At 39.2% G+C, this 269917-nt stretch overlaps 5 protein-coding genes and 1 long non-coding RNA gene across 11 annotated transcripts; 3 read left to right on the forward strand and 3 right to left on the reverse strand.

Annotated features, from left to right (window-relative positions):
* The first annotated feature begins 438 nt into the window (after positions 1–438).
* On the forward strand, positions 439–74186 carry FAM184A (family with sequence similarity 184 member A). 5 transcript variants are annotated; one of them, XM_085056088.1, is made up of 19 exons: positions 441–889; positions 27142–27996; positions 29678–29813; positions 32878–33059; positions 33701–33898; positions 37171–37293; positions 41112–41273; positions 43087–43212; positions 43403–43549; positions 53725–53766; positions 57861–58073; positions 59170–59323; positions 59730–59857; positions 61968–62152; positions 62634–62780; positions 65968–66085; positions 66787–66891; positions 70506–70708; positions 72436–74186. In XM_085056088.1, the coding sequence occupies exons 1-19, from the start codon at positions 722–724 to the stop codon at positions 72515–72517; spliced, it is 3474 nt and encodes a 1157-aa protein (XP_084912214.1). In that variant the 5' UTR covers positions 441–721; the 3' UTR covers positions 72518–74186. The 5 variants fall into 5 exon arrangements, with proteins under 5 accessions (XP_084912218.1, XP_084912216.1, XP_084912214.1 ...); XM_085056092.1 differs by lacking the exon at positions 70506–70708 and having other exon boundaries at positions 439–889; XM_085056090.1 differs by lacking the exon at positions 66787–66891 and having other exon boundaries at positions 440–889.
* A 3013-nt stretch (positions 74187–77199) lies between these two features.
* Positions 77200–126340, forward strand: MCM9 (minichromosome maintenance 9 homologous recombination repair factor). Of its 2 annotated transcripts, XM_085056094.1 has the most exons (13): positions 77200–77548; positions 78100–78416; positions 82203–82519; positions 84346–84427; positions 85349–85549; positions 87787–87912; positions 89139–89258; positions 111912–112086; positions 114270–114472; positions 115494–115697; positions 117175–117257; positions 121826–121971; positions 124184–126340. In XM_085056094.1, exons 2-13 carry the CDS (start codon positions 78107–78109, stop codon positions 125697–125699), a joined length of 3483 nt encoding a protein of 1160 aa, XP_084912220.1. In that variant the 5' UTR covers positions 77200–77548; positions 78100–78106; the 3' UTR covers positions 125700–126340. The 2 variants fall into 2 exon arrangements, with proteins under 2 accessions (XP_084912220.1, XP_084912219.1); XM_085056093.1 differs by lacking the exon at positions 77200–77548 and having other exon boundaries at positions 77853–78416.
* ASF1A (anti-silencing function 1A histone chaperone) lies at positions 97969–108938 on the reverse strand. The gene is made up of 4 exons (XM_085056095.1): positions 108509–108938; positions 104868–104983; positions 100234–100410; positions 97969–98400 (listed from the first exon to the last, which is right to left on the reverse strand). Exons 1-4 carry the CDS (start codon positions 108615–108617, stop codon positions 98188–98190), a joined length of 615 nt encoding a protein of 204 aa, XP_084912221.1. The 5' UTR covers positions 108618–108938; the 3' UTR covers positions 97969–98187.
* Positions 126341–172645: 46305 nt separating the features above from the next.
* Positions 172646–185528, reverse strand: LOC146439860 (uncharacterized). The gene is made up of 5 exons (XR_014850939.1): positions 185436–185528; positions 181464–181622; positions 177725–179616; positions 173463–177346; positions 172646–173340 (listed from the first exon to the last, which is right to left on the reverse strand). It is a non-coding gene; the product is annotated as an uncharacterized LOC146439860 (long non-coding RNA).
* A 10353-nt stretch (positions 185529–195881) lies between these two features.
* On the forward strand, positions 195882–238202 carry LOC146439861 (centrosomal protein of 85 kDa-like). Its single transcript, XM_085056099.1, has 3 exons — positions 195882–196161; positions 212656–212817; positions 236941–238202. Exons 1-3 carry the CDS (start codon positions 196113–196115, stop codon positions 237765–237767), a joined length of 1038 nt encoding a protein of 345 aa, XP_084912225.1. The 5' UTR covers positions 195882–196112; the 3' UTR covers positions 237768–238202.
* Positions 238203–247607: 9405 nt separating this feature from the next.
* On the reverse strand, positions 247608–257235 carry PLN (phospholamban). Its single transcript, XM_085056096.1, has 3 exons — positions 257016–257235; positions 252848–252882; positions 247608–250286 (listed from the first exon to the last, which is right to left on the reverse strand). The coding sequence occupies exon 3, from the start codon at positions 250161–250163 to the stop codon at positions 250005–250007; it is 159 nt and encodes a 52-aa protein (XP_084912222.1). The 5' UTR covers positions 250164–250286; positions 252848–252882; positions 257016–257235; the 3' UTR covers positions 247608–250004.
* Positions 257236–269917: the final 12682 nt, after the last annotated feature.

A 269917-nucleotide genomic window follows, 5' to 3' on the forward strand; every position in this document is an offset into this window, starting at 1 on the left:
CCCGGGGCCAGCAGCATCCCACCCGCTCCATCCACCCCGCACCGTAGAGCCCTGCCCTGGCCGTCCCCCGCCACACGCTCAGGGCTTCCCCCGGGGAAAAGCCCTGGGCGCTTGCCATACACGGCCCGAGCCCCGCCACGGCGGGCAGCGCTGGCTGAAATCCGACCCTCCCGCACGGCGCGCCCAGGCCCCCGCGGCCAAGGGGCTCTCTCCGCCCCCTCCCGCTCGAGGGCCGCCTCCCGGTTCCCGGTTCCCGGCTCCCGGCCCCCATCTCCCAGCTCCCGGCTCCAGGGACGGGGGGCGGGAAGGGGGAGCCCGGCGCGCGTCCCCCTCGCTGGGCGGTGCGCGCGGCCGACGGGCGGGGAGCGCGCGGGCGGGGCCGGCGAGTGACGCGGGGCCGCGCGGCGTAAACAGCGCGGCGGCCGCCCCGGCAAGCGCGCAGTGCCAGCGCCGCGCCCGCGGCCCACCCGGCCGGCCTCCCCCGCCCGGCGCCGGGCAGGACGGGCGGGCAGCGCGGCCAGGAGGGGAAAGGCTGGCGCCCTTCCTCGCAGCGTCCCCCAGAGCTTTGACGCCGCAGCCCGGCGGGGGCGGCGGCCGAAGGAAGCGCCCGGGGCGGGAGGAGCCGCTTCGGGCAGCGGATCGCGGCCGCGGCGCCGGGCTCGGTCCCCGGTAGGGCGGGCGGCGGCGGAGCCCGAGTGGCGGCGGGAGCCGGGCGGTGAAGATGGCGACCCCGGGCATGGGCTGGCAGCAGCCGCAGCACAGCTACGGCGGCGGCTCCGCGGCCGGCGCGGGAAAACTCGGCTCGGGCTCGGCACAGGCGGGGCTGGGCGCCGAGCACAGCCCGGACTTGCACTTCAAAATGAGCAAGAAGATCGCCCAGCTGACAAAGGTGAGGGAGGCGCTCCGGATCCTCAGCCGCCTCGGGTGTCTTCCTCCTCCGCTCTGTTTCCCTTCGCTCCTTGTCATCAGGCGGGCAGCGATGGGCCTGGAGAGGGGCAGACTGTTCGGGGCTGACCGCAAATCCGGGTGGGATTTGTACCCCGGAGGCCGAGCCTGGAGCAGCCGCGGTGCCCGGCAGCATCCCCCGGTCGCCGCGGGCAGGAGCGCGCCGTGGTCCCGCGGGGAGAGCTCCGGGCTGCGGGAGCCGCGGGGCTGGAGGGGAGCCGCTCGCGGGGCTGCCGCAGTACCGGCCCGCTAGTTGTGTCCGGATCCCGCCCGGCACAGCCAGCGATCCCGGTGTGCGGGAGCGGATCCCTGGCTGCTGGGCTGCTACCGGTTGGTTGTTCTGTGGAAATTGTAGCTTCTCTTCTGGCTCTGTTACAAGCCCTTCTCTGAGTCTTTTTAAATGGAGAAATTCGAGTGATGCTTGCCTTCCGTTTGCTGAAGTGCTGTTATTTAAGGTGTCTGGTAATAGCTTAAATGCCTTAGATGATGAGGGTGAAGTGTGAGAAAATTTCTGGTCTGGTATTGCTGACTGAACAGTTTTCATTATGTCATCCCCAGCCTAGAGAATATACTGGATCTTTGTTAGAGTCTGGAGTCAAGCTAGGGGGTGTTTTAAAGCCTATTGCTAAGGCAGGTAGGCCCAGTGTTTCAGATGTGATTGTAGCTGTGATTTACTTAGAATAACTTGAAACAACGCTTTGGTGCTATAATCTCTCTTGTGTGATGCTCAAGCTGTAGGCAAATGGCATTATTTAGGAAATGAGAGGCAGATTATCTTTATTAAAGAGAAAGCAGGAGAAGTAATTTTTGTCAAGGATTTAATAGCTAAAACATTTAAAGGTAGTTTTAAAGCACTGTGGGAACTGCCAGTATTCTTAACATGTATGCTAAAATGGATGAAGGTGACATTTCGTTGGAACTAAGACTGAAGAGAATGAAGACTGCTGGCAGTCTTACAGTGGAGACAGTTCATATTTATGTACAGTTGATGCACCATTTGACCAGTTAAAAATAGTATTTATCGTGGCACACCGTGCACCTTAATGTGTTGAAAAGCTGATGACTTTCCATCATCCAAAACTGTTGAGTGATATTTTGTCCTTGAATTCAAAGTCCAGTTTCATTTCATGTTAACATCAGTGGAACTCTAATTGCACAAAGAGAAAAGTTGAACTAAAATAAGCTGAAGAATCTCCTTGGTTTTGCTGCATGTGCATACCAATGAATTAAAACATTAAAGATGTTACTACAGCTTTGTGCTCCCTAAAAGGTGCAAAAAGCTCCTGGAGACCCTAAGTGTGTTCCAGGCTTACCTGAAGGCCTAGGTGCATATATGAAGTAGTACTTCTAAAGAACAATTTATATTTGTGTGTGTGCATTTGATACATTTCCCATACTTTCTTTAGGAAATCACCCAGCAGTTTGTAGTTTATTTCAGAAACAGTGTTCCACTTCTGATGTGAAGTCATTTGTGTATTACCCATGAGTTCCACATCACTGGACATGTGCCCTGTGCACTCTCACTTATTATGCATCAGATATCTTGAGGTGGATGTGAGTTAATTATGGATTTAAATGCATGGTGCTGAAATGTTTTGAAGTTCTGTGTTGGAAAATGTAAAGAGAGTGAAAGTAAATACTTTTAATTTTTTTTTTATGATCCATAGTAGAGTTCATCCAAAACTCTATATTGTTTGCAAGTCTGTCCTGACAAAGACTTCAGATTGGTGTAAATGAAACCTATGAGTTGTTTTCTGCTGTGTATTTAAAATAATTGCAAACTATTTGCTTGTAAAAGGAATTTACAAATGAATTAGACTTTTGCGGGATTGGAGTCTTGTATGTTTCTCAGTGACTTGCAGATTCTGGCAGTGTTTTAGTTTGTGTGTTGTGTTCTGTTTTCAAATTTTAGGGAGAAGACTTGGGAAATCAGCTGATCTTTCTATTGAGTGAAGGTCTGGAGTTAATAGTAGTATTTTAAAATCTAAACCAAGGTGTATATAAAAATACTCCTCTTGCATCTATTGCAAGAGGAATATTGCAATAAAATGAAGACTTTAAAAATTGAGATTAAGGGTATTGTATAAGGTGAATTTCATTAAGGTAGAGGTGCACATTTTGACAGTTTTGTAGCAAGAGAGCTCAGGTCCTACATTTCTGTTTATTACTTGATCTTTCAGGAAGGGAGGCTTAAAAGAATTATAGAAACTTCTGGATGAAGTATAATCTAAACTTTCTAATCTGCTCTAGAATCTGAAGCCTGATTTGATAGCTGGCTGCAGAAATTAATCCTTGAGAAAGGACTCAAGCTATAGGGGAAAAATATAAACATAATAAACTTAATTTCCCTAAGTGAGACGTAACTGTCAGAGAAGAATTAACTTCACTTTGCAGAAGATTCCTTGAAGTAAGTTGTTGCAAAAAAGATTTTAGGATATTTCTGTTAAAGTCTTTTGACCAAATTCTGCTTTTCTAGCTTTGTCAAATGCTTACCAGCATATGTGCATAAAATTCCTCCTCAGTGATCTATGAATTTATTGTTAGGAGTACCACTTCTTAATTGTGCTCTTAATTTGTTTAACGTCTTATGTATAAGATACTTCTCCCATGCCTTTCAACTGTTTTCCCCATTTATTTAAATTTTTTCCCAACTCTTCTCTAAGAGTGTCTGAAGATACATTAAATTTCCCTGTGAATTTAGAGCAGAAGGCACTTTACCAGGTCAAAATTAATATACCAATATAGTGTGGTAAAAGGAAATCCAGATACTCATTGTAAAAGGAATACACACAGTTAAGTTATCCAGACAGCTTCTGTTTTCTGACAAAAGAAATGTGACTCCATAGTTTATTTTTGCCTATCCTTGTACAATTTGTACTCGATTCATGAGCTGTGAGTAGGAGCAGAAGAAAATGCTTTCCCCACAGAAGATGGGGGTCACTCATGAATTAAATGTAAAATTCCAGAATTAGGATTCCTCTGTTATGTTTTTGCATTACTTAAAGAGAATCTGATGTTTTAGTCAAAACAATACAGGAACACAAAGTAAAAGGTGAAATTTGTTTAATAACCAGATTTAATCAGTAATTCAGAGTGAGGCAAAATAAGGTATGAATCTGTTTCACTAAGTAAAACACTTCTGAAGTGCTTAACTATATTTTTACTTTTGGGTGGGAGAGAAAGACTTACTTGATTTAACTTTAATATGCTTAATTCACAGGGGACGGTAAAACAAGTGGTTAGAAATGCAAGTTTAAAAAAAACAGGATGATACTTTATGTCATGTTCGAAGACTGCGGTAAATTGTCACTGAAGCAATTTTAGGTCTTCCTCTTCAGTATAAGCTCCTTATTTTCAGGCCTTTCGGAAGATCTGTGTACCAGTTTGGGATAAAGTCGCATCTGACACAAAGATTAAAGCCAACAAGAAATAAACTGCGATTATGAGATTGCATATATGTGTTTGTACTACTGCATGCAGGAGTGCAAATGCAGTGTTGAATTATGCCTGCTGCAGATGAAAATATGCATATATATTTAATTAGTTTGCATAAGACAACTGGAATAGAAAAAAAAGCAAGGTGCTGCTGTGGTTACATCAATAGGAGAGAATGGCATTAATTTTAACAATTCCCAGAAGAGTTCAGTTGGCTTGCTTCTCATTTTGGTTTTGTTGGGGTGTTTCGTTTTCTTTGTTTTGTTTCTTCTTTCTTTCTTTGTGATGTAGTTTAAAGCTTGAACATTTGTGATTGAGAAATCAATATCCTAAGTGTGTCTATAAAGTCTGTTGTACAAGTTTTGTGACATCAGCATAAGTCTTTGACTTCTACAGAATAGCTGCATGATTCCTGCTGGGGTTATGAAATAAGAATGTTCAGTATTGGTTTGGTTGTATGATATTTATTACAGAAATTGCACATTAACTAGAGCAGCTCTGATGAGAAAGAAACACCTGGTAGTGTTGATTGATGAGAAAATATAACCTGGCAATGTATTCTTGCAGCTCAGAAAACCAACCCAGTATCCAGGGCTGCATCAAGGGAACTGGAACCAGCAGGTCAAGGGAATTGATTCTTCCCCTCCACTTTACTCTCCTGAGATCCCACCTGGGTGCTGTGTCCAGCTCTGGGATTCCCAGCACCCAAAAGACATGGACCTGCTGGTGCAAGTCCAGGAAAGCTGGGGTTGTTCAGACTGGAGAAGAGAAGGCTCCAGGGAGACCTTAGAGCAGCTTTCCAGTACCTGAAGGGAGCCTGCAGGAGAGCTAGAGAGGGACTTTTGACAAGGTCATGTAGTGACAAGACAAGGGGGATTGGCTTTAAACTGAAAGTGGATAGATTTAGATTAGATATTAGGAAGAAATTCTTTACTGAGAGGGTGATGAGGCACTGGCACAGGTTGCCCAAAGAAGCTGTGGATGCCCCATTCCTGGAAGTATTCAAGGCCAGGCTGGATGGGATTTTGAACAGATTGGTCTAGTGAAAGGGGTCTCTGCCTATGGCAAGGGATTGGAATTGGCTGACCTTTATGGTCCATTCTAACCCAAACTATTGGATGATTCTGGAAGAAGAGTCTGTAAGTGCCTACAGATACCCTACAGTTATCATTTTTGTCTATTTAATAAAAGCAAAAATTGTATAAAACACAATTGTTTTTCCTTGGTGCATGCTTAGAGTTTGATGGTTCAGTTCTGGAAAGGTTCCAGAAAACTCAGTTCAGAGACTAAGGTAACAAAGTTAACCGAGGCACATCATACTTGAGTAAACAAGAAGCTAGAATCCAAGACTCCTGAGACCTGACTTCAGTTCTCAACTCTTCCAACAGCTTCTTGTCTATATTTGAGAAACTGCTGTAAAAAAAAACCTTTGATTTTCTTTCTGTCTTCTTGTGTGACAAAGAAATACTTAGACAATAGACATTAATGTTATTGTTAACCCAGTGAGTATCTAGGGGATGTAGCTAGTAAATTTATTTCAAAGACTAAAGAGCAAATTTGATCATCTTTAATTTAGATGCTTATGTTTTTTATTGTATGTCCTCTTTTTCTGGATGGTTAAAGGTCTCCCTCAGCTATCACAGAATACAGTTCTATGGTAGTAAGAGTTGTAAAGTTTAACATATATTAATGATTCTTAACAAAATGTTTCCAGTGAAATTTTGTCAGTTTTTATTTGGAAGTACTCTGCCTCAGGAAACAAACTCTTGCAGCTAAACCTCTTGCAGAAGGTTCATTGTGCATAAGATTATGAGAAAACTTTAAAAAAAGAGCCCTTAAAACACACGAGAATCTAAAAATCCCTGTAGAACTGTTTTGATGTTAGCTGTCATCATGTTGTAGTTGATGCCATTAACAGTTTTGTAAAAACTTGGGATTTAGCTTTTTAAGCAGCCTTATGTCATCTCTCCAATGTGTGTTAACATTGGCAGTAGGCCAGTATTTGTAACAGTTCTAGGATTGCATGAAAAGAACTGAAATTTTGAGGCGGGTGAGATTTAAGTACATATTTTAATGTCAGTATTTTTCGTATTACTCTGACTGCTAATGTTTGAATAAATATTATGTTACTACATTAAAAATAGTAGCAAGGACTAAAAGATATGAAAATGTAATATTAGATATTCAGTTCATTTGCATTTCTCTGGAGATAGTTAATTTTGTTTTGTGTTAATTATTCCAAAGATAGCTGAAGTAAGTCTTCTAAGAAGGGAGAGACTTCTTAGGTAGAAATTGAGAAACTTGCTCCGGAAATATTGTGTCTGACTGACTCAAGATTTTTCTTTTTTTAATCATGCTAGTGTAGTCTCTCTATCTTCCCTGTCAGACTCTTTCCATGTGGTGTTCCAACTGTGTCCTTATTCTGCAGTAATTATGGTCTTAGCAAGGGATATTCACAGAAGTTTTCTGTACCCATGGTGGTATAAGGACAAAGAGGGAACTGGGTAAAAATGTCATGTCTTAATACCATCTGGTATAGTTCAGAAGAAGTAAGTAGAGCTTTCAGGCTCTTCTTCAGAGCTTCAGTAAAATCATCTGTTACTGTCTTTATCTGAATACTTCCTAGTTGATGCACTATGAATTGCTTTAAAGCAGCTGTGGCTTCTAAGTTAGAGCTGAAGAGGTCTTGCTTACCTTCCACGTTTTCTAGGACAAAAAATAGAGAATTTGGTGGTTTAATTAATGAGGACCATATATCTCTCAAATGGTTGTTCCATTCATTATCATTGCAAACCTGTAGGGTGAGACTGCAGGGGTTCTATGTTGACCTAATATGGGTATATTTTAGAGCTCAGTGTTGTGATGTGTGAATTAGGTCAATGGCTTTACAGTCTTTTATCACAAGACATCAAGAAGAAAGAGGGAGGACAAAAATGAAATATTTTTAATATAAAAAATATAATCAAATTAAATTCCTTTGCTCTCAGCCCACATAGTTTTAATGGTTGATTGGTAACTCAGAGTTCTTCTGAGGCCACTGATAGCTTCATGTTCTAAAGATATTTTCTGTGTGTGTGTGTATAATTGAAAGTGTGATGTTGTTGAAAAACTGTCTGATCACACATTCACATATGTTACTAGTCCAAAACTCGTGTTTTGGAACAAGAGCCTATATTAGCTTCTCTGAGATTATTTTGGTTTTGGGTTTTGTTTTTTTTTTTCCTTCTCATTTTACCTACATCCTAAAGAATAATCAAAATGAAGAGACACATGAATAAATTGAGGGAGAGGATAAAGCTCATGGCATGGCAGCTGGGGACATAGTTTAGTGGTGGACTTGCAGTTGTTATGTTTACAGTTGGACTTGATGAACTTAAGGATCTTTTCCAACCTAAATGACTCTTAAGATTCTATATGTATCCTCTTGCTTATCCTTATTCCCTGCTATAATTAAATAATATAGAGTTACAAGGGGCTGGAAAACTGTGAGACGTTACTGCTCTGGTATGTACTTCAGCTGTTAAATCTTATACATCAACACATTAGGAATATTTAAAGAAAAACTTGAAAGACATGGATTTTATTACAAGGTTCAGTGTTAACAACATGTCAGAATGTAAAAACTAAAGAAGAAAGAACATTCAGAACATATTGCAACACCCATGAAGTTTAGAATCTGCCAGCCTTTAGCTGCTTTTTATTTAGGGTGATAAAAACCTTATGAAAAAAATCAGGAAATATTTTGAATTTATATTGATTTTGATTTTTGTTGTTGTTACTGTTTTCAGCTAAGTACTGCATTATGAAAGAAGGCTTTTGCAATTTTCTTTTAGGATGAAATCTGTAAAGTGCCAGTTCAGAGTTAAGGACGCAATACTGAAATGCTTTCCTTCAGATGTAAAAGTTGTAAATTGGAGAGCCTTTCATGTATATTTGAAAAAGGAAATCGGTAGTTGAACTCTGTAACTGTAAAAGGTATTTATAGATTAATTACTTCATACACTCATAAATTAGTATGGGTGCAGCACTCTGAAGTACCCAATGCTTTGAGGAGTTTTGATTTGACAAGTCTTATAAAAATGTATTAGCAGAAAACAGTCAGGGTTTTGGGTTTTTGGTGGGTTTTTTGGGGTTGGTTTTTGTTGCTGTTGGTGCCTGAAATACCATGAACGTGCAAAGAATTTGTTACAAAGTGACAGATGTAGCACTTCTTTAGAAGAAGTCAGATTGCAATTGAATATTAAACATTGTGGTTTTGTACTTTCTTCAAACACAGTAAAATTGTATTTGGCAACAGGATTGTTTGGATGTTTGGATATTTTTGTATTGTCATGCAATCTCTTGCTCATAAATACTTTATTTTTTAATGTCTAGAAGTATAATTAGAGGTGTACTGCATCTAATACATGCGTAGAAGTGTTACACAAGTCAAGTCATTTTATTGGTACAAGCAGCTTCTAGCCCTGAATAGCTTCTAAGCAGTGAAATTATTTCAATATTTCATTCTATGCACTCACGTTTTGGCTTTAATAGTAATTTTGTCACTTTACTACTGTTTTCCACCCTTCCAATTCTCCATTGAAGCTTCATTCTCCTTTGAACTCTGTTGAGGAGGAGGGCATTACCATAAAATAGTCACTAACTTTTTCTTACTGTTTGCAGGCTCGCTGCTAAATAAACACAGCAAATCTCAACAAAACATTATGAAATCAGATGTGTATGTCTCTTGGCTGATACAAGTTTGGCAGTAGTAAGCCAGGCTTCTATGTATTCTTCTAATGACTGATGTCATACCAGTAACCAAAGGCATTGCGTTCCAAAAATAACCAGAAGAAACAAAAACAGTCTGAAGCTATTCACCATCTTGTCCTACTTAATGTGTATTACCTGGTCCTGCTTCCTCAGCCAGGCTCTTCTAACTGAATCTAGAAGGGTAGAAGGAGGAAGAACAACCTTTTGCTGAGGTTGTCACTTGACTAGGATCAAAATGACAGCTTTTAAAAATAGCTAATGTTAAAAAGTTCATGAAGTCCTTCTTCAAGATGCTGCCATTAAATGAGAGACAACCTTTTAGCTACAAGAAGTAGTGTGAGGTGAATATAAGAAGTAGTAGTTTTCTATTTTAATTTTTATGAGATTAAAGTAGTCTTTTCAGCCAGTTTCCTAAAATTTAATTTCTAGAAACCTGAATTGTAATGTGTGTGAATTAGAAAACAGGTGTGTTATAATCCAAAGATTTTTATTTGTACAGTGTTTTTGCTCACAACGTGACTGAAAGCTATAACTTTTAGTAAAGGGTGTCTGACACTGCCTTCTCAAATCTAGTATTTTGCAGTATGGATGCTGATGTGTTTGGATAGGTTGTACTAAAATGTATTTGAGTAATCTTATATGACTGTCTTTGTCATTTTAAAATTTGACAAATGAAAATAATGGGAAATTATTTCTTTAATAAGGGTTAGGGAAAAGGACCTAATTTTTTTTTATTTAACTGCTTTGTGTAATTGTAAGTGTAGGTTTCACACTTGAAATATAGTTCATTGTAGCTGGTTGTAATAAGTAATCAATTATATGTTTATTTCTAAAAAAAAAGTGAAACACCTTGAAAATCCATGTATGCCTTTCTTCTCGACATTAACCTGTCAATATAGTTCATTTATAAAAAAAATACTTTTTGTGTTGTGCCATAGAATGGTAGAAATTTATTTGAAATTTCTGATCCATTATTTTGGCTGGGTTGTTTACTAACTTTCCATGTTGTGTCTGTCATTATAGTGTTAACTTACAGTTCCATTAAATCCCTATGCCAAAAAATTCAGCCAGTCCTTTTGCCTACCCTACTTCTGGTTTTTTTGGTTTTTTTTTTTTTTTTTTTTTTCTTTTAAAATCATATGTCCATTTGCTTTATGCTGGGACTGGACTTTGACACAAAGCTCAGTTTACATATTCTGACATGGGAGTGTTCTATGGCCATTCTTTCTATTCCTATGATTCTCGTCTTCTCTTCCTTTATTTCCACGCTCTGCTTCACACCTTGTGAATGGTGCACACCGTAAATTGAAAAGGTATATATTGCGATTTGGTGGATTAGGTATATTCTGTCTTGCCTCCAAATATCTAATGTATGAGATCGTAATTCTTATCACTTTGGGCAGACACTGCTTTAGGAGGTACCTTCTGAACAAGTGAAGAGCCTGAAGCAAGTTTAGCTTTTGTTGGTTTGTGTTCTTTTCCATAGCTGTGAGTTGATACTGTAGAATAAGATAGATTTCTAATACCAGATCGTTGGGGGAGGGAATGTTGTTTGTAGGGTTTTTTGGTTTTGTTTTTTTTTGACAAAGCTGTTTGTGTAATAGCGTGTTTTCCTCTAATGGAAATTTTGAAATGTTTTTGTGGTTGTTTTGTTTGTCTATTTTTTTGTTTCTGTGGGTTGTTTTTTTTTTGTTTGTTTGTTTGTTTGGCTGGTTTTTTGTTTTGTTTTTGGGGGTTTTTTTCTTACAGGTCTATGCTCCATGGTCCTGAGGGAATTTAAATTTCCTGCTTTCAAAAAACTGTTAGTTTGGTGAAATTGTAGACAGAAGTAACATGTCTTCTCACTCTAGGATATTAAAAAAAAATTACACGCTGATCATAAACTCTAGCTTCTGTATGGGCCTGTATGAAATTTTGATAAGGTTGGTCCCTTAAATTAATAAAGTCCTGACTCACAAGCTATATTTAACTCTAGATTCAATACTAATCTTGAGCCTCGTCTGTTCTCATGTATAGAAAAGGAATTCTTACAAGGAAAAGGAGAATTTGTTAAAACTTCAGAAAGAAATGAAGAAAACTGTCTGGTCTGGGAAGCATAAAAACCCAGTGGCTTTGTCAAAGAATTGAGAGTATTCTTAAACTTACCTACAAGAGCTAAGTTTATCATGGAGCATGGTCTGTGTATATTTAGTGAAGTGTGAGGCTGTATGTGCTTGTCTTGGGAGACTTGTGAGGCTCTCGCATTGGGAAGAGGAGCCTTGTGGGCTGTGTTGGGTCTGTGTTGAATTGTCCTCTTGCCCCGTGTTGCCCCTTGCCTGCAGGGGCAGCAGCCACTGCTCTCCATGGTGCTGAGTGTGGGGCACTCACTGGCACTGGTGTCAATAGCAACCAACTCTGACTTGGTTTATGCAAACCAGTGCATTTCCCTACTGGCAAGATCTTGTTAGAGGCCCAGCTTATATAACTACAGTTTCCCAAATGTTTTATGTAGTTGGTGTGGTGAGCTATAGCATTGATTCTGCTGAACACTGTGGAGGTAAGTGCAGTGAATTGTTTCTCTGAAATTGTTTGCCATTCCATTTTGTAGTGTCTTCCCAAAAGCCTGGCAGAATTAAAAAAAAAAAACAAACACCCCTCCCCCCCCCCAAAAAAAAAGAAACCCGACAAAGGAGTGAAAATTAAAACAGGCACTGGTATTTTTCAGTGTTCTGTCAGTTAGCAAATTAAAAAATGTTTGAGAATATTTGAATGAGCAGCAGCATTTTCTTAATTTTGTCAGGACTCTGAAAGAGTGGTTTATGTTTGATTTTCTAAATCTGATTTAGGGAGTATACAACAAAAAATGGATTAATTCCTACAGGATTTCTGTTTGGTTTTATTCTGTTCTGAAATAACTACATTTTTAGCTTGTAAGGATCTTAAAAAGTTGGAAATGCAATTATTTTGTCATAAAATTCACTAAAGGTATGTGTTTTGTTTCTGGATGTTGCCCAAAGTATATTAGGTTCAAAGTCCTGAGAATAAGAGGAAATTGCATCTTGAAACAACATGCTACTTTAAAACCCCTTACTTTGGTGATTAATCAAAACCAGTGATACAGGTTTGTATCATGACTACCATTTTCACCCATTTCCTCCACTTAGGTATTACTACTTCTTGTTTTGGGAAGTTCTGAACTTAACTGTGCTGCAAGAAAGTTTATTTGTTTGTGTGTGGAATAATTTTGTAGAATGAGGATCTGTAGGGATCTATATACCTGAAAGGCTAAAATCAGTTATTCAAATATTCAAGAAATAAATCTGAAGGGAAATGCAGCTCTGAGACTAAAACACAACTTGAGAATAGTCCCTTGGTCTATCCTGTTTTCCTTGCAGCAATTTAAGGTCTAATCATATAGCAGATGTGTCAGCTATGGTCTGCATAGGTGATTAGAGAGTAAATGGAATTCTTTCTAACAGAGAAGCAGATTGGAGAATTTGTACATCTGTCACTAAATCTTTTTCATTTCTCATTTTTTTTTCTTCAGTATGTTTCTCAAGGTTTAACTGTCTTGGGAAATTGCCTGAAGCTACTGTGCTACAGATTTGTAACGTTTGTTTCTGGCATAAGCTGGTTGATCGAGGTTGCAAAAAAAAAGACTGAAAAGGAGTTTTGATTGGGTGTTGGTACCACCACACCTCTTCCAGCACAAGGGTGTTGATTTGTGGTTGCAAGCACATCCCAAGAGTGTCTGTAATAGGAGGAAATAGTTGTTTCCAGTTGAATGAAGAATGACTACCTAAGTTTATTATGATACTTGGATAAATTAATTACTTGGATACTCTGAGTTCTAGTTTATTTTATGTCTGATTCTGTGATTGAAAATTGCCCAAAATATAGGAGGTATACTGAGAACTTAATGAAAACTATGGAAATTGTTTAACTTTTTATCTGTAAAATGAGACATTTCTGAAATGTACAAAGCTCTGTTGTCATGCATCAAGCTTGTTCATTTTAAATGAACCTTACACTTTCATGGAAGAGATTTTGTTTTGGAAGCTGTATTGTGTGCAGTCTCTTTAACCCTTAAACTATAGGCAGAAAGCATTGGAAATTCTTCTGAAGTATAGATTAAAATTCGGAAGAGGATCTGCTGGAAACGGAACAGAGCTAAATATCCCAAACCTTTCATCTTTATTAGAAACTTTTATGACAGTGTAATGGGAGCTGTGGTGGATCAGTTGCTCAAGATACTTGTGCTTAGTGTGTAAAAGTGATGTTAAAAACCCACCAACAAACCAAAGCATAAATGGTATTTGCTAGCTGCATTTGAAGTTCAACTTTGAAAAAGTATTGGAAAACTGAAACAAATTTGCTGTTGACTGTTTAATGTTTTAGTCTGAAAATCAAATTGTTCCATACTGTCTCTTAACAATTTAAGACGTGAGTTATAATTGTATTGAGTTACAGCTGATATATTGAAAGCTGCCTTGTATGTAGATTAGTCTTAAAATGTGCCTTGGAATAATTTCTCAGTGTGTTCGTTGTATATGAGTTGCATAGATCATTCTTAAATTTTTCTCTTAACTAATTGTGTCTTTTGCAATATGCCACCAATTTAGCTTATTTTTTGTTTCCCTTTTTGTGTAAAAAATGTAAGGTTTTTGCAGTAGTAGTCAGAACTAAGCATGTTTTTATGAGAAACTAAATATATATAAACTGACAGGTGCGTGATACAGACCTGTACCCACCGGAGGCCTTAAGCTAATCATTTAATGTGCAGTTGCACACAAGTGCTCAGTGAATTTTTTTTTCTTTTTTTCACAAGTCTACTTGTTTGATTTATATGTATTCCTTGATTTAAGATTGCCACTGTTTTCTCATCTGTTGAATTAATAAAAGGAGGTAATAGAAGCTGAAGAAAGAAGACTTTGTGGTTTTCCTTTAATCATCATATTACCTGTCACAGATTTTCTTCTTAGGATGGCTAATCACAGCCAAAATGTGAGGTCTCGATGAAGCTACCATTTGACTGACCCATCAGGTGTGGGGAATTTTTGTTGGAAGTGAAAAATTTTGAGCAGTCTTTCCTACAGAATTCTGTATGGTGAATAGGTTCAAGAATAGGAGTTAATGTCTCCCATTTTATGTGGAATAAAGTAAGTATTGTAAAAGAGGCAAATCTGGTAAATAATTTACAATATAAATACTCTTAAAATAAGCTCTTTGTATTCCAGCTGCCAAACAGAAGCAGTAATAGAAGCCTTTGTTGCAGTTGCATGAGACAGGTTTTAAGAATATTCACTAGGGTAACTGTCCAGAAGATTATGTCACTGATGAAGTTTGGATTCAACTGGATAGCAGTAATAAGAAAGTACAGCTGTTGGACTGAGTGTTCAGGATTCTACTTACTGTATTTAATGGCATGAATGGAAAAAAGAGATGCTTTAGGACAAAGCAGAATAATTGTATGCTTTTACCAGAGCATCAATTTTCTTGTAGGTCTCTAATGGGGATACTACAATTTTTCTGCTTAGGTTTACACAATTCTTTTTTCCACTTTTTATTGAATGGTTTAGAAAACTTGTGGTGGAAGGAACTGCACAAACTTTAGGTATGTAGACTAGACGCTATGAGAAAAAAAGTATTTAGTCTTTTTTTATAGGACTGTTTTTAAGGAAATTTAAAATTGGTTACATCTTCACTGTTCTTTGCCATGTGCCTGTGAGTTTTCTCCAAGTGTGTGCTAGACAAGTAGACATTAAAGCAGACTAAAAGCTGACTGAACCTCTGGACTTCGTGTTGTGATCAGCTGCGTGAAGTCCAGTTGAAGGCTGGTCACTAACAGTGTGCCCTGGAGGCCAATCTGTTTAGCATCTGTGTTACGACCTGGATGATGAGACAGAATGCACACTCAGCAAATTTGTAGCAAATACAAAAGTGGGACAAAAGTGGTTGATAAAACAGATGGGTGTGCTGCCGTTCAGAGCTGGACAGGCTGGAGGAATGCACCAACAGGAACCTCATGCGAGGGCCGATCTGGGGCAGTGCAGCAAGGACATGGTTAGAATCGACTGGCTGGAAAGAGCTTAGCACTAAAGGCCCCGGGGTCCTGACAGACCACGAGCTGAACGTGGGCCAGCAATGTGCCTTTGGCAAAGAAGGTCAATGGCGCACCGGACTGTGCTGGAACGAGTGTCACAGCAGTTCAAGGGAGGTGATCCTTCCCCTCTACTCTGAGCTGAGGTGAAACACACCTGGAGTGCTGGGTCTGGTTCTAAGGCTCCCCGTATGAGAGAGTCATGGACATACTGGAGCAAATCCAGCAAAAGGCTGCTAAGATGATGAGGGGACTGGACCATCTGTCATACTAGGAGAGGCTGAGAGCTGTGACTGTTTAGCCTGGAGAAGGGAAGGCTCAGGGGGATCTTACGAATGTGTGTGTACACCAGATGGTGGGGAGTAAAGAGGAGGACTGAGCAGGCATATTCTTAGTGGTGTCTCATGAAAACATAAGGCAATAGGCACAAACAAAAACATAAGAAAACATTGGTTTTTTTTTTGTTTTTTTTTTTTTGTTACTGTGAGGATGGTCAAATTCTGGTGCAGATTGCCCAGAGAGTTTGAGAAGTCTTCTTCCTTGGAGATATTAAAAAACCACTTGAGTGAGGCTCAGCATAATGTGTTCTAGCTGACCCCACTTTGCATAGGATCTAGGTTAGACTAAGTTACCTCCTGATGGGTCTTCCAGTCTCTGCCCTTCTGTGATTCGTTATACATGGTATTTGTATAATAGCTAATGTGTTGAACCTGTAAGTTGTGAGTGTCAAATGTCTAAACTAATAGCCAGTATTGTGCAAATACTGAGAAGTAGCTAGATGTGTAAATACTAGATGTAGCAATTTTTTTCTATTGCATGATAGGTACCTGTAGGTTATTGGAAAGTATCCCAGTAGGCCACTACTAACTTGTCCCAGATTTATCTTGGTCTTGGCTTTGAAAATAAACTTGGACTCTAAACTGGTGACTGTGCCACCTTCTGCTTACTTTATCATTTTGCTTCTGTAACCTGAATTAAAAAAAAAAAAAAAGAGTTGACTTACTGATCAGGGTTTAGTGTGAACACGAGTTTTATTTTTTTGGTTAAAATCTGGATTTTTTTTTTCCTGAGGAATGGAAATTACTTCAAGATACTATGATATTTCAGGGAGAGTAGCTCAAGTTCTTCAGCAATTACTAAAAATTCCATTATTCTGGTTGCAATTTCCTTTATATATTCTGGAAACTTAGCAATTAGCATTAAAACTTCCAGAGGTTGACTTGTAGTTAACGCCTTTTAGAAAATGGAAAAATGCTGTAGATGAAAATACTGTGTTGGGAGTCTTGCAGTGTATGCTTTTCACTAATAATTTTTTCCCGCGTAGCTGTGTACTTGCTTGGAAGTCTCCATGCAATTCCTTCCTTAAACAAGGCTGGAAAGTAAAAAATCAATTATGAGCATGAAATGGATTTGTTTTCCAGTATCCTTTTCAAAACAGTGTGTGAATCTTCAGCACACTGGTGAAGATTCCTTCTTTGCTCCATAGGGGCTGAGTGGTATATTCTTATCTGCTTTGTCTCTTCTGCTGTGAATAGCCACTAGATACTGGAATTCCATAGAGTCTGCAGAAATTCTCAAGGAAATAAAACTTAAAATAGATCAGGCATTGAGAGGAAAAGACTGCAGGAAGAGAGAATGCAAAAATGAACTTTGTTCTAATGGGGAAGAAGAGACTGGAAAGGCCTTTTCTCTGGCTTGTCATACATTACTGCTGGTTTTTGGGAAAACTGAATACAAAAAACCTTTTGCTAATGCTTTCATCAGCTAACACTTGAGGACTCATCAGTAAGAATGAGTAGCGTGTATGAGTAATAATAATGCTGACTATGCCTTGCTTTCAGGTTTACAAGCAAACTAAGAGGAAAAGAGATCATCTTTCTTTAGTGTCAACTTCATTTACAATTACCCAGAAGTGCTTGTGACATTTTCAGGTGATGGCACTCAGAAATACTGCTTGGATATCCTCTAGAGAAGATTTCAAAATGGAGATGCTTCATTTTACTTTACATTTCTGCAGTTGTGGTTCTCTATCACCCCTGCTTTCCTCTTCCCCCTCCTTGCCAAATAGAAGAAAAAACAAATCTCTTTTGTTGTAAATATTTAAAGTTATTTCCTTATATTAGTGAATACTTGTATAATAATTATGTTTTCCTAAAAAGTAGGACGATTTAGCTTGCATACCCTTAGTTATTAAAAAGCTGTGTGTTTCTTGCTAAACCTTGTATGGAAAAATCTTAAACCAGTCAATGACCAGACAGGTTTTCATCATAAACATCTAGTGAAAAATTAATGTTTAAAAACATGACACTTCAGATGGTAAAAGTTAATAGAGGGTTAGATTTGAAGGTGGAATAGATTAAGATTTAAGAATAAGTTTTTAGTCTTGAGCTATATGAAAGTCAGCTTGAATGATAAAGCAAGGAAATAGATTTAGAAGGAAAGGGGACAGTACTTTTAGAATTTGGATTATTTTGAGTGTTATGACTTATTTTTCTATGTCATACAGATAACTAAATGATTTAAATGTTTCTGATTAAAATAAAGTAGGTGAAAGTACAGATCTGATTGTATGAAGAATAATTTAGCCAAGTCTAGCAAAAAAGGGAGACTTAAATTATAATTTATGTCAATATAATTGCTTATGACTGGGTTAGACATTACTTATAGTGGCCTTTTCAAAAAAAGAACTGCTTTTAGAACAAAATGGAAAAACTGAAGCTTTGATTTCAGACCATAAATGGAATCAACTGCCTAATCTTACTCCTTTTATATGATTGATTTTTTTCACTCTAAACTGAGACTCTCTACTTGTGATGGATTTGTTACTGAAATATATTTTGCAGAAAATTTCAACTTCTGTTCATCTGTTTAGGCTCGAATTGTTTCAATGTCAGTGAATGTCATCCTTTAAGGCATTTGATCCTACTGAAGACAACCCACTTCTTCAGTGCCATCTCTCATATTTTGCATCAAAAGGCTGTTTTTCTTCTGTGGATGCTTTTTCAAGGAGTAATATGACTTTGCTTTTTGTTAAGAAAAGGAAAAAGTAGCAAACTAGAAAGTATTTTTTTCCTTTTAAAAACATACAGTGAAAGAAATTTCTGAATGAGATTGTCTGGGAAAAAATTGTGGCTTCATTAACTGTAGCTTGACTGACCATTAGGATGTAATTTGATGATATGAAATACAGATAGTGGAAAAGGAAAGGATCAACTTTCTATGGCTAGCAGATAATTAAAGCAGATAGAAACACAACATCTGTATTTTCTCTGTGATGTAGTTCTGAAACAATGATGATGATGACTTGGGATGGACCAAACAATTTTTAAATCATAGTGCTGAAGTAGTCTTAGAAGCATTCTAAATAACTGTTGTATTTTGATAACATTTGCACAGTGGAGCTCTCCTTACCAGTAAAGCAGGTTTGAGGTTTAGTACCACCTAGCTAGATTTACAAGTATGGTCCTGGTTGAAAAACAAGGGTTGATTTTCAAAGAGCCATTACAAATCATTTAAACTGTTTTCTGCTAGAATTAGTTCCCGTTCTGGCTAACTTCTGAAGCTGATTCTAAACAATTTTTTCATCTTTCATAGCAGTATTTCTTCAACATATTCTTGTGTTGTATTGAAAGCTGTCATCATGAAAATATTTTTGATGTCATAATGAGATTGAAACTTACATTAAACTCTGTTTTGACTTATTCTGCAAGTTGGTTTTACGCTTCGGCACAGAAAGTAAACTAGTGTACAGTTAACAAAACTGAATTTGGCGCAGAAAGCAAACTTGTGTGCAGCTAACAAAACTAAATATCTCACTCATGTGGGTAATAAATATATTGCTTAGAAATCACTCTGTGAACGGGGCAACATAAATGTACAGAACTGGATTGGTGAACCCTGTAACCTTATGTAACTCCATTAGAGACAGCAATGCCAGTGTACAGCAGCTGAGCATTTCTCTCAGAAACAGATGTCATGTAGTAGCCAAGTGGGGGATTAAATGGCAGGTCGTACAAAGCACTAATGGTGATGTCTCCCCTAATTTGGTTTATAGTAAAGAGTTACACTTCTATCCAGCTGCTTCTTGTCTTCATGTCAAGGTCGTCAAGTCTGCTTTTTCATCCTGGAAAAACTATTTCAGTTCAAGCTTGTACAGATAATTCTAAGGTGTTCTACTCCTGAAAATTAGCTAAATTGAATCTGGCCAGTAGCCTGTCCATCTGCAGCATTCTTTAACAGGCATCTTGGCCACTGACTAGAGATAATGTCTAGTGTTACTCAACTGAATACCCAACCCCTCTGTCATAGGCACGTGGTATTACCTTGAAATAGCTCTTCCATTTAATCTGTATTTCTTGTTTGACATCACATCTGCTTGCTTTTCACCTGAATTTTTGCCTCAGCTGAAGGCATTCTGAAGGTATCATGTTTCATAAGAGTAATAGAATCATTAATGTGGGGAAAGACCTCCGAGATCAAGTCAAACCTTTGACCAAACACCACCATATCAACTACACTATAGCACTAAGTGCCATGTCGAGTTGTTTCTTGAACACCTCCGGGGATGGAGACTCCACCACCTCCCTGAGCAGCCCATTCCGATGCTTGACACAACCCTCAGTGAGTTCTTCCTGATTTCGGTGGTGCAGAATTACATCTGTCTGTCATGCCTTAGCCAGGTCATGATTCTTTTAAAAACCTTTATAAAGTGAACTTGTGATTTTTTTCAGTGTTTAAATTATTTGCTTGGTTTTTTTAAGTAATTTTGCTATGAAAATGCTGGAAATAGCTTTCAGTATATAGGGTCTGTATGTTGTATCTAATGCAGGTTTTATCTGCCATTGATACTAATTTTTTTTCTGCCCCTCCATCTTCTCCTAGTCTTAGCAGGAATAACAGCTTCACCTGTTCTCCAAAATCTAAATTGCATATTTTTGAGTAATGTTTCCTCCTTTTCCCACCTATCTTTTATTTTATTTTGATATATATTTATGAGGGATATCTGCTCTTTTTTCTTCCTCAGAAAGTGGGGTACACTTATTAAATTCCTTTGCTCCATTATAATTTGTTGTGGTGAGGAAAATAGCCCACATTTCCATTTTCTGCTGCACATCCAAGATAACTGTATGAGAAAAAAATGGAATTTTGTACTAACCATGTCAGGGTGGCATGTGTCCCTGCATCCAGTCAAAGAGCTTGCTCTGCTGAATGGAATGGAGTTACCCCCAAGTATCTCTTTCTGTCAGCCTCACATATGTGCCTGTCAAATCCCCTTTTGTTCCCCTGAGGTTGTATTTCATTGGTGAGATGCAGTCTGGGGAATGCTCAGCTGCTAGAGCAGAGGGAGCAACATGGCCTGATTGCCCACTTGACCCCTTGTCATGGGTGAGCTCCTTCTTGGTTCGCTTCTGATTGCTAAAATCACTTGGAGGATCACATATTGTTGTGTCCTGGCCCTGAGGCCTGAAGTTTAAACCACTTGACTGCCTGGCTTCTGAACTTGTGAATTGCATCCTCATGTTGTTGCTCAGTGTGTGGGGCTATCAAAAACAGTGTACATAATGTGCTCCTCTTGTTGAGTCTGATTACAGAGTGCTCTGTAGGTATAGCTTTACCTGCTGCCGTGAGTTGATTGAAAAGGGCTATCCCTGTTCCTGGATTTGGACAAAGCTCATATTTCCAAGATAGGCTGTGGTAGCATAAACCTCCTGATAAGCTCCCACAAAACCTCTCATTTGCTGTCTGGTACTACTCTAGGAGAAAGGAAAAAGGCCACAGTGAATGACCTGTTTGGCCACACCACACTGACCACTCTGTCCCTGTGCCAAGACATGTTCTGCACCTCTTCTTTGGGTGAGGACATCTCCTGCCCCACAATTAATTTCAATGTGGCATGCCTTCTTCTCATAATTAAATTTTGAGGTACAGGCCCTGTAGTAATTTATAAACATGCTGAGCTGTAAATGCAAGCAGATCTTTTAAACCAGTAGGATTTTCAGACAATTAAAAAGAGTTAATATTTCAGTGTGGGGCATACACAAATAAACAAAACACAGGAAGGGACTGCAAGTCAAGTAGTTTAATGTGATGCTGATCTGTACCTGGCAGCTCTGAAAGTAGAAATGGATTATCAGCTCATCAGACTTCAGGTACTTGACAAGCAGGTATTTAGGAGCATGAAGAAAGCACCTCTAGGTGTTTGGGCCCCTGTGAGGTGTTATACCTACTGTATATGGTATTAAACACTGGGAAACCTGAAAATAAAAGATTAATTTTTCCTCTGTGTTTTATTCTCAGTGTAGATGTTGGTGAGCAGTGCATGGTCTCTGACTTACCCTCTTTTACAGAAAATTAATTCTAAATGTTTAGGAGCAAGTGTGAAAATGAAAAATGGGTGTCATTTGTTCTTATCCAAAGGTAGAGCGCTAGGCAGAAGTGGATATGTGTTAAGGCTCAATACTTAGAAATTATGTTGAGCTTCACAGCGTCATTCTCTAAGCAATTAATTGTAAACAAAAGTCATTAGAGATTGCTTTGGAAAGCTAGTTGCTATAGTGAAAATAATCCAGTACTTTTTTTCAGAGTTTCTAAAGGGATAAAAGACTAAATTTTACCGAGGCATGAATTGAGCTAACACATGAAGGCTGTTAAACAGTGTAAAGGATATTTTAATAATAAATTTCATGTGAAAGTGTGTTTTTTAGGGAATAAAATGCAAGTTTTTGCCCACTGTGGATTTTATTTTAAAGGAAGACTGGTATAGTTAGACCAGTTTTTTGGGGAGAGCTGCTTTTGGTAGGGGACACTCCTTTTATAGCTGCAGACCACATTTGTCCCTTCACTGCTCATCGTGCCGTGCCCCTAATGCACTGGCCCAGATATTTAGAAAGACTTGCAGTGAACCAGGTAGCTGAAGAACAAATGTCTTCCTTCCACTTTTTTGTGATGTCTAAGAAATCCTGAACTAAAGTTCTAGGCTTGTTTCTGTTTTTGTTATCAGCAACAAAAAGATCTTGATTGACAAAGCATCTTCTATTTACGAGATTTTCTGCAAGGGACCAAAAGATCTTTCTGGATAAATGGATGTTTTTTTAAGTTAGAATTAAAAAAAAAAAAATGAAAGATGAGCATACATAAGTTTTGAGGTTTGAAATTTTTTTTGGTGTACACATTATAACTGTCTGTCTACTTTTATATATAGTAACATAAAAAACTTTTGTATAGTAAGACTGTACTCTGTGATTTTTGTCAGCTTTTATGAAAGACTCTTTTAAGTAGCTTTGAAATATTTTCCTGTATCGTTGTATTCTTATGATGTACTTAGGAGAAGAAATTTGTCCTGTAAACCAACCTTTTTCTGGGTATTAACTTGGTTATTTTATTTTGTCTTGAAGTGACCCTCTGTTGATCATAATATATAAATTTTAAATGCTTAAATATAATGTATGTCTCATTGTTGACATTATTTGGTCAACAGGAAGGAGGAAAATTAATGCAATATCCATTGTAACCAAAAAATACGTTTATTCTGGTCTATCATAGAGGAGACTTTTCTACATAAAATTAATTAATTCATGATAATGCTTGCAAGTTTTTTCATGTTTCTTGTTGATTTTGTAGAACTTTTCTGTTTGCAACCTTCTGCACTTTTTACTGTTTCTCAGTGTATCTTACTACTTCCTGCATGTAGCAATTCTTACCTACCTGCAGAGAACCCACAGAGGAGTGTAGGTCATACTCGTTGGTCCCCGTCTTCCAAATCATTAGCAGGTTATGCACAAGCAATTATTTGTTGGCACTGTACTTGTGTGGTTCATTCCAGAGACAGCAATAAATAATCTGGGGATACCTCCCAAGGCTCTGGTGTTTCAGACTGGTGTTCAGGCAGCAGCACCCTGGGAGCACGGGGAACACAACACTTCACCTGAACAAGGCTGAACACAGTGCTCTGACCCAGGGTCCCACACATCAGGTCTGAAAGGGAGGTTTACCAAAGTCATAAGGTTGATGTTTGGGTAAGATGCATAGTGAGGTTTTCTTCTCAAAGGTGCCAGCTCTTGTTTTGATGTAAAATTAGAGAAAATTAACTGTGCACGTTTTTTGAGATATTTTCATAGAATCGTAGACTTTGATTTTCTGTGCTGCAAAATATATTTGCACTCAATCCTAGTATTAAGGTGAACCACACATTTGTCATTAGAAAAGCATTCCATCGTGACTAAATTGCTGGCAGGAGCAGATGACCAAAGTACAGCTGACCATGCAAGAGTTGGTCAGCTTTCCAAACTGTAACATCTGGTTTGGGGTAAAAAATATTTCTCAGCCAAACTTTTGCCTTTCAGCCACAGTGTGGAACAGCAATTGTTGTTTGTATTCCATGTAGTTCAAGACACCAAAGCTAGTGCAGGGACTGCCTTGCTTCACCTCACCGCATAGAATATAACTAAACAATCCAATAATTACTGGCATAAACAAGGTTATTACTGTTATTGTTACTAACTTACTCTGTTGTAGTTCTTCAGACCAGGAGACACATAGTATTTCAGTAGATTCTTATAATAATAATTATTCATTTCGATAAATGTCTTCATTTATAAATTTATTAATATAAATATGTAAATATAGATTTATTAAGAAATAAAATTATTTTAAAATTTATTAATAATGTTAGCATTTTGTATAAAATGTAATAGCTGGCAGTCTTGATATCCTTGGAGAGTATGGTTCAGTCTGTACTTCTGAAATGATATGCTGACTGAAAATACAGTAAAGTGAGATTTTTTTTCAGTCGTGATAAGAATTACTATGTGCATTTAGGGTGGAGCTGGAAAAATACAAATTATTCAAATGAGCAGTTTATGCTTCTTAGTATTATGCAGTTGTACTGAAAAAGCTGCTGGTATTTTTTAAAGCATTTAAAAAAGCATTTACAAGCACGCTTAGCAGGAGTTCATGCTCTGATTTAAAAACACAGTGCAAAACTTATCTACCTACCTCCAACATTTGCAGCCTTACTGCTTTCCAATTTCCAGAAACTTACTTGAGAAGGAACTATTTATTTTAGCTAGAACTTTAAATGTGTTAATTTTTTCCAAGGTACTTCAATTTCTGCTTGCATTTGATTCAAGTGCTATTAGGTTGCTTTTGCTTCAGTTAGTACAGACTTCTTTCCCTGTGTTCCTGTATTAATACAGTGCATCAAATTCTAAAAGATAAAATCTGATACAGCTATTCCATTTCTTAAAGAATACTGAGGTTTATAGTAATGTGATGGAGCTGGAATTCAGGCTGCTATAAAACAGGATGCAACATTCAGTTGCATGCATTTTATTTTTATATTTTCCATAGGATACCGATGCCCTTCATTTAGGGAATGAGTGGTGCTTGAATTTGAATTGAATTTGTTGCTGTTCAGTGCTTTTAGTAAGCAGCAAGTCGATGATGAAAATGTCAAGATATCTTCTGAATGTGTCATTGCACGTAGACTTATTTTTCACTTGGAGTTTTCAATGAAGTTCCCATTGCTAAATCATAATACCCTTGAAAATGCTTTATGATTTATACTTTCTGCAGATCATAGTGCTGCATAACTTGAGACTGGAACACTGCCTGAATTGAAGAACATTATGGCACTTCTATGCACAAAGAGAAGAGTCGAGGGGTGTTTTGAGTGTAGGATTTGACCCAGTGTTCTGCAAGTATTTATTATAATGACCTGATCCTTAGTGTGAGTTTTATTTTTTTATAGTACCTTTTAAACTCAATTGTTTAACTTCTGTAACCAAAACTAAGGCCTAGTCATGCAAGATAATGCACATGACATTTACAAAACACCCAAACCCTCTGTTTTCAAACGATTTCTGATATGAACAGAGGAGTTGAGCACCAGACACCATTAAAATGACAGGGAAACAAACCTTTGGGATCCAACAGCTGAGAGTGTTTGTTGGTAACAGAAGGGAGGTTAAAGCTTTGTTATCAGAAGCTACTGTTGGCATCACCAAAGATAATAAGAATATAAAAGGTTGAAACTTTGTGCAAAGGGCATTTCAGTGATTGTTGTGATTTTGCTAATGGATTGCATTTTAGTTGTCGTTTTGTTGCAATGTATTGGCAGAGTTTTGTGAGACTGTACCACAAAATGCCTTCAAAATAGGAATTTTTTTTTTCTGGGGAGGAAGAAGGCCAAAAGTGTCTTTGATGCCCACAGATACTTAAGTAGTACTAAAAACAAGTTGCCAAAACTATGGAAAACCTATGTTTTTTCGTCTTTCATTAAATAGCATGTTCATATGTTCAGAAAAACTGAATTAGAATAAGTTTAAGTGTTTTTTGTGGTATTTTAAAATTATTTCCTTGCTATATAAAGATATGTGAGGCTGGTGGGTTTGGGTTTTTTGACATCTAATGCTGTTTCAGAACTTTTTTCTTTTCCTTTTTTCTTCTTTTCTGTTGTAATCTAGAGCCTGTCCTTTTGGGTTTTTGTGGCACTGGTAATAAAATGGGGTATGTTATTTCAGGCATAAAATTTAAAATAGGGTGTCTGGTCTTTTGTTCAAACAAACAAACAAGAGAACACCATGGCCAAAATCTTCAAGCAGCTCTTTCACTTATGAGAACTCTTTCGAGCTTAGTAGCTCATCTGAGCACTTGACTGTAGACACTTTCTCTAGTCTGGGACATAGAGGCTTTGCTTGGTGTCAGGAGAGCAATGCTGAGCCTTCTTCACAGTTCCCAGCCCTGAGGGCAAGTCAGTGCAATGTTCCTCTGTTGCCTGGTTGAATGCTGATGGAGGACTGGTCTATGTTCTGTCCTCAGCAAGAAAAGAAAATCCCCTGCTCCTTCTTTGTTGTTCATTTTGGTGTTTCTTGTCAATTTTTAAGATACACAAGTTACACTAATCAGAAGTCTTGTTTTTTGTTCTGATGTGTTTTATAGCTCTGCTGCCTGTAGCGTATCTAGGAAGTGTGGGGAGAATTGCTGGAGTTCTTGAGGCAAATGATTGAATTAACACCACCTATTACATGAATAGTTTATTCACTGATACAGATACACACAGTTACAGATACACACACTTCCTAGTTAAAAACCAAGATGGTCTACTGTGTTGTGGTGCAGTTGAAACATCCCATAGGATATATCTGGTTATCTTAAAACTTTCATTGAAATGCTGGTGGTTTTGCTGCTTTCACAGCCTTCTTGAACTGCTTAGCTCCCTGGGCTCCCCAGATTGCTGGCTGCCCTGCCCTGAACTTTTCTGTTCAGCTGACTTACTAGCTGGGAAGTCAGTGAATTTATGTAGTTAGGGACCTTAGACCTTAGAATACACAGAATGCTTGCTAGATAAGCTGTCAAAAGCGAAATTGTATCTGGGCAACCGTCAAGCTTTCAATCCAAAATAACTAGTGTTTGCATTTTAGATGTTTCTGAAATGAAATATTTAAGGACAGGTAGCATTTGGAAAGGAGGGATTTGAGATACGGTTTTTGTTCCACTTAAATTTCTTGTTGTAATATATACTGTTTGTGTTATTCTCCAAGAGAAGACTTCTTGTTCAATTTTTCAATAGTCTCTGCTTTAAACCATTTAAAATAAATTTGGGGCTTTTTTAAAATGCATTTTTAAATGTACTTTTTCCCAGTGGCATTTACAGCAACAACATGGATATAAAGACTGATCTTTCATTAGGAAAATTAGGGGTTTAAAGAGAACAGAAAAACTACTCTACTCTATGAGATGTATAAGAATATCATGACTGGTGCAGCATTTATGCAGTTACATCCTTAATAACATTGAGTGTTTTATTTGTATGATGAAAATGAGCCAGGTTGATGAAGTAGCTTTCAGAGTACCAAGCTGTGCTTTTCTTAGGATTTAACAGATAACAAGAATGCCTTTTCTCTTGATACAGTATTATTTCATGTTTGCAGGTCATATATGCTTTGAACACTAAAAATGATGAACATGAAGCAGCTATCCAAGCCCTCAAGGATGCTCATGAAGAAGAAATCCAGCAAATTCTTGCAGAGACCAGAGAGAAGATCTTGCAGTATAAAAATAAAGTGGCAGAAGAAATGGATCTCAAGAGAAAGATTCAGGTTTTGGAAGAGTCACTAGAAGATCACAAAAAGATGAAACATCAGGCCTTAACAGAATTTGAAGCATATAAGGATAGAGTTGAAGATATGCAGCTTTGTGCAGAAGCTCAGCATGTCCAACGTGTAGTGACCATGTCAAGGGAAGTAGAAGAGATCAGAAAGAAATTTGAGGAAAGGCTACGAAGTTTCATACAGTTGCAAGTACAGTATGAGAAGGACAAGCGTACCGCTCTAGAAGACTTAAAAGCTGCCCACAGGCTTGAAATTCAAGAACTTCTGAAAACTCATCAGAGTCAGAATGCTACTTTAAGTAAGGGGCAAGAGAAACTAGAGGAATTGCATAGACTGGAACTGGAAGACTTGAACAATAAAGTTGAAGAGTTAAGGCTGGAAAGAAAAAAGCTCATTGAGGACTATGAAGGCAAACTCAGCAAAGCACAGTCGTTCTATGAGCATGAACTTGACTCTTTGAAAAGATCTCAGCTTTTTACAGCAGAAAGTCTACATGCTTGCAAAGAGAAAGAAGTGGAGCTAAGAAAAGAATTTCAGAACCAGGAAAGTATGTTACGGAAGAATCTGGGAAAGCTTAAAACTGAATTGCAGATGGTCCAGGATGAAGCTGCCAGTCTGCGGGAAAAATGCCAAAAACTTCAGGTGGCTCTTGGTACAGCAGAAAACAATGTTCAGGTGAGACTGATGATACGTTGTTCCCAAGACAGTGTTCTTTTCCTGTAGGTGTGATCTTCCTATGTGGCTGGCAGGTTGAGGTTATTGGAGTGTGTAGACTTAATTTTCCATCACTCATACTTGCTTGTTATCTTCTAAATTTTTTTCATTTATGTATCTTTTAAACTTATTTGTTTGATTAACAATGTTTTCAAAAGTAGCAACTGAAATACTGCATGTTTTCAGTATGTTACTGGTTTTGGCTCAGGTAGAGTTAATTTTCTCTGCAGCAGCTGGTAGGGTGCTACGTTTTGGATTTGTGCTAGAAATAGCATTGATAATTCAGGGATGGTTTCATTATTGCTGAGCAGTGCTTACACAGAGTCAGGGTCTTGTAGGCTTTTCACCCCACTCCACTGGCGAGGAGGTTAGGGGTGTACAAGGAGCTGAGATGGAGCACAGCCTGGACAGCTGACCCCAGCTGACCACAGGCATATTCCATTTCATATGGCATAATGCTCAGCATATAAACCTGGGGGAAGAAGAAAGTGGAGCATATTTGGAGTGATGGTGTTTGCCTTCCCAAGTCACTGTCATGTCTGATGGAGCCCTGCTTTCCTGTGTTTCACCTGCCTGCCCATGGGAAGTGGTGAATGAATTCTGTGTTTTACTTTGTTTGTGTGTGCAGCTTTTGTTTTATCTATGAAACTGTCTTCATCTCAACCCACGAGTTTTCTCACTTTTATCCTTCCAGTTCTCTTCCCCATCCCACTTTGGCAGTAGTGAGAAAGTGGCAGTGTCATACTTAGCTGCTTACTGTGTTAAACTCCAACACAGTTTATTTAGTGTGTGGTGTGGGGTTGACTCTGGCTGGATGCCAAGTGCTCACCAAAGCTGCTTTGTCACTCTCCTCCTCCACTGAACAGGGGAGAGAGACTATAATGAAAAGCTTCTGAGTTGAGATAAGAGCAGATCACTCATCAGTTACCATCATGGGCTAAACAGACTTGACTTGGGAAGAAGGAATTTAATTTATTACCAATCAAGTCAGAGAACAATAATGAGGAGTAAAACCAAATCTTAAAAGAGCACTTTGTACGCCCCCCTCCATCCTTCCTGGGCTTAACTTTATTCCCCGTTCTCTACCTTTTCCCCTGCATTGATGCAGGGGGATAGTGAAGGGGGCCTGCGGTCAGTTCATCACATCTCTGCCTCTTCTGCAAGGGGCTTCAGGAGGTGGGTTTATTGCAATTGTCATTTTTTGCGTCTCCATGCGTGGCTTAATTTGAGTCAGTATTAAACATTCAGAGTTGCAATGAAGGACACTAAACTGGTGTGAACACATCATGTATTCATTAACGTGAAAAGCTCTCAGATATCAGAAACCAGGTTTCTGAGGTTGACCCCCAAATTCTGTGGACCATTTTATAATTTCTATTTTTTCATATACCTTTTAGAATATTGTCATATTTCTCTTATGCATTACTGTCATGCCATGTATCCACTGTCTTGTTCTTCAAAAAATATTTTTGAAGCATTACATATAATACACAATAAATTTGGCAATAATATTACACTATTTCAGCTTTTATGCGAATAAAACTTGTTTGCTGAAAGGTCTCTTCTATACCTTTTAACCTAATGCTCTTCTAAATTTATGTGATTGTATATGATGGTAACAGGTATTACGTGTTTCCTCTAGGTTCTACAAAAACAGCTAGATGATGTGAAGGAGGAGGAGATGTCACTGTTAAGCAAACACAAAGAAGTGGAAAGTGAGCTCGCAGCTGCTAGAGAGCGCTTACAGCAGCAAGCCACTGATCTTGTTCTCAAAGCCAGTATGTATGTCAGTAACTTAATCTGGAAATGAACTTCATCCTTTTATTCTAGCCTTTCCTTTTTCTGTCAGCCTCATGCAGGTTTACAGTGCCTAAAGACTGTTTAATGCTTTCCATAGAAATTTCCAACAAGTTTTGGGGTTTTTTAAACTTTTTTGGTATTGTACTTAAATTTCTTTTTTTGTGTGCTTATTTGTCCAAATGTTCTACTTCGCATGGCATGTATATATCTTCAGGCCTTGAAACTGCAGTTATACAGAATGATTCTGTTCTCTATTTGTTCTCCACATAGTCACTGGGACATGCTTCCTGTTCTTCTACCTTTATTCAGTTGCCTTTTCTTTTTTGCTGATGCTGTGATACTTTGCTTTATACCTACTGTCAGAAGACTTACAGCTTATTGAATAGTAAATCCTTTAAGGTTTTCTCTATAGCTGTTTTCTTTGCTCTTTTGTAGTTGCTGGCATGTGGAAAGGCACAAAAAGTAGTTTAAGACCTGACTGTACACGTGCAGGTTTTTTTTCCCTCTTTGGCATTGTCTCCCTAGTGAATTGCTCAGTGGTAGGACATGGGCCCTACTACCTGAGCTTGGGAAACTAAACAATAGGTACAGTTTTTGGCTTAAAAAGGGGTCCTTGCTTATCTTTGGCCTTGTTCAACTAGACCAATTATAGCAATTCCTGATTGTTTTCCATACAAATTAGCACAAGCCCAGGAACAGTCTAGGCCATATGTTGGAACAATATAGCGACCAGCAGGAGCCCAAGACTGCAAAGTCCTATTAGATCAAACATCTAAAAGGAATAGTCCTGCTGCCGAGAGAACGTATAAGGTGAATCTGACCCTCCAAAAGGTGTTTTGTGAGGCACTCATAGAAAAATTCATGATCCAAGACTTCTGGAGGAAAAAAACCCTGTCCTACACACTCTAAAGCTGTTGCTGTTTCATTCCTTAGGCAGAAGCATGGCAGGGTTTCACCAAACCACCCCAAACGTAGTGGATATAAACCTCAATACCCGGGTTGTTTTTCTGTATTACCAATGGCATGGAGTCAGCTAGCCTGTGATTGAGGCCAGCCCTGGCCTCCTCTGGCACGGTGGTTTTCAGCTTTACCAGAAGTCCCAGTGTGTCCTTGGCTGTTGCCAAGCTCAGTGGCATTATCAGCAGTACATCTTTGTTTTATAGCGCATCGCTGTGGAACAAGAGCAAGGATCCCTGTTCGCAGTGGTGCCACCAAGCCATGCCATGTGATGTAATTTGTTGCCAGCCTGTTTGGAAATGGTTTCTGACACTGGCCCACTGCCATCTCCTTGATTTTCGGCTCACACTGTCAAAAATCCTTCCTCAAAGAAACTGAATTCTCTTACTTAATTACCATAAAGAATATTTACTCATCGTATTGCAATTTTAGAACATTTTATTCAGTCTCTTTTGAGTGTTTAATATATTCTTCTTCCATTTATCCTGAGATTCCCAGCTTGTAAGGAAACTGCTGCATTTCATACCTTTTGTGTAGAGCATGAGGAATGGGTAACCTGTCTTGTGTGTAGGTGTTGTTAGGACAAAAGCTCTAGATCAGTGTGTGTGTGCTTACAATAAAATATGTATGACATTCTTCCTGGCAAACTGAAAATTCTTGTTTTATTATTCTCCTTGTTACATTCTAAAATTCTGGGTTAGAGAATACCTCTCTTAAATGGCTGAACTTTTGAAATAAGGATTTTTTTTAAATGTTACAGAACCTAAGCGTATCCATTATCCTGTTTTCCTCTTCAGTTTTCGGTTTTACAAACAAAAATGTCGAAATGATTTTTAGAATTCTTCAGGACTTAGTACACTTAGAGGTGTGCATTTTTAATGGAATTACTATTAATTTTTAGGCATTTTTAATTTCCAATTTCATTATATATCCCACAGCTCTTCCCTTCGCATCTGTGTCCAGAGGCAATGAAGGCTAAAACAGTTTTTGGCACATCTTGCTTTTAAAGACAAATGGAAATGAATTGTGAAGCTCAGTAATTTTTGTCGTGTGAGAAACAGCGTATAGTTTCTTAGCGATTTCTTAGTAACTTAAATTTAAAAGCAATACTCTGTTATTAAAACTGAGCTCTCATTAAATCTGTCATCTTTGAAAGTTACAATAAAATGAGAGGGGAAACAACAGTCTTTCCTAGAAATTGAGATTACAAAAAGTAGTAAAAAATTATTCTGAGTAAACAATACCTCTGATCTTTCAGTTGAACCAAATAAGAAACATCCTCTTTTCCAAAACAGTCTGCTATTCACTGCAAAGCCTCTCCCAAAATAACTAAAATTTAGTCAGTTACCTAGTGGTAGTATTTTCAATAATACAGATGTACATCAAGAAGAACAGCCAGAAATCTCTGAAATCATAAACCTTTTTCAACTGGTTATCTGAAGGACAGATCATTATATTGCCTAGTTTGAAGTTTCACTTCTTTTGTTTGTGAGGTTTTTTTGTTTGCTTTTAAAAAAAAGATATATAAAGAAATTTAAAGGAAGCCTTCAACCTGCAAGGATTTAGATAATGCCTTACTATAGAGAGAATGAGTTTTGTTACATCTTTTAGTCGTATCTCTATAGCAAAAGAAAATGTGATTACATAAGTTTAACAGCAGTTAAAGCTATGTATCCAGAATGCCAGCTAAATTATGAGTTTGATAAAACAATGACGTTTATCTGTAGACATCAGTGTTCTGCTTTCTGTTGTGTATCTTATTGTAGGGTAGAATGTGCTGGTTTAGTTGGGAAGAGTTCTGCAGTTCTTCAGTATTCTTAGAATTGCCTACTTCTGTTTTCCTTTGGGAGTCAATATGCAACTTTGAATCAGGAAAATTGAAATGAAAGGAGCCCCAGCACCAAGTCCTCTACTGTTGGTGGACATGTTACAATAAAACTAAACAAGTGATAAGTATTGCAGTGTAGACAAGGGAGATCCATATGCAAACTTCCACTAAATTTGTACTATCACTGGAGTGTGAATGTGCACTTCAATCACATGAAACCATTGCTATGAGGTTTTAAAGAGCTGTTTTGTTTTTAGGTCACATTGGAATGCTTCAAGCTACTCAAATGACTCAAGAAGTTACAATCAGAGACTTGGAATCAGAAAAATCTAGATTAAAGGAAAAATTGTCCCAGCTGGAAGAGGAAAGAAATTTATTACAAAGCAAAACACAGAGCCTGGATGAGCGACAAAGGCAGCAAATTCTGGCATTGGAGAAGGTTAAACAGCTTATTGGCTTTAATTGAATAAAACTAAAAAAATGAGGATTCTCAGAAAAAAAATATTGTGCTTTGATTTTTGTTTTATATGACTGGACTATGACCAGTATGTTTCAAGTATATCTTGTGCAGCAACAAAGAAAGACTAATGTAGAGTGTAAAGTGAGATTAGAGGGAAGTCAGATTAGATGATGTTCAGACTGCTTTGAACAATCTTTTAACAATTTCATTTGATTTATGACCTTGTGTGTGTATATCTAGTATCTAAATTGTCTGAGGAAGAACAAATGTGAAATGATTAAAGAACAGTTTAAAATGCCATTTGCTGAAAATGCACTGTACATGTTTGAAAATACTGAACGGAAATTCTCTATAGGTTTATTACCTGATTGCTGTTTTCCCATATTAAATAGAGGAAAAAATAGGTTTTTAATAAGTATATGTTGTTTTACATGGATCTTTTAAAATTACCTTTTTGGTTATTGAATCGTGCAGTCAGTGCTTAATTTTTGCTCACTTTATTTTATATGGAAGTTCGTTTTTTGCAGATCTATGTCATCAGTAATATTTTTGTATTTTCTTTATTCCTACTGTTCAGATTTTTTTACCATTGAATAGATTTTTTTCCCTGTATTTTATAGAAAGTAAATGAAGCAAGGGAAACACAGCGTGAATATTATGAGAAGGAGCTGGTAAAATTACAAGCAAGATTGGAAGGAGAGGCTGCTCAGTTAAAGGAGGCTCATTCCAAGACCTTGGAAGAATTGGCATGGAAACACCATACTGCAATTGAGGCTGCACACAGTAATGCTAATAAGGATAAGAAGAAGCTGCAGATGGTAGGTTTTTGTTTTATTAGTAATAAATCAAAAATTAACTGTTACACTTTGGATCTTGTACTGCATGGATTTGTTTTATGGCAAATTTAATTTGGAATTACCTGCAGGTCTGCTAGGCTTCTGAAGAAATTGCTTAGCCTTTATAAAAATAACAAAGACCTTGGAGGAAAAGAAAAAAAAAAAAGCATTGTACTGTCATTTGTCTCCATATAGAAGAGAAATTCTCGATTTATACAACTGTATTTTCAAGTATAGTAGTTTTGTTTTCCTGGGATTTATGACCCGTATTCACAAGGGTTGGTATATCAAGATCAGTTCTTCTGAAGGAGATGAGAGATTATATTATTATAACATTTATTTAAAATGTTCATAGACAGTTCAGAAGTACAAAAAGATACATTATTAGGACTTGGCTAGATGTGTACTCAGAAGATGACAACAGCTGTTCCTAGCTTGCATCATATATTACGCACTGTACGGCAACTCACTGTCCAGCAACTATGCTTTTACCTTTGACTGGAATCCTGAAACTGAAAGGCTTTTTTTTTGTTTATTTCACAAAATTGGCCTTTGTCAGGATGAGAGGAACATTTTTGAATTATTATTTCCTACTCTGATTGTATGTGCATTGTACACAAATTTTGCCTTACACAGGAAATACAGGCTAAAGATTAATTGTTTAATTCAACGCTTTGTTATTCTCCTCTGATGTATTAATAGGAAACATACCAAGGAACATGATTGTAGTTAGTGATGTGCATCTCAGATAGGTTTGTTTTTGTAAATTATTTTACTAGTCTGTTGCTACTTAGTTCAATTTTTAATGAATCCAAAATACTTTTAATGTCACCTAGTAATTGAAGTAGTTCTCAGAGACATACATGCATCTGATCTTTATGGTTTACTTTCTTTGCAACTTTAAACATGCCTGGTATTAAGACAATGTCTATTAGGGTTTCTGGGTATACTTTTATTTCAGTAAGATGTGGGGTTCTTTTTCTTTTGTTTTTAAATAAAATAATGTGGAGAATAGAACAAAAGGAAATCCCAGGTTTTTTTCTTAAATCATTAAATTAGTTTAAAGAGGGAACATCTCTATAAGTGTGAGAATGATGAAATGATTTTAACAAAGGAAAACTAGCTATGAAAAGATGTTAAGATCAAGATCTCGGTCAATCTTAATCAGATCTCACTGATCTTAAATCTTAATCAGATTTCACTGTCTCCTCTGTCAAACCTGTCTCACTAAGCACATATTGTGGTGACCAAGTAATCCAAGGGAGAAAAGAGTCAAGCTTAAATGCTGAGAAGAGTTGAATTTTGTATGAGGAAGAAGCATGGTACCAGGAGTCTTGGGACAGAGGACACGAGTATTCATTGGGACTGGAAGCCTGTGAAATGCATCTGGGGAACAGAAGAGAATTTAACAGAATTAGAGCAGGACCCAAAAAAATAGCTCAAATATTTCTTTTTGCTTCAATTCTTCCATCTATAAAATGAGCTGTAAAAATGGCATCAGGAGGATTATGAAAATAGAGTTGCTAATAATTTTGCAGTACTGCACAGCTGTAGTGACAAGTATCATCAGAGAAATAATTACTCTGTTATCAGAATAGGGTCTAAACAGCACTAGTGAAATTTTGCAGACAGCAGATTTTATCATGAGCAAGCCAAATTGATCAAGTTTTACTGAGCAAGGAGCATTTTTCACGTGTGTGGACTCATCTGGACCCAGTGAAGAAGGCAGGCACTTGTTACATTATTTAGTAATGTGTTAGTGACATTGTAACCCTCTGTTTTGTCACTGTCCAACTTCTACCATGAATGAAGAAATTGCAAGCAGTGTGTGCAGAAATTATTTATTGCCTTCCACATACCCTAAAGCAGTGCTAAAACTAACAAGCTGCTTAATGTGTTTAATGTGCTTTCTAACCCCCTACTAAACACTTGAGGCGTCTCTGGGTTTCGATGAGGAAGGCTTGGCCTCTGTTGCTTCTTGGAATTGACTGGATGACACAACAATGCTGTCTTGCAACAGGAAACTTTGGGTTTCCTTAGACTTTAGTACCTTTCAATGACTGTTTTTCCTCTTTAATACTTTAGTTCTCTCTCCCTGTTTCCCCAGTCTTATTGATACCTTCAGCTGTACTTTTAGTTTCAGGCATGGCTCTGGTCTATGTATTTTCCTGGCTGTTTCTGAGATATTACTGACTTTTCAGAAACCTGAGCCCAGGTCTACACAGAGGCACTGAGTCGATGTTAAGCCTTGCATTTCAGTTGAGCCCCTAGGAAGGAGTTAATAAAAGAGCCTCTAGCACCATAGAAAACCTTGAAGCCTTGTAGGGCATGACTCTGGAGCACCTTGCTTGGCAACCTTAATTTTCTTCACTAAAACTTTGTGGAATTATAAGTTATGTAGTATATTTCCTCTGAAATATGTAATAAAGTTTTCAATTTTAACGTTTCCTTTAAAGTATTTTGTTAAAGAAATTGTTTTTCTGAAAATGTATTCTGAATATTAATAAAGCTGAAGAATAAATATAATTTTCCGTAAAAAATACAAAAGTTTCTAACACATATATACACACTGTAGGCTCATGTAAGAGAAATACAATTCATCCAGCAGTTACTTTGAGAATTCGGCTGTTATACTATAAAGATTGAATGAAAATGGGTTGTTACTTGATTTTTTCCATATAGTTAAACTTGAAAACTAATTGTTGATCTCTTTTGGTTCTACATAATAGATATACGGTCTACATTTATAGATATTTGGTCTGGGGCTTTTCATTTATTGTAACATTCTGAAAAACTGCGCAGAGCTCAATCTGGATTTTAAGATTTACTGTTTCCTGGGGGGGGATAATTTGTAGGAAATAGATGAGTAAAGGCTGAATGACATGCAGATTTATCAGTGTGATTTTATAAAAAATGGAAAATTCTTCTTTCAACTCAGATTGAAAAACTGTGAAAGTAGATACAGTTTTAAAGCTTTTGATAATTAATTGAGAAGTAGTTGAGAGGAAGGTCCTGTTTGTCTTTATTTTGTGATTAATCAAGGATGTTAGATTATAAAATACACTGGAAAATTAAGACATCTGTTGTAAAAGGAAATAAATATTCATGCATTAACAGTTTAAGGAAAGGGTGATTCTTGGTTGAGATCACAAGTATTCATGCCAGTTAGAATTATTTCCATATGGTAGACCTGTACTTTGCAATGACTCTATGGCAAGTATTTAATATTTCTTCCATCCTTCCTATTTCTGAAGGAGTTGGAGCAGCAGTTTGAGAAGGAGAAACTGCATTTGGAGGATGATAAGAATCAGCTCCGACAGCAGCTGGAAAACGTGAAGGAAGAGCTGACAACGAAACTGACTTCTGCCAATCAGGAGGTAAGGGTTAACTTACTTGTTTCAGCTACCACATTTGATCAATAGTGATCCTAAACTCCAGAACAGATCTAGGACTATGCTGTTGAGTATTAAATGCCTTATTTCTCTTTAGAGTGGAGTATTCTTCAAACGTGGCAAATTAGTTGACTGCTTCTGAGCAATGATTTTATTGTCCTTTACAAAATTAACAGAGCAATAGAGATGGAGGTATTAAACAGCTGGTATAAACAGCTCTTCATTTTAAATTCTTTTTGCCTTCTCATTAGGTACACAGACCTCTACACAAAATATGCCAGGAGTAACTGACTGTATTTAAACCCATATTTGGTTACAGTTAACACATTGCAAATTCTGGTCAGTTTTGTGATTGCAAATCATCTCTCTATATTTTCACCAAAAGGTGATATGAAATACTTATAGTAAGACCCAATTTTTTTGCTATGCTTTGATATATGCAGTCAGTGTTAAATATATCTCAAGACAGTTTTAATTTTTTGAGTTGGAAATCACACCCTTTTCATAACAGAGTGTTTTAAAACTTGAAATACATTCTACTGATACCAAAAACATCAATCTATTTTTCTCTGAAACTTCTGCCTTGTTTCAAGAAAATATTTCAGCTTTATTGTTCAGCAAGCCCTACATATGGTTCCAGTGTGTGCTTTCGGACAGACTTAAACATGAATTTAAGTATTATTTTGCAGCAACAGTTTTCATTACTGTATTCTATACTATACAACTTCTGGAGAGAGCAGGGGTCTCATTCTGGTGGCTTGCAAATTGCACAAATTCTCAAGTAGTTAAAGAAAACACCTTCCTGTTTTTAATAAAATAAATAGGAAAGACTGCCCTTCCAAAAGTATAGATTAACTTATTAAAGTATAGATTTTATGAATTAATATGTTGTACAGTACTGCATTAATAATATATTGATACATTGCTATATTAATATGTATCATAATGTATTTGATTCTTATATATTATGGTATATATTCTGAAAATATATGTTAACATACATATATTCTGAAAATATATGTTAACATGTTAACATACTTTCAGAGTAGGACCTAGCAGAGAGATGGACATGCCAGAGATTATACAGTCCCAGAGTACCTGGACCTCCCACCCTTAGAGTTTAGCAGCTCTGATCTGTCAGTCTTGAGTACCTGTTAAACAGGAGACTGTGCTTCCTCCTGAGGGTTGCCAGGATCTTTGCTCCAGAGCTTAGAGAAGGTGCAAGTTTAAGGTGGAACTGCTCTTGTGTTTTTAACAGTATGGTTACCTCCATTCAAACTGATGAAAATATATTATGTGTTTTGATATGTATGTTAACAACTTAATCCATGACTTTGTTTTTCCTTTCAAAATTACAGGAGTTTTAGTTACTTCTTTTTAGCTCTAACTTCTCTCTTGTTTATTAACTCCCACTGTTGCTGGATTAGATCTGAGGAGAGCACTGTTGTCATTCTATTGTCATCTGATGCTGTAGGCTTAAATTTAGTTATTCCTTTTCAACTTCTCTTGGGTTCGTGAGCAATAAACTGTCTCCTTTCTGGAATGAAGTAACTTCAAATGTTTTAAGAATGAGGTTTTGTTATCCAACTGCTATTAAATTCAGGCTTGGAAAATTCATCAGCGCACTGAATTAACCAAACAGAGGCATTGGTAAGGACTAGAAGACTAACATAAACTAAAACAGGGAAGAATGGCCGGCTGCTGTCCAATATTTGAGTTTATATGCAACCATATGCCAAGATGAATGTAATACAGTATATTTTGCGTAATGAAAAAATGAGAGAAAGCATACAGGCAGTGAATTTGGGTTGGCCAATAAATCCACTCCATGTAGTACAGAAGAAATAAGTTCTATTTCATTACTCTGTGTGTCTTGAGCACATGAAAGAAGTGCTTCAGTTGAAGCCACAGCTTACCCTTAGATCTCTATTGACAACTAACAACAGTTTCTCAATGCCTTCACTGACCTGGAAGAAGCTTCCCTGTGATGTGTCTGACACATCATTAGCTTAGCTCTTACATTGCTACTGTTGCTTCCTTTTTTTGGTTTGCTTTAAGTTACAGAAGTCATTAAACAGTAAGCATGTATTTATTACTTTCTGTGCATGCTAGCTTAGTTCTCTTTTCCCTGCTGAGAAAGCTGCTTTTGAACCCATGCCATCCTCTTTTCTTTTTGACAGACTGTCTGGTGGCAATTATCTTAGCTAAAGGATGAGGGAAGATTGAAGCCTCATTAGGCTTGCTTCTAGTACTAAGCTATTTAAGAGCAGTGTAATCTTAAATACTTGCCAGAGATTTTTTTGAGTTCAGTTTAAGGCAAGATAGTGGCATTCTCACATGTGTCTCAGGATGAGGCTGGCTGTTCACTCTATATTTGGTTCCTTTCACTGTAGACAAGCCAAGGCCTTTTAGAATGATATGTTTGTGTCACTTGGCACAGTCATCTAAGGACTTGCTGTCTCCATGCAAAGGATTTCTGATATTACTAAGAATTGTTTTAAACATCCTCCATCATTGCTTTGTTAACAGCAGAGTATAGCCCTTCAGCCCTACGAGTGGCATTCCTGCCTACTCCCATATCATTTAGATCTACAAGATTGCTATTCATATTGATGCAAGTGGTTTGCTACTGTCCTATATAGACAGTAGTGCACCTCTAGGATACCAATACGGTTTGGGGGCAGTTTTTCTTGTAGGGATTCTCCTTCAGGTAGTAGTGCTTTGTAGGGAGTTACTGTTTGAATATAACACAAAGGCATACAGAGACAAGCACTCAAGTTTACATGAGCTTTTCGCTGAGTTCTCTCATGCCAAACTTTTGATTCCTTTTTTGAGAGGAAAGGAAGAGTTCCTTTTTTTTAAACACTTCATGGGTTGCCTGCAGAGGAGAGAGCACTGGGAGGGATGGGTGGTGTCTCTGTGTGTATTGCAAACAGTATTTGTATGTAATCATTCTAACAAATAGGAAGAGTGGTTATAATTCTTACCTGTCCATGCCTGTAAACTGAAGGATAGTCTTTTTTTGCAACACTTGTCCCGTTGTGAATGAATTTATCACAACGTGCAAAGGCAATACCATAAACTATTGCTTCTGCAAAAAATGCATTTCCAATTAGCTGCTGTCTTGGTTTCTCCCTGCCTCCCATTTTTCTGTTTTTCCAACCTACATACTTAAAAAGCTTCTTCTTTCCTGTAGCTGGTGAACAATGTTCAGTCTCTCATATTTTTATTTGAAGCAAAGAAGTATAATATCATCATTTTACAGATGATAAGCTGAAGCACAAACAAGCAGAAAAAAAGTATTGTTATATAGCAGTTGAGGAAATTATTACATTATACTCTGCAGTTGTTAGGTTGAGTTTTGAAGAGGCTGGACGGGTAGGAGTCTGAAAACAGAGAAACATATACCCTAGCACAAGTTAATTTAGGTATTGTATTAGAGTTTATGTATTTTGAAACATTACTCATTAATTAACATGGTAAATAATAAAACGTGCTTTCTCATGGTAAAGTTACAGGCAATTTCACATCTTTTATGTAGTCCCTTTCCTTGTAATGTGTATCAAACACACGTTGGATATTTTTTTTTCACTTGTAAAAATCCTTTAATTGAGTCTTTACTTTTATAATATTACTGGAATTTGTTTTTAAATAGAGAAACATGAAATGATTTTAAAGGAGAACAGGCCATACAACAAAAAGTTTGTCAGGGTCAGAATTAGGAAATGCTGGAAAATAGCAGGATGGCTTGGCTGCCATTAGCAATAATCATGGAAATTACAGCTTTTTTTGTTGTGTCACAGGTGTGTCGTCTGCAAGACCTAGTACGAAAAAGCGAGCAAGGCCTTGGGACTGCAGAAGGACACATCTCTAGTCTTCAAGAAGCTCAGGAAATACTCCAGAAAGAATTAGAATTAACTAGAGCAAGACTGCGGGAGACCACAGATTCACTGTATAGTGTTGAGGTAACCATGCTGTGGGAGAATAAATTGTGCAAAGCACAGTCACAGTGATTTTGGTCTTACTTTTAAAACGGCTGGATGTGTTATGATGTACATGTGATAGAAGGAGCTTCATATGGCTTCATTAAAGAAGAGATTTCTATTTCAAGCAGAGAATTAAAAAAATGGAAAGTAGGATTGGCTGTTTTGGGGTTTCATTTTTTTAAATTTTTATTTTACCAGTTGGTTGTTTTGGGATGGGTATTTTTTGTTTGCAGAACATTTTTAGTATTTAACAGGTAGTGCTGTAAGCATATCTTTGTGTGGTTAATGTAAATTGTAGCTACCAAAGTATGTCTGTACAAAATACATTCAGAGCTTTAATAGAATTTCATTAAAGGATATGAGTTGACACCTGCAATTCCAGACAGTTCATGCCATGGTGCAAAACAAGATCCAGAGCTACCTAACTCTGGAATTCACTGAAACATTTTTGATGAGTATTTTGATGATACGCCATGTTTTCCTTGAATAATCAACACAGTCTTCAATTCAAGCTTAAATTTAGAATGTCAGTAGACTTGAGAATAATTTTAGATATATGCTGTGCTATCTCTAAAGACAGCAGACTGTCAGCTAGAAAATATGGCCACTTTATACCATTAAGCAATTAATTTGCCTAGGCAAAATATATTGTCATTTTAATTGGCGTAGATAGAAATAGAACTGTGAGTTAGCCTGTCAATAGCTCATTGACTGCAGTACTGGGTAAACATTTCCTTTTTCTTTCCTCAGTAAATAATGTACATTAACAACATCATGGAAGTGTTTGAAGTAGGGTAGCAAATATAAAAATTATTTTCACTGAACCTGTTTTCATATTTTCTTAACAAAACCAGCCTGAAACAGGACATTGGTATATTTTTTTTATTTCTTTTAGCTAAGGTCATGAGATGTGCATGATATTACAGTTTATGACTTCCTGTGTATTTTTTATAATGTCTCTAAATGTTCTCACGAACTAGTATTGCTTTCTTCACCTATTGAATCATTTAAATATTCACATATAGTAGGTTACTGGCAATAACAGTTATGTTAACAGATTTTAAAATATGTCGCAATGCTGCAGAAAAGGTCTCATTTTAAAAATCATTAATTAAATTTAGAGTCTCATGTTTGTTTCTCATGAATGAAGCATGCACTACTGAATAACATTCGTGCAAGTAGGATTTCTAGGTAGTACCTAGTACTAACTATCCTAGTATGGTAAAATTTCAACAGAAATTTTTGGGAATCTTAAAGGTGGTGTTTCCTGTGTTCAGACTGTGAAACCTTGTTTCTAGCAGGCTTGTCCCATCAAGAATCAGAAGGAGGGTGTATATTAACTTCATATCAAATCCAGATAGCTCAAGCTTTGAAATTCAATACTGGATATTTGATGCTTAAAACAATTAAAAATAAAATTCAAAGCATTCTTGATCAGGACCTAAGCCACCTGCTCTAATGGTGATGTGAGTCCTGCAGTGAACTGGACTTGATGACCTTTTGAGATTCATTGCAACGTAAATTATTCTATGATTCAATATCAAGGCATTTGAAAAGATTTGACTTATTGGAAAATTGCTTTTTGTAGGAATACAGACTTCTGTTTTGCAAGTGAGAAATATCAGATGTATAGTCATTAATTGTGCATAACTAGGAATTTCACACTGAAGAGGTTGTAGTTCAAATTTATGAGCCAATTGTACTTGATATTTTTACTATAAATACGCTCATTTAATGTTTAAAATACATTTTTGCTGCTGATCAGTCTCTATTGTAAAGTTTGTATTTGCAGGGAGAACTGGATCAGGAGAGACAACAGCACGAGGCAATGATTGCTGCCATGAGAGAGGAGGAAAAGTTCAAAGTTGACAGAATGGCACGTGATTTAGAAATCAAATGGACAGAAAATCTTCGGCAAGTATTATTTTCTTTTATTCTTTAAAAAGAAATGAACTGTGTATTATATGCAAATGTACTATCAAATGAAATGTAAAGCAAAGGTTTCTATTTTTTAAGATTTTGTAATTATTGCTGAGATCTTAATTATTTTTCACCTCTTGCACAAAGTCCCACTGCATTTTGGTTATTTGACCTTTGTTTTTAGACAGGAATGTAATAAACTTCGTGAAGAGCTGAGGCTGCAGCATGAAGAGGACAAAAAGGCAGCCATGACTCAGCTGTTGCAGCTGAAAGAACGTGAAAAAAATGCAGCAAGGGATGGATGGCAAAAAAAGGTTGAAGATCTTTTAGACCAGGTAACTATGGTGACTTTGAGAACTGGAAAGCCATTACAATTTAATTGCTGGTGGTTTATTATCAACTAAGTACATTAAATCAGTTGTGATATCTGGCTTTGAAATGAAATTTGTAGCACAGGGCTTTTTAACCTAATCATTATCAAGTATTTTAAATAGTATGTGGAGATTAATTATATGAATGCTTTTCTTTACATTAAATGTGAATAAAACTTCATACAATTTTGGGGGGAGGAGGGGGAGGATGTTAACAGTCTCAGTTCTTCAATACAAGATTGTTTTGTTTGTCTGCTCACCTGTTGTGCTGTCAAATATCTACCAATACTAATTGTTTGGACTTAGAGGTATCATCTGTCTTTACAAAAATAATAATCCCCTATGCGTACAAGAATAACACTGTACAAGTGACTGAGAAGTCAAAACGTCCCTCAGTTTCTATTACACATTTGTTACAACTATGTCTTCTCTCAAGTGTTTTTGAACATTATTTTGGGATAATTTTGTATAAATCCTGGCAACTTAACTTCTTAATGGCAACTTCTATGTATAATCTCAGTTATGTTAGATAACTCAAAGAAAATACTTGCTTTGTGCTTTTTCCAAACCATAAATGCTGTAGAGCTGGTTTTATTGACTCCAGTTTGAAGGAATAGCTGATAATGAACAAATGCATTTTAAAATAAGAGTAGCAGATTTTTGAACTCATTTAATGACTGTGATTCCAGAGTGTAATTGTGGGATGGCTTTTAATTTGCTGTCTAATTTGAGATGTCTAATAACTGAACACACACTTGATTATACAGCCTCTCACAGGAGCATTTCACAATATATTTTGCTGACAGGGGGATTTAAGATTGTGAAATCTTACACTTTAGGCTCATAAAAGCTGGAGGTTTTCAAAGTTCTTGGTCTGTTACCTTTTACAGCATGAACATAATAAGAATTGGACTCATTTGATTTTAAGTTTCACATAACCCAAGCTTCATTTACTTTCTTCTACGTGCAAATAACATTTTGTCTTGAAAGGGATATATTAAACTTTCAGTAGTTTTAACATACTTTGATCTCTAACTTTCAAAAATACCATGTTAAATCTAAACTATAGTTTCACTATGGAGAATTAGTATGTTGCAAATGAACATTTTTTTTCTGCCTAAGCAAGAAATTTTGGGATCAGAAAGCTAACTGAAATGAGGAGAATTTTAATAGAGAATTTTCAGATATAGGAAAAGGTCTCCATATGCGAAATGGTTTTGTTTTTCTTCTTTTTTCATTCCTTTTATTGTATTAGAACTGTATGCAAATAGATTAATAGCATGTGAGGACTATTTTCTTTTTTTTTTTTTTACAATCAAGCTGTGGATTTTACATAGCACTACTTGAGTTGGATAGGTATTTAATGAAGATTGAAAAGTTAGTGTTGGTAGTAGGGAATTAAGCTTTCCCTCTGTAAGAATCAGTGTTTTATCCATTACACCTGGAGGAGAGAGAATTCCAGATCATAGCGTAAAAGATGGGTAACTTAACTCTTGGAGAAATGGATCTGTAGTAAGTTCCTCCTGATTGCAGTACACAAAAGATAGTCCCAGAGAGTTGTAGTGACCTGAATCACAGAATTACAGACTTACTTACGCTGGAAGAGGCCTCAGGAGGTTGTCTAGTGCAACCTCCTGCTCAAATCAGTCAGCACCAAATTAGAACCAGGTTGCTTACGGCTCTGTCCAGTCAGCTCTTGAATAACCTCCAAGGATGAAGATTCCACAGCCTCTCTGAATAATTTTGTTTAGTGTTTAATTATCCTCATAGTGAGCTTTTTCTTTATATTTAGACAGAACCTTTTCTGTTTCAGTCTGTGGTCGTTGCCTCTCATTGTTCTGCTGTACACCACTGTAAACAAGGTTGGGTCTTCTTTTCCTGTAGCCACCTCATAGGTACTGGAAAGCTATTAAGTCCTGCAAAACATTTTCTTCTTTAGCCTGAGCAAACAGGCTACCTCAGAAAGGTATCTGTTCCAGTCCCAGCCTTCTTGGTGGTAGCTCTCCAAAGAATGTGATAAAGTTTATCAAAATGTGTCTTGTACCAAAGCTGAATGAGCTGGAGGAGGAAACGGAATATGCCCTCCCAGTGATGTGCAGTAAGTGCCAAATCGAAGGCACTGATCCCTTCCCTCAAACTATTGGTTGCTGCTACAGCCCACTGTGCTGCTGGCACTCAGAGTGCTGCCAGACCACTCTGCTGGTTCATGTTTAGCCTACTATCAACGAGGTTGTGCAAAGCAGATCTGTGACCCAGTATGGACCAGTACATGGGTTTGGTCCTTCCTGTGTAAAGGACTTTGCATTTGTCTTTGTTGAATTTTGTGAGGTTTCTACTAGCCTGTACCTGTAACCTAGATAGGTCCCTCTGGATGGCAGCTCTGTCTTTTAATGTATTATGTCCCTTCTACTGTATTGTGCTCCACCTTTTATTCTTCCCAGCTTGGTGTCATCCACAAACTCCATAACGATACCACTCTGTCTCCTCCTCCAAAACTGATAAGGTACTGAAATGAGCAGGTCCTGGAACGCCTTAGAAATTCCACACTGAACTAGAACTGTCTGAGATATTACAGTAGGGCTGTGAAATTGTGGATTTGTTACACCCTGGTTTTAATTTGTGGGAAGATGCATTTAAAACCCATTTGAAAGGCATGAAGCCTGTATAAAATTAGGAAGAGAGGGAATCCAGCTCCTGCTCCTGCAATTCAGATTTTTACACCTGAAGTAGAGGTCTGGTTTATGACATTAGTATTATACAATGATTTATCAAAGTAATACAAGACTGGGGTCTCTGCTAAATAATTTGTAAGTTCTGATTTGGCAACAAATGTGGCCTGCATATGTCCTTTATGTTGAGAAAGTGTCTAGAGGTTCACCACTTTGTTGTATAATTGCTGTTCAGAAAGGTTGAATTCAGAAATTAGGTGCTCATCAATACAGGTGCATAATTTTCTAATATGTATTGATGCATCTCTGTTTTAGTTTAAAAGCAAGCTACAAAGAAGTGTGTTGCCTAGCTTGAAGTATGGGGACGGTTATGTAATCATGCACAGCTGAAGGGCTGAAAAAACAGGTTTAAATATAGTTACTTAAACTGTAGAAAAATGCAACATAGAGCATGCACACCTGGGAATGCTGCTGACTGGTGCTGGAAAACTGAATGAAGATACACAGATATAAATTTTAACAATTAAATAAACCAAACCAAACAGTTCAATCAGAAAAATTATGCCCATAAAGCATAATGAGCTAGTTTGAGTTTTTTTAATTTTGTTATACTGACCTACAAATTGCTGCCACTTCTATTTGTTGCACATTTGATAGGTGGAATCTAGCTCTTGCATAAAGCTAGTTAATAGTTTTGTTTTCATACCAATAATGGTAAGTGGTGCCTGACAGAATGCACACAGGATTATTGTTATTCTAACAGTATAGCTTTGTTATGAATGAAATCATTTTCTTGAGATAAATGCTACTCAGCTAATGAAGTGCTTAAACACATTCTTGCCAGTTGCAAAGTGTCACTTATCATCTACAGTTAAATGTGGTTGGTAGTTTAGATCAGTGTCTAGAGACCAAGTGTGTCATTTTTATCTCTTGATATGAGAAATTATTCTAGGAGACAAAAAATAAAGTGCTTTTCGGTTTTTTTTCTCTGTAAATTGCACCAAGTACTTCTATGTCAATCCATTCGAGAATTTCATAATGAAATATGCAGTGAATTCAGATGTGTTCGCTCCTTTTCATTCCTCTTAGCTCTATAATGGGGTTTTAACGCTTTTCTTAAAAACATTTTACTGCTGAGAAAGCTTCAGCCAAAATGGCAGGAATTTTCTTTTCTTTTTGAAAGCATGAGCATGTTCTCTCTTTTGCCTGTCTGTCTGGTGCAGCCTTCAGTTCTGGGCACTGAAACATACAGGTTAAGACCTGTATTCTTACCTGTTTCTTCCTGTGATACATGTTTCTTTCAGTAAACTGAATCAAGAGTTCTCATTGTGGATGGGCTTTTCTGTATTTGAGCAAATGTTGGTTGTCCCATCTTCCTTACTTTTCCGTAAAGTAAATGTTTTTGTCAGCATTTTTTTCCCACATGTAGCTTTTTCATTCTGACATAGCTTCATACATGGCCAAGCATTAGTGTGACATGCTTCTTTCTTAACTTTGTCAACTTTTCATGAAGATGTGTCTTCTATTAATGGAAATATCAGAAGTAGTACAGAAAGAATGGACAAAAGTATACATACTACATACATTTTAGTAGCTGTTGTTTGTTTTTCCTACTGCAAAGACTCTCTTCTTATTTGAAAAACTTGTTGAGGTTTCCTATTCAGAGTTGGTTCTGTGATGGTGTGTTCCTTTTTAAACTGTCAAAGTTAATGGGAGAAACTTTGACTTTTATCAGAATGTCAATATTTCCTTCTGATGCAGGCATTATTCAAATAGTAGTTTTCAGGAAATGACAAACTTAGTCTTGACGTACTGGTCTAAAAAATCCTATGTATACTCTTGTTGATGGAGTGCTGAGAAAAGTCCCTGAGCTCCTATGCACATCTATAAACGGCTTTTGATCAGGCTTCATCCAGAGGCAGTTAGTGCTCTGTCTTTACTTGCCTGTGTAGAGGTGCTTATTGCAGAGCTGATGTGCATCCACATTAGCAAAATGAGGAAACTCAACTTTCTTTCTCCACCACAAGGCTGTTCCACAGCCTGGGTAATCCTTGCATTAGAAGATGTGCTGTCAAATGGATGCTGGAAATTTCTACATGAAATAACCTGCACATACCTTGTATCAGTTTCCAGAAAGAAGGGAGATAAACTTTCAGCACAGAATCATTTTACTCAGCTCCCTGTCACTTGATATTGTCCTGAACACCCTGTCTAAAGGCTTGTCTGTCAGAAACAGAGTAGAGGTAAATTTCAAGTAACTCCCTCCTAATTTGCTTTGGCAATTCTTGTATTCAATAATACTAGAAAGGCTACCATGACATCTAGTGGATGGTAAGGGATGTTGGGCAAGATTAAAAAAAAAAAAAAAGTGCGGAAATCCAAAAGACTAAAAAGAAAAATCATACCAAGAAGGAAAAAAATGAGCAGAGGGCACCTGGAATGCAGTTCAGGGTAAGGTTTTATGCCTCTTCTTCAGTCTGTAGATACCTGTTTTTCCAAAGGAGAATACTTTCTTTGACTCTTGAAAACTTTGACAAGTTACTACAGCTCTCAAAGCTGTGGTCTTAATAGGACTGTGCTGTAACTCATGTGGGCCTCACAGAGAACCAGGGGAGATTTGGGAGTTTATGCCTACATCCAGTGTCTGTGTGAATCCTGCCACTCACCACTGGTTTAGAAGAGTTGGTAGTCCTGTATTTCAAGTGGGAAACCTATGCTTTAAACAAGTCAGGAACTGCTCCACACAAGCATGTGGATAATCTCATAGTCCAGACTCACTGCAGCCCTTGGAGGGCCAACAACTGAGGGTGCTTCCCCCCATTTTCATGACTGTCTACTTCTCAATAAGGAATGCCCCTTGTTCTGGGCTCCCTGTTCTCTGCAGAGATGGGATCCTGGTGATGAGTTGTTCTGTCCACATTGGTCATTGTAGTGTTGTCTGAAGCCTGGACATGAAAACAAATGCCTGACATTCAGCTGTATGTTATGAGCCTTTGGTTTTGGTGAGCCCGTTCCACCCACGCTGCGACTTTGTTATTATTTTGCTCTTTGTTTAAAAGATTCTAAATATAATGGAGCAAATTAATTAAAGACCATTTACAATCAAGAGCTACTCAGCAAAACAGGCAAACAAAAGCAACAGAACAAATCAGTGTTTTCAAAGTATTTTCAATAGGACACAGTAAGAATACTAATAAGTGTGAGTTTGTTGCTCTGTTTTATAGTAAATGTCATACTGGACTTTATCATCTCTCTTTTGATTTCTTCTTAATTTAATTTTTTTTGGTGTTGTGTTTCACTGAGTTTAAGAAAATATATCTAGGCTAATGTTTGAAGTTGATATTTTCATATCCAAAGAAACTTGTCTACTTGATCCTAAACTTCTAATTGAAATTTAATGTCATGAGTTTTTGTTTGGCAGTAAATCTGGAGGAGGTGGGAAGAGTTTTAATTTTATTTGTCAATGGATGAAAAGTTCATGAAATTCTTAGTACTGTGTATAATAAATGATGTATGAGTAAAGAGTTTAATTTGAGATTTGGAAGTTCACATTTCCAAAACTGGTAAATAGAAATCTAAGCCCAATCCAACAGTAATACCATCCCCAAAACCAATATTTTAATCCTATATCTGTATATATTTTTCCCTTACATGTAAGATAAAGACTGGCAAGCACCTTGTTTTAAAACATTTCCCTTAGCTTGTTTGCTCTGTACTTGCTGAAGTAGCTTTTGCTTTTGTTTCAAAACCAATGAAAACACCAGACCCTGGAAGGAAGGAGAGAGAAGTTGTCAGGTAGGGCACAGTTTATTTAAGATGCAGCAGATAAGTGAAATTCTAGATTAAGTGCAGTGATACCTCTGTGCTCCAGGAAAAATTAGTCAAGGTGTGTATATGGTCTTTAAAATCCTGACAGCATTATGACAATTAAATGAAATTAAGCTCTAGTCCCATTCCCAAACCTTTAAAAATTATCAGGACTTTCAAATAGTCCTGTTTTTCCCTGACCATTGAACTTGCAGTTTGTTGGATTAAAAGCATGTATTCGAAAATCCAAACAGATACAAATATGCAAAATACCTAGGCCAACCCATTCTGTGATTTTGCCTCTAAGTTTGACAGATTCCTACAACTGGAAAAGAGCTCCATCTTTTTAAAGCAATAGGAAAAGTCCTCCATCCTGTGATGTTCTGGAGGCAGCACCTTCCCTCAGGGTTGCTCCAAAACCAGGAGGAAGTCAGGGCCAAACAGATCCCAGAGATTGTTACACATTTCAGAATGCCTTAAATACTGTTTTCATTATTTCATTCTCCTCATCGTAAAACTTTTGAGTTTTGAGATAGGGAAATGGCTCTAAATGCTGCTTTTCCTTACCAGTCAGAGAGGGCAAACTTTGATGTAGCTCTCCAGTTCCTAGCATGTCACAAGCCTCGAGCCAAGTACAAAACGTTGTAGTAGCAAACAGCTGCTTTCCAAATCTCTGCGGAGTCATCTGCCGCGTAAGCACTGCACAGCCGGGGATTGTACATCTGCTGACAAATCAGTCTTTCTCTTCAAAGACCTATCTCGAGGGAGAGTTTGCGGTTGTTGTTGCCGTTATTAGCTGGATAAAATGGACTTATGCCAAAGGTCCCTCCGGCTTCTGTGCTGGGCACTTTAGAAACTCATTTACTTTACTAATGTCTGATGGATGCACATAGGGTTTGTTTTCAGAAAGGTAAGCAGCATCTGTGGGAGGTCATTCTTAAAATGAAGGAAAAACTGTATAGCAATCTAGATCTGCTTTGATACAACAGGTAAAGCAGGAGCTTTCCCAGTTATGGTACACAGGAATTCCTGTTTGCCAGCAGTGTTTTGGAAATTCAGTAAACTGTATAGCAAAGTCAGATTGTGACACAATTTGACATTGAAATGTCAAGGAGGGAAAAGTGTTACATAACTGATCTTTGGGTGATATGAAGACTGATGCTGAAATTAAGTGTCGGGCCTCTCTAATCTCGTTGAAAGTATATTTTAGTCCAGAGAAACAATAAAATGAAAAAACTTCCCTGCATTCAGTAAGGAAAAAAAGTAATTGAATGAAAATGTGAAAATGTCACTGGTGCAGTAAATGTCCTTCTTGAGGGAAATGATACCTTTTCATCACCAGGTATTGCCCCGTGATGGTTTTGATGGGAACAGTAAGCAAACACAAAGCTTGAATAGTTTCAAATCACTAAATCTATTCTTTACTGCAACACACATTTGCCCAACTAAACTGAAAACTCAGCTCTTTTAGGAGACATTTTTAAAGAGAGGTGGGAATTCCAGTCTTGTTCTGTGTATTGCATGCAAAGTCTTTCAGTCCTGCTGAGTAGCTTGCAATGATCAGTGGGTTCTAAAGATGCTGCATATAAAGATGCAGTTTCTATTCTCTGCTGTTCTTTTGGGTCATGATGAAGCTCTTCTTGGTTGCAGCTGAGGCTTAGCTTTGCATATGCTGAGGGTGGAGAAGATAATGCTTCTACTGAAAAATGAGACAGCAAAATCAAGTGAAATCAGGTTAGCTGATATATATGTACCAAATAGATATGCATTGTCAGAAATTTCTATGCTTTCAGAAATAAATTAATTTCCTTGTACACCCTCTATCTACAAAGACTGATTTCAAAGGGAGTTGAACAAGGGTTTCTTACACCACAGTAACATCATGAACCAAATCTTCAATTCCAACCTGTAGAAAGAGTGATAGTTAAATCGACTTTCTTTCTTGTTTTTAATCATCGCTTTTTGCCATCATAGAAATACAGACAATAGTAATAATTATGCCTGCATTCTTTTTGGGTCTTTTCATTTTTTTTTCTCAAGAACATGGATGGACCTTGCTATGGAAGTATTCATAAGGATGTCTGCATTTTTTATGGAATTTCTTAATAACACTGTAACCAGTGTTATTTTGGAGTTCTGCATTCTGAATATGTTCTGCCTACTTTTGAATATGGAGCTGCATCTGATTAAATTGCTATACATTTTGCTGGAGTCAGCCCCCATAACAACTGACTAGCCTGTATTGTATTTTTACTTGGAACTTCTCTTCAGTGTAGTACAATATGAACTTTACTGCTTCAGGTGTAAAATTGAAGTATTTCTTAGTTGTACCAGAGTGCTGCATAGATATGTCCACCAGTATAAAGTCACAAATGTTCTAGAACGTGAACATTTATTTAGCAGGAGATCATTCCTGTTTGTAACAGCTTCCCCCCTAAACAGACCAAACAGATGAGAAAGGAAGCACAGAAAAATTGGGGTGGATTTGTTCAGACAGGCAGTGTCAAAGTCTGGTGTTGGAATCAGAGCTGTTAGATGCCAGTCTCTTTCCTTTTCTGCTGGAGAATGATGCCTCCTAGTGTTCCACTCTTGCATAGAAAATTAGTGCTTATAACTTAAAATTTTAATAAGCTTATTTTGGATATTTAATGAAAAAGTATTTTTATGTTGTGCCTTTTTTATTATTATTGAGAATGAATAACTATTTATTTTTATATTTGGGCAAAGTATTATCTAATAGTTCCCCTTATAGGCTTTCAGGCTGGCATCTAAATACCTGCTGTCTCCTGGAGAAACCTGAGTTCTTGACTGACCTGTGCCAAAAGGGGAAAGTGGTCATGCTGGATTTGGAATTGCTCTCACTTAATTTCTGATGACTTTGTTCTGTGCATGTGTATTAGCTTATCCACTTGATTTATATGTATAAACACACAGGCATTTCTGTGTGCGTATGAATGATGTATATTATTTGTATGAGCAGTAATATTTCATAGAGCATTTACTTGGCAATATGTTAGGATTTTTTGCTTTTCATTAGTAATCAACAGTAGTATAAGTGGTACATTAAGTAATTTTATTGCTGGAGATTTTCAAGAACAGTCTTTTATGTATCCATTTGGTTATGAATTTTAAGAAAGATGGAAGAAGTATTCTAATAGAAATGTCTTCATTAAAGACTAAACTAATTTTCTGCCCTTTAGCAGAGAAATTTGATCTTTAATATGATTTATTTAATATGCTTTTGATATTTAAGAGAGACAGCTGATTGTTGATTGTGCCCTTATATAGTGTCTGTTCATGCACTTAATGATTTCTTCCCAAAATTATGTTGCCATAAAGAAGAAGAGAAAACAAGTGGATAACTTCAAAAGTGTTCAGCTGTGTAATATATGCCTATATAGTGACATTATGTTAGAGATAATGCTACCTTGTATGTCAGAAACATAACATGGTAAACCACATCATTCTGTTCTGTGTTCAGTAGCTTACAGACTAAGTCAAAGCAACATATTCATATTTTTTTTCCAGATGGCTTTCAACTTACTTTTCTCTGATCCAATTATAATTAATGTTCTATGTTTACCCTTCCTTCCTTATCCCTTTTTCTTTTACTTAGTTGATTTCTGAATGTTTCCCTTTATTCCTGTGATCTTTCCTTCATAGCGGCACTGTCTCGGTGAAGCTTTGCATAAATCTATCAGCAATGTAAGTGATTTGCACTTACAGCTTGTGAACAGGGCATGCTTGCACTAATCAACCTGCATATCCTGCAGTGCTGCTTTACAGCTTTAGCCCATGAAATGGGATAATGGTAAATGGTAATATTTGAGACGAGAACATGTGCTGCTATCAAAAGCTTGTGTAGTGCATCCCCTCATCTGTGTGACTGTGTGTGTATCACTGAGCATCAAACACTGTGTTTGTGATCATAACATGAGCAGTGTTTCTATGTCATTGTTAACGCAAGCAAGCTTGTGGGCAGTGCAGACGTGTGGTGCAGAGCTTTCTACAAAGCATGGGATTGATGCTCTATTATAATTTGCAGTTTTGCAGTGTAAGTCATAAATGTAGCCAAACTATTCTTTCTCTCTAAGTTTTTTTTTTTTTTAATTCTCACTGATGTTTTTAATATGCTGAAAACCTGGGATAAAAGTATTGGAAGTTCAGAGAACAGTGTTTAGAGCTGTTTTCTTTTGAATCCTCAGTACAGAGGTGTACAGAAAGGGTGGTCCAAAGACATACAAAAGTAGACACTAATGTTCTCAAAAATTTGTACTTAAGGATATCAGTATATGCACAGAATAATCAAAATAATATTTAAAATCACATGCTCTTCTAAAAAGACTCACATTTCTAATTTTTTTTGCCTTTTCAACATCAAAACAAATTATTAGAAGGGTAGACTAATCTGACTTGCTTGCTAGAATCATTTGATCCTCATTGTCCTTTATTTTCTGTATAGTCTATTGATGCAAATAGACATCTCCAGACATTGACTCATTTCAGGCTGTGGTTTTGCAGTCACTTTAATCTGGTGGAAGAATGAACTGCTCTTGCTTATTCCTGATCTGTTCTAAGATGGCCTCCTGGCCAGATGTCAGACTTCTCTTGGTCATCTCAATGAAAATGTTTTCTGCCTTTCAAGACAGAAATGAAAACAAAATCATTTTGCCCTTGGTCAATTATTTAAATGTTTGTAAATTATGCACTGATAATTGTCAGAATTTGGAGCAGGAACTTAAGTGAGAGACAGATTTAACTTCAAGCCAAAAATACATTTTTTTCATGTCATCTTAATAAAAATTTGCCTGAGTTACTGTGGTTGACTCCATTTGACTGTTATCATGAAAGGCTTGTTAGAGTGTGATCATTAAATTACCTGAGGTTCTGCAGGACTGAGCAGGACTTCCCCTAGAGTTGTACCTTCTGGTACAACCTGTACCAACCCTGGCTAGGGTGAATGGGACAAGACAATGGTGAGAAACCTGAGGGACAGAAACGGTGAAAGGGACAAGTAAGAATGGGCTTAGAGATGGAGAGAAGGACCAGCTGGATATGAGGTTACAGAAGGGTGGAAAGGAGTGAACATGGGATGAATTAGAGTAGATGTGTATGTGAGTAGACTAAAGGCAAGTTGAGGTAAAATAGCTTATCTTTTTCCTGGAGAAGGAACACAAATAGCACGTTGCAGTACTAGAAGATGAGGCATATATGAAAATTCAGAGCTGGCCATGCTGGCAGGCGCATGGTGCAAACTCACCACTTCAGTCGAGTGAATTTCTAAGGGTCAAGAGAAAAAGTGCAGTATATATTATATATAGGTATTAAAATAAAGTGTTATCACAGTGAAGGTAGATTGTCAGTGGAGTTACTCTGATGCTCAAAGTACTTTTTTTTGTAGGTTGTTAAGTAAATAAAGTGGAAAACTTTGCAGCTTATAAAAGCTTATTCAGGTGGGAAAAGGCTGAAGAATTACAGAATAGCTGTAAAAGGTCAAGGGACTTGGCAATAAAATAGCAGATGAAATTCACTGTAGATAAATGCAAAGTGATACACAAGGAAAAAGAATTATAACTCTTTCTGTAAAATGATGAGTTTTACCTCGACCTGTTACACTAGAAAGTAGGTTTGGGGACTATGATATAGAATTCTATGAAAACATCACCTCAGTGCTCAGTAGGAGTCACAAAAGCAAATAAAAGATATTAGAATCTAGGAGAGAAACAGAGAATGTAACATGTAAAACCGTTCAAATCACTACGTAAGAGCAGATTTTTTTCTCATTTCAAATACCTTGTGCTGTTTTCGTCTCCTAATCTTAAAGAAATAGTAAAAAAGGGGTAAAAACAGGAAAAAGGTGATCCTAGATGTGAAATAAATTTCATACAAGGAGCAACTAAGTAAGCCAAAGCAGTTTAGTATGGCAAAGGGTGTAAGCAGGGAAATTATGGAACGCTGTAGAGACATGAGTAGAATGGAGCAAGTGAAAAGAGAACTTCTTTTAACCTCTTTCTATTACAAGTATTGGAGATCATCATGTCAAATTGGCATGCCTACATGGAACTTGACACAGATATTCTGCATACTAAAAGCTTTTATGGGCTCAGATAATGGTTGTTATTATTTCTTCTACAAATCTGTTCCAAAATACCTCATCTGGTTTGAGAAAGGTTACTAGTTCCAGGTAGACTACAGAGTCAAGCTTCCTACATTTATGCCTTGGCCTTTTTTTTCCAGGGTAGTCCTGGTTGGTCCTTTCTAGAGGCAGAACCAGAGGTCAGACAAAACTTTTATCTGACACTGTACAATTTGTATGTGAAATTTATATTTAATATATTTAGTAAAAGGTTTTGCAGCATGTGGTGTAGGCCTTCACTACACTCCTTTAATTGTAGCTAATCTCCTTCAAAGGTATCTGAAGTACAATACTGTTTATGCAGTGTATGTTAAAGGTAGAATATATATGCCCAGACTCAAAGACCTGGTGAATCTGAAATACAGCAAGCTATGCTTATTTCATTTAAATTAGTTTGATTTTTGTTTTCTTTTGTTTTACTGCTAATTTTTGTTTTTGTAGCTTTTTTCTTTCAAATCTGCTTAAGTTGTTTCCTTCTGAAAAAAAAAAGACTTGACCCATGTGTTTGGCAACAGTGTTCATGCTACAAGTTGTACTTGGTATGCTGCTATTAATTTTTTGCTAAGTGGTGGGTTTTAATGTTCTCTAACTCAATAACTTGATGTGCAATGTCGTTACAAATTTGTCATAATTAAATTCAGATATGCTGAATCAAATGACACTATCAGACTTGCATTTATAATTCCATATTATGTAATGCTCTGAGGCTTGAAAATTATCCTTACAGATTCAAGTTCCTTGTCACTTCACAATTTTATTTTCCTTCCTTTCAGTCACTGCAGCAAAATTCTCTTTTGGTTAAATATTGTTTCCAGAATTTGAGGGTATCTCCCCTGTTTGGGGAGAGACACAGGTTTAGTACTTGCAGTACTTTCAAGTTTAGTACTTTCAGTCTGAAAGTATGCTATCTGTTGTGAAGAACAAAGTATAATATTATTATGAAAAGAAAATGGGACTGGAAAAGGACTATAGTGTACTTTAATACTTGCTGGATGAAAAGCAGAATTTGTAAAATTAGGTATTTCTAAGAAAATGAGTTACTTGCAACTCAGATTGTTTGATCTTGGAAACAAGCATAAAAATCACTAGCAAAAAAGTGTGTGGGGGGAAATCCATCAAGTGTTACTTTTTATTTGTCATGTGCAGTGGTATGCTACCATTTCTTTCTAAGTGAGAAAACCACTAGTAAGATAGGACCATAACATAAGAAAGGATATAAAAATCAATGTAGATGTCACAGGCTGTCCTCCCCTATTTCAAGTGCAGGATTATCCTTGGAGAATGGGTGTTGCCCTGAAAAATAGTTTAACAATCAAGTCTTTGATTTCAGACCTTGATAGTGTCATTTTTATTGATCTTTTATATAAAAGCAAAACAATTTTTGATAATTTGGCCATTAAAAATTGTGGAACAGGTAGTGCTGCAGAATGAACTTACCAATATGATAACCTTTACAAAACCATTAAAATTTAATTATTATATCTCTGATTATATATTATACAACATTAACAACAAATTGAGTAGATGGATGACATTGCTTGTCTGTCTTTTAGCTAACGCTCAGGCTCTAAAATTTCAAACGTTTTTTTCTTTTGAATGTCTTCTTTACAGCTGATGTTAACATTCATGACTAATGAATATTTGCTGTTCTGTTGCGGGTTAGATCTCCTTACTGAAGCAGAATCTGGAGATGCAGCTTTCCCAGTCACAGAGCTCTTTGCAACAGCTACAAGCCCAGTTCAGTCAGGAGCGACAGAGACTGACTCAGGAGATCCAGGAATTAGAAGAAGAGCATCAGCAAAGGCATAAGTCACTTCAGGAAGCCCATATCCTTGCCTTCCAAAACATGGAAGAAACAAAAGAGCAAGAACAAAAGGCATGTTCATATGGTTATTCCTAATTCTGTAGAGAATATTGCCTTTTTAGTATTTTACATCCATGGTTGGATTTAGTAAAGGAAGTAGCTGCATAACAACTGAAATTCCTTTTCAGCTGATGTATTACTATTGTAATATTGTTATCCAGTTAAATCTAAAGAAGACATATTGAAAATCATCTCTAATACTGGCATTGTTCCATGTCTCATTTTATATGCCCATATATAGGGGTGGGTGTATGTATATGTAAAATTATTATCAACATGTGCATTTTATTTACACTAGATTGACTTTATTACCCTTAATATTATATTCTTGTTTTGATTTTGAGTAGGCATTTTCCGTTACAGTTAATTTTGCATGTATTTTCTGTCAATAGCGTCTTTTACAATGTATTTTATATTTTCATTATGTTAAAAATTGTATAAGCTAAGTTCTGTGACTTGCAAGGTAATTGTCATGCCCCACCCAAGATATTTTTTTAAAACCTTGGCTAAACCAGTTTTAAAATTGGAATTTTGGTAGTGCATGGTACGTAATGGAGGGGTATCTTGAGGTTTTTAAGTTCAGCTCCAGAGTGTGCTTTTGCAATCAGTTTTCCCACTGTGTGCCCTTACTGTACTGTGCTTCACATCATAGACTGGATTTTGAGCACACCAAGTGAGCTCCTTTTGTTCTAAATGAAACCAGAGGACGTGTACCAGGAACATGATGCTTCATACCATTCCATAGGGAGTAAACATGGGTGTCCTTAGGGAGCAGAAATCCCCAAATGTGTATTGTGTGTGCACTAAACTCATTTATGAATCTGCACCTTATTACATTGCTTGCTGTTACAGATATATCCATGGATTGATGTTTTTGTCTTTTCCAGCTGTGAGCCAAACAGGGGTTTTGTGCACAGGTAATCTCGGTAACCATCAACCACTGAAAAGAAAACATATAGTAGGAGGATAAGAAACTATGAGTAATATTAGTGCATTTTTTTCTAGAGTATGTCAATGCCTGCTTTTTGTTTCCAGTTGTTTATTATGTAATATTTTATAAATTCTCTAAGTTGGTATAGAACAAATGTTGTCAATTTTGATTTCATAGGAATTAGAAGAACGTTTACAACAGAAGCACTCGGAAGAACTTCATGCACTTAAGGAAACACATAAACAAGCCATGGAAGGCTTTAAATTGGAGATGGAACAGGAACTTCAGACTCTACGATTTGAGCTGGAGGATGAAGGAAAAGCTATGTTAGGTATACTACTTTCAAATTTGAAAATAGGTCTAAAACCATTATTTCTATTCATGCAAATATACATGCACATGTATACGTGTGTGTATAACACTGTAGTGTCTCTTGGAGTCATTCAGTGTTGACCTAAGTTTTCCTCTTAAAATCTCTATAAGCTTTAATAGGTAAGCCTAGACTCTTCTCTTTTGAAATATCTTACCCTTAAGGTGTTTTTGGAAGGAGTAAGTGACCAAAGTTCCTGATGGAGAATGTTTTCAGAAAGCAGCAGGAATAGAACGCAGGATAGTTGCTTAGCTGATGTAAACAGTGTGTTTTAAGTCAGCAGCAATACTGGATGGACCTGGGCTGTTACTGTTAATTATTGTAAAAGTGTCCAAAATAAGCTTTTCTTTTTGTTCATGGTAACCAGCTTCCTTGCGCTCAGAGCTCAATCACCAACATGCAGCAGCAATTGACCAGCTGAGGCACAACCATCAACAAGAACTGGTAGCTGCCAAAATGGAGCTTGAAAGAAGCATAGAAATCGGCAGGCGACAGGTAGGAGCCATGGCTGGCACTTGCATGTAAAATGGTATGATCAATATTCAGTTTTCTCTTTGCTGGAGGCAGAAACTGTTGTGAACAAACAATAAACATGTAATCCTTCAAAATCACCCAGCACCAGCAGCTAATGCATTCCTACCAGTTTCCTAAACTTCCTTGCTTAGTTTTTTCTGCCTTCTACAAACTTTGTTCAAAGCATAGAAAAGGCTCCCATATCAAGGCAGTTTCCTCTCTGAACTGTGCTTGCCATGGGAGGCAAGTGCCCATTCTTGCAAAATTGTGCTCATCCTCAGCTGCCAGCAGGAAGGAAAAAGCTGTTTCTCTTTGAAGCCTATGTAATGTGGCAAAATAAGTGGTTGCTATAATCAAATGATTGCTTCAAACTTAAGAAAAAAAGCACACCAGCCCCACCACCAAACACAAACCCCCAAAGCCAGTATGAGCTACCTTTGCTTTCAGTAGCAAACTGATTCATTCACCTTTTATCTTTGATTTTTCATTTTGTACACGATCAGTTTTTCCACTAGTAGCTAAAAATTCAAAGTTTAAGCTCTACTGAAAGCCAGACTCCTGGAAGTAAGAGGACCAGAAAATTACTTCTTTATTTGCCTATATAATAGGCTTTTCAAGATTGATTTACTGATACTCCAGCACAAAGGAGGAGGAGTAGGTTTAGAAATATATTAACAGATGAAACAGGGTTTTTTTGACACAGCCTTTACACAAAAACAGAGACAGTTGAAGATGAGCCCCTTTTTAGCTGTTTCTTGTTGGTTTAACAGTGTTAGCACCAGAGGCAAAAACATGGTGCTGTAATGCAGGATTTAGGAGGATATAGTTTCAGTCGTGTTGTTTAAGCCCAGGCTCTGACACCTAAATGAGATGTCAGAAACAACGGTTTAAATTCCAAGAAGAGGTGTTTGATCCAACCAAATAGTGTGTACTTTTGGCCTCAGTATAATGATCTGCTAAATGTAAGCATTGGTTGTACTGAGGGCAAAGCAATTACTGAGGTTTCTTGTGTTAGAATGCTCATCAGTTCACAGGATCAGAGTTGAACGAGATGCATAGTGGTCTGATCAGGATGATTATGTTTGCTACTTTTTGAAATATTTGAATATGTGAATTTAAATTTTCTTCTGCTTCTCCTTATAACTTTAACATAGTCTTTATGTAGGGACATATTTAGTTATTTTTAATGGTCTGTTCTTAAAGATGCCCTATTAAATTCATGCTCTAGGATATAGTTCTATGTCTTGGAGGCATGAAGGCACAAAACACAATTTTACATAAAACTGCTTTGGAATATCTGCTGATTTTCTCCGTGAAAATTATATGGTCATTAATTATTGTGAAACTACAAGAAGTGGAATAGATGGAAATAGCAAATTCTGAAAAAGTTGTTTTCATTACAGGCATTTCTAAACCAAGGAAACTCATTTTCAAAGCCATTGGAATTGGCTCTAGCTGAGTTTCCCAGATGTTAACTTCATTGGAATTTCTTATGCAAAAATAATGACTTTTTTTGATTTATTGGACACAATATAAATATAACATAAACTGTTTAACTCATACTCTGCTGCAAGATATTTGTGACCCTTGCATATATTTGTGAGATAGGAGACTTCTGAATCAGTTTTTGTTTGTGCAGGGCATTGCACATCTTGAGCAATTTTCTCCCCTTGAATGGGGCTTTAAAGTAAAAAGAACATTTCTCTGGATTGTATGCTGACAAGACAGAAAAAGTGAAATGCCCACACCCTGGATCTTAGTGATACCTGTTTTTTTTTTCTTGTATCTGTGGGCAAAAGGAAAATATGATGAGCTACACCAGTTTTAATAGGCAATGATAATCATGGGTTTTAACTTCTCTTGCAAGTGGAAATCATTTATTACATAACTTTGATTTCTTCTTTCTTTGTTCTTGTGCACAATAAAAAAGCCCTTCACTTTGATTATAATTTGTCAGCATCAAAAACTGAAAAATTGTCTATTGGATGGAAAATTCTGCTCATCTGTTGTCTTCCAAAAGCAAGTGTTGTAGGCATCACTTCTGAGACAAGTCTGTCTAAAATATTTTTTGCTGCTGCTACTTATATCATAGGAACAAGAATTTTTATGCCGAATATCAGATCTACAAGATGAACTGAGACACCGAGACCATCATATAGCTGAACTGGACAAAGAGATTCTGCATCTTCATGAAAATATTAGTGCATTGACGAAGGAATTAGAGTTTAAAGGGAAAGAAATTCTTAGAATACACAGTGAATCCAGCCAACAGATCAGGTATGAATTTTTCCACTCTAAATTCAAACCTGTATTGTTTCACTTGCCATTTTACTTTAAAAATGTTACCACTTGCAGTTTTAAATTTATCCTCTTTATCAAGTCGTGTTACATATCATTTAGTCTTCTTTAGAAAAGCTATGCCCATTGCTAGTCAAGTTAGTGACTGTGGTGTACAGTTAAGTGGCATTCCAGTGCCACATTTTGGCATATTTTAGTAGCAGTTCACTCAAGTGCTGGTTTTTGGTGGATTTTTTTCAAATTCATTGTGTTTATTTTAAAAAGCATTAAAGGAGATGCATTTTCCATGAAATAAGCTAGAAGACTGGAGAACAGTAAGTAGTGGGTTTTGATGAATCAGTAATTCCTTCTGTGTTGTCTGATATCATGTAAAAGCCATTAGAAGTGTGGCAGAAAATCATGATGAAAAAAAGTGTGATATTAGAATAACTCTTTTTTTAACAAAAACTAAATTAAACAGGATGCATGAGCAAGATTTAAGCAAGAAACATGAGAAAGAGCTGGATGTCTTGACAGCAGATCACATCAGAGAAAAACAAAGCATGCTGGCAGATTTTAATAAGACCCAAGAGCTGCTCAAGGAAATTAATTCAGCTTTACAAATTTCGTAAGTTTTGTTGCATTAAAAAAATGTGTATGTAGCTGCATTTGAGTGAATACTTTATTCTGGTGTCCGTAATCTCCTGAAGATACTGCAGAGATGCAGATGTACAAATACCTCAATAAAGTGTGGGGCCTAGTCTTGCATTCTTTAGGCAACACAATTATATAACCATTAGGGGAATTTAGTGAGATAAATTGTTAAGGGTTTGAGACAAAAAAAATTCAGGTAGGAAAGATATTAAAACTGTTCCTAGAAAATTGGAGAAAACATTATTTCAAACAGTTTCTTTCTCAATCTTTAATACATCTTTTTTGAGAACACAAGTTTATAAACAGTACAATATTTACCACTAAGAAGTGAGATTGTTGCATGAGTGACGCAAACATTTTCAGGTTTGGTAGCATAGGGAAATGTAATGTTTGAAATGGGTTGTATGAGTATAACAATAACAGAAGGCTTGAGAGTTTCTCTGAGTCAAAATGCCACCAGGGATTAGACTACCTCTGGGCAGAAGCGATGTAATAGTGTGTCATCCAGGCAGTGTTTTCCTGTCTTCCACATCCTTTATTCTTTACCTCTGTGATGTTACTCATTTGGTCAGTTTCTGACTCAGGTTTCATAGCACATTGAGGGCTTCCTGCTGTAAAGTTGTCACTGAGTGATTTGTATTTGCAGCACGGAAGATTTATGGCAGAGAGAAAAATTGGTTCTAAGTTTGTGACAGAAGGCTTTTCTAAGTAAATACCAGTTACAAATAGGCAAGATGCATCTAGGTTTTTCTGGATAATGAGCCCTCAGAAATTGTCTTCAAATAAAATGGTTATAAAATTCTAGTTCTCACTCCCTTATAATTGTCCACATGCACACTCTTATACCCTCATAAATGTGGTACCTTGCCATTCAGTAAATTAGGTGTAAGCTACCTCACGTTTGCTGCATTTATCTTGTAGGAGAGACAGGCCTATGAGCAGCCATCAGAACTGGTTTGGAACTAAAAACTTTTGTTTACCCTAACTGTTTTTCCCATTAAGTTGTTTTCTTCTCAGTGTCCAGAAATTATTTGAATTTAGCTGGTTTCCTACTCCTGAGTCATGCTCAATTAAGAGCTGTGAGGAAGCAGCCACTGGCCTAAAGTCAGCAAGCATCATCTGGGGTGCCCTGACCTGTTTTTCGATGTGTTATTTCTCTATTTACACCGAAGCAAGAAGCTGTCCAAAGAGCAAACTGCGTAGAAGAGCAAACAAATAATTAAAAAACCCAAAAAAACCAACCAACCAACCAAAACAAAACAAAACAAAAAACCAACAAAAAACACCACCAAACAAACAAAAAAACAAACCAAACAAACAAAAACCCACAAAAAAACCCCCAAAACAACAACGAAAACAAACCAAACCAAACAAAAAAATAAAAACCCAACAAAAACCCCAAAAAGCAAAAAAAACCCCAAACAACAACAAATAAAAAAAGAGACAAGTTTTATGCAGCTGTTTCTCAAGGTAACTGTTCCCAGGTTCAGCCTCACCTAAAGTGTGGCCTTATGAATGTTTGTGAAATTGAGAATGTGTCTTGGAGTAATCGAGAGTGGGTGTCATTAATTAGGCTCTACAACTAAAGTCTTTAAATTACAAAATATCTATTTGAAACAGCATAAAAAGCCCCAGTTCTCTGAAGTATCCGAAAATGATAGCTGTTTGTAACTGTGTATTTTACTCTGGGGATCTATATACAATAGCTTAACCCAGCATAAAATGTATACACAAAACTTAAGCCAGATGAGGCTATTTCTGTTCTGCTGAGTCAAATGCCTTCTCTGCAAGTAAAAACAATCACGTTGTTCTCATTCATACTGTTTTATGTAAATACATTATATAATCTCCTCACCTGTGCCTGAATATGTACAGGTTATTTGAAGGTTATCAATATAATTTAATATTACCTGCTTTTTCAGCTGCAATTCAAAGTAAAAATCGCTAGTTGCTTTTTAAGAGGAAGTATTTATCTGAAGTGAAAAATTACGTCTACTTCCAGGTTTGGTTAATTCTTGTGGAATTAAGCTTGACCTGATTGAGACAATTTAATTAATAGATTTTTCTCAGTGTTTGGGATTTTTTTTTCTTTTTTCACTAAGTTTTTTAAATTTACTGAATCTGTTCTGAAATTTGCTTCACTAATTTGAGGGCTGAATGTGTGAGACACATTTTTTAGTACTTTCTTATGAAACTATATTTAGCATCATGAGCAATTTATTTGTTTAAAAGAGACACAATCATTTGAAATTGTTGTGTCTTCAAAACTTGTTCTTTAAGAAAAAGGATATTTATGCAGTTATTTGTACAATTCCTCTCTTAGTTGGCTTATTTCACTTCTCTCCTTTAATGCTTTCCTACCAGGCATTTCAAATTTCTTCTTAGTTTTTTTTCAAATGTTTATCAGTTGTTACATTAGATATCCTCATATGCAAGTGTTATTCCTTTTGTTTTGCAGCTCATTCCTTTATTTCATCTCTAATAGTACTAAGTAGCTTTTGTGGAGAGGAGTTAGTTATCTATTAGTCTTCAATGTTCTTGGGTATCTTTGTTCCAGTATGTTCCACATGAACTGAGGAAGACACTGCCAGCTTTTTCTGTCTAGCCAGCTTCTCCAGTGTCACAAAAATGCATCTTTATTCAGAGTAATCTTCTATTAGAATAATTTTTTAAAAAAGATATTGTTGGTTTTCCTCATTAGGAAAGTGAATTACCAGCTTTTAAAATATACATTAATATTAAATATAATGCTATGTAGTCCCTATATCTTATATAAGAACTAATTTTAGCTATGTCTTCTGTTATTCTCCTCCTCATATTGTGGTTTTGAATGCCTTATTTTCAGCCTAACTTCCAAAAGGCCTTTTTCCAAAATATTGTAGTGCATGCACAGGAAGGGATGTTAAGTTTTTAGAATGTTGCCTAGATTATTGGTTGCTGGAGCAAAAGTTACGGTTATTAAGGGTTTTTTGTTTGTTTTGTTTCTTAACTATCTAAAGCTGAAGGAGAACATATAAATTAATTTCCTTCAGAGTGATAAGAAAGTCATCTTCCGTTTTTATTCCCTGAACTCTCTCTTTTGTACTAATCAAAAATGTGACTATTCACTCATCATTTAACACTGGATCAGGCTAAAGGGGGTATTCTTCTTTTCTATAAAGTTTAGAAGAAATGGAAGAAAAATACAAAAACAGAGAATCAAGACCAGAAGACTTGCAGCTTATCTCAGAACTGAAAGACCTAATTGCAGAGCGGGACCAACTCATAAAGAAATTGATTGTAAGACTTCTATGCTCTCTTGGTGTAATATCTTGACAAATGCAAAAGTTAATCTGATTTGAAGTGTTTGAAATGTATTTAAGGAACCAATCCTGCTAGTATGTTATTTGTATTCTTTAACACATTATTCCTCTGGTTCCAGTGACTCAAAATAGTAAAACTAATTGGATACAGAGTGTTTTCCACAATCAAGTATAATACATTATTACAAGAAGTATTTTGGTATGTCCTTTATCAGATGTCTCCTGCCTCCAATCCTGGGACAAGCCAGCCATATAAGCTATATAAGAAATAGTCTCTTCTGTGAGGTTTCTAAGACCAAAATCCCGACCTATTGGGCTTGCCGGATTCAGAGCACAACACCTGGATTTGGATTAGTCTGATTGGATCCTGATTAAGAAGCAAGAAGGAATGAGGAAATCAAAGTTAATTAAAGATCGGAATTTAACTATACTGAGTCTTTCACAGAACATAAACCATTAGGCTTGTACTGACTCTCAGGACCATAGAACTGCATAAATAGAAATTATTTAGATTATTCCACATAATAATACATAAAACATGAAATGCAATTTTTATAATTACCGGTTTATTTTAAAATGTCAAGAGAAATTTATTTGAGGACATTTTGTAGGCAGATTTGGCCACTAACTGATTGAAAATGTATAAAAAAAGAAGTTTCTATCTGTTGTTCTTTTTAGGAGGACAAAAAGTTCTATCAGCTGGAACTAGTAAACAGGGAGACTAACTACAACAAAGTGTTTAATGCAAGCCCTAATGTTGGTGTTATTAATCCATTGGTGAAGGTATGTTCCATGGACTTCATTGCTAAAGTAACTAAAAAGAAGTCTTAAGATATAGTAAAAGAAGAGATATACGTCTATGTGTGTGTGCCTGCATCTATATGAATCACTCTTAAAAGCCATGTTCAAAACAAAGAACATAGTTTTCCATTTGTCTCTACTCCTTTTTGTGTAGGTTTGTTTATTTTGTGTTGTTGAGATGTTCACTGATGCTGTTCACCTGATTTGCTTGACATGTGTGAGTGTGACATAAAACACAGTTCCTTATCACAAAACTGCAAATTTAAAATAGAAGAGTGATGGAAAGGCAACAGAGGGCAGAACTGTTCCATGCAATAGAGAGCAGTGACACCCCTAACTGGTTTTAGTTTCCTAATTTTCTTGGTTATTTTGGAAAGTGCAAGGGCACTTTGCCTTTTTGGGAAGTGATCAGGGTGGATAAGCATTAGAAAGACAGGGAGATAGGACACTAATAGGAAAGGGGAAACATATGAGAAGGGCATGGAATGAATCTCCAGGGGGAAAGACATAGAGTAAAACTGGAGAAGTGGAGTGACAAACCAGTATGGACAGTGGAGGCTGCAAGAGACAGAAGTCAGTCTCTAGCCTTCTCAGTTATTGTCACCACCTGTACAAGCTGAAAGCACTGCAGTAGCAACTTTTTCCAGTTCACTCTGTGCTTCTGAATAGCAGCCAGGGAAGGCTACTGTACACACAGGCATAGTAGCCTTCCTGTCACTTCAAAAGCCAGCAGCATTCCTTCATGAGGAATGTGAATAGACTGCGGCAGGGTACCTAAATACTATTTCCTTTCACCACTTCAGGAATAAGTCCTCTGACATCTCCTTTCTTCTTGTGATAACCCATAGGTTATTTCACTTGCATGGAAGGGGAAGAGATTTGTCCCAGCTGTAGAGATAGAAGTTGGGAAGGTTCTGAAGCAGAGGCTAAAACCCCAGGGGCACAATCTGAGCAGCTCAGATGCTCAAGAGCTTCAGAGATCAAGGTTCAGGCTCACAGTTCAGGCTCACATTATTTACAAGGAGATCTGGCTTCATTATTTGGAGCAGACTGTTATTTAGCCAAGCCCTGCTGCAGTTCACATCAGCATATTTCACACTTATGCACAACCTCTGTTGCAAAATGTCAGTATTCTCCTATGATTTTCACGAGCCCAATAGCTCTAGTAAGCTTCTCTGTCTGATGCCTAATTTTTATGCTAACTGCATAAAAGGAGTTAGTTTGCACCCATTAGAGACAGTAGCAGGACTTCCAGATACAGTTTCAATGCTTGTTTGAAAATATTGGAAGCTTGTCTGAACCACCCATTTATAAAGATGTGAAATGTAACCATCTAGTATAAAACCTTGTGTTTTGTGTGAAATCCATAGTGTTTGGGAAAAGTACTTCAGCATCAGATTTCCATAGTGATAATTCATATATTTTTATAATATGTTTCTGTCACCTAAAATGTTCAGACTTTGAAAGTGTCTTGTATGCCAGAGCATTCTGATCTTTCATTTCATGAGTTGTGGACTATGTTACTTTATTTTATCAAAGCACATATGGTGTTATTGGAGAATGAATTACAAAGAGACTGAAAATCTCATTCTCTTTTCTTTTTTTTGTAAAAAAAAAAGACAGAAGTTATGAGTTACTACAGGCTTTGCATATTAATGCAAAATTACAGCCATTGCAGTATGTATTAGAGCATCTCTAATTTCTGCAATGGATCTGTTTAGTATAGTATTACATTATTACGTCTAAAGTTTCTTAATACTTTGCATGAATTTCATGGAAACAATACACACATTTTCTCTCTCCAGATTTGACTGCTTCATAAGCACAGCTTGTTTTACAGAGAATATTATATAAGTCTTAATATTTTTCTAAGCACTTACATGGATAACATACATTTTCTAGAAATGAGCCACCTTTGGAGCACACAGATTTAACTTCAGTTCGTTTAACACACAACTACAGCACATACTCTCTTGCAAGTGTATTTTACATGCAGTTGGTTACTTTTACCAAACTATTTCTTATTTCTCGCTTCTTAAGCTACTGCAGCAGAAGTGTTTGGGACAATCTTAGTTTAATCCTTTGTAGCTGGTGATCTTTCATTGTGATGCTTAAAACCCACTTTTTTCTATTATAGCTTCCTGTTAAATTGTTGGGGTATTTTAACTGTGTATTGACAAACACATCCACGAGTGTGTGTCTGCAGTTAGTAGCATTTTGCATTTGTCAAGCCTGGAGAGGTCAGGCACTGAAATCAATGCTAGCAGAGAGCTAAAGAGAAGAAAGTGCAAATAAACAATAGGACTTTCTCTGTCACTGTCTGAACTCGTGCCCACCCTCAAATAGAGCAGCTCTCCTGTTTCAGGTGGAATTCTGCTGGAAAATATTATATAGAAACAACATGAGATTCCACTTGCCTTTCACTTTATTTAGTTCAAATTTATGTAGTTATAAGCCCTTATGGGGTTTTTCTCCTAGCTGTGCACCTAAGTAAGTGAAAGAAATTATTTATTATATATTCAAATAATACATAATTCATTATATTTCTGAGCAAGGGATTTTTTCTTTGCTCTGGGTATGTCAAAAAGTCCTATTTTTGGAAATAAAATGCTTTTAATATTATTATTTTATTGTGGACATGAAAAATGTGATAGAAGTAAGAAAATACACACCATGTCCTGTCACACAGCCATTTAAAAAAAGTGACAGTTATTTGAAACATCCCTCAGCATTAAAATATCTATAAAAACAGGATGAATACTGATTCCTTTGTGTGATGTGTTCTGGAATGTAAAATAGGTATATAAAAATAGATTTCCTCATTATTTTAGTCCCTTGAAATAGTATTAAGAGAAGTAACAGAGAGCATTATAAATAAAAATGTTCAGTTGTGCCATCTGGTGTCTAAAAGTGGCAGCTGTTTTAGTATCAAAGCCTGGCCTTTTCCTTATGCAAGAAACTGGACTCCTGTACAGTAATACTTTTATCTTTAGCTATAATGCTAGAGATGTTATGCTGTAAAGATGTAGTGCTATAATGTTTTGCTGACTGTGAGGGCATAATTGCTGTGAAAGAAGTGTAGGTGCTTTTCTACGTGTCATGGTCCAGTTACCAAAATGTGCCTCAGTGATGGGGTGAAATCTGTTGGAGAGATCCACTTTTTTCATCATGGAAATTTGCTGTAATTGTGTTTGATAGCAGAGCTGTGTCGCAGAAATTAGGATTAAAGTAAACATGAAAGGTTTAACAGACTGAAAGAAAATTTTCCACAAGATTGTCAGTCTCCAATGTTTAAATAGAACCAGTGTTTCAATATAACCAAAATTTTATATTGAAAGATCATATACTCATATGATATATTCATTAATTATTACACTAAGTCATAGTGACTTAATTATCGTGATTAGAAGTTCAATTTTTCTGTGAATATTTGTGGTGTTCAGGTCAAAGCAAATGGAAAACTACAAAGATCTGCCCCAATTCCTCTCCTTCAAAAAAACCTCCAAACTAGCCATCAATAAAACTTCTAAATTAGCCAATGTCCTCGTCTGTCCTGGTGCAAGAAGCCTTCCTTACGTTTGTTATTTTTAATGCAGCAAAAGAAGAAGAACGATAAATCAACAAACAGGTTTGTGAGTGTCCCCAATCTAAGTGCTCTGGAATCTAGCGGAGTGGTGGGCAATGGACATCCAAACCGCCTGGACCCCATTCCTAATTCACCCATCCACGATATTGAGTTCAACAGCAGCAAACCACTACCACAGCCAATGCCACCCAAAGAGCCCAAGACGTTTTTGAGGTGAGCACTGCCTCACCAATCTTTTTTTCTTTTTTCTTTTTTTTTTTTTTTTTTGCTTAACTCAGGAAAATTTTGCATTCTTACCAAGCTGAATCTCATTTGCTTTATCAGCCTTTCAGAGGTACAAGTACTCTTATGGCATTTTAAATTTTTACATTATAATTATAACCTCTTTATAGTATTCCTTTTTATTGTAGACCTTGTTAAAATGTGAAGTATTCTCTCACTTCTTCCCTAAGCCTTGAACCTTGAAAACCTTTATAAATACCTTAACAGAATTCATGTGCTTCCAATTGTTTACATACATGAACAATTGTTTTAGATGTTTGTGTTATTTACTGATTTTCATTTAGGAATTGATACTAGCACGGAGGGTTTTTTATTCAGTATTACGTGATAAAGATTTTTATGTAAGAAAATTATTTTCCGTGCTAGGTGAATGTTTTGTGTTTCCTCTTTCCTCACCTATATGAAATTGTTTCATAGGAGTAACCTTACTTCAGCAACAGGAAATGTTCAGGCTTGGGTGCTTAATGCTGAGCTTCCAGTAATCAAAACCAGCATTAAAGTCTCAAGTAATTCTTTCACGAAATAATCTACTGAATTGAATAATTTAAAAATGGCATTTTAGCGGCAGGATTTTAATCTTTTAGCTTTATTGCCCACTTATTAAATGCACTGAAGTGCTGTACTACTCTGTATTTAGTAGGCGCTAATCTCTTACTTCTAAGTTGCCAACTTAAAGCCATGTGTAATTACTGGTTCCACAGCTGGTTGTGTTCTCTCTCCTTTTGTTTAATGCAAAATACCTAAAAACTGCTAATTATAAAGGAAAACAAATAATAGAATCTAAAACAGATAAGGGTAAACAATATTTTTCAAGAAAACATTTTTTTTAAAAAAGTACTGTTGCTAATTTTTTCCTTGTGCATGTGATGTGCATGAGTGTGCTCAGATACCTATAAATGTGCATGTGCATGACCCCGTGGACTGTGATGTTGGAGTTTTCACTCCAGATTGTTTTGTGTTCTGTATTATCCTGCAGTAGGGATTATTTTATTAGCAATTTTTATTGATAAAGAAACTTGTGTAATTAAATTTAAATTTTTTGCTCCTGCTCATTTTGTGAGAATGTTAAGTGTTTTAAGAGGAGCCAAATGTTGTTTGCAGCACGGCAGTTTGTTTTCTCTAGTATTTTAGCATATTTTAAGTGTGTGCATGAACAATTGCAAGTGATATTTGTGACGGGTGTTAAGTATTACAATGGTGTGTATTTCTGTTTGGTTGCCAGCCAGTCTTTGTGAGCACATGTTTAAAAATGTGATGTTCGCATCATATTTTTCGAAATTAACTTTACCACAGGAAAAGGATGCTAAAAGAGGACCTTCTACAGTCATGCTTTTCCAAGAAAAACTCTTTTTATTCTTCCTGAAAACTACAGCTATTTATGAGATTTTAAATTATGTTTTCCAAAATACTATTTGCCCACCCTGTAATGTGGCTTCTGAACTGACTTGTCCATGCTGCTGATGCTCTCCAATGGAGTGGATGATCACAGATTCTATAGGGAGACATTAAATCATGTCCCAAGGCACACTGATAATTAATCCATGGAAAAACAGACTGTGTTCCTTACTGAATATTCTCTGTGGTTTTTTTCTTCTCCTAACAGTAGTACTTTTCATCTAGTTGTGGAATAATTGTTCTTTTTCTTTCTGTGAATTTAGCCCTCCTCAGACTGATGCCTCACCAGTGGCTTCACCAGACCCACAACGCCAGGAGTGGTTTGCCCGATACTTCACATTCTGAGAGATGGTTTGTTTTTGTGGCACAGCGTGATGTGGACTGTTTATAAGAGCATGACCTTAAGTAAACCCTCATGTGAACAAGCTTTCCTGTAATTTGTCAAACACTGTGAATGAGAAAGTATTTGTCTTTCTGATTTGAAACTGCACTGTATTTCATGTTACTTGTTGGAATCACCTGACATGGTACTATACAATATGTGTAATTATAACTATTATTTTTATTTAAAATGGAAGAATCTTTAAACTTTGTAATTACTACATAATAAATTTTGGTAGAACAAACATAATGCTTTCCCCTTTTTCCTGTAAATGTGTTTTCTTTGATTTCAGGTAAGGCTTTTCCCCCCAAAAAACATAATTGCATGGTCACTAGAAATACAACTTAAACTGTCAAAGGAAAAGGTATATATCTCTCACTCTCTCTCCAGTTTGGGCAGGATATGTTTAATGCATCCCAATTCAGTTACTTTGTAGCAGTTTAAAAACTGTCTCTGTATAACATTTAAAAGGAAGAATGGTAAATAAAACTAGTGTAGCTGCTGGCCTTCAGAGCAGATTGATTCTGATAGAAGACGAAAAAAGCCACAAACCAGGAGTTGTTCATTGGGGAGGGGGGTTGACTCCTTACCTATTGCTTATGAGACTTCACTATCTAGTTATAATCAAACATTTTATCATTGAATTTAGGCAGAAACTGTTCCCACAGGTTCTATATTTCTTTCCTGAATACTAACAAAAACAAATGCTTGAAATATTTAGAAAACTGTACTACGTATCTCTGTATAAATCCAGAATCTACATTTTGAGCATATAGTCCTGCTTTGGATAAAATTCATGTCTGAAAAAAAAGCCACAAACAAAAAACAACTACACAACTTTTCCCCATTAATACATATTACAGGTACAGATCGCTTATTAAAACTTAGTTACCTTCCCTTGTTTATATTAAATTTTTTTCTTGTTCTTAAACTGATATATGAAACTGTTTTTCAGCTAGTGAGCATGATTACCCAGTCTGTACCTTTTATGATGTTAGTGTTGCTCGAGAAATTTGTTGCAGCATAGAGAAAACCAGAGCTTATTGTCTTTTTTATATTTTTTCATTCAAAGATTACCACAAATTAACTCACACTGGTAGTCTCAGGGAGAATATTGTCTTTGTTTTATGAATGTATTTTTAAGCTGAATCTCTTATCTTTTAAAAGCAGGAAAAAATATGTTTGAGTTATTCGAATAAGGTTCTAGTTAGCATATACAAAGGTCTTGAACTTTAATATTTCATCTAAAGCCCTAATTGCATCCTTTTTTTGCTATATGCACAAAGGTAAATACCCAGATGAAAATACTTGCTAATTATAATGAGTTTTATATGTACTATATGTATAAATGAAAAATTTGTATGTTTTCATATAAACAATATAAAAATCTTCTAAATGCACATTTAAAAAACTTCTATCTAATAATTCACCTTGAAAATGCCACTGAAAGCTGTATTCTGGTGATGCTGCCATGGATTTAAAATGTATACATCAGATTTTTCTGTAGCCAGTGGACTCAACTGTAGGTATATGCAACTTTTTAATTTTAGAAGAAAGCCATATTGGGCAAAATGTCAGATTTCTTGGCTGTTACCCAAAATAAAATTCACTAGATCATTTTGTTATAACGTTCTGAAGTGAGTGTTGTGTATTTTTTCTTGCATGCTTTGCAAGGGATCAGCCTTTTTCTCCCATCCTCAACTTCATTTGTGTATTTTTACATATGGAATGAATAACTGAACAGTAATATGAAGACAGTGATCCCTACATTTACCTATTCAGTAAAAGGTGTGTCCACAGTCAGCAGCTGTACCCCTGCCATATCAGTCTCTTCAAACACCAAACAAAAAAAAAAAAGCCCTAAAATCAACCAAAATAAAATGCCCAAAAACCAACCAGAGGAAACTAGGAAAAATTTTATTTTCTACCCAATGGCATCTAGAACTCTGTAAAATGTATTCTTAAAGGAAGTTAGTATCTGGCTTTTGGGATTAATACAGGAACTTGCCTGATGACTAAGCCATTGTGTTCCTGATCCTTGCAATGTCTGGTGTTCTGGAAAAAGCTATAAGTGTCTGGATTCATGAGTTCATAGGCAGCCTCAGCTGCCAAGAGACACACTTTAGGGTATAGTCTGGAGCCCAGGTTTTACAGCCACATGAACATCCAACCATATTCGTATTGCCTGGTCTAAATATTTGCCTACCTTGTGGGATCCATGAGCCCTTCTCAGCTCTTGTGCAGCCTTGCTGGCAGTGTCCCCATTGCACACTGTGCCACCACCATGACCACGGTATTAATGGGCAGTTCTTGTACTCTCCTGGGACAAACCCAAATGGAGGACACACACCATGTTCTGTAATACTCAAAACCAGAGGAGTTTTAAGTCTTTGTCTTCATTACCACACAGGGCTGTCAGGAGGGAACTGAAAGAAAAATAGTAGTACTGGTTTATGTAAGAAAACCACTACTCCGAGTGGAAAGTAGAGACAAACCAGGCAAGTGTTCTGAGCCCAGGACAAGAGAGCTTTTCAGGCTGGTAACTGCCAGCACTGTCTCCACCAACTCGTTCAGAACAATTACTTTTCCCTGTCCTATTTTGCACCGTGATTTCAAATGATTTCTTACAGATTTTCCAAAGGGCATAATACATTTTTTGATAACTTCTTGTTGAGTGAACTGTTCTTCACTACTCAGCTAAGCACATAACAGTTACTAGTTACTATTAGATAAGAAGTTTTTTTCCATAGGAACCACTATTGATCACAGCCTTTACATACCAACACCCGCCATTTGCTCTGTAGTTGTAAAAATCAGTTGCAGTTGCAGGCTGCTGCACTGTTTTTCAACTGCTGCTCTGGTTGTTTAAGCTACAAAATGCAGTGTGAGGAAGCACACATGGACACCTCCAGGCATTCAGAGAGATGACATCTCTGCCATACCAGAAGCCAGGTAACTGTGCTAACAAATGTCTCTTTAGGAAAAAAGCAGCCTGGTTTTGTATCTTGCAAGACAGCACTATAAACTGATTAAAGTTGACACTGAAAGTCTATGCCAGAGACAGGGCTTGTTTACAGTAACCAATTTATGTTTTAAGTGCAGATCTCAGCAGTGCCTTTGCAGCTGTATCTATTAAATTGGTTACAACAGGACAATTTTATGAAGCAAATAGTAACTTTCTTCTAGACATATCTAGGGGTTAAAACACTTCCTCTTTACAATCTCCACTAAGCAGTCTTAGACTTTTGCTGGAAACACTTTCCTTCAGGTGAGAATTTAGGCAACATCTGCAAGTACCCTGAAGAAGTTTGTGTTTGCAAACAATACAGGAGAGGTAACTGAAGTTCTATCCACTGATTGACCAGACAGGAGTCCTATGCAGAAATCCTCTTCTGATAGCATGTGGAGTAGCAATTCAGAGAAACCTGATTTGTGGTTTAAAGCACCTGTGAAGATCCACACAAACTTTTTTCCCCCAAACATTCCAAGACCATTCCCTTCTCTGCTGGCCAAACATTCCTCAGATGAACTCAAGGATAAAGATAATATGGTGAAGAGGTGAAGGAACCACTGAAGCGATCTTATTAAGATCACATTTAAACAGGACTGAGAGGAAAAAACCCCAACATTCAGATTAATTATCTAAGTTTTATTAAGGCAGGTAAGGTAGTTACTTTACATGTTGAAGCCATACATAATAATTTGATAATAAGGCATCTAAAGGATACTTCTATTTGAAAAGTGTTGATTTCCCCCTCTACCAACTATAAAATTTTGTATTAAAATATAAATGGTGTACATTTATTTTGATTTGGTTTTTTTATTATACAACTATTGGTGTTAATGTATGCTTTTTGGTTAAGATCTTACATGGGCAGTGATGTTTGCTTTGCCTATCCAAAATTCATCACTAATATGGGCCAACACTGGGAGGTCCTGGGAGTGAGAAGTTCAGTGGAGGAAAGTTGTAAGATCCCTTGGCACTTGGAAGTTGTAGGGACATTAATCTATGCTCTGTGACATTGCAAGACTTGAACGGATGTATGAAAAAGATATTCAAATACCTTTTCAGAGTACCAAAAAAATACAGAAGTAGATCAGAAGTCTGTCTACTTATACTGAACTCACTGAGGACAGAATCCAAACATGCAAGCACAGCACTTGGTAGAATTGTGCACACATGTGCTGCAAAGGGACTGGAGGAAACAGGTGTACTGCAGGAGAAGCTCTTTATGCCTGCAACACGATTTTGATACAGAATTAGCTAAAACCTAAAATATTTCAAATAGTTGTAGAGCATGTCACTGGGATGTTATACACAGGGGAAAAATACAGATAGGAAACCATTCAAAACACCATACGGTAAATTCTGGGCAAAAGCGAAAGCTTTGGAGCCTGCAGCAGAGCCTATTTTTTGGTTACATGACGCGGAAAATCCCCAAACTCCTCGGACTCCGCTATGCCCTCACGAAGAAGGGGGAAGTGGCTGGTTTGTCGTGCAGCGCGCTCTGAAGAAGCCAAATTCAGCCTTCGAGGTGTTTGCACCCCGCGGGGGCGGAGAGAGAACTTACAGGCAGCAGCCTCAGGTGCCTTGGGGCTAACCCTGCCCACAGCGCCTTTCCCCGCAATCCTCCGCGCCGCACAGCAGCAGCGTTTCTCTGCCCCGCGGCGCAGCGTGCGGCACCACTGCAAGGAGAACCCCTAGGGGATCTATTGTTCCCGAGAGGCCGAGCAGCTGCAGTGTCCCCCGCGCCCACGCAGCGCCCTCGAGCCGGGCCCGCCGCCCCTCGCCTGCTCCCGGGAGCGCCGCTTCTCCCGCGGGAAGCGCTCCGAATCGCGCCGCCCTCCGCCCGCTCAGGGCCCGCCGGGCCCCAGCGTGGAGCGGCGCGGAGGGGCGGGGACGGAGCCGGAGCCGCTCCTCCCGCCGGCTGAGGGAGCTGCGGGCGCTGCCTCGGCGCGGCGGGGGCCGGCGGGAGCGGGGCGGCCCCACGCAGGTACCGAGGGGGAGCGGCGTGGCCGAGGAGCGCGGCGGGACGGGACAGGACGGGAAGGGACTTGCCTGGGGCAGCGCCCGCCTGGCCGCCTCCAAAACTTGCCGTGGTGGCGGCGGCCGCGGCGGGAGAGGGAGGGCCGGTAAGGCACTACTGCTGCTGCTGCTGCTGCCTGCCCACAGCGCCAGCACAGCGAGGGAAGGGCTGGCTGCCGGCGCTCGCTTTTGCTATTAGCGGGGAGGAGCGCCCCACCGCTCCCCGCCCACCCCGGCGGCAGGGCGGCCCGGCTGCGGGGCGGGGCGGGCTGGTTGGCGGGAGCCGCGCTGAGGGGCGGCTCGGCCCGGCCCCGCTTCCTGCCGCGGTGCCGGTGCCGGGCGGCGGAGGTGCCGCTGAACGAGGTGTCCCTGCTCGAGCTGCTGAGCCGCGCCCCCTCCCGCCTCGCCTGGCTCCGCCATGGGCTTTTCCTAGGGAAAGACAAAGTTTCCCGCCCGGCGCCTGCCCGTACCGGGAAGCGCCGCTGTGTGACCTCTTCCCCTCGCCTTGCCCCCGCCTAGGGACAGCATGGTGCTGAGCGCGGACCAGGTGAGCCTCATCGGGCAGGTGTTCGAGTCCTACGTGCTGGAGCACCACAGGGACGAAATCCTGGCCATCCTGAGGGAGGCGGACGACCAGGCGCACTACCCCGTGATCGTCGACGCCTTGACGCTCTTTGAGACCAACATGGAGATCGGGGAGTACTTCAACGCCTTTCCCAGCGAGGTGCTGCCGATTTTCGACAGCGCTCTGCGCCGGGCTGCGCTGGCAGCGCTGCAGGACAGTGCGGAGCCGGCTCAGCTCAGCCTCAAGCAGAACCTCCACGCCAGGGTCTCGGGTGAGTGGCATCTCCAGCCAGCCGCATCCCCCAGCCGGGACTGCCAGCATTTCCTTACTCTTCAGGGAAACTGGCAGTACTGCCCACATTTCCTTACTCTGTAACAAACTACTGGGGCGCCATGGAATGAGCGAGTTTGATTCTTGTTTCGGTATTTGAAGCAGTAGGGAATCCTTAGCATTTATTAAGCAGCAGAGGACACGTGCAAATGCACAGAGGTGTGTAGACAACTACAAAAAAAAGCGGTGGCCATCATCCCCGCTGGCCTGCGTGCAATGGTTTGTGTCTCTTGCTGGGTCTGGTCTTGTGCCAAAGCCTTTCCAGGGCAAAGACTCCTTAAATCAGTGGCTGGTCTTACATTGTTTCACTCCCAGACAGAAGAAAAAGAAGAAACAAGGAGGGATAAAACGGTGTAGTAAAAAGTTTTAGGGGAAGATATGTAGTTCCTAAGTTTTACTGCAGATTGACTTCCCTGCTGTGCCACTTGGGTCACAGGCCTTAGTGGCTCCAGCCATCTTCCAGAAGAGGCAAAGTCTAAATTTTGAGTTGTACCAATGGCACCCAAAACTGTTGAATTTTATACTTAACTATTATAAAATAGCTTGTCGTAAAATTGGAATGAACTGTTTTAATTGAGAATTTAGTAGTTTTTTTCACTGCAAGACAATATAGCATTCTTTATTGTTAGGAAAGTTTTAGTAGCTTTGAGGTTTGGTAAATGTGGAGTGCAGGTTCAGGGGCTGAAATGTCTTTTTTTGCCTGTTGTGGGAAACTGGGTCAGTAGTGGCACCATCCCTTCTGGTCATTTCTGATCATAACAATTTGGAGCAGAGTCTGCAAAGCCAAGAGCTGGCAGCCTGTGTTTCCCTCGTCTGCCCTGTCGTGGAGTGGCTTATGATCATTTAGTCTTTTGGCAGCTTGAATTTGGATAACTCACAGTTGTTAAATGGGCCTGTGTTTCAACCCAGTGAGTTTCCATAAAAATGTTGTAATGGCAACACATACATCAGAAATACATTTAGCCTGTGGTATTCAGGTGCTAAGGAGCTTGTACACAGCTGCTGAGTATATGGGGTAAAAGGATGGCCTCTGTGTTGTACTGAAATTTGACCTCGGGCACCTCCCTGAACCTATGAAAGCAGGAAAGAATTACAATGTTCCTCCTGGTGTTCTGAAATGCATTTACATCATTCTGGGCTTCAGCATGAAAAAAAGACTCCAAGTATGATTATTTGAAAAGCTGCCAGGAAGTATTAGAAGGAATACAGCAAGGGGAGATGATCTCTGCATGAGTGGTGGTGTCTTTAAGACATTCCTTTTCCTCTTATAAGTCTGTTGCTGGAGCTGATCATTCCTCCCATAGTGATGTTTGGCTAAATATTCCCTTATCAACCTCCAGCAAAATTAGCCCTCTTGATCAAATAGTTTTAATAACTGATAAAAGCAAGTCTGACTGATCATTGTTAGAAGTTGTTAGTCAGCAGACTCACAACTCCATCCCTAAGCTGGAGAGAAATTGGTGAAGCACAGGGCAAGTTATCCTTGAGAGGTCCCGCTGGATCAAAGTGACATCTGTCCATGGAGTTTGGTTAATGTTCTGTACCACTGAAAGGCTCACTGCAGAAGAAACAAAAGAAATAACCTGAATTATCTATAGCCTTTTTTCCACCCAAATATTCCCATAATACTGTTACCTTTTAAGTGGGTGCTAGGTTCTGATTACCTTCATGATTCTAATCTTGGAGTGCCACTTCCCATTCCCACATCAGGTGAGGAGGGAATGAGAAGGGGTTGTGCTGTTCTTGGTGGGAGCAGTGGGCAACTACCAGGAGTGTGGGTGATGGGATCTGCATGTCAGGCTTGGAATGAAGTGAGGAAAAGTGATTTTACTTACACCAGGTATAAGAAGCAATCTCAACACCCTCCTACCAATACAGACAGGGCATCTAGGAGTTCAGAAAAGGATTCAGGGAGTATGAGTATGCAGTAATTAATAATGGATGATTACCCTGAGTTCGCTGAAGAAAGTAAAAGTTCTTTATCTGAATTTCAGCGCTGTAGGAATTTGATTGTATGATTTCTACTTTTTGCTGCAAATCCATGAAAGGATTTTTCCTTACTTACCAGTAGCCTGAGTGCCACTGTGTGTGTTACTGAAGGCCAAGCTGCTTCTGATAGTTTCTAATAGCTTTTGTGTGACTAATACAGCAAAGTTGATTCAAAGAGGCACATACTCAAAGAGTTTGTCAAGCAGCCTAGTATGATCAGAATGAAAGCTTTTCACATTCTTGTCTCTTCAAAATTTACAGACATGATCATCATATATCCCGACAACAGTGCTGCAGCACTCTCTAGTGTAAGATGTGATGTATTTTGCAAAGCTTATTCAGGGGCACCAATAGTGAACTGAGAAAAAAATGATAAAACAGGTGGAGAAATAACGGATTTTTTTTCCCTGAACTGACTAGAAATGCAAATCTGTGGTATAATGAAAATTTCAACAGGCATGGTAGAACATTTAAATAGCCTTATTAGAGTCAAACAGCAAAAATTGTTTGCTGTTTTAGCAAAACACTCTATTTTCCTTATTATTTAATTCCTTTCTACTTTATTTTTTTCCACTGTATTCTTTTACCCTTTAAAATTAGTTTAATAGTTAAAAATATTTTCTTTAAACAAAAGCAGAAGGTCAAGTGTTGCTTAAAAGCACCAAGCTAGAATGTTTCTGCATGTCTGAAATAAAGCATTTGGGTTTGGAAACACTGAAATAAATATGACTTTTTTTTTTTTTCTTGAGCAGCCAAAGCTACTAAAAACATTTGATCTAAATGCACAAATAGTTTTGGTCCCCATAGTAACAGCATTTCCTAGCAGATTTGTAGTTTTACATATCCCTGTTTCTTAGCTCTATTTTGGAAGTAAAGCTAAGAAAATAATTTAAATTTATTATTATTAGTAACCTGTGGTTCATTACTAATTTTTGAATAGGCAATATTATGCTCAGGTGAGCATTTCAGAGACCATTTATTTTTAGAAAAACTTTGTAGGTTGTTGAGATAGATTAGTACTGAGAATTTTAGCCACTGTGGTGCCAAATGATGGGTGAACAGTAGAGCAGGATCAGCACATGACTGAACTGGCTGCTGGGGTGGAATTAAAGGAGAGCAAGTGGAAACTGTTCTGTCACTATGCATTTGAATGTACAAGTGATTTTGCTTTGGTTGTGTTCATAACCCCTTTACATTCTTTTTATGCTGTCTTCCTTGTGCTCAAGGTTTACTGGTGTGCAGTGTGGATTTAAGGTCAAGTGCTCTCTGTGTATTTGCTTAGACTTGACAATTCACACAAGATTAGGAGCTACACTTGTTTGACTGCAGGAATAACATTGAACCACAATTAAGTAGCATAACTAAAAATTTGTAATTCAGATAAACCAGTTGTAGAATAAATGGCATCTGCAAAAAGAACTATCTATTATTAAATAGATATGAGAACATCAGGATCTGTTTCCATGAATGGAAACTGTTCATGACCCCTTGGCAAGAGTGGGAGAGTAAAATGGCAACATTTTAAGTTAGTGCTCAGTGTCTGATGATTTTTACTGTTTGAGTCCAGTGAATTAGATTTATGGTACAGCAGATGAGTAGTTGAATAACGTTTATGAAACAGTAATAACAATGGCTACTGTTTGTATGTCTGGCATGTTTTCTACTTTTCTGTTTAACTCTGTTGTAAGTCCTTGTTTTATAAGCATCGCCTTATGCTGTACATGTTTTTGTCTAACAGGTTTGCCTGTCTGTCCAGAGCTGACTCGAGAGCACATTCCTAAATCCAAGGATGTGGGACACTTTTTGTCTGTTACTGGGACTGTCATACGTACCAGTTCAGTGAAGGTTTTGGAATTTGAACGGAGTTACATCTGCAACAAGTGCAAGCATGTGTTTGTTGTCAAGGCTGAGTTTGAGCAGTACTATGCATTCTGTCGTCCATCAGCCTGTCTCAATGAAGAAGGCTGCAACTCAACCAAGTTCACGTGTCTCTCTGGAACAACCTCCTCTCCTACCTGCTGCAGAGACTATCAAGAAATCAAAATTCAGGAACAGGTAAGGAAAAAAACCCAACAATGGATAAGAAGGGGGATGTATTAAAGTATAGCTGTCTCAAGTACAAAAGGAATTCATTTATGAGAAGAGACATTTGGAGCCTAATTTCCTGTTGAAATAAGGTAATTCTGCTGGTTTTAGTAAGACTATTCATGCTGATGTTAGAATTAAGATTATCCCATTTCCATTGTTAAGTTTTACATGCTAAGATAAGTGGAAAAGTTTCACAGATTCTACTGTTGTTTAAAACAAATGCCAGAGAAGACTAAAAGAAGCCAGGCAACCCATTGGTCAGAGATTTCCAGTCAAAGAGTTAAAAATTAAGCCAACATGTAAACCAGACTTCTGTTATTGGGTAACTCCATTCAGTATTGTACAAAGCATGCCTGGGGTCAGTGCAAAGATAAAATTTCCACAGAAGAAATTCCATTCCGTGTTGAATCCTTGCAACACCAGGTGTTCACTGTTCCTCTAAGCAGTTCCTGTACATGATGCTGATGTTCAACACTGCTGAGGACCACAGCTAGCCCAGGGCCAGCTGTAGCTGTGTGGTGTGGTCAATATGTGGTGTCTGCAGATGTCTCTTCCCTTCATCCAGTATTGAATTCAACAATTATTGCATATGTGATCCTTACAGAACTTGCATACAGAATTTGCATTTGTCTTCTGATGGTAGCTGTGGGTGGAAGTATAGCCAAGGTGGAGGGGAAATGTACGAAATTAGAAATTAAGGTCTTAAAAGCTCAGAATGTCAAAAAAAGTAGGGGAATAAAACTTCCTGGGAAATAAGCCCTATGTTGTATGTTCATATAATGATTCTTTCTGACATATGGGAAATGTCTATAACTTATTTTTTGTTCTACTGTGTGACACACAGATCTCTCTGGTAGGAAGGATTTTCAGCAACATGGGCTTTATTAAAAACAGTAAAGTTAAACTAGGAGTGAATTTCCCTTGTGTTTCCTACTGAGCTCTGCAAATAACTGCATGTGCCACCAGTACTGACAGTGATGTGAACTGCCTGTGGCCATTTAGATAACACAAAGGTGAATTAAGCTTCCTAGGCACCAGAGAGTGAATACATTTAGAATTCTAGGATGTATGACCTGTGCTGCAGAATGAAAAAGTACTTCTGATGTTGTTCCTGTGCAGTGGATACTCCCAAAATTTTGCAAGCTCTAAGTGTAAATGGAAAGGTTGCTGGTTGGAAATAGACTATGACAAGATTGCACAGACTTTGCCCTGGAGAAAAGAAAAAGACTTACAGGAGTTACCGGTACATTTGTCAATATATATTTGGGTTTTCCTGGTTTTGATTTAATCCTTGACACTTAGGTGTGAACTTAATCTCAAACTGTCAAATTACAATTAAATACTAGAAAAATACAGAGAATATTCTTTCAGTATATACTGCAGTGAAGGATTATCTAACCCATGTACATGCTTCAGTACCCAAAGTCAACTTTGCATATTGAAGAAGTATCTAGTGATAACTCAAGTTATAATAAAAAAAAAAATCAGCTCTCTCAAATGACCTTTTTTAGTGAGCTTTCTTCAGCAAGATTGTGAAATCAAACAACATCTCCCAGCACTGAGCACCTTCTGCTAATTTAATACCCAATCCCATTTCCATTAATATCAGCATTAAACTTCCGTTGTTAAGTTCAGGGCAGCAGCGGCATTCTTACTGTAAGTTTTGTGATAAAAATCCAGAACTGACCTCAGTTCCAGAAAAGGACTGTAGGTCCTTAAGCCAGACCAGCTGTAATTTAAAGGCTTTGGAAAGGTGCTGTTCTTAAGAAGTGCTTTTCCTTCCCATCTCCTAGGTTCAGAGGCTGTCTGTTGGAAGCATCCCTCGTTGCATGATGGTTGTTCTGGAAGATGACTTGGTGGACAGTTGCAAGTCTGGTGAGGATATAGCATAAATCACATGTGTTTGTACCACAATCAGTTCTAGTTTTCCATTTGAGGTGAATCTCTCTCAAGTGGCTGTCAGTGCTGAGGGCTCCTTGAATGAGGTGTGTTCATCTGTCATGTTGCTATTTCAGGCTGAACGTTAGCGTGGCATTAGCTGAAGATCATTCTAGAAAATGTCATGCAACCCCAGGTTACATCTTGACTGTTTGACAAATCAGTTTCAATAAGTAATGTGTTGTAACATACAGAAAGTACATTAAATCTTGTTAGTGTAGAACACCAAACCTCTCCAGGAGATTGGTTCACACAATGTGAGGTGCCCCTCCGTGGGTTCAGAGAGCCAGGTAACATGACCTCCTATTTAAGGAGTGCTGCAGGTGGGAAAAGCTACTTGGCATTCAAAGAATTGGCAGGGGGATGAATGAAGAATCAACTAGAAATTCTCAGATAGGCACATTTCCACGGAAAATTAATTTGTGGTTTTACTTTTGCAGAAGAATGGTCTACCCAGAATGTTAAAAAGTGATTCTGGGGTTCATCATAAAAGTTACCAGAAGCCAAATAAGTTTTGACTAATTTTTTGTTGTGTAATCAATCTAATTGAAAGAGCTTCTACAGTTTACCATGAATTCCTCTCTTCTAAAAGAGGAAACAAATAGAGGTATATCTTTAAGAATTCATCTCCCTTAAACAGAAGTGGAAAGACAACTTCCTACCACAGACTTAAGCAATCTACCTTATCTTTGTTTTAGACTTCCAGTAACTGCAGGAGGTTTTGCTTTTTGTTGTTAGATTTTTTTTAACCTTACTAACTGTAGCACAGGATCTAGATCACATTATTGTGCATTACAGCTAACTGAAGTGTCTGCATGTCTCAAGACAGATGTTACTCATTTTTGTTGCTACCTCTAGGAGATGACATCACGGTGTATGGAGTCGTGATGCAGAGGTGGAAACCTTTCCACGAGGGTGCACGCTGTGACTTGGAGCTTGTTTTAAAAGCCAACTATGTCAAAGTGAACAATGAGCAGCTAGCAGGGGTTGTAATTGATGAAGAAGTTCGCAAGGAATTTGAAGACTTCTGGGAAAGTCATAGGAATGATCCCTTAGCAGGTTAGTAGTTGAAAACTTTTAAGTAGGGCACTTGATTGGATAGAGATGAAATCAGGACTGAAAATACAGTGACTGAATGCATTTTCCCCCCATTATCCTATTCTACCACCCATTCATCAAGAAAATATTTTTTCCACTACAAGAATATGAAATTCTTTGATATTACTGGGGGTGGGGACAGGAGGAAGTACCAAACTTACTGCATTGATCTTCTTTCTTTTTAGCTTTCTGTTCAAGTATTGTTTTGAACAGTTATTAACAAGAAATGAGAAATAATGTAAGTAGCCGAAGTATAACAGGAAAAAAAAGAGAAGTGTTTTATAATCAAGAAAGAAGCAGCATACTTCTTAGATTAAATAGTGTGGAGCAGGTCTGCCTTTAGTCAGCACAGCTGTTGCCTCTGGGGCCAGAGATCTGACACACTGTCTCTGCATCCCAAATTAAGCTCTGAATCTTTACTATAGGGCTTAGCACATTCTATCTTTAACATAACTCTTAGATGCCTGGACCCTTGATTTAAGTGCAGTGGAGCCTCCCAGTTCACAGAGCTTTCCAGAACAGTCAGTGTTCAGTATGCTGGGTCCTAAACTTACCATGGTCTGAAGTCAAGCACTTGGAATTACCAGGAGTTCTGTCTGAAACTTTGTCCCTCTCCATAATCCCAGTGCCTTCTCCTCAACTCTGCAGAAGCTCAATGCACTCTTCAGGGTCTCTATCACTGAAAATTATTAGGCTATGCTTTGTCCTGTAAAACCCTGGAAAGTGCTTAGTCTTTCTTTAAAGACAAACAGGAGGAAAGCCAGGTGGGAGCCTTCTACAAATCAGCCCATACACATAACAAATTGTAGATCCTGTCAATGTCAAAGATTCTTCCAAACTGCATTTCCTGGAAAGCAATTTAATTGCTAGCTTCCTGCTGTTTGGACTGATAACATTTCTTCCTTCTGCTGTTTGGAATATTTCTTATCACTCTGGTTAGAACTGTTCAGAAAGTAATTCAGGATCTTCTTTGAAGGTCCCTTTTAATCTTTCATTCTCAGGACAATTTTTGGAAACCTGCAGGGAGCAATGTGATTTTATGCAAAGTTACCCATTCTGAACAAATAAGTATGAAGTGGCTATAAGAAAATTGAGGTGGAAATTAGAACCCTCACTGCCCAAGATGTCTGTTTCAGGCTGTTTGTCTGAAATTGAGGGCAGAGATCAAATCTGACTAAGGAGTCTAAGGCAATTTCACAACAGAATGTGAGTGTACCTGTACTGTTTTTCAAGAGATAATGGAAGCTACTACTGCATTTTATGTCAGTCATTTAATGATGCTGACTCCTAACTGTGGAGTTAAATCTTGAGCTGTGCTATGGCTGACCAAAGTTTTTAAAATTTCACTTTTAGATGCACAAAGATGTGTTAATTCCTTCAGAACACCTCCAAAAGAAACACGTATGCCTCAAGTCATGTATTGGGTGCCTATATTTTGCCAGTACCGTGTACTTGAATCTAAATTTAAAACTGAAGTTAAGCTCTCAAAATGGGTCAGTCTTTTATTCCCTAGCAATGGAAGTAACACATAGCATATAACCCGAGACCCCTTATGTGCTGGTAGTGTCAGAATCTCAAAGGACAGAATTAATTCTGTTACATATCTTCCAAGCCATCAGCATTTTCAGAGCAGAATGAAATATTCTGCTGTTGGAAAGAGCTTATAGTAGGGAGGAGGAGCAGGAGGAGGAGGAGGAGTGGGAGCTGTGACACAGAAGGCTCAAAGGAGATGGAAGGTAACAGAAAATGAGTCATGCTATGTGTGCACAGGTTTAGGGCAAAATACTTCTAATGTTAAGAAGTTTCCTTAGTTTTCTTTAATGTACAACACACCAGTTTTCAAGGGGATATTTCGAAGTCTGGAAACTTTTAGGTTTCTTACCTTCTACACTTGTGATTGTAAAACAAAAGAATTTGCATGATGTCATTCCATTAGTGCCTTTTATCTTGCTACCCACACCATACAGTCCTTAAATCACAATAGGATTGGCTTTGCTCCTTGTGATTGTGACTTACCTAACTTCTCTATAATGAAGGAAGTTTGGATCAAACAACTGTTCTAGGTCCCATTTAAAAAAAACAAACAAAAAAACCTCCTTTCCACCCTATTCTTGCCCAAATTATTTGTCACTGTACATGGGAGTCCATGGGGAACCAAGTTTTAACTCTGCTGAGTGCCATTTTTGCTCCTGTTTTAGGGAGGAATGAAATTTTGGCTAGCTTATGTCCTCAAGTTTTTGGATTGTACCTGGTGAAGCTGGCTGTAGCCATGGTGCTTGCTGGTGGTGTACAGAGGACTGATGCTGCTGGAACTCGAACCAGAGGTTTGTATTGTTTCTAACAGTACCACATGCTTTCTAACAGTCATTCCCATCCCTGTCTTCACCCACATCCCTCCACCCCTCCAAAATCAAAGCAGTAAGTTCTTGGAAGCATAATCATCCCATTATCATGAGTGAGAACAAATTTTAATCAATTCCAAGTATTCTTCCAAAATCTCAGACAAGTTAAAGTGGGTGTCTAGACTTCCTCTTTTTATTCTAATTTTTCCCAAATAAAACACATAGAAGCAGACTTGCAGGTTTCCATTAGGCATAATATTAAAGGCAGCTGTTTTATCTACAGCATAAACTCCCTTTTTATTGTATAAGTGACATTTCAAAATGATTTCTAGTAGAGTATTCCCAGCAGTATTTGGCATCAAGGGATGGAATCTTAATGTTTCCTTGATGTGGATCACTATAGTACATTGAAAGGAAAAATTAAAGGATTCATTTTACCTCCGAATGCCAGTCTTTTCCATCTGTGATTGTGAGCACATCTCACTTAGTCCTGTAACTCCAAGTTGTCTGCCTGCTGATTCTCCTTCTGTTGTTATTAGATGGCAAATATGCCATATGCCAGGTGGTACACAGGTCATAATCTATGTAGGTCATAATAATTTTAAATAGTATGTCTCTGTATATATACAGGATTTTCTTAATGCTCCAACAGCTAAATAAAATTATAGACTTTATATTTGAAGTTGTATTTTGTAGAAAACAGTGAAATTATTTTAGAGCACTTAATTGAGATTGTAGCAGCCAAATGATTTACTTCTGTAATTTTATTGTTTTGAAATTACAAAGTTGTGTAACTACTGGCAAAGAATTAATTAGCAAAACAACCTGCTGATTTTATTAGTCCATTTTGCAATAATTTAAGTAACTGAATGGTGGAATGATAACCTGGTATCCTTCTGTTTCATGTTCAAGAATGAGTTGACTCTGAGAAATAAGCATTCTAAAATGTAAGATCTCATATTACACGAAGTGTGTCAAATACCTGCTAATGCTTCACAAATATTTAATTGTAAATATTTGTGTCTGTATGACTTTATTAAACAATGTATTTATCATACCCAATAAATGGTGCAGAACTACAAATCTTAATGTGTATATAATGCTAAATTTTAGGTGAATAATGACAAGTATTATTTTATCTGAGCACTTTCTGTCAATATTTCTCTGTATATGAACTGTCTACTCCTACATCACTGTTTTCCCCCAAGGTGAATCACATCTTCTGTTGGTTGGAGACCCAGGTACAGGGAAATCTCAGTTCCTCAAGTATGCAGTTAAGATTATGCCACGCTCTGTGCTTACAGCAGGAATTGGATCTACAAGTGCAGGTATGTGCTTCTTCAGCTGGAACAGATTATCTTTTCACTCAATTATGTTTATATGGAAGCCTTCTACATGTATGAACATATGTGCTCAGGTTGTATGAGCACAGCTGAAGCAGAGAACTGTTGTGGAGGCATGTGAGGCCTGATGTGACTCTTTGCATATGAGGCATCTGACTCTTTGCAGTCCTGCCTGTCTGTATCCAAGTCTGATCCCTGCTTCTAGCAGGGAACCTTACAAGCCTCGTCCAGAGGCACCTCTCACTACTTTGCTAGCAGAGGATGATCTGGAGCTGTATTTTTAGCATTTTCCAGCTATGACAAATATGACATCTTTCCAGAGCTCACGCTGTGTGATGGGCCAGCATCATTTGGTTTCTCCTGAACAGATAATTTCCTCTTTTCTGTTCTTTCATGTGTTCTGTCTGGGTGCCAGTTTGATTTCTGTTTGCTTTCTGGAAATTCACCCCTGTGTTGAGGAATGATTTCTTACTCATGAAGATGGTTTTATAATGGTTTCAGAGAGCAAGTGGTTTTTTTCTTCCTTTTTCATCTTTCTTCCTTTTGTTAAATTTAGGTATGTCCCAGCTGGTTCTGAGTGCCAGGCATCTTTGCAAACTCGTCTGGGGACAATGGGCAGGGTCAGATTACCTCTGCCAATGACTAGCTGAACAAATGAATATACTCCTTGTACATTCAAAATCACAAAATAATTAGGGTCAATTCCCAGTGTCTCAGCTAGCATGAGTAACTTGAATATTTCTCGGAGAGTGCTACTTATCACTTTATGTCTGGGAAACAGCATTATTTGTACTAGGAGAACCAGAGAATAAATCTTTCCCAGTTCCATAGCTATGTGTATACTTCCACAGCTGTGGAAGTGGTACATGATATTGAACATACACACTCCTGTGTGCAGGGAACTTGTTATGAAACACGTATGTCTCTGAATTGCCATTCAAACTGTTAACAAATAGTCTGAAGAGAAGCCAGAGAGAAAATTTTGGCTTAACATAACCTTTTCTCCACTTTTTGTTCTGTGTTAAGAATTAAGAACAGTCTGGATAGTTTCAAATTTGCTGGGGGACTCTCAGCAACCTGGAGTGAAATTTTGTCATGTATTTCAATGTGACTTTGCCCATTTCTGTAAGTAGTGTTCTCCCTGTGTCAGCTGCTCTCAGTCTCTGAAGTTGCTGTTGCCTTCTTCAACCACATCTCCATCCCATGCTTCACCTTCCCTACGATCTGATTTCCAGCTCAGCCATCATGGTTAGGTTCAAAGACATTTCCCTGAGAACAAAAATTACAGATTACAGGCTTACTTTGGTATATGAGGACTAATAATGTGTGGAGACGAAGTCTCATCTCATGAAAGGATTTTCTTGGGCCTTTAGATCATATACATTTCACCTAAATATTCCTTTTACTAAAAAGAAATCTCTCTCCCAGTCCCTTTCTCCAAAATCTGACAGCAGGTGCACCAAATTTCTACTTTAGAATTCTTCAGGAGCCTTATCACAAGTGAAACCTGAGTGCCTAGCAAAGAATCTTATTAACCCCAGTTTACTTTCAGGGAACCTTTCCATGGCTAGAACTGCTGGACTAAGGGTTTAATTTCTAGACAAGGAGTTTGGATGATGTTTGAATTATTTCTTTGCCTTTCCGGTGCAAGGAGTGTCTTACTTATGAATCTGCCTGTAGCTAGCTGTACCTAGCATTGATTTTTGTCAACTTGCTCTCTGTGCGGAAGCTTCAAATCAGTTTGGAGAACTATTAAACTGCTTTACTTTCCTTGTTATAACTGAACACTTTGAATTGCCAGTTTCTGCTATCTCGTGAGAGGACAGTCCTAGTGCACGTTTTTTCCCCAGTGTACAAATATTAAATCTCTAAGTTTTACTTTCAGCTAGTTCCTTACAGTATATAAAAAGCAGTCTGAATTGTATTTAATTGCTGGCTCTGGGATTACAGTCCACATAGGCCAAAAGACACACCTGAGATTGGGTAAGTCCTGAAGAACTCCTGAAAGCTGGATCTCTTTTTTAGAGAAAACTACTGATATCTAATCAGTCTTTGGTAAGATTCTGTGCATTGACATATCTTGTGCCCTTTATCCATCTGGTACTGTTTTAGGACACAGGTTATTTAACAAGCATTGAGTTAGAATTCTGCATCCCAAACTGGGTAATACCAGTTTTCCTCGGTTTTCTGTACAAGCATTTATTTGAACCAGGACAGTTCATTAACATTCTTCTTGTGCCAAAATTCCCTTTCCTCGTCTACCTTAGGTATCACATGCTCTGAGATCCACTATGTGGATACTTTCTGCCCTTGCAGTATCATGTGCCTGTTGCAGCACATTAACCCATACAGATGTGACTTGAATTGCCCTGCAGAATTTCAGAAAACAGTGACCTAACTCCTGCAGCTTAATTTGCTGTTGGGCCTCTACTCTTATAATCAGGTTCCTGCCTTCCCCTGCACTTTTCAAACAAAGTCTGTGCTGTTTTACCTGATTCAGAAAGTATGACCCAGGAAAAAACCCTGCTTTCATCTTTCTGTCTCACCAACAGACTCAAGTTGCCTGCTTGCTGCAAACAGCCCTTACAAATAACTAATAATCTGTTCTCTGTTTTGAAAAAAACAGAACTTTACCTCCACTCAGTGAGTAAGTTTGGTTTTACTTGTTTTATTAAGCTGCCTTTCTTGAAAACACTTAGCAGCAATTTTCTGCTGCAAATTCTCTACAAGTTTAGTATTTCTATGAGGAACCACGATTTGTTCCTCCCACATCCCTTTAATGACAGGCAGACCAGCCCACACGCAACAACTCACTGGCAGAAATTTATCTGACCACTGTAGGACTTTGTGATCTGTGAGTGAAAGATGAGGGGAAACATCTATCCCACTGTTTCATTCTGTCTACACTTTTTTTAAAAGCCTGGTTCATTCTCCCGACTTGTCTCTCATCGGAGAATCACAGGGAGTCATTCAGCTACCTTTTATTTTTAGAAATTGATACATAGTTTTCCATAAAGATAGAGACTTAGTGACTTAGTGAGGCTTAACAAGATCTCTCTGGGGGTTCTCACCTTACTACTGCGTTTAATAAACTGTTTCACAGTCCCAAGAGCCACAGTGCCGCTTATGCGTATTTGGGATTAGAGAATCACTAGTAAGAAAATATTTCATTTACCTCTGGAGCTGAAGATCTGCAGTGATGGAGTGGTGTGTTCAACTCCATAGGGACAGGAACCAACACATGCCGGCTGATGGCAGGTCAGGAGCTCAGGGACATCCAAGCCAGAGTCATTTTGCTGCTTGCTGGTGCATATTTGACTGTTCACATTTCTGAAAGTTTTGTTTGGTGTTGCATCCTTCCACAGATGGACTGCTTAAAGTATTTTGTGAACTGTATTTAGAACAGCTTGCCTAAAAATCTGGGAGACTATCAGCTGTTTCTCCAGCTCTCCAGTTCTGTATAACATGCATTTCTGAGCTGTGTGACATGCACCCTTCTGGCCTTTCCTCTCTCCTCTGCAGAGTCTTGCAAGTTCTTACTGCCTTTTTGCTGGTATTTTGCCATGTCTAATGTTGTCCATATCATGCCAACAGCCATTTGCTGATTTTCTTTCTTTTCATTGAAGGGAACTGACTCAAGGGGAAACCACCTTTTTCTTTCACAGTAAGCCTCCCTCTGCTAGGCTGGCTTCAGGTGCTAACAGCTGTCTCCCTTCTGATCCATTAGAAACCAATCCAAAGTCACTGACATGAGCCATCCAGCTGTGGTTATAAATAGAGTACATGGTGTCAATATCCTGAGGTATGCAAGACTGAAACTGGAGATATTTTTCCCTCTGTGCAGATCTCAAAACTGTCCCTGTGCCTTCCCTAGTTGATATAAGCCAAAGCAGTGCCAGAAAAATATTTTCCACCATGGATTCATACCCTCTCCCTAATAAAGTTATTAATACAGATGCAGCCTTTAGGCCACTCTTCTCTGATCTTTCTACCGTGGGATTATTTTCCTGAATCCTTGTAATTGTACATGAAGTATTTTCTATCAGTATGTAACCTGAAAATATTTTCTTCAGAGCACGCTTCACTGGCTGTTCCTTCATCACCTGGGCTTCAAGTTTAACTCTGTAGGAAGTCTGCTAAACTTCTGGAAGGAATGAAATTTGAAGCTGTGATCAGACATTGTCAGAGATGTGCCCCATCTGTAACAATGTCCATCTCTTAAATTCCCTTAATTTCCTCTCAGTTATGCTGTTCCAAGATGTCTCTGTCCTGAGACAGAGCTTACCTTGACTACCTGCATGCCAAAGATTCTTAACCCAAGCAGATACCTGTCTTCAAAAATTTTGGTTTTTTCACACATTTTCATATCTGAAGACTCATAGGTAGGTTGGATGGGAAGTACTGCAGGACCAATATCTTGCCATGTTGGTTGAAGGTTTCAGGTCTTACACACTTTTAACACATCCAGGCTGGCCTTCATCAGACTTTTTCATCCTGCTGTTGAAATGGCAGGCATTTCAAGCAGTTGCATTTTGGATGGATAACAGATATCTTCAGGATTCCCTTTACCATATCATGAAGTCCCTCCTTCTTTCCATTTTGTGTAACTGTAGGTCTGCCCCTCCTAGTGAGATAGGACAAACTGGAGGATACACTGATTTTGAAAGGTTGGCCTCCTTATCTCATTGTCCAAGGGAGTTTCAGAGGTAGACTGAACTCCTTAAAAGTTTCTGCCAGTTCAGTTCAGTTCAGTCAAATCTTAACACTGCTGGTAACACGTAGCTGTTGCCTCTTGCATCTGGTGTAGCCCTTGTGCAGCACACACACCTCCTTCCTCTGACCTGTCTGCAGTTAAGCCACTCACACCCCTCGTGCCACAGACATTGAGTACCCAGCCATGCCTCCAAAACAGCATTACCTAAAGCTGGAAATGTTTAGTGTATCCCCCCTCCATCTCTTCCTGAAATGGCCTTCTGAGTTCCATGTAGAAGCCTCGGGTTTGCCTTTAAGAAAGCCTTCCTACTACCTCCAGCTAGCTCTTCCTTATATTGTCTTTGCCTAGACCAAAATTCAAGGAAAAAGCCCTCTATCCATGTTGTCCAGCCCTGCTCCCGTATCACACACTACAAGACCAGCTTTTAAGAAGCAGAACTTTAACTGGAAACAGAAACACAAATGTGAAAGCCTAGCAAGAAGAGTTCCACACACACTGCCAGCCCTTATATGCAGCTGTCATTTTAGCTGCATCTTCCTGGCTGGCACTTAGCAGAGCCTCCCAGACAGCAACCACAGCAATAATTAACCCATCATCTCCAAACCTAACTTCTGTGGCTCTCAAAAACTGAGATAATCTGTAAGCTTGCAGGCCAATGTGCTATGGATAAGGAGTAGAGTAGTTATGAATGTGAAGGATCTGCTGCTGTCCAGACAGAAGCTAGAAGATTCAGTTAACTTTGCCTTTTTTCTGGCTCTGGTAAATGAGGATTTGCTAGGAGTGTACATGCATAGCACGTTGGGGGTTTTTCCTTTTGCTTTCGTGCCAGCATTTTTGGATGGCAGTGGACAGTCCAGCTGCAAGTGGCTACCTTTCAGTCTTAGCTGACTTCTAGAAAACCAGCAGTTGAGGCACTACAAAGAAAACAATGGACTGTCAGATTACCAGATTTTTGTGACTTTATCTGTATCTCAAGAATGCAGATTGTCTGGCAAGCTATAAACTAAGTTACTGTGGTTATTGTAGCAAAGTTCTGAGTTGCTTCATTGTTGAAGATTGGTAGTAATGGTTGGCTTTTTCAGTGGAGCTTTGTAATGCCACTGGAAAGATTAAATTTCACTAGTCTCCATTTTGATGGAGCTGGAACCATTTTGCCTCCTTCAAATTTAAGTGTCATAGTAATTCAGATTGAAGGTGATGCCTGAATAAATCAGCGGCTGTAAACTGAAGGGACAACTTTTTTTCAAGCTAGACATAAAAACCCCACACATTTTTCATCAATAATATTACCTTGTTTGATCTGCTCACTTAATACACAAATAACCTCTAATAAGCATTATGAGAGTCTTCTAATGGGCTGTTTGTCCAAGATAAAAACATAGTGAAATACATCACCAGTCCTGTGAGCAGAATCTGTAGCATTCCTTTGCATCTTGGTGGCCTCTGCAAGTAAAGGCTTGTGGGAAAGGTGAGCTCATCTTCGACCTTGAAACTGTAATGCTGTGATTTCAGCACTGGTTGGCTGTGTCGTGTGCACAGACCTGCTGGTCCAAAACTTTCAGAGAACAGGGACAAGTCTTTACAGATGCCCATGCATTTTATCTTTTAATAACACTAATTTTGTGCTGTGATATTGCCTGAAGTCTCTGGAGGACTGGAAGCTGGTTTCTCAAATTCTGTCTCTGGAATGTGATTTTGTCAGGAAATGCGATACTCAGAAGGCAAGGTGTATGGATTGCTAAGATCTGGACAAAGTTGTAAAGACCTGAGGCACCCAGCCTCTCAAAAAGCACAGAAATGCCATTTATCTTGCAAAGATCACAAGCTAGGATTGTTTGTCTCCAATTTTCACCAAGCACAGCATTCTTTTTCCTGCAAGCAGTGGGTCAGCTCTATCCAGGCCCCATTAGTGTACTAGGTACGGTGGTTAAAAACTCTACTGTGGCATTCTGCCACAGTCGAGCTTGAAGTTTATTGCACCCGAGTTCTCATGCACAGATGACTTTTCCTCCTTAACAGAACAATAGAGCTTCACTTTCCCTTCCTCTAAATTAAATGTTGCTGGGTGACATCATTTTGCTGACAGAGTTTTGTAGTTGGTTTTGCAATAGCAGCAATAGAGTTTGCTTCTATCACTTTGTGGCATATGCTTCCAAAAATCCTTCATGCTACCAATGGATGGATTCTGGTTACAGCTTGTACTTGGATCATGTTTTCATTTGAATATTCAATAGATGCAAGAGTTTGAGATACTACTACCGTAGCCTTAATTCAAGGCAGACTTCACAAGCCTGTCAGTCCTTCAGCAGATAACTAAGTTATTTACATGTTTACATTTATGAGAAAGCTTAAATAGATTTATAAATAGAACATAAAGTGCATGAAAAATCTCAAAATGTCACAGCTGACCTAAAAGTTGCAATATAATTGAAAATCCAAGATAAAGTTCACAGAATTTCAGCCCTCAAGAGAAGTAACTGCTAGTTCAGGGAATCAGTCCTTTGTTTTAAGTCATACCAGCGAGAGTTAATAATTCCAGATGGCTGGTTATCACTTTAAACAATTACAGAGACAGTTTTAAGAGCACATATTAGAACTAGGCCTCCAAGTACTAATGGATTTCATTAATTCATTCATCTACCCTAAGTACTGCTGAGTTCCCATACAAGAAAAACATGTGCCTATACATTGCCATCAGGTCATTCCTTTCCAGTTTAAAAAACACACGTTTGAAATGCAGACAATTTCACTAACGATGTAGAAAGACAAGCACTGTCTGGGACATCTTCATCCCCATTAGAGATGCAGAAAGAGAACAGAAAGCATTCTATTTTTATTCAGAGCTACACTGTCACTCATCATGAAATCTACCTTCTTGTGAAGGGCCCAGAACCTACAAGGGTTCATAATTTGGGCAGTGACTAGTAAATAGCAGAACTATATTCCTGTAATCTGACATGGCAGATTACAATTTAAATGCACATACAGGCACAGTAAATATATAAAGCTAATGAGGATTGGAAGGAATAACTAAATCCTTAGTGTCATAATGATGTCTTAAGTCTTTACAATTTACTGCTTAGTTCCTTTTATCTTCAAGGTAACAGGGCTGTCTCAGTGCAAGACCTTCAGGGCAAGCAGTGTACTCTTGAGTGTGTCATGCCTGCCACAACAGGGTTTATACCACAGCATAGGATTGCCTTAAGGGTAGAGAGAAAACAGAGAAGTTTAAAATTCCAGGTGTTTCAAAAAAATGAAAGGAAACATCCAAACTCCTTACTACTAGTGACAAAGACTACAATACAGCATACCTAAAAATAAACATACCAGCCAGTAGTGGTACATAATAATCTTGCAGAAGAGCATTTTTGGGATATTCACACTATTGCTTTTGACACTTAGAATCTTCTAGTAATTGTTTGCATCCTTCCAACCATGTATCCTGTTAGGGTGGCTGAAAAAGGGTTCTTTCCTGAGATACCCACCCCAATCCACATGAAACAGTGTCCTGAACAAACCATAGTTTGACTAAACAGCAGCAGCAGGAGATTTAAAAAAAAAAAGTCCTAAAATCCAAGATAGCAGATGGTAAATCTCAAATTGCATGCTTTAAGTAACAAGTATGTGCCCTGAAAGGAAAAGAAGCTTGCACCTAAAATTATACTGTGCTGTCTGCTTTCAGAGCAAAAGGACATTTTTGGACTTTTTGTTTGTTAATAAGAGATACTTTTTTCTTTGCACTTCATCTAATGACAGTTTTGTTCTTAGGCTGCTATTAAAGGGCACTTTATATTTGGCAATCTGGATAGCAGAGATGAGGACATGGCATTATTCCTTCATTTTGCCTGAATGTTTTAACTTTTAAACTTTTTTTAGCTTTTAATAGTGCTTACAAAGTAAGGGGGAGGGGGGGAGAATACATATATTTTAATCAGGTTTGGTTTAGACCACATAGAATAACACATTAGAAAAAAAAGGCAATTACTTAAAAATAGTTGTATTTATATTCCACAATCTGCTCAAATACTGTTTGTCTGTTGGGTTTTTTTTGTTTTGTTTTTTTTTATAAACTTTCTACAGGATGTTTTAAAACAAGTTCTTCACATTGCTTCAACTATGTACTCATGGAATTTTGAGGGAAATAGTTCTGGTTGTTTTTACAGTTTAACACATTTACAGTACCAAAAGGATGGTGGTTAGTCACATGCAGTCCATATGAGATTCTAACATAACATTTAGTGAATTTTCTGATGTTGACCACCCCTTTGATGCTGAAGGTAATGCATCTGTGGAAAGCAGGGACTGTAGATTTGGGTTACTGCTCTCTGCATCTTCCAGTTTTTCAGTGTTGTCCTCCCAATTAATGTGGAATCTTGTGACTCTGGGATTAGATGCCAAAATGTTCCTTTGAAGCTGGGAAAGAAGAAAATATATGGATTTTAATGTGTACATCTCAAACTAGAGTTCATATGCACATAGATTTTTTTTTCCTTTTAGTCCCCATAGCCTTGGTTGTGTAAAACAATTTGTTTAAAGAGGGAACTCACATCAATGTGAATCTATAGCTACTACCTATGAATCAGAAATGTGCTATACCACATTCATTTTCCCTACATTCTACTAAGCAAAACAACCACTTTCTCAAGAGGATATTTTAACTGTTCTGCAAGGTCAAGGCTATGAAAGAGATCCACAAGTAAAGTGCAAGTATTTATTATTTTATCCAGTTTTTAGTAAAGCAAATAACTTCTACCCCTACAAGGCTTTTGCAAACCACAGTACTTTATGAATTTTTGCATAAACTTCATGGTATTTGCAATACCTTTCAATTCCACCAACTTCTCATCTTCATTTACAAGTACAACCTATCCTTCAACTACCAAACTTTAAACTGATTTCACTAAGAGGATTTATTTACTAAAGTTTTAAAGTAAAAACATTTATATTTGGAAGGTACTAACACTGTGGCAGTGGACATGCTTAGTCATCTATCTTATTCTCATGGCTGGCCTTCACTTTCCTTTGAAAACATCTTGTATTTATGTATGCAGCAAAAAAAAAAAAGAAAATGCTAATTTTTTATTTTGAAAAGGAGTGAAAGATTATATATAGTTACCTGGAGGATGGCAACTTAGCACCAGTGGACACTCATTTTGACAGTTAAGACTGATCACAGGAAAGGTTTGCTTTGTTGATTATATTCTTTGACAAAGTGTACTCTCATGAAATATTTCCTGACCCCTTAGGCAAGCTAAAAAGATTGTTTCTTTTTTAAAACCTAGTAGGGCTTATTACCCATTAATTAATCACTTTAATAACCTTCTACTTGGTCCATTTCCATTTGTCCTGAAGTCACATTAATAACTCTGTATTCACATATATGATAGCTTTTGCTGTTTTTCATAGGAACAAAGCAAGCTTTTTACATAAACACAGAATGAAGACAGGTAGTTCTAGGCATTCTAAATTCAAGTGCTTAAAGGGAGTCACCTTTGTGGCACTGACAACCAACATAACAATACGTTATGTTTTAAATGAAAGAAATAAAGAAAGGAACATATCCAAAGTTTAAGAATCCTCAAACTTAAATGTAATTTTGAGAACGTATCTAGTATCTCACCCCTGAAAATTAAGTTAAGCATAAAAAAACATACTATTTCACTTCATCTTTTAATTCTAGGCCTGGTCTAATTGTTACCATGAAGGATATATTTTTTATAGCTTAATCTGTGTATTTCCTTTGTCAGACTGTCCATTCATGAGATAATCATCCAACCAGGCTACCCATGTTCTCTCATTTTACCCCAAACTTGTTCTTCAGTTTGTTTGTCATAGTTCTGCAGAGACTGCAGACTCTGACACTAGAACAGCTGGGTAACAACTGTAATAAATAGCTACAGCTTAGTTCCAGGTTGATGGCCCTAGAAAAAGCATTATTCTGTTTCTCTGAAGAACAGACCCACTTTGTCAACAGTGGTGCAGGTGGAAATAAATCCAACAGTTTATTTCACAGTCAGTGTGAAAGTACAGCCAAGTCTTCAAGATGAAATTTTGGATGGTTTCTCAATGTTATCCAAATTTATGACAACTACATGGCAGTTGTAGTTTGTCCCTCCAAGTATTTGCCATTATTTGATGCCTCATTCCATGCACTTTATGAAATCACTTGGGGTTTGGTTTTGTTTCTTAAAATCCTCTTTCTATAAGCATACCTCTGATATGTGACTAGAACAAAACATGCCTTACCTTAGAAAAATCTGGCTTTACAGGTGGATTCTCTCTCAGTTCTGTTTCAGTATATTCATTGTTTACATAGTAGCCGACTCTAATAAATTCTTGACCTCGGTAAGTGCACGTAATTAGCACAACTGTTACACCTACTGCATCTGCATCTGGAATAAGCCCTGGGTTAGGTGCATCAGCCTAAATGTGAAAGGGAAAGATAAATTAAAATTGATACCACATGCCTACCTAGCAGAAGAATCTCAAGTATGTGTTTTAGCAGCTAAGTTGTGACTGTAATTAAAATTGTTCAAGTTAACCAGAAAATATACTGCTTTCACAACATCAACCCTAGACTTAGAACACCATCCTCAAAAGACAGAATTAGAATACAGTAGAATTGTTTGCTGACATTTCTCATCAGCGATTGGACAGGTTTGATCTAAAATTGGTTTTAAATACTACAATCAGCTGAACCATTGTTGAAACAGGGGTACCAACATCACTCCAGTTCTACAGTGCCATTGTTCACCAGCCCATCTTGGTAACTTGATAGAGCAAGATTATTTTCTTGGATACCCTCAATAGGTTTAATTGGTCTGTAAGCCTGTTTTTAACAAAACTAAATCCTTATAATTACAGACTGCAAGTTATACTTCAGCGAGAAAAGGGATAGGCTATGGTGAGGTTTGAGCTGTTCCACATATTTCCAGGGAAGTAATTTAAGTACTTTCATAATACCTATGCTAGTTAAAATTTATGCAGTTAAATGCATCATCTCTTTAAGACACCTGAACATCTTCAGCCAGTATGCAAACCTAATTAATAAGCAACTGATATAATCTTCCTCAGTGTCCTTACTTAGCATGGCTCTGTAGTTATTTATCAATAAAATTTGCCTCGTAAAATGTGGCTCACATCAGTCCCTTGAAATGCTTTCTAACTACACATTTATTGATAAAATGTGATGCCTGATTCTGCTGCAGGATTTGAAGTAACAGCAATCCAGGCAGAGTAAAACAGCTTCAGATTTACAATTCCACATGAAGAACTGAAGTCAGCAATAAACACCCATGCTGTGAGAACAAGTCGGTATTAGTAGTATGTTTTCAGATGGTTTAGGTGTTAACAAACCTTGCCTAAGAGGATGAATGGAATTAATACCTGTTATCCCTCTCATCCCTACTTTTCTGTAGTATTTATATGATCCAGCATGGTGAAATTTGGGAGCTACTGCTCATGCTGCATTGGCTTCTACTCTTTGCTGCTTCAATTCTAAGCCTTCAAAACAGTCTAGCTTTTTGTGAGAAGCTGTAGGTACTTTGCAGAACAATTAGATGAGTCAGACCTCTCAGGTACAAATAAACCAAAAAGAGGAGAAGAAACCAGGGAATCAGGTAGAACTCATCTTTCTCCAGCCCTGAAGGAAATAGAAAATGACTGAATGGCTTCACAAGTAGCATAGAGGAATGGAAAAGATGGCCAAGGAACAGAACAAATGTAGAAGCTTGAGGAAATCACAAGAACTACCAATACAGATTAAATCATTGCTTTAACTCAGTAGTCTTGTTCTAACAGTGCCCAGAACTATTTGATCACTTCCAGTTCCACAGGAATGGGCAACAAAGGGACCCTGTTCCATTTAACTCCCTATTAAACTCAACTCACACCCTGATGCAGGATCTTAGTTTTCCAGGCTCCCAGTGTCATTTTCTGTTCTGTAATATCCTGTGACACAGTTCTGAACCCAAGGAAATAGTCTGTTCTAATCCTACTGATCTCTCAAGCATTGTTTTGCTGCATGAAAAAGACACTAAAAATTGTTTAAAACAGTTTTCTCAAATTTTCAACTTCCTGTTTTTGATATCAAACCTCTTAATTATTCAGGAACCAAATGAACATACACAGGTAGAAGAAAAAAAGAAGAGCTTGGTATGACCAAATGATAAATAAGCAGATTATCTGCAAACAGGCATTTTGGTGGGCAGAGGCAGTAGATTAATTTTTTAATAAAAATAATGGTCTTAATATGCCATTCTTATGCTATAAATTTTATGAAATCAGCCTGTGTATATGTTGCCTTGAATTATCTTGCTTTTCCAGATTATATTTATTCATATAGCTATTACTGCAAAGTGGGTAGCAAAGGTTATATGCCCACTTAAGAATAGTAAATTATTTATGTGCTTATATGCTCAAAAAAAAGTCTCTATGATTTTATTACAAATTCTCAAGTGCACAGAGAGAAGGAATCAGGTTTCACTACATGTATCTTGGCATTTAGAAACAAATAGGCCAAGCTATGGGCCTTTACTACTGAAACCCTTTTAAATGTAATGTTTTGGGGTTTTAAAACAAAAAGCTTGTATAAGTCTGAAAAGCACAATAATTGTCCATCTTTCTGTAAAGCTGAATTCCCAACATGATCCACAGCTTCTTTTCATCTAAGGTATTTTTATCATGCTTGCTAATCTATCTGTGTGGCACTCCATTTTAGTTGCTATTTCAGCCATTTTCCCACCTAGAAAAATCTATAGCATATTTGAAAATCCTATACACCTCTGCAAAGGTCTTTTTCTTATGCTATTCCCCATGAACACAATCTCTTTTCTTTGTATCACATGCCTCCTGCAGTTCTGTGTTTTGCCCCATTCTTGCCTTCCCTTGCTTGTTTTCTCCATATCCCAGGCTGCTTCAGCTTGGTGAATAAAATTGCTTCAGTTATCAGCAAAGGCTTCTTGCAGCACTTTAGGTTTTGGTGGCCTCCTGTGTACACATGAGCTGAGTCCTACCCTCACCTGAAATTCAGAGTCTTTGAAGCATGATATACTCAGACCCAACAGTACTTCCATAGGAAATAAAAAAGATATTTTAATAGGAGTCATCTCTTTCAGGACCTACTCCAATCTAAGCAAAATCTCTACATGCCTCCTCCTAATTTAGCTGTAGTGTCATTTATAACCAGGATTCAGTTGCTAAGTCCACGCTACAGAAACTGCAAGACCAGTAAATTTAATTTGAGACTTTCCCAATCACACAGCCAAAACATGACTTTTTAGGCACCTGCTTCCTGCTCCTTTCCATCACCATCAACCACCAATCTTTAGACCTTCAACTGAGAACAGTGCCTCTTTTAAATTAGAAATCTAAATGCCAGCTGATTTCCCCGCATACAAACACAAGGTAGCCCCTTTGAGAGCAATAGAGGATCACCTATTTCTGACCAATTAATGCCATAAGCTATAATGGCTTGATAATGGAAGAACTGTTAATAAATTATGTATTTGTTACACATCTGCTTTATTTGTAGTGTGGAAAAATTAGGCCTGGCTCCAAAACCAAACAGAAACATTTCAACATTGATTTGCATGTATGTGGTTGATAAATGCAACCTCCAGTCTAATCCTATTCCTTTAGCCTGTTCTTTAAAGAAAAGAAAAAAAAAACAACCAACAAAACAAAAAAAGCCCAAAACAAACAAACAAAAATACCCAAAAAGCCAAACACGATTTTTCCTGGTATTTACAAGATTAATCAGGGTGCCTCCCAAATGCTGATATTATTTTAGAACAGTTACAATAACATTAGAAATAGGGGAGTGTATTCATCAGCACGTTGGGGTTTTTTAATGCTAATACTTCAGCATGCATTTGCCATTAGTTAAGTGAATTTATAGTATTTGGGAAAATAACAGCGATCTTATACAACAAGGCATACTCAGTTTCTATCTGACTTTTTGATCCAATGGATTTTGTTCTCAGTTTACAAGAAAAAAAATCTAGTATTTCATAGAGAAAAATGTGCTAGTTTTAATAAAAATTATAGTTTTGAATTAAAAAGCAAACAAAAAAACCCACCACCACAAAAGAATTTATCCCAAAAAGCTTCTGTAAGAATTCAAGCAAGTCCAGTTCCCCCCCACCACCTCTCACTGAGTTAAAATGGAAACAAGACTAGGCCTGTAAGCCATCTTAATGCTGCTCTTTCCCTCTTTTCCTTCTTTACTCCTTATTAACTTTTGACTTTAACAGCAGTATTTTATAGGACTGTAACATGCTCTAGACTTTTTTGCACACTCTTGATCTACACACTTGTGTCCTAACTGTCTCCTATTTACCACTGAATTTCTATCTTTATTTTAGAAATCACTGTATTTTGTTATGATTTAGCATGCTTAGCCAAACATCAGAGTTGAACATGTGAACCTGCCAAATAGAAACAAACTTCTTGATTGTTCTGGCTGAGTTTCACAATTTGTTTGTTGGCCTGATCTTCTGAAGGTGTTGTCTACATTAATCTAGTGCTCCTGATTGTCTGAAACTGCCACCAAGGGCAGAAGAGGTGCGCCTGATGGTGCTGGCGTAAACCAGGCAACTGGCACTGTTCAGTATGAACCAGACTGGTTAAAATTATCAGTACCTCTGGGAACTGTGCTTATATCACTAATTATTGATACCATAAATAAAAAATATAACCAAGAAATATCAGTGGAAAGAAGTATAAGCTCAAGAACAGGCTTTAAAGGAAGGTATATCATACCTGAGGAGCTGAAGCATTTTTTCTAGGTTACCATTTTTTTTCAAGTGCCTCTTAGCCTGATACAGTTATCCCTAAACAAATTAGCACAACTCTTTTAGAAATATTCAAATCAAACTTACCTGAAATACAAACATGTGTCTCCCTGCAGGGACAGGTCCAACTAAAACAGAGTCTAACACCTGATCATACTCTTCACTTTCAGCTGAACCAACATAAATTATTTTCCATTCCAAATCTACAGCAAAACAAAAGAATAAAATAAAAAACAACAAACATTATTTATCTTCACAGTAAGGAGTCTTCCACTCTTGCCCATCTACAGTTTTGCATAGCCTAAAATAGCTTCTTTGGCAACAAGCCTAAAATGACAAACACCTATCTTCATCAGGGAGATTTACTGATGCTTGACCCTGTGTCATGAACCAGATCATCCCACTTTCTCTCTCTAGTCAGCTGTACCACAGGAATCCCTCTATTTTCATAGTGAGGTCAATTTTCAAATTTTATACAGAAAACAGGGCCCATTTACTAACTGGGAGCTGTGTTGAGCATCTTCTCAAAATCTGTCAGAATGGCTGCAGCAGAGAGATGATGCGTATAACTCATCACATCTATGAATACTGACTAACCTCCCAAAACCAAAATTCCCACCTTCCACATACACACCTCATAGCTTCAATTACACAGATCAGGGCAAGTAATTAATTGAGTAAGGAAACCCACTGGGTAAGCTCCAGGCACACTAACTGTATGCCCCCATTCCTTCACATGTCGCTTGTGTTACCTGGGAAGTGTGTAAAATTGTGAAAGCATGACTAGATCACATTCTTACAGATAGTAGTGCTTAGATTTTATCTACGTCCTGAAATGGAATTATAGGCCAAAAAAAAATTCAGTGTAGCATTTTGCTTCTTAAAATAATGCACCAAATCCCAATATTTATTACAATTCAGTTTTTTCTAACTCACCCTCCCCCACCCACAAGGTGTTTTAAAGTTGAAACTGCAAATTAGCCCAAATTAGCTCTTCCTGGGCCAGCTTTTCACCTTCCCTTTTTGAAGCAAAAACAATAAGTATTTACACACATGAAGCTAATCTTACAAGACAGATTTTTTTTTGTTTTTAAAACAAGAAGGAAAAAAAAGATCACCATTATAAAAAACTATAACAATTTTTTTTCTTAATTAAGCTGTTGTTTCAGAACTGTACCTTAAAAACTTACATGGTGTTATTTCTTTTTTTCTTCCTTGTGAACTTCTTTCCTCCCTTATTACCCTTCCAAAAGCACAAACCTGTACCCTATTACATTTACTTGATTAGTACACTCTCCAAAATTCAAAGGTTTGCCTCATGGTTTCTTGATACAGAAATGGGTTTTATACATAGAAAAAAAAATAGCACTTGAACAGAATTTGGCCACTTCAAGATTGCAACTCTTTCCTCATTAGTAAATTCTTCTTGCTTATTATATTTACCATGAATGCAGGTTTTGCAGGTTTAACTATCATAATAAACAGGGCTTGGGAAGGGATTTTACTCTGTACAACACAGCACAGTGGCCCAGGTACTGTATCAGAGGTGTTATTTACCTTTTAAGCATGAAGAATTTAGCTGTTGCCAGTATTGCAGGGTACTCATCCAGGACAATTAAGGAGCTTTCTTGTCTGTATTTGAGGACAAGTTACTTTTACAAGAAGTGAGGACTTTTAGGCTAAACTGCGTTAAGATTTTCCCACCATCCTGAGCCATTATTCTAAGAGAATAGTATAAAGCTCATTCTAAACCAGTAGTTGTATTTAGTACTAAAACTGGACTTTTTAAAAGTAAATTTTAAATGTTATTTAAGTGTCTTGATACAAAACAACTTTAAGAAAGAGAGGGCTGGAGTTCATGAATTTAATTTTAAGATCAGTGTTGCAGAGGATGGGCTGAAAATAGCACAGTAAACAAACGTATTAGCACAGGAAAGCTAAGGCAATGCCTTTTCATCAAGCACACAAAGGTTGTGTTTAATCTTATTTTGAAATGTGAAAGATAGCACTGCTCATTCCTAATTTATCCTACAGTCTAACTTGCATTTTGGTGGGGCAAGGATTCTGCACTGGACCCTCTATAATACTTCTCATCACAACTGTCCAGGATTAACTTTAACATAAATGCAGAGTGTGAGAAGCACGTCACATACAGCTGTGCACAACTGGAAGGAAAAGCCTTGCCGGAGCCCCTGTGACAGGCACTGCCGCCTGCCATAGCAGTTGCCACGGAGGGGATCCAGTGCTGTACCTCAGACAGGGCCAGGCTGACTGGAGAGCTCCAGCCAGCACCGTGGCGACAGGCATGGAGCACAGCTCCAGCTAATGTGTCGGTCACTTGCAACAGGGCAGGAGAGCAGCGGCGGAGGCCTAGAAGAAATCCCTGGCTCAAGCGAGACTTCCTCTAAAGTTCCCGCCAGGGCGGCCGTGCCTCCCGCCCTCCCTGCGCTGTCACCATCCCGCCGGCACGCACGAGTACGCGCTGCTGCAGAGGCAGGCGGGCTAAGGCGACTTAAACCGCAGCGCCAGCGAGCCTGCCAGGACACCTTAGCCAGGACAGCACCCAACTCCATTTCTCCTCGGCCCTGCCCTCGACCCCCAACCGCGGGGCTCCCTGGCGAGCAGGCGGCGCTGGGCTCTGCCGAATGCCAGCCAGGCAGCGTCCTCTCCCGCTCACAGGCAGCCCAGCGGAGAGGCCTCCTCCTGTTCCCAGGGCAGCAGCTGCCGTCCCAGCCCGCCGGCGGGCAGGAGCGCCCCGCACTGCCTCCCTGGCCCCGAGCCGTTCGAAACTCCCGCCCGCGGGGCGACGCGCGGCCTCTCGGGGCGCGTCCCGCGGCCGGCCGGGGGGCGGCGCTGCGGAGCGCGGCCGGGGCGAGGGCGGCTCGCGGCCCGCCCGGCTCGGGGGGAAGGCGGGAGCGCGGCGGGAGCGCGGCGGCGGCCCCGGCTCAGGACAGGGGTCCCCGCGGAGCGGCGAGGCCGGGGCCGCCCCTCGCCCGCTGGCGGCTGCCGGTAACTTTCGAGTGACTTCCAAAAATAGTGGCAGGCGGGCGGCCCCCTCCCCCAGCGGGGCTCCCGCAGAGAGCGCTCCGCTCCGAGCCGTGCCACCGGCCCCGCGCACCCACCGCGGCTGCCCGCTGGGCACGCGGGGCCAGCCAGCCCGCCCGCCCCTGTCTCTCACCATGATTTAAAAAAAAAAAAATTAAATTTTTAATTTTTTTTTTTTTTTTTTGCATTAAAATGGAGCACGAGGCCAGCGGAACGCATTCCCGCGGAGCGTTTTCCGCGCTGCGAGTAGCGCCGGGGCTGCACGCGCAGCATCCCGTGTGCCCGCGGGGATGCGCGGCCGCCGAGACCGGCTCAGCCCTCCTCTCTCCCGCTCGCTCCCCCCCACGCACACACAAAGCTGGCAACATGGCTACCTCCACTCTAACAAGTTCCTCGCAACTTGCGGCAGCTCGCCGCCTCGCCGATGGCAGGGAGCGGCGGCGGGCCCGGCTCGGCGCCCAGGGCGGGCGGACGCCGCCAACTTTCCCCGGCGCCGGGCTCGGCGGGAGCGGCACATCCCCTCTCCCGGCCGGCACATCCCCTCGGCTCGGCACGGCGATGCGGCCGAGGAGGAAAGACTGGTAAATTGGAGGCGCAGGCCTGTGCAAAGTTTAAGCCTTAAATGCCCCGAGCTCAGAGCCCGCGGTTGCAAAATCCGTATCGGGGAGAAAAAATCTACTCACCTTCAGACAGGTCCTCTATGCACTCGAATGTGATTTCGAACTGGAAAGGATTGTAGAAAGGAGAAGGATTATCCAACACCACTACATTGTTCACCTGAACCTTTGCCATATTTTGGAAAAAAACACAAACAATAGGCAGAGCGTGTTAACGCCGCGCACCAAAGTCCTCCGTGCCGGGCTCCCGCACCGCACAAGCCCCCGCGCCGCTGCCCGAGCGAGGCTGCAGGGCGGCGACTTCCACAAACTTTTTTTTTTTTTTTTTCGCCCCCCCCTTTTATTTACACCGGGAACGCTCCACACTGTTCGCCGCTTTCCCTATTTCGCTCAACTACAGCCCATTCTGCCCCTGCTCGCCGCCAGCTCCCGCCCGGATTGGCCGCTCGCCGGGCGAGGGCCCTCCCTCCGCGGGCACGGCGGGCACCGAGCGCCGGCCAGAGCGGCCTCCGCGCGCGCCCGCCCCGCGCCGCCCCCGCCGCAGCGCCCCCGCCCGGCGCGCGCCGGCAACGGCCGCCGGCAACCGCCAGGGAGCCGCGGGGCGGGGCTGGGGCGGGGCGGAGACGGGCCGGGAGAGCGGGAGGGAGAGCGGAACATCTGCTGCTCTGATCGCAGGGAAAAGGGCGCAGAGCGTACCGATAGCCTTTCTTTTTTTTTCTTTTTCTTTTTCTGTACGCATTAAAAATACTAAAATCCAGACCAGGGGAAAATCAGGAGGAAAGATCTTATCACACAGCTAGACACATCACCAGTCACAACCAAGAGGGACTCTGAACGTTATTAGTTCGAAAGCTATTGCCTTGCAATAATTTTATTGAAAAGAAAAAATTAAATCCTAAGATGTGACTTTATTTCAATTGCTGGCATATATCTCATGGGACTGTATTTATCCTGCCTACTGCGGTTAATTTTGTTAAAGATTGATAAAGTTTAGATTCATATATAGAAGATGCTTCTTTTGCCAGTGGATTATATTTAAAGTTGTGAATCATATGAGCTGAAGAAGAAATTAATTTCCTTTCAAAATGTTCATCCTCTGCAAGCTTCAAACAATGTAAGACCACATCCAGCTTGGAAAGTGCTCTAAGCTGAAAAATGAGGCTAGAAGAATAGTAGGGCAAAATATCATAACTAAATTAGAACCATGGGTAAAACAGGGACAAAACATAATATTTTTATTGTCTTATTCAGGCAAAAAGTTATAGAAGCATTCCATCTCAACAAGACAACTGCTTGAAACAAGACTTCAGTTTAAAGTTTTATTTAACCTTATTTTTAAAAGGAAAGATTCACAAGTGTTTAAAAGAATCCTAAGTGGGTTTTTATATGCTAAGTGTGCAGTATTATATAAACAGCAACTGCAATGCTGGCTGCTTGGGAAGAATGAAAAACTACTCTCAGTCCAGCACCCATGATGAAATTGTTCCAAACACCTCCCAGAACAAGCACTTTTGCTGTCAGAACGCACAAAACTAGTCAAATCAAACAGGAAGGTGCATTAAGCTTTCAACATCCCCTAAAATAAGAATAAAAGCAGGGATTCACTTAATGCTAAACCATCTTGCCTGTGGGGCTCCACCGTGTGCTGAGGGGCACTTGCAGATTGGGGCCATTTCAACTCTGGGTTTTTGCCATGTTTGTTTGGTTTGGGTTTGGTTGGGTTTTTTCCCCCCTGTTTCTGTGCTGGTTGTGCTGGGTGCTGGTGAGGTCCCAGGAGCATCCCCAGCTCAGGGCGGTGGGGCTGGGCAGTGGTGCCAGGCTCATGAGCCCAGCCCTGCAGCCCATGGCAGCGACCTCTTGGCCTATGGCAGCGTGTGGGATACAGCACCTTGCTGGCTGGGAAGCTCCTGAGCAAAGCAGGGTTTGCTGGTGGAGTGCTGGGTGCCCCGGGTGGGACAGGCTGGCTGCATGGCCCTGAGTGCTGCTGCTGGAGAGGCCACTGCAGAGGGGCTGTGCAGAGAGCCAAGGGCGCCTGTCACACACCTGTGCTGTCAGGAAGCCATCCCCTTCCTCTGTAGAGGGCTTAGGTGCCATGAGGAGCTGTGACACAAGACATTTTTTCTGTGTGCAGCAGGGAAGCCATCTTGTGTGGCAGCAGGAGCTTGCAGCAGAGGCCATCTCATGGCTGCCATGCACAGGGGACAGCACGGAGCAGTGACACAGCACTGCAGCGCCAGTGACATCCCTCGCGGCTCTAGGGGAGAGCAGAAAGTGCCTACGCCCATGGGGTGCGATTTGTGTACCCCCAGCACAGAAGATTTGGAGATAAATGCTCAGTCAGGCTGTAGTACTGCCTAATACTTTGTGTTTCTACAATTCTGCTGTATGATTGACTGCCCAGGTTGTTTGGCCCACAGTCCAGGAAAACCAAGGAAGATTGGGCATGATGGAGCAGATTCCTTACTACAAGCTGAAGTTCATATTATGTTGTCAGGAAGCCATGTAATGGCTATGTCATTCCAGAAACTTTTTGCTGGCCATTTGCAAACAAATGGGTGCTGTGGTGGGGAGCACAGCAGGGAGAAGGTCTCTGCAGCCTTGAACTAAATGGCAAGGTGGGGGGGGGTTCTTGTGTAGGTTTTACCATAGAATTCTGGGAGATTTTAGGCTGGTTGCAGCTTGTCAACTACTAAGATATTTTGAGCTGAATGCTGGAGTGAAAAAGAAGGGCTAAAGATAGAGAAGCAGGGAATTGGGGAATAGAAGGATTGGAAGGAGCTGCTTGCTAATGAGTGGCAGTTTCCAGAGTTGTGCAGGGTTTTTGACTTGCCATCTGCCCAGTGTTGTATCATCATCAGTGTTGTAGATGTACTGTAAAACTTCTTTTTGTATTTGTTCCCCCATTTCATCCTTGGACATCTCTGGCTTTTGATTTTTGCTTAATGCTTAGAGGAAACCAAAATCTCAGGAAGAAATTTAATTTCATTAGTTTAAGGGAAGAATTTGACTCCACTTTCAGGGGCCATGAATTAAATGATAATTGAATTTTTTTTTGCCAAACTGCTTTGCAGCTCCAAAATTTCTGTGCATTTAAGTAGTTGATGAGGAGGAGGACTTAAATGGGTCCATTCCATAATTTCGCAATCTTTGCCTTTGCCCCAATTTTCAGTATGATCTGCCAGATCTAGTCTTCACACCCTAATCCCTTTTCATCATTTAACAAAGTCCTAAAACAAGTCACAAACACGGGAAACTTGTCAGAATCTGCTCCACAGCTCCAGACTAACCTACCTGAATACGAGTGGGATTGTTTGCTGGTAGCTGTAAAGTGATTTAAGTTACATGGGAGAGGTACATGATGGAGCTTCCCTGCTGTTTTACCCTCTGTCCATGGCTCAGTCCCTTTCTTTAACTCTAGTTCACGCCTGCATTTTACGGAAGAGACTGACTGAAATATTTGATTCTTCAGGTTTGACAGTGACTGCTGTGAAGGAATTTGGGGAGTGGAATTTGGAAGCTGGAGCATTGGTGCTTGCAGATGGAGGCCTTTGTTGCATTGATGAGTTCAATAGTATCAAAGAGCATGACAGAACCAGTATCCATGAGGCAATGGAGCAACAAACCATCAGTGTTGCAAAGGCAGGGTAAGTGGCATGTTAACTTATGTGAGAAAACAACATGAGATTTTTCTCTTGTTCTTACTAGTTGGAAAGGTGCTGATTAAATATACCTTTTTGTCATTGTACATAATAGTTTTGTTCTTAGCAGCATTCCTATACTAGACGGGTCAGTATTTCAAAGGACGGTGCACTGAAAGCAATCAGAATAAATTCATATGCTCTTCAGTGCTGGTTTTTCAATCTACTGCTATAGGCCAGGGCACTTTCCTACAAAGACTTGGCATTCCTTTTCTGTCCTTTGCTGCAAGTGGTCATAATAATCATATGTGAAATGAGGAGCTTTGTGACTTTTTTGGTGCAACTCAGAAAGTGGGACTTCATTTTTCCAAAATCACAAAATCACAGAATCATTAAGTTTAGGAAAGATCTTAAAGATCAAGTCCACTCTATGACAAATCACCACCTTGTGATTGACCATGGCACTAATTGCCGTATCCAGTCATTTCTTGAACATCTCCAGGGATGGTGACTCCACCACCTCCCAGGGCAGCTCATTCCAATGTCTGACTGCCCTTTCAATGAAATTCTTCCTGATGTCCAACATGAACCTCTCCTGGCACAGCTTAAGGAGTCCTCTTGTCCTGTCAAATCCAGTAATCCAGCTTGGCAACCAAAGCAAACCAAATGTTGCTGCATTTTCCAAGAGATTTCCAGGCTGCTGAATTGTATATCTTGGGTGTGGCATAATCTCCTGTTTCCTTTAAGTTCCTCCCTTTCTTTTTACAAAGTAGGGTGTGTTCAAGTCTGCTATTTCCTCCCACTATGCCCACCCACCACTTGGATCTTTGAGCTCGTATCTGATTTTGTGAGTCATATGCAGCTCTTGTCCAGGCCCAAATTATTTCCTGTCTGATGTTACTGAAATCTCTGCTACTCAAAAGGCATCACCCATTCCATATTCCTTCTTGTCACCTTCCACTCAGCTCTTGCTCCAGTCACATCTTGGCTCCTCTAACTGATCGTGTCCTTTCCTTATTCTGAGCATCTCCATCTTCTTTGCCAGATAGTAAACAAATAATCACAGAATATTTTGAGTTGAAAGGAACCCACAAGGATCAAGTCCAACTCTTAAGTGAATGGCCTATATGGGGATTGAACCCACAACTTTGGTGTTTTTAGCACCATGCTCTTACTAATGGAGCTAATCTCAGGGACATGTTGCTCTCACCTGGATGATTGACCAGCTTTTGCCAGCTGGGCACAAATACTTGAAATCAATATATTCCTGTCTCCTTAGTAAGACAGGGATATATTTTAGCTGAGTTCCTTGTTGCAGTTGTTTGGGTTTGAAAGACCCAAACACAGTTTGCTAACTTGCACATGTGTGCTCTGTTGCTCACTTGTAAGAACTACATATAATGAGGATTTTTTGAACAGTAACTTAGCACACATAGGTTAAGCATCTTGTTAATTTAGGTCTTATTTTGATGCATAGGAGATAAGTTTTCTTCCTGTTGGGTATAAGCTAGTAGAAGATCTGTGGTCCTTCCTCTCAGTTACAGAAGAACTTTGTATGTGAGGCAGCAGTTACTCAGGAGCTGACTAGAAATAGCTCAGTGACAAACCAAAGTTAGAATGCTTCTGCTGTTGCCTTACCCAAAAGAAGTGCATTTGGACTACTAGAGTAAAAATAATCTCTCCCCACATCTACAAACACATCTTAGAACATCATGGTTAAAGGAGGAAAATGGCTGTTTCAGTTCATGTGGCTGCCATCACTGTTTACGTGGGTTCCTATTCATGTTTATACACAGGAATAAAACATACATTAATGTTGCATTTTATTTTGCTCTCTTAAAAGGTGAATTAAGATAAAGTGTTATTTGCCAGCATTCAAAAGTGTTTCTATTTCTGAAAAGTAGGGTTGGTTTTCACTATTTAAGGACGTAGTTGTATATAGAGATTATTTGTAGCAATATTTGTTGGTGACTTTTGGTATCCAGATCACTGTCTGTCTAGTTGCTATTGTCTGACTGAAAAATGCTGTACATATCATAAATACTAATTCAACAACTGTGTACATTGTTTAGCTCTTATGGTCTTCCAAGATAGGATGTGCTTTTTATAGCATAAAACCATAAACACTTTAGAATCATTTTCCCTACCCAATTTAATTCAACCATAATGTTCACTATACCTTTCTCTAGCTTGGTGTGCAAACTTAACACAAGGACAACTATCCTGGCAGCAACAAACCCAAAAGGCAATTATGACCCCAATGAATCTGTCTCTGTCAACATAGCTCTTGGCAGTCCCCTGTTGAGCAGATTTGACCTGGTCTTAGTATTGTTAGATACAAAGAATGAGGAATGGGACCACATAATTTCATCTTTCATCTTGCAAAATAAAGGTAAGAGTAGTCTTTTTAAATCATGAGGTGTTTTGTTGGGTTGGGGTTTTTTTGGGGTTTTTTTTTGGTTGGTTGGTTTCTGGTTTTGGTTTTTTTTCCCCTACATTTTTTTGTTTTTTTATTCTTGAGTCTTTCGAATTAATCAGTGTTTACGTTTTTGTCATCATGATTTTCTGCTGTGTCGTTGTTCTTCAAGTAGGAGTAAGAAATAGATCACTAATTAATTAAGAGGGGTGAGCTAAGAACACTGTACTTTTACTCTGGGACCATTTACGAGAGATTTCAGCTCAGGCTGCTCAGTTAGTGGATTGTTTCCATCTCACACCTTTACACTGCTTGTTCTGCAATCCTACACACCTGGTAATTGTACTTTCTGTTAATGGGAAACTTGATTCAGGCACAACAGATTGGAGATGCACTTGCTGCAGGGCTCCAAGAATGAACAATAATGTTCCCCATGTGGAGCTTTCTGCTCTGGAATTAGGGAAGGCAGTGTGATTTGATTGTGACCAGTCCCTTCCCCATCCACATCAAGGAACATGGCTTTGATCCCCTTTATAGGAGAAGTGGTTAGAGGAAACTTCTTGAGCTAGCTTCCTTCCCTTTCCAAAATATTTCCCTACAAAAACTGTTCAGAATATGGCAGGTAGGTGTTGGCTCCAACAGACTAGGTAAAACAGCCAGAGGAGGTGCATACACTCATGTAGCATTTTTCATTTTAAAGAGTTCCAAAGCACTTGGCACTGCCTGTACCATCTGGTGGGCAGTGAGGCTGACAGCAGTTCTATAGAAATTACTGGAGGCTTTACTGTGGATTTTGAAACAGGAGGGATCGGATGGTGTGTAAAATTGTGTGTTGGAATTTGACCAAGTCCTTGAGGACTAGTGTGCAGACCAGCCAGTATGCCCCAAAAGTACAGTAATGTGTCTGCCATAGTCACCTGTCTATCTAATAGGAGTTCTTAGGAAGAAGCTTGATGTCTGTTGTTAAAGAATTACTAACAAGGTTGTTGTAATGCAGATTGCCCAAGTAAATCAGAAAAGCTCTGGAGCATGGAAAGGATGAAAACCTACTTCTGCCTTATAAAAAGCATACAGCCAAAACTGTCTGATGAGAGCAACCTGATCCTTGTTCGCTACTATCAGATGCAGCGTCAGAGTGACTGCAGGAATGCTGCCCGCACCACCATCCGCCTCTTAGAGAGTCTCATACGCCTTGCAGAAGGTAAGGCCCTGGCATTTTTATTTTTAGGCTAACAATTAACCTTTATGAAATGAATAGAACAGTATAATTATAGCCATTAAGCAGAGTAGCAGCTTTTCCATGGAGGTGGGGATAGGTGATTCTTGTATTATTTTATCCTTCTAATCTAAAGAGCCTTGGGGTTGGAGATTTTGAATGCAAGAAATAGTGTTACATCTAGACTATCAAAAACAGTTTAAATTTTGACATTTTCACCTATATAATAAATATTAAAACCACTGGAAGAAGTCGCATTCAAGAGAAAAATCTCAGAAAGTATGTTTCTTTATGAAAAGCAATCTCAGGATTTACTTGGCCTCATTTGAGTGAAACATTTGCTTCTACTCTGAAATTAATATAAAATCAACATAGTTTTCTTCAGTATCAATAATTCTAAAATTAATATAACATAAAAAATAACATATTTTTTTGGTTTTCGAGGTATTAGTAATCAAGTCTGTATTTTGCAATGCAACTTAAAAATTTCCAACTTTAAGTTCAAGTCATATTTCATTTATAAGAAAAGAACCAAAAGAAGTAGTATGTCTTTGTCTTAACATGGTTTTATTTTATAAAATGGCATATCAAATATTTTCAGGCTGAATTGAGACGAATGTACTGTATTTTGTATAACAAGCATAAATGGCAGTGTAGTGCCTCCTACTTTAGATATTTATGTTTTATTCTCCATTTTGGGAGAAAGACATTCTCCATTTAAGTGAAAGATATTCCTGACTTTTCAAGATTCACATGTAATTTTCACATTCAGTGTTTCTTCCCTTCTAACCAGTTAATGCGATTCGTGCTTTTAGTAGGATTTTGTTCTTTCAAAGTATTATTTAGATAGTATTAAGTAACCTGTCTTTCTCTTGCTGAATAAGAACTGAGTGTGTTTTCATGGCTAATTGGGAAAAAGGCTTCATGTGTTAAATTATTTGCATTATATCTATTTACAAAAATCAGTTTTATTTTGCTGACTGAAGAAAGGCAAGGAAGAAAAAATAAAGCTATTGTAGAGAAAAGCATTTTAAATAATACTAAATCTGTGACACAGAGCAGGTAGAGGAAAACATTTTTTCTGACCTGTATGAAAATTAGACCTTATTTTTCACTTTATGGTGATGACATATGCCTATAGAGACAGGGATATTTCAAATCATACTCTTTGTTGTGAAATCCAGCACTTAACATTTTTTAACTGTAGAATTTTGGGCATCTTTATTCTGTCACTGTAATTGCAATTTGAAAATTGCACCCCATTGTTCACGAGAAAAATTAGTCCTTCTAGTTTTTGTTGAAATTGACACAGAAATCAAAATTATTATGTTTATGTTTAAGTTGTGCCCATGCACCAGTGTTTGAGAGCTGCTGAAGAAATTTGAAGAAATATCTTGTTTCTTCTAGTACAAAAAATTGTTTTTTGACTTCAGTAACACTTGCACCCATTTATTTTTGATAGCTCATGCCCGGCTGATGTTTAGGGATACTGTGACTTTGGAAGATGCTGTAACTGTGGTATCAGTGATGGAATCTTCTATGCAGGTAAGGTTTCTTGCAGACATTGCCATTGCTACAATACCACATTTAAGGGATTCTGTTTTACATGTAGACATGTGCCAACTCCCTTCCCTTTGGAAAGGATTTTATAGACTCATGCGAAGTAGGTAATCAGAGACCTTGACAAGTCATTTTTAGTCCATCTTGATTGTTAAAATCCTTAAACAGAAATTATGCTGAAAAATCTGGATTAGGATAAAGGCCTGTCACCTTTTATAGACTTCACAGTCTAAGTGAAGTTTTGGCATACTATTGGCTTTTGGTAATCTATATTTTAAAGACATTTTGAGGCAGAAATTGGGTGTATACCACTGTGTTTAATAGCCTTTGATGGGTTTTTCTTCCATGATGTTATGAAATCACTCATTAATTAGGTATGAGAGAAACAAATAATTTTTTGGAGCAAGTTCAAACAGTTGCCAAGACCTACAATTTGTTTTGCCATTAAATAATTTTAAACTATATTGGTAGTAATAGTAAAACTAAGAACATTTAGAAGACTTATTTTATTTGTAGAAGGCTTAGAATTCCAAAACTTTGGTTGGGCTGAAAATCATGCATTCAAATTATCACATGGATTTATGTAACATTTCTATACAAAAAGACATTGAAAAAATGGGAAAGGCTAGATGTTAGTTTCCTGTAATATTATTAGGATGTTGAAAAAGCAACACATTTAGAATGAGTAAAAGAAATGTGAATCAAATAGAAGGGTTTTTTTAGTAGAAAGGTGGAAAATAACATAGAAACTATTACTTCAGAAAGAATATTTTTGAGAGAAATAAATCTTCATGCTTTGGAGGAGAAAAAAAATAACCATAAGCAGATTATCCAAAGTTTTGTGCATTGAGTTTTTAGCACATCTGAATATTTGGGTTTGGCTCTATCAGAGATGGTGTACTCTGCTACTCAGCTTAGTGGTCTGATCCAAAATGGCATTTCCTATGTTTCTGTATAGGTTGATTTGAGTATTTTCAAATTAAAACAGTTTTATATAGCACCCACTAGTTCAATGGGCCTGAAAGACCTTTGCAGGAGTAGATATGCTCCTTTTTTGGAGACAAAGCTCTTCAGGGTAGATGCACAAAGTCAGATATTGCAGGTAGATGCTTGTGATCTCCCTTGTCCTTTCAGTGATGATTGAGAGACTAATTGCAGTTTGTGCCACAGATAATCTATTGCACAACATTGCAAACGTAATTCATCTCAAAAATACTACAGGGCCTGACCTTATTAAGTAGGAAAAGATTATTTCGCTGTCTGCTGCAATTCATCTTGCACTGTTTTGAAGAGCTCAGCTTTTCAATGACAGCACTGCATCAAAGTTAAAATATGAAGCTCTCGAAACTGCAGAAGATATCATGTAAGTCTTCATTAAGTGTAATTAAACCTGTAATTAACTAGATGGAAAATTGATGGGACAGTGGTTTCAAAAAAGTATGGTTATGAATATAAGAACTCTGAAATACTGACTTTGTTTTTTTGGTAACACATCAAAAAGTGAAATGTATGTATGTAATAATAATCAATGTGCATTGTCCCCTGTGTGTCTCTCTGCCTGATGAGCACAAGTAAATGTAAAAGAATTGTTTTAACTGTGGGTCACTGTTTCATTTTTGTACAGTCCTGCCCTCAAGGGCTGCAAGTTGACCTGGCCAGGGTCAACCCACTACACTGTGAAATAAGTTTTTGTCTAATAACAGTAAGTGAGAAAATTGCCTGAATTACAACTGGAGATTACCTGGGAGTCCTTGGTGTGCTTACCGTCTTTGCTCCACTCTTAGCTTCTTATGAACAAGTAGGCAAATGTGTTCATTTTTGCTAGGAAAATGCAAATTTGAGATCTGCTATTTAAGGTCAGATTTTACTTTCCTCCTGGAAAATATAAATGATCACTGAAGAAGTAAGCAGTTTGTTTTTGAACGAAGTGATTTATTTGTTTTATTAAAAAGGATAGAAGTAGCATGCAAAAGTTTATTTTCAGATACAGATTCCTTTTCTAGAAAAAAAGCCCCACAACATTTTGTACAGATACATCCTGTGTTTCCTGCCTAATATTCAGTCTGTAGAATAAAGTTGTAATTGAGAAAGTGGCAATATCATTCTTGAAGGACTGGCTGCCACCTTTTAGCTCTGCAAACTCCATCTTAAACGCTGTCTTTGCAATTTATACAATAAGTCATGTTCTTGCCAGTGTAAAATTAAATTTCACAGTTCTTCTGTGACTGTTTGGATATTTCTTGTGAGCCCTCTTGGGAAGGAAGACTATCACATTTTCACCACAAACCTAGTTCATTTGAGTTTTTTGTTTGTTTCATCCTGTAATTCACCTATTTCTCTTTCCTACTTTGTGAGCATATTCCAGTCCCCCCTGGTTTGATCTTTTCTTTGTCGTATTTCCTTTTGCTAACATTGTCTCCCTCCTTCTCTTGGTTATGTTTCCATCCTTGTTTTATTCTCTTTCCAATCCCTCTCCTTTTACTCCTTTTTATAATTTGTCTTCCCATCCCTAGGCATTTTACACCTCTCCTTTCCCTGTAATACTGTCTCTATGTTTTAGATCCCCTGCCCACAGTTTACAGTGGTTTATCAAATGGTTTCCTTCCTCTACTCAAAATGGTATCTCAGAGTCTCACAGGGGTAGATATCTCCAAGACGTGAGCACCAGCACAGGAATGAAACTTCATAGATATCTTAAATTCACTTAGAATTTCACAAGCACACACAATATTAAAAAAAAAAAACTCCTTGTGATAGCCAAGTAAAGGACTGAAACATCAGTGAGGGCAAATCATTATTGTAGCCCATGGCTGTATATCTCAGGATATATTACTGTGTAGTCCTCTTTTTCTCCACTGTGTCCTTAGGTCACAGGTTGACAGTACTCAAGCAGAAAGCAGCTATCTTTTGTCAGTGTTTTGCTCAATACTTTGTTTGTTACCTGCACTTCTGGAGACAGTGTTCTCAATTTCTTAGTGTGTTTTTCTTTGGAATTCATCTCCAGTGGACTTGAATTTCATTTCAGAAATATCAATTACCTATCTCCATGCAGTCCTTGTGAAGCGGTGCTGCTCCTATGATCTGGAGCTGAATTATGCACAACCCAGGAGAAACTGTTCACTAGCTCGTACCCCCTGACAGATGGTTGGGGCCCCAGTTTCAGAGAAGTAGCACTCTGAGTGTTTGAGCACATTTCCTGTTGTCTGCAATTTCCTTTTATGCACACACCACATCAGGATCCCACTTAGAGATTTATTGTCTTTCTTTTCTTGACTGGCTCTTGCTGAATCATGAGAACTGGAGCTTAACATCAGAGGTGGAATCTGGTTCTCCTTGTCTTTTTTTAATTGTTCTAACCAAGAGACTGAGTCCCTGCCTCATTACCTATGAACCTTCCAGTTCCTGAAGCAAATACCGCAGAGAGGTTCTGCAGCAGCTTTTTCCATGACAACAGACTGGTGCCTCTATGTGGAACAGATCTATCATGAAATGATGGGTCAGAAAAACCCCAAGTGGTAACTTCAGTGGGAGGCATTAAAAATTGCATGGACAGCCTTATTTTTAGCACTGTAGTTTCAGAGAGCTTTAATTAGACACCAGAATGATGGTTTTCAATGTAACTTTTTTTAATAGAAAATTTTGACATTGTAAAATGGGAAAAGCAGAAATTACCACAATAGAAAGTGTGTAATCCATGTGATGCCACAGGTAGCAATTTCTGTATCTAGAGACTTCCTTGACTTTTGCTATTGTGCCCATGGCACTGAATACACGTCTTGTTCATTAGTTGTATTGAACTTCATAGAATAGGTAGGAGTGGTAAATGCTAACTACTCTGTGGTAAAATAGAGGGTTTGTGGTGTGAGGTGTTTTTTTCCAAAGAGCAATTAACTACAGAACTCTTCTAGATTATTTCTTGTGGAACAAATCACTATGCAGGTGCTCTGTCCCAAATAAAAACTACTTCATTTTTACAGGGCACAGCAAAAATTGTCCCGGATTAAAATCACTTACAATTCATTGGAATTGTTCACAAATAGTAAGTTACTCCTAAAGAGCTATTCAGAAATATTTCTGCCCAACAATTTACCCTGTGTTGACGAGCCTTAATACCCAGGTCTTTTTGTTTAAGAAATTAGGCAAAGCTAATGAAAACTTCTAGGAGTCAGAATTCTTCAGTTATAAAAGTTCCTCACATAGGCACAATTTTTACAAGGTATTTGGAAAACTTCTTTAATCTTAACTTTCATTTTCAGTCATGATGTTCTCAAGGTTTAGGTGGACTTCCCACTCCATGTCAGTACAAATAAACCAGTATGAGTAAACTGCAGGCTTGATCATGTAATTTCTTAATGTGTATGAGCAACTTAAACTCTGTGAGCAGATGTAATAGGATTATTTGTGTGGATACAGTACAGCAAATATTTGCTACCTTAAACTTTAAAATATCTAAGGGAGAATTTCAGATCATACCATCTCTGCTGTTTAAATTTGGTGCTGAATAATAAAGGTAGTTTCCAATTTAATGTTTTTTAATCTCTTTGGTGCCATAGGGGGGTGCACTACTCGGAGGCATCAATGCCTTACACACCTCATTTCCAGAAAATCCAATGGAGGAGTACCGAACACAGTGTGAAATCATATTGGAGCGGCTGGAGCTGAAAGATCTTCTGCACAAAGAGCTACAAAGACTTGACAGGTTATAATACACAAAGTAACAAACTAATTCAGAAGGGAAACAGAATTTGTTTCACAATAGTATCTGGAGAGGGTCTAAAAATAGTCTGACACTGGGAAGGGACTCGTTCTTTAGAGAACATGGATAATCAGGGAGATTGTTTTAAAGTAGCACTCTGAGTTCATCACAAGATCATTTCTCCCACTAGGTTACGAAATTTACAAATATTTTAATCAGTTCCCAGCTCATATCTGAATGCTATGCTCAGATAAGTTTCAAAAGTGTTTCTTAGAGTCAAAATGCTAGATTCTGTAGCTGAGCAAATAATTTTATATATCCTTTTGTTACTTGCGTGGTAAAATACAGCAGATCTGCTTCACGATTTTTTAAGCCTTCTTTTGTGCTGGGCTTGTCAGGATCCTTCTCTTTCTGTTAACGGAAAATGTAAGCCTGAATCAAAGTTCTGTTCTTTTGGATGATTTTTCTTTTTTACATGCTGGAGTTTTCACCGTCTCATCTCTAGTTTTCAGCTCACTGCAATAATCTTTGGGAAATGTATTTGTTGTTATTAATAGAAAACTTTTAATGCACTGAACCTGAGAGAAAAACCCTAGAATTGGAAGGAAATAAAATAAAAAAACCCAACTCACTTTTTTTCCTGAAATGAGATTAGGCTCCAAAGAGACTTGTACTTTCTTACTGGTAGAGGAAGATAAAAGATTAATATTGTTGAAATTAATGGAAACAGCTGGGAGAATTCACTTTTCCTTTGAATATTTTTGAGACTTATTTTGTAACTTGTAGTAATGATGTGTTAAATAACCACAGAGTCAACAGAAACAGATGAAAGTGGGATATCTTCAACAGACAGACAAAAGCTAGTTTTAAAACAGAAGTGTTCATGAGGGATCATAGAAATGTAGGATGGGATTGTAGATCAAATACAAAGACAGGATCAGGTCTGCATTTGACCTTCCTGGCAGGAGCTCACATTATCTGCTCCAAAGCCCTTCTAATGATGAGGATTTTCTATTGCCATTCTGTAGTCTGTTCCATGATTGCTCCACCAAATGCTCATAAAGGTTTCCCCAATATCCCACCGAATGCCCTCTGCTGCAAATTAAGCTGATTTCTTCTTCCCTCTCTTAAGCAGCTTAGGGAATACTAAATGAATGTCCTCTTTAACAACCTATTCTGTATTAGAAGACTTGTCCCATGCATTCCCCTTAGACTATATTTCAATAAAACAAACATGTGTCATATAACTCTCATCTCTTCTTGATGAGTCATATAATTTCTGCTACCTTCCATTAAAAAAATTAAGAATAAACATGTTAGTAAACAATTATAGTAATTATTCTAAAACATACATTTCAATAGAGTGTTATCTCTCTCACTGAGCAGGGAATGTGTTTATAATGCATAAAAACCATTTCTCCATTTGTTTCATAGACAAATGCAGTCACTTTTGGGATGGAATGTGGCTGCTTTTCACTCATGGTTTGTATCACTGTTTAGAAGAAACCAGAATGCTGTCTCCCTTGGAAATTATGTATTTAGGTACAAAAGACAGAATATCAACTCTGCCGAGATTGGAGGGAACCCTCACTCTGGCACCTCTGTTGTTTTGGAGGGCCCTGAGAATACTGATAGCCACAAACACTGATAATTAACTTTTATAAGTGATCTTTCATTCTATCATGTTTTTGACATGTTGAACCCACAGTGAATAGGAGAGAAACCCAACAACAACCACTATTCCAAGTAATACCTGGATTTTCCATTCCAATAACTCATTTGAGGCTTTACCTGTCTCAGGATAAGATTTAATTAGGTTCCTGTTTTAGAAGATAGACTTAAAGAATATGTAAAATCTGTAAGGGACTCTAGCAAAGGCTGTAAGTAGTGCAAAGCTGTTTGTTTAGTTTTTTTTTTTTTTTTTTTCTATTTGGTTTCCCAAGGAAATGCAGTTTAGGTGGTTGCTTTCTCTGTCCAACTGCCTATCTGCTACTGGGGACACTAAATTCTGCCACTTACTGTCAAAGGTGCTGAAAGATCACAGACTGTGACACCAGCTTTCAGAGCTATATGTGAAACATAATAATATACTTTTGTGACCTACATTATTTGTAGCTTTCTACCAGTCATGCATATTATGTATCATGAATGCAATGAAGAAAGAAAAAGGAAGAAAATTAATTTGCTATTGTTTAATTTTCTTTTCATTGTCTAGATTGCAAAAGGAAAATTCATCCCAGCAGCAGCCTGAAGAGACAAATTTCAGTACTACTGCAAGATGCTCAAATGAGGATGCATTTGGGCAGTCAAAGCAAAGGTCTCAGTCAGAACCTTCAAATCAAGAAGAGGATAACTCTGCGCCACAGACGCCTTTGCTTGAAGGCAACCATGAAGGGGATATTCATTCAGAACCCTTGTGCAACCCAGCATGTGGTAATAACAAAAATACAAACAGCCTGGCATGGTTTGACAGCCTGGAAGAGAGCATCATTGATGCTGAAGAAAATTCTCAGAAGTCTCTGGTGCCCAAGATCTCTCCAAATAACTTGGCTTCAAAAACCCCAGGTAAAACATCCTGTTCTGAAGAAAGATCTGCTTCAATACCAAGGAAGCAAAATGGATTAAGAGAGTCACTAGCAACTGTGGATCTGCATGCTCCTTTGAAACAGGACAAAATTTCCAAGTTAAGCAGGAAAAGGACTGAAGAACACAACTGTTCTTCAGAAGATAATGTTGCAGAGCCAGCACCAAGTGCCAGTGTGCAGGATTCAGTCATTAGACAACATGCCTCTAGAAGCTGGAAGAGGCTGCACACGGAGAAGTCACATGGATTCTTTACCAGTACACAGGACCCCAAGGCAAAGACCCTTCTTCCAGTATTACCTGCATCTGGCCTGCCAGATCTTTCAAGCGATGCAGATTCTTTGCTAGGGGAAGAAGAGAACAGTGTATCTGTAGTAGCAAAAAGTGCAGCAATTTCCATGAGGAAAAGAAGTAAAGATCAAGTAGTGAAGGAAACAAAGGTAGTAAGTTCCCATGAGCAAAAAAGTGAAAGTCCCCCAGCTGCTAAACTAGCTAAATTTTCTTTCAGACCAAGGACAAAGCTTGGTCATTCTTCGGAGAAGACAAATGAAGAATTTTCTTTTTTTCAGAGTGAAACTATTTTTAAGCCAGGAGAGCAGCTCCAGGGAGAGCAGCTGCCAGAAGACTGCTGCCCACCTGAGAAAAGCAAGATGGCATTGCCTCACTTAGGAAAATGTAGTTTGGAAAAACGATCAATTGATAATAAAGGGAAAGAAGAGCAACAGGGTCAGGCCTTAGGGAAAGAGGTCAGAGGAAGTGCAACAATACACTCTGATGTCAGTTTGGATGCTGTGTCACCTCCACCCACTGAGAAGAAAAGGGAGGGAGAGGAGAAATTTGGTGGTCCAAGCACAGGGAAGGTTCGCTCCAGCACATTAGCCAAGCTATCAACATTCTCCTTTGTATCACGTCCTGAGGCAAAATCAGAAACCTCACCTGCCATTAAGAATGACACCAACAAGGAAAGCCACAGCCCATCACTGAAGGTGCACATGAGCAATCCTGGCAAAAGGAAGAGTTTTGCATTGGGAAATTCTAGTAAAGCCAGCATGGTCACAAAGACATCCCTCTTCTCCATAGCAGAGCTAGATGATGCTGCATTAGATTTTGATTGGGATGAAGAAGTTAGGAAAAATCCAATCACATAAGATGTACATCCTTCCAATTACTTAACATGCAGTCCTTCTGAATCTTCACCCTTCTATCAGTTGTATCCATGGTTTTCATAGATTCATAGAGTCATCCTGGACCTGTGAGCATACTTTCTTTAAGGGCCATATACTTTACCAAAGCAAGCACTGCATGTGCTGCAGGCCCAGTTTGGCTTTTACTTTGCTAAACTCTTCCCTAGACTGTTTATCTCAGTTCACAGTTTTGGTTGAACTGATGAACTCTAAAGACTGATATAGGTATGTTCATGTGTCCAGAGTGAGTGATCTTGCAGAAGAGCAGGGTGAATTGATTTTAGCCTTTATTTCATGTAACGGTTAGAACTACACATGATTCAGATCATTCTTGCAAGTGACTGTGACACTTTAAAAAAATGATGGTGCTCAAGCTGTGTCTTTATATTTTGTTCATCTATATGTGCTGTTTGTCTCAGCATAGTTAGCAATTTTGTGATCTGTTATCATGCTATGGTAAGTATTTCTGTATTACCAGTATCATGACAATTTTGCTTCATCTCTGATTACTGTGCTCCTTGTCACACAGCTGATGTTGAAGACATGGATTGAGAGCTTTTTGTTTCTGTTTTTTAATTTCAACTTTAAATACACTGGTTCAGGTATCTGTTTCTGTATTCTGGGTCATTTTATCAAAACCCAACTCTAATAAACACACAGTTCTCCACTGCAGAGACAACGAATTTCAGGTGATTGAATGGGAGTCATCAGTAACCAGGGTAACTTTAATGCAGGCATTAAGCCCTGGCAGATAAACTACACTTCAAACCTAGCAGCACAGTGAAGAGCTTCTCTAATGTAGCTTGGTTCTGAGTCAGATAATGTTTACTTGGATATTTTAGTTATGATTAGAGTTTTACTGCATCTGATGTGCGGTTTGTCTTCTGTAGCATGCTGCATCTTGTGTCATTCATTTGTCTAATGGGAAGTTAATCTACTAATGCATTACATGTTTACAGAGAAAGGTAAGCCTTAATTTTCTTCTAGTGACTTGCCTGGTATGTTTCTTCTGTGTTTGAATTCTCCACAGAATATTCTTGTGATTACCTGCAAGGTAAACAGAGAATAGAGTGGTTGCTTACAGCACAGTAAAGCCCTTGGGAGACTTGCTAGCAGAAAGATCTGATTCTCTCTTGATTTGCTTAGAAGTAGCTCCCTTGAAACCACGTGAATTAAAATGCTGCAGAATTTCAGAAGATTGAGGGAGTGTGGGGCCCAAGTACTTCAGAGTGGTACAGTGAAATCATGAGAACACTAAATACAGTAGTTGGCTTACTGGTAAGAGTTTGGAAAAATGACAGAAATGTTGCTGTCTTGACTGATTATATGGTAGCTCCTCCACTGGAAACATGACATTAGCTAAAACAAGTGGAATTTATCTACCGTCTTCCCAAACTGCAGAGCCACCCCATCATGTTCCTTCTCAACTCTATGCCAGGGTGAGGGTGACATGTACCCATGACCTACTGCCTGTGAAAATCAGAAGTTTCCTACAGGATGCTGTGTCTGCGCAGGAACTTGAGAAGGGTCTTCCTACTTGAATTTTTTGAATCAGCCACTTGCATGGTGGTTTCATTTACAGTCAGAAATCCTCTTTGGTTTGATGGATGTTACTGCCTGGCCAGTGCAAAGTCAGAACAGAGCTATTCCATTCCAGTCAAGTAGAATGAGCTTTTTTTACCATGCAAAATGATAAATGAGTCAAGAGGAATTTCATCCACATATGTTGGAAGTATTGTTTTATTTATCACATCGCTATAGAACAGTAGCCAGGGCCTCATCTAATGTAATTTGCTATGTAAGATTATGTGACGAGCTGCTCCCAAGAACTGCAGGACCTTTCCTAAATTTTCTTTTGTGGGAGGCTGATTGGCTTTTTTTGCAGCTGCCCAGTAGAAATTAGAACTCTCTTGAAATCAGTGGAGTCACAGTGGCACAAACTGAATTGAAAGTTAAGGCCAAATTTTCCTTTTCCATGCTTATGTTGTGTTTGAAGAAGTTCTTGGTTTTGTATTCTGGTTGTTTCAAAGTTGTGGCATTGTTAGATCTGCCTGAGAGCCGGGAAACTACACAGTAAAGCAGAGAAGCCATATTTCAGGAAAGCTGAAGTGCCAGGTAATGAGGACAGCTATTCTCCTTATTAAAAAAACATGCAGCCTCATGAAGGAAGGGAATGCCTTGTTACCAACAACTGTGAGAACTGGACACTTACATTCTCCAACCTGTGCATAGATCACTCCAGCTGAGTAAATGGAAGATAATAAAACCAAGACTATTCTTTTCATGGATGAAAAATGTTTCCTCTGATCCAGTAAAATTCACTCTAGAATACTTTCCCAGGCATACAGTACTAATTATTTGTGGTCCAGTTCAGCAGCCTGGCTGATAAAATACTGCTAGATCCCTTTTTTTAAATTAATCTGTTTTGAATCTACAGTTTAACTATTCTTTTTAAGCACAGTCAACAGAGCCATGAATATGCTGGCAACTTGCTGGAGATTGGATCCCCTAGGATAGGCTGCCTGGTGGACTCAACCAGTTTGGTGTAGTGCTGGATATATGATTTCATTGCCTTAGAGCAGTACCAAGTGAGGGGGTAAGTAACCAAAGAATAAATTTGGAAGAGCAGATACTGCTGAGATTGTTCTTTACCAGACCAGTTGAAATACTAGTGGTGTGGTAATGCTTCTGATTCATAGCACAAATTCAGAGCATCCAAGATAAATGAGGAACACACAGTAATAAGAAAACAATACCTGCTGCTGATTTACCCTCTTGCTCACTGTTACCATTGCTACAGAACCTATCTATCAGTGCTTTGGCAGGGAACATTTTTAACTTCTTTCCCTTTATAAACCAACTTCCCCCACAAATAATCACAAGTTTGAATGTTTTTTGAGTGCTACAATAACCTAGTGATTAGAGAATTTAAAACGCTATGGTAGTGACAGTGTGCTGGGCTAACCTACTGATGAATTTCCTTTTTGAGTACTTTCTGCAGTCAAGGGACAGATGAGTCACTTCCTGTCACCTGTCTTCCTGGCCACACACTGAGCCATTATCTCCATGTTTCAATGTTTGCCTCTCTGAGTCTATGATCTATCAAACCTATTATTGTTGTTGAATACACTAGCATTTTAGCAAGCTGTGTTCCTCGAAGGTGAATATGTTGCTGTCTTAAAATTAAGTTGAACCAAACTTTAGAACCCACTGATTCTAGCAGTGTGTTGGTCAGGCCCTCATGTGTGAGCAGCAGTGAAATGCTGGTAGATGTTCACTGGCCAGACTCCATTGCCTTGGCTGAAACCAGATTTCATCAAGTCAGTGCGGGACAAGATCGTGTCCCATACCAGTGTTCTCCTGAACAACCCATGCACACATGTTGATGAGTCAAAAGGGAGGTGGAAAGCAAAAAAAAAACAAACCACCCAACAATTTAATGATATATCATTTAATTATATTTTTGTGTAATTTTTTTTTTTAAATGCTTCATCATAATTCTGTTATTCCTGCTGCATGCATGGTACCTTTGCTGGGAAAGGCACAACCTTGGCTAAACCAAGGCTAGACTTTAGAGACCCACAACCCTCTGAATTAGGAGTATAGGTATGGTATTTTAGACTGTCATGAGGTAGCTCTGCTTAGTGCTTGAATCACTTCTCATTTGCCAGTATTTGGGAAGAGGAAGCTGTGAGTAATTGTTCTCTGCGCTTATATACATCACTGGTTGATGTACTGACCTCTCTGATGGCCTGTCTCCTCAGTTCCTTTGTAGCTGGATAGTTCTGCTGAAAGAAGCTTCCTAAAGAGTCTTCCTTTCTACTTCCCACTTACAGAAACAGGTTGTTACCAATGCTCAGGGCTTATTTTCTGGAGTAGATGCTATTGACTACAGTCTTCATAAGATGAAAACTACAAAGCTGTTCCCGGTTATACAGCCACAAGTTATTTCCAGATCTCTCTCTACTAGGGTTTTTACCTGCTGGTTTGGTATTTTTAAAAATATCTCTATTTTTTCAAAAATCTTTTTCATGATCTTTTAATTTTGCCTGAATTCATCTTTTCATTAATTGGTTACCTCACTTGTAGGTGGGTCTCAGGATGCAGCAATCTAGTTCATTGAAGCATTGTTGTAAAACTGACGTTTAAGACAGTTCAATCCACAGCCATTTATGTGAAACCTCCCCAGAAAGAAAAGGCAGAAAGCAGCTGATTTCATATCCAATTTTCTTCTGATATTTTTGACTTCTTTAATTTAAACAGTTACACTATTAAGTTACACTTAATTAGCTCTCATCCTTCAAGATCACCTGAAATGCTTCGTAGAGACAGCAGAGTATGTGGGTATTTGTTACCTTTCAGGATCTGGCAGCACTTAGGAGGACAAAGTTGTACTTCATGTCCTTCTTATAGTCCAGTCTCGTGGCCTGTGACTGCTGTCACTGGTTCCTTACTCTTCCCTAGAGGTGCGTCCTCACATCCTTCCCTTCCTCCCCGACCCTTGTTGCCTTCTTTCTCTGAAATGCAGGACTGTTGTCACTGCCTGGTCTTGCAATGTCAGTGCAGCTCCCTCCAAAGCTCCGCTGGGAGGTATTGCCCATCCTATTTAAGGCATTTCTGGGGTGGATACCTAGTTCTTAAGCTTGTAAAAGAACCCAGAATAAGAATCACTTGCCATGTAAACATCTTACAAAACCAACCTTCAATTCCTCCCAGCTGTATGAAAATTTTAAACATGCCACAAAAAATGTGGCAGGAGTTGAACTGAAAAGGGAGTGTGTGCCATGTGTATGAGCTACTCTGCTAACACCTTCTTGCGCTGACCACCAGCCAGTCTTGCTCCAGTTCAAATGCTGCTTTTAGTTCTAAGTAACTGGCAGGCAGAAGAAAACCTTACAGGGCTGAGTTGGCTTGTTGCTCATGTTATTCTTAAGTTGAATGTTGTGGTTCTTGTTGGATACACAGGCAAATGTGATGAATATCATCATGTGATGTGCAGCTGGACTATAAAACCCAGTGAGCTAAAGCCAAAGACAAGGCAAAGTCAAACTGAACTGAAACTTCTGATTAGTGGATTCCATGTGAACAGATGACCCAAGAGAGGACATATAATATCTCATTCTAGAAGGAATGTATTTATTGATGGGAAGATGAGGTAAATAGAGTATTAAGTGCTCTGTATTTCATGTGAATGAGGCAATAGCTTCATTAATAATGAATAATAATTATGTCATCTCCCTTAGGTATCATGTGTGTATTTGCTTGTCAATACTTTCCTTCCTGGTAGACAGAAGCATATTAATAGTTCCAAGGAATGACATTGTCCTTTGCTTAGTAAAGAGCTCAGCTGTTCTAGAAAAGAGTGAAAATGTGCATTTTATCAAGTTTGATTATTTTGAACCAAGATGTGCAATTACAATTGTGCACATAGTATTTATATATATAATCATTGTATAACTACATACACAACAATATATTCTTAGCATGCATACTGTTTAAAAATGCAGATGTTATTGTACAAATAAGATGTATTATTGCAATACAGTTAAGGAAGAGATGTCTTTGGAGCAGTGAATTTTCAATTAGTAACATTTCCTAACTTGAAGTCAATAGTCATGAGGTAGTTACCACATGTAAAAAGGCAAGGAAAGAAGTATATGTGTCATTGCAGTCCCAAACAGAAAAGCTCATCCAAGCACTACCTACATGACCATGATCACTCAAATGGTGTTGGCACCTCCTAAACAGCAGGTACCAAGTTCCAAATCACCCTGTTACTGGTGTCACCATTATTCTAACTCTGTCCTCCCTGGCAACCAAAAGCAGGGGTGAAGAACAGTGGGAGCTGCAAGTTCCCTGGTGTAGTCATCTTCCGTGTTCGGCAGCATCCTTCTGTTGCTTATCTTCGTTGCCAAATCCTAGGTAAGAAAGTGCACCACATTCTTCCAGAAATGTTACTTGTCTTTCTCTTGAAGTGTTTTCCTTCTCCATTCAAGGCACTTACTGACCACAAGCCACTGTTCATCTGTCAGAACAAAACACCTCACGGAAGAAAAGAAACACTTCTGTAGCTTCAGCATGAGAGAGGCAGTCAGCAACTTGAGCAGCTGCAGCTCTGCTGCTAGTCCCTTGCAGTGGTCTGGAAGCACAGCTCTACTTCAAGGAATCATGCAGGTTAACCAGCTTCACTCCCACTCCACACTAATAGTAGGACAGCAGCTTTACTCCATTCCCACTTTCATGGCAATGTGGAGGTGTAGAATTGTCTGTCTTTGAATGCAAAGGTGTGTATGCTTTACAGCCATGATTTTTGAGAGGTTCTTTTGGATCACAGATTGACTTCAGAAACTTTGGTATTCAGAGGTAGAATAGATCTCCCCTAAACAATGGCAATTTTAGTTTTTTGGTAAAAACTACCTTTTACTGTGCCTGGCTTATAGTTTCTGAATGTTCAGAGTCTGACAGCTCTGCTATACTATATAGTTAGTGGTTAACAGTATCACTGAAAGATCTTTTCCTTGTTTAAGTAAATAGCAAAGACCCAAACCAAAATTATTTTAAATATACCATATAATGTTGGGAAGATTGAAAACTTTAAAGTCACTAGTGGGTCATTCCAGTTTTTGTCAGAATCAGAAGGAATATTTCCAGTGACTTCAGTGGGATAATTTTCTAATGACCTTCACAAGATTCAGCTCAGCAGCATGTATTATGGGTCCATTATCCAGTTATCAATATTCAGAGCTAAGTATCTTTCTAATCTTTTGAAAGAAACCTTTTCTTCAAGAAAACTGGAACTGAAAATATACTGTTCTGTCAATGAACATAGAGGAAATAGAAGGGCTTTTTTCTATATTAGCGATTAAATAAATGTAAATTAAATTGTTAAAAAGTTGAAAGTTAAAGTTCCATCTCTAATCACCTCTCAGTGGTGTCACTGAAATGATGGTATAATCTAATATACTCATTAGATTTGGAATTACTTTATTCTGTTAAGTGCTATCTTGATTTAATCAGCTGTTCTTGTAATTACATTATTGCTCTCCCGTTAGTATTTTATCAACCTCACTGAGAGCTGCATACGGCCACTGTTAACTTTCTTTTAATAGAATACAGTTGATGTCCAGAGCTCAGGTTAGTTGGAATTTATGGCAGCTTAACTGCAAAACCAGTGTGTTAGCCACAAGAAAACAGGAAGAAAAGTTGTACAATCTATTTTTGGGCACCATTCAAAATCCATTCCGAAAATACTTTGATATAATGAAAACTTACCTTTTAAAGTTAAGGAGCCTGAGGTCTTTTTAAGGTAATGAAGACAGTGCACCTGAAATACTTGTGTGATTGTGTTGGATAGCACAGTGAGCCATCTTAGAACAGCAAATTCTGAACTGAAACCCTTTAGTGCCATTTGCATACATGACAGTAAGAAATTTTTTTTGCATAAAAATGAGGGAAATTCTAGACCATGTAGTAGTTAAATAAGGTGTATAAAGGATGAGTTTGCACTGTTTTGTGCAGCATTTTCACAAGTGTTGACTTCCTGGTTTACTTTGTTTGTGCTTAGTAAGGCATAGTAACGTATAAAAGCAGTCACAAAGCATGAATGCACACATATTAGGAATTCGTGGGGAAATGGAGTGATAGAGACATATGCTCCCACTAAGCACCTGCATGCCTGCACTATGCATTTGCAAGTCCTGAAACAGGACTTAAAAGAAGAACCATTTTTTCTCTTTGTTAGACAAATGTCAGGTTTTTCTCCAATGTAACTTCAACTACCACAGACACGTGTTCCAATAAGCAATGTAGTAACTTTTTTTTTTGTTTGTTTGTTTTTTTATACAGCAATACCTGAAGTTAATTATTTGAGTGATAATGAGCAATCGGAGAGAGGGGAAAGTGATTGCGTCAAAGTTGCTGCAGAACCAGCAGAGGGAGCTCCAAAATTTCAATTCTTTTTTTGTAGTGGGAAACGTCCTTGGAGCCGACTTGAGAAAAATACTCGTAGGTCGCTGAACACGGTGGCTGTTTGCATTGCTTCTTCCCTGGTCCCGAGAATCAAAACAGCAAAATGATGTCACATTTCCTTGGGGAGGAATACTCTCCTGACATGCTAAAATTGTAATTTAAAAGATCTCTGAGTACCCCTGTTTGTTGGAAGAAATAATCATAGTATAATTGTAAGAATCTCCACTTATCAAAGGATATGCTAAACTCTTTCTTAATATATTACATATCAGCACCGCCCTTGTTATCTGAAACCATTGCACTTAATAGTAAGCCATGATGAAGAGACAGACTTTGACCTTAAATACTCTTTCCCAAACTAAGATACATGATATTTCAACAGAGTGCCCTTGCCTGGGTCACACCATGTTTTCTTATTTTTAGAATTAGTTCCAGTATTAGGAGGGCACTGAAGGAACATGGAGTCAGCTATGGAGTGGTTTCTTCATGTGCTGCCTCAAAAGAAGTTGCCAGCAGGTCCAGGGAGGCGATTCTCCCTTCCCCTGTCTCCCACTCTGGTGAGACACCACCTGGAGTGAGGCATCCAGCTCTGGAGCTCCCAGCTTAAGAAGGTTGTGGACCTGTTTGGAGCAGGTCCACAGGAGGCCACAAAGATGATCAGAGAACTGGAACACCTCTCCTGTGGAGACAGGCTGAGAGAGTTGGCATTTTTCAGCCTGGAGAAGGCTCTGGGAGACCTTAGAGCACTTTCCAGTACCTAAAGGGGGCTGCAAGAGAGCTGGAGAGCGACTTTATACAAGGACAATAGTGATAGAACAAAGCAAAATGGCTTGAAACTGAAAGAGGATAGATTTAGCTTAGCTATTAGGAAAAAAAATCTTCACTGTGAGGGTGGTGGGGCACTGGAACAGATTGCCTGGAAAAGTTGTGAATGCGCCTTCCTTGGAAGTGGCCAAGGCTAAACTGAATGGAGCTTTAAGAATCCTGATCTAGTGGGAGATATCCCTACCCTTGGCAGGGGGGTTGGAACTAGATGATCTTTAAGGTACCTCCCAATCCAATCGTTCCATTCTATGGTTCTGTAATCAGGCCAAGAAACTTAACATACCTCAGCAGTACTCCCTGGCATGGATTCACACAGACCTGGACTCTCTGTGCATTACACCTTCCTCTGCTCAGGGCAAGAAAACATCCTGAGCAAGGAGAAATGTTACTGGAATTATTTTACTGTCAAAACCTCAGACTGAAAACCCACGTGGTTGTGGAATGAACTGGTCAGGTGTTTTCCAGATCTCTTTGCTAATGTAGTTAGGGACTGCTTCTATCTTTAATTGTTTCTTTCAGGAAAAGGAACTAGAGAGACAATAAATACCCACTCAGCACAATGTATTATCACTGAGAACTGCATAATTTAAAGTTCCTTGTCAGCAGTGTCCAAGGCAAGGATGGCTTTGGTACCTCTCATCCTTTCCTCAATAACATGCTTGTGCATTAGCATGGGCATTAAGCTGATTAACATTAGCTTAATTGGTAGGAATGCAGGTTTGAGCTGAATGCTCTTGAAAGCTCTTTCTCCTTGAATATTATGGTGAGAGACTTTTCTTCTCTCTGGGGAAAAAAAGCCATTATTCTCTTTTATTGATAGCAGCCCACAAAAGCTTTTGAGTTATAAACAACTTTGACTAGTACTATAACACAAGAAATTCCCAATATCTGCCAAAAAGACCTTTCAGATATTTCTTTCTATTCTGTTTCTCTGATCATTAGAGTGGTATTGCCAATTTTCCTCTATTATATGTCTTTGCTAACTCCCTTCTTCCAAATAAGGGCAACAGTAGCAGGCTTTCTGTACCTGGTAATATTTGTATTTCTTTGCCCCGTTTCTGATGAAGTATCTACCACTCCCCAGCTTTTTCCGGTGGCCCATGAATGTTTTGGCTAAGGAGACTGTTAGTGAACCCTAATGCTTCCCTGCCTTTCAAATGCTTGTTTTGTGGATGATTAAAAGTCCAGAGAATTCAGCCACTTTGCTCCCTACCTCGCTTATCTAACACACCCAGTAGTGATGACAGTTGGCTCATCAGAAAGACTGAGCTGGGACCTGGGGACAGGATTATCAAGGCTTTGCCTTGCACCAATACAAAGTGTAAATTGAAACTCCAGCATCTGGATTGTATCTGTAATACAATCCTGATTGCTTTTAACTTCAGTTAAAAAGTTTTCAACAGTTTCTTAAGCAATGGGACATAACTGCTTTGCTGGAAGTTCCTCCCAACAGGCACCTCTACCCTGCTGGCTCTCAGGCTGTGCTGGGAACCAGCTGTCCCTTCTGCTTTGGATGCTCAGGTGTGGCCCAAAGCAGTAGCAGGGCCTGGGGAACCTGCCTGGATCTGCCACTTTAGCACAGTTCCAGACATTCAGGGGAGGTTCAGGCTGAACATCAGGAAGAATTTCTTCACTGAAAGGGTGGTTAAGCACTGGAACAGGCTGCCCAGGGAAGTGGCAGAGTCACTACCCCAGGAAGTGTTCAAGAAATGACTGCATGTGACAGTGCCATGGTCTAGTTGATATGATGATATTCAGTCAAAGGTTGGACTTGATGATCTTGGAGGTCCTTTCCAGTCTCAGTGACTCTGTGATTCTGTGTTCCATCCAGAAGCAAGCCTGAGGACACTGCAGACCTGCCCACTAGCAAATCCCTGAGCAAAGCTTGTGCAGGTGCCTCCAGTGCAGAGGTCAGTGACCACAGACAGACTGTGGCACCGTCACCCCTGAAGGTCTTTGAGACAAATCAAACAAGCATTAGCCTGTCTTGGGAGAGGACAGTGCACCACTGGGGTCATTCCAGAGATTCCCTTCTTCTGGTGAAGGAGAAAGCACATGTATCACAGGTGCCTACAGACACAGAGGTATTCCAGTACAGGTATAACTTCAGGAATTGTATCCCACTGTGCTATGTATTTGCCAGCTGTGTGCCTTGTACAAAGATAAGACACACAAGTTGCAGATTTTAAACAGTTCATTATTCATTCACTGAACAATTCCCATTCTGAGTCAATGAACTCTGTTTCTGCTCACTATTCAGAATTCAAGATAGCATGGTTTCTTTTGAGAATGAGTGAAATAGTGTGCTTTATTTTAAACATATTCCTCATACATCTAAGTTAAAATTAGGTTCCCAACAGGCTTTGTTATTAGAAGTTCATGAGCAATGGATATGTCCACTTCAGATCTCTAACTGACTTCAAAAGATTAATTATAAGAAGCACCTAATCTGGTTTATTAAGAAATTTGAGGGACTTAATCTAAACATCACACACATGTTTAAAAAGACATCCAGATATAAGCTTTATTTTTAGTCTAGCCATGCTGAACTAATATCAGGGAATCTAAACTAAGTAAAAACAATTGCTTCATGAACTCACAGTGTCCCCAGGTTAATATTGCTGATAGACTCTCAGTCTAATTTCTTTTTATTTCTCCATCCAAACTGCCACAGTTGATGCCTCTTAACTGGTCTATTTGAGATGTCTAAACCAGGCAAACAATACAAGAAATATCTGGTTCCTATTACTTCCACAGAACCACCACCGTCCATAAACTGAGAGTGTTTGTGATGCCAAAAAGCTTAATTGGGTCGTTGTGCCAGTTTAAATTGTACAGGAGATGAGAATTACATGTTTATTAAATTTAACTGTCTGTTTCTGGATGTGGGATGTCTGTTTTCCAGGAGAGGGCAGAAGCAGAGACACTGGGTTTTAAATTAATCAAAACAAGTATGCTGAAATTCATGCAGAAAATGAAGTGGCAGTCAGAATTACAGTATTTATTGTATTAACTCAATTATAAGACCAAGCAAAAGCTGGAGAAAGGGGTGGCTTTCAGAACTGATATTCTGCAAGCAATAGATGGCTCGTTCTGGCTGCAATTTGGAACAACTGACTAGATAAATAATTTAAAAAGTCATGTGAAAGAACATTTTTCAAGTGCATGCAAAATGAATTTGCAGGTGTTAGTTAGGTACTTTCAGCTATGTCTAAATTATAGGACTTAGGAGCACTTCCTATGTCCTGGGTCTAGGCATGTGCCCCAGAGGCATCCCATCTTTGTCCTGTTTAGACTTTAAGATGCACCATCCCTTTTCCTTAGCTCTTTTGCTTGATTCCATGGGAAAAATCTAGGTGCACCCCAGAAGGCAGCACTGCAGGCTTCTGTCAGGAATTCAGCTATGAAATCCCCTGAAACATAGGGGTTAGAACACCTCTTCATAAAATGAGATCTTGATTAATAATACTCATTCTTAAGATTATTCTTATACAATCCCTGACATGTTCACCATCATTTTTTGCTTTTGGGGAGGTAAATTTGACACGTAAAAATGTCAAACAGCCTTTCTGCCCCAGTATGGCTGAAGTCAGATGAGACAATTGAGGGGAAAGTGACTTCACTAGGAACCTTCTGGTTCATGATATTATGAGGGGAGGTCACAGGCAGCCTGTTTCCTTCACTGCAGCTCATAATATCTTGGGATGTGAAAAGTTTATATTTTCTCTGTTGGCTAAGGTTGCAGAACTTTCTGGTGATGAGGCTGGTGATCTTCTGGGGAGAGAATAGATGAGAATTTGTGAGAAATAGATGGGAAAGGAAAAGTTACTCAAACCCAGCTAGGCTGAGTTTTAAAAGCTTGATGGAATCAGTAAGAATAGCAGTTAATATGTTCTTCCTGCAGTAAAGAGGTTTGTTTTCTGGTACTTAATATTGTGTCTGGGCTTATTTTTAGATGGCATTATGCAGTTTATGCTCACTCAGACAATAAGCTCTGAGGCGTTGATGACAAAAATGATTGGAGTAAAAATAGATGTTTTTCCTCTATATTGTTTCAGTTTCTTGGAACTGGATGTTTCTTAAGGAGCTAGTGTGAAAGTAAACCTGCCAAGATGAAGAGGCCAGCAGATACCATCTCTCTCTCATGTGAGCTAATAACTGGCCCAATGTGGACTCTATTGTTTTCTTCCAAAGTCTGTTCTACACTGTGTGGTCCCCCAAGACGTGTAATCAAACAGAAGCTGCTGATATATCAGCATCTGATATCAACTTCCTTAAAGAATTGTTGTCGCCTCTTGTCACACTCTTTCTGTATAATCCTTGTTTTTGTTAATCAATACCTAGTGTGCAAGTAGGTGCACTTTTCTTTTAGTGTCTACAAAACAGAAAGAGAATTTTTGGTAAGAAATAAATCAAATTTATTTATTGTTGCTTAATATGTCTGCCAGGAATGTACTCCCTGGACATGAAAACAACAACAACATCTACCATCAAACTGGCAATATCTGTTTCAAAATAACTTTGGCTTTTCAAAAATAACCAGCATAGGCCTCAGTTGATGTGTTAGGAGTTTGCACACTTGTCATCACCAGCAGAACTTGGAAATAAGGCATCCTCCCCATGCCATGGCATCTCTGAAGAATACCCACAGGTTTTTTGGGCAGCAAACTAGAAGAATACAGTCCTACACACAAGGACCTGGATTCAATATCAGGTTGGATGGAGCTTTGAGCAACTTGGTCTAGTGGAAGGTGTCCCTGGCCATGGCAGGGGGCTTAAAACTAGATGACCTTTGAAGTTCCTTGCAACCCAAACAATTCTATGATTCCATGAATTTAAAGGCCAGTCCACCAGTTAGCTCTCAGGCTCTCTCAGGCAGATCAGTTTCCTGTGCTATCCCACCCACAGATTTGATTGAGCAGGGAAAAATAACTACTGAAGCCAGATGTAAAGGAAATGGCCATGCAACAGAAAAAGTTGGAGCAACAGCAAAAAAATAAAACTGCCTGAACCATGCTTGTATGTTGGAAATAGGACTTAGGGACAGGAGGTTAGGAAAAAACACCTGTTTGGGAACAGCAGCCTTTTGTTCCTAAGGGCTTTCTCCTGGCCATGCTGTGGTGCTCTGAGCTGCAGTCTGCCCAAGCAGCTGCTGGCAGCTGCAGCCACCAGCTGTATCCAAGGGGATCCCAAGAATGGACCCAGCTCAGCAGCCGTGAAAATAGGACCCTGAAGATATGAAGCAATTGTTGGTCAGCATGCCAGGGAGAATCAGTACTGACTAAAAGGAAAAATGCACTGTTCTTTTCTGACTCACTTTATGTATCCTGTTCTCGCTATTCTAGTTCATTCTTCTCCTGTGATTAAGTCTCAAGGTGATATTTTTAATAGTTGTATATTTCTTTTGCATTTGATTCTTAGAGAGAAGAAGGATAAAAGGACGAAAATCCTAGAATTAATGCACGTTGACCCCTAGCCTTAAGCAGTGGTATGACCTTCTGTAAGTCTATCCTCTGTCACGTAACTGTACCCAAGAAATAAATATTAGTCTTTAACAGCTGTCCTGGAGATTACATCCTTATTGCTACTTGTCTTGAACAGAGTAAACTAAATAAAGTTAAATTAAGTTATCAGATATTATCTCATATTCAAAGAAACAATGTCACTAAAGTAATATTATAAATTCAGCAGCCTAATGTAATTATTAAAGTGGAATGTAGTCCATTTAGTAGCATATTGATTTAAGCCACTCTCTCTTAATTTGTAGCAGCAGTGCCTCTGCTGACAGTGGGTTAGACCTGTTCGAATAATTACATCTTGGAGATTATCTACAATATAGCAGTGAATAATGTTAATGACCAACATTTATCACACAGAGTTTTCAGATTTGCAGCAAAGTATTTAAACATAACATTAAAAGAGAGGGCTGGTACTTGTGGGAATAAATGATGAAAAGTAACAAGATGCTAGAAAGCATCTTGTTAGCAAGATGTTAACAAGCAGATGCTTTGCTGGTCTAGAAAAGGAAAAAAGTGACTTCTCATGTTCCTTTCTGTGCAGGTTGATGCTGGGGGAGAGTTCTCCGAAAAGGAACTGTGACATGTAGTGGCATTCTTCCTTTGTCCCTACAATACTGTCCTTCTTGTCTCTGGCCTGTGATGTTGATCCTTCCTGCCTTTGCTGTCCCACCTTTGATTCCTTCTCAGTGACCCCATTTTCACTTTTCACTTTCTTTAGTGCTGCCCTCATAACCTCAATCTATGATTCTGTCCTTTTATGACTCCTCTTTTTACATAGCTCTTTTCACCCTGGATCTGTCAGCTGTGCATATCCCCAGGAATGCTCTTTTGGTTCTTATCTCTTCGCCGGGGGTTTATATCCATTCCATATTAATCAAATGTGCACATATATATTATGTATATATGCTGGATCTCGGATTATGAACATACTGGTTTTTTTAAATCCCTGTGAAGTTGTGCATATCTAGGCTTGCCAATGAGCTGTGCCAAGTGAGTCCCACCCCAGCCTCGGTAGGCAGTCACTGAGCACGATGGTGGTGCTTTGAGCAGAGCAGCTGATACACTGGGTAGCTGAAGCCTGTGTACCTGTCTGCAGACAAAAGGCTGGAAGAAAAAAGGACAGAGGTGATGAAAACTGACAAAAGACCCCGTTGAGGAAGGCATTTAAATGCATTTTGTGCTTGGTAAAGAAGAAATCTCCTTCCACTGTGTGCTTCACCCTGTTCTAAGATGGCTGTTTAAAATGACACCCTGCCTGAGCTGACACACTTCTGACATGCTCCAAGCTCTCATCCCAAAATGTCACTCTTGCAGGGCACCCACAGCTAAACCAGGCATTTGGGGCACTGCCCAATTACACTTACAGATACATTTTTAGGTGTGAACTTATCACGACTGTGTCAGCTCTGCTGCATGTCTGCCATGAGTAATACAGTGTTTGGCATGATATTTTTAAGGCTTGTTCCAGCAGTGATGTTATTGAGAATGCCCTTTTGTATTTTTAAACAGACATTTACTGATTCCCTGTTGATTTGGTAGAGAGAAAAAAGAGGACAAGGGTTGTGGTGGGGGAAGCTTTTAAAGTATGAAATCCTATGTTCAAAAAAGAGAGGAAAAACAGCAAAAGAAATCCCACTGGTAATAGTACAGTCAATCTTTAAATCCTGCTTGTGATTTTTTTTTTCCAGTTGAGGAGCGAGCAGTACTGGTTTACGTGCATTTGTTCTTCTTACGTTGAGAGGAAAGAAATCTCTTCCTTGAAATCACATGTAATGTGAAAAGTGCAGTTTATTGCTGAAAAGGCAGGGGTTTTTTAAGTGTTTGTGGTAGGTGTGCCGAGGGAAAGCCAAAGGAAAGTAACTGCTTCCAGCAGAGGGAGCTCCAAAATATGAATTTTTTCCCCTCCTTCCCCCCCCCTTCCCCCTTTTTGTGTATGAGGGTGACAGATGGTGCTTTTCTCTGAAATAGATGATCTTTGGTAGAATCCTATTTGTTAACATATAAATCCTTTGACGATTTTCATTCCCTTCTGTTAGGAATTCCTCTCTTTCTCTCTCACAATCCTCAACACTAAAACGATATCAGAATTTGTCTCTGCATAAGAGTATTTTTCTGACTGTCTTAATATTCTAAAACAATTTTTATATATTTGAGTTAATTTAAACTTAAAATTTAAGGCAGAATTTGGCATATTTTTTGCATACCATTTATTTAAAGTATTTCTGTTCAGCTTTTCTAGGAAAAAATACATGAAAACATAGGAATTATTTATATGCACTTTCCTAAATTTCCACATGAAAACTCTTCCAGCTCAGAAAATGTGCAAAGCTTATTCCATCATATAAATTCCATTTCATGTGTTACATCTTCTGGTTAGTCAAGTCAGCTAGTCCCTGATGAAGCAGATTACATGAGTTTAAACTCTCTTCCTGATTGTTCAAATTCATTGAGTAATGGCTGCGGATCTTGATGTTGCTTTCTTGCTTCTGATACTGTTTAACTACTCATCTGCCAGGTATTCATCTAATTTGAGACGTGAAAGGTGCCATTCATAAGCTATTGCCCTCACAAATATCCTCTAGTAAATATGCTTTGTTTCAGTTAACATGAAAAAAATAATCTGTGCCTTCTTCTTATCAGACTTAAACCTTTGTCTCTGTGGAGAAGCAGATCCCAGCCCTCACTGGCCCAGTGACAGAAATGCCGACTAAGTGAAGTGTGGACAGAAAACCATGCTTAGCTCTATTTTTTGGCTTCATTTTAATTTTCTTAGATTTGCCAAGGCTTTTGAGCATCAGGAGCGTTTAAAAAGCCATGTCTGCTGCCCTCAACTTTTATCACCATGAAGACAGAAGACATATGGCATTTTGCTCCTGGTCATGTCATACCACTAGAATATCCAGGCTGATGGGGCTTCTTCTTCTTTTTCTGGGGTGAGACATAACAGGAGCAAGCTCCTGAGGACTGGCTGTGCTGTCCTTTAGCAGCTGCTCTCTGTGCACAAGGGGTCCAGACAGTTGTGGGGGTGATGAATGTCCCTCTGAAGCAGTGTGGCAGTGCCCTTGATGTAACTCCTTGTTCTGCCAAAGAGTTAATATCATGATGCTGAGGCAGCCCCCAGATGCAGGAAAGTGTGTCAGTGTTCATTTTGCAGACAAGAAGGCAGTAAATGTTTGATTTGCTGCTGGCTGCTGGATTTCTACACACTGCTCTACAAAATAACAGAGAGCTGGAAGCCATTTGTGCAATTTGGAGCTTCCCGTCACCAACTCCTGGTTGCGTGGTGACTGTGTTGGGTCCAAGTAATCAGAAAGCAGGATCTGCCTCCAACAATCTGTTTTGTTCCACTCTTCCCCTACCCTTTTTGATTTGCTTCCAAGAGCTTCCTCTGGAGTCAGGATGATGGCTGGGCACCTTGGATATCTCAAAAGCAAGCCACTCATTTAGGTGTAAAATTAGTGCTTTAGGCTTATTTTTCAAGATGTTTACTGGTGCCTGGGCTTGCAAATATTGAAACATTATTTGTCACACTGCAAAGAATAATCACTAAACAGTTAGGTTCTGACTTTTTTGTGCATTTTAAATGTGTTAAAGTTGTATCACAAACTATTTCTTTTAAATATGGTGCTTTTCCAAGTCAGTGTGTCTCACAGAGCATGGAGAAGGAAAACTTCCATCTGATACCTTCAGCTCAAAGCCTGCTCATCTCCCAGCTCCTCTCCCTCTGACATGGTGCCAGGCAGAGCTGGGAGATCAGATTAATTCCTGGAAGTCCTTGTGCTTTCAAACCACAGCTGAATTTCCTCTTCAAGTGCTTTTCAGTTGGGCTAATTTCAGGAATTGGCTCCTCAAGTTCACTCTGTCTTACGTCATGCCTGCCCAAAGGAATATTCTTTCTTAAAAACCAAGATGTTCTCAAGATCACTTTTTCTCTGTAACTTCTCCCTCTCTCCTGCTTCTACCACCCAATCAGTCCAAGATCCAGTGTTAAAAAGGTAAATATTAATTTCATTAGGCATCTGTTTTCTCTTGTTTTTCCTCTTTTTCTTCAGTTTAGAGCTTTGTCCCTGATTCTTACCTAATTTGCAGCTGGGTAACCTCCAGCACTGCAATTTTGCAGCTCATCGTATCTGAAATACACACTCCAACAAGCCTGCCCTCTGAGCATGGGATCTGAGCAGAAAACACACAGAAGAGACCCTGCTTTTGGTCTGGCTCCTCTCATCTTACATTCCCACGGCCTGACCTCAGCCTGTGACAAACGTGGGCTTCGCGCTCACCCCACGCACGGCACAGCTGGAATGGGGTCCCTGTGTCTCCAGATGCCACCAGGCCTCTGCAGGCAGCCCTGGCCTGTTCTCCAACCCCAAGCACCCCCAAAACAGACTATTTTCCTTTTTTTTTTTCTTATTTCCATTTTTCTTTCCCCATGCATACCCTCTTACTCTGGAAACGTGTAATTTAAAAGCTTTCAGCAGCCCACAAACCATTGCACTAATGCGCATCAGGCCTTTCAGTGGAGAAGCTCCTGCCCTTCCTGAGGGGATATGGGCTGTGCCTGTGGCATCAGCACTGGTATCATCAAATCCTAATTGAATTGTAAATTTCTTTTTCCAGCAGAATTCAAAAGGTAGATTCAAAACTGAACTGACCCTTAATAAATGCAATTAGGCACATAGTTTTTCTATTATTGTTCTCACTGGTTTTAAGCACTAAGTCTAAGAAGCCCACAGCTTCATAGATATTGAGGTTTTCAAAATGGGCACGTCAGGAAGCTGAGGCCATTTTCTTTGTGTTAGACCTCTTAACTTCATCAGGCTTTGAATCCAGTCTGCAATGTGTGTGTTAGCAATAATGCCAGGAGAATGAGAGAATTGTATTGTATCCATACTTATTCCTCGTCTAGAGAAACATGGAAATCTGAAAGTTTGGAAATATTTCAGGGTTTCTACCTGGTTTCTATATAACATTTTAGAGCTTATAGGAATATGCAAAATGGTGATTAAAAAAAGCAAACCAGCCACATGCAAAGAAATTTTGATGTATTTCTCCAGCAAGCAGCATCACTTCATATCACAGAGAGGGAAGATGCCCTCTGTGAAACACATCTGGATTTAGCAAAACGAGCTGGGGATGCACCTGTAACATCCCTGGAAAGAATGGGTGAATGGGGGGATGTCTCTGTTGGAGCTCATCATTATGACAAGTCTATGCTGTTACAAATATATTAACATTCTAACCCCAGGATGCAGTGGGGACTCTTCCCCAAAATTATCCCATTTACCTCTTTTAGTTCCTTCGCATTTCCAAACCCTCTCACAGCGTAGGCAGCCACAGTTATTTGTTCTGTTTTTTGATAGGTTTCTCTTTGGTTGTTTGACATGGTTTATGTGTGATTCTCTAAGAATTGTTCATGGCTTGACGTTTCCAAGTGAAAGAAGCCCTTTATCTATTTATGAGTGAGATGTAAAGCACTGCTATTTTTCTCAGGCAAGGTCTGAGGATCCGTTGGGGTAAGCAGCAAAAACTGATAAAATGTGAGGCCCCAGAGAGTCTTTTAAAAGGTTTTAGAAGGCCACAGACTACCCACAGGCTATGTCTCTATACGAGAAAGTAGAACAGGACCAGGGTGCTGGTCTGCCATCCAGTGTCTTGTTTAATTGTTACAATGCTCCATGGCACAGATTTGGTCCATGCCAGCTGTCAATATTGCTGGAAACAAAAAGGATTGGATGCCTTAGACCTTCCCTAATGGGTGCTTCAGACATGACCATCATGTCTGGAGGCACATGGGAACAGTTTAGATTTGTGTATATGTGCCAGGCCATGCTGCATTGCTTGAGGTGATGGAAAAGTGTCTAGCCTGTTTTATTTACTACTGGAGATGTAGCCTTAGAGTTTTATTCCTAGTGCCGCCACTGATTTTACAGAATAGCATCAGTGTGGGACTCTGCCTGTCTGTCATGCAGTTCCTAGGCTTCTGGCAACTTTTAATGCTAGGTTAGATACATCTGCAAAATATACAGTCACAGCAATGCCTGTGGTGTGGACTTAGCCTGCTGGTAATCTTCAAAAAGTCACTCTTTTTTTCCCCTTTTTTTTCTTTTTTTTCCCCCATTATTTTCTTTATTTCAAGCCTCCTTAGAACTGTAAATTCCTTGGTAACACGCTGCTGTAATTCAGTCAGGCTGGTGAAGAGACTCCCCATGCAGGAACAGCAAGTCTGCAGACAGCAGTGCCGCCTCCACCATTTGTTCCAGACATACCTGCCAGAAATCAGTAGGTTTGTCCTGGTTTTGTAGCTTTATCAAAAATCAGGGAAATCTGTTAAATAGCTTATATTATTAAAATATTGTAACTACTCACTTGTCTAGCAGTGAAGAAAAAATACCTCTACTAACTAAGGTGCTTCAGAAACAAAGGCAGTCACATCAGAGGCACTCTGGGACACAGTATGGAGACTTCGGGTTTGTGAAACATGTCTAGGTTAACACTCAGCTTTATTCTCCCTTCAAGACCTAAAGGGAAGGGTTTAGAAACTGTTATATCAGTGTTACTGTGAATAATGCTTTATTTCATGCCTCAGGAGAGGCAAAGATCATGGATTTTTAAAATATGCAAGCAGGGCATGAATCACTCAGCCCCCGTTGCCTGGTGGTTTACTCCCTGGGAGAGAGATGTGTGAGTAGCACTCTGGCAGAGCATTCTCCACCTCCCGCAATGCCCCTGCATTCAGGGCTGCCGGTCACATGGATGTGTCCCTTGTTGGAGTCCTCAGCAATGATAAAAGAGGTTTGAGAGGGAGGTTTTCAGCCTTGCCCAGCCATGCTCCTTGGCACACATCCCTTCCTCCTGGGGAAGGGCAGCCAACTGGATCCCCAACAAAGGCACCACTTCCAAAGTGGGTTATGGGAGTGCCAAAGAGAAGGACAGCTTTTAGCAGACATGCTGGGAGAGACCTAAGAACACAAAGGCCAGAATTTCTGTACCACTTCTTTTCTTGTTGTAAACTGCTTGCAGGTATGCAGGGACAGAATGAAGGGACATGGAAGGGTCAGGGATGGACATGCCTTAAAGCAGTGATGGATGACCTGACCAAAGGCCTGTCTAGACCAGGTTTTGTGTGTCAGTGAGCTGAATGAGGTCATTACAGAATGAGTAGACACTGCAGGAAAATGGAAAACTGCAAAAGGGGAAATAGTTGCAAGATGTCAACAAGATGTCCTGAGGTGGTAGCAAGAGCTCTCAGTGCAAGTACTTGCTCCAACAGGCAGAGAGAGAGGCTGATGTGTTGTGGGAGGACCAGAATGGGGAGGACCCCAAAATAGATCTGCTTAGGCCAGGAGAGAGTCCTGCTGCAGCAGGAAGCAAATGAGCTGAGGGAATCAATGGCAGGTATTAAATCCTGCTAATAGTGTAATTATTTACTGGTAAGGATTGATGGCTTGGGAAAAAAAGGGAAGAAGTAGCTTCTAAAGGAAGCATGGCAACAGGTCAAATGTATATGGTGCTTTTCCTTAATGTTCCCCAGCCTTTCTACATATTTGATGACCTTTGTGGATTTCCCGTGCAGATATAAAAAGAAGGAAGGGCACACAACTGTGGAGCTCATGGCACAGGGAACTGGGGATGGCTACCTGAGTGGGAGGAGCAGGATGTGAAGGTGATTAAGATGGTGAGATTTGAATACCTGAGAGCCTTGGCTGCCAGCAGCAAGTCAGAGGACATCATGTGCTGGCTGAGGGGATCCATCAGCTCTTTGATTGAGGGCCCTTGCAAGAGATGCACATCCTTAGAAAGAGACACTGTGCTGTGTTGGATGCACAGGCAGTCTGGCTGTGCCAGTGAGGAAGTTCCAGCACTAGAAAGCACACAGAGCACATCTACTTGTTTAGGCTTCAAAAACCATCATTTGGTGCTCAACTCACTGCTTTGAGATATGAGCCTGATTTGTAACAACAATGTCCTGCTGGAAAGTCAGAGTGGAGCAGAAATGGAACCTCACTTGCCTTCCTCTTTTATTTCTTACCTAAGCAGAGCAATGTGAGAATGATTCTGAGGGGGTAGAGTTGGGAAGAAGGACTTCCAATCCTCTACTCATGTAGTGTTGGTAGGAATTATTGATTTTTGAGTGTTTTAAGATTTGGTGATATTTCTTATTATCCTACTCTGATTGGTAATAAATTAGACTAATTTTCCCAAATCGAGTCTGTTTTGCCTGTGATGGTAGCTGGCCAGTGATCTGTCCCTCTCCTATCCCACACCATGAGCCTTTCTTTATACTCTCTCTCTCCTGTCCAGCTGAGGAGGGGAGTAATAAGAGCAGCTTTGGTGTACACCTGGCCCCCAGACAGGGTCAACCCACCACAGAAATGTAAATGCTCTTGTGATTAAAAGAAACTCTGCAGCACAAATAAAAACCCTGATGTGCAGAAAAGAAAGAAAACACTACCTGATATTTTTTGGTATTTGTTTGTAATGTCATAATGATGATCACCTTCCCAGAAGCTGTAAAAAAGTTTTCTATGGATGTGTTTTTATTGCAAAGAATGTCAATATGTTTTCTTTCCTGTTATCGCGGCATTGGACTCTATTATCTGTTACTACTGTATACTGATTGGTTCCTAATAATAGAAAATAGGTCATAAATGAATGTCCTAATTTTTTTCTGAATTGGGGACCAAAAAAGTGGAGCAGATTTAAAAATACTCATGAGGTTTTTATCCTACAGGGAAAGATGGTGATGATCATTTTTGGGCCAAAGCTGCCTTAAAATGTTTGTGAGCATGTGAAATTTTTCACTGCTACTGATAAGTGGCTAAAAATCTCTTTCCTCTTGTTTAAAGTAAGGAAATAAGAGTTTTAGATTAAATATTAGAAAAAGATTCTTCACCCAGAGGGTGGTTGAGCACTGGAACAGGATACCCAGGGAAGTTGACAGAGCTCAATAAGTGTTTGAACAATGCTCCCAGGCACATGTGTGATTCTTGGGGTGTCCTGTGCAGGGCTGGGAGTTGGACTTCAATGATCTTTGTGGGTCCCTTCCAACTCACCATGTTCTATGGTTCTGTGATTCAAATGTGGTCCAACTTTTAGGTTGGATGTAAGGCTGTAGTCACCAGGCTGTGCAGAAGGCTTTGCTTGTTTCTCAGACATCAGGACCTAAATGTCACACAGCAAAGCAGCAGCCTCTGAAGTGAAAGTCAAAGTGAAGTTTAGTACATGAAGAAACACTAAAATCTTTGAGACTTTGCTATCCCTCACTACTGACTGAATAGATGTGAAATAGCAGCCCACTGCTCACCAAGGGTTTGTTGAACATTGTCGTGCTTTTTTAATAAAGTGGAAATCTACTCTTTAGAAAATCAATAATGGCAATTGTCAAGGGGAAAGACAGTATTTACAATACAAGGGGGAATAACTTCAGAATGAATGAGGGCAGGTTTGGATCAGATATTAGTGAAAAAATCTTTACTGTGAGGGCAATGAGACACTAGAACAGGTTGCTCAGAGAAGTTGTGCATTCCCCATCCTTGGAAGTGCTCAAGGCCAGGTTGAATGGAGCTCTGAGCAAGGTGGTAGTAGAAGGTGTCCCTGCCCACAATAGGGGGTTGGAACTGAATGATCTTCAAGGTGCCTTCCAAACCAGGCCATGCTATGATTCTATGACTCTATGATTCTGTGATTCTATGATTCTATGATAAGTGGCCACCCCAGAACTTCAGGCTCTCCTCCTGTGCTGATGCAGAGGCAAGGAAAGCAACAGACAACATGCAGCCCTGAAGCCCAATCAAAGTATTTGTATTTGGAGAAGAATCACTGCTCAGTAAAACAAATATTTGTTTCCACCTTCCTTTAAAATCACAGGGCAGGGACAACACTGCTGTTCCTCTCAGTGCCCGCAGGCACAGAATGCAGTGGAGATGTCTGTGAAGAGCCAGGAGTGCTGCGTTGCAGTTCTGTGCTGAAGTTCAGTGTGAGGACCTTGCTGCTTTGGTACAGTCACTTTGAAAAGGAATCCTGGGTGAATGGTGTCCTTTTCTGAAGGTCCTTTCCCTGCCCATATTTCACAGGTAGGTTTTTCAGCCATTTGTGTTCGTCTGAAGCAGTTTTCTTGCTCTTTGGTTTCCTTCCAAGTATGATCTCTGCAAGCTCTTCACTAGCTCTCATTTGTAGGCTGTGAAATGCATGGCAGGTAGTGGGGAAAACAGGAAGTTTCAACGTAATTCCCAGAGGTGATGTGTGGGATCGAAACCAAAAACTGCTTTATGTTTGTTTTGGCCGACGTAGCTGGAACCTTGTGCTGTGGAGTTATTAATGTGCAGCAAAACATTCCAGTGGATATGCACCCCTGAACCTGCTGACTTCTTGTTACTGTATTTAAAGAGATGCTGGAGAAAATAAAGCCTCGTTTATCCAGTGAACTTTAACAGCACTGCATCTGTTCAGATGACGCAGTTTCTAAGAATATGCTTTTTTTAGAGCTCCTGTTACTTATCTGATCACTCCATGGACCAGGACATAGAATCCTTCACGCAAATACAGTTTCCTACATTCCCTGCAACTCATTTATCTGACAGGAGGAAAAGGAAGAGTAACAACTCTATGAATTCATCCTCCTCAGCATACTGAAGGTTTTTCTCCATGGATTCCTTCCTGGAGTTACTTCCTGCAGTACAGCACAGTCTGCGCTCCACTGTGGTGGAATTTTCCGTATGTCCTTTCATCCATCTGGGGCCTCTCTTTGCAAATGCTTTTGTCTGCCTCATCTCTGGACCTATACACTAATTTCTGGCTGTGGTTTTATACCCGAAAACAGGAATCAGTATCATAGATGTGTTCACTGCTCAGCTGTGTGGCCAGCACAAGGAAAACAAGATTAGGAAAAAAAAGCACATTCGCCAACATCAAAGGCAAAACTCACTCTGATCTGTAATGAAATCCTCTGTAGAAGTTCTCTCCACCCCAAGAACTAGAGTCTGGACTGTGTTTATGAAGTATGAAGAGACAGAAGCACAATCCTAAAGTTATTCTGATGCTGCTGTGATTTAGAGACTGCCTAGAACTGCATAGTGCGTTTCAGCAGTTTGCCTCTCTTGGAGAGTAGCAATGTCTTGTGCTTGTCCAATGGAATTTCTGTTGCTTAAACCTCATACTGGATTTTTAACGAGTTTTTCAGTGATGATCACATGAAATTGTACCCATTACATACAATAACTAACACTCATTTTGCTACCGTCTCAAGCATTTAGAGCTGGAAGCCCAATTAGAACTTGGCAGTCCAGTTAGGAATGGCAGCAATGCTTTGTGAAAAAATGTATTTTCATTCTTTCTGTTCAAGAAACAAGTGCACATGGCACTTAGTGCTATGGTGTAGTTGATATGGTGGCTTTAGTGCTATGGTTTAGTTAATATGGTGGTGTGGGGCTCTGTCAAAGCTTGGACTCGATGATCTTTGAAGTCTTTTCCAACCTTAATGATTCTGTGATTCATGTTTCTTTCCCTCAGCTCTATACTAATGCCCTGGGAAGGTGTGGGAGATAATTGATTTTTGGTAGGGGGTGGCTAGGTACTGGGGGAGGAAGGTGTTCTTCCATGTTCACTGTACACTGCAGTTATAAATGGTAATTTCTATGAACAGTTCAAACTAAAAAAAGATATGCCCTACCACAGCTTACCTTAAGGTTTTTGCCTGCTAATTGAAATTTATCTTCCACTTAACTGCCTTTCAAAGTCATTAGCATTGTTCATCTGGGGAAATAACTAAATTGTAACTGAGACTGGTGGACATAAGAGACAAACATAAAAAGCAATCAGGCTTTTTTCAGTAACTGAATATCTCAGGCATGCAGCAAAGTTTAAATGTGTGCTGGGCTATCCAACGCACGCTGATGAAAATGTCTAATATTACACTGATTCCTGAGGTAAAGGGCAGCAGGACTTCTGATGTTCTGTGTAAACAAGCATGGTATTATCAAGAGGTGAATAAGCAGGACTGTGACAAAATATATTTTTATTGCAGTTAATGTAGGCCTGCCAAAGCCATCTTAAAACTAACAGCTTGACAACTGTCTGAGCTTCTCAGGTAGATGTTGCAGCACACATTGGTTTCTGCACTTCCACAGCTGTCCTGCAAACAGCATGCAAGTATCTAGTTTAAAACCAACTCTATCCCATGAAATATTAGTTTGAGCCATGGGACTCAAACTTGGAGTACATACACAGCGCTAGTTTCCCCAGACAACCATAGTGACCCACTAAACTTTCCCAACTAGCTTAGATGTCAGGGCAGAAAGAAATTCTAGTCCATACACACGTTGGTGGGCACTCTTCCTGCTCTCACCAAAAGTGGGAGCTCCATACCAGATTGTCTAAGTCTTCCTTTCTTAGCACTGCTATGTATTTTTAAGAAGGAAAGTCCCTATGATGTACCTTGCCAATGTTACAGAATGTCTCAACCACTTGTAGACTGGCAGGACACAATGCTGCCTGATCCTTTATTCATATCAAGACCCTGAACCTGAGTCCTGTGTCAGTCACTCATGACAGTGAGACCAAACTTGTGTGGATGATCAGAGAATCCAGTCTGAGGGTGGTCCTGGGCTGCAGCATTTCCGAGTGTCTCCAGTGCCACTCTCTCTGCTCCTCCAGCTAGGTGGGTCTAGTGTTGGAGCACGTGTCACTTCTAAAAGTCATAAAATACTTGTTTGTGGATGTGCAGACAGCATGTTCCTAGCTTCTGAAAAGGATACCTACTTCCCAACTTTCTACCAGGAAATCCCCTAAACTGCTGCAGAGACTGTAGTTTGAGGACTTCAGTTTGCTTACAAAAGGATGAAAGCAGGAGCTGATTGTGTAAAAGTTACTATTTTTGCTCCAAGGAAACCAGGCTTTTCTTGTAGTCTGATTCCATCCAGCTGACCTTACTGCTGTCCACATCTTATCACAGGATTGTCTAAATAACCTCAATTCTTGTCCTGCTTAGAGATTTCCTCATAGTTCTGTCACTGGTTACAACTCAGGACATAGCCACAGGGGAAACCACAGTGGAGACAGACTGCAGACAGCTGCTGGTGTGTTACATACAGGCCCACCTAGCTGTGCTCCAGGACCATTAGCCAGTGCTTCTGCCTCAGCTCCCCGCAATGGATATGAACAGCAGCGTTCATTTGCATCACTGGGATATGGCTTCTTCTGGTGGCCTGAGTCCCTCATCTCCTTTCTTTCCCTTGTGCTCATATTCTCCCTTCATTTGTTCACACTTTTTCACTTGTTTCAGGTAAGCCAGCACAGGAATGGTCTACATAAAAGAATTTTCAGACTGCAAGCTTCCCAAATGAGACAGCTGTTAATGATACGTCCTCCTAAAAATGCATTCTTGAATCCATACACCCTAAGATATTCAACCAAATGCTGGTAGGTTTTGCTTCAACATGTATGTTTAAGTGAGACCCATCTGGGTCTTCCTTAAGTGTATGGGGATTGAAAACACTCAGCTCAGTTTTATGCATTTTACCTGTAGATCTTGCACTATTATAGTATCTTTTCTCCATCAGCTTTTTCCTTTGCTTAGGATAAGAGCTGACAACAAACTGAGCTTGGCTGATGAGTTGTGGGAGAGAATGAAAGAGCAGAATGGGAGCAATTTTGTGGGTTCAGATTATCTACAGTACATACCTTGAATAATCTGGGCTCGTGGATGCTTCCAATGTACCCCTTCTTGCTCTGTTCCACTAAATTGAACAAAATACAGCTTCTCAATGTAATTACCAATATGTGGTTGAGTCATTAAAGGAGTAAAGTTGCAATATACTTTGCATCATTTGCATCTTTTCATCCGAGGAACAAAGTCTAATTATACAACCTTGTTTATAAAACCTGCTCATCCTTACACAGGAAAAAAAACCAAAACCAAAACCACCTTTCATTTCTGTGGATTGCAATAAATAATATTAAGAAAGGAATTTTAAAATTGTGCACCAAATTCAGCTCCCATGTAAGTATGCATTACTTCTTCCAAGGTACCAGAGTATGGATTTACCCACAAGTAAATCCTGTTGCTATATTGCTGAATTTGGCCAGATGTTTCTGCAGCATGTCTCAGGTTATGCAGAGCCTTTGGAGATCACACCAGTGAAGTGTGAGCAGCAGCAACCAACTCTGTGCTTCCATTTTACACAGCTGCATAAAGCAGCAGGGGAAGCAAAGATAACAAATCACACTTGATGTCACTTCAGTGAAAAGATTAGTATTAATGGATTAGGAATCCAATTAGCTACTCCTCTTCTTTTAGCAAAAGCTGGCATGTCAAAGGTTGCTGTCTCTCAAGAGAATAGTGGGGTGCAGATGGCTGAAAATCCTGACATGCTTTGATGCAAAATAAAATTTTGGCCCCATCATTTTGTTTCCAACTTTGGACCTCCTGAGGAAAGCAACCCTGTCACTGGCTGGCTGGGCTCCTCCACACAGCCACTTCCATCTGTAGCCATCTTTCCATGCTAATCGAACAGATTTCTTATCCAGATTGGTATCTGTTTGCCAGACAGTGTTACAGGGCTGTCAACAAATGGACTGCAAATCAGTTTTATATTTGTTTAAATGAAGTTTCTTCTCTTGTCTTTCACACATCTTCAGTGAGGCTCAAGGTCAGCAGTGAGTGGATTTTTTAAAAGGAAAAAAAAGTGTTTCTTTTCCACTTTCTCTCTGCTTGTAGGAATTTATTGTTTTTTCAGATGCTATTTAATGCTGGACTACTTTCAATACTGTATCCCTTACATAGCAGTATTTCCTATTCATCTTCTTCTGAAGAATTCCCTTGTACCCTTTAATGAGGAATTCACATGGGTTTGTATTTTGTTAAATGTGTGCTAGACCAATAATGACCAGAAAATTTGCAGAATTTCTAGTTATTAATCTGGCCTCTGCTGGGCTTTGCAGAATTCTGACAAATTCTGCAGGGATTTGTCACAGAAAATTAGTGCTTTGGTCTGTCACACAGAGTGCCTCTGGCATCTTGGTACTCCAGAAGACAATGGACATTTTTTCCCCATTGTAGATTGAGTCCCATTCCTCAAAATGCCCAGTTCATTGCAAGTCCAGAGTCTTAAGGGTGACCAGCAGTAATATTTGATTGGTGGTGGGAGGGAAAAAGATTTTTCTCCTTATCTTTTTTTTCCCTCTTACTTGTATTGCCCAGATACTACAGAAATCTTTACAGAATATCTACCTGGATTTGTCAGCCGCTGCCAGAGCACTTTGAATCATGGCTTGTGTGACATTACTGATATAGTGGGGTGTAGGCAGGAATGTAGAGATCTAGATGGATCCTTCTTGCTCCCTCTACAGAGAATGAAATTTGTGGAGGCATTCTCCAGGAGTTCACGAGGGAATTAATTGGCATGCCACAATAGCACTTCATAGGCAACAAACCATCCCAAACTTGCCATGGAAGACCACCAAGTACTTACTGTTACTTTAACCTCAGATCCAGGTATGAAACAGGGTCTCTAGCATGGTCCTTGATGGCTGCCAGCTGATACCAAGCTCAGCAAGGAGATCAGCTTTCAGATTCTCTGACTGATCTTTTTTGCATTCAGCTGAAGAAAGGAGCTGTCAGAGGGTGCTGTTCTTTGGAGCAGTTACAGTGCCTTATTCACTTTCCATTTTCTCAGTCTCTGAAGAAGATAAAGCACTGAAAACTGAATCTCCTGAATGTCTCATTTGTTCTGATCTTTGTTCAACTGTACTATGAGAGGTTTAAGAATTACTTAGGTCTGACCTGTCTGTTTCCTATACCTGAGATTAATACTGACATTGACTTTTGTGGAACCAGATGCAGACTGCTGTTGGTCACCCTCAAAATACAATAATCTATTGCCATTAAAAAGAGAGCTATTATTTTAATTAAAATGGGATCAATTTTATAAACACCAGGCATCCATCTACTCCACAAAGTTTTATGACCACAGAAGTGCTACAGAGAAGAATAAATCCACACAAGCTGTGCTGCCTAAAGCTTCTTAGGCCCCTGTTATCAGTATCCAGAGACCTAACAATGCCTTTTTCCTGATGGTAATGACCAAAGACCATCAGATTTGTAAAACTGGTAGAAAAATAAATCTTTAGTTGATGGCTGGGGTTAAACCATGACAGCAGTGCACAGAAACATGGAAAGAGGCCCTCCAAGGTAGTTAAAAATGAAAAGCAATAAACAAAATAATTCAGGATGAAAGATAACCTTTTACATAATTTTTTATTTGTTTTGGTTAAATAACCTGTGCTGTAAATTTAGCAAATTCTGTATTGAATAGCCAGTATTTCCATCTTCTAGTCTGTACAACTGATATAATGATATATTCTTGTAATTATAATTCAGTATCTGTTAGCTTGTTACACTGTCTTTGGACAAACCAGACAAGAATTAATAATGTCTATTTAAAACCTAATTTAATTTTCAGTGATTAAAAAATAATTAACACCAGTTCAAGCAATCTGCACAATCACATTTCTTGCCATCACTTTAGTTTTCTTGGAACTGAGAAAAATAACAGCTTTTTAAATTAAACAAAACAAATGTTGCTTTGGTCTTTCCAGGCTGTTCACAGAAAATCCCACTACCTTCATGTCTGTAATTAGTTGCAATAGTTTCAGTGAAATCCCTCACTTCGTGTTGAAGTGGAAATGGAGCACAGACCTTGAGCTGCAGGAGGAAGTAGGAAGGAGGCTGTTGGGAATCCTTGCTGGGTCTGGCACAGCAGGTGTTCTGCCCATGCTCTGCAGCAGGCAAATCTCAAAATTCATTTTTTTCCCTTTTTTACGAGCAGAGGATTTGGCTTCTGGTTTATCCTTTTGGTTCCTTTCTTATCTGGCTCCAGTGTTTCCTACTTTCAAATATGTGTGTTGTGATGACCACTTTTCTTTGATGTATGTCTCCTTCCTTCTTCCTCTCTCTCTCTTCCTCTCTCTCTCAATTTTTTTTTTTTTTGTGCTTAGGCTATGTGTGATTGCAACCAAGCTTCTGCTTAAAATTATTAGGTTAAGCCACTCCACTGCCTCACACATCCTCCCAATTTACCACAAAAGCTAAATTCTGATTTGAAGCATGTCTTTGATTCCAGCAAGTTTAATGTGTTTCTCATCTGTGCATGAGGAGAGTTCTGTGGCTGTCCCAGCAGCCTCCCACCCTGAAATCCTTGGGACAGCAGACAGTGTCCTGTAGAGCCCTTTCACACCAGAGAGTAACAACGTAGACCTTGAGGTCCGAACTGGGCAATTGCTACCAGAGCCGCCAGAGAGAATTATCTTTTTCATTTTGTGCCATACAAATGTAACTCTTTTCAGTAGCACAGAGTTGGTACAATTTAAGCAGCTGATACATTTTCTAAAGGAGTCAGCACTAACAATTGCTCTGCAAGCAAATACCTTTGGTAATAAATCTTTCCATTCGTGTGCTCTAGGAAACAGAGAAGGAAAGGGACCAGCAGACCTGATTCCTGTTATAGTTGCTTTTATCACTGCCCTGCCAAATCATCTCTGGTAAGTTGTTTCACAGTCGTTTTCTGATCAAATTTTTGTTAGCATAGAATAAGAATTCCCAAATAGCACCATATTAGTTCCAACACTGCTAGTTAAATTGTTTACAGAGAAAGTCCTCAGACTCAGTGGATTCATGAAGCAATAAATGTGGCCATTACAGCTGTTAGGTAGGAGCTTTTTGCCATCTGGCCATTAAACCAAATGATGAAAGGAGTTCACCAGTGTGTGACTCTCTGTAGAAGTAACTTGCATTTCAGTTTGATGGCCATACACAGAAATAATGGCCATTCATTACATACAAGTGGGTATGTTTGGAAATGCCAAGTGAATATATTTGATGTGGTTAAACCCCTGCCAGCAACTAAGCCCCACAAATCTCCAGAGGGATGGGAGAGAGAATCAGAGGAGTAAAAGTGAGAACACTCGTGGGTTGAGATAAAGTTTAATAGACAAAACAAAAGCCATGCACACACAAGCAAATCAAAACAAGGAATTCATTCACCACTTTCCATGGGCAGGAGAGTGTTCAGACATCCCCAGGAAAGCAGGACCCCATCATGTGTAATGGTTACTCGGGAAAGACAAACACCATCACTCTGAATGTGTGCCGTGCCCTGCCCCTTCTTTCTTCTCTCTTTTTTTTTTTTTTTTATGTGCTGGCCATGATGCCATGTTGTATGGAATAACCCTTTGGTCATTGGAGGTCAGCTGTCTCAGCTGTGTCCCCTCTCCACCACTTGTCCACTCCCAGCCTACTCCCTGCTGGAGTGAGAGACAGAAAGGTCTTGGTTCTGTGTAAGTCCTGCTCAGCAGTAATAAAAACATCCCTCTGTCATCAACACTGATTTCAGCACAAATCCAAAACACAGCCTCATAATAGCTACTATGAAGAAAACTAACTCTATCCCAGCCAAAACTATCACACTCTCTGCCCCTTATTCCATGCCATTGACGTCATGGTCAGATCCCACATTACCCAGTAAATCATCATTAACCACCACACCCCTTCCCATCCTTTGGTGTAATATACAGATGTCATTGCTTTCATTTATGGACCACCCCTGTAAAATGTCCATAAAACGTCCACAAATGTCCACTGAGTTTATTTAGTCCATGGCTTTGAGCTCCCCCTTTGGATGGGGGAGGTGTTGTGGGGTTTGTTGTGTAGAGTCAGTGGGCACTAAAGCCAGCTTGGGCTGGGTCACTGCTGCTCTTGCCCTGCTTCTTGTAAGGCTTCTCCTCCATTGCTTCAGGTGGACTTTGATACAGTAATCCCTATAACAACAATTTAAAGATATATCCATTACAAGCTCCATTCCTAGTCCCCTTGAACCACATTATAGGGTTTAACATTGCAGTGAACACTGACTAGTAAACCACAAAAGTCAATGTCCAGCAGTTAAAAGTAGTTAATTTTCCTGTCTTTCTTTGTTTCTATAATTAGGCTTTGAGTGGGCAGAGTGCCTGTCTCTCGCAGTTGGGCATAAAATCATTTAGGTTGGAACGGACCTGTAAGATCATGGAGTCCAACCATTGAGTCTGACTGACTCCAACATGCACATTTCTTACTGTTCCCACATCCTGCACTTTCTACTATCTTTTTATGACCCATTGCTTAGCAATTGATTTTACTTCACACAGTGAATTCTCCATAAATAAAAGGCTGGGAATAACACTTCAACATAAACAGTCAGTTATTATGATTCTCTATTTATTCACTCAATCAATAACTTACAGTTGGTAAAAAAATGTAATTGACAGGAAGTTCCTGCACTCCCAACCAGAATAATTTCCCAGCAGTTGCAAAAAGACCCTGCAGCCACATGTTAGCAGTGGGAGTTACCAGTGGCTGTCACAGCACCCTGTGTTTCTTTCTTTCTGTTTTACTTCTACCTGGAAATATCAACTGGCAAGCCCAAAGTGAATTGTCCTGGATAGGTGTTCCTGTACTCATGTATACTGAAACAAGAGAAGTCGTGATTTCAAAAGTCAATCTCTTGCTTAGGGAAAACTACCACAGTAGACAATACTGGCATACCATGTACTGGGGCGTTGGCAGAGAGAAGCTGATTCAGGCTGCAGCAAGATTGCTTTTTAAGTTAATTGCTTCATCTCTGCCACTGCAGGATAATACATAGCAATTTATGCCATCATTTTGTGTTGGTTATTAGTACTAAAACCTTTTGTCGCTTTAATAACTTTCATTTAATTTGAAATATATTCTATGAGTTTGAAATGCAAAGTGAATTTTTAAAAAACAGAAATTACTGTCACTGGCAGATAGTGGATGAGGGATGCAAGCTCTTGCAACAATTCCTATGATCTGTGCTTTAAATCCTTGATATGATCACTTGTTAATACTCAGAGTACCTCACTTGGTTTTGAAGCTATATTGTCCAATGCTAAGTAGAATCTCAGGGAACAATGATAAAGAGAATGTGACTGAAAAATTGGATGAAAGATAACAAAAGAAACATCATAAGAGTTTATAAGCTTACAACTTTGGGGAGGAAATTTTGCCTGATACTGTTAACTGACAAAAAGGTATCTGAAAGCCTGATTCTGCAAAAGCCATGTAATCCTTCAACAGAAAGGAGAAATATAGCATGTACCAGGATTTAGAAATACAAAATGTATTTTTTAGTGTTTGAAAGAAGTTGTAGTGCTGAGATTCTCTATGCCTATAAATATTTTTGCTATGTCTCTTTGGAGACCTAAGTTCTGACAAAAGTAGTGGGTTGAGAGAAAGAGTGGGTTTAATTGGAGGCTAAGCTTTTCACATTAAATTCACATTTTACATTAAATTCTGCATTTCTTAGAAAGAAGCTTTTATATATATGTACACAGATCCTATATATGTTTTCATTAGATGTCCTACACCATAAAAAATTTCCAGCACCTAAATATGTCTTATAGGTAATGTTTTGCCATCAGCTCAAGTGGCTATGGATGGTGAAACAAATTTGATATCCATGTCTGATGTTACTGCATCAATTCAATATCATTTCATAAGTCCTTAAGGAGATCCATATGCAAAAAAATCTTACATATATGAATAAAAGAGTGCTTCTCTGGATCATTACTCTATAATTTTAGGTTCTGTGTTTGCCTCCCACTAGAAGTGAGTTTATTCTACTGAATCAATTATTATAGGAAGAAACACAAGTATGGGCTGCCAAACTTGTAAAATCCATTTGGTACTCGAATTTTCAATGAGTTTTCATGAATTGCCCATAACAACCAAATATGTCTTTCAAGTAAAGCTATACTCTAAAGAATGCACTGGTTTCTGTAAATTGCAAGAGAATAGGACCAAATTAGCAATTTTTTCATCACAGACAATATGGAGTAGGATCAATGGTTCCTTCTTTCTCACGTGGTCTCCACAGGTCTCAAGAAATTTAGAAAAGCACATTTAGAAACTTACGTTGTCAGTGAAAACAATGTGATTAACAGAAAATCTGCAAAGAGCAAAATCACAGAACTGTGGCCCTTCCTGACAACTTTCTGTGTAAAGACATGTTTTAAATCAATGGAATTTGAACTTGTGCATAGACTAGAAAAGGTCAAGATAAACGGATACAGAACTGGCAAAGTGAAATAACAGAAATATAACAATCTGACATTCCATATTTTGTGTTCTTGCTGAGGTCAACAAAAGCAGTGAGATTTATTGGGATTTATTTTTTTGTATTGTACACATTTTTGCATCACACTGTCAGTGTGGCTGCATTTCTAAAAGTCACTGTAATTTTTTAACCATTCCTTTACAAATGTCTGAATTATTCTAGTGAGACAAGCCTTTCTCCTTTTTGTTTTTCCCCTGTAAGATGCACTATGGGGTTTCCTGCTGAATGAGTGATTATTTCCAGCTGTGTTAATAAATTTTCTGTAAAGACGACCAGGAATTGTTTGGATGTTGTATTTTTACTGTCTGAAAATCAATTTTGAATTTGTAAAGGAGGTGTCTTTTATTGATTGCAAAAAACTAGCAATTATACAGTGGGAAACAAATCTTTATGAGGAATGGAGGAGGAGCAGCCCTGAAACATTTATGTGATTCATATCTTCTTCAGAAGTTTTCCTTAAGAAGGGCACTTCAAATGAAAATCCTTCCCTTTTAAAAAAGTGCAGGATTTGATGCCATGTTTGGTTTTAAACTTATCCTTGTCTCTTCCCCCACAGTGAAGCCACATGGTTTGAATTAAAGAAACAAAGTAAGAAGCAATAACTGTATTTTTAAAATGTTGTTCAGGAATGTGCCCATTAATGAGAATAGCTAATGTAAAGAAAGAGCTTCAAGTAACAAAAAGGCTAAACTCCAAAACAATTCCTTACCCATTCAAAAAATTAACTTGAGTAAACATCTGTTTACTAGAGATGGTACTATCAGCTCTAGAGAACCAAGATTTCCATATGAATTCCTGTGGTTTGGTTTTGTTTCAGGCAGTGTTTATCAAAACACAGTGTTTAGAGTAATTATTTAGTCCACAGATATTTGTCTCTGCATCCAGTGAACCTCTACATTCTCCATTTTCAGATGTAAATTATAGACCTGAACTACAATCTGGTTTAGCTGATCTGTTCATTCTGAAAATGGTTAGAATTTGTTCCAAAGAAAAATTTGTTCCAAAGAATTTGCTGCATTTGTTCCAGTTGTATTTGCAGCAATCTTTATTTGGGTGAGGACAACAAGGTTATCTCACCTATTGAAAAGAGCTGTATAAATTCAGTGGAGGGATTCACAGGCAGGTAATGTCTTAACATTACCCAAATGCAATCAGTGATAGCAAGATCAATATTTATCTTAACAATAATTACCTGAACAATTGTCTGGATCACAAGAGAAAGTGGCAGTGGGTGAAATCCCTATTAATCCCATGAGGGATACATCTCCTAGAAAGGAAACATTTTTCAGTGTTTCATTTAGCCTCAAGAGTATTGCATTAGAAAAACAAAGACTTGGGTATCAGAGTTAAAAATTTATATCTTCAAAACCCCTGCAGTACTTCTGTACAGCACAAATGGGAGTTTCTCTGTGCCAATTTTCCAGCAGAGAAGTTCCCTCAGGAGTTAAGTGTATGTTTTGTGTACAGTCTGTTGCTACCTAGTGCACGTAGCTAAGCTACACTGAGATCTCTGTTTTAAGCAAATATCTACTGAAGTCAGGGGAAAGACCAGGTACATTTGGTATGCAATGAATCTGGTTCAATGTACAAGACAATCTGCCCTTTAAACAATAGCTCAAACACTTGTGTAAGTGCATTTTCTGTTCATGAGTTTTTGAATTCACTTCTATTATGAATGCTTTAATTAGTTACATAAGGCTATAGGAGGTAGTTTTAACCTTTTCATTGCAAAATGGGATGGCTTTATGAAGTAATTAGAGAAGGGCAATAACTTTATGACTAGACTACTTGTCTAGATTGGGGTAGGAAAAGAAGGCTTGGGTTCTTCCATCTACTCTTGTGAATCCTTAAATATCCAAACAATAAATGGGTTTTCCCAAACCCAGGTGAATGCTAAACATCAAGCGCAGGAAGAGACACAGTGCAAATGTTTAGATATTCCATGCAAAGAGCAACACTTCCAATACAAAGAATCAAAAGGATCCCATCCCATGATTAGGCCAAAGCTGGTACCTCTTCTGCAGCTGTGTTGTCATCGCTTCCCTGTGAACTGAACTGCTTGTTCAGGTGCCTCTTTCCTTTAGCTGTTGTGGGTTTCATGCAAGAATTAGGTCTCTGAAGTTAAATAGAAAGCCAGTCATTTAAAAGCCAGGATTAATTTGGGAAGCTGGTCCCTAGCATGTTGCAGCTGGATCCTCTTTCCCCTCTCACACTGCAGGTCAGTTACAGCTCTGCAGTACAGCTGAAAATAATTGGTAATCCTTGGCCAGAGGGATGGGCTAAGAGAGAGGACAGGACAGCTGGCTGAACATCCACAGAGGAGTAAGAAATGTTAAAGTAACAAAAGAGAAATAATGGTTGTACCTGAAAAAGCTGGGGAGCAAGGAGAGAAGGGAGAGAGCAATCACAAAGGGCTGCATTATACAGTCCATACTGAAGGGAAGAATATGGGGAGAAAAGGAAACAATTAAAACGTTAAAAGGCCTTTTTTTTTTTTAATTTGTGTATTTACTTCCTAGATGTCTTCTTAGTAAAATGACGTCATGCAGTTAAACTTTTTAGCAGGGCCTGTTGCAGTAGAACAAGGGGTAATGGTTTTCAACTGAAAAAGGATAGATTTAGATTAGAGATAAGGGATGAATTTTTATGGTGAAACACTGGCATAGGTTACTTTGAGAGGTGATGGATGCACCATCCCTGGAAATATTCAAGGTCAGGTTGGGCAGAGCTCTGAGCAACCTGGTCTAGTGGAAGATACCCCTGCCCACTTCAGGAGGTTTGAAGTACATGACTTTTAAAGGTGCATTCCAACTAAAAACACTGTGTGATTCTAGGACTAAGAGAGAAGTGAGGAAACTGGAAAGTGAAGAGCACTTGAAAAGGAAAGAGAGGGTTAAGGCAATAAGAAGAACCCAGACAGGAAATGAAAGATGAAACTCAAGGACAAAAGGACCTTTAGTTCTGGATCAATTACATAGGTGTCTGACTTGTCAGGGGCTAGCCTTTTCACTTCAGTCAGCGACTAATATCCACCATTCTTGTAAAATCATCTGCTACAGTTATCTGCTGATAAGATGGTAGTGGAGATGGGGGGAGAGGGGAAATGCTATTTTTTGTGTGCATTTGCAGGTTCTTCAGAAAGTGGCAAAATTACCTAGGGTGTCAAATAACCCACAGGGCAGGTGTGCTTTGTGCAGGCAGGGGTTCTGCGGAAGTTCAAGCCATGTTTTCCAGACACTGCTGCTCAGACTGCCTGCAGATGCAGCAAGGAAATACTGTCTGTGTTTAATGGGAAATATGCAAAGAAACCAGATGGATTTCACCCAAGCTAGGTAAAACTTCTCCTTCCATGCCCTTTGACTTGTGTTGTGCAAGACAGCATTGCTAACTTGCTGGCACAGATGTTTCCTTTTACATGTGAGTCTCCAGTGATTTTTAGTCTGACATGGAGCTGTGTAAGCAGGACCTTCTGGGGTCCCTGTCAGGGAGCTGACTCAGTTTGCAAACAAACACTTTTCCCTATTCACCAACCCTGCAGAGTCAGATGGAGTTCCTGGAGGAATTCTGCAAGTTTCTTGACTCGTGCCCAGCAACACAGGTTCTGTACACTAGATCTGCCCTTCAGCAGTCCTGTACAATTGCTCTTTTCTGCAATTCTGCCATCTTTTCCAACCACAACATCTCTACAAGATTTTTCAACTCTTCTTGGAGGTATAACTTAGTTGTCAGCATTTCATCCACTTGCATGAATATTTTGTTGCTCTGCTGCTAATCTCTACCTTATCTAACCATTCAGTGGGTGCTAAACTGACTGACAAAAATGCAGAGCTGGAGGTATAAACCCTGCTGAGGCAATCCAGTTATCAAAGACACGCCACATGCCTGCAGTATCTGATGTTATCAGAGCTTTTCCATGAGTTCCCTGTCTTACATGCATATTTCTGTGAGCTGGATATTAGTGGCAGCTTTCTGCATCTGTCATATGCTAATTCAGAAACAAAAAAGAGATTGTAGTTCCTGTCTAAAAGGCTGTGGGACACTGGCACAGATTCAGTGAGCTGTCTGCCCTAATATGAAACCCTGTAGTAAGAAGGTAGGAGCAGGGTCCCAAATTCACTTATGGACAAAATTCTGCCTCAGCAGAGAATGCAAGGGCATGTGAGAATGTCTTTGGATGTATTTGACCCATGAATTGAGTGCACATCTCTACCACATTGCAGCAAAAGGCAGGGCAAGAGGGGTCCAAGTTCATCCCTGTATGACGAAGAGGAACTAAAGTCAGTATTGCCTTTAATAAAGACAGTAAACACCTGTCCAGATAAAATCAGTGTTAAACGGTAGCAGGCCCAGGATGCTTTTCTTCTGTAGGTCTCAGAATGCTTCACAGAGGTAAGCATTGCAATTCTGAGCACAGAGCTCTGAGTAATAAAGCCTTTTCACAGACATATTTCATGTAGATGTTTGTGAAAGTCACTTCTCTCCACATGGCGTCAGTTTAAGATTTACATGCAAAGTACAAGAAGGAGGGGAGGCGGCTGCCTGTTGTTGTCACCAATCCAGTGCTGACTGCCTCTGCACTTTGCAATGTGTGGTTTGAGCTGCAGTCGTGCAGTTCTCCCGTAATCACCACAATTTCCTGTTGCACTCATTTGAAAAGACAATGCTCCTGAGGAAGTTATGAAGACGGCAAGTAAGTTGCTGCCCTAATTTCTGCGTGCTTGGTTAAGAGTGCTTTCTTAATGGTGCTGGTTAGAGCTTATTTACAGTGCTTCTCAAACATTTGGAGGGTTGGGAAGGCTTGTGTTTCCAGAGAACATATGGGCAAAACGGTGTATTCTGCAGTCCCCTCAGCATGTTGCTCAGAAACAGCTGCAGAAGATTCAAGGCAGCTCTTTTTTTACTGGTGCTGACACTGTGAGGGAAGTAACTTAAATATTGAGTTGCAAGATGCTGCTGCAGCTGGGATGTCAGATAAGAAAACGTAACTATTGGGAAATCTTGTGGCATCACTGTATGACTGTAAATGTTTCTTAAGGGCAGTAACTGAAAAAGCAATTTCACGTGTTCAAGCCAGCACTATTTTTTTAAAGGACTGAATTATTTATGCCTTCAGATGGACTCTCCCGACAGTTGTGAAGTGTGTGCTAGAGAGCTCCCTCGCAGCTCACAAAACAGGGTTCTCGATAGGAAGGATGTCTGTACCTTTCTGCTGACAGCCATGGCTTCCTGCCTTTGTCTGGGGAGATGCAGTGGAGGGAAGCAGCAAGTTTGCTGTCTGCCTGATGAGCAGATAACCTGCACAACTTGCAGCAGGGATCAGGGGGCTGGTTTGACTTTGCCTGCACTCTCTGTCATGACAGCAGCTGCCTTGCTGGTCACAGCTCCCTTGTGTACAGAGGGCTGGATACAGCTCTCAAGTAAGGGGATTATCCAGAGAGTCTATTAGGTGCTATCCTTTTTTTCTGGGCACACAGGAAATGTTGTGGGAAAATCCGAGTTGCTAGGCAGTTGTTTTGCTGGTAATGCAGGAACTAAGCCAACACAGAGCAAGCCACAGAGGGGCTGTTCTTTTCTGGCTGTGGAAGAGCAGAGCCTCAGTGTGTTCCTTGCACTCTGAGTTTTCCTCTGTGTCTGAATGTCTGGAAGCCCTTGATGCCATGTACCACTGCTTTTAAAACTGATAAATCAGTTGTGGCACTCTTCTTTCCACTCACCAAAAAAATCTTAATTTCTTTAAAGTCTCTGATCGGTATTTAAGTTTCAGTTTACTCAAGTAAATCTTCTGTTGTTACTTCTAGAAAAAGTGAGATTTAGAAAAGGAAAGAAAGCCATAAACTTGAAAAGTGGCAAACACCTCCCAAAAAAAAAAAAAAGAGAGTAAATTATTATTATTTAGTGTGTGGAATGAATAATAGAGAAATGAAATTCTTCAGCTATATGCTCATCACTGACACTTCAGGGTTGTTTTTCAGCATCACTTTAAGGATTCATTCTGCTTAAGGTTAAGTAAAGTAAAATACTCCCCTGTACACTAATTTAAATCATGAAGTGATATGTGAAGGCCCAAGACAAACCCTGTAGTTTATGTGAAGAATTGCAAGATCCAGAGACTTATAATGGTAGCCTTAGTAATAGGGACTAATATTCATTTCTGAGATGTAGTAGAGAGAAATGTACAGCCCTTGGGCATCACACTGTATTTCAGTGAACTGGGAGAGTCAGGTACTTCAGCTGCAGAATTAGGAATACAATGCCAGACAGTGGGAAGCAAGAAAGCTGGTCTTCAGGAGAGTCACAGACACTGTATGGACACTCTGGCTCTGATGTAAAGAAGAGAGGGGGTTTTTCAATGCCACGATTCATTTTGTCCTCTCTGTCTCCTGTGAATCTCCAAAAGGCTTCATGTCAGACAAACTACCATTAGATTTGGGCATCACCACTGACAGAGCCAGCAGGGCCTCACAGTCAGACAAGTGTGGAGAACAGGATCTTGCACTCTGAGTCACCTTCCTGCTGCCTAGTGGCAAATTTTATTTTAAAGGATTATTGTAGCTTAGTGTTGGTGGTGCCAGCCCAAATCTCTGTCAGTGCCAAGCCTGGCAGTGGTGTGAATGGTTTGCCATGAATGCTCAGGAGGAGGATGAGTTTCATGCAAAAGGGAGCTCTCATTCCTGCTGCCCTTAATGCACTAGCTCTTTGGCAGCCCATGAAACCAGAAGCTGGGTGTCATCTTTCACCATTACTCTATGCAACTTCCTTCGTTTGCTTTGATGTGCTTCAGTCAATATTTCCTAAGCATTGGCTAAGAACATTATGGCATCTTTTCAGCTCATATTTGTTAGTTTCAATTTTTGCTGGCATACTAGCTGAATATAAAACCTTATTTTCTTTACATAAGAATTCAATTTCTTTCTTACTGCACTTCATAAATAAGTCAATGTACGGAATTGTATTACAGAAGCCCTACTAAATAATAAATAATGCATTTGGTTTGCCACATGATTCCATGCTTGTCTCTTTGCCCAGTGCCCCTCTGATTCACAAAATGGGTTTTGTATCATAGTGTATGTAAGTTAAGATTAGATTCTTTGCTGTGCCTTTCATAAAACTCATGCCTACTCTGAACTAGATGCTTCTGCTAACAGTTTATACAGAGCAGTATCATACAGAGCAAAAATCTTTATTTATTTTACAAAGTCTCTCTGAGGTTTTAGTTCTGTGATGTTTTTTAGGTTTGTTTGTTTCTGGTGGGGTTTTTTTTTGGTTTTTTTTGCTATGAGCTAGTGAAGTTTGGTGTCAGTAAGCCCCCTGACTGTCACATACAGGTTCTGTTTTGAAAGAACTTGTGAAGGTGCTAGAGGAGCTGAGTTTAGCTGTTCTGTGTCTGTTGTGTATCTCACCTATATCAAATCCATTCATATTATCTGTTTGCTTCAGGACACCAAATGGCTCTGCTGGAAGGGCAGGTGTCCAGAGAGCTGCTTAAGAGAAAAGTTTGTGAAACAAGTGCTGTTTAAACTATCCAGGTGCTGAGAGCTTGCAGGGGTAACTACAGCCAAAACCAAAACCCAGTGAGTGATTATTTCTCTTCAAAAGCTTCTGCTACATCATCTACACATGCATTATTATGCTCAAGCTAAATAGAAAATTGACAGGAAAAAATTCATCTGGTATTGACAGTATCAAGAGTGATTCTTCCCTAAAACTCATTGGCCCCTTATTTGTCTCGGTGACAAAGGTTCCAGCAAATCTCCTGTTGCTTCACAGCAGCATAAGCAGTAAAGGGAAATCAAGGTATTAGTAGAACATGCCAGAAATACCTGTAACATAACTGCACTGTAAGAAGATGGTAAGCCTCAAGCTTTTGGCTCAAGGCAAGAACAAAATGCAGGGGGATACCTACAGGTCATTAGAAAGCTCTGCCTTCAATATGCTATGAAAGTGGTTAAGGTACCCTTCACAGTAGATTATATCCTGGCCTGTGAAAAGGCAAAGGCAGGGAACACTGTGAAGGGATGCGCACACTAGGAGTGGGAAAACCTCCAAAACTTTGCAGGAAATGCAAGCAAACAGATGAAGTGGAAATAAACCATTTTCTCAGGAACTTTGAAATTGCAGAATTATCTTCAGATTTTCCAAGGTGAGAGATTTATTCAAAGTAATAAGGACTAAGAAGAAAGCACTATATGGCAGACTGAGCTTAACATCTGATGATCTCAGGAAAAGACACTCTAAAGACAAGATAATATTCTAACAACACAGGCTAAGCAATTAGTTCAAGGTGATAACTGGCAGTAGATGTGTTATCTTCCAGCACTTTCCTAGCCTTGCTGGAGAAACTCATTAATTTGAGCTATAATGGCAGAAAGGGTGACAACAAGATTTGTTTTGCAAACAAAGAGAATATAGGTTTGAAGAGTAATGGCAACAGCTTCTGCAGACTGGTGAGTTGAAATGCTGGTCAGTGTGTAGAGAGGCTGGAAAAACAGTATTGCATTTCTCCTGCAATGGAGAAATGAGAATTACATGGAATAGTAGCAAGGCAGTGCTGTGGCTGATGTGCACCATCTTTTGTGCAAAGGCAGCTTGATCACAAAGGGTAGAAATTGTTTAAGGAAACCATGAGGGATTGTGCAGTGGAGGTGCTCTTGGGTTATGCATGGTCTACAGAGGGAGAGATTAACAATTTTCAACATGTGGTTTGCAAGTCCCTGGGAATGCATGGACTAATGAGCACGGGAGCAGAGAAGTGGTCACAGCACCAAGCCTGACGGAGTTCTAGAAATGTCTGGACAATGCTCTCAGGCACATGGTGTGGCTCTTGGTGTGTCCTGTACAGGGCCAGGGGTTGGACTCAGTGATCCTGATGGATCCCTTCCAGCTCAGCATATTCTATGGTTCTGTGAGTCTAAGTCCATGCAACAACATGCCAAAAGGCAGGTTGTGCTGTCTGTGAACTTAGCATTTGTGAATGGTGTTGAGCAAGCAGAGAAGAGGATTAGCAAAAAAGGATAGAAAGAGTGGCATGAGCTGCAATTTAGTTCCACCAATAAATGATTGGAGCACATTTGTTAAATCTTGCAACTCTCCCTGGACCCTGTGACAAAAAGTTGCTCTAATAATACAGACATATTGTTTGTCTTTAATCAAAAACGTTGCTACCAAAGCTTTTAAAGAGAAGACATTTTCCAATGTTCATCATCAGTACCTAAATTGGGGCTGGACTAAACAATGCTTTCATCATCCTCCAAGTCATTTCAGGCATTCGTCTTGCCTCCATCTCCTTCTCAACAATCTGCCAGGAAGCAGAGGATCTTATCCAAAGACTATTGCATCTACTGCTGACTCTGATGGAAATACAATAGCATTATCTTTAAAATACTGCTGAGTTGTGTGACAGGATAGCATTTGTTAAAATACTCCTCTGCCTTATTTAATTAACTTGTATCACTTAGTGTCATCATCATTTTAATTTTCCATCTGCTGCCCTTAGATTTGTGGACAACAGCATGGTGTCCCCCCTGAAAGAATTCCTTGGGATAGCTTGTGCAGTAATGTCTTGTGAGGGACAAGGACACAGGCTGTTGAAATCTTGTTAGTCCTTGTACAAGCTGAAATCTTTTCTGAGGGGTTTCTAAAAGCAATAAAATGTCCATAAAGCCGATTGGCAGGAGGAGCACACACTGGATGAAATGTACAGGGGAGAAAAGGCTGCACAATAAAAACCTCAGTAAAGTGCTAAGAATTAAGCTAGCTTAATGTAGCTACCTTCCTTTTAAGCTTCTCACTTTTATAACTTCCTCTTCAAGCAGAGGTGTAGTTTTGCCCACTTTGTCCATCACCATCTATATACAGAGCTGCTTGCTGCTTGCTGCTTGTCTGTGCCATAACATCACCTCCAAATGCCTCTGACGCATTTCTGCTCCCATTTCCTCCTCTGCACACATACATGTGTCACACAAACACCCTACTGTTGTATTCTGGTGAATCCTCTGCGGTAAAAATAATAGGAGCTACCTAGGGGAAAGGATGTAGTAAATAGCTCCGAGGGTTGGAACCTAAAGTTTCAAACAACAATAAGAATTTAAGAAGTGATGCTATAGGGAAGACACTTTAGAAAATGGCAAACTGAGCCTTTGTTTCTGACTGTGATTTTCAAAGCAATAATGGTTTTCTTCCCTCACTCTTCCCAGCACATTAGCGTGCATTTCCCTCAAAATAGCAAATTATGATGACTAGAGTACAGCGAGAGAGCCAAAGGATATACTAATATATATTCTATGCATACCAGTGGTGGTTATGTCATAGAGAAAAAATGCATGGGATTTTTTTTTCCAGTTTTTATAGCAGTAACCAACAGAGGTCAGGGCATTTCCTAAAGATTTAGTGACTGACTGGAGTTAATATCTTTCACCTTACTTATGGATCACCATTTGTTCCCATCCAACCATCAATCTACTGGCAGCACTCTGCACAACAGTCACCATTTCCTATGGAATAGCAGCACCAATCAGTAGAAACGGTGTTTGGAGAGCTACCCTGTACCTAAACTGCACATCATGTGCAAGAACAAGGACAGGAAACAAAAGCCTCCTGGACACAGGACTGGCTTGATTTTTGTGGGACACAACTCTGCCCTTCTGCTGGACATTCAAGTTGACCTCTTCTGAGCCTCTTTTGCACAGCAGCCTCCTCACTCACAACGAATTTCCAGCAGGAAACATTACCTGACATAGCAGCACCTCATGATATTATGGGGTAGACAAGGGGTCTTTGCTGTCACCGTTGACATTTCCTGCATTTTTTGCCCCACTCAGGTATCAGATGTTATAATAAGTTATATAAATTTGTCATTGATGATGAGTGATGTTTCTTTCTGCTTGCAGTTTGTCCAGTCAAAATTATGAACCAAATCCCTCCCTTATCCCTGAAAAGTTACAGGCAGAGAGTAAGTGCAGCGTAAGGAAGATGGTCTCAGGCAAAGCACAGATGGAGTCTGACACGTAGAACCATGGAAACTACATAAATATAGGCAGAATTGTTTATAAATATTTCCCTTTTTTGGGTGTGGGTGTGAGCAATTGCATTATTTGGAGACTTTTTTCTTTTATAACATTTCTTTTATACCCAGCCCTGCAGTAGGTTCCTAGGGAAGTGTGGCAGTGGGCTAACGTGATTTAGCTGCTGGCAGCAACCAGAACAGCCCTCCTAATGTTGCCAGCTGACTTTGTAGCCAGTCCCATCCCATCACTCAAGTGGTTGCAATTGGAGCATTCAGCACATAATTCAAAGCTGGTGTGATGAGGAGGGTGCTAGTTTCAAATAACAGAATTTGATTTTATTGTAATTTACAGAACAAAGCATTATAACAGGTTAAGAACCAAAACTCTCTTTAAAAAGCTCTGTTTTCAGGCCAAGAGGTGTCTTTGAGGCTTTGATCCTGTAAAAGTGCGTCTTTCCATCTTATGTAAACTGCCTGGCACCTTTCAAAATGATGCTGTCCACGCTCATTAATTCAGTTTTCCAAAGCTTCTGGGGGCAGAGCTGGAGGGGAGCAGAGGGGGTCATCAGTTCAGAGGTCCCATAGCAAAAAAAACTTCTCCTCTGAGCAAACACCCAAGCAAGGCAGATGGTGAGAAGGTGAAGGCATGACCCCAGAAGAGGACATCCAAGCAGAGCAAGGAGAAAGCTGCAAAGAGAATGTAATTAACCACAGAGTGGCAGGGAATGGGGAAAAATGATCCAGGCTCATAAGAATGTGAGCAGAAAAAAAATATAAGCAAAGAGTCTCAAAAAACCCCCATAAAATATGTGCCCAAATGATAGAGCTTCTGGTACATGTCTGAATATTTTGAGCAATTATTTCTTATAGTTTTGAATAAATATTTCTAAAACATATTAGTATGATTTTGCTATATTATCTTATTATTTTAAAGGCTTTTGTTTCGTTCTTCTGGACAGAATCCACATAAGATTAGAAGCGTGTATTTAAATCCTTTGGTTTGGAAATTATCTTACCCATGTGAAAGAAACACATCTCTGGTGAACAGTATTGCTGGAGATGGTGTGGAAGAGTAACTCACTGTTGGTATTCCTGCTGGCACTACTCCACAGGCCCCAGCCAAGAGACTGAGATTATACAGACACAGGGTGTCAGAAAGAGTCTGCTTTGGAGAGGGGCTTTTATTCTCCTTTCATTCCCTGCTTTTAAGCCTGGGAAGCAGAGCAGATGTCACACAGGCCACACTTACCACATCAGGACTCATGGCATCTGGAGAGGCACATATCCCAGGCTGGAGGCCAAGTGACGTGTAACACCTCCATGGGGTTCTGAGACTCAGCGTGGGGCACAAATCTTACCCTCCTCCCACAGGGCCAGGAACCTGTGAGATCCCATGGCTGTGGCTTGGGGAGATGGGATAGAATTGCAATTATGACTTAGAATATGGCAGAAAATAGTATTATGAAAACTTCAAGCAGTATGCTCTAACATGGCAATGTGTTCTAGGACTGCCCTGGCTGGATGCTCTATCTGTGTGTCCAGCCAGCACAAGTGTCCACTCAGACTCCCCTTGGGTTTAACTGATAATTTCCTGGAATTTCACATTAGTTACATCAGGAGGAAAAAGCTTTTGACAAGCACTAAATCAAAGATAATTAAACTCTCTAAACTGGAAATTCTTTTATTTGTTTAACTGCGATGATCATAGGGCAGTTCAGTGGAAAGTCTGGAGGCATGCAGGAAACAGGCTGCTCTGCTGGGCCAGCCTGGGGCCAGCACTGGGCTGCAGTAAGCCCTGGAGAAGCAGGGAAGTGAGTGACCAAACCAGGGAACAGGGCTGGACACCTGAGCCATGGGGCAGGACACTGAGCTTTGGGGCAGGGGAGAGGGACATGGAAAAACTGAGTGGGAGAAGAACTGAGTGCTGGTCCTCATGTGGATTACTGGAGTACAGGTCCCTCCTCTCCTGTTTCTACCTTAACCTATTCGTGCTTCTGGTTTTATTTTTGCTGTAGCACAAAAAAAACCATGGGTTTCACCAACTCATATGGTTTCTAATTTAGGTTGTACATTAATGCATGGAACAAAAAAGTGGATACTTAGCCAGGATGTGAATATATAGTTCATTAGCTACTTTGACATGTATTCTTTACAAGTGTCTTTAGTATACAATATATATTACAGTAACTTATTCTGCTTTCACAGTGACCATGCAAAAGCCCTATTTGCAGTCTGTGGGCTGCAAATTCACACTCTGACTACTGCACACCAAGTTACTCACTGCAGACAGACACCAAATTAAAATATCAGCACTCCTCTGTATAGATGAAGTTAATTTGCTTGAGCTTGTAGTTCTTCTTATGATCAGGCATCAATTGCAGTTAGTAGCTCTAAGTGGTTTCAAAATAGAAGCAGAAAAATAACAATAACTATTTGAAACAGAATCAATTTCCATTGGTGATCTTATTAGATTTACAGTGGTTCTTGATGATCTTAATGGCCTTTTGCAACCTAGACTAAATTCTGTGGTTCTTAATTGGTTGTGTCATTGCAGGCATCCTGTCAGATGAGCTTTTTTGGCTCTTTAGGTGGAGACACACAAAAGCCAAGTTCCGAGTCTTTAACTCACATTCAGGATGCCTGTCACATGTGAGAACCAGTTCTTCCACCAATGTTCGAGCACTATTTTCTGTTTTGGCTGGAGGAATCTGCCATTTATGTTTCCTAAGCCCTTTTTGCTCCTTGTGTGTCAGGGAAATTTTGGCCCACACTGCAAGGACTTGAGGAAGTACCTGTGAAGCCAAGATAGGAGGCATCTTTTTTCAGCCTATTCTCTGTTTGGCCCAAACTCCTGGATTTGGAGGACTTGCAGAGCTAGAGAGCCAAGAAAGCCTCTGTGGAGACAACCAATCCCTGTTTCCTCAATCTTATGGAGAGCCACTGCTTGGAGGCACTGCTGAGGGAAAGCAATCTTCATGGGATAAGCCAGCATGCAAAACAGTTCCCTGTTTTGAACATAGAAGGGAATTAAAGGTTAACTTGTTGGAATCAATCAAGGCTATAAAGGCAGAGATAATTAACTCTCTGTTTAATTAAGAGATCATATGTGTGAAAAGCGAGGTTTCATGTGTTAATAGTTTCCTGCAGTGCATAAATTCCAAGACCAAATTAAATAGCTTGGTAAAAGCAAATGCTGAGGTGAAGGGGTAAAAACACACAGAATGTCATGCACATGGGCTTGTGGTAGCAGGAATTAATTTTGCCATGGAAAAAGACTGAAAGGGTTTGGGATAATGCTGTGCAGGGCTGGGAGTGGGATTCAATGATCTTTGTGGATCCCTTCCAACACAGGTTATTCCATGATTCTGATGAGTCAAACTTGATCAGTAGCATAAATGGAAATGTAACACAGGGAGTAATTCCTTTTCCATTTAGCCAAAATATGTTCCATGAATATTGAAAAATTGCCACCAATAACTGACCAGAAAGAAAAGAAGAGAGACAGAATGTGTAGTATGCATTTACTTGCATTAATTAATGATCTTTCTGGTCTCCACTCATTATATTTGTGTTGCAAACCTTTTGCTGTGCAACCTCTGCTTGAATGCACTAACCCAGTGCAATTACATGGATACTGCCAAAATCCACATCAGAACTGCTCCGAGTGGTGAATGAGTTGTGCAGGTGAGGTGTCAAAAATTAGCCAGGTTTCATGGGATGTCCATGCTGTTAGGAATGTTTGGTGGGTCTAACATTACCTAGTGAAGCGATGAGATAAATTCAGTGCTCCATGAGAGAAGCTACAGAAAGTGCTTTCCAGAGGGAAGACCTTTGGGGTAGTGCAAAGTAATAAAATTCCAGAGTATTGGTAGTATTATCTCAGACAGATCTCAAGGACTTGATCTTGGTTTAGAGTTTGGGGTTTGTCTTATTCCATTCCTACTTTTTTTACTACTAATTGAAAGATACTACCCTGGACAGGGCTGTTATTTCACAGTCCCCAGGTCAGCATTCTCAGATCCTGGTAAGAATGTAGACCAGTTTTTTGTGAATGCTAGAAGTTGTATTCTTTGGGACATTTGAGAGAATGAAGAAGAAAATAATGTTAAATAAAGAAAAATCATTATATTTTGCAGGGTATTAACCGTGTCACCGAGCAAGTTGCTTCTAGATGTACCTTTTCTGTTTCTTTGAGCCAGAGAACAGGATCAGAAATGAAAATAATATTGTAGAGCTTTCAAAAAAAGGAAATATCTTTTTTTAGTTCCAGCAGTACAAAAGAAGATTGAAGAAGGGAAAACTTTAATTGTTGCCATCATTGTTTTTTAACTGAAGTCATACTGTATCTAGCAAGATGCTTACATAACACTGTCTAATATGTCTTTGTTTGCAGGAAAGGTCATAAGTAAATGACTTTGAAGCTTAATCAGTGGAAGTATGGGACAATTTCTGAATTTCATTATAAATCTAGTTTAAATCCAGTGAGGTCAGCAGAGTTACTTGAGATTTACAGCAGAGTAAGTGTGTGCAGAATATGGCTCCATGATTTTAAATGCTTTGTTTCCATTGTGAAGGTATTATACACTTGTCAGCAACTTGCACAGAATAATTTCAAAGAAGAGACTCAGCATCCAAACCCATAAAATACTAGCTATAGGACAAAAGGGGAATACTTTAACATTGTTTAAAGTACAGAACATTTTCTAGTGCTTTTACAACAGTGTATAAAACTAGTGAGTGTTTCATGTAGGGATTACAGTGAATAGTTTTGTATGTAGGACATTTTAGAATAAGATCTAAGAGTACATACTTGTTCTCTTTATAGCTGTGGTTATCTTCTTGATATGTTTTTGTGATCTGCAGAGAAAGCCATAAATCCTCCAGAGAAGCAGCTCTCCATGGGAGCCTGGTTTGTTAAGCTCCTTTTGAGCTAATTTAGATCCTTGGGTTTGCTGGCTTTGGGTTTTTGGCAACTGGATAACAAAGAGCACTTTCACCACCTCAGATCACACAGAAAAACTGGCAGGGCCCTTTGCTTCAGGATATAAATATGTCATCGATGATGCTGGAGAAGCAAAGGCAGCAGGAGGAGATGAGTTTCAGCACAAATGGTCTGTTCCTTTTCTAAGGCAGCTGAGAATGAAATTTGAGGTGTAAAACAAATCCTGCACTTCTGCATAATTGCTTATGAAGAGCACAGTAAAAGGTGAGAACTGAACAAAGAATAAAATTCATAGAATGATAGAAGATAAATCACATTTGGCTTCACATGTCTTATATTCAATGCTGCATCAAAACTTTCACAGAAGTCTCAGGATTTAGATCCTAAGCCTGATTTTTGGGGTTTTTTTCATTACTAAGAGGAATGATGTAAAATATAGAAGAGGGGAAAGAAACTAGAAAGCTGCTGGTGCAATAGACATGTAGTCCATGTAAAACAACAACAACAACAACATCTCTTTCTTGGGATTCCTGTCTGGCTTTCTCTAGATTGGACCTATAGAGACTTACCACTACTGAGCAGACTGCAGCTCCTGCCTTTCTGCACTTCCTGCACTGGGGCTCCTTACTGATTCGTGTACAAAAAATGCTCCAAACCTGGTCCTGGAAGTAAAAAATAAAATGTCAGGAAGGTTTTGTTCAGTTCTCTTATTTTGAGAGATGCTTTAAGTTGTGCAAAATTCAAAGGGGTGGTTTTTCCTGTTTATTTTCTAATGATGAACTTTACAGTGTGCATATGTGGGAGGTGCAGATATATAAGGTAATTTTTCCTGCAGAAGCATCATGGAACAGGCAGATAAAACAGTACAGGTAATTATTTAGGAGTGTTATTTAAAGGTAAAGAGTTGAACAACATGAGTGACTGTTAAATTCATTGCCAAACACAACAGCTTTCATGTGTGCTCCAGGAAAATAATCATAGAAGTGTTTTTGTAAAACCTCTTTTGTTTGTATGTTTTGCTATCTCACTACAAATAAAAAAAATGCTCTTCCTCCTGGGACAATTTAGTGTGACAATCACTTTTTGAGCCAGGCCACTCTGGCGACAAGGTACAGCTGTGCAGTGTAAGGAGGAAAGAACACTTTTCCCAGGCATTTCCTGGCCCAGGAGCAGTGTGACTCCCATCAAAAAGCCTGCTGCTCCAAGGGTAAAGCTAGTCCCTCTCTTGGCTGGACACCTTTCTACACCACAGGGGCTCTGCCAGGTGGCAGGAGCAGTGCTGGGGTGCTTCTGGCAGGCCTCTCCAGCAGGAGATTGTTTGATGCACTGGCATCGAGGTTTTCCACAGCAAGATGTCCATTTTGCTTTCAAGTTCAGCGAAGAAGCAAGTGAGGAAGCAGCCTGGCTCAGAGCTGACTTCACATGTGATGTGGCTCTCTGCCTGCTGGCTTCAGTCTGCTACCAGCCCACCCACGCTCCAGTAGGGATCCAGGCAGCACAGGGGGCAACACTGCCCTTAGAAGATGAGTCTGGGAGGCAGCTGTGGGAAAGTTTTGCGGCCAGGGATTTTGCCCAGAGCCAGGCTTCCCAGGACCCTGTGCAGCTCAGGGATCAGGTTATCTGTTAGGACACCCAGAGATCCCCCTATCTCAACTGAGGGCAAGGCCACATCCAAACTCATTCGGATTTATTTTCTTCAGAAAAAAAATAAACCCAACATAAAAAGGTGTTATCCCACTAATGCTAGGCAACAATAAGGGCACTAATAATGCAAATCTAGGAACAGGGGGTTGAACATTTATCCTTTTCTTCTCTAAGATTAGTCTAGTCCTCCTACGCATGCAACACTATCAGTTACTTGATAACCCATCATTATGAATTACCCAGTGATTTGTTGATTTGGCATGTATGAAGCAATTCCTCTGGTAAAGCAAGCCAAGAGAATTTATATTTGACAAGAAGTTTCTGAATAACTAAAAATGGAGTGCAATTAGAGATGCATTCAGATCTGTTCAGAGGTATTTCCTTGTGAACTGGGCAGATACATTTTAAAAAATCTTATTTTACTAGGCTTACTACTGTATTTTCAGTGCTGACATAGCTGTGGAAATCAGTTTAGGTCTGAGAGATTTGTTGATAGTGATTCTTCATTTTAATTACAAAAATGTCAATCTACATAAGTGTATGAATTTACTGAAAACAAAATAAAGCATAAGAGTGTCAGTCACTTGGGTCCTGTCTGCATGTTCTGGTGGCAGGGCTGGGTATCGTGTGAAGAACATGACCAGAGCAGCTGGTTTCCATCAAATGGCATGGTGATGGCATAAAGGAAGGTGCACTGGGCCCTGCTGGCTCTCTCGTTTCTGCTCTGCAGCTCAGCTGATGTGATTTCCTCTGATGGCTCCCTCTCCTCTCTGCAGTGTCCTGGGGAGCTGCACAGCAGTTGCCCACTCAAGCTGCACTTGATGGATAGCAAAGTGAACAGGAGTGCACCAGCCAAAAAGGCAGTAGTGCTGGCTCCCCATTCATATTCCCATGTATCCTTTTGGTGAGTTCTAGGGGTAAAAATCACCAAGTCTGGAGTTTGTTACCTATTAGGGAGTTGTTACTTTACAGATGTGGCAATGCTGATGTGATGCCTTGTGATACCATAGGCTTTGCAAAATAATGCCATCTGTCCACTGGAAATCAGGCTAAGATTAAATACACATCTCTTTATAGACCAGTGACTATGTGTCAAGGGCAACATCTTTTGTTCACTGACCTGTAACATGATTTGTAAATGCATTTGTCTCATTTTATGTTCATGTGTGTCCTTTGTGGGGTTTTTTTGGTATACTAGCACCCATGTAAATATACTTTATGAAGCAAGCACCTTGATTAGATTTGGGCTTGTGTAAATATTTTATTTATCCTAAATTACTTCTTTCAAATAACCACATTTTCTTGCTTGTCCAATATAAACACTTGCCAAGTGCCTCACACTCTGTTTGGCCCCAGTACCAAATTACTACAGCTTTAACTCTCCCACAGAACCATTTGTGTGAAGAATTGGTTCTGTGCATGTTTTAAAACTGCATCTTGCAGTAAACACATGGTTCAGTGACTACTAGAATTTATTTAGCAAAAACGTGTGAAAAATGTAAATATTAAACAATAATATTTCATTTAAGAGCCAAAGCTATATCTCATCATGATTTACCAGAAAAATTTTTTCTAACAAAAAGCCCATATGTAATGGTATACTATAATAATGACATAAAGGAAAGAGAGAAAATTTTATTCTTTCTTAACATAAATTAAAAGAACAATTTCTGAAAGTTACATCCTTGATTCCTTCTGCTTAAGTTCAGTCTTCTTGAGAAACTACAAAATTTTTTCACTAAATCACTCCCTCTCCTTCCCTGAATCCTTGAAACCCTGAAGGAAGCAGGTTTTAGATAAGTTGTTAGATCACTTTTCCATAGCCAAATAATTATCTTCTGTTTGGAATCTGTAAACAACTGAACTGTGAGTTCTTTTTTAATCTCTATTGCCAGCATGAAATTGAATACAGCTGTTGTAAGTTACATTTATAATAGATGATACCGCAAAAAGAGCAATTTGAGTGTCACCTTGACTATCTGGCTATATTCCCTATTTTTCAATATGAATAATCTGAGAAAATACAGGGCATAAATGCTCAACATGCCTTTTAGACAGAAGCTTTCAGTCTAATTGCATGAAGAATTATATGCAAAATATCATTACACAACACATCAGTCAGAAGAGCATCGTCCTTATGGCATTGCTAAGGGCAGGGAGATTACAAAACCATCTTGTCGAAGATCCTTCTCTTTATTTGGCTCTGGCTTGAAAGATATACAAATTCTAGACTAGAAATGCAGTGTATTACGTGGTTTTGTGAGTAATCCAGGTTAGTTTTAAATTACATAGGTTCTGTGGTTTATTCTGTACTTAGATTGTTACCTACAGAGCCACTGCAAGGGGAAAAGCTGTGAATCCCTATGCACGTGTCAGATCCAGAGGGAGTCTGTGGCAGGCAGAGCTTGGAGCTGGCTCCAGTCCCCTCGTGGTGCCAGTCTGTGCACACAGTGGCCAGGCACACACACAGCATTTGGGATGTGGCCCAGCCTGTAAATTACTTTTTAAAAGATTGTATGGAGGGAATTGTCTTCAGCTGGGAAAGAGCTGCTGTCTCAGCAGAGGACACTGATCAAGATAGACAGAAAAGCACACTCAGGTGAAGTCAGTAAGTGATATAAACCTGGTGAAACAGTAAGTGAATGCAAAGCCTTAGAGCCATACCTGTACAAATAGGTTGTCTCCTGGGAAGCCAGTCGGACATAGATCATGGTCACCATGTGCAAGTGAGGTTATAAAAAAATGGGGAACTTCTGGTTCAGATGACACTATACTTTCCAGCCTGTTGACTATGTCTTCTTGCTGCAGGCTGTAAAGCTGCATCTAAATACAAATCAGTCAGAGCAATTAGATTTTTCCATACAACCTGAAAACAAGCATCCCAATTTACTTTCCTATGTGGAACACTGTATGTTTCCCAAATAAACCCCAGCTGGGCTGCTGGAAATCTGCTGTTAAGAAGGTTTTCATTGGTGTGCACTGCAAATCTGGAGCCTGTCGTGCTCAGTGCCCATACTCTGTTTTATAGCAGGATTTTTCTTTCTTCAGGCAGAGCTGGGAACACTGACATTCACCCAGCGTGTTTCCTCTGTGCTGAATTCCTCTACGTTGAATGACTAACAAGAGACCAAGGAACACTCTGAAGATATCTTTTCATTGCTAATGCTCAGATTTTCCATTCATTGCCAAGACACAGCATCCATTTCCAGCAGTAAATGTCATGCACACAATAGCTCTGCTGTCGGTGTGAAAACCTAGCTTAACTAGAGGAGGAGGCATAAGAGATCAGAGCATAAACTCTGTGTGCAAAACTCTACAGTCCAAAGTATGTTTCAAAGTATGTTTCCCAATTTGAAATAGATTGATTAGACAGAGTTGTACCCTAAGGCTTCATTGTCTTCCTTCATCAAATGTAACTTTATTTTTCTTTTTAGTTTTTTCTTTTTTTTTTTTTTTTGAATCATCTTTACATATTTACATATAAAACTGGTTATGGTCCTTACTTGGCCAAAAGAAGGCAGCATTTGTAGGAAGGTTTGCAGACTACAGACCTGACTGCATGGTCTTCCCCTGGATGAACAGTGTTTGCATGAATGTCAAGAGAGATTGGAGAAGTTTATGCTTAGCTTGGAGAAGACAGCATTCCAGAGGTCCTGTTTAAGCAAGCAGGAGATACGAGGGACAGCAACAGAAGACGGTATAGGACAAAGGAAAGCAGAGCTAGCAAAGTCTCAGTGAAAGGCAATGTGAAAAACCAATGCTGGGGGATGTGTCTGGGGTCAGTCACTGAACCAGGAGCAAGATCCAAACAGAAATCTGAATCTGCCTTGTAGATTGACTTTCAATGCATAGCCTGTAAATTGATTTCAAAGTGCTGTAATTCCTCAGTGCAGTGCAAGTGTTCCATGTGTATGAGAATATTTCCCCAGCTTTATATAGTAAGGGACAGATAAAATCTGATTTGAAAATAATATGGCGTGCAGTGAATAAATTATATGCTGCGGCATTTGGTAGTGTTTGTGAGATATAATTCTATTTCTAGTGCAGTGTAGGCTTAAATAGCCAAATGGTGTTTATAGGAGATGAGCTGCTGCATTCCTTTTCAGTTTGCTAATATGCACTAGTCTGCTGAAGTAAACCAGCCCTGCGCTGAATAAACACATGGGACTCTCTTCATCTGTGGGATGATGTGAATAAACCATCATACCTTCACTGGAGATCTATGCATCATATCTTAAATTGTGAAAAAAAAATCAAACAATTTAAACTATGCTAATTGGTTGCAATTTCAGTCTGTATGCCTGAGCTTACTGAGTTGAAACTTGAACTAAAAATAATCCGTAGCTGGAAAATCTTTGTGATGGACACTGTAAAATTCCAGCAAGATGGTTGAGAAGTGTAGTTTGTTTTTGTAAACACTTTAGGATCTTTGTTTTAAGTGTGTTTAAACCATAAATGCTATTAAGTGTTTGTTTTACTGCTGTTCAGCACTTTCAGGGTTGCACAATTACAGTAAGAAATGGGGACATGTCACTTTGACTTGATTACCATGGAAAACTTTGTTTTATACAGTGCTTCAGGCAGGGCACAGAAACATGTGTTCTTCTGTGCTGGTGAATATACTACAGAAGTGGGGCTACCATGCTGTGTAGTGGTACCTCCAACTAGCAGACAGGTAGGGGAAATATCTTTTATGACTGGGCTGACAATACTCAGTCACTGGAAAAAAAAAATTAAGACAATGGAGCAAATGTTAATGATTCTTCCTCGTCAGTGTAATTTTGCCTGCTACCAAGTGATTCTAAATCCAAAGCACTTTGGGAGCTTGTGATAAAGATTTGGATTTGAATGTAGATTCTGCTCTCAGTTTTATTTTGGTTCTCTTTCTCTACAGTGACCTGAACAAACCTCCAAAACCAGTATCTGAACTTGTTTAGCTGCAGTTATTGCAGTTTTAGAAGCTTTCAGGCTTTACTCAGAATCCTGCTTTCAGCCTCTAAAAAGTCAAATTCTGGATAAGGAAGGTGCTGAGCCAAAGTCCTTGATCCTTTCTTCTTCTTGGATCTTGCTTGGGTAGTAGCTCAGTGAAAAGCTTCACCCAGTACTGCTCAAGAAGCTCCCCCCTACCCTTTTACTGAGAATCATTTCAGCTAAGATTGTTGGTGTGATCAGCTAATTAAACCAGACAGAAGCAGGCAGAAAGCCAAGGCATGATTTTTCACTTGCAGCATCTAGGTCTTGAGAAGGAAATTGTTAACATGTGGTTGCTATCTTGCCTGTGCAAGCACATAGCTGTGCTTGAACACTGTTTCACTATGGAGGGGGACTCTGTAAATGGAATTGCAAACTTTCCTAATAGGAGCAAGGACAGATCATGAACAAGGTAACTGAAGTAGCTGCTTCATTGTTTATATTAATGCCCAGAAGGGAATATGTCCATTATGGTTTTTTTCCATGGTTTTCTATTTTATCATTCTCTCATTTAACAATGATCCATATACAAGTAAGAGGAAGGACAATGCAAATTGAAGGAAGGAAAAAATTGTCTTTAAGCAATGTCCTTTTGCTTTCAGACTAGCTGGGATTGTTTTTTGTCTCTCTCAGAAATCCCTGTGTGTAGACAGTGAGCAGGGTTGGCTGCTTGGTTTGAATTTCTCCTTGTTTACTGTGACAAAAAAGACCTCAGCTTGTAAGCAATCTGCAAAGCACTGAGCAAGGATGTGTCCTGAAGGACAGGAACAGCTGGGCCTTCTGGAGGCTCTGCAGTCTGCTGGGCTGTGTGGTTTCCAGGCCAATTTTGCTTACAGTTCTATGTATGTGAATTATCTGCATATCCAATTTTATAAATTATTCCAAAGAGGAATTAGTATAATGTTACTTTCCAAACTTCCCTCCTACCCTCTCCAAGACAAAGAAATTTTCTCTCCATATCTACAGCTTTCCAGAGCTTTCTTCTCACCATTTTTCTTTTTTTCTCCTTTTCTCCTTTCTTTCTTTCCACTGACTGCCCAGACTTTACTAAATTAAGCAAGAAAAGACTTATCAATCTATTTATTTCTCTGCCTAAAACTTTTACATCAAAGAAGGCTTGAACAGTTTCTGAGCTGAAGAGTTTTTGAAGAGAACATGAAAACTCTAAAACCTGATACTGTCACATTCCCACTACTTCATGGTACATATACATGTTTCTGTGTAGGATCCAGAACATTATACTTGACTGTTGCTATTTAGTGAGAACTGACAGTGCTCTTCATGCTCTTCAAGAGGCAAGTGAAAATTCAGGCCTCCTACCAGGAGCCTGTTTCTTATTTCTGAAAAACTAACTATGCCTTTATTTTGGTCTGGAAGTTAATGTTATTTCAGAATTGTCTTCTTAATTTCCATCATTCCTATACTGCAGATGTGGAAAATCACCTTCTTTACTGTATCTCCCATGACTATCTTCATTACCATCTGCTAAGGTTCCAAAATCTGTTATGAACTTGCTTCTAATTTCAACTTCCCTTTTTTTTTTTTGGAAAAACCCAAAACCAAATGCCAAATCCACTCCCCACCCCACCAAAACCTCCCAAAAGCACCCCAAAAAACAACCCAAACCAAAAAACAGTCCATCTGTCTAGCTGCTGAACAACTTACCCTGCAGTAAGAAAGAACTCCTTTCAGAAACCCAGGCCAATACTTCTGCTTCGGTCAGCCAAGAGGAATTGTCTTTTCTTGGGTACATCCTATACCCGTCTCCTCTTTCCAAGGGAAAAGAGTTTTCACTAGGCAAGCTGATACTCTGCCAGCCAGAAAAAACTGTGCTGTTTGAAGAACTAAAGCTGTCTTTAATAAAAATCTCTTGTCCAATATAACCATTCTTTCTCTATTAGCCAGCTGGGTAGTATTGAAGGGTTCAGACAATGGCATTTAATAGTATTAAGAAAACAGTAATTTTCTAAAAAGTGCATTCATTTTTAATGTTATCTATTCTTTGATACTTTTTTTCTTACAGCCATGCACAGCATAGAGGTAACTGAACTGCTTGGATTCTCCCTGTATATTTTTAAAGGAATTGAAACTGGTTAATAATAGTGACAGCACTGTTACAACAAAATCAATTTTAATCAAAACCTCAGTTCACTGAGCTATGAATAAACAAATCTATGGGTAGTAAGCACATTTAGCACTGTCTAACAGAGAAACATTAAAACTGGAGAGCCCTGGACTCCCTCCCCAACTCCATAGTTGGCTGCTGTGTGCTCAGTTTTCATCATCTTTGAAATGACAACAACAGGACTCACTCCCACGAGTTTGGAGTGCAAGTGCAAGCTGAAAGTGCAAGGCAGAGTAAGAGTGACAGATTTTGAGGAGAGGCTATATACCATGAAGGCCTGAAGGAACAGATATTTTACACCATCTCTTTGAAAGCCTCAACACACACCCACACACGGATTGTCATGAATAACTCTGATGATGCAGTTGCCAGCTATTCTGCAGATACAAGCAAGCTACTAAATGAGTTGCCTACTCATTTGCAGTAGCTGAGCAGGGCTAGAGCTGTTGGCAGTGCCTGCATCAAAGCTGAAGTATGATGAAAGGATTTGTGTCGTGTGTCCTGAACAGGGACAGGCCTGCATCACGTTCATTTGCTATCCAGCAATTGCTACTTCTTGACACCGTGACATGGTCACAGGGGAAGGTCTCCCTCTTTGCTGTGCTGAGCAGAAAGTCCAGCCAGGTCTGCCACTCTTGTTTAATCTGTAACAGTGTGACCAACTGTCAAATCTCAGGAAATTCTATGGAGCTAGCTTTGTATTTAAAAATAGAGCTGATAAGGGTGTGGGTGGAGAAAGAGCACATTCAGAAATCTGGCCTTTTGTTCTTTGAGAACTCTCTCTCTCTTTCTTTCTCTGACGGATTTTGCAAAGAGCTTACCATATGGGGGAAGAGGGCTTGGGAAAACCTTACCCTGAATTCCTTCAAAACTGTCCTCTGCTGGGATGGTAAACTGTGTTATTGAAGTTGCACACCTAATTGGATAATTTGTTCTGTGGTCCTTACGTGCTTGTTCATCCTTTATGCAATCATTAGAGTCATTATTGAGGTGCATTTAGTCAAATTGATAGGACAAGGGGTGATGGCTTTAAACAGGCAGAGGACAGGGTTAGATTAGATATGAAAAGAGGTGGATGTCCCATCCCTGGCAGTGTTTGAGGTCAGGTTGGACAGGGCTTTGAGCAACCTGGTCTAGTGGAAGGTGTCCCTGCCCATGGCAGGAGAATTGGAATCAAATGATCCCTTCCAACCCAAACCATTCTGTGATTCTGTGGTTCTATGAAATTACTTTTCAAGCCTTTGCAAGCGAGTTTGCAAAACCCACATATGTATCAGCCAGAGCTTCCACACAGATCAGTGCCACAAGGACCTCGAGCTCTTGTCGTCTTCAGCACTGAACTAATAACTCTTGTATCTGCCCCTTTTCTTTCTGATAAATCCAACCACAAAACTTTTGAGTCCATATTGTGCTGCTCTGTATGGAATCACTACCAGGCAGGGAGGACCTGCAATGAGCAGCCTGAGGCCTGTCCAAGTCTTTAGGAAAGAGTCTTTTACCACATGGTCCAGTTTGAGTGCCTAGATATATTTGATGCAAAATTATATTTGAAAATCATATGAAAAAATATGCTAAAAAAAAACAGTGAGGGAAAATAGGGGACTTCATTAGATAATGAAACACAACTCACAGCCTCTCAAACTAGGTAGCTGGATCTGCTATTCCAGCTTGGCTCATTTGCTAGCTCAATGAAAGTTACTGTGTCCACTAACTTACCTGGTCTTTTTAAAGAAGGAACTAATCTACCAACATTTTCTTTTCATCTGTGTTCATACAAATTTGAACTCCCAATAGATTTCAGTTCTATTCATGATGGCGAGCTCCAAGAGGGTTTCAGTATATTTTTGCTCCAAGTTTTACACTGGGAGCATGTACCTGATGGAAACAAAATGCTGATGATCCACCTGCATTTTAGAACTTTTTTATGCTTCAGAACTGATGTGTATATTTTTCAAGGTGAAGTTTTGTTCTGAACATTCAATGTGCCTCATAATGACATTTTTTCTGGTTATTTTTTAATACTTTTGCAGAGATAACTTCAGCAATTAAAGCATGGTACAGCAAATGCTAAATATAGACTCAAGGGGAATGGTTGGTAGTTTTTGTTTTACACAGCTCCGTTTTCTTATCTCTGTGCAAGGGAGACTGGTTTACTTAAATTGGAATGCATAAGTTCAAAGACATATAGCACTGAGTAGATATGGTTATGTTGTGCCTTTGGAGTTTGTAATGTACTTCTATGGTTTTAGATAGTTCAGTTTACTCTAGAAGTCTGTTAGAGTCAGCTTTCAGAGGTTGTGTGTTTCTGCCTACCAGTAATATCTGAAAGCAGTACCATAAAAATGCAGCAAATGTGTTTTGGGAATATGTGATTCATTTTATCATTTTTAAAATTAGTTCTTAAGTTCTACCTGAATACAATGCAAAATGTGTGGTTTCCTTGTGTTTTTAATCTGAATTTTGAGAGTTTATCTTCGCTGCAATTATCTTCAAACACAGAAGTCAAAGACTAGTAGTATTTGCATATATTTCAAGATACTTTATTATAGCTGTTTTCTTATTATTTCTTTCTTATTTTTCTTGTTCTATCTGTTAACTGCAGTGGCTGTGCTAAGTAAAGATCTTGTCATGGTGACTGCATGGGACTGATGTGTCCCAGCAGGGCCAACACCATGAAAGGCTCAGTTAACATATTGTCAGTGGTGTCATTGAGCAAGGACTTCCATGAATGAACTGGCTTCAGGGAACATTTGCTGGAGAAGTGTGCAGATGGGAGTAATGTGTATGACCGCCTCTTGCACTTTCTTAATGTATTTTGGTTGCTCACCATTTTGGCTTCCTGCTTGTCATCTCCTGTTTCAGTATATTTTTTGTTTGTAATTTTCACATTGGAGGCATATGCATAATGTTGTTTTGGAAGGATGCAGCCAGTTCCAGATTTTTTAGTTAAGCTATTTATCTTTTCCTATTAAGGCACTTTGTTTGGGTGTTTCAAGCTCCTTACCTTGTGAACAGAAGGCAATCAATTTTCCTTCAGAAGCCCTGGAGACATTCCCATGTTCTGGCTTGACCTTCTGATGCTTGGCTCAGAAGATAGTAACACCAAGAACCAAATGGTCAAAGTAAAGAGCATATATGTGTCATACTGTCCTGCATTAGAAATTTGCAACTGTGATTCTTCAGTTTAATTTTAATTGATTTAACCAGATATTCTTGTTCACAATATTAGAATGGTACAGCAACGCACTGTATGACATGCAATTCTTAAACCATGGGATTTCTAAATGTGTGGGACAGTGCCCAACAGTTCAAGCAGCAAATTGAAACTTCAGTGCTTCTTTTATTCATATATATTGAAAATTACATGCTCACTTAGAAGCTTGATTTCTTGTTGTTTTCTCTGTGCCCAAAGATCGGGTTACATGTTTATGCCTCCCAGATCAATTTGGTCACTCGAGTAATGTGTTAAAAGTAGAATGATCTTACAGCCAAGCCAGAGCCGGAAAGTTACTTTTAATAAGCACTCGTCTGTGTTAATTTTAAGTCAAAAGCAAAACAGTCTAAGGATACTGAGGTGGATTCATGCATATGTCATATACTAACCCTGAGGTCCCGTAAAACAAATCTGAGGGGAGCTGTGGTCAGTACAAACCAATACAGGACAATTTGTTCATTTCATTCATTTTCTACCTTCTCAGTTAAAAGGGTTTATCTAAAAATATGTGTGCTATATGTTTATTAGTTTACTGTGAGAAGGATACAAAGCACAAGACATAAGTAAATTATGCATAGCCAGGCATATCAAAACCAGAGTGTTTTCTAAGGCTGCCTGTCCTGCACACCAGGCAGTTCCCAGCAGTGCCATGGCTGATGGCTGCTGGTCCTCAAGCATAGTGCTGGTTCTGAGACATCTGCAGGGGTTGTGCTGGGTGGGCATAAAAATGCCCTATTAAAATGGATTTTATTCAACTAGCATAGAATACCTTGTCATTTTAGTCACAGAATTCTCACTGCTGAGAGAAAAAAAAAGTATCATAAAAGTAATACATTATTCTAGCATACAGTATGTAACAAATTATTGTAGAATCAATGCCAGTGATTTTTGCACAATAAAAGTCAATGGAGAAAAAAATGGGGTGGGGAGCTTCATTAAGTTATCGTATTTATAGTTACAGCATGAAAGAAATTTTTCCATTTGACTTTTACGTATGGGCATATGACAGTGTGGAGCTGACTAAACTAAGCACTGGCATAACTCCATAGACTTTACTGAAATTTCATCCCTTTGCAGCAATATTCAGTTTGGCTCAAACACAAGAGACCAGATAATTTTCTGACTGGTAATGTTCATAGGTTGTATTTCTGACTTGGAATAAACAAACTACATATTTCAGGCTATAAGCAGATAATGACGGCCAGTTGGAAGAAATTTCCATTTTCAAGTATTCATACAATGTTGCATTGCTGGCTGGTTGTGCTGCAGTGTGTTGGGCTTTCCTGTAACAGTTACTTGTAATTTAAAATTCTGATTTACTGCAAAGTTATATAATTCATGGGAGATGTTTGTTGCAAAAAGAAAACAAGATTTATTCCTTCCTCACTGAGGTGGAAAAGGCCCAGGGAGCTTGACCACATGATCTGATCCTTTGTTTCAGTGACTGCATACAAGGGGGTGCTTTTTGATTAACCTTTAAAGCAGGTAGGCTTAAACAGGTCAGACTAAATGCTGGCTTTTTGCTTCTAATACAGCAGTTACTTCACATTTGAAGTGGAATTTAACATACATAGAGAAGATTAAAAAAGCCCTGCAAATTATTACGTCATATAATCATCCAGTTTTGGATTCATTATCCTCCTGCACTTATTTGTCTGTGCATAACATGGAGTAAAACAAGTCTGCCTTGAAGTAGAATGACAACTACAAAAACTTGAGCATTGTCGGTGGCAGGTGGATCAAAACCCTGAACTGCAGCATTGCTGAGGCCTCCTGGGCTTTAGTGTAAGTTTTAGCACAGAGAAGCAAATACAAAAAGTATCAGTGCTCCTAAAATCAGATAATGTGTTCATAGAAAGTGAAGGAGACTCGAGTGGGCTCGAGAACAAAAGAACTGGAGGGACTGTGAAAAAGTCATGCCACGGAGTAGGAGAAACAGTTTCTTAAAAATACTTTTTGTGAAAGCATAATGCCTTGCAAGGAAACTGGATATGTTAGTGAGTCCTGGTGGGGACAGGGCAACAGGCTCCCTGACTGCTCTGGTACAGGCACTTGAAGTTTATAGGAACCAACCTTGGAAGCATAGGAGAAGACGACCTGCCTCCAGCCTGTAGGTTTTTACATATGCTCTCCATCTCCTCCCAAACCATTTATAATTCCCCCCCTTTTCTACTGCCTTTGGGAAGAGGGGAGGATGGAGGAAAGGGAAGATAGAAGAACTCAAAAAATTTCCCTTTGAGAAAAATATGCCTGGGAAATTCCTGTTTATCTTCACAAGTTACTGGTTAGACATCACTGAATCCCACTCCTGCATATATTCTTGCTGTGCTATCAGAGTTGATGACGCAAAGTTGATTTAATTCTCTGTGACTTATTTTAAATTATTGTCTCTATCTCTCACATACACACACACAAGGTGAAAAATTCCTGACTCCAAAGGATCTTTTAGCAATGATGTAAATAATTTCTCAGGTGAAAATCTGACTCTGAAAGCTGAAGCATTAAGAAGTATCTGCTATTTCAGGAGGTTGGTTTATTAGCTATGTTTATAGCTGTAGTAACAAGGAGCTGCTTGGTTTGACTCTTTCCCATGGTGTAAGCTGTTAGTGGAAGTGCAGTGCAAAGCAAATTCAAACTGGTATCAACTTGTGCTCCTCTGTGAGACATGTCCACTGTCATTTGCTTGTAGAAAAGGCAAAAATAAGAACTTTGTTGTTTCACAGAGCCTACTTTGCAGATATTAGGTGACACCATTTATTGTTAATGCTGTGCAGTGCACTCCCATGTACTTTGAGGGTAACATTTCAGTCTTTTGTAGGCCAGCGTGCCCCCACCAGCAGGTGTGCAATTCCTTAGGCAAGCTAATCTGTTCTTAATTATAGTGACACCCAATACAGTTTAACATCTTGCTTTGTAACATACATAGTTATTTTTTTGGAAAACAGGAGGAATTGCTCTAAAGGTTCTTAAAGGCTGCTAAGACTTTGTTAGGACATAATGTTCAACTGAAAAAGCTGTGGGTGGAGGAAAAGAAATGGGTACTTAGTGAAGCAACTCAATAACTGAAAATTTGTGATTTTAATTTCAAAGACATTTACAATGCAGATGTGCTTGCAGAAATACCACTGTTGTTCTTTGATAGAATGCATGCATGCTTGATGTCTTAATTAGAGAGGGGAAATGGTCTGCATTCTCTTAGAACAATGTTTAAGTATTTGCATTTGGATTTTTTTAATAATATTTTAATTTTATTAAGTGTGAAATCAAGTGTGTGGAATAAACATCAAACTTATTTCTAGCTTTAATCAAAGAAACATGCTACTTTCACAGGTTATGTTTCAGCTTAATTCCACTTCAGGCATTATGTTTTTACTGAGGGGGGAAAAAACGGGATGTTGTTTCTGAAGCTGGAGACAGATCACAAACCCTCGGATAAGACATGCTCCAACTGACCTTAATGAGACAGCATCTGCCTAATACCAGTGCTTAAGCTGTTACTTTCTATTGCTGTTTTCCTTTGTTCATTCTGCCAAGAAGGTGGAGTTTGTTTCAGAAAAGAAGAGGTGGGGAGAAGGCTTTTTCAGACACTAAGAAATTGAGTCCATTAATTGTCTGGAGCATCACATTTCACAGTAATTACCTGCGGATGCAGGCTGTTTCCACTTACAGTTTTATTCACGTGTAAGGTTACATGAGTCTTCCCTCCTACCATGCTGCTCTTTTCCTTGAGCATCAGGAGCTTGATATCCCTCTTGAGTGAGGCAGCACTGGAACACATATTGTCACGCTCCTAGTTCTTATCAACCCAAGAGATGCAAGAGTTGACAAGCTTAGCAGTTGGACTCGATGATCTTAGAGGTCTTCCCCAAACTTAATGATTTCATGTTTCTACTCTAGCACAAGTCACCTTAGTACAGGTGGGCTCCCTTGGGCACAGAGGGACAGAGCCAGAACTACCCACCTCCTCTGCACAGTTGGGCCTCCCAGGTGGGAAAACGAGACTTGTTAAGAAGAGGGACTTGGGATGTCCTCAGAGCCCACTGCATTGCCAAGCTGAAAGCCACATGAAAGTAGGGGATTGCTTCAGCAGCATTAAATAGCACAAACTCCTTTTTTTCTTTTTGTTTTGTTTTGTTTTGTTTTTGTTTGTTGGTTTGCTTTTGCAGGAGGTCCAAACTAGTCATCATACTTCTTCAAGTACTTTTGAAAATCTAAAACAAATACTGCTCCAGGTCTAGAACCATATACACAAGCGGAGTGCAGATGTAAAACACTGCTGGGTAGAGAATAAAGCATTAACAAGCCAAAATTTATTTATAGAGTAAAACTACTGGCTTCAGTTTGGCCTGATTTTCAGACAGATACATGTAGTCATTTGTAGTGAAAAAGCTTTACTAATTATATTCAGTTTCTATAAAAATAACTTAAAATCCAATCATAACAATGGAAGTGTCTCAGGTTTTGTTATCTGGCTACTTAAACTTAAGCACAGTTGTTTTTTTCTTTCTGCTCTGAGCAGTAGCCCTGTCAGATGCCCCAGTGGGGACACCCTGAAAGACACAGCCCTGTGGTAAGAGGAGATTCAGCCAGACTACCTGGTTGTGTTCTGCCACTCTCATCTTGGCCTTTTCATGTTTTTTTTCTTTCATTTCTGTGATATTGTTCATGACTAGAGAGGAGACACATAGGAAACTGTAAAGCTTTCATGAACAGCAATACAAATTACATAAAAACACTGCAGTGACATTTTTAGGAGATAGAAGAATAGTTACCACACCTTTTCCAGGCATGCAGCTTTCTGCAGTCATGATATGCCTCTGGATTCTTGCAGCTGCATTTCAGGACAGCACCACAAACTCCAGATTAGCAGTCACGAGGTAATTTTTCTTCTTGCCTGCAGCTATGATGTATTCCCCTTCCTGATATTCAGCATCCTTACAGCTCACTGCATCCTCCTGTAAATATGTTAAGTATTCACATTAATGCACACAAAATAGTATGCTATAAATGCTACATGAAGACAAGTCATTTAAAAAGCTCTTGAACTAAATTGTTTATGTGGTTTTTTGTGTTGAATGTTTTGCAAGATACTTTAGCTTTCACTCTTCCTTCCAATACTCATGTTTATCTACCATCATCTCTCTCGCAAATATTCTTCAATGTGGATGTTGGCTTCAGGGTTCAAGGCTTGACACTTTTCATTGAGATGTTATCAACAATAACTTAGTTCCTGCTTTGGTGTTCTACTGTTAACCAGTATTTGTGGCTTCTTGAAAATGCTTCTGACCTGTTATCATTCAAGGACTTCTAGCAACAGTCTGAAGGTTTTGACAGGATCTCTTGCAGTTTTACTATTTGGGTTTTTTATTCAGTATTGGTAACACTTAGTCTGTGTTTCTACAACTCTACCTACAGAACACCCACTGACAGTTACACTCTGAAGTAAAAACAAGCTGGTGAGGAATGCACATCATGTCAGGTCTTCGGTGAGTGCACAAGGGCTTTCTGCAGATAAGAAAGAGGATGAAATAACAACATGCAGCATTTCTACATGCTCATGCCAGTACTTCTGAGGCCTCTTTTTTACTGAGTACATTATGAATACCAAGCTAGGCATAAATAAAACATGCCTTGTGCTGAAATAAAACATATAACTTTCCAAAGAGATAAAAGCTATTCTGTGATCATGAGCTACTAATTAAAAATGCATTGGGTCAGCAGGAAATCTTTGAATACAATTTTATTTATTGATTGTGAATGTCTCCACAAAAACACAGAACGGATCCTGCTTCACCTTACCTCCCTAAATTATCATGTCCATCGCAATCTACAATATTGTTTTGAAGCATTGCTTTTCTTCTTTTGGTGGGGGTGCTTTTTGTAATCTTGGTATGGCTGTGCTGAAGTTAGAAGCTGTCCAAGTGTTTTCTAATTCGTGTTTTGGTCTGATAATGCAGATTGCTGACTGAGCCAGGGTACTTTTGTTCAGAAGCTAGTTTATAACTGGGACCAGCGGGCTGCAGTTGCAAGCAACAGTAACAGGAAGGTTGCTATTGCAGAATTATCTTTTGAAGTATTTGGAGCAGACTCAAAGCAGCGTGGAGAGGGGATGCGCCTCTCACTGGGTTTGAATTATTGCTGACAGGAGCATTTTTTCCCCAGTCCTGTGGCTTAAACTTTATGATGTTGCTGTGGATCTTTTGGTGGAACTGATCGTTCAAACGGATGTTACGGTTCTTCAATTCCACTTCTTTTTCTTACTAAAACAACAACAAAAAAGTAGAGGAAAATTACGATTTTATTATGAACTCTGCTTACTAAAGTCTGAGCGTACTGGCCTCGGGTATTTCCAGTGCCACAGCTCTGGAGGCATGCACTTCACCTTGCTTCCTGAGTACCTTACACCGCGCTGAGCGCTGTCAGGGCGCTGCTTTCCCCGGGGACGGGCACTCGCTGCTGCCCTCGCTGCTGCCCACCGGCCCCTGCCCGAGCCCAGGGCGAGCGGGCGGCGAAAAGCCACCAAACCCGAGCCCAAGAACACCTCCGCAGCCTGGCGGGGCCCGAGCGGGGCGGGACGGGCCGGACTGGGCCGCGCCGAGCCGCCTCTAGCGGACTCGCCCCCCGCCGCAGCCCTAGCTGCAGCTCGGCCCGTGGGCCGGGTTATGTAAGCGGCTCGTCCCCGAGCAGCAGCCGCCGCATCTGCGGCGCTCCCGCCCCTGTCCCCGCCCCGCTCCCAGCGCCGGCGAGGCAGGAGGCGGCGGCAGCGCAATAGAGCAAGTTTTGTCTCCCTCCGACGAGGGGCGGCCGGGTCCCACCGCTCTCGGCAGCGCCGGCAGCATGGCCGCGGCGCCCCTGGGGCGGGCAGCGTTCCCCGCCGCGGCGGCAGCGCCCCGCTGAGCCCCCCGGGCAGCGGCAGCGGGAGCGGCCGCCTCCGCCGCCCATCCGGGCCGCCCGCCCGCCCGCCGGAGAGCGGCGGTCCCCCGGCCCGGCCCGGCGCGGCACCATGTGGGGCGGGCTGCACCCCCAGCCCGGCTTGCGCGGCTACAAGGCGGGTAAGGAGCGCTGAGGAGGGAAGGCGCTGGGGCGGGGGGAGGCACAGGGGCCCGGCGCCGCTTCCCCTCCCCCGGGCCGGCTCGGCTCCCTGCCGGGTCCCCGCGGGAGCGCCGGAGGAAGCGGCTGTGTCCCGCCGCGCGCGGGAAGCGGCGCGGGCCCTTCCCCTGCCCACGGCCGGCCGGGAGGGGACGTGGCGCCCGGAGGGGCGCGGGGCCGGCCCGCTGCTGTGCGCCCGAGCGGCCCCAGCCGGGGGCTCCCCTTCCCTCGGCTGGACCGTGCAGCGGATGACAAAAGCTCAGCTTAACCTACATAATCCGTTTCCGTGTTTTGGGCTTTCTCTTCCATCCCCGATTTATGTTAGTATACCCTTAAGCAGAGGCTGGAAGCGTGCTGCTCTTGATGATTTTTCGTTTTAAATTTAGACCGGAACAAATGGGTCGAGTCCTGGATTTTTTTTTCCCCCTCTTTTTTCCTCCACCACTTTTCTGTCTCTGGATTAATTAGAGCCTAGTCCGTGCAGGCTGGCAGGGATGCGTTGAAATGTTAATGCTCGGAGTGAGGTTGTTCCAGGGGAGACACCTCTGTGTAAGCCATGGGCTGACTTTCCCCGTCAAGGCTGTCAAACTGGCACAGCAAAACTGGTGGATTGGCTGCAGAGCCATGTGAGCACTGCTTTTGGGCAGGTAAGGCAAGGTACCGGCTCTTTAGGATGTCCTTTTCAGGATTTGAAAATATTACTGACTGTATCACCTGCCTTACTCTGGCAGGGCTCCTACAAATATTTTGTCATGTTTTGATTTATTGAAGCAATTGATCACAAGTGGAGGTCTGTGGTTTGGCTCTGCCATTGCAAGTAGTGCTGTTGGAGTAATTTTTCTCCTTTAGAATCTGGATTTATGTTTAAATTTTGAGTTTGAAAAAGATGACTGCATAATGTGTATAGAGTTTGCTGACATTTAAATGGCAGGATTGTTTTGCTTTCGACTGACAGGGTTTTTCTTGCAAGTACAAGAGCTGCTAAGACATTCTCAGCAGCTGCCTGAACCTCTACAAGTAGGCTAATGTTCATCCCTATAAGGTGAAAGAAGACATTGTTCTTTTTTTCTGCACTGTGATTAAATTATGAATTTCTATGTATAACACGTTTGCCTTGTTGAAGCATTTTTTTAAAGTTATTTAGTGCTTCCTGCAAAAGAATGGAGTTACATTATCTTTGTGCTACAGCGTGCAAAGATAGTGGATATTCTGAACAATAGGTGTGGAGATTTCAGTTAATTTGATGGAAACTGCAGGAATTTAGGGTTTTTCAGTTCTTAACTACTTGTGTTTGGAACAGGAATATTAAAAGGTTATATCACAATGTACTCTTGACACTAACTTCAGACCATCACAAAGGTTGCTGGTGTTCATTTTTCACTTGTTTCAGAAAACTTTAGATTGTGGCATTTGTTACATTGTTTTTCCTTTTGTTTGGGGTCAAATATAGTGTTTTAGTACTGTGTTTAGTACTGTGTTGAATTTATCAGCAATCCTGATTGGTGAATTACTGGATTAATGTTTTGCTTTGCTTGTTTGTCAGAATTGTTTTTAAGACTCAAGAACAAATTTTGTGTATTGCTTCTAGTTCCTCCCCCATCCCTTTTCTTTTGAACTTGTGTTAACCCTGAGTATTTAAATGTGTGTTTCTCTGCAAGCAATACAAGTGTAAGGTAGCAAAACTGGTAGAAAAACTTTCTAATTTGAGATAAGATAAACTAACAGAAAGTGGTGTTAATTAGAAAGCAAGTAGATAGAGGTTTGACCTTGAGAGATGATGTGTGCATTTATAATTTCCAACACAGGGGTCCCCTCCTTCATCTGTCCTGTTGGGAAACAGTTGAGAAGCTGTTTTGTGAGGTTTGTAGTCTGTCTGAAGATGTGGAATTTAATTAGATCCATGCAGGTATTTTATTGAAGGGGTAACACCTACTAAAATCCTGTGCTATTGTTATTGCCATGTTAGTTGGGTTTTTTTTTTTTCTATGGAAGCTATCCATGGGAAAGGTATTTTGTAGCAGAGCAGAAGTGTCCTACTCAGGAGCAGAAGTTTAAGCACTTATTTCTTGAGCTGAAGGAAAGTCAAGACATATTTAATACTTTAATGGCAGCTACTTGCTATAGATTCTGTTTCGTGTGGGAGCATGACAGTTGATGGCTTGATAATTCTTGGTAAATAAACCTTATTTCTTATGCTGAAAAGCCTTCTATTTTGCTAGTTGTACTTTAGTTATCTATGGATATGGGTATTTAGAAGTCTTATTTTTGTTGAAAATAATACGATTCCCATACAAAGCTAGGTGCTTACTGAGGTATTCTGTTTACACAGGGGAATTGCCATGTTTTTAGTAATTGATGCAAATTAATTCTTGCTATCCTAAAATGTAACAGGCAAGGACACTTCTTGGAGCATATTTAATTTTTGACCTTCAGTTTTTTTCTTTCTTCTCATTTCCAAACTGCACTTGCTTTTTGGTTCAATGGGATTGCCTTCTCTGAAACAAAATTTTGCTGTCTTATTTGCACCCTGCAAATTTTGGGGACCTGAGATTTTGGGGATTTTTTGGTAGGTGCTTCTTGTGTAATCAGTGAATTTAATGACAGAGTTTGCTGCCCATGCAAAATAATTTCAGCTCCTTACAATCTCAGTGCCTGTCCTGAAAAATTAAATTGCTGGTTTTGAAAAGTATATGATTAAGTCTTTCAGTCTTCTTGTACGAATGACTGTTTATGAAACCCTTGCAGCATAGTTTGTACCTCTGTAAAGACAACAGTTCCCCATGTGCTGCAGGAATTTAAATAACTGCAGTGAAGGGCATACAGCATTTTAATCCCTTTGCTTATTTATCTAGACCAGCCTTTGAAATGCACACTTGGTTAATAACTTTTTTAAAAGTGTTCATCTAGATGTGTTGTTCCTCTGGGGCATGCAGTCATTCAGTTAAGCCATGTGTGTCCAACAGATGCCTGTGGAAAGTGAAACAAGCACACTTCAAAATGAAATAACACATATTTATTACATTTAATAAACTGTGCCACCTCTAGTTGAGCCTCCTTCCACTGTCCAGTATTGCCTATTGGTAATACTGGACATCAGAAGGATGCTATTGACACTCCCTAAAAATAGTAGCCTGGAACCTGGCAATGTGATTTGCCCTGTGTTCTTGTACTTGAGCCGCACTGGTAGCGTGACACACGTGGGTCTGAAAGGTTATTTAGTGATGTCACAAGCAAAGTGTCAGCAGCAATAAGGTCTCAACACATTGTAAGGCCCGTGGGGCACTGCCTTCTTGAGGTACTCTTGGGCTTCACAGGCAGCTTCCTAACTCAGCCAGGGTGGGGAGGATGGGGCTAATGACACTCACTTTCATCCTCTGAGGTGGAGGAAAAGACACAAATCCAGTGGTTTTGTTTCTGTAACAAGTTTTCTTGGTCTGCTAGTGGAGGTCTGCCGCCAGGGATATGACATTTCTCTAAATACCTGGAAAAGGTAGGTTTATTCTTTACAAGCTAGGCAAGGCAATAAATGGTGAGTTAGCCCAAGTGTAGATTTTAAATTGGTTAACAGTTATAAGTGTATAAATACATTTGTATATGGTGCATTATAATGATTGTTTACCCGAACTTAAAAATGTAATGTTCCAGTTGCAGGACTGGCTGCTAGAATGGCCTCTGCTGTCTTTCACAGATCAGTATGGGGTCAAATGACATTCTGTGTTTGAGTGATGGTGAGCAGGAGCTGCTTACTTCCCTTCAAAAACCTTTTTTTTTTTTCCTCCCTCCAGGCAACTCACTTTTATGGATATAGCATCCACTCTTTTAATGTGTGCAGAGCACTTATGTCGTAACTGCTTGGCAAGAGAAGAAGGATAGATGTGAGGGTGTATTATAGTGTTGGGTTTGGAGGTTAGCAGTTATTCTGATCTCCTCTATGTTACACTTTAACTGACTGAATATAGACGTGTGGTTGCAGTAATTCTGTGCTTTTAAAATTTTAATTAAAGGAAGTAGTAATTACTTTAATAATTTTGAGAAGGATGCATTCATTTTGAGGGGTATTACAGAATAGGTATGTAGTAAAAAGCAGCCTGAGCCACTCTATCTGCCCTAGGGTGAGGTGGTGAAGGAAGTGCTAGTAGGAAAATAGCACCTGTAGATTCTCCAAATAATGTCTAGAATTTATGTCAATGACATATTGATTCTTATAGTTGCAAATCATTTATGCTATTATTTTAGCCATTATAGATATTTAGATATTTAGATATTATTTAATATCTGTTAAAGAACCCATGTGTTTCAAAGTACGGTGCAGGTGATAAGAATAGCTGAAAGCTTCCTAAATTGCATTACTTGAGGTTGTAGCCAGAGGTGATCATCCACCATTGTTGAAAGGAAAGCTCGTTTTTTGTAGACAAGTTAGTTAAGGAGAGGAGAGATAGTACTATAATTGTTCAGTATCAACTTCTCTGTCTTCTATACTCTTTGGATGCTTGTCTTTATCATACAGCATGCCTGTGGTTTAATAGTTAGAGAGTTAAACTAATTGTCATTTCCTGTGCTGGTGGTTCTTTGGCTGAAAAAGTGCTGACTTCGTTGTAGTTGTCAGTAACCTCTTGGATGGCCAAATGTGTCCTAAAATTGTACACTTACAATGAAACAGTTTCATTGTGGTTGTGATTAGCTTTAAAATGCATTCAAGCATATTCCCTGTGATTCAAAAAGTGGCTTTCTTTCTGGCTTCTGCCACGGGTTAGCCTTGGCTGACTACTCAGCTGCTTGCTGCTCCCAATCCTCAGTGAGACAGGAGAAAAAATAGGATGGAAAAGCTTGAGTTGAGATGAAGACAGAGAGATTGCTTGCCAGCTACTGTCACAGGCAGAACAGGCTTGGCCGTGGTGTCAGTCCATGTCAACTCCTCTTCACACCCCTTCCTCATGCTGTTGCCCTGCTCCAGCCTGGTCTCTGGGGCTTTACAGAGTACCTCTGTTCAGAGCTCCTGCTCCTCCTCCTCTCCTGCTGCTCTTGCTCTGCATTCTCAGGGCTGTTTCTCACAGTCTTCTCCCTCACTCATTGCTCACGGGGAGTGTTTTGCTGTTTCTGAACAAATGCTTTCCCTGAGGCAGTGCCGTCATGGCAGTGGGGCTCAGCTGAACCCTGCTGTGGCTGCCTTGGAGCTGTCTGGAGCCGGCTGTGTCCATTGCCCAGCAGCCCCAGACACTCCTCACTCAGGCCCCCCTGCAGCCCCATCAGCATCTGGGCAGCTGCACACCATAAAACTTCTTCAGGAGGAAGCCATTATGTTTTGATGTTTCTTTTCTGGAATAAGGCTAAATACAGTGTCCTGAAGTTTATTCCTGACAACACTGAGGGAAGGTGTACTGAAGTGTGATAAGGTTCTGGTTCCTGCCTTAGGCTCCTCCATGAAGTTTCTTGCTGTGTAGGGCAAGTTGAGGAGGCACCAAATGTGGCCTGTGGCACACTGCAGATCAGCTGCAGGAGCTCTGAGGCGAATGGCTGGAGAAGGGGAGGAGAACATGCAGCAGGGAATAACTCATGTAAATCTGCTCACAAGTGTGTTAGTCCTGACACATCATCCCTCATGTTCCCAGAAACTGCTGACCTCTGTGGAATTGCCCCTGAGGATGCTGCCTTTCCCTGGGCACTGTGCTGCACAGCATCTGGCTCTGTTGCCTGAGTGAGAACATCCTATTGATTGCACAGCCACGCTCAAGTGACCTATTTCTCTGCAGCCAGCCGTGCCGTAAATGACACTGCATCTTTCTGTTCCTCATTCCCCAGGGATCTCTGCTGTTTTTTGAGATTCAAAAGGCCCATCTGTAAAAGGAGTCAGTAACACAAAGAAAAGAAGGTTGAGTTTTGAGAATTTTTTATTCTTTTTTCTTTAAAGCTGTGGTAGTCTCTGAAATGTGGGAAAATACAGCAGGTAAACTACTCCTTTTGCCTGAAGGGGTGTATGCTGGTGGATTGCAGGGCATGATTTCATTTTGCAGCTAAGATAATCTAGTGGATAGTTGCTCCCACCTTTCTGTGTACCTCTGCTCATATATCCTCACTGCATCCCGTGTGCCCACCGTAGCTCAACCTTACGGCAAACTAATAGGGGAAGCAGACCAGGAAAATACTGAAGTTAGATACTGACAGAGAGATGTACAGTTGCCTGACCATGGTGTCAGGCAACTGACAGGAATCTGTCAGTTTCACTGCAGGAAGCGTCTATCCTGATGTCAGGCAGGTGTGGGATACTTAGAGTCAAATTGACCAGCTCTTCAGTCAGCTGATGGACAGTGAAAAAAATCTCCCTGCAGTCTTGGTTTGCTGCTGCAGATGACATCAGGAAGTATATAGTTAATCCTCAGACTTACCAGGAAGGCCAAGGAAGGTTAAGTGAGGATCAGGAAAAAGTGACATAGATTCCATTGGACAGTGTAACTTCCACCAATTAGCGGACTCACAGGATTAAGCAAGTCCAGAATAATGGATAATGACTGAAGAGGTGATAGGAGACTCTCTCAGTCTTGCTGAAGAAAGGCAGTGCAAGTAGTGTCAGTAAAAGTCTCAACTGCCTCTTCATTTGTTAAAATGCCAGAATTGGATTTAGCAAATGCAAGTAAAAAAGCCAAAGATGCTTTTCAAACTTTCAGCTTCCTGATACATTAGAGACCAGTGGTGTGGTTTTCAGACAAGAAACATTCTTGAGTGATCCTGGAGTCAGATCTGAGATTCCTTATAAGGTATTCTTATGTTTTTAATGTTTGTTTTACTCCTTTTGTAGCATAGTTTCCAGATGGTGTATGGTGTGGAAAGCTGCAACTTTTGCTAACATTTCAAAACAAATTAACCTTTTTTTTTTTTTTTTTCTTCCCAAGTCCATCTTTCTTATAACATGGTGTCTTCTCTCCCAAATGCTTACTCTTCAGTGAAGTTATTTATACCTTTTGGCAATTCTCAGTGCCTTTGGAGGCATACTTATAGTTGAGAATTAGTGCTTTGTATAAAAAGTTCAGTGGCTAGCACTGATCAAAGGCCTGCTGGTTCTGTGGGTAATGAGAAAAGAAAGTATGAAGTATAGTGACCCAACTAAAAGCACTAAAAGACATTGGAAATACTATTACTTAAAACTTCGTCATTTTTGCTACTCAGCAAAAACAAAGCTAACTTTTGCAGTTTTAACTTCTTTCTGTTCATCATCTGAAATACCAAGCTGATTCAACAAAGGCTTTTGTGTAGTTGGTAGAATTATTGTAATGTAAATCTTTGCATCAAAAGTGATTTTAGTTGTGAGGACAGAAACACAAGAAGTGCTGGTTTTGACCGGAAATACCCTGAATAGGGTTGATAGTGTATCGTATGAAGGACTTTTTTTTTTTTCTTTTTTTTTTTCTTTTTTTACTACTACTTTTTGGTTTCCGGGGTATGTCCTTTCTTATATTGAGTGGGTGTGAGAGGAAGCTGCAAAGCTAAGAATGGGGAAAAGTTGTGTTCTGCGTCACGGGGCACTGGAAGTTTGTAGGGAAAATCTCCTAATATCTAACAAGAAGACAGAATTTCATCCTTTCAACTTAAATGTAACAATGTGGGAACTGCCTTGCATAGTTCTGTTACTCAGTGTGTACTTCTGTTAGCACTGCAACTATAGCCTGGAGGCTCAGTTTTCTGATACTTGTGTATTAAGTAGGCCCTGTTGTGTGTATAATGCATATTAGACCTCTTTAACAATGCTATGATTTTTTTCCTTAATTGTTCATACTTGAGCAAAATATTTCAGTGAAATTTTATTTTGGGGGACTCTGTCTTCTCCATTTCTTTTAGTGTCAAGGATATTTTTAGATCTGATATTTGACTACAAGTAGCCGCCGCATACAAGGACAAGAGAAATTACGCACTTTTCTTTTTTTAAAGTAAGACTGCTAGACTCTTTTATTTGTTCCACTTTGCAAAGCATGGGAGCTACTTAAAACCATTAGTCTTTTTTGACTCATTTTAGCAGTTATGATTACTTCACTTTTCCCCACGCACAGAGGAGATTAAATTAAGTCTTTAAATGGAAAGAGAGAGGACAAAAGTAATTCTGTAAGAAAAAAGTTAGAATGACAAACTGCTTGGAGAAAAATTTACCTGGTTTTGAATATCAATAAAGCTAAGCTGTAGGAAGGAGTGAAAGAGATAATAATCTGTGACCATCAGCTGTTTTTTGATGGGAGGATTCAGCTGATCAGCTACAAGTGCACAGCTTTTTTAACAGACCTTAGGAAGTGACTGCATGTCCTGAGGGCTTGCTGTTCAAAGTTTATATTAACTTTAAACATAACTTAATGTGTTTATTTTTGTAGACGTTCCCCTCTTCATACTGCAGTTGATAAACTTTCCAAGTTTAAAAGGTAGTCCTCTCCTCTGCAGTTGCTATTTGGAAGTGAATGGAAACTAGGAATATAATTTTGTGTTTCCATGGGGTGAATAGTGCATTGGGTCCAAAAACAAAGAGGCAAGCCAGCATAGCAGGCATGAGGTAATAGTTGTAGTCTGTGTGCCAAACATGAAATAAGAAACATCTGCAGTTTGTATTTTGAAGTTCTGTTTTATGCAAATGTTCTATCTGGAAGCAGAAAACTCACAGGAGCGCCATCAACAATTGGACTGAGTTTTTGGTCTTGCTCCTGTCAGTGATGAAATGAAAGCAAACCTCTTTCTTTTCTGTCAAGGGTTGGAATTTATTCACTGGTTTATCATTTCATATAATGCTAAATAACTACAGCTAGTTGCTGTCTGTGTATGAATTATAAAGTGTGTTATGAATTTGAGTTTGGTTTACATACTTTCTACAAAGGCAAACCCCAATATCATATTTGTGTCAGTTTAAGGATTTTGTCATCTTTTTAGATAACATTTGAACATAACCCTCTGCTAGCTGAACAGATTTTGTCCTCGGTGAGGGCAGACAGAGATTTATGCCTATCTCGCTCCAGTTTAGAATCTGCCTTAATGTGCAATTTGGCAGTAGGATAAAGCCTGGTTGCTGCTAGGCATCAGACCTGTATGTTCCCACTCCCTTCTTGGCACTGCTTCTTGTCTGACCCCTTGCTGAACAAGCTTAGAAAGTCATATTAGCAGATAACCTTCTCCATAAGCGAGGACAGTTTGTTCCTGAACCACTTTGTGTAGGCTCTGGAGTGGCAGGGCTTATGCTGAGAAGCAGGATGAGTGTGTGTCTGCGCAGGGTGAGCAGCCTTTGCCTAGCAGCTGACCAGGAGATCCAATTAGCTCTGATGTCAAACAGCGTTCCCAGCTCAGACCCGTTTTAGCCAGCGGCATAAGCTGGCCAGCTGGACTCTTTGATGGAAAGACAGAGGTGTTTACCTCTTACTTTCTATAGACTCTGGTGGGAGGGTGGGGTGGGGGGTTATAGAGAGTGAGCTACCTGATTATGTCTTCAAACTGGCATGGTAAGATTCTCAGAAGCTCATATGTCAAATTGATGAATTTATTTTTAATTGCCATAGTTTCTTCTAAATCGCATACTTCCCTGCATGGGATACCTTGTAATGTGTTGTACAGTCCTGTACACATTTGGAAAGTCATAAAAATTTGACCTTGTGAAGGTTCACCCTGAAATAGTGTTTTGTAGAGAAGACAAATGTTTTATAGTTGTAATTATCTATGATGAGAGATTGTGCATTTAGCCACTTCTGTGAGAAAGAAAAAAAAATTCCTTAATAAATTCCTTTATTAAGGAATTTGTGAGGCTTTGGTGACACAATCTACTTAAAATTTAGCACTCAAGAAATTGAAGCACATGTTTATGTTCCTTAAAATATGACCATAGCCTTTTTTTTGTAACTGCCAGTCAGGTGTACGTGTACTTTGAGGATTGTATTTTGAGCATTTTCTTCTTTAGGTTTCTTTCTTCTACTTCAATTTTTTTCCTCTGCTATTTTATGTTTTTCTCTGTCTTGAGTAAGTGAATTCTTTTGCACATTAATAATACAGGGGACAGGCATAAGCCTTTGTATACCAGGCAGTGTGTTATCAGACTCTACAAGTAAAAATGTTGGTAAAAAAGTATCTCTCAATATTCTTCTGTTTAAACTCTCGCATTCCTGTTTTTCTGTCTCTGCTTCCCTCTATGTCTGTACATTTCTATCTTTCTTCATGCTTAGAATTGTTCTAATCAGTTTCTAATTGGAAAACTATGAGGACTTAGTGAAATAGCTTGCAGGCTCTGTCAAGAAAGCACGCTAATAAAGGATATGAGTCCTTAGGATGAATCATACTTTAGCTATCTGACACTGTAAAGTACTTTTGAGAAACTGAAATGTAAAAATGTAGTAGTTCAGGCTGTCATTTCATCCCACTTTACCCTGCTTCTTATTGCACTTTGATTAAACTGCATCATCCACCTACTCTCAGCTGCATTCATGTGAGAGGAGGGACTAGGACCTTCTGGTATCTTAGTTCATGGCCAGCTGGTAGAACTGTGAGTTTCCACCACCTTCAGAGCATTTGTAAAAAAGGATCCTGAAACTGTCATCTGGCCACCTTCCCTGAAATCATTAGAAACCTCTCTTCGCAATGTTCTGTGAACTCTGGAAGAGAAAAGGTTGCATTGTAGACCTGGAACTTGTTTTGGACATTTGTGTTAATAAAAGTTGCAATATGTTTTGCAGAAGGACCATGGAAATGAAGTGCACCTAGCAAGTATGTGTCTAGGAGGTTAGAGTTGGGATGCCATTTTTTAAACATTATTTTCAAAAGAATGTATGAAGTAGTTATTTGTCAAAGTACGTATTTTTTTGCCTGTGTCTGGAAGGAACATTTCCATGCCAGGATCTTTTATTGTGTCATGACATGAGATTGGATAAATGCACCTTATCATTCACTTCACCTTAGAGTGAAGGAGGCTGCTGTTGCACCATTCTACTGCTGACTCTCAACTCTTTTTAAAGCCCTATATAAATGTGTTAAAGTATGGCATCTGCTTGTGTCTACTTTCGGAAAGGCTTTTAGCATTTTGGGTTCCCCTGCCTCCATTTCCTTTTCTCACTGTATTGTCTTTTCAGCAGTTAGAAAATACAGAATATTATCAGTGAAGACATGTTGTGCATGAAGCACACTCCAGAGTGAGATTTTCCTTAATTTTGTGGCAGTAATGATATTGCAGGTATGATAAGTAAACAAATATTTTCCAACCGAAGTAAGTTTTTTTCTACAATACAGCAACTGGGTCATTGAGAGAGCATTTGTGGGTTTGTTTGTAGACTTCTCCTTTTGAAAACGTGTGTGGTTATGCAGCTCCATGGGACAGGAGAGAGAGCAAAAGAGAGGCCATGACATCTTGAAGAGCTTATTGACAAGGAAAGTGTGTGTAGAAGGTGCAACTGGAATAAGTTCAACAATGTCAGGGAATTATGAGTTGGTGTGGGAGAATTGGCTTGAAGGTGAGTTGACTTCTTTCAAAATACTGTCATGTGATCTCTGTGCATAATTAGCAGTTTTTGGTAAAAGTACAGATGGTGAGGGTAAACTAATTAACTTTGGCAGTGTCTTTGGGCTGAATACTGACTCCCTTTCCTTGAAAGAGCTTCAGGCAGACTTCAGTGCCATCCTGGCGTGAAATATGATTGTACAGCCTGGTCACATCCATGATGACTGGAATGAGCTTTGCATAGTTAGTTTTGATAGTACTGTAGTGAGATCTCCTTCAGCATCCTTTGACTGTATAAATTTGCACTGGCTGTCATGGGTGATTCACTTCTGGTCACAATCCATGTCAGTCATAGTGTGGAACAGAAAAATCAGTATCCTTAATTTAGGATGTATCTGCTGTGAAACCCAGTTGAGTCTTTTGCTGTTGCTTTCCATTCAGCATCTAGGTAAAGTAACAGTATCATAGCTGTCACTTAGAATAATAATCTTTACATTCAAGCATGTTAGAGGTATTTTAGGAACCAAATGTAAAGACAGTGATGTTATTATTTTGTGTATGTATAGCATAGGGGATCTGTGCGTGCCACTGGAATTAGGAGTGGTAATAATGCAGAATTATCTGGTAGCCTTTCTGACAGCAATAGATGACAGCATTCTGTAACACACAGAAAAAGATACATGTTTTTGTGGATTGAAATTTCAACAACTGTTCCTTTTTAATAAATTATCTACTTCCTGCACTTTATACACTTAGCTGTAAGGGATCTGTTTTAAATGCCTAGGCTGAAAACAGAGGACTGTGTTGGTATATATAACTGACCAAATTTAAGGAGGCATTCAACTGTTTGTATAAACAAGGCTCCTTTTGAGATTTTTTTTTGTCATCTTGCACATATTTTGTCGTGTTTGTTGGTGGAAATTGGAGCCCAGTAGGATGACACTACTTTTTTCTCTTCTAGTGAATCCTATGAAAGGTAGTTTTTTGTAACCCAGTAAGGAATGATCACAGACAGATGCTAATATACAGTAGCACAAATATTGATTAGAATTTTTTACTTGCTTTCTTAACTCACTCTGTATTTTGGGCAGATGGACACTGGCTGTTGATTGGCAGGTTTGAGATTAGAGCAGCAGGGTGAGGCAGGTGTGCTGGCTCAGTGGTGTGGGACTCCTGTGTATCTTCCCCTTTTACACTTGTTTGCTGCATGAAAGGTCATGCATTTGCAGAGAGCTGTCCAAAAAGGAAATGGGGAGCATAGAACAGGGTGCATAGTGACTGGGGATTCCTCAGGACTTGGTTCAGAAGGTGAGTTTCAAATAATGAAAGTAATATATTAATTTTTAAATAATGTCTTGGACTAATGAGGTCTATAAAGTCCTATTTTATGGGTTAATTACTGCTGTGACTAAATTATTGGGTCGGTTTCCACTATCTTGGTGCTTATATTTGGCTGTTTATGATAGTGAGTTCAATCAGCTTTGAAAAGCTGTTTCTCATGTAGACACTTGTATTTCTGTAATGGCCTTCTATGGAGTAGAACCTCCATTAGGTCTGCACAGTAACACAGTGGTGTGGATATGCCATGAAACATTAAAAACCGTAGACTTCTGGATTGTGTCATTAGCTATCTTTTTAGGGAAAAATGGGGAATGTTTAATGTCAGGGAGGCAAAGAGAAAGCATTTCTGAAAGTGATCATGTGCAACCTTGTTCTGTTGATGTGTCTAAAACAGGTTAAAACCCACATACTATTTACCTTCTAAAAATCTAAACCAATTATCTTTCTTTCTCCTTTTAAATGAGGAGAACCTCAACAGTAGAAATCCAGTGAAAAAATGAGACTGTTCCACCCCACCCCAGCCGGTGTCCACACCTCTGTACAGGATCAGTGTGGGGCAAAGGCGTGATCCTGGTAATGGCACTGTGGCTGCACTCTTGCTGCTGTGCACAGCAGCTGTGCATCCCAGGGGAGGTGAGAGGGGAGTGCCTGAGTGAACAGACCCTTCTGGAGCCCAGAGCACTGTGCAGGTAGACTTGTGTATTTCCCTGGAGAGCCTGATGGGATCTGGCTGGCCTGTGCTGAGTCAAAGCTTGTAAAATCATGCTGGCCTGATGCTGATCTGTGTGTAGCTATGAATGTGTACCAGCACTTACCTCTTCAGGCCTACCAGCTCAGGATCAGGCTTCATGAGTGAACTTAGTGATGATGAACTGCCTTTGGGTGCAAGGTTGCATTAATTCTGTGATGTGCCAGCATGTCCTCCTAGACCTGCTCTTCAGCACTGCACATGGGACTTGGTGTGTTCCCAGGTTGTCTGTGTGTAGGTGTAAAACTGAGAGCAGATTATAGCAGGATGTTTTGTGGTGCCTGTTATTTTTTCAACTTACAGTACCTGCAGAGATCCTGATGGGAGTGACTGCTCTCTCTAGTATGTTAACCCTGTTTGGTAACCAAATCTAGTTGCACTGGGTTGTTGCATCTTTTGGATATATTGTAACAATATGTTTGGAACGTGAGAGGCTCTTGAGATGTTTGGAAAATTTTCTTTGAACAGAGGTGGTAAAATGGTAGAAGCTTCCCAGAGAGGTTGTGGAATCTCTGTCCTTGGAGTTATTCAAGACTCAGCTGGATCAGACCTGAGCAGTCTGATCTAATTATCTTGCTTGGAGTTGAAGGTTAGAGTAGGTGACTTCTGAAAGTCCTTTCTTAAGTTACTCTTGTTCTGTGGTATTTTTAGCTTTTATTCATCAAAGTTCCACCACAGTGAAAAGTATCTCTCCCTTTTGGGGGTTTGCATATGGATGGTTGTAGGTTCACGTGCTGAGCATTTGTCTAACCAAGAGGTCTAAAGGGTTTGACATGTAATGCTGTGTTAATGCTATCACTACTGCATATTAAATTATCTGCTTCATTTTTTTTTAACAGCTGTTAAACACCATAAAAGCTGAAATGTCACCAAAGAGATATATAGTGGAAAATGGCATAATAAAGGGTGAATCAATCTAAATTTCTCTTCTATAAATGTGTTTTAAACATCTCCTAAATCAGAACTGCCTCTGATTTAATTAGCTTGGCCTTCCATAAGTCAGTTTTACTTTTGCTGGAATAGCTAGATGCAGCTTGAGAAGGATGAACTGGAATTTTTGTGGAAAGTAGCCCAGTTTGGAGGGAGGGACGGTAAAATTATTGTTCCCAAAGCAGCGAGAGTATTAATGAAAAACGTGCTGGATTGTAGGGGAAGAAGAAATATCCCAGTTTCCCACTAGCTATGTGCACAACTGTCACACTTGAGTACATTAGATGATGACACAGAGAGGGTGGTATTGAGGTTGATACCTAGAGTGGTATTCCCTTAGAATCTTGGCTGGGACCTCTTTACAGTGTGTGGCTGGTGAGCCATGGGCATCTGTGTTCATGTCTGGCTCCTCTGGTCTTCCCCCTCACCCTTGGACTTGAAAGATACTCACTGGAATAGTTAAGAGACTTTTGGAGAGGAAAACCTAAGTTTAAGGAAGGGAAGGAAGTAGCTTGCACAAGGTATGGCCAAAGTAGAATGAAGGAGAAGAAGGATTGGGTGATTTTGAATTACTGTGAGAAAAGGTAAGAAATGTGCTGAAAGGAAGAAGGGGCAGTAGCCTCAATGGAGAATTAAGTTGAGGCAAATGAGATGGACTGGCATATTTAAGGCCTTGAAGAACCTAAAAAGTAGACAGTTTTAGACATCATGTTACAGTTAAACAGCATATGCAGTAAGGAATTTACCGTGTCAGTATGTATTTACTGTGTTCCTCAATTTTCAAGTGGCTTGGCAAGCAGCTGTTAACACTCTGGCTAGTAGGTCCAGTGATTTGGCTTCTATATGGGGAGCATGTATATATTCATATGTGTGGGGGCAGGGTCATATATATACCCACATATATTAATTTTTACATTGTTTTCTGAACTATTTAATTTACTGGAAAACAAGTACATCTGGAAATAGCAGATGTCATTGCAGAGGCAAATTGCTGTTACGACTTTGGATGGACACTGCTGAAAGTGTTTAAATGATCTAAAAATAATGGCATGTAGCATAAGAGACATTATATCTGAGCTGATACTTCTTTATGAGTCATTTCCTGCTGAAAGTGCTATACAAAGCTAACTGCTAGAGGGGGGTGTATGTATGTGATTATAAATAAATGAGGAGCAGCCATGCTTTTTTCCAAAGTCCTTTATGTGCTGCTGCTGGTTCAGAGTGGGAATGTGGTGATCAGTATTCTGCCTTTAAACAATGCTCAGATTTAGATATTGGCTGTTGGAAATTGTAATGGTCTTTTGGTATTGTACTCTGTGATAAATGTTCCCTTGAGGCTGACTGTGAGAATATGTGGCCTACTTTAAAAACTCCTTGAACAGAGGATCTATTTGCTGCTCTGAATTGTGTTTTAAAATGTAATACTTTATTGATATTTTACATTGAAAAAAAAGCCCAAAATGAAACAAACCAGTAGATGGATACATGTCTCACAAGGACAGCTTGTGTGCAGCTACATAAGGAATTACTTTAGATATCAGTGTTGACAATTTCATTGCTGGCTTTATTTTATCACCTAGGTCACATGGTTTATGCACAGTAGAAGATGACTGTATCTCACTGGCAAAATCTTCAACTTGTTGCTGACCTAAAATTAATTCATCTCTCTGTATTTGAAGGCTTGCAATGCAAAATTCTGCTGTGAATTGAGAATCAATTCTAGGATAGGAATTGTATAAGTGTCTTGCTAAAGAGTGTAAGAATAGTTTAAGGATCATGTTTCTGAATAGTAAAATACGTTTGTTGGAATTTCTGGGAAGCTTTCATCTAGCAAAAGGTTTTTAATTAACAAGAAAAAAACCCTCGAAAGACATAGACACATTCTGGCTCAAGCTTGAAGTATGAAACAGCGGATTCAGTTTTCATCTTGACAGGTATTTTGTTGCTGACCTTTGTACTGTATCTCTAATGACAGACTTCTGGCTTCTTTTTTTATAGGCTCAGATTATTCCTCAGTGGGATGGTTACCTGGTACTGAATCCCTGTGGCAGTCCTCAACAATTTCATCAAGCAGTCAAAACAATCCTGTCAGAAGACACAGCATAGCTTCGGACAGCGGGGACACTGGGATTGGTACCTCCTGTTCTGACAGTGTGGAAGGTGAGCTGACCCTGCGAAGTTTTGGGTGTTTCTGAGAGAGAAACAATCCAAAACGTTTTAAATGTGTTTTTCCCAAACTAACTGTACTTTAGCAAAGCTGTTGAGCGCATGCAGTTTCTTCCTTGCTGGAGCAAGTAATTGTTTTGGTGAGGGTTGATTAATTTAGTTCTGCATGAGTTGTGTGCATTAACTTGCATCTCTGCCACAAAGGCAGTACTTGTGTTACATGCTTTGATAATTGCAGTTATGAGAAGTGCCAGATTTATCCAGAGGAGTAACGTCCTGTATTACAGCACTTGATAAACAAGTGGTAAAAGCAGAAATATTCTAGGGAGTTGATAAACAGACAATGCTTTCTGGTATTCACTGTGTGTGTCACGTAGTGTGTGTCAGCAAAGAAAGTTTGCTCATCAGGGCTGGGAGGAAAATGGGGTGTGTTGTCTCTTCTCATCTCCACTTCTGGTGGGAAGGAATTTACATTTTATTGCATGGTATTGGACACGTAGTCAATGATCTTTGAGAAGAATCAACAGGATCTAAAGATTGTCAAAACTTAGTTTGGATTAAATCATGATTACTCAAAGGTGATTTTATCAGGTAGAGGTACAGCTTCTAATGTGGCAGTGTCTCCATAACATTAGCACCCTCCCTATGCAATGTGTCACTGGAACTAAGCCTGAATGAGAGAGAATTAGGCTGTAATAAGAGTTGAAGTTTCCTTCTTGCATTGACTTATTTCCCAGTAAGATTTTCAAGACAGGTAATGAATGACTGCAGGATTGTGAGATACTTTTCTCCAGCATCTTTCTACGCCTGATGAATTTTTCAAAAGGGATAGCTGGAATGAGGAAGAACAGGAAGAATTAGTAGAAATGAAGTAAGGAATGCTGAATCAGTGTAAGACAGAAGTCTCCGTGGAGGGCTGAGCATTCCTGAGGAGAGGTCCAAATGCCTCAGTTAAGTCTGTCAGGCCTCTTTTGCACAGGCCTCTTTTGCAAGGCCTTCCAGTCTCTTGCTGTTGCATCTGTCAGTTGGGAAGGAACTCATAAGTTGCTTTCTGCTTCCTTTCATTTCTAAACAGTTGTTGGTTTCAGCAAAATAAAGGTTTTGCTCAGATATTCAAATTCCTAGGTGTAAAACTGAAATAGTAAATGGTTATTAATGCAGAAGCGTTTTTTTTATTTCTCCCAAGAGATGTAGGGGGGATAAAGTGCTCTCATGGTGTGAATTTATATATAGATTTAATCGCTCTCAGCCAAATGCTTCACAATAGTATTTTAAGACGCAGCATTTGAATTAAAACCATGCCCTCCCCTCCCCCCTTTTGAGGGCTTCCCCATTTGAGGGGTGGGATGAAGGAGAGGAAATGAAACAGCAGCTCCTCATCAGATGTTCTGCTTGCCTCTGTAGGCAAGAGAATAATCTGTTCAGGGCTGGGTGGGGGGAGACTGTGCTGGTGGGGAGAGTAAAATAAAGAGGGGAAAGGTTGCAACAACAGATAGTTTATGGTCTTTTGCAGTGCTAGGCAATGGTCAGTTCTACTGTATCCTTAATGTTATGCATTTCCTGCAACCTTGTTTGAAAAACTTTTAAGCAGCAGAAAAGACAGCGTTAAAGAAAAAAGGAGGGAAACCTAACGGTGAAATGAAGATTAATGGAATAATCGTATGACAGACTTAGAAATCGATTGTGTATGTATATTTTTAGTGGAAGGAGTCATTACCTATGATGCCTAGTTGTCTGCATCTCTCAAGCTGCCCCCTCCACACATCCACAAAAAGAAGAGTGTCATTGTCATCCATGGGACTGTCAGGCCAGACTGGTAATTGCAGACTTGATGCTGGCCATCTGCTCTCAATGTGGTGTTTGGGAAGAAGCTCCTGGGGATTTTTCAGAGGGGAATTTTTTTGCAAGTTGGCAGATTATTACACTTTCTAACAATGCTCAGAGAATGAATTGTGGCCTTGCTATTTCCTTTCCATCTTGCCCACTAAAAATCAAAAGCTTAATTTGAGAATTAGCATTGATGTTAGGGTAGTTACTAATAAATACATTCATGCAGGAAATGGACCTCAGGTGCATTTAAAATATATTTTTACTGGGATTTTTTCATAACATCTTAAATGTTTTTTCAAATTCATCTTGTTACTCATACTAATTTCAGGAGCATTCATTCTCTTTGAAAATGCAGGATTTAAAGAACAGTAACTAGTACCTTTTGTGTTTGGCTCAAACCTGTGTGATTTGGAGGGGAGATAGGTTTTGACAAAGGAGAAAGAAACCTTTTTATGTGAAACTCCATTCAGTTGATTATATATTATGTTGTGCTAAGGTAGGAAAATTAGGAAATGAAATAGGCAGTGGAGTTTCACTGTTGAAATTGCACAATATTTGTGTGCACTGTGGCAGCTGAGGAGAGAACTTTATAAGCCATAAGTGTGGGGATGTTAGTTTGGGTAGATCTGACACTTTGAATTCAGAGTGTTCTTAATTTAAAGATTAAAAGGCATTTTGTATCTGTTTAAACTACAGTTAATGTGTTTGGAGTTTGGTTGGTTTTTTTTTTCCTGTCAATAAGTTATTCTGGATTCACATCAGCTTTTGGACTTCATTTTTAATAACTGTTGTGATACCTGTGTATAACCATTATTTCATTACCACTTACAGAAGAACTATAAAGTGTATAGTTTAATTATTTTTGAGACTGTTTTTATTTGGGTTACCTAATTAGAGAATTAGGGACTTGGCAGAAATTAAATGGTCTGTAAACCCCAGCAGAGCTCTTTCTCCTGTGCACACTGAGTTTTGCCTTTTGGACAGGAGGGATAAGAGCTAGATATTGATGTGGTAAGATACAGGAACCATGATTCTTGCAGACCAAAACATTTCCCTCCATCAGATTGTGCAGCAGAAAGTCCCTTATAAAGCAGATCTTTCTCCCTTACTGTTAAATACAATTCATGATTTAACATTTCTGGTTGCAAAATAATAAGCGTAAAAGTTCATAGAATGTTGCTTTCCTGGAAGAGAGAGATTGGATGCAGACAATCAGAGTTACTACTTCTTTAGGAGTTGATATTCTGCTAATTTAACTTTATAAAACCCACCCTTTTTAACAACCCCCCAACAACTCCTCTGGAACACTCAGCTGATAGAGTAGGAATTTGTTTTAATGTTATGAGACCCAGAGAAGTCTCTTGTCTGTCATTTTTAAGGGAATATATTATCTTTTTAAGGGATTAGAACACCCTAGTTAGTTCAATTGAATTGCAGCATTTCTTGGTAACACCAGCATCAAAGTTATTTGGTTTTGCTATTTCAAGCACTCTTTCTTCTAGCAGGTCTCACACATGGTATTCTAACTTTTTTTTTTTTTTTTCATTAAGGAGAAAAAGGAAAGTTAATAAAATATAACTATTCACTATAGTGAAAGGCAGAACTGAATTTCAGGGGGCAAAATCTTATTATGAAGTATTTGAGTGGGAGTCTTCTTTAAGTTTACTATGCTGGTAAAGATAATGGGATTGACAATATGTAGGTCAAATATGTAGAATGTGCTATTAATTTGGGTATTACAGAAGTGCAGTAGCACAAGGATCCTAGATCTTGGTTGTTGGCAGTGCTCACTGTCGACTGTGTTCTGTGGTTTTGGAAGATGATAGATTTTCAGAGAAGTCCCTGATCTTAATTGGGTTGAGGTTAATCTTTACACCCTTTGAGCTTGGCAAGTATTGGCATATGTTTGGTGAAGTAGCTTGATTATTTGGAGGGTAGAAAATAATTATGTTCGAGGCATTTTTTCCTTTTTTTCTTCCTCTGTGCTTGCCAAGTCTCATGTTGTGAAGTGGTGTCCAGCCCTCTGTGAGTCAGAGTTATTGTGTTACTTGGATATTATCTGCCCTGACAATCAGAAATGGGGACTTCACTTAAGCCTGTATTAGACTCTAGTCCTTGTAAGTGGTATTACCATTGCTTGCTAGAATGAAGTGTCTGTGTAGCTGAGGGGAATATAAATATTAATACTCAGAGCTTCATTGTTTATTTTTGGGGGGTTTTAGGATGAAAAAAAATTAAGGGTTATTTCAGGTTCTAGTAGCCTTTTTCCAGGATTTAACGAATAGGAAAAAAATATGCTAATAAATTTCCACTAAATGAAAACAGAGAAACTGCTTCAAACGACGGTGACATACTCCACGTGAACTTGTGTACTCTGAATTTGAAATTGGGTTGAACTAAACTAGAGACACTTACTAGTTTCACATATGAATACTCTGCCGTGAGAAACAGCTGTTGCTTTAACTTCGTATTTTGCCTTCTTTTGTGATGGTTTCTGCATAAGAACAAGCTCTCACAGTATGCTCAGTTTTCTTCACATAATAACAGCAGGACTTTCCTCCATATAATAACAGCAGGACTTTCCTCCAACTAGTGGGAGTGTTCTGCACAATGAACCCAGTGCATTCTGCCTTCAGTAGTTGTTTTTCAGAAAAATTATTTCTGTTGTTCTAATTGGAAATAATTCAGTGAAAATAAGTTCTGCTTCCTTAGAATTTAGTGGCATTCATTTGGTTACTGTGCAAAGAGTTATTTCTGTCATACATATTTTGGAGCTATGTCACTGAGTTGTATCAGAATGTGTATGTTAAAGATGGTGGGATGGGGAAGAGGATCAGAAGAGCAAAAAACAAGGAAAAATCCCCAAACTTCAGGGTTGAGATAAAGACAATTTAATAATGAAACAAAAAGCAAATTAACATTGTGATGTAAAAGCATGACCAGGAGACTGATGCCCAGCCAACAAATACTTTGGAAACAGCCTGCCCCTCGGTTTCATTGCTGAGCATGACATTATATAGTATGGAATCTCTTTGGTATTTCAGGTCAGCTGTCCCAGCTGTGTCCTCTCCCAACCTCTTGTGCTCCCCCTCACTGGGGTGGCAGAGGCCCTGGTGCTGTGTAAGTTACCAAAACACAGCAATATAGGGGCTGCTGTGAAGGAAATTACCTCTCTCCCAGCCAAACACTGTAGAATTTCTGCCTCTTATTCTGTGTCATTTGCATCATGCTTAGGTGAAATGTCAGGTATTTGTTTCTAATGTCCTGTAACCTTTATTTTTGGAGTGTGGTGGCTATCTGGCATTCTGATGAGAAAACAAGGAGCATCATACAATATTCTTACCTATATTTAGGTTAATACCAGGAGAACTGGGCATGCCAATCATGCATTTTTGGTGAGAGATTTCAGGGGGGACTTTTCAATTTCCTTGCTAGTGTAATGTCAGAGAGATCTCTCTGGCCTGCATTCAGCAGCTCTGTAGCTCAGGATCTCATGAAAACAAGCATGAGTGAGATCAGCTTCAGGAAAGCAACAGAGAGGAACACTTGTAGCCTTAGACTATTTTTCTGTGAACACTGGGAACATTCTGTATCTAGTCAACATTTAATGTACATATTCAAGTAGCGTTTGCAGCCTTATCTGAAGAAATCACAGGACTTGTTTTTAATCCTTTCCACTGTAGACAGAATGGTACACTTAGTGATAGTCTGTAGGCATTTGGGATGTAAGCCACAAGTTCTTTGTAGCCAGGAAAAACCTGTTGCTGCTGCCTGGAGCTCTAGCATGGGGCTAGACAGACCAGACTGGTTGTATCCCCCGTAGAAAAGTTTGTAAATCTCTGGTTTTTAACAGCTCTACAAGATACGTTTCTGGAGGGCTTATACTTTGCTCTTAGTCTTTATTCAGCAGACATGTTTCTACTATAATGTATGATTAAATGAATAATGAATGAATAATGATTAAACTTCTTTCTTAGTGTAAAGTCCAGTTAATATATTTAATGTGATCCTTTATTTTAATCATGATTTCAGTGTACTGATAATAAGTAGTTTCTGTAAAGTTACCCTTTGAAGTAGAACATAAAAGCTTGCTGTAAAGAGAACCTTTTTTTCAGGGCCTTGCTTGTGTTTCTGTGAGCTTCTGCAATGAGTCAGATGGAGTTTTTACATCAGTTTTGCCATTATAAAGGCAGCAGTGAGGAAGAACAATGTGCAGAGACCACTTGTGCATGAAGCATGGTTTCTCCATCTCACTTCCTTCATCTTTGACTTTCTTCATGTTTGGGGAATTAGGTGTCTGTAAGAGGAAGTGAGAAACACACAGCGAGTGACAAGTCTGATTAGTTAGCCCAGGTTTGGGGTAGAATGAAACACTTTGAATAGTGGGGACTGGTAATGGAGGGGCAGGGGGTAAAGCCTCAAGAATCCTTGCCTGTCTGCTCATGGGGCATTTGTTTGCACTAACCTCACTTAAGTATAGTTGTTATCAATTGGCCTGTTTTTTTCACGCAGAATACGTGCCAGTTTGTTGCTTTTGATATGTTAAATTCCTTGGAGAACTGTGATTAGTTTGTTTTTAAAGTAATTATTATTATTATAACTGTGGGTTTTTTTCTCCTTTTTACCATGTTAATTGCTTCTTACTGCAGCAAATTTAGAAAGAAAACTGGTCTGGATTTTTCCCAGTGCAAAACATGGTAAAAGAAATCTCTTGGGATTTTTATTTTTTTCCTCTTAGAGGGCTGACAGATAAGATTTTGCTCTAACAATGATTGTGTTTGTGTCAGCGGCAGTCATGAAAGTCAGCTTTGTAGCAGTGTTGTCAGCTACACATAGGTCACTTCTTAGCCCCTGGAGCATGTTCTTCTAGTGTAGTTATCCTGTACAATAGGTTAAAAAGTTCATGCCTTAATCGGCTTATGTAAGTAAATACAACTTATGCAATGAACAGTTTTTTAGTGAATACTCAAGCTTTTTCTGCAGAAAAACACTTCTGAGGCATCCCTAGTAGGAAATGTTGGTTATATAAATCTAAACAGTATTTTCTCTGTGTGTGTATATTGCTTTTAAAATGTCTATTAAGTAACAAGATCAGAAAAAATCAGAAGGCAACTTAGTTGTCTATGTAGAAGTAAAATGAAGTGTGTTCTTAAAGGCAGAAGGATGATTGGCAGGAAAAAATGTATTGTGTTTTATTCCCTCTAATGCAAAAAAGGCCTCTGACACCAGTCCTCTGTGCAGCTTTTTCTCAGTTTTTCATAATAGTGAAAACAAGAAAAGATACAGGAATAACTGTCTAATTTTATGTCAATGTCTTCATGGTTAGTTTCCAGGATTCCTGTGATGTTCAGGAATTGCACCCTCTTCTGTTCTCTGTGCTGCTGTTCTTCCAGGCGCTAATCCTTGCAATAGAAAAAGTGGTAACAATGAAATACACTTGGAAAGAATTAGTTACACTTGTGAATGACATAGTCATAAATTAGCATCTCCCACTTTGTTAACTGTTCTTACATTACAATTTATGCCTTGTTCCTCAATATGACTGGATTGGGTTTTTTTTTTTAAACTCTTATGGCATTGAACAGAAAGTTTATAAGGATGTTGCTAACAAATTGAACGGATTGCAGCAGTCCTTGTTTTTCTGCCCATGAGCTCAGTGTTCCACAAGAAATGACCTTCCCATTTTGAGACCACAGCATATTGCCTTTGACAGTATGGCCCTGAAAAATGGAAGTGGAAAAAACTTTTCTTTCATCTTGCCAGATAATAATACAGGTGTGACATGGTAATGGTCAAATAAATTACACACCTAGTCCTGAATGCCGGTGACAAATTCTACCTGGTTGTAGGTTGACTCCTTGCAACTCAACTGGTACTTGATAATTAAAATGCCACAACCTAGCTCATGTGAAAATAGGAAGCAAATAGTTAAATTCCGATGGTTTGAATGCAAAATTAATAAGGATTTTAGCCTCCTTAAGAAAGAATTTCTGCTGGACATTTTCATACTACAGAATCGTAGAAATGTGGTTTGGAAAAGGCTGCTGTAGGTTTCTGTTTCCAGCCTTGTGCTCAGAGTAGGATCACCAGTGCAGATCAGGTCAGCCTTAACCTTGTCTTGGTGATTCTTGAAAACCTTTTCAGGTACCTCAGCCTATTTAAATAACCTGTTCCAGTGCTGCTGGGTGTCCTTGTGAAGAATTTTTCCCTTATGTCCAGCCTGAACCTACTAAGCCATAGTTTTTGTGTTGTTGGCCCTTATTTTGTCTCCTACCAGGAATAGTGTGGCAAATAAATTTAACTAATTTAACTACCTTTCATTTGTGTATTTTTTGGGGGATGAGGGGGTTGTTATTATATTTTTTGTTCTGGACAAAATTGCATACTAGTTCCGTATTATTTCCTGTAGTTTTTATCAAGTCAAAATATTATAAAACAGAGTTTAAATATAGGATATATTTTTAATATATCTTGCATTGAATGTGTCCCTGTGTTTGGGCTGCTATTCTTGAGCATACAGGATGATTTTAGTCCTGATGTTGGTCTGTGAATCAGAAGACCGTATTATGTGCATATTTCTTTAGTTGTGTAACTATGATAAACTCTTAGTGGCACATCCTTTTCCATCAGGGATTAGTCTGTCCCTGTCAAAGGCTAAAAATATTTTGTATTCTCCAAAATAGAACTGGCTTTCTTGGTTGATTTAAACAATGGCATTTATTGTATGAAGTGGCAAGAGGTTTTCAGTTTTTCCTGTTTGTAAGTTTTACTCTGTAGGAGCACCTAGAGATTTGGGACAGGATTCTAGTTTATTGTTCTATTTTATATGCAATTCTAAAGAAACATACACTTTTTCACCGGGTGAGAGGTGTTTCTGGAGTAAGCTTTTCTTTAGAGAGATGATATGGTTAGAAGTTTCTTTTGCATTGCATCAGCCATCTGCATACAGTCATACTTTGTTGCTGAGAGTGATGGCAAGGTTTTAATTCTAATTAGCTGAGCTAGAAAATTGAACTAAAAATATGTTTGGAGTGCTCAGAAAGGGAATTGGATTCACTAGGGCATCCATAATGGGGTTGTGGTTCTCCTCATGTGTTAGTGAAATCTTAATAGCAAAAAGAAGTCTAGCTGAAAAAATCTTGGAGACTATTGAGAATTCAAATAAGATGTGCAGAATTTTTGTTTTTTACTATGATGCCCTATTTAGACTTGGAGAAAAAATGCTCATGATCAAACAAAAAAATCCCACATGAAGGAAACGCACTTCAGAGGGGTTGGAACAAGATGGTCTTTGAGGCCATTTCAACCCCAGCCATTCTTTGATTCTGTGGAAACAGTGCAGTTTTTTTGTGGGGGTTGCTTGGATATCTATTGTCTAATATAGCTTCTGAAAGGTTCTGAGTGAAGTGTATGGCTTCTGTAAAACTGGAAGTGTGCTCTCCCTGGGACACGTGGTCCAAATGGAATCTTTGGTTACATTCCCCTTTGAATTCATATCAGTGTCCCCAGGTTCAGTATTATTTTTCAGGTCTCGTTACTCCCCTATTTCTCTATCCTAGTGGAGTTCAGGAAGAAGAGGGGGAAAACAAATCTGACTTCAGGCAGTCGACAGGATAAATATGCTTTCCACATTCAGGCCTTTACATGAAATCTTTCTTGATCAGGTATTCAAATGGTCTTTGTAGTTGACACTGAGGAGACTATGACAGAGGACTTCAGTACAGGAGGCCCAGTTGGGTTAGTTTTACATACACAACTGCTCCAGTTTGTTGCTTTTCTATTTTTTTCAATGTCAGTCCCTAAAAAAAAGAAGGAAAGTACTAAAAGGTCATTCAGGCCAAATTTCCTGGTTTAGAATATATAATTTCTGGTGTTCCAAATGTCTCAACTCTTGTAACACTTGGGTCTTTGCTTAAAAAGAACAGTATGTGATGTAAATAAGAGAAGGAACAGTCCATGATTTATACTGGTAGTCTTTCACCTTTTAGAATATCTTTGAGATGGTGCCAGTAGTAGTTTCTTTCTTCTGTTCCTGCTGATGTAAGTAAGTAGTTTCTTCCTTCTGTTCCTTGTTTTCCTTTGTGAAAAGAGGTCTGGGATAGTAGCATTGTTTTTCTACATGTTAAGACTGAAATCAAAGTGATGTAACCAAACTCTTGTGGGATATGAAGATGTGGTATATATGTAGACATGACGAGTGAATAACAAAAATTGAAGGTTTTGTGTTTACCCATGAGTGGAATTTATTTTTTTTTAATGGAAATTAACATTTATTTACTCCTTAATGGAAATGGTAATGGATTATTTTGGAAAGAGGTGAGGAATGTGAAAAACTCAATAGCTCTTAATTACATACTTCTGAAGTTTTGGAATGAAATGGGAATTTGAAAGTGGGTAAGAATATTATGACTAAATACACATATTTCCTTTAGTTTGTCAGTAGAATTAATAAAAATGTGACTTACTGCCAAAAGTTCATGTTTATATGGTTCTGGGAGTACTGTACTCCCATGAGAGTGGTATACCCTTAATTTACTGTAAAAGTTAAAGAACATTAATTGGACTGATGCTTACATGGGTGGTTGTTATTCCAGCTGTTGGGAAGTGTGGGACTTGATGGAGCATGATATGCATGGTGGAGTTGTGTATTTCAGAAGCCTGATATCAGATTTGGAGAAGCATGGATGCTTTTTTTTTTCCCCTCCTTTTCTTTTGAAACTTACTAATTTGTAAGGCTGGTTAAACTAGGTTATTTTATTACATGGGCTTATACTAGCAGATTTATTAATATGCATTATACGAGAGTTTCTATCTCTGTGTGTGTGTTTGTATATGTACAACAGTTACCATGCTTGTTTTTCCAACATCATTAATGTTTTTGGCCTGTAATAACTGAGAACATAAATTAAAATCTAAAAATAAAGTGCATTACAAAAAGAGTAAATAAAGATGTTTGGCGTTTCTGTTAAGAAGCTGTTCTTGCATTCAGTGTTTATAATTGATACAGTTGTTTCCACTGCTTCATTATTTCAATATTGTAATCATGTCCGATTTGCCCATAAGTGTTAGCCCAAGATGCAAAAGGGAATTTAGCAGTGTGTGATTATAAAAATATTCTGTGCTAGGTGAAGCATGGTAGTTTTGATTATCAAAAGTCATTTGTGTTGATCTCTCTTCTGAAGCTTACACCACTTGAGTGGAGATGTGAAGATCTGTGTGTAGCTTCTAAAATTGCTACCCTTGCAGAGTTTCAGATTTCATCCTGGTAGCTAGGATGTGGGCTGAATGCCATTACAGTTTGCTATGTTAGGGATTTACTGGTGCTATTGGGTAACCCTGAAGAACGCTGTAGATAACTGCATTGCGCAAAATTACTGTCTTGTGTTTCTCTGGGGTGGAAGATGACTTCAGTTATTAACATAATTAGACAGATTTAATTTTTTTTTAATTTAAATGCTTTCTGTAAGCATGCAGTTCAGACTTTCTGAGCTAGTTACAATGGAGCTGACTTCATTTCAGAGCCAGAGATCAGGTCTCAAGCTGTTTTCTACCACACCAGCTTTTATGATAGGCTTTGGTCCCTCCTTGTTCTGATCAGAAAATAAGATATAAAATTGAGTCTACCCTTTGAAAAGAGTTCTATTTTTCAGCTCTGGAACATGCTGTGCTAGTAATACCTTAACTGAGGTGATTCTTAATAGGCTGGAGAGCAGAGAAGGAGCAGTTTTAGTTATTTTGTGGGGATCAGAGCACTGCAAATGTGCTTGGATGCCATAGTGATAAGTACTATAAATATCTAAATGAGCCAACAACTGGAAATAAACTTGTAAACACTTAATTCTTTCCATTATCAAATGCAGCGATTGAAACATTTTCTGCTCTCCCACCTCTTGCTCTGTACTTCGAATTGTGCACATAAGAAAACAAGAAGGACATACAAACTCTGTCATCTCATTTTCCTAGGAAGCAGAGAGAAGTGATCATTAATCCCTTTGCAGGAAAATGTAATTCAGATTGTGTTCGAGCTTGTTAGTTGTCTGTAAACAGTGAACTACTCTTTTGTTTAAATAAAGTCTAAAACTGGGTAGCAATACAGGTAGTAGCACTTAAAATACTGCAGCTTTTATGCCATGTGATATGCTCTGTGTAAGCATGATGGGCTGTGTTCAGTAGTGCTGGAGGTTCAGTGGATACTCAGGAGGGCATGTTGACAGTGAACCAGCATCCCATTCAGGTGCTAGGTAAACCTTGCTGTTGGGAATTGAGATGCCAGTTTGATTTCTAGAATTATGGTAATCAAATCCCAAAACTGCTCCAAGGAAGGACTTCTTTTTTTTATGTGTATGTGTGTATGGTGCCTTCTTTTTGTTTTGAATGCTTTAGCATGTTTTATCTTAAATGACTACAGAAATCATCTCAAATATGGAAATTGAAGTTGGGTTAGGGCTCTATTATCTACAGTAGATCAAGTCTTTTATCTGGGACTGCTGATATAATTTGTAGTGAGTGTGTTTCATTCCAAGGAGGGTGAATTCAGTGGACCAAATGGTGCCTGACATATATACAATTTGGCAAAGGAACTTCTGGTATTCCAGGATGAGAAACATTCTGTTAAAGCATTTTTCATAATTAATTAATTGCATTTTCTTGCTTTTATGATTTAGTTGGATTTATTGCTTTCATTTAATTAGTGTGCTAATCATAAAATATTCTAAGTCACTGTAATGTCAGGGCACTAAACTCTATCTTTCCTCTGGCATAGGAGGGGGGGAGAAAAAATAACTTTAGAAATGGATTGCAAGTAAAAGAATAGAGAAGCTCTAAAGTGTTGGTAATTTTTTAAAATTTATTTTAGGAATTATTTACAAAGCTAAATATTTTCATTAGGAGAAGCTGGGATAAAAGTCTCAGCTAGGCATTATACATTTCTGTCCTGATTCAGTATCATTTTATTTAAGCATTGGTTATAGTTAAAATCAGATATTTCAGCCAGTCTTGTCAAAGGGCACAAATGACCTTTAATTTTCAGAATATTTCTAAAAAAATATGACCTACAGGTTCATTTTAGTAGTATATAACTGTTGTTACATTACAGACAGACTACTGGCAGGTGAAAAAACACTGTGAGGAATTAAGACTCCAGGAAAACTTCAGTCATATTATTCCAATAGTAGCATGAATGAAGTTTGAGCTTTTTTTCCTCCAACCTTTTAAATTAACCTTCATGGCTTCTTTCATGGTGGACATTTAAGGAAGTAATAGTTTCCTTCTGGAGTGGAGGCTTGCTTTTCACAGTACAGAAATCCTACAGAGTGTGAGATTTAGTTCTAAATACACCCTCAGAATTAACACTCCTAATTTTACCTGTGTAACATTCAGAATTCTCAAACTATCAACTGTCCTCCAAAACCCTCCTAAAACTGAGTCCTCAGTTTGTGAAAGTTGGGGGTCCTGGAAGAAGAGTTTGTTTATGGGTATTACAGAAGTGTGAGTCCCTCTCCTTTGTTTTATGCTGTAGGTAAATTGTGTATTAGACTTGGAACAACTCTCTGTTATTAATAGTCTTAGTACCATGGCTGAAGAGGTGTGCCTGAAAAATAGAATATTAAAAGCTGGAGTCAAAATGGTGAAAGCCAGATGGTTCATGAAAGCAAAGCACTTTCCACATCTGTTTATTACATTGCAATCAGTTTTGTGTGATGGAATCCAGTAACTTCTGTATCTTCTTGTCGCTGCTGTTGCTTTCAGAAATGTTGAGAATTCCAGGTGGGTCTTACCCTCCTTTCCCCCAAGTTTATTACTACTTTGTTTTTCTTGAATTTGTGAAATTTAAAGAGGTGACCAGGGTAGCCGGTATTGCTGAGTGTAAAGAGCAGTGGGAGGAAGCAGGTAAAGTTTGCTAAGTGACATTAGACTAGTTGTTGCAACAGTTTGTCTCCTGTTCTTCATTTGGAAAATACGGATAATGATGTTTAATTTTTGAAGTATAAAAAGTGACTTCTTCTGTAGGATATAGAGCTGTGTTAAAATCCAATTTAAAGTTAATCCTCTGTGACCTGAGCTGGGTTCCAGATGGTGACCTACATGTGGAGTAGGCTTTTAATTTGTTATCAAAGTCCTAATGTATCCAAGAAACTTTAAGGGAAGATGAGATTATTGTGTGGTAAATGAAAGGTAAAGTAGAAAAGCTAAGAATACAAAAGTTATAAAATAGAGTGCTAAAGCTACTTCTTCAATATTGTATTTTTGTATTTACTTTATGGGGTTTTTTATTATTGGTTTTATTTTTTTTTCAATTTCTTATTTAAATACTGTGTTTTTTTCCCAGATCTTGGTAAGTATTTATGTAGACTGTTAGGTCTGCAACAGACCTATTCCAGTTGAATAATAGCTACTGTTATTACCATCTCTTTTACCATTTGGGGATCAGCATCTGAAGGGGAGAGACTTCCCCAGTGAGTTAAGTTATTCTTGGGGCAACAGCTGAATTTTTGGGGTTGCTGGGGATGATTTCTGACCCTTGGAAGGGATTACTGCTTGATATAGGCATTCCGTATTTAGTAAATTGCTTGTGGTTCATTGACTACTCCAAGAGGTATGCAGCAGTGGCAGTGCTGCAGCAAGGCAGGCTGGCTGTGCTTGGCGACCTGGCCTGACCTTAGTGTGCAGCAGGAGGAAGGAGTCAGACAGGGACATTCTTGGTATGGAGCAGTGAAAGCCATCAAGCAGTATCCTCCTGCCTTACTGGACCCATGGCAGCCTCGCTGCTATGGCTGCTCACAGCACCTGCTTCTGCTTGTAAAAGGATTTCTTTTTCCATCTGGGTAATGTACGTGTGTGTTCTAAGTGTACAGAAATCTGTGTGATACTTGGAAGAGTTACCAATTAAAGGCTGTCAATTATTGGAACAGGCTGCCCAGGGAAATGGTTGAGTCACCATCCCTGGAGGTTTTCAAAAGGCGTAGATGTGTTGCTTGAGGCCATGGTTTTAGTGTGGGACTTGGTAGTGCTGGGTTATTGGTTGGACTCGATCTTGAAGGTCTTTTCCAACCGAAATGATTCTGTTCTGTGCTTATGGATTTGGGCTGGGGCTCCCAAAGTGAGGAAACAGAGATAAGCTAGGAGGATGACTACTCCTCCTAGGCTCAGCTGTGGGAGGTCAGGAAATGAAGCTGGAGTGTGAGATTGGGAGAAAAAATGAAGGTGTGTTCTCTTCCCCACTTGTGTAGCCTGGCATAAAACTCTGAAGGATGCTGTCCTGTTAGAGCTATTCCTGGTGGGCTGTGAACCAAGAGATACACTGCTCTGTGATGAGCAGAACAGGTACCAGTTGAATCTAAATATTTTAATATTTAATTAATCTTTAAATAATTATTCCAGTTTAAAGACAATCTTAAGTAGGAACAGGGATTAAACTGTCATTGGTGGATATATCACAAAACCAGCCAGAAACTCCAGTCTCACTGAAAGTGGGATTTAACCTTCCAGTTACTTGACATTTAATTGAAGGCTCTGTTTCTGCCTGTAGTCACGAGCAAAGTGTGGGGTATTGATACACACCTTGGTCAACCACAGAGTTTTAACTCTCTGGAGTGATAGTGCTCTCTGGGATTCCTCACATTTTGCTCTGGTCCCTTGTGTTAGAGGGAGTCTTAACTCTCCTCATGTGAGTTTCTCTTCACATGCAAATCCTTTGCCCTTCTTGTCTTAGGTGGTGAGGTAGTTTTGCTGCTGAAGGGTGTCAGCCCAGCTAATCTGGGAATGCTGTTGTAGGAGGTGGCAGCAGAGGTAAGTTAGAGAATTGGGATAATACAAGTAAGTTTCCTCTGGAGGCTGAGAAAGAACAACTTACATCTGTCTTGGTATAGGAAGGTGTAGGTATGTACCTGCTACTGTGTGTTCTCTTGCAGAGAAAAAAAATACCTAGAATTATCCCCTTCTGGAGGGCAGGGACGGATTTCTGTTCTGATGGGCTGTTTCTCCAGTTTTTTTGAGTCATCCCTAGCTGGGGATGAAAAAATAATGCCAGCAAGAGGGGGTTATCTGGTGTCTGTTGAAGTAGATGGTATTTGTGGCATGGGTATCCTGCAGATTCAGAAAGGAAGGAGAACAGATATATTGTGACATCCACAGTACTTTTTCCCCTTGAGCCATTGCTTTTAAAGAAGGTCCTAGGGGGATATTTGATTTCTTCATGTCTTCACTGTTAAATGCTTGTTGTTGGAAAATGCAATTGGAAGCTGTAGATGGCCTTCATAAAAGGGCAAATGCAAGTTAAGATCTAGACTTCTAACAAATGAGACAGCCAACCACAAAAGAAACTCCCTGTGGCAGTATAGGTTTTCACTCATACTTCTATTACAACGAAATCAAGTTGCCTGTTTACGTGACTGCTGTTCTGGAATATTGCTTTATCCTCTTATCTGGGGGGGTGTGGGGGGGTGTGTGAAAATAGAACCCGTTAATCTAAAAATTGTTCTACTTAGTTATATAACTGTTTCTTAAAAATAGCTCTAGATGGCTGGAGAAGATAGATGCTGTAGGATACAAATTTCTTGTTCTCTTGGTTTGTGCTCTTTTGCATAGAGCATCTACATTGCATGTGTAATATTTTTTACTATTTTGTGGTGGCCAGTTGCATGTAACTCACATGAGAACATCCTGTGAACATCCTGTAGCACAGTTCTTTCTCAGATGCTTTACATGTACAGCAGTAAAATAGCACCAAAGCTGAAGCTGAGGCTAGAGAGGCAAATCAAGAGAACACGTTGAGGGTGGGGTATTTCTTTTTTGTGTGTGTCACTTATCACTGGGAAAGTTTAACTTTTTGAAAATGGTTGTTGAGGACATTCTTTATTCTGTTGTATTTCAAGAAATCACAATTGTATTTGGCCATGGGTGTGTGATATCCTTGGGATAAAGAGGCAAAATACATAAATCAAAAGGTTTATTGTATTGTGGTAAAATGAGTTCATTCTTTTAAGACATACTTCTGTCTCAACATGCTCAGTTTTCTCATCTATAGAGATTTTTATGTACGTTAGGTTAGCCTTTTTCTTCGCAGATTAATTTAGCAGATGGCCATTGCAAGCTTGGACCAATAGCAGTCATCAATAACTTGTTTTCAGTGACTGATATGGAGTAAAAATTTGCCCTTGGGCTTACCTGCTGTTTACTCTAGACTGTTTGCTCAGATAAAATCTGTGAAATATTTTCTGCTTCAGTTAAATATCCCATGGTATTGTATTTGTCACTTGTTCTTTTAATGAATATGTACTTTCACATTTCTGTAACATTGGCATCTGGAATAATTGAGTAGAGCAAGGAAAAACAAGAATAGAATCTTGCAGTAGTTGACTTTGCTGTAATTTATTTTTCTCTGCTAAATAATCTTACCCTGTAAAACAAGTTTTGCCTGCTGCTTCTTGAACTGTGTCCCTGTTCATTAGAGCTGCCCTTGTTGCACAGGACCGATGCCTGACTTCATTTTGGAGTGGCAGCATCCCACCTCTATACACTGCTACTTTCCTTTACAGTCCTGTTATATCAGCTTCTGAATCTGGGTTTCATGTGAGTGAGCTAAGTTGACCCAGATCTGACTCAAGAGTAGAAGTTACTAAATTTTTTCGACGATGCTTCTCTTTTGGAGTTGTGGATTCCCCATCTGAGTATTATTAGCCTAGATATTGCTGGGTACATTGGCACTTCTCAGAAATATTAATAGGCAGTACTCTCTTTTCGTGTCCTAAAATATCAGTTATGCTAAGATCCCTTGGGCAGGACAGATATACTTGGTGTGTATCTGATATGTTGGGGGCTTAGGGGTTTTCTTTTTTCTCTCTGCATGTATATACCTAATGAGTGTTAAGACCTCAGGTGTACTGTACCACTCACATGTACTTGCCTTTTTCGGTCTGTTTATGGAGTTTGTATTTGTTTTCCTTTATCAAAAACTTGTTCATTGCTTTGGCACAGTCTCTGTGAAGTCAACTTCTGCAAAACACAAAATGTTGTTGCAAGTTTTTGTTAAGCTTTGTTTGTTGAAACACGTAAAAATTTATTATTTGAGTTGTATGATAATTGGTACTGCCAAACAGCTAGTTTAACATAACTTTTTAAAGGCAGAATGTGGATCATTTTACCCAGTATTTTCTTGCACAAAAAAATCCAAAACCAAAACAGCTGTATATTTCAGGGGAATGTATATTAACTTTTAATGAGGAGTGTTTTGGATGACAGGTTATTGTACCAAGTGTAGTTTAACATCAGTTAGTACTGGGAACTTTGACCTCAAGTCTGACTGCAGTGGCACATAGGAGTAAACTAACACTTTCTACTGAGCTTGTCTCCTGTGTAGTGGTTTTTTAAACTGATCATGTATGATCAAAAAGGCAAATGTATGATCTCCATGTGCTTCATTTTGGTACGGATTTTGGTTTGATCACCCCATGCAGTTCTTTGGGAAGATGCTCAGATTGCCTCTTTTCATCTAACTGAAGTGACGGCATTAAGAACTTTGGATTTTGAAATGGGATGTGGAATGTAGAGGTTGATTTGTAGTGCTAAGGCAAGAGTGTAAGAAGTGATCACTGTATCACTTAGTTGCATGTCCTTGCTGCTAGAATTTAAGAACTTCGCTACTCAGTTTTTTGCCAAGTCTACTATCTCAGAAGTTGTGGGAACCTGATGTTAATATACAGAGATGACCTCTGAAGCACAGGACAGCACTCTTTAAATAAATCAAAGCCAGTGAGTGTTGGCTGTGCCTTAATGAGACTTGATCAAAGAGCAGACTGGTGAAAGAGTATTTCAGTGCCAGAAGTATTATAACTTAAACTGTAGCTCCTATAGGGCCTGTGTTTTTTCAGTACTATGTTCTAGGGAAAAGACTGTGTTTTCAGGTAAATCTAAGTGAAGCAAGGCAGCTTTTTACATGGTAAGCTGAAAACAGGATGTGAATAATATGAAAACAGGGAAATACAAGTAATTTTCTTTGAGTAAATACTTTTCCTTGGTCAGTGAGGAGGTATAATTTTGTCCTGTTCAGTGACACTTTCTTTGTTAAGCTTTAATAAATTTTAAAACATACTTGTTTCTTGCTCCCCCTTTTTTTGTAGTATTTGCCAGTTGAGAGGGTTGTCCTCATTACTTTCACTGAGTAGGAGTGTTGCTACCTTATCATCTCTCTGGCAAGAAAGGAAGAAGGTATGTTTGCCTGGAGGGCGTGGAAAAGAATGAAAAGTCACAAATGGAGGAAAAGTAAATTCACTAACCATAGAGGAGGAAAATATTGAAGATGGATACCAAATGGCCAGGTCTTAATAAACTAAATGGGATATGTTAGGCAAGTTTCTCTTCAAGTATGTTCATATGCACATAACATTCCCTTTGTTTGTAAGGATGTCTGAGAAGCTGTTTGCCATTTGCTAGAGCTCTGTGTTACCTCTGAGTTCCTTTCCTTGAATAAGTGTGAATGTCATCCTGGTGCTTGTGTGCAGCTTTTACTCTTTCCAGTTTGGTTTTCTGCTCTACTTACTAAAAATCCTTTAAACTTGTCTTGTAGTATTTTTTTATTTTTGTACATTGTAGGAGGCCTGTGAGGCTGTCCTACCATTTATTCCTTCCATCTCTCTATGATAACATTGCTTGGGGTAGTAGCTTTACCAGTATTTCATCTGAAGGAAAGTCCTAAAAGCAACAAAATTGCTTCAGGTTTTGAACTACTGTTTCAGCTGCAACCTTTAAGTTCACATTCATGGTATTCAGTGTTGTACTGTTCAAATTCTTTGTGAATTATACAGCTTTTAAATTCCTTCAACTTTTAAAACTAGTGAGTTTTTAGGTACAACTAGCTTTCCTTTGGTATCTAACACAGTAGATTACAGAAAATCCCACACAATTAATGTGAAACAAAGTTGAAGTGACTTGCAGTTTGCAACCCACATCTTACGTAAAAGAGTTCTGATTGATACTGGCAGTGCAGTGATGGTGATGGTGGAAGGCAGTGAACTTCCTTCTTTTTTCCAATTGACATTAATCTGACTTGCTTCTGAACACCACATGACTGTTTCTGCTTTGAAGGCATAGATGTGACACAACCATCTCAGTTTACTGGCAGTAAGTATTTTAGTATTTAATGTTATTTTAAATTAGCATTAGTTACTATTATGTTTTGCCTCTAGTAAGTTTTTTGTTAGCTATTCTTTTGTATTAGTTCCTTGCTGTTCAAACATAGAACTTTATCAACAAACAATGTTTAGGAATTCTTTCTCATACAAAACCTGTTAAAAGTCTGAACAGTTCTCTGCTGTGTCTGCAGAGCTTCCTTTTTCTGCCACAGCTTTCTGTGATGCAGGTTTTTATTCATTCTTTGGAAGAGTGATATTTGCAGAGATTTCCTTCCTTCATTCACCTCGTATTTTGACATAGTAAACTTTGACGTAATATGAAGAAGGCTTGTAAAAAGAATGGTGAAGAATTCTAGACAGTACAAGAAAGCCTGCAACAAACCAACCAAACCCAAACCATTCCTGTGACTGCTGCTGCACCCTGGAAAGGTATGCTTTTGCTTCCAGGGGATAAGAAGTCAGTCTGCTTACAGCTTTTTACTAGGACTGGCCTGCTGCCTGGCCACTTTAAAATGTCTCATTTGGCTCATCTGATTATCTCTGCTGCATTAAGACTGGTCCAGATTGTGAGTAGGTAGACAGAGAGGAACACACATGTAGCATCAATACTGCTGTCATGGCACATGATCCCATTGTCTTTGTCTTTCAACCAACTCCCAGGAGAGTTAGACACTTCTGTGGTTGAAAGCAGCTGTTTTGGAGATTTCTGGGAAGCAGCCCCATCCTTATGTGGTAGATGGAAGATTCAAGGCCCCTTCAGTCTTATGTTGGATGCTGGAATTGTTTGTGGCTCCTTGCTGGGGTCTGTGCCGTTAAGAGCTACAGAGCTGTTCAGAGGAACTGACATCCTATAATGAATGTCAGAGCTTTTGTTCACTAAGCTGCGGCCAGATTCAAGACCTTCTATTTGTATAATGGAGGCTTGACTTCCCCTGTTTATCTTCTGCTCAGTTAATAAGAATAGTTCAGTTTATTTTCCTGGATTGGAGTTAACTATGTCAGTGTTATGGGGTGTGGGTGGGAAGGGAGGACAGGAAGAGAAGGTCAACTGTTTTTAATACTGGTGTTTTTCTCCATGATCAGGGCCTTCTAATTTTACCACGGATAAAATATCGAATTTCAAAGTCCTTCACACAAGGAAGGACCTCTGTTTTCAGTGGCATTAGGTACACGTGCATCCCATAAACATGTGGATCAAATGCATTTTGGTTTTGATTAATATTACGTAACTATATTAGCTGATTACTCTGCTATTGTTTGACAGTGTCTTAGTGGGAGCAGTGAAGAATTTGTCCCATTCAGAAGTATATCTTAGATGGGAATTCTCAAAGCACTGGTTTCATTTGGCAGCTAAAAAGTTGTTTAGGGTTACAGTGAACCTTTTCTGACTCATGTGTTTTGACTAACTATTTGACAACAGATAAGGATTTTAAGTAACTGAATGACGGTGGTGTGTCTGGCCTGAGAAATAACTTCAGAGGTTTTTCTTCGGTAATTTAAAAAGCATAGCACAGGAAAATGCAAATGAGTAGGAGGTGTTCATTAACTTTATACTGGAGAGCTTCTTTCTTCTATCATACTTTCAGACAAAAGTGCCTGCTGTGCTTCTCTCTGTGATTAGTTTATTAAGACCAAAATTGATTCTGTCACATTATTTTCTATGCCAGATACGCAGTAATGAGGTATTTCAGAAGTGTAACACAAGATGGTAAGAAAGCCATATGAAATGTTCTTCAATTTTTATTCCATCTGCTGCTGTTACGTGGTAGAAATCTTGTAATGTGTTTTTAAAATAGCATGTTTTTAATTATCTTGTTTATGTGGCTTTGGAAGTACTGGATCAGGTATTAAAATGCCAAGCCTATTAGAAAAGTGCTCTGGGGAATTTTTTGGTGGGCCCCAAAAAAAGTTACTAGAATAATTGAAAAGAAAAATCTGTCATATAATCTGAATCCTGATGAAAGGAAACTCAGTAGCATCTAGCTACTTTTTTATCCTCCTGTCTCTTTTGGTTTTCATTAATGAGAGCAGTTTTAAGCTTTGAAAGACTCTGGAGACACACAAGCCATGTTTAAGAGTGTTTGTAATCTTCAAATAAATACCAGATCAGTGAAGTAAACCCCAAGTAATCCCAAGGAGAGAGTGCTTTCAGTTCTGGACTGACATTTGCTTACTCCCACCTGTATGGAAGAAAAGAACCTGTGGTTGTATAAAGTAGTCTTTGGCAGGCTTTGGCCAGTTGGGGCTTATTCCTGTGACTACAGAAGAAGTAATGTCTCTTAATTGTTTCTCTTAAATCTGTTTCATGATAGTTTCTGTATTCTCCCCTCTTTTCAATGAAATGTACAAATTTCCTGCTTTTTGTGTTGCGAGATGTTTCTGAATGCTGACTGGTTCTCTTTCCAGCTGAGCCTGCAGGCAAGGCAGACTTAAGCAATATGCTCTAAGAAAAAGTGTGAATTTTCTCATATGTTTCAGTGAGCATTAATGGGAAGACTAATTAGGACAACTTGAAGCCAAAATTACCATGTTTCTCATGGACAAATTATTGGAGACATCCATCAGCTGTACTTGGATATAAGTGCCATTCCAAGTTAAAATCTGTTTGAAGAGTTTAGAATTGGAAGTGAGGAAAAGAAGTTTAAATCATAACTCAAAATTAATTAATTTTTAATTAAATTTAGAGTAGAAGAAGGAAAAAGTCTACATATTAATAACTCTGTAAGCTAATAAATGCAGGAGATAATGTATTTCTAATTATTATTGGTTTTAATTTTAAGTTATAAGACCATGTATGGATAACATTGTTGGTATTTTAGACTGATAATGCTGTATTGAATACCACTATATGTTATTTATTATTTTAAGTTTACAAATACATGTATGCAGGATTTCTTTTACCTTCTCTGGCATATGTAACATTTCTAGTCCTAGAAATCTGCATAGCCTAAAACATAGGTCAGTTCTTTTTGAAACCTAATATACTCCTATTTTCTTTGGATATAAAAAGGCCTGGGACTGCTGCCTTTGCTGCATGGACTTTGTGCTGTGTCAGATTCAACTTCTAGGTATGGCTCAATGCAAGGATTAGTTGTCTTGAGTGTTACAAAGCCAGCAGCCTCAAGCTAAGTAGTTACCTGTACAAGAGGAGATGCATTTCTTTCTATTGTGCATTTTCATCCCTACTTTCCCTGAGAGAGTAGGAGGGAAGAGCAGAAGTCTCTTGCTGCTCTTCTGCTGTATGTTCTCCAAAAGCAGGACTCTAACCTGCACTTCCTATCTCATGATACATGTTTGAGACTCCAGCTCCATCAGGTCATATTGCTTTCGTGTCACTGCTTTGACATCTTCAGACAGAGGTGGCCGTGTATCTTTATTTCCATTGCTGGGCAGGACTGGAAGCTGTAGCCTCTGCTGTGCAATGTAGCCAGATGTACCCAGTTTGCAGTGGCTTCTGATGCACGTGTCTGATGTGCCATGAGAGAAGACAGGAGGCAGAGCTGAAAGGAGCTGATGCTGTACCTGGCACAGGCAAATAGGTTACGTGTGATGGGCATATCACAATTTGGACATGAATAGTGTTGCAATGTCACCATCTCCAGTGTTGCAATTATCGGTGGGCACTGATGTATTTGGTCAGAAGATTGTGATTCCTTCTGCTTGAAATGGGTTGTGTGGCCTTCTGCCTTCCTCTTTAACGTGTCCCACCTCTTGAGCAATATCAAGACAGAACAGCCAATAAAAATATTTCTCTCTGCAGTATAGAATTTTTTAAGGAAGAAGTGCAGGGAGGAAGGAAGGTCCTCCATCTTGTATGCAAAAAATGTTGCCCCACTGGCCTGCCACCGTAAAGCTGGGAAATGAACAATGGTTACTTTGGCTCACAGGCTGAGAATTCTGTCTGGAGCTGCTGTTGTCACTGCTTAGTGCACTTTTCTTTTTGTAATGATGGCACCTGAGCAAAATATACTTGAAAATCTCCCACTTTAATTAGTTTCCATTCTCATGGTTTAGAATGGTCTAGAAGGCCCTATTTTATCAAGAATCCTCTTTCCTTCTATTTTTGCATTTCACCTTGTATTTGATATTTTTTCCTATCTGAGCTAATGTTAATGAACTCTGTGTTGAACTTATTTACATGATAAATTTCTCTTCACAGATCATTCAACTTCAAGTGGTACATCATCATTTAAGCCCAGCCGATCACTGGTTTCTATTCCCACTGCCCATGTGATGCTGTCAGGTTCCAGCTCTTCACTTTCCAAACACAGGGAAGCTTTCAAGTCTGATGGCTCAAAATGGAGTACAAGCTTTGTACGGTCAGGAGGAGGCAGAAATCAGGGAACTCTGGACAATTCTCTTGACATGAAAGATGCAAGACCGGTAAGAAAATGGTCCTCCTTGTCTAAACTGAGTTCACCAAATAACTTCAGTCAAGATGGTAGTAGTCATTCAGTGGAATACAGGGCTGGTACAGACAAAGCTGTGCCACCCCAATTAAGGACAAATGGGCCAAGTTGTTTGCATGACAGCATGGAGTTGCTAAAAATAGAGGACAAAGAAACGGGGAAAAAACGATCTTCTCTACTGGACTGCAAATACAAATTTGAAACGTGCAGCAAAGGTGACTTTGTTTCGGATTCCCCAAGTAGGAGACATGCCTTAGACTTGACCTACAGTGCCTTACCTGAAAGCAAACCTACAGCAGGAGGCTGCGAAGCTTTCGGCCCGAGATACGCGACGCTGGGGCAGCAGGCTGTGAGCGGAGCTCCCATCCAGCCGGCAGTGAGGACTCAGATGTGGCTTAAGGAGCAGTTACGGGCAAATCCCCTGGACTGCAGGCCTGCTGAGGAGCCCTACGGCGTGGCTGCATGGCATGTGCAGCAGCTTGAAGACTTCCGAGCTGGTGACCAGCCAGTGCAGGTAAGGCTAAAACTTGGTGTTTGCTGCCATCATGTGGCATCATATGTTATACCTGAGGAATAACAGGTTTTAATGGAACAGGGAAGAGAGCAGGCCCTCCTAACCTGGTGATGGTATTTTTAAGCTTTGTTTGGGGATGTTGCTGCTTGTTTCTCAATATTAGCTGTTTTTTAGGTTTTCTTTTTTTTCTGCTGTCTTCTTACAGTTTACTCTGATTCATTGTGCCTGTCTATGTGGGACTAACATCTTTATGTGAAGCTGGGCACAGGAAGAGGATTATGAAGTAGCCTTTCCAGTTGTTTTAGACTAACTGCATAGTGGGGGCAATGTGAATGTATTTTGATCTGAATGGGCTTACAAAGAGGCTGTATTTATGCATTCTGCAAGGATGAATGAATATGCAATCTCATTATGCCTAGCACTTAAAAACTAAATTCAGTTTGATATTACTGTCTATTTTTCAGCTAATTAAAATCAACTAACGGTAGTCAACAAATCTGGTTTATTTAAATAAAATAATATGTGGTGTTGATGCATCATACTTGAATTATTTTCACATCGAGAATATCAAGCACACAGTTTTAAGAGATAGGTAGCCCTTTCTAATGTGTCAGCTGTTTCCAGCTCTTCCCCTAATGGGAAAGTACATTTTGTGAAGAAGGCAGTATTTAAAATTCATGCTCTTATTTACCTGTGCAGCAAGTTTGGCTTGGCTTGATTAAAAAAAAATCCCAGTTTACAGTATGTACGTTTGTCTTAAAGGCATTTTTCTATGGATATTATAGCTGTATGTTCAGAGTACCTGTTTTCTTCAGCCTGAAGTACATGAAATAATTTACAAAGACTTGTGCTCAGATTTTTTTGTTCCTTCTGTTGTATATTGAAGGAAAGAATGACAAGTTTAGAGATGCCTAACATCCAGTTTTGCTCTTAATGATATTCTAGTTTTGGCTTTTGGTGGTGTGGTGAATTTTTGTTGTGTTAGGGTTTTTTTGGGTTTTGGTTTTTTGTGGGGTTTTGGTTTTGTTTTATTCTTTGTTTTTTGTTTGAACTTTATTTCTGCAGAAACCCTCATCTTTCTCTAAGCATCTTTCTCCAAAGAAGATTTTGATGTTGATAAATTCCCCAGGTAGAGAGCAGGGGCTGATGGGGTCCTCTCAGAACTCAAGTGACAGGGACTGGCTCAGTGCAGAGGCTGGGTCCAGGGCACTGCCAGCTGGGCTCCTGGCAGCTGCTGGTGGCACTGAGGAGCACAAGGAGGGTTTGGGAAGTGACAGCAGGGTACCATGAGGGAGCTTGGTCTATCCATTCATTCAAGTCTTCCCAGACACCTGAGATGTATAGTTGGCTTCAGCCATCAGTGGTGCTGTCTGCGAGATTTGTGATCAGATTACTGTGCCTGGTGGGTCTCTTCTTCAGTTTAAATATACAGAATGACAGAATGTTAACGGTCGGAAGGGACCTTAAAGATCATCTAGTCCGAACCCCCTCTGCTATGGTCAGGGACACCTCCCACTAGACCAGGTGGCTCAAGGCCTTATCCAGCCTGGCCTTGGATACTGGGGCATCCACAACTTCCTGAGCAACCTGCTTCTGTGTTTTACCTCTCTCATAGTAATGAATTTCTTCCTAATATTCAGCCTTTTATTTCCCCTTTTTCAGTTTGTACTCATTACTCCTTGTCCTGTAACTACAGTTCATTCCTCTGAAGGAACTCCAGTAGGCCCCTTTCAGATAGTGGAAGGCTGCAGTGAGGTCTCCATGCAACCTTCTCTTCTCCAGGCTGAACAGCCCCAACTTCCTCAGCCTGTCTTCATAGGGGGTGTGCTCCAGTCTTCTTATCAACTTTGTGGCCTCCTTTGGACTTTTCCAACAGTTCCACATTCTTCTTTATGCTGGGGACACCAGAGCTGTATGCAGTACCCCAGACAGGGTCTCATAAGAGCAGAGTAAGCTTTATTTACTTATTTACTTCATTTAAGTCTATGTCTCTTCACCATTTTATATGTGCCTTTATAACACTTCGTTTAAGATGGGTGCTTTAGAAATTTATTTTTGTTTAGATCAAAACAACTCCCAGCTTTTGTCATTCATGTCTCAGAAGTGCTTTCTCACTCTGATCATGATTAAATACAGTGTGAAGGCAAAGTTAAATATTTGAAACAGGTGAAGCCCTGTATGTGTTATTACAGTTACTCCAAAACTTTCATCCATGCAGGCATTGCTGCCAAGCTGTGTTTGGAGGACAGAACCAGGAGGGGGAACACAAGCATTGTTTATCTTTGACTTAGATGCAGAAATGGTGCTGCACCTTTTTGGGTTTTTGAGATTTGATGTTCTGCCGAAGACTAGCTTTTTTTTTTTTCTTTTACCTGTAACTTAAAATACTATTGCCATGAACAGAGATTACAACAAACTTTTTGCTTTCAGCTGTTAATCTAGAACAGCTTTTGTATTTTTAAGATGGTTGCACTTTATAGTCTCGCCTTCTATTAGCCTATCACTAATGAAGTAAGAATAGACAGCAACAATTTTCTGAGTTGATTTTGAGGATTGGTGGTTCAGGAGCAGCTGTTGGACTTAATAATACACCCTATGAATAAGTTTTTATGTCCTCACAGATTAATATAGGCAGTTGACCATAGAAAACTCTAATTCAGAGTCAATTTTTGTAAAATCAGACAAGCTTCCTATTTGTTTACTGTAAAGGCTAATGGAAAGCATAATGTAACACCCCACGAAAGCTGTGCTAAGGTTAATTACTTTCAAACTTAAGATTCTCTGCTTCCTTAGTAGTCTGAAACTGACAGATCAGTTGACTGACTCATGAGTGGTGTTTCTTATACTTTGCTCCCCAAGTTATAAAGCCTACCATGTGGCTTTTCCATTCCACTTGTAAATTAGGAGTTGTAAAATAAAATTTCCTGGTCATTGCACGGGAAGCTCAGAGTCTTGGGTATAATATCTACAGCTATGTTGACAGTCTCCTTCAGGACATGGTCAGGTTTGCAGCTGCAGAAAAGGTGCTGTGGAAAAACAGAATGCCTCTTAGAGAAGGTGCATCCTTCAGCTGTGGGTGTGATATTTGTACATTTCAGAAATAAATCACCAAGGAGAATCTGGTCTTTGGTTATTGTGTAACATCATGGACCTGCATCTGAAAATTCAGTTCTCTAGCTTATGTGTGTTATTTAATATACGTTTTTTGAAGATAAGCGTTCTCCTACACATTTGCTAGGAACAGATCTTAACAGTTCTTGAGTTTATGGAGTAAAGTTTATGCACTGAAACAAAGAAACAGTGCTTCAGTGAAAACAGTTTTGTTCCAGAATTTCTATTTCACCATACATTTAATTATTTAATTGTTTCAAATAGACAGCTGACCTTTGAATAAGGAAATGTGTGATAAAGACTGTATTAAGAGAAAAAATTCTTATAACACACAACAGCATTTCCCATTTACTGAACTAGGAGGCCATAAAAATATAAATTAAAAGGCTCTATGTTTTCAAGTAATGGCATTTCTTGAAGTCTGATTCTATTATATATCCTGTTATCTGAATGCATGTAGGTACATGCTGCGTGCTAGTCCAAAAATTCAGTTTAAAATTAAAGCATGCCTTTAAAATTGTTGGATATCATATAATAAAAAGGAAGGCTTCAGAAGATTGCGTATCTTCATGTTAACTTTGTACAGTGTTGTAAGTATCACAGGATGAATCTTTTTTTTCTAGGGTACAGAGCATCTGTATGATTTCTTCATGGTGTGCTAAATTGTGTCAGAATACTGCAGAGGTAACAGGTGGAAATTGCTTAAGTGTATCTTTTCCCTTAAGTGGACCAGGTTTTGATTGTTTTTAAATGAGGAAAACACTGGATTGATCATGCCAAGTATATAAAAATTGCTGGAAATCAGGTTTTAATGCAATGAGAAATTCAGAGTCATAACAATTTTCATTGCAAAACAGAAAAGAAAGAAAGTAAAATGCATGCATATCTAAACATTGGTAAATGAAGCCGTAAAACTTTAATTGAAAGAAAATGTCATAACATTTATCAGATAATGTTGCCACATAAAACTTTATTCTTAAATGTCAGCTCAAAGCTAGGGTTTTTTTACAATCCTGTCAGATCAGAAAATCAAAAATTATTAATATCAACATTTTTCCTATATCCCATTTTGATGAAACCATACTTTTCAGGAATATAAAACATTTTTAACATGAGGAATTATCACTTTTAGCTAGCAGAGTGAACTCCTTTACTGTAAGCCATAATTAAGCTTTTATGGTCTGTTCGCTTTGCTGTGAAGCTGGTAGCCCAACGAATGGGATTCCATTCATTATGATGTGCTTGTAGGTTGAGTCTCGTGTAAGTGCTAGCAGATGATGGGAAACCAAACTTGGACTGTGCTAGGTTGCAAAAAGAGCCTTGGCACTGGTTAGCTGATAACTTTGCCAGCTTTGTATGTCATCTCAGGAAAATGCATGTTTGAGTTTCAGCAGCGTATTTCAGCATTTGTTGAGGATTTTGTCATGTTCATTGCTGGCTGAGAGGACACTACTGGGGGATGTATCTGGTGGTTGTTTCTCCATGCTCTAATGGCAGAGTTTCTCACAGACTTCCTGGTATGTAGTTTTTGAACTGGAAATACATGATAGTTGGTGGCATTAGGCTCATCTTCTTTGATTTATTAAAAAGGAATATGTGATTTTTATTGTTTTGTTAGGGCCAACTGCTGTCACAGAGGTCTCCCTAAGATAAGGAAGCTTCTGAATATCCAGAAGGTCATATAGACAATAAGCTTTGTGTAGTCCCAAGAAGTATGGGAATTTTCCCATTTTTGTTGGGAAAACTGTTCTTATTCTCCTTTGGACTAGAGTGGGTTTCCTGTTTGTTTTTGTGGTTTTGGTGTGCTTTGAGCCATCTATGTCAAGCATCATCAGGAATTCTCTTAAGTAATACATAACTATGTAACCACTACCACATATATTTCATATATAAATTTACAGATTTTTTTAAAAGCAGAATATTTCAGGATTAGCAAAATAAATGATTAAGTGCTTACAGTGATGTAGCTGTGCAAAATTTTCTGCTTTAAATGCAAACAGATTGGAATTCTTGCTACTGTAACTATCAGCATTAAAAACTATGGGTATATAGTTTGCAAAAGCTATTTTAAAAGTTTATTGCATGTATTTCAGAGCAAGTGAGAAAAAAAGCTTTCATTTTAAATATCTGTGCTGCTCTAGGCCATTGTGCTGGTTTGCCTTGGGGCAGATGTAATTTCTCTCATAGTAGATGGTATGGAACTATCCTTTAGAATTGTACCAAACCATAGTCCCATGCTAACTACTATATTATGAAGAAAATTAACTTTATCCTCGACAAAACCCACCCCACTAATGCTGTGTAAGCTTTGGAGCAGGTAGCATAGAGTGGAATGTGGATACCTATTAATAGTAGGACTTGCATAAGCTTTTAGGTTTGCTGGGCATTATGCCTTTTCCTCTGAAAAGTCTATTCATAGATCCAGTTTAGATAGGTCTCCTGCAGATAACTGAACCAGCCCACAATAACAGTGATCATATGGGAATTCTGAGTGTGAACATGAACAGATCAGCTCTGTAATACACTCAGCACTCAACAGTATATGTGCTGAATCAGGGATATGCTGTTGGCAATAGGAAGCTGGGGCTTCCCCCTCCCATGAACAACATCTGCCTCTCTGGCACGAGTGTTAATATGCATACCTGTGACAATAAATTTACTGTACAATATATATTTGTTGGTGCACACTGTTCCCATGTTACACTTGGGAAAGTGAGATGCTAAGAGGAAGCTGTTTGGCTCCAATGTAAAATGAACATCTACTTCTGGTCCCCTTTTTTCCCAGCACTTCTCATGTATCTAGAACTACTTCCTGGCAAATCATTCCAATAGAAGTGTGGTTTTGTTGGTCACTCTCCTTCCCAGGGCCCTGAGGGACATCATCCTGTAAAGAGCCACAAAAGAAGGTCCTGTAAGAAGTTTTTGCTGCATGCTTAGAGGTGAGGACAGGCGATGGACTGATGATTGCACTGGCAAGTAACAAGTGGTCCCAAAGTGGAATGCTCCCACATTGCTCACTTGACCTGGGCTTAAGTGGTAAATCCTCTTACCGAGGCTGTAGCATGTGTTGGGTTTGTGCAGATGCACCTACTGCTGGTGTATGTGCTGGTGTTAAGGGTTTCCTGGGCAGAGTTATGATAACCCTGGGTAATGGCCCTTTGGTTTTCAGTTGTTTTGACAGCTCCTCCTTTTGATATGCTGGATAACAGAAGGCTTCTGGCTTTTAATGTGTTGTAGTGAACATAGGTGGTCAAAAAAGGTCTAACTAATAATATATTTTCATATTTAACCTTCACTTATCCCCATCTCTGCTGTCGCAAGCTGCTTTTCAGGGATATCTTTGTTTCCATTTACAGCATCTGTGCTTTTCTCCCCACAGGTAATTTGATGTGTGCTGTCAGCTCAATGCTGGCATTTTGATTTGCCTTCCTGCTGTCATTTCCCATGTTTTACAGATATCCCATTTAAAAAATCTGATTTCTGCTGTTCCCTTTTTGCAGAAATGATGTTCCTCGAGTGCTCCAAATAATTTGTAGATCTTTAAATAACAATCAACTGTAGCAATGAGAAACTACAGTAGCTGCTGATGCATTCTTGGATTTCTTCAGGTACTCAGCAAGGCTTTAGATGCTTTCTTCACTCGATGGCAGGTAGATACTTGTGCACACCTCTTAGGATTGCTTTCTAATAAATTTGGAGAGTGAACATATTCTCTGTTGGATATTTCAGCCTTATACTCAGGTAGTCTAAAGTGTCTACATTATCATTCAAAATCCTCAAGGCAAAATCTAAGGAAGCAAAGCATTGCAAAGGTTCACATCAGCTTCACAAGGATAAATGCGAGCACTAGAACCAAGATAATGAGTAGAAAGTTGAGTAGCAGGTTGAGACCTCTGTTGTTGGCAAGATCCATAATGTGTATCAGTCTGCCCTCTTGTGCCTGCAGCAGTCTTAGTTGTAGCTTAGGGTTGCTCCTTCAGTACTGAGCCATGTAGGTTGACATGAATTTCATTCTGTCCACAGCTGTTTACCTGGTTTTTGGGTTCTGCCACGCAAGAAAAAAAAAGTATGCTTACAATAGCTAGCTGTTTGTTTGTTTGTTTGTTTTTTCTGTAAAAGGATTCTGGATGCTTCTACAAGTCTTTTTTTCTCAAATACCTTAAAAACAAAATAAAAAGGTAAGGTTAATGATAACTTTCATTCCACTACTGAAGAATTTCCAAATAACTTATTACTGGAGGAAGGACTTGAATTTTTTAATATATTTTGGCACTTCATTGACTTCTTTAATGTGTATGGTACTTTTCAGGCCCATTGAATTTCCCAAGAAAGAACCATTCCCAGGACTTGATCTGTTTCAGCAATAAACTGTTGAAAATTTACTTCTAAAATATCCATATAGGTGCAAAACACCCCCCACTTTCTTATCTGGGAAAAATGTCTCTCTGTTAATAGAAGTGTTTCCTAGCCTTCTAGGGTTTGGCATTGTGCAGTTCAGTAGGTTGTGTTTAGCCAGCAATGTGCTGGGTAAGGTCCACAGCAGTTTTGCAAATGCCTTACTGAGAATCTGGATTGAGCTGGCAGAGGATGCGTCCTTAGTGCTTTTAATAACACATATGCAATTACTTATTTTAAGATGGCATTAATAACTTAACAATTGGATTTTATTTCTAGAAATATATATGCATAAATGAAAGGAGCATATGAACCCATTCAGCCCTAACACTGCCAATATTTGCTAAAACTTCCTTTAAATAATCAGCTACATTTTTAGGGTAGATCACAAGAGGGCAGTGTTTTATCATTTTACATTTTATACAAAAATGTAACTTCTGGCATTATTTTACCTTTAAAATAAGAAAGCTTATAAAGCAATCAATCAGACATTACAATAAATGTAGGGCCTGTGTTAAATAATTCAAATTACCAGGGTTCTTACTGAGGAGAGCATCAGTTTTTAAAGGAATCCTTATAAATATGTTCTGCCTTTTTGTTTTGTTTGGGTTTTTTTTCCCCAGTTTTTATCATGGAGCTCAAAGCTAAAAGGACTACATTTATTGTTAAATAAGGTATCTCTGGATCTTGCAGGATTTCACAAATAATTTTCCAGTTATATTGTGTCAGGCACTATTTATTAATAGCCATACAAAATACAGGTATCTGGTCTATGTAATCTATGCTGTATTAGTATGCTTCCAGATATAAACAAGAACACTCACTAAATGAATGTGTTCAATTACTCTGCTCTAATTTTGGCAGAGAGGGTGTAGGTAAAGTATGTTTCAGCATAAGTATGTACATTTTTCATGATTATTGTTCTGTGTGTGTCCCAGAATGGATAAGGTTGGAGGGCACTGCAGTCTCCCTGCTCAGGCAGGATCATACTAGAGCACAGGATTGCATTCAGGTGATGTCTGAACATCCCCCATCAGAGAGTCTCCACAGCCTCTCTGGGCAACCTGTTCCAATGCAGTCACCTGCACAGTAAAGAAGTTCTTCCTCATATTCATGTGGAACTTCCTGTGCATCGGTTTCTGCCCATTGCCTCTTGTCCCGTTGCCTGGCACCACCCAGCAGAGTCTGGCTCCATCGTCTTGACATCCGCCTTCAGATACTGATGGATATGGATGAGGTCCCCTCTCAGTCACTTCTTCTTGAGGCTGAACAGGCCCAGCTCCCTCAGACTTTTCTCTTAAGAGAAATATTCCAGTGCCTTAATGATCTTTGTCACCCTCTGCCAGACCTGTTCCAAGAGCTCCATGTCTCTCTTGTACTGAGGAGCCCAGAACTGGACACAGCACTCCAGACTGCAGCCTCACTAGGGCTGAGCAGAGGGACAGGATCACCTCCCTTGACTTGCTGGCATTGCTATTCCTAATGCACCCCAGCATGCCATTGGCCTAGTTGTACCATTGGCCATTAGTGTAGTTGTAGCAAAACTTATGTAAAAATTCTTTGTGCTGAAGAGTGACAAACATTTTGTGCATGTTGTGTGCAAAGTGTTGTTTAAGGCTGTTTTACACTGTTTTTCCACTGAGGAGTTCAGTTCTGCTAGGAAGGGAAGTTGTTGCTAAATTGATGTAGAACAGTTGATAAAGAAATGCCTGTATCTGCTGCCTTCTAAAATATCTTACTGACTAGTTTTGGTGAGAGCAAAGTTGCAGTTTTTAAATGGGTCATGTTTTCACATATAGAATAGTATCAACTATTCATTTATTGAATTAATTATTATATTGATTTTTGCTGAGGAGCTGGCTGAGGAAACACTTTTTTAAAACCAGCATATTTTGGTTCCTGAGTCAGCTCCTTCCCAGTATAAAATTGCCATGGAAATTGTTAATTTTTTGGGGTTTTTTTTGAGGAGTAATACCATATTGCTGTATGTTTACCTGTCTTTATTCACTGTCAGTGTGTAAGATGACCTTTGGAAAAAGATGTAGGCTTGGGTGGAGTGGAGCAGAGAACTGAAAACTTAATCCAAGCTACATGCTGTACGTGTCTGGAATTTTTATTATGGCTCATAAAAGTGGTGAACTTTTTGATTACACTTCCATAAAATTCATTAGGAATACTTACAAGCGCTAGCTATTGAGTGGGGATCAGGTACTACGTGGACGTGATCTGGACATCACAAAACCGTCAAGATTACACTTGAAAACCAAAACAGGATAAATAGAGATACAGAGAATTAGAAAGCTGCGTGATGACTAGCTTTTTTCACATAACTTTAATAAGTAAGTAATAGAATAGATGCTTCTTTCTAAACAGAATTGGATATATTTGATGCATTAATATTTTTCAAGCAGACCTTTTATTAAATAAAAATAGAGTAGATGTTACTTTTAAAGCTTGTAGAAGTCTACAAAGAAGATTGTACTATGTACAATAGGGCGGGTTTTTTTTAAATCTCTGGGTTTAGTTGACAATTGGTGATATAGAAGATAATAGCAGATTTTCTGATCAACAGAAGCCTAAGACACAAGTGAACCATACTGTATATGCAATATATCTGCACTGTTGTAAAATAACACTAGGGCTTCCAGCTTATTGATAATTTGGTTTTGTTCTTGTTTGGTTATTGTTTTAAAATAAGTTATGTGTTTTCAGGTACGTAAGAGAAAATTGGAGGGCTTGTTTTTATTGGGCTACATTTTTTAGCAACACTTTACTCTGACTCCTTGATTTTATTGGCTTGTGAAACCTGTAATCCAAACATGTCTTCAGAATGTAGGTGCTGATGCTTTACTCTTAACACCTTTTCCTTCAACAAGTGTTCAGTACTGTAAAACTGTTGTCTATTTCCAGTTGAAGTCTCTTGAAACACATCCAAAGCAAGCTAAAGCTAGAAACTCTATCCATCACAAAAATACAGATTTGAAAAGAGAAGAAAAGGAAGAAGGATTAGAAGGGGAAGTATGCTTACTAAAATCTCACGCGTTTCTGAGAGCGGTCAGAATGCATGAAATGGAAATTGAGATTTACACTGACAGTTCAAATCAGTAACACTCATATATGAACTTGCAAGTGTGGGGGGTGTTGCCAGTCTCACCAGTGCTTGCCCTAATCCTTATACAGTAGTTATCTTAATTTCGTCTAGTGGTTATTTCAGAGTCTGGCCTCAGCATACCTACTCACCAGATAGGAAATTTCATCACCACTGGATTTGCTTGCATTCCACTGAATACAGAATTTTTTCAAAGATTTGTTCCCATCCAGCTCAGCTGTTTATTGTCAACTTCTGCTCATGAAATATTAAGTTTTAAAGGCCAAATACAGGATGAGCTTGTTTCTGTGTGAATGCAGATTTTCTGCATTCATCAGTAAGAATGTTTACATAGAGTGGAATAGAAGGATATCTCTTTAAAAAATTGATGTCTCTCTGACCTCTGTTGATTCTTGAGCTTCCTTTACATTTGAGAAGTGTATCAAATTTCTAGGAATTTTGCTTAATACCAGCAACATGTAATAGGGTAAGTAGGATTGGAAGTCTTCTGCTCAGTCTTTTTATTCACAATTGCTGAGTGGAAGTGTCATCTTTTATGTGTATAGCCTGAGGTTTACATGTTGAAAATATATTTCTGCAGTGCTTTCTGCTCTTGTGCATAATTGTTTATAACTAACTTTTTTTATCTCTCATTTATTTTAGGAAGATAGTTGCATGTTCTGTAGCACGAATTTGCAGTCAAAAGTGGGGATGTTACTTGTATTTCTATGGATGCACTTGAGTCACAGCAGTAATGGTGACCAAGACTCTTCTCTTTACATTAGATATAAGCCTCCTCATGTGACATTGGCAAGTTCCAAGTTTTTTGTAGTTTTAAGGAAATTATTACATTTCCTTTAATTAAGTTAAATTAAGGCCTTAATTAAGTTGTCTGAAGGCAAATATTAAGAACTCTGAGAATCTAAGTTGTGTCAGTTGTCATGTCAATTGAATGACTATGGAAAACAAAATTTTTGGTATCGGTTATGATAGTGTCAATTTTTTTCTGAAAAACATGATGAAAAATCTTTCCAGATGTCACATATATAAGATCCCTTAAATAGGGAGAAAAACATATGAAATAGTTTTTCTTTCTTGGTTAGAAGAGATTTTTGGTTTATTCTCATATTCATTTGAAAAACATTAAAGCAATTTGAATGCCTTCAGTTGATAATGCAGAGATGCAGCACCTTGAACTAAGCAAAGCAGAAATTTTGCCAAGATGTGGTTGAGGGCTGTGTACCTGTAGGCTTTTCTTTGGGCAGGCATGGTCCAAATTTGAAGCCCTTCCAAGGGCTTAAAGATTTTCAGAGAAACGTAAAAATATTTAGGCCCCCAAAAAGTGATGGTGCTGTTTATCTAACTAAAACGTTGAATTTACTAACTGCTGGCTGTTACTGACAGGAGCAGATAATCTGATTTACCGGTACTTTACCCCTTGTAGTGAAGACATCTCTTGATTGAGACTGACAAATTGAGTCATGCACAGCTTTGTAACTACAGGCTCCAAACACTGTTCTGCACAGAAAATGTGTTTTTAATACATGCAGCAGGCAGTAAGGTAACAGGGCACTGGTGGGCACACACTCTAGTCCGAGTGCTAGCCCCTGGCACAGGAGGATCCTTGCATTGCGAGTTGCAGGTGTAGGTCTCTCTTCCCCCTGGGGTGACTTTCCTAGAGGACAGTGCAGAGAAGTGCTGGAACTTCAGAGAAGCATCACAATGATACAGATCAGCAAGAGGCAAATTAAAATCAGGCAGAAATTCACAAAGAGCTCTTGGAGCCTTTGGCGTGCTTGTGGGTTGACCTCAATAGTTGAGGCTCTCCTCAGAGCAGAGCGGGTGATGTGTTGGACCTTCTCCATGGCAACAGGAAAGCAGAGGGCACAGATCAGAGGTTTTAGGAGTGCAGGAAAGAAGAGCAGTGGCCAGGAACAGTGCAAAATGGCTAATACCTTCTCTTTTTGATTTAGATAGCCTTTATGGAGCTGGAAAGCAGGAAAACAGAGAATTAGAAGTGCAGAAGTGTTTTTCTGAGTGCAAATGGAGATTGTTTGTTTTAAAGTTCTAAAAAGTCTGAAATAAATAGATAATTTTTACAGTGCTTTTAGTTTAAAAAAGGATTTTAGCAATTTGGTTTTTCAAGTTTAGATTTGTGCTGTATTGTGCTTCTCCTCCTGAAGGCTATTGAGCACCTGCTTCTTAGCAGTGTTGAGTAACTGTACTATGGAAATTGAGGATATCTGGATTTTGCCTAGATTATTGCTTTAGATCCTAAGTGCTCTATCTCTCACAGTCTGTGAAAAGGCTGTGGCTGATTGCCTTCCCACACACACCCCTCTGCTTTATTTGTTCAAGCACATGTGAAAGCTAGATGATAAGAGTAGGGTCACAGACCTTTCAGCCAGGAGATCTGGATAGTCCTGCTGGCTGGTACTGACAGGGCAGATAATCTGATTTACAAGTACCTTTTTATGGAAGGGAGGAAAAGAAATCTTGTTGAAGCATTTCCATTCCTAGCACGGTTTCTTTATGGTGGGCAATTAAAACCTAATGCATCACTGCTGTAGGGCAATTTCAGTAGCATATTTCTCAACAGACAAGACAGAATAAGGGCTGAATCTTTTTTTATGCATGTGTTAGAAACATGGGTGCAAAGGCAGAGGACTGCTACAAGGAACAAAACAAAGCATTTACTCAATTTTGTCTCTTGATTGTTACTTTTAAAGTGTATTTTCCTCCTTTTTAGTGGCAGATGGAAGGACAGTTGTCCTTCCCTATATATCAGCTGTCTTAAAACTCCAAATAAGTAGTTGCAATATAAAACCCTCCTTTACAAGTCTTCTGTGGCAAAAAGATGGCTTTGATATAGGCTTGTTTAGCTCATGGTGAGTTGGATTCTGAATGTAGGTGCTGTCACAATGTGAAAACTTCGTTTTCAAAATAATGATGATATATGCATCTGTCAAAATTTGTTCCTAAAGCTGCACTTGCCCCTAAATGTTTTATGAATTTATATTGTGCTTGCATTTTTCACAGAAGGTCTCTCCTTGTCACAGCTTTATTTTTTTTCTTGGCAATAAGTGAAATTATATATGCCACTTAGGGGAAGATAATTGCTTAGATGTCTGATGCCCAAATGACACGATGATCCTGACTGAATCAGACGTACTTTGTTGCCCGTGAATTTGTCTCTATATGTGGCTAATATGGAAAAACCTTAAAAGGAAATGAAAGTGTCTTTCACGCTCTTCCTTTTTTAATTGCTCTGTGTTGGGCTGTAGAGTCAAATGGTACTACATGAACAGAATACATGTGTTTTCAGTGCCAGTGCGGGTACTTAAGAGAGACTTTCAAAAGAAACCAGATTGCACATGGTTATTTTAATACCTTTAGAGGATTCCATGTGATGACATCTCTTTCTAAAACTGAACTTCAGATTTTGTTATGATCTTTTGAGCTGTAATTGATCTTAACTTTATTGCGAACAAAACATACACCAGGAACATACTCTTGTAGTGACTATAATTCTTCATCTTTGTTTGACTTTTTGCTGTACCTGTTTTCATCTATTTAAGCAGTTAAAATGCTTGCCAAGTATATTCTGCTTAGCTCTTTGCTAGTCACAGTCTGTCCCAAGTGCAGTGAAAGCAGGACATGCACAGGAATTCTCAAGTCTCTCGGCTGAATGCACATTCATTCTCCCAGCCCAGTACAGGCTGGAGTGCATTAAACTGTTTATCTTCTTGCAGACAAGTCCTGGTAGATGAACCACTAATGGATTTACATGGATAGAGAAGAGTTTGTGTAACCAGCTTGTGTGACAGACACTGCCCAGAGAACAGCGTTTCCTGCAGATGACTTCATTGCTGCTTCTTGTGTCTTATTTTTCAATGCTGGGTGTGTGCAACTCTTGGACTTTGGGCTGTGTGTGACCTGCTGCAACAACGTTTATCTTTCCTGACTAGCTTTTTTTCTTGGGACCCACAGAAGGATTGGAACAGCATCGATGTGTACCTTGGACATCGATGTGTACGATGGGACACGACAAATCCATTTCATGTGCACTGCATTATGTGTAGCTGCACTCATGCTGGCACCTGCACTGCTGTGTTTCTGCATATGTTTTGCTTGCACGACTCAAGGGGCAAGGCCCTGAGGCTCTGAAGTACTTCCATAAAAAGCAATATTAGCTGGTTGGGCATCACAGATGCAAGGCCGAAATAGATATTTGGACATACATGACCAGACAGGTGATATAAAAGGATCTTAAAAAACAGGAAGGTAGTGTAAGTTAAAATGTCTATACCTCTTATAGCTAGAAAATGTAGTAGAGAAGGGATGAGGAAAGGACAAAATACACTTAACTTGAATTTCTTGATTTAAAAGCTTATATGGGTTTGGAAGTTTTTGAAACACCTATGTGTTGTTTAACCTACTATGCCTATCTGTGGGTAGGTTTTCTTGTAAAGAAAGGAAGCCAATTCTGTATCTCTATTTCAACACGTTTGTCTTTACAAGTGCTCGAGTTCAACTAATAAACACATACCTTGTTTGTTAATCCTCCATGGCGCTGTCACCCACCTAAAGTGTACAGAAAGAGAAACAGATTCAGTAACACAGCTGCAATATGGGTGGCTATCAAGGTCAAAATGGGCAGCCTGGAAAATAATGACACAGAAATGAAGGTTGATCATTGCCACAAATAGGAGCTGCTCTCTGCTGTTAAGTCCCCCATGTTTTAGGCCAATATAAAGAAGAATTGTGCACGCACACACCACTTCATGAAACAAAAGTGCAGCAAAAGGGCAAACTATATTTGATATTTTTTAAACGTCACAAAGTGTTACTCATGTGACAAGACTGAGCATTGCACAGGAGGAACTGTTGGCTTTATTGCTGTGCAGTTGTGTTTTATCAGTGCTGTTAATGGATGTGAAAGGCTTGACACAGGCACAGAGTGAATCTGCAGGAAGAGGTCTGATGGCTGACCCTGTATGTTGGTATGTAGGGAATCTCCTATACCCCATATAGAATGAGTCACTGATCACAATTATTGCTTCCCACTTCACTGACATGTGACTGTTTCCCTGATTTGTATTAGGTTATTTTTATCTTTGTTCCTGGGTGCCCTTCACAATGAGAAGGGGTATGTGACCCAAGTGAAAACTGTGGGCCACGCTCATTCCTGGTGCAACTGCATTGACTCCTTTGAAGTCACACGGGATAAATTTGGCTCCCTTGGAAATGCCACAACCTGTTTCCTGTCATATGTTTACTAAATGCAGCAGTGATATCAGTGGAACAGAAGAGGTTTGACTTGTTTGAATTCTAGTAGTTCCACATGACCAAGTGAAGCCCAAGGGCCATTGTCAAAAAGTAATGTTGCCTAAGTCTATTGCATAGATTTTTGCAATAATTCACTTCCATACATTGAAAAGAACTGCCTTACTAAGCATAAACATAGTGATGGAAAAAGTACTATACAGTTACGTTGATTGAAGACGATTAATTGTGGCATATAATGTAATTTTTAAATCTCATGGAGAAAATGTGTCCTTGGGATGGGGAAGGAAGCGACAATTCAGTTCACAGTTTGAGAAGTAGTGGTAAACAGGAAAAACAAACTCATCTTTTCTTTTTACCTTTTGTCTGTTTTGTACTGAAGTATCCTTATTTTTCATGTGTGTTTCAGAGAGCATTGGGGAAGGCTCACACTTGAGATTCTTTTTTTTTTTTTTTCCTCCCCCTCTTACAAATTCATTGCTTGTACAGCCTTCTGAGTAGCTTTGATGTTCGTAGTGTTCTGAGAAGCAAGACTAACAATAAGAGCCTCTACTTGTATTTCAGGTCCATGAGAGTGTGGAAGATGTAGATGACAAGAAAGTACACTGATGAATAGTTAAATACACTAGTCATTTTGGGATTTGGAGTTTTCCCCACATATCTTATAGGTAACTGGTACGTTTATGTGTGCTGGTCCATTATGGAGCCAATGCTTTGGGCTAGTTTTTAAGTGGGTTAAATTCCCTCCAGCTGCTGCAGGACCATGCAGCGGGTAGGTGCTTCAGTCTCCACACCCATTGGTTCCCCTCATCAAATACAGCATAAAATAACTATATACCATTTCCAGTCTGTTGGCATGATTTGCCTTTTACATAATAAATTTCTTTTAGGAAATGAACTTCACCCTCTGCTGTGTTCACTGAGTACCTAACAAGTTGTTTCGTTTTGAGTTTTAGGTTTGGTGGTTCATAATGTCACTTTAATAGGACATGGTCTAAGTGCAATTTGAATTGAAGTAAAAACTGAAACACATCTAGCATGTATAAAAGGTAGAAGTGGAAGGGGATGTTCTAAGTTTTGGTTTTAACATTTTAGCAGCTCAGGGAACAATGACATGGCATTGATGGAGGAGGATATAGTAGGTAAATTGAACTTCTGAGAAGTAACTTGATGCCATGAAAGTCCTATTAAGCCATTTATCAATTTCCAGAAAGCAAAAGCAGTCTTCAATTCGAAAGTTTTAGGGAACATAAATTTACTTTCCTGTGGGATTTTTTATTTCTTCAGCTGGGGTACTTTTCTATTCCAAAGTCAAATTATTCTTAAAGCAAAAAAAAAAGTTTCTGTTGTAGTTCTGTCGATGTATCCCATACATTTATGTTTGCTGCTGGTCTGAAAAAGCAGTGAAAATCACCTTTACACTACCAGTTACAAACTGATTTCAGTGAATTTCCTATTGTATAGTGGAGGTACCATATTCCTAATTTCCTCAGAGGATGAGAAATAAATGCAACTTTTAAAAATAGAAATGTGGTATATACATAAATCTGAATTTCTCTTAAATACAAATAACAATAACATTGTTGTCTTGACAAATGAGTAGAAAAAGAAAAGGCTGCCTGCTGTAAATTGAATGCCTAATTTCACATTGATTTGTAAAACTTATCACCTGCCCTGTAGCACATGTTTCTGTCATGACTGTAGGCTGCTGTTTCTCAGGGTTTGAATGTCTGTGACATGGGATGTTAGAAGTGTGAATTTTTTCTATTTAATAGCTGAGCCACTCTCTCATTACTGAACTCTGACAGGATAAAATTGAGATGATGGGGCAGCTAGCCTGCTGTAGCTATGGGATGTATTCCAGCTTCCAGTAAAGAGCTGCCTACAGCAGTTGTGTCTGTGTATATATTTCATCTATGAGCGTATGCATAAAGTCTGTATTTTTAAAGATTTGCATATGCAATATTTGTGGTAGAAGAGAAAGAGTCTCTGGGTGGTAGAATAAACCTTAACTCTTCACTTGAAAATACATTTTATATAACTTTGACCTTGAAAAAAAAAAGTCTCAGAATGTTCTTGCTCCTTGTAGGCACTGGGAGGTCTGAAATGCTGCTTCTGCCTACTCAAAACAGCTTCTAGAGAACTCTGACAGACTGTTTGCCTTAAGAGTAACAGCATGTCCAGACATTTCTATCACTTCAGTATTCAAAACTGGCACAAGGCTGCTGAGCACAAAACCAAACACCTGGTTGTATCTTTACCTGATGGCTACCAGTCACTAATAGGAAAAGGAATTAGGTCTATCTGTTCACTGGTGGGGAAAACACACATCACAAAATTAAAGTCTATATTAAGTTTGTCTCTTCTATAACCAGCACCATATGTAGACATAAGTAGTTAAAGTGTGAATTGATAGAAGGGGGAACATGATTGTAAGGAACATATGTACCTTGGAGACTTACATATTTATGAATCATATTTTTTAGAATAGTTGTATATGTAAATAATAAATGTTCTTTATGTGACACATTTCTGTGTGAGATGCACTTTTTTTTTCAGTTATTTTAAAGCCAGGGTTGTATTTCATTGTATAATGTGTCTGTGCTTCTCTTAGAAATAAATGGGTTATTTCCTGCATTTGAAAATCAGTTCATGGTGTTACAAATCCTAGCTAAATTATTTATCTGTTATTAGAAGCAATCTAGGACAAGTGTGGCAGTTACAACAAACAGCAGGAGAAAATAAACTTTCAATGAAATTCAAAGCAAAAACACTACATGGATTCTGTAGCTTGACCTGTACTTGAAGTAACATGGTGTAATTTCAGTTCTAGTACTGCTATAAATCACTTACATTTTAGAATTAAGGGTAATTTTTCATTATACCGAAAAAAAAGGTTTGCTCTCTCAGTGCATTAGATCAGAAAAATGTTTTCCTGAGGTAAATGGTGAAAGAGCTTCTTTGCCCTTGCTGGACTGTGAATAGGCAGCTCTGGGAAACAATAAATGCCTCTATGAAACTAAGTGAATTATTCTCTTTGTAGATTTTGGATTAAAAACCAAAACCAAACAGACAAAAGGAAAACCAAGCAAAAGCTATTAAATTTAAAAGAAAAGACAAAGGTGTGAGAAACATGATGAAACCTTCTCACCTTCTTGTGCAATAACCACCTGTATAAATCATCTCCCCAAGGACAGCTGGTGTCCCATGAACATGTAGGAACTTCTGTTGCTTTTGTTGTTGCTGAAATACTCTGTGCATGCACAGCAGTATATTTTCGACTGAGAGCTATAATGCTTACATTTCCATGATTTTGATAAACAATTAAAATCAGCTGTTAATTTGAGTGGAGGAGTTTTTGTAGAAAAGTACAGCTGCAGCATGCCTTCCTGCAAGACTTAAAAGCATTACAAAGAAGAGAGGTTCCTTACCCCTGGTGTGACTTCGTGAAGCACAGAGGAGCTTGCTCCGGGCTGTGGGACGTGCCTGTAGATCTCTGGCAAGTTGTCCGAGTCTGTGACCAAGTTGTGGAAACAATTGAAGTAGGTTGAGGGGAAAAAATAACAAAAGTTTCAGAGGCAGGACTCAACGGTGTCACTCAGCAGCTCTCAAGTTGATTGGTCCCATTTGCCTTCTGACACAGGCAGTGGCTCCTCTAAACTTGTTCCCAGCAGTAATGTATGAAACATGGGCAGCACGTTTCCTTTTGTGAAAGGAGCTGTGTGCCAGGGAGACCACCTGCTCAACCACAGGATGAGGGAATCTGGGAAGCAGCATGCTTCAGTGGGGTAGCAAAGGAAACTGCTTGCTGACACCCTGCCTTTTTTTAAACAGGAACTTAAATGGGAATTTATTCAGAGAGCTGCTTTGGATGTATTATTCTTGCTACAGCAGTGTTTCTTCATCATAGAAAAGACGTAAATAGTGAGGGCTGTCACGTTTCATGTGGGTGTTTGATTTGGAATGATTTTCTGTTGTACAAGGTATTTTTTAAACTACAGTTTCAATGTATATAGTTCTGATAACTCTGTTACACAGCTGGTATTCAGTTTATAGTGTATGAGGAATGCTTTCCAATAGCATCTTTCTTCTCACAGTGCTTGAAGTGATGTAATTTTTCTGTATTTCAAGTCTCTTCTAACCTTTAATGTGTGGGTTAGGAGATTTTTTTTTCCAAATAAAATCTGGCATATATGAGTTCATATCTGAAATTTATCATTACTATATATTTTGAAGTATTTATCTTTCCTTTGAAACACACTTCCACATTTTTTCTTCCCTTTCCACTTTTTGTGGCTGGAAACTGTTTAAGTGAATTTTTTGAGAACCCTTTCTGTTTGTTTGGATAGGAGTAGCAGCTTCATGCTACTTTACAGGTTATCTTATGTATACCATCCTGTGTTGAGAAGTGACAAACATAGTGCATATACAGAATAGGTTTTGTGCATCCGGGAAGTGAAGGATTTACTGGATGTGAAAGGATTAAGCTGTCGAGTGTGCGAGCATCCAGCATCAGGCTTTCTCTGTGGATGAAACTGACGACACGTGCCTTTTCCTGATTTGGAAATTGCAGGCAAAAATACAGAAGCTCAGCCTAACTCTGAGCACTTACAGATTCAGTTTTGACGATAATTGTTTAGCATAGATGAGTGATTGGCTTTAAGCAGGAAACCAGACAGGGTGGGGTTTTTCAGTGTGTTATTTTTTGTTCCCTGGAAGGCCTGCTGTGGTACGTCGTTCAAACCAGAAACAGAAGGGCTTTGGGGGTGATGTACACCCTGTTTTAAATTGAGCTCTGTTTTTATTTTTGTCAGTATGGTTCAGCTCTTCTGTAAATTGGTTATATCATAGCTAAAATTAGCAACTTGGTTTTTGTATAATAAATTTGCCTGCTTTCAGTTGTCCTTTAATATCAAACCCAGGACGTCTGGGGTCACATATTTCAGTTGGAAGTTAATTTAATAGCTTCACAGTGAGGAGTGATGGTTCTTTACTGGTGCAAAGTGTTTCATAATTTACTTACAATGGCATTATTAACATTATAAATCTCTCACAGTCAAGCAAACTGTATTTGGCTTTTTTATGAGGGAAGTTTCATGTTTTTATTGCATGAATCCAAGAAAAGTGCTAGTATTGGATTGTTTGCTTTTTGTAAGATGTAATATGAAACTTGTGCTACGGAAATTCACCTCTGTGTAATGACCAACACCCAGCACTGTAGCAGCTGCAATGCCAGTTCCTCCATTTTACCAAATCACTGTAGAATTGCCATGTTATTTAGTTGCTCTACCCCATATTCTTGGCTCCTTTCGTTAATGAATTGAAACTTAGAAATTAGTTTAGAAGCGAAATACCTTAAAAGAATTTGGGGTTTTTTGTGAGCTGCTGACACAGTCATAGCTTAGTCTCCATCTTAGACTGATACTTAAATGTACAAATTAAGGCATTGAAAAAAATACTAGAATCTCATCAGAAATATAATACATGTCTTCTGTAAATGTCTAACTCCAGTAAGAATTTTTAAGATGGAAAATGTTAAATATCAATAATATTTACAAGTTCAGACCACATGAGTGTTGTAGACCTTATATTGATACTGTTTCTCTGAAAACAAGCTTGTTTAAGTACACTGTCTTGAGAACATTTTTCTTGTTCGGCTTTTTATCATTCCCTCGTGCAACTCATGGAGGTTTTGGTGGGGTTTTGAGGCAGATGCCAAAGTACTGCTTATGGGACATATCAATTCTGACAAGCACAGACATGATATATGAGCATACCATTGGACTGTTTTCATTCACTCCTGGTGAACAGGTCCAGACACCCATGCATATCAGAAAAGAAAAGCTTTAAAAAAGGAATCTATGTTGGAGGTTCTGGTCTGCTACATTTTGTTCTGGGGAACAAAAATGTGCAGCTGTTGCCTGCTTTACCTTAGATGGAGATGATCTGGGCTTTCTCCAGGGGGATTAGGAATCTACCCCTAGAACATGTTTCTTCTCAGAAATTATTTGGAGTTCTTGTTGATGTTTGGGACAATGTCTAAAAAGAGATGTGTTGTACTTCAGCATACCAGCTCCTTTATTTAAATAATAATCATAAGACCTCTATTCACATTGGTAATAATTTCCTGGATAATTTTGCCTTTCTTGTGCTAGGTTTTAAAATTCCAGCTGTAGATGCTGGCCACCTTTATAATCTGTAAAGAGTTTGAGGTGTCACTGTCTGGTCCACTGATAATCATGCCTCTGCATAGAAATGAGCTGTGACCCAAGTCCAATTATTTCTAATATACAAATAAAGAAATTCAGCAGTAAGTCTGAATACTCAGATCAGTGAGTTGTTTCATGGTGCTGCTGCTGTTTTCTCTCACGCTGCAAAAATGCCTCTGCAATCTCACATGGCAGTTCTTGGGTGGCACATTTGGTTTAATGGTAACGAAACACACCAAGAAGTGAGAAGTGAATCCTCCCACAAATATGCACTACTTTTTGTGTGTGTGGGACAGAGTAGCAGAGTTTGGGATTGAAGCTGAACTCCAAAACAAGATCTTTCCTTTTTGTAGTTTTCTAGTAGTTTTCTGTAGTAGTTTTCTGGCTGGATTCTGAGATGCTTCCTGCAGCACGGGTAATTGCTTGTAGCCATCCAGGTACTGGCAAATGTGGCTTACCAGGACCCTTTTTGCTGTTCTCCAAGAGAAAGCACCCAGCTAATGTATCCTTCAGTTACATTTGTCCTGCAAGCCTAATACAGCCTAAAGGGAAATCTGAGTTTTTTCTTCCTTCAAAAGTACAGGAAAAGCAGTATTTTCAGTGCTGGTATGGATAGCATTCCAGAATCACACCAGATAAGGCGACAGCCTAATCAATTCAGAGTTAATAACTTTTTTAATGCGTTTGAGGTTTTTTATGTGAATGTGATAGACTTATGACTCATTTGCTTATATGTTTTACCTGATGCCTCCGTTAATGATTATCTGACTTCAGTGAATCTCACATCTGTAATCTCAATATCTTTTGCATATACATGCAGGAAGTTGTGTTTCTGATGCTGCAGATGTTTCTGCTTGTATAGGGAGACATAGTCTTCGTTTGTGTTACAGGAAACAGCTCTGCTGACAAACCTAGGCTTTGCAGCATGTTATTCTCTTCTGGGATGAGAAGTATTTACTTTTCCTAACCATTGGACAGACATTAAATTAGTTCGATCTTTACTTTTTTTTCTTCTTTACAAACAAGATGAAATTTTTGAGGTTGCAGCTTGTAAAGCATGCCATTGCGAAATGATTTTTTAAAAGTACAAAATAAATTAATAGAAAACTGTACAAATTGGTCTGAAATATTTCTCATTTTGGGAATTGTGAAGGTGCTGGTAGTACTAGTCATCTGATTTGTTACCGACCAAAGACATTTTTGGAAAGGTCATCTTGAGTGTTTTCATTTCAGTTGCTGTTATTGGCATGAACCTTAAACCATTAAAGAAGATCACAGGGTGCAGAAGTGTGTCACGCCTGTTTATTGTATTTGGTACTTTGACCCAATGTTAGAAGAGAACAGAAACAAGAAGTTTTGCCTGGCTCTCACTCTGAAAATCGACTATGTCCTTCCCCTTCCCATACCCCCTTAGGAAGCACTTATTTCACATAGAGACAATACAGTTAGCACAGACCTGACCCATGTGGATGGTTTATTTTGCAACAAAATATTGACAACACAAAAAACAGTGTTCTTGTAAATACCTGGTGGCTTTCACGTCAGTGAAGTGTACCTTTTTACTAGGTTAATGAGGGTCAAATAATTCACTAGTAGCAGTTAACTGCCATGATGCCAATTGTCTTCAAAATAGCAACATCATACAGGATAGGAAATTCAATGGTCTTCATTGCAGTGAAGATTCTTTATTTCTATTAAATGCTTGGGAAAACTGCATTTTGGTGCTTACGGGTGTCCTCAATTGGTTAAGCCGAACAATGTGCTTTAGGTGGCGTGCTGAGATCCTTATACCTAAGAAACTGTGTTGAGTGTCTTTCAGATAAACTGTTCTAGGAAGCACAGAGATTAGTTGTGTTATTTGACATGTTGTGAGTGATAGATGAACAGCGGGACAAAGGCACATGAAGGAGAGATAAAGTTGGAAGACCATGTTTCAGTTGCCAAGTGGTGGTGCTGGATTATCTCCAGTTTTGAAAGGGTAACTCCAGAATGGAGGAGAAATAATTGGGCTTTCAGCTGTTGCTGCTACCTATCTTGAGCTGAAAGTTGTCCTAACAGAAATGCATAAATATTGCCCAAATGATGAATGTTTTGGCATCATTTTGGAGCTAAAAAGATTCTCCTGTGCAGAATATTGCGGTGATCACCCTCAGGCAGTCTGGAGGGGCAGCAGGTAGACCATTGGCCTCAGCATCTTGTTTCACTGGGATCTTCATTCAGATCTGCATGGAGATGGCATAAATCAGCCTTTTAAAGAGTTTTCAGGCTAGTTTTCAGTTGGTCCTACTTCGAGAAGTGGGAGCCAGAAACACCCTTCCTTCTCTTGCTTGGTGTTGCAGGATGGTGTGCATCTTCTCTTCTGCTGTCCACTGCTCTGCAGTTTACTTTTTTTACCCCTTCCCTCTATGGAATGGCTATAAATAAGGCTAGCACAATTCCCATGGTGAGTGTCAGCTATCTATTGCTTTTTGTCTTCTTTTCGTGTAATTAATAGCTAAAACACTAAGGGTTTTTTTTACTTCATCAGAAATCACTGAAGTTTATTTAAGTAGCAGAATGTCTCTTTTCTCTGTAGAAGTGGGGTGGTTATTCACAATTACTTTTGCAGGAAAAAAGCATTCAGCAAAAAAGCACCCCAGAAAATTAAGATCCTGAATTTAATTACCTGAGAATTTGAGGTACAAAACTTCATATTTTTCTTTACTCTGTTGCAGAATGTGCCAAATAAAAACACAGTTCTACCCCTTGGTTCAGACCAACTCTGAGTAGCAAGAGATTTTGTGGTCTTGCAAATATTTTCTGGCTGTGTATTTTGTTTCAGGCACCTGCTTGCTCATGGAAGTTCTGTTGTCAGTCACTGGAGCATGGAAGCTTTGTCAAGTGTAGTCTCACAGATTGTTTTCACTGTAGCTGCCTGACCACTTAGGTGATGTGAAGGAGAGCTTTTTTCCTGCTTTTATAACTTTGTTCTTACAGAAGAAATGATTTGCTTTCCTCTTTTTGTGGCCTTTATTGAAAATGAATTGGTTCTATGGTTTTGAAATATAGTCCTCTGTATCAGTTGGTTGTGTGAGTACTTGGTATAACTTAATTTCTGACATCTCTGTGAATTAGAAAATGAAAACAAAGGTAGTTCATTCTGAAACATGAATTTTCCTACCTTCTAAATGAAGCTCCTTCAATCAACACATATTAATTTTTCTTTAGGCAGAGATAGTCTCCTTTGTGTCTGTTAAAACCAGTATTTTGCTTACAAAATGGTTTCCCCACTAGAGAATCTGTTGTGTTTTGGTGCTCTTTGAAGAGACATGGACAAATTGTCTTTATTCTTTTCTCAGTTTCCTCTCTGTGTGAGAGGAAAAAAGAATGAAAATTTCTTTTTAAGAAACTTGGAGACCTGCTAGTGACAAATACTAGATGCTGGTGGTGAAAGTGATATTTATTTTTTTTAGTGTGAACTTCTACCCTTTCTGCCTATATAAAGAAGGTGCTAGGGCTCCCCCTGAGTTTATCTTCTAAGGAAGGAAAACACCTTCACACACTGACACGGATGTTCGGATGCACCCTTACATCACACTGCTGCTTTTGCTAGAGACAAGTGTGTTTTCAAGTACCCCTCATAAACTCAAGTGGAAAAGGTTCAATCTGGATTGAAGCCAAACAGTTCAAATATCCATCACTTACTCCACACACGAGTTATGTGACTACCTTCCATGCTTGTGTGGTTCCTGGTTTCACACACAGTCCAGTGTAAAATCGGCAGCATTTCTGTCTGTCAGTGATGCAGAAATTTCAGGCTAGGATTTTCAAATGTGTGACCTTTGAGATTCCAGGACCTGATTTGCCAGAAATTTAGAGCCTCTGTAAATGTGTCTGAAATTCAGAGAGCTATGCAAGTACATGGTGTCTCCTTGTAAGTTTGAAAAAAAACCAAAAAACAAAAAAAACCCCAAACTCTTTTTTTTTTATATTTCAAAATTCTGGGGCAAGTGTCTGAAATGTTTATGTGATGATATACCATGTATGTGATGCTGTACAGGGATGGTGGTAGAATCCCCCTGCTTAAAGCAATTCAGTCTTCACAGTAGGTCTATGTGCTGTTCTGCTCGGTTTACTGGCTGAAACGGCTAGTTCCTTTGGGGATGAATTCCTGCAGTTGGGACAAAAACCTCGACTATACCTCTAATTTTCCCAACTGTGGAAGTTTTTCAAGGTAGTCACCAATAAAGGTAAATGAATACTGTACTCATGTTGTGCAGAGCTCTGATGTCCGCAGACCTTATTAACTGCACGAGACTGTTTTAGTAGAGAACTCAGTTTGGTCTTCCAATCCCATGTGAGGTGGCTTTACTAAATCCCCCACTTGCCACTGTTTATAGACTATTCTTGCCTTTTTTCCTTGTCCTTTTTTAAATCATTGTTCGTGGTAATAAGAGCTGGAGAGGAGCAAAGGTGTATGTGTGTGAGGGGATGTCTTTATTACTGCTAACTATGTTGGTTTATCAGCCTACAAGGGAAAGGAAAAGAGTGTATTACCTAATCCTTCCTTCCCCATCAGCTATAACATGGGCAGAAGTTCCATCTGCAAAACTTGAAGTGCACTTGTTCCAGTAATTTCACTCCATTCTCTCTGCAAGTACTCATGGAGACCAAATCTGGATTATTGTTTTTAAATAAAACGTACTTTCTTGAGTTGGTGGAAATACTTGGATTTGTTCTAATATAAATATTTTTAATGTTTCTGCTTTATTTTTGTGGGATTTTTTATTGTTTCTTTTAAACTTCACTTAATTGTGCTGAGTATTACATGCATGGCTCATGTTTCTTGTAAAGTCATGAGAAGCTAAGCAAATGGAATGCAGGAAAGGAGAGGCTCAGTTTTCTGGTTTAGGGGCCAATACCCTTCACAGAATCTAGACGTCTTCCATTTGAAAAATCGAGACTCTTGATAAAGGCAATGCAGAGCATCATTTTTCCCCAAATGTATGCACCTGCTTCACATTAAATTCATAGTGGCTGTCCTCTCTTTCAATGTATTTGCATGTTTCATTAAGAGAATTCGGTGCTGTGTGCTTATTAGGTTTTTCTAAGTTTTCTTTTCCAAGTCCCGCACAAATATGGGTTGTTGGTTTTTTTCTCTAATATTCACCCAAGTTGCACTCTGTTTTTGTTACCTTCTTATTACAGGAGGACTCCTGTTAGTTTCTGTGTGAAATTGATGGCCAGCTCTGCTTGTCCTTGCAAAGATTATGCAGGACGGCAGAAAAGAGATGTTGTTTTGATTGCTTTCTAGGTCGCTTTTTGCATCCACTTTAGCCATGAGCCAGCACAGTAAGTAATGAATGAGCAATCATCAACACTGGCACTCAGTAAACTGGTGTTTGTAGGTATTAGCAATGTACATTTAATTTAAAGGTTTTCATAAATGATCAGAGCTTGGTTGAGGATTTCTGAGATAATTTACAGGTCCTTCTATTCATGATTGATTTGTGCCAACTATTCCTTTTTTCTAAGTAGCTTTTTTCTAATCTACTTCTGTCTTACTTGTACAGTTCATAATTTTTTGTAGTGAATAACATGCCATGTATTTACGTGGCACCTAAAACAATGGTCTTTTTGAATAGCTAAAGTCACTTTTTGGTCGTGCTGCTTTCCAGGATAGAATAAGAAACAAAAAGAAATAATGAATTTAACAGTGAAACTTCAACTAAAAGCCTTTAAAAAAAAAAAAGTTCTTTTGGAAGCTCCCTTTCATCTGCAGATGTTTAAAATTTTTTATAGTAAAGAACATTTGAATTTAAATGCAGTGGGAAGATAAAATGAACACTTAATAAAACAAGTGCTTCTATACTTAGGAAAGACCCAGTTGTTATCAGTGGAAAATTCCAGGCACTGTTGCTTTTAACGTCATATTAAGTGGCACCTAGAAGTGTTTTGTGTTCATAACATTTGCCAGAATATAAATGGACAGGATTTATGACAAAAATAATATTGGTGTTGCATGGAGTATGAAGGAATGTTATAACAACACACAAAAGCAAGCACAGTGTGGTTGTTCAGGAGGAGATAAGCAGAGGAGGGTGTATCATCATCCCATGTGCAGCTCCAGGAGTGCTGCTTTCACCTTTCAGGAACACAGTAGCTTAGGGGGCAGAGATGAGAAAGTCAGGCAAGTCAGGGAGGACTGCTGAGTCGCTGTAGCCTCTTCTAGGGAGACTACCCAGGTCTCTGTACTAACAACAGGCATCCCTAGGGATCTTGCAAGGTCTTTTCAGGGTTAATCTAGTGACTTCATTGTTGGAGGCTTTTGCAGAGTATCATGATGCTAGAAGGAATGAAACCTTGCCAGTTAAGCGATAACCAGAATTCCAGTTCCTTTCCCTTACTAATTATTCCCTTGCTATATTTCTGCTTAATTCAGGGTCCCCTGCTGAATGCAGATTCTGAACACATAGGCAGTCTCTGACTGTCGGTGGGGCTGTGCTGCTGGTCCTGTGTGTGTGCTCTCAATTCACATAGCCAACACAGGCAGGACTATTTTAAAAGATAATAAAGTGCAGGAGGCTTTTGGTTTTATTCTGTTATGCCATCTTCATGTGCAAGTTCCTTTTCTTGACCTGATTGCTTATCTAAACACCAGGTCTTGGCCAGTAACTTGACAGTGTCATGGCAACTGCATAATAGGGTTTCTTCAGAAGCTCAGAAAATATTCAGTCTCAGAAAATACACAGATACTTTGGGAGGGTTTGGCAGTGCCTGGAGTTGAGATAATCCAGCTTGTGGTCATGTTCATACTAATCCAGCACAAAGCTGTGCTACTGCAAAATGTGTTGTCTTGTACACTGCTTTCCCACTTAAGAGTGTATGCCAGCGCTAGATCTCGTATGGCCTTGTACAATGAATCTGATAAGAGTCTGACCTAGATACAAATAACCTTCATGTGTGTGGGATGGAGGGAACAGTGTAGGACTGGGCTGTCAGGAGGGAGCTGAAAGTTATGAATGTTTGAAGTGGTGAGAAGAGGCAGGAGAACAGCCCCCCTCCCCTTTGATAGCAGTGTACAGTTATGCCACATTTAAGTGACCACGCGATTGCTATCAAAACCCTGTAACTATGCCATCAGTAAAAAATCTCTGTGTGTTTTTTGTTTGTTTAAATTTTTTTCCTCCATGGTGAATAGCTACCTGACCTTAGCCTTTGTTTTCTCCCATCTCTCGTAGTATCCCAGCAACCATGTACTTGGTATGCTTTGCCCTTAATTCATTTGTAAGCTGTTGTGCTAAGGGACCGTGTCTTCCTCCTTTGTTGTGGTGATCACACCTGACCTTGATAAAGTTCACAAGCCTCAGCTGCAGCATAAACAATGTTGGGGAAGAAGTAAATGTACAAATAACAGTAACTAGTAGGACCTTCAGATTCCTCCTAGGCTTATGGGAGTAAAATCTGTGAGGTCTGTAATTTAGTGTGTTGCCCTGTGTGCAATGGGGATTTCATTTGTGAAGGAAGCTTTAACAAACGTGCTTGTAAAAGTGTGATGATTAGAGGGAGTTCTGCTTTTAAGAGGCATGTGAATGCTATTACTGTTTATTCTTCTCCTTTTTGAAAGCTTTCTACTTTCTAAAAGTTTATGATGATAGTGGTGGTGTCTGTAAATAGCATTAGCATATTAATTTTTTATTGGAAAAGCTTTAAAAAGTCATACCACAGATGTACCATCCATGCAGTTCAGCTCTGGCTATATATCTTTGAGGTGATCCCTTTTAAAATTAATTTTGATTCTTGAATTTTTGTCAATGAGATTAGTGCTAGCTGTGATTACTCTTCTTGGCATACTGGAATCACTGTGTTTAGCTCTAAGACTGAAAGGAAGTGCTGATGTGTCATCAAATAAGGACTGGCTTGCCCTTTAATTCCCAAACTTTACCCAGTACAGATTCTGAAAGCTTAAAATTTGGATCTTCTCTCAGTTGTTTGTGATATGCTTTTGCTACTTTTCTTCATCTCTTTAGTTGGTTTGATTTTGTTGTTGTTGTTGTTTGCTGTTTTTTGTTTATTTTCTCCTGATACTCTTATCCCAGATTGCCGTATCTCAATTTTCATTCCATCAACCTTTGTTTGCATGGACTCTCAGCCTAGCAAACAAGGTATTTGCTTTCTGATTTCACATCTCTTCAGTCTTCGTGATATTTACCTCTTTATCATAAATCACTCTTTCTAAGCTTTTTAGTCATGAACATTTCTCTGATTATGTTTTACTGTTTTAGTGACTTTCTGGTTCCGGACATTTCACTACTGGACATACTTGCAACTGAGTTTATGCCAGAGCTGTTTAAAGTCACTGCTTTATCCCTTCCCTCACCCCCTTTTTCTATAACCTGACATACCATAAACAGGCAATCCTGACTTGTACTAAGGTGGTTTTCAGGTAGGGTAAATTGTGAGCTTCTGTCAAGTTTATTGTCCGTGTTAGTTGTGGTCCTCTCAGATTAACTACTTTGCAGGTTGCACAGCTATATAAAGTATGTGTTTGGGATTATTTTCCAAGCCTTACTGATTTTTATTTTGCTGTTGGCAGTACTAGCCTCTCTACAATACACCTGTACTTCCCAGTATCTCACTGTTTGATGGTGTTTCAATTTTGATTTTAATGATGTTTTCCTCATTGAAAAAATTCCCCAAAGAACATCACATGGGCCGTGGCTGGAAAAAAAGTGCAAGGGCATGGTTAGATGTTCTTTCCCCTGTGACTACTGAAAATTTATGAAAGCATAGCAAAATGTGATACAGCCTAGGTGTTGCTGCCAAGAGCTGTAGTGATTATATCCTGCTGAGCAGAAACACTATCTTCCCTAAAAGGCAAAGATGGAGCAGAGTAGAGCAGTAGGTAGGTGGTGGTGAGATACAGATACCACAAATTAGGAATTCTTGTCTGTAGTCTTGTTTTTACCCAGCTTGGAATCTCTTACATTCTGGAGGATTCAGCTTTGTAACTGTTTTTCTAGTGCGTTTCCCCAGGGCACAGCCTTTCTGTATAAATGATTCCTTAAAATTAGGGCCTTATTTCATTATTCCAGCCTTCTATTGCTTTTGCCGCATGAGAACCACCATCCCTGTTGTGTTTCACCTCAAAAGGATGAGCAATCTTTCAAGATTGTCTAAATTATGGGAGCTGTCCTGAGTTGAAACACTTGGCTTCATGTTAGGAAGAAATCTTGGTGGGGAGCAGCAGATAGGTAAATCCTTTTTTCTTTACCCAGGTTGGGGAGCAGTTACAGAGCTCATCAGTGACTGATGCACTGCCTGTCCAGATCTAATCCTTTTCCTGTTACAGGTGACCCAAACACAAGAGGCATCTCTGTGATAATAGTGCATTTGGGCTTGCTGCTGCCACATCCCCCTTTTCTTTCTCCCACATCATCCATCAAGTGATGTCCCTGAGGTGCAGCCAGAGTGATCACCCATATTTGTTTCCTCAACTGTCAGTCAAAAAAGTAATCCTTAGCTCCTGCTAGCATTGGTTGTGTTAATTCTTTGCCTTGGATTAGCTGTGGATGCAAGGAATTCTATTTCTGTTGAGTAATGCCTGTGAAATGCAGCAAGAGAAGAATGATCCCAGAAGAATGATGGACAGTTTATGATAGTGTAGGGCAGAGTAAGCAGTGTTCCAAAAGGGATCGATCACTCACTTAGCATAATTTTTGGTGCTCTGATAGTTGTTAGTAATGGACTGTGAAAACTTTACAGCTGTAGTATGGACAGCGCTAAATTATTTAAGGTGCCACTTTAATGAGAAAACCCTTTCCCATCCATTGATTCTGAGATTAATTATTGTATTGACATTTTTGGACTTTGCTTTTACTTCGAGGTGTAGTAAATGACATCATTTGATATGATAAAACATATTACGCGTGGAATGCTGGGCTGCTCTCTGTGCTGAGACACTTACTTGCTTCAAGTGGAAGCTATGGGCATGTTTGTAGAAGATAATTTTAATTAGCAGAATTAAAAACACAGCCATATATGACCGAAGTTATCCAAATGTTGTCACACTCTGTCCAGAGAAAAATTGTTTTCCCAGCGATAATAAACACAAAACTATCAGTCAGTGATGTCTGTTCCAGCAG

The sequence above is a fragment of the Lichenostomus cassidix genome, chromosome 3 (assembly GCF_008360975.1).
Source record: "Lichenostomus cassidix isolate B80296 chromosome 3, HeHo_3.0, whole genome shotgun sequence".
In the NCBI taxonomy this organism is placed as follows: domain Eukaryota; kingdom Metazoa; phylum Chordata; class Aves; order Passeriformes; family Meliphagidae; genus Lichenostomus; species Lichenostomus cassidix.

Bases quoted from the DNA above. Each gene is read 5' to 3' on its own strand.
- FAM184A (XM_085056088.1), top strand. From the start codon at position 722: ATGGCGACCCCGGGCATGGGCTGGCAGCAGCCGCAGCACAGCTACGGC. The intron at 890-27,141 runs GTGAGGGAGGCG...TCATGTTTGCAG, and splicing joins AGATCGCCCAGCTGACAAAG to GTCATATATGCTTTGAACAC. The intron at 33,060-33,700 runs GTTAAACAGCTT...TGTATTTTATAG, and splicing joins AAATTCTGGCATTGGAGAAG to AAAGTAAATGAAGCAAGGGA.
- MCM9 (XM_085056094.1), top strand. From the start codon at position 78,107: ATGGTGCTGAGCGCGGACCAGGTGAGCCTCATCGGGCAGGTGTTCGAG. The intron at 82,520-84,345 runs GTAAGGAAAAAA...CCCATCTCCTAG, and splicing joins AAATCAAAATTCAGGAACAG to GTTCAGAGGCTGTCTGTTGG. The intron at 84,428-85,348 runs GTGAGGATATAG...TGCTACCTCTAG, and splicing joins GGTGGACAGTTGCAAGTCTG to GAGATGACATCACGGTGTAT.
- ASF1A (XM_085056095.1), bottom strand. From the start codon at position 108,617: ATGGCAAAGGTTCAGGTGAACAATGTAGTGGTGTTGGATAATCCTTCT. The intron at 104,984-108,508 runs GTGAGTAGATTT...GTTTTGCTGTAG, and splicing joins CATAGAGGACCTGTCTGAAG to ATTTGGAATGGAAAATAATT. The intron at 100,411-104,867 runs GTAAGTTTGATT...TTTCACATTTAG, and splicing joins GACACATGTTTGTATTTCAG to GCTGATGCACCTAACCCAGG.
- LOC146439861 (XM_085056099.1), top strand. From the start codon at position 196,113: ATGTGGGGCGGGCTGCACCCCCAGCCCGGCTTGCGCGGCTACAAGGCG. The intron at 196,162-212,655 runs GTAAGGAGCGCT...CTTTTTTTATAG, and splicing joins CTTGCGCGGCTACAAGGCGG to GCTCAGATTATTCCTCAGTG. The intron at 212,818-236,940 runs GTGAGCTGACCC...TTCTCTTCACAG, and splicing joins CTGTTCTGACAGTGTGGAAG to ATCATTCAACTTCAAGTGGT.
- PLN (XM_085056096.1), bottom strand. From the start codon at position 250,163: ATGGAGAAGGTCCAACACATCACCCGCTCTGCTCTGAGGAGAGCCTCA.